This window comes from Eleutherodactylus coqui, chromosome 5, assembly GCF_035609145.1.
Source record: "Eleutherodactylus coqui strain aEleCoq1 chromosome 5, aEleCoq1.hap1, whole genome shotgun sequence".
Taxonomy (NCBI): Eukaryota; Metazoa; Chordata; class Amphibia; order Anura; family Eleutherodactylidae; genus Eleutherodactylus; species Eleutherodactylus coqui.
In genome coordinates this window covers 206980697-207232232 of record NC_089841.1, presented here as the reverse complement: position 1 = coordinate 207232232, position 251536 = coordinate 206980697, and the positions used below count along the sequence as shown (strand labels likewise).

At 44.3% G+C, this 251536-nt stretch overlaps 2 protein-coding genes and 1 long non-coding RNA gene across 5 annotated transcripts; 1 reads left to right on the top strand and 2 right to left on the bottom strand.

Moving 5' to 3' along the window:
* Positions 1-8556: 8556 nt before the first annotated feature.
* Positions 8557-85713, bottom strand: LOC136628318 (uncharacterized). The gene is made up of 14 exons (XM_066604125.1): positions 85581-85713; positions 80931-83256; positions 79648-79762; positions 51760-51839; positions 49676-49737; positions 44661-44808; positions 40793-40962; positions 27840-27994; positions 24569-24646; positions 18536-18725; positions 15085-15212; positions 12539-12655; positions 10551-10661; positions 8557-8747 (listed from the first exon to the last, which is right to left on the bottom strand). The coding sequence occupies exons 1-14, from the start codon at positions 85632-85634 to the stop codon at positions 8621-8623; spliced, it is 3861 nt and encodes a 1286-aa protein (XP_066460222.1). The 5' UTR covers positions 85635-85713; the 3' UTR covers positions 8557-8620.
* LOC136628321 (uncharacterized) lies at positions 35401-95176 on the top strand. Its single transcript, XR_010792870.1, has 3 exons — positions 35401-35532; positions 50555-50656; positions 94883-95176. It is a non-coding gene; the product is annotated as an uncharacterized lncRNA (long non-coding RNA).
* A 6860-nt stretch (positions 95177-102036) lies between these two features.
* Positions 102037-248091, bottom strand: FRMD3 (FERM domain containing 3). 3 transcript variants are annotated; one of them, XM_066604126.1, is made up of 14 exons: positions 247736-248091; positions 168854-168958; positions 166039-166081; positions 151390-151468; positions 137127-137224; positions 135298-135421; positions 131113-131200; positions 129006-129094; positions 127586-127649; positions 125950-126038; positions 124595-124669; positions 123478-123546; positions 121162-121304; positions 102037-103163 (listed from the first exon to the last, which is right to left on the bottom strand). In XM_066604126.1, exons 1-14 carry the CDS (start codon positions 247874-247876, stop codon positions 102565-102567), a joined length of 1806 nt encoding a protein of 601 aa, XP_066460223.1. In that variant the 5' UTR covers positions 247877-248091; the 3' UTR covers positions 102037-102564. The 3 variants fall into 3 exon arrangements, with proteins under 3 accessions (XP_066460223.1, XP_066460225.1, XP_066460224.1); XM_066604128.1 differs by having other exon boundaries at positions 102037-102869; XM_066604127.1 differs by having other exon boundaries at positions 168854-168954.
* Between the last annotated feature and the right edge of the window lie 3445 nt (positions 248092-251536).

Genomic DNA, 251536 nt, shown 5'->3' with positions numbered 1-251536 from the left:
GATTTAAGGTGCTTGTACACGGAATGATCGTTGGAAAAAATCGCTGGGCCGTTCAGTGTAAACACAGCTAACAATTGACCGATGAGCAATAACTCATTCGCTTATCGTTCACGTTATACAAGAATAAAAATCCTCATTGGCTGGTTCACTAATTATTTGGTTAAACACGGTTCGTTCAGTCATTCTCGTTCGTTGGTACAGTGAGCCGAACAACTAAACAATCATATCAAAGAGAAAAAAAGCAAACTGGAGTACAGAACTTGTAAAAATATATATATTTATTAAAGATAGAAAAGTCATACAAAGAGGAAAAACACAGAAACACACACAGAAGTATAAAAACACATGAAATCAAAAACATGCCACATAATGATATGAATCCCTGAGAGCACAATACGAATTCAAATAGATGTGTATCACTAGACATTCCAGGGCAACAGCCATCAATGTATCTCCAGTATAACCCCAGTCCAAGGAGGAAAGAGTAAAGTGCATGTCACAGATAATGCAAAGCATTTTAAATACCTATTAATGGTATAAGGCTTCCCAGAGGTCCATCTGAAGCACCTCTTTCCTCCCTGTCTCCCTGCCACATGCAGGACTTCTGGCACATCCAAAGACCTTTGGAATTGTATCACCCCCCAGGTATCCTGTCGTGTTTAATCCAGCAGAACTGACGGAGGGGCTTGACCCTGAAACGCGTATTCACTTGCTGGTTCTTTATGTTGTTAAATAAAAAAAATGTGCTTGAAAGGGGGTTGTCCCGCGGCAGCACGTGGGGTTATACACTTTTGTATGGCCATATTATTGCACTTTGTAATATACATCATGCATTAAATATGAGCCATACAGAAGTTATACACTTACCTCCTCCGGTGCTGGCGTCCCCGTCTCCATGGCGCCGACTAACGCTGTCTTCTCCTTCCATTAGACGCTGTTGCGCTGTGCAGTCTTCTGTTCTGTTGAATGGGGCTTCTCCGGCGTGCTCACACTGGAGAGCTGGTCTGCACATGCGCAGAAGACCTCGGCGGCGCGAGCACGCCAGGCGGCCCCATTGAACAGAACAGAAGACCGCACAGCGCAAGAGCGTCTAATGGAAGGAGAAGACAGCGTTTGACGGCGCCATGGAGACGGGACGCCAGCACCGGAGGAGGTAAGTGTATAACTTCTGTATGGCTCATATTTAATGCACGATGTATATTACAAAGTGCAATAATATGGCCATACAGAAGTGTATAACCCCACTTGCTTTCACGGGACAACCCCTTTAACTATCGCATCTTGGACCTTCAGCTTTCAACTACTTAGAGTGTTGTGCCTTCACCACCAGTATTTTATCACATTCTCTTTCACTATAGTCACGTGTACCTTGGTGGAGCGTTATCTAGTTGGCAGAACCTCCATCATTCGAAACACTTTTTACTCAAGAACTATTTAACCACTCTCACTGGGTCTTGCTCCACCCTCCTTTTTATCTTTGTTACTCCCAGGAGTAATAGTGACCCCCACAGTAGCCCCAGTAGTAATAGTGTCCCCCACAGCGACCCCAGGAGTAATAGTGACCCCCACAGTAGCCCCGGTAGTAATAGTTTCCCCCACAGCGACTCCAGTAGCAATAGTGTGGACCATAGTAGCTCCAGCAGTAATAGTGACCCCCACAGCGGCCCCAGTAGTAATTGTGACCCGCACAATAGCCCCAGCAGTAATAGTGACCCCCACAGTGGCCCCAGTAGTAATTGTGACCCGCACAGTAGCCCCAGCAGTAATAGTGACCCCCACAGTGGTCTCAATAGTAATAGTGACCCCCACTGTATTCTCTGTACTAATATTGACCCCACCATTAGCCTAAGGTGACTAGATTTTTCCACGGTCAAAGCGGGACAAAGGGGTGTTGTCCAGGGGGGCGGGGCTTATCACAACATATGATTTTGCCTCTGTTGTTATAAAAAGTACAGGGCCATTTCAAAAAACACGGAGCAAATTCCGCAGCATTTCTGCATCCAAAAAAAATGTCAAAATCCATACCATTGGTGCGAATTTTGACTGAAAATTAGCCACATAGCCCCAACTGATTTCATACTATGCGGCGCTCCCCCTCACCTCCTTCGTAGGCCTTCCACTATCAGCGCTCCCTGGCTTTCAGTTCCCAGTGGTCTGTAGTGGCCTCACCTCACCAGTGTCACTGCAGCTGACCAGGCCGCTGGGAACTGGAAGTCGGGGAGCACTTACTGTGGGAAGTCTACAGAGGAGGTGAGGGGGAGCGTTGCATAGTATGAAATCAGCTGCGGTACAGATTCTGTTTTTTTAGATGCAGAAGTGCTGCGAAATTTCTACTGTGGACATTCCGCAGCATTTCCGCCACATGTAAGCACACTGTAAGTCAGCTTGATTTATGCTGCCACATGCAGAGTGGGCTCAGTAGTAATCGTGTTCCCCACAGTGGTCTTAATAATAATAGTGACCCCCACAGTGGCCCTCAGTGCTAATACTATTACTTCTGGGGCTGATATGGGGACCCTATTAGTAATAGTGTCTCTTATATTGACCCCAGTAGTAACAGTGACCCCCACAGTAGTAGCAGAGCCCCCATGAAACCGATATATTTACCCTCTTCCTGGTCTTCAGAGCGCTGCTACTTCTCCTCTTCTCATCACTGCTCACAGTGGCTCCAGTAGTAATAGCGACCCCCACAGTAGCCACAGCAGTAATAGTGACCCCCACAGTTGCCCAGTAATAATAGTGTCCCCCACAGAGGCCCCAGTAGTAATAGTGACCCCCACAGTAGCCGCAGTGGTAATAGTGTCCCCAACAGCAGCCCAGTAATAATAGTGTCCCCTACAGCAGACCAGTAATAATAGTGTCCCCTACAGCAGCCCCAGCAATAATAGTGACCCGCATAGTGGTCCCAGCAGTAATAGTGACCCCTACAGTAGCCCCAGTAGTGATGCTATTACTACTGAGACCAATTTGGGGGATACTATTACTAATAGTATACCCTATATAAGCCCCAGTAGTAATAGTGTCCCCCTGAGACCCATATTCTTAATTCCTCCTCCTCGTCGAAGCGCCACTGCTCCTCTGCTCAGCACTCCTGTGGACGTCAGTGTGTGCATCCGGACACCTCCTCACCTCTGCTCTTGCAGAACCAAGGAGGAGATGTCAGGGGAGGAGGATCCCAGGTGCACACTGATGTCACAGTGTGCGCCTGGGATCAGCGCCGTTGAGTGAATATCGGCTGGGATGCCACAACTGGTAATCACTACTGTGGTGAGCAGCCACTGGCGCGCATGCCAGCAGAGAGGGCTCTGCGTGCCATAGGTTTGACACCACTGCCCTACCATATGATTTATGATGCCCGGCGGCTTTCTTAAACATCTAAACAATCATGTAGACAAAATAAACAATTTTTCTGTGTGTTTAAACTAAACTCCCAAGTAAACAAGCAAACTGTGTAATCATTTGCTCATTTGCTCGGGCAAACAATTTCTCATCCATGTAATGGTACTTATAATAAAAAGTAACACCTGTATATAGCTAGCACGGAAAGCCCCATTCATAGTAGATGATCACAGCTCACCTCTTCCCCCTCCCTGCACTATGACCTCTTCACAGGTCACAATAGGTGCTTACGTTGTGGGCAATATATTAAAGGATTGCCTATCATAAGGTTGGGTTAGTCCCACATTGATGCAGGATGTTATTATGGAGAGGGACTTTCCTCATTTCTGGAAGTTATGGGAGAAGAATCTGGTACCCCAAAATGATGCACCTGAAGTTCTCACAACCCAAGGTATAGGCCCAGAACTGTTTCAGGTTTCCTCACAAGAAGATGCAAACAAAGTTTCCCTTCAGTCCACGTTTTTTTTTATTTTGGTGAGAAATGTGAATGAGCCTCTGACAGTCACTGATGGGGACATGGCTCATATTATGCCTGATATTGAGGTCAGAAAAGACGACTGTCAAAGTGATTTATTATGTCAAGTTGATAAACAGGGGGAAGGTAGAGTGCAACAGTTATGCGTTCCATAATCCTGGAAGGACCGCCCAGCTTTGTGAGTAGAACTGGCTCCGCCAATCCCTGATAAACCAGTACTGGAAATAAAGACAGCCGAGTCTCTGTCTGATGTGCAAGAGATAGAGACGGAAGGTAGGTGTGGTTGTAGAAGGGAGGTATGCTTCTCCCAGATTCATCTCCCATGTGGAGTAACAGGAGGAGTGTCCACCAGCTGGCTGATTAATTCAGTACGCTAGTGGGTGAATATTTAAAACCCCTTTCCTCCCCATGACGTAAGGGTACGTCATGGGAGCGCGGTACTTCCCACAAAATGACGTACCCTTACGTCATAGGGATAGCGCGAGATCATAGCAGATCTCGCGCTATCCTGCAGCAGGAGCCAGCTGTCACTAGTAGCCGGCCTCCTGCTGCAACAGTAGGGGGCATCAGAGATGCGCCCTCCCTGCTGTTAATCCCTTCCCTGCCGCAATCTAAGTAGATTGCGGCAGGGAAAGGGTTCACAGAGGGAGCACTGTAATAAGTGATAAGGCATGGCAGGTGAGAAGTCCTGCCATGCCTTATCATAGCGATCATCAGTCCCTCAGAGGGACACAGATCGTGTAAAAAAAAAATCAAAATAATGTACAAAAAATAAAAATGTAAAAAAAAAGGTTAAAAAATAATTTTATGCATTTTCTCATATTAGCATAAACAAATTACAAAATCCCACATATTTGGTATCGACACATCCGTAACGACGTGTACAATAAATTGAACAAGATTTTCATCCTGCACGGCAAAAAGCATTAAAAAAAACGCTAAAAAAACGGAGGCAAAATGCTAATTTTTACAATTTGGCCTCCCAAAAAATGCAATAAAAGTGATTTTAAAAAATACATATGTACCCTAAAATGGTACCAATAAAAACTACAGCTCGTCTCGCCAAAAATAAGCCCTCAGAGAGCTCCGTCCATGGAAAAATGAAAAAGTAATAGGACTTTAAATGCAGTGAGTTTAGAAACAAAAAAATAATTTCCAAAAAAAGGGTTTTTATTGTGGAAAAGTGGAAAAACCTAAAAAAAATATAAGAATTTTGGTCTTGTTGTAACCGTACCGGCCCGCAGAAAAAATTGATCTTGTAATTTATGCTGCATAATTAACGCTTTAAAAAAAAAATCTATGGCAGAATTGATGCGTTTTCTCTCCCTATGATCATAAAAAAAAAAGTTTTACAATATAGCCTATGTACCCAAAAATGGTACCAATAAAAACTAAAGTTCGCGACGCAAAAAACAAGCCCTCATACGGCCGCGTCAGAGGAAAAATAAAAAAGTTATGGCTTTTGAAAAATGGAGATGAAAAAATACCAAAAATCGTTTGGTCCTCAACGCCAAAATAGGCGAAGTCCTAAAGGGGTTAAGGAGCACCTATGAAGTAGCCCAGAATGTTTATTCCTGGCCCCTCCATAAATGTCATACATGTCATGTTCTTTGTGTAGATGTGCTGTGCAAATTGTCTTGTCTTTTGTTATGTGTATTGCACAATGTTAGGGCTGGCCAGGGCAGATGGACAGGGAAACCTACGCCAACCCTCTACCATTTCTCTATCTACTTGCTCCCCTGGGCTAAACCCCGGGTAGACAACTGGCCGACGGTCCCTACACTGAACTAGTGTCAGGGACCCCAGGAAAGAGGGACAGGGAACCAGGCTAGTGGGAACCTGAAATAGCAGATAGAGACAACACAGCAACCAAGGAATAGTAACAACAGGCCGGGTCAAAACCAGTAAGCACTTACGCAGTACAGAGGGGATAAACCAAAGGCAAGTCAGACTCAAGCAGAAGTCAAAGCACTAAATGTCAGGTCTATGATAGCGGGTGTCGGCTGAACAGAAGTTAAACCAAACACTGGCAAGGAGGAACTGGCTGAGAGGGTTTATATATGGAACTCCCAGACCAGGGGGCGGGGAGAAGTCACATGACCACCAGGGAAACTCATGAAACCGCCTCCCCCAGGCGGATGCACCGAGCCGAGCACCGCGCGGCCGAACAGCGGCCTGGCGCACCCGCACACGATGCAGGACGCGCCGCCGACCACCGTGACCAACCACCAGAGTATTGGAACCTCTGACAGAGATGCCAGCCCGGGCCCCTGCACACCTGGCGGTCCTAACACACAACTGCAGGAAGTGAAGGGTTAATGTTTGCATGAGACTGGGAGATGTCTGCAAATGTATCAGTTTATATCCTGTCATGTGTTATGCGAGAGATTATAAGTATGAGTGATTTGGGTGTATCTACAGTTCCATCCCAGAGTCAGACCATCCATCACAGTGAGAGGAGTGGAGTGCCGGCAACTTGGGGGTACCTTCAATCCTCATGTGGTGAAGGGATGGAGGAATAGGAGAGGTATCCTGAGGACCTCAATGCCACGAGCCAATATAGAGTGAGAAGAAAGAGAGTGTGAGAAAAGAAGTCCAAGACCACCGTGCAGAGGTACTGTGTTTCAAAAGTGTCTGTGGAGTGACCCTACTCCTATCCTCCTCTGGAGAGTTCACCTTACAGGAGCGGTACCTGACAGATAACGCAGGCCTGCAGGACCGATGTCATCCTGAGTTTCCTCCCTGACCTCCAACCGTCTGTTCTTACCTGCACTAGTATATTCCTGATTTGTGTGATATTTAAGCTTCCAAGTAAAGTTTTGCCAGGCCCTGACCATTCCCAGGGACTGAGGTACTTCAAGCTTACATTGTGTGTGAATTCTCTTATTACCGCCGAGGGTCATACCGGTGTGTAAAAGGAACGGTGGCGTCACACGTGACAAAAATGTATTCCTGTTCCATCTATATTGGCGATCCCTCTCCTAGGGGTGTTCGAAAGAGGCCCAGCGCTGCTCTGGCTGAGGCTACGTGTGTCCCTCTGGGAGGGAGCCTGGTAGGTGCCACCATGACAAGAGACCACTCTACCCTCCCAGCTCCTCAGCGTATGCTCCATGTCCTGAGTTACCCTTTGGGACGCTGCACCTAACAATTCAGTAGTGGCTTTACCTGGGGAACACAGAAAGCTGGTCTGTATGAGCTAATAGTGCTGATCTGTGAGTACAGTTGCTTAAATTTCTTGTTTTGTAAGCTGACAGGAAGAAGCTCTCCAGCTGTTAGAGAGGGTTCGCCTGTGTAGTAGTTAGAGCCCGAGAGGTAAGGCATTTCCTTTGTTCCCGCTGTGTCTAGTTTTTTTCTAACTGCAATTATGCACAATAAACCTGGCTGTGTGAGAGTCTTTCAGCTACTTTTGGCTGCTGACTCTGTTTTGGGAGAAGAGATGTGTCATTTGACACCAGAAAAGGCAATCCCAAACTAATCCCCTCACATCATGTATACACACAGCAGCATATTCTGAAAAGTGACCAATGTACACTTTTGGGTTTTTTTCTGTGGTGTCGCTGCAGGAAAATCGAACACTTACGTCGTCTTCATACGGGTGAGAAAATCCTACGAGATTTGTGCATTGCGAGAAGCTTTTGAATGGAGTCATACATAAGAGTATTTTTTTTCCCCGAAGCTTCGCACCACGATGCAGGAAACAAATTGCGACATGTCCTATCTTTGGGCGTGCTCTCGCATTGCATCTCTCACTGTTTTTAATGGGTTCGGCAGCATCACACCACGTGCTAGGTGCATGCGATGTGAGGTCTCTCATTGAAAACAATGGGAGAAACTTCGCATTCCTCCACCGCAGCTGTCAGCTGCAGCAGAGGAACGCAACAAGTGATGCGAGGCAATTTTGAGAGGAACACCTCACATCTGCAGGAAAAATATGTTGGCGAGTGCGAAATCAGACTGATTCATAGCCCAATATTGCATTTGCCGTGTGAAGTTAGCCTTACTGCCAGATTTCCTCATAGGTTACAGCTGATCACTGGAGGTTCCAGTTGGAGGACACTTTGTTATTAGCTTTGTGTCATTCTGGAGCACCTTTTCTTACTTTGCATTAGGCCGTTTCTCTATTATTTCTCCTGCAACTTTAGGAATAAATTGATAATAGGTTGTTACCAGTTAGGAACGTATCCCTGCACAATCCCAATGATTTCAATGGGTTAGTTCACCTGCACGTATTTTTCCTGTGCATTTCGCAGAAAGAAAAAAAGCAGCATGCTCTATTTTACTGCCCATTTACACACCAGAGGTCCACAGAGAAGTCAATATGGAGTGTGCAAATTTCGTAATTCCGTTGGAGAAACAACACATCTGGAACTCATTAGACTAATTAGTCATTTAAATCAGTGCGTCTTTGTTTGCCGCGGGTAGATAAACATGCCTTGCGGGTGCAAAAAGTACAGTAAAATACGCCGATGCGCACGCAAAGAAGCATAAACCATTCCACAAAAACATTATGCTCAGGCGTACGCAAATACGCATGCGCTTGTGAAAAGGTGGCCTAACTTCTGTTGCTATTGATGTGTTTCCTGCGCTGCCAGGTTGGAAGATCGCTGCATACAACCTGCAGTACTCTTGCCACCATTTTTATAATATTCGCACACATATAGAATGGATAATGTATAGCGTTTCTGAAAAACATTTATTACACATATACACTGTAAACTATACAGCATTTGAAATGTAAAGGGACACTTATTCCCCTATTATATTTGCCATTGGTATAGAAAAGTCATGAAGAATTTGAAATGACTTGCTGAACTTCTTGATGTACCCGAGGTCGGGAGACACACGGCAGCCATAGAGGTGAAGTACCTTCAGCCTGAAAAACAGAACATATCATCTTAACCAAAGAACAGGCAAAAGTAATTTCCCCCAAACGGATTTCCTGATATGCTTGTGGCGGGTCTATGCTGATACATAGTAGCCAATGTAAGAATAGCTGCAGTATAAAGCATGGGGGTAAGGTAATGAGAAATAAAGGGAAATAAATGGCCGATAAGAATTATCCAGAGGCAGTAGCATACATACCTGGACATCTACTTTGTGTGTATTGGTCAACTATGAAGGTATTTTTTAAGATGAATATATTATATTATGTGTTTGGTTGACTTTTCTAACAGCTTTATATTTTGTCATCTGGGACTTTTTTGGTAACTCTCCCGCTCTGGCAGGAATCTGACTTGAAACCCTGGATGAAACAACACAGCATGCTGCACTATTCTGTCCAGGAAAATGCCAGAGGGCAGGACAGAAGCCATCCGGACCCTATTAGAATCAATGGGGACTGGCTGGTGCGGCTTGTTTCTGGATGGATCCAAAATTCTATCTTCTTCTACAGATGTAGCAGTCGTTAACATGACTGGCTCATCATGGTAATTTGATTTTCATCATTGTAGTACGTTGCAGATAAGTCATCATAATGCATTAACGGTCAAGTTAATACTTGCTGTATCTGTAAAATGAGACTTAGCATTATAATCTCAGATTTCCAAGGGTAGCTTTTTAGTTAAATGTTGACCTGCAACTACAATTTATACATATACTGTATATCCTTAATGATATGCGTGAACAACGGCTAATAAAAACATGAAGTAAGAACTAAATATAAGCAATAATTTTATTTTGCTAAAATTGTTTCCTTTCTAAAACAGTTTCTGCACAAAACTTCTGATACCATAGATCTGAGCATTTAGAAGTAATTGGTGTAGCTGTATAGTTTGCTGCAGACTGTGCCGTTTTTCAGTTTGTTTCGTTTTTTGGGAGGTCAGAAACGCTTTCTTTTCTCCTTAGGGAGAGCACCTAGACGGTGAGTGAGGAGACTCAAAAGGCCATTTATGCTCCTCTGGGAAATATGCAAATAAGGGAGATGGAATAATACCTCCACGGTGCCACTTATTCCATCTTCCTTATTTCCTTTTTTCTTTTTTTTGAAACCCAAGTAAAATCAATGGGGGGGAAAAAAATCAGTTTTTATTCAGATTGATTCCAGTTTCTCTCCTTCATAAATGGAGCAGAGAGACGAAAACCCTGAACTGAGCCCTAAAGTAGGTGTGAAAGCAGCCTTACTATTACCAATAGGGCTGACTTAGTACATTGATCACCCGCTTCCAGCGTCTATCACGTGCCCTTGGGCTGTAGTACTTTTTGTCCCTCTGCCAATGTTACACCCATCTCAGTGATGCTGTGATCTTCCGGTCCTGTCCATGCCTTTCAACTCCAGGTTGAATATGCATCAGGTAGAAGAGTGGACAGGAGTCTAGCCAATGCACACTTCCTCAACCTGAAGCACACACTGCACATGCCCAATCGGACACCTTGGCAAAGGCAAGATGAAACAGATGATGGACAGTGTAGCATAGCAAGGGAGAGCTGGGCTGGATGTGATGCAACAGAAAGTCATGTATGTAAAGAAAAATATGCGTCAGCGGGTGCACCGGGGCAGACGGAATGCACTGATGATGGCAAATGAGGTAATGGTCTAATGGAGCTTTATTTGCCACTGTTTGTGCTTGTAAACCCACTTTTTGGAGGGTGACAATTGGTTGGACAACCTCTTTCACAAAGTTAATGAAAACAGGTTCTTTCTTCTGTCTTTGCACATATGCTTTATAATAAATAGTACCTTTTACAATATTTGCAGAGTTTTTCAATGGCATCAGCTGTAACGTCTTTGCAGAAATTGAGTTTTAAGCATTCTAGGGTGGCATGGCAGTAGCTGGCTAGCAAGCATACCCTGCAACAAATGAATCCAACATATCATTTTGGCATGCAACATCTCATATAGTTTTAAGCCTCATTCACACAACAGTAATTCGTCCATATCATGGACTTAGAGGGGTTTTCCAGAGAGAATATTACTGATGACCTTGCAGTTACAAGCACCGACCACTTCCCAAAGGTCCGGGCAGAGATTTCTTCCACTCCAACCCCTGTTTAATTGTGGTGCAATTAGCTGATGGGTCGGGGTCCGGAGAGACAGAACCCGAGCTGATCAACTATTGAAGACCTAACCTGAGGATACATCATCAATTGTATTCTCCGTGGAAAACCCCTTTAATCTAGAATCCCCTTCTCGCTTTGTCTTGAAAAACTGCCATAAAAACTATTTGAAACCCTTCAATGTATTTTTTTAATGTCTTATTTTTTCATTTGCTTCTTTAGTTTTTTCTAAACTAATCTCAGTTGTCCAGATTAATCTAGGGACACATGGGAGTGCTATATATATAGACTACAGATGAGCGAGCACCCAAATGCTTGGGTCCGCGTTATTCGAGTCGAGCTTTTCGTAAAATTCGAGAGCTCTACTCGAGTAACGAACCCTATTGACTACAGTGGGAGACTCAAGCATTTTTGTATGTGGGACGCCAGGTCCCGAGCTTTTTTTTTTTTTCTAGGTCTCTCTCTCTCCCCTGCCTGCCAGACAAAAAACTTGCCATTGACACGCGCTGCATCGCGGTGGGGAGGGGCCAAAACAGGCACGCCACAGTGGGGAGGAGCCAAAAACTGGGGTGGGGTCGAACTCGGCTTGATGCTCGTTCGAGTAACGAGCACCATCGAGTACGCTAATACTGGAACGAGCATCAAGCTAGGCAGAGTATGTTCGCTCAACTCTAGTATAGACATATGTATATGCCATATGTATAGACATAGCTTAACTTTCTGATTCCAAACTCGGAGTCTATATCGCCCCCCTTTCTGCACACATGAAATTGATTATTTATATTTAGCCAATATCGTCATATATTCGATTATTTAAATTGTGCTGTTACCTTGTATGTTTGTGTAATGAGCTTTCAATAGCTGCACTGATGGGGCTCAGATACCATAGTGCCTGGTGTCCACCGTCTGGGCAGAGGACACAATGTAAAAGAAGAGACACAATGCAAAAGTGCCCTTATATGAAAATACATGGTAAAAGTACAGCCCTCTGTATTATCCATAGTAGGTAGGACAGAGCCAAAAGACATCTGTTGCCATAGTAGCTCTTCTTTGACATCCCTGAATCTTAGTATTCTGCAATTCACGAAAGAAAATTGAAAAGGTTCTGAACAGCACTTGGGTCCTTTTCTTATTTCTGTATGTTAATTAGTCCTCTCTAAGGATAAAAAGAGAGCGTCCTGATTACGCTGCTCTCTTATCCTGGAATGTATTGACGTACATCTGTCTATGGAGGTAAGTGTTCTTCACAGGAATCATCGAGTCCAGCGCTAATTAGCAGCAAAACAGATTGCAGCCATTAAACATGACAGCGCTCTTTCATTTTCACTAATTTTAATATTCCGTATTGTTGTGACATTTTCTCCGCTCTCCAGTTTGTGACCGCTCACGTCTTCTATCTGCATGCGGTGTTAATAATGATACTTTCCTATCAACATTTTGCTGACACCCAGGAATGCAGTTTACTATTTTAGGAGCTCCCCAATGATTTCAGAGAGAAAACCAAAAAATAATGATGGCTTCCAGCAGAAAGCGGCTTAGGATTTGCAGGAGAGCTTTTGTATGTGTCGTGGCCTCAACAATGCTACAAGTCATTACATTTGATGGATGTTTTGAGTTCTTCTACTGTATATACACAATTGCCGACAACACCAATAGACACAATACACTCACCCTCGTTTTCCTGCACCGGTTGAGCTCAGATCCAGATATCGGAGGTGTTGGCAGCTTCTTGCTAGTGCTTGAATACCGATATCTGACACCTTTTTACATCCACTTAAGTCAAGATACCTGAATTGAAGGATGAAAAATGAATAAATCTTGCTTCATACGCACTATCGAAAAAGTGGAGAGTCAAAGCTAGATGAAATCCAGCATTTAAGATAGATATAAGCACCTGGTCTTAAGGTACCTTTAATTATTGTCCAAATTATCGCTGGAAACCGCAATTTCGGGAAAATAGTCGTCCTGTGTAGAAGTGGCCACTTAGAGGGCACTAGCAACAAATCGCTCATTTGTCGGATACACCTAAAAAGCCAAGTGACTGTCTGGCCGTGTATACAGGAGTTGCTCAATCTTGGCATTGGGGTGGGCGGGCCGGAACACACCCCGCACAGTTCTATCTCTCCATTCAGAGAATGACTATTGCTCCTGTTTAAAAGCATAGGAGTGATAGTCGCTGGGGTAGCAGTTGGGCATAGTCGTGTTGTGTAAATTGTCCTTTAGACAGGCCCATTGGCAAATTCTCCCATGAGCCCAAGTTTTAATACAGTAATGGTGATTTAGAGTCTCAGATGCACAGCATTGCCCATTGAAACAATTCAGATTCCAGTTTTCATCTTTCAAATGGCTGTTTGATAACAATCTGACCGGTTGCTATGAGCACCTACTCTACTTTTGTGTTGCACCAATTTTGATAAATATTCCCCAATGTCTTTCTGTTGAGGATGTTTTTTTTATGAGTTTATTTAGAAATAATATTGGACATTCTATTATATCCGTATGCACAATGAATTTACATTGCCATAAAAAGTATAGATAGACATGTTTTCTATAGATAGAGGGCCCTCAAAATTATTTCCTCAGGTAGGCTCAAAATGCATCAGCCCATTGTCACAGCGCTTGTGCAGCACAGAATCAGCAAGGCCATGTACTGCGATTCCTCAGACTAGGCTGACGTCATACGCATGCACGGTCGGCTAGCGCTGTGAAACATGACGTCTGCAGTGAAGATATCACTAAGCATGGAATGGGGTAGAATTAAAAAAAATGTATCACAGAAAGGGAAATATAAAAACAAGCAATCACTGAAAATGGCCATATAATTACTGATCCAGGAGGGCAGATGTCTGCACCCCTCAACATGCAGGCAGCCAAGTGCCAAATGAGGGAGCCAGTTACACCTGTGGAGGACACCAATGAGACAGCCACTCACACAACCTCCTAATATAGAGGGCGGTGGCTGCTTAGTGTATACTCCTACATAGAGTAGTAAATACAGAGTTACAGACCATTCTGATACATGTAGTGCACCCTGCAGGGTAGCAACCTATTAACTGCACCTCAAAAAGTGAACCACACTGGTACTGTCACCCTGGGCTCCCCGGGCGTATAGAAGCCGCGCTGCATGTGAATAATAAATAATAAATGCGAGGTATTAGATGGATTCTGGCCAAAATACTTGAGCTCACAAGCCAATCGTCAAGGCTCCTCACTTTTTGTGAGTCTTTACACTAATATAAATGTATCACAGAAATGGAAATATAAAAACAAACAATCACTGAAAACGGCCATGTACTTACTGATACATCCTCCTGTATCAGTAAGTATATGGCTATTTTCAGTAATTGTGAATTTCAAAAAATGGGGAGGGAGAAAGACTGGACCGCAGGTAGCGGAGGACCACCCATCCAATGGTCCACCATGAATCTGAATATGGCATAGAATAACATTAACACTGATATATTGACACTGGGCACACTTTGCAAAGAAATAATAGTATATATGGATTCCACATAACCACAACCATTGTATAGTTTAATCAGTTAGTAGTAGAGATGAGCAAACGTGTTCGTTTAGGACAACTTTTTAGGAGTAACTGCCTAATCGGGCGAAAAGATTCGGGGGGCAGCAGGGGTGAGCGGGTTGTGGTGGGGAGTGGGGGGGAAAGAGAGAGAGAGCTCCTCCCTGTTCCCCCCTTCTACCCCCCGCTCCACCCCGCCGCCCCGCGACCCCCGGCACCCCCCGAATCTTTTCGCCCAAGTAGGCAGTTCCTCGAAAAAAGCGATGCTCGATCGAGTAATTGTGCTTAACAAGCACGTTCGCTCATCTCTAGTTAGTAGGCCTAATACTATGTGCTGGATTCATCAAACAGACCCCAGGGACTTATAATGAGGTCCATCAGGTCCCATTGCGGCTTCTGTCATTCTGGCAACAGTAATTCAGCCTGCTGTCAATGGTGGCCCAAACGGCAGTTTGACCATTGCCCATTTGCCACAGGAGAATTTCCAAGAAAGGAGAATGACTTCGCATTATTTATGAGCCAAGATCTTTAAAACCTAGATCTATTATTTACATAAACTATGTATTTTGATAAGTAATGAGCATTTTCTGAAGCAACAGTTCTGTTCACAAAATTCCAGTGACTTTTCAGTAAATGTTAAGGCAAAATAGTTCTGTACATTAATGAGATAAATGAATAATTAAATGATTCCCCTTACTTGATTGTTGTCCGATAGGTGCTAATTTCCATTAGACTGACATCTGTCACTTGTAAGCAGGAACTGAGAGTCAGATTCTCCAGCTCTGAGCACTGTTTTACAATATGATGAACTGCACGATCCCTTACCTATAAAGTAAAACAGATTAAGGCCGAGTTCCCATATATCGATTGCGTCCAGCCAGTGGCTTTAAGCCAGAACCAAACACAACTGATGCCACTTTGGTGCACTTTGAGCACTGCTCCGGCATAGCTGGACATAGATGGCCAGAAAAACACTTCAAGCTGTGATTTTCTCTCTGGTGCAAGGAGCCATCCAGCATCAAAATGTGCTTTGCCATAAAAAAATCTCAAACTATGGGATCAGTTTTCCTCTGGCATTTCACTACAATGCCAGAGGGGGAAAAAAGCCAGAGAGCTAGTCATATGAAGAACTTTGCCTGAGAGGAAGGTGATCAACAACTTCTGGCAAATATTTTATTGACTATTATGGATCAGTAATTTAAAGAATGTCGATCCTAAAACCTAAAAATGTATTCCACGACCCGCTGGATCGCAGGAGTGGGCGAGCATTAAAAATACATCACTTATCTCATCCACTAGTAGCACCATAACTTAGTTTATGGTGCTGTGTGGACCTGACAGGTTCCCTTTAAGGTATATTGGTAACCTAAAGTTTCCCAAAGCAGCCATACATTGTATAGTTGTCATCTACTTGCCTCTACTGCTTTTACCAATAACTTATGGTTTAGAGCTTCTATGGCTTATAACTCTATAATTATTCCCAACTCGCCAGTGTTCATAGTTCTGAGTTTAATGTTCAGGGAACACTATGTGAATCTACTAGTCACTCATTGAATGGATAATATCAAAATGAGGGAACGCGAGCTAGAAATACAAGATGACCTCCGAGGACATGGAAGCCATAACGTGCATGTTCCTCACAAAACATAATAAAAGCACAGTGAATGCTTCAACTACGTAAATTCCCAATTCAATCAGTTTCTCAAAATGAGCCTATTTCATAATGTTTGAGAGATGTGTTTTTACAAGGCAAAATTCTAAATGTTCACTATTAACCCCTTGGCAACATCCAACATACATGTACATTAGATTGCATGGGTTTATATGGAGCGAGCCTGCTGCATCCGCCTGTCTATGACAGCTGAGACCCAGCCTCAGAGCCAAGAACTGGAGATAACACTGATCCCAGCCTTTATCTATTTGATGCCACAGACGAAGTTAACTGATATTTAAATGGTTTCACAGAGAAAGGGTCCCTCTGTCTCCTGAATGCACCCCCCCCCCCCCCCCCCATGATGAGATCGTGAAGTGCTGTTTAGTTGCCACGGTAAACTGGTGCCTCATGAAGGCCCCCAAACCTGCCATGGTTTAAAGGGCTGTTCCCAGAATCACAAGTTATCCCCTATCCACAGGAGAGGGAATAACTTGCTGATCATGGGGTTCCGACTGCTGGGAACCCACGGATTACGCTAACAATGGTCCAACGCATTCATTAAAGGGGTAATATGGGAACATAGTTTTGGTCAACAATTTATTTAGCCATGGCAATAAAATCACAGAGTTCATATTCGCCCTTCCACGCCTATGCTACAGTTCACCTCCGGGAGGGGAATGATGACAACCCAAAGGGAGCTGGTAATTGGCTGCATGGGTCACGTGGCCCTTCTGTTGGGGACGTCATCCCTGCTCCCTTAATACCAGCAGGGACCGGAGACCCGGCAAAATGGAAGAAGCATGGAAGGGTGAGAATGAACTTTGTGATTTTACTGCAAAATCTGAGCTGAAGAAGTTTTTGAACAAAACTACTGTATATACTCGAGTATTAGCCAACCCGAGTATAAGCCGAGTCAATAGGTTTTACCACAAAAAATTGGTAAAACTTATTGACTCGAGTATAAGCCTAGCTATACTCGAGTATACAGTAGGTAAAAAAAAAAAAACAATACTCACCTATCAGCCGGCGTCTGTGTCCCCAGCGCAATGCTGTCCCCGGCGGTGCGACCAATCACGGCCGGTGCTCGATAAACCAATTACAGCCATTCAGAATGACATCACTGAATGGCTGTGATTGGTTTATCAAACACCGGCTGTGATTGGCCGGCGCTTGATCCAATCACAGCGCTGACAGCGGGGGTTTTAAAAACAAGCCATGGAGAAGACAGCGGGGAAAAGACTGCAGCAGCTGGCCGCACCGCCGGGGACAGCATCGCGTCGGGGACACAGACGGCAGCTGATAGCTGAGTATTGAGTTGTTGCTTTTTTACCTCACTTGAGTATAAGCCGAGGGGTGCTTTTTCAGCACATTTTTTTGTTCTAAAAACTCGGCTTATACTCGAGTATATACGTTATGTCCCCGGATATCCTCTTTAAGGAATGCAGCGTTGGCTATGGATATGTGCCATTACCCTATTCACTTCAATGGAAGCATCAAAAATAGCCACGTACAGAAGCTTGTCTATCTCTGGAGCTCCCATTGAATTGAATAGCAGCACATGTGTGGCCAGTGACACATGATTTTCTGAACGCTCGTTCCCAGGATCGCTGGGAGTCCCAGCAGTCAGATCCCCAGCAAACAGCTGAGAATATCCCTTTAAGGCTTGCCTGTGTACTGAAATATTGAAGTATACTGAATAAGTGATCAAATGGTCACATGTTCAAGTCCCCTATGGGAACAAAAAAAGGAAGATATAAGTTATATAAAATTTTTTAATTATTACAAAAATATTAAAAATAGACTCCTTTTTTAATATAACAAATCAAAACAAAATAATAAACATATCTATAAAAAAAAGCCTCATTAAGGGCTCAGTCACATGAGTGATTTTTTCCGCGCATGTATAGGGGCGTAAAAAAAATTGCACTTCACACATAAAAAAATCGCGTGACCGCGTCCCTTGACACCTATATGTTCTATCTTTTGCAGGTGCGAATTTTAAGCGCCTCTAAAAATTGCACATGTGACCACTTCCATTCGTTCTATATAGATGCGATTTAAAATAATGCTTGAAAAAATCCCTAATACTCCAGAGGGAGGGCATATACAATAGTTACAGAAACAATAAATGTCAGCAATAAAAAACGTATTTCTTATACATAGGGTATGCCCATAGGGCTTCCTGTCTTACACCTGTATGAATGTGTATTCCCAGATAGCTATCAATCGCTAGCTATTTGATGGAATGTACAATAATGCAGACATGAGGAGCAAAGACTTACTATGAACCTTACACAAAACGTTTCACTAAGATATCCTTAGTACGGAACATAACTTATTGGGCTACTAGCAGCAAGAGCATGAGAGCCCCAGAGGTACAAGAAAGACCCTTTGGTGAGCATGGATTACTACATTCACTATGATCAGTGACTCTCTGAATGCCAACTGTTCAGATCTAGAAATAAACGCTTCATGGAATGGAAGTAACTCTTACCACATTAAGGCTGGTCAGATTCAGAGTAGTGATCTTGTGTAAATTAGACGCTACCTTCGCCAGGCATGCATCAGTTACTTTGGGAATTCTTCCAATATTCAGGGTCTCCAGATGCACACATTCAGTAGCCACAGAAATCAAGCATTTCGCTGTTAGGGCGAGGCAGCCAAATATTTCTAATTTAATAAGACTGCAAAACACAAAAACATATATTAGTACTGCGCTGCAGAATGTTTAATTATTTTGAGAACACTGAAATTCTTGGTTTTTCATGTTTTATTGTTTTTTTCTTTGTTTGTTTTTATTAGAGCTGATCTGTAGCGAATCCACGTGGTCACAGGTTGCAAATCGAATTTAATTGTTTTTGTATTTTCTTTGCTTTCTTTTTCCAGTTTGTATATGTTATTACTTTCGGATCAACTAGAAGAATGCATGCAATACCTTGACTGCAGGTAATGTAGACAAACAAGTACAACTGCTTAGGGATCATTGTTAACCCAAGTAAATATTCCATGGATTTCTATTTCCTTTGTCAATAGGTAACATAGCAAGGACATCATTTAATTTGCCTACCAAATGCATTAGGTTGACAGCATGTGACTGTGCTGGAGAGGGTTTTAATTCTCTAAACACAGGCTACCAAACAATTAACTGCCTTCTGCAACCTAGTTAAAAGGGGTTTTCCGGGCAAATACTATTGATGACCTAGCCTCAGGATAGGTCATCATCAACAGTTGATCAGCTTTCATTAAAATCAACAAGAGCTGCGCCTGCAATTACCAGCACCAGCCACCACACAGGGGTCGGAGCTATCTGCTTCTGCTAAGTACCTTGTGTTGTGGTGCGGACAGTGGACACCCGAACAGCTGATCGTCCAAGGTCCCAAGCAGGGGACCCCAGTTGATCAACTATTGATGGCCTATCCTGAAACTACTAGTAATTGGTTCAAAAATCAATACATAATGCCCACAGGAATATAACTATTAACTCTACCACTATGTTAAGAGCACTGGAGGTATTACTTTTGGCCACTGTACTATCTTGCAACATCAGGTGTATCCACCATGGATAACCATTTAGTAACACTGAACCAGGAATATAATGTCCACATGATTACTACAGGCCACCAGCAATCGCTGAAATATGTAAGTGGACCTTGACTCTAAAGATAACAGGCATGTGTACACATGAACATGGTAGTTTTGCAGGGTGGATCTTGGATTTCAGCTTGTTTCTAACAGATTACCTGGGTGGGAGTCATTCAAGCTTTTGTAGAGCTTTTTTTTAACCCTTTAAGGACCAGGCTGTTTTGTACCTTAAGGACCAGACACTTTTTTAATATTATTTTTAAATAATAATATTTAAATAATAATAATAAATTTTATTTATATAGCGCCAACATATTTCGCAGCGCTTGTGTGCTGTATGTACAAAATTAGCTACTGAAAGAAAATTAAGCATTAACTAGATAGACCCGAGTGAAGAGCAATGAGTTAGGAACACTTCTTGTAAAGAATGTAGAGCGGTACAAGTATGTTGAATCAAAGATGAAATGGAAAACACATCAAGTAATCAATGTTATCCTTATGGGAAGAGGCCATCTGTATCTTTCCTTAACAGAAGTACGTAACAGAGTAACCAATATAAAATGCCCTGAATTTCTGGTTAAATTGGGACAGATTATGATTATGAATGAATGACCATAAATTAACTGAAATGTGATTTTGTTTGGTGGGTGCACTTGGAAGGCATTTAGGTGCATATAGGTATGAGCCAGTGCATATGTATGTTTGTGTGTGTATGTATTTGTGTTTGTGTAATATATATTATATATATATATATATATATATATATATATATATATACACACTACCGTTCAAAAGTTTGGGGTCACATTGAAATGTCCTTATTTTTGAAGGAAAAGCACTGTACTTTTCAATGAAGATAACTTTAAACTAGTCCTAACTTTAAACAAATGCACTCTATACATTGGTAATGTGGTAAATGACTATTCTAGCTGCAAATGCCTGGTTTTTTGTGCAATATCTACAAAGGTGAATAGAGGCCCATTTCCAGCAACTATCACTCCAGTGTTCTAATGGTACAATGTGTTTGCTCATTGGCTCAGAAGGCTAATTGATGATTAGAAAACCCTTGTGCAATCATGTTCACACATCTGAAAACAGTCTAGCTCGTTACAGAAGCTACAAAACTGACCTTCCTGTGAGCAGATTGAGTTTCTGGAGCATCACATTTGTGGAGTCAATTAAACGCTCAAAATGGCCAGAAAAAGAGAACTTTCATCTGAAACTCGACAGTCTATTCTTGTTCTTAGAAATGAAGGCTATTCCATGCGAGAAAATGCTAAGAAATTGAAGATTTCCTACAACGGTGTGTACTACTCCCTTCAGAGGACAGCACAAACAGGCTCTAACTAGAGAAGAAAAAGAAGTGGGAGGCCGCGTTGCACAACTAAGCAAGAAGATAAGCACATTAGAGTCTCTAGTTTGAGAAACAGACGCCTCACAGGTACCCAACTGGCATCTTCATTAAATAGTACCCGCAAAACACCAGTGTCAACATCTACAGTGAAGAGGCGGCTGCGGGATTTTGGGCTTCAGGGCAGAGTGGCAACGAAAAAGCCATATCTGAGACTGGCCAATAAAAGAAAAAGATTAAGATGGGCAAAAGAACACAGACATTGGACAGAGGAAGACTGGAAAAAAGTGTTGTGGACGGATGAATCCAAGTTTGAGGTGTTTGGATCACAAAGAAGAACGTTTGTGAGACGCAGAACAAATGAAAAGATGCTGTAAGAATGCCTGACGCCATCTGTTAAGCATGGTGGAGGTAATGTGATGGTCTGGGGTTGCTTTGGTGCTGGTAAGGTGGGAGATTTGTACAGGGTAAAAGGGATTCTGAATAAGGAAGGCTATCACTCCATTTTGCAACGCCATGCCATACCCAGTGGACAGCGCTTGATTGGAACCAATTTCATCCTACGCATGCTGCGTATTGCCGCCCGCGAGCAGAGAATCTCAATGATTCTCCGCTCATGGACAGGGGGGAAGAGCTCTCCCTAGCAGCACCATGGGGAGCTTTCACTGCGTTCCTCGCGGGAAACGCAATTCAAGCCCGCCCATGGACAGGCACCCTAAGACTCCTCAGTCCAAAATTACTGACATCTATGAGGGAGAGTTGTGGGTATGCTCTATTAGATGTGTAGACATGCCTGTATAGGGAGAGGGAGGAGGTAATCTGTATTCATCACTTGTTGTCAATGTTGGATCTTGTGTTGTCTGCTCCCAGCTCTAATATAGGCGTAGCGTCAGAGGTCGCTGGGGTCGCGGTGGGAATCGGGCCCCTGCGCTCAGGGGGTCCCAGGGCTGCCTTCCGCCATACACATAAGTACATTCAGTGTAATAATGGCTGGGTGTTCTGTCAGCAGCGAGGCTCCAATCCCGCGGCAGGCAGAACGGCCAGCCTGAGAGGAAGCAGGGAAGAGCAGGGGGAAGGAGGAGGGAGGCAGTCACATGGGCCGACAGGGCACAGTGATCATGTGATCCTGTACTGCCCCTGCCTCCTGCTGGACAGTAGCTGCTGCGTCTGCCTGTGCTGCTGCTACCACATGGAGAAGTGGCCCCGAGATATGTGTCCATATGTGTGTGTATATCTATCTATCTATATCCTATCTCATATCTATCTATCTCAGATCTATTTATTTATCTATCTATATCCTATCTCATATCTAGCTATCTATCTGTATTCTATCTCATATATACCTATTATCTATTTATTTATATATATCTCATATCTATATATCAATCTAACTAGCTCATATCTATCTATCTATCTATCTATCTATCTATCTATCTATCTATCTATCTATCTATCTATCTATCTATCTATCTATCTATCTATCTAACATCATATCTATCTATCCAGAGGCGTAACTTGAAGCTTCTGGGCCCCAATGCAAAACCTGTAACAGGGCCCCCAACTGTAATGCTTTATTCATAGTACTGGGCTCCCTATATCAAGAGGAGAGGCCTTATGGGCCCCCTGAGGCTCCTGGGCCCGGGTGCAACTGCATCCCCTGCACTCTCTATAGTTACGCCCCTATATCTATCTATCTATCTCTGGTATAAGTTATACATGTCCCTGGACTTACTGTATATAATTTCACACTTTACACACAATTAAAAACGCATCAAAACCACATGCAGTTTTTGATTGTCTGCAGCTCCGTAATAACGTATGCGGTCTTTAAATACTGCATGCAGGTTTTTTATGTGTTTTTCTTAATTGTGGTTTCCAAAGTACAACAAAAACATGAACCACCCTAAGGCCGCTCTCACACACATGTTCAGAAAACACAGCTTGAAATTGTGTCATTTTTACCAGAAATTTTGAAGCAGCCTTTTTTGAACACAGGTTACAGCGTTTGACAGCGCTTTTAAATGCACCCCATCATTGTGATAGGTGATGAGATGTGTTAAAAACCACGAAAACGCAAAAATAGAACAGACAGCTCTCGAAAATCGCACCGTTAGAAACACTGCGTTCGAGCACAGGATTGAGTAACCTCATTAAAATCAATTGGAATGTAGTACTGCGGTTAGTACGGCGCTCGGGACACCGCGCTAATAGCAGTAAAAAGCGGTGTGTGTGAGAGTGGCCTGCGGGGCTGCAAACAAATTTGCATGTGCAGGAAATGCGTCATGTTTGGAAAGATTACGCCAAGGGGCTAGATCATGTATGGAGCACGATCTAGATATGGGTTCGGGGGTGTGTTGGGTGGATGCCCGGGGGGAGGGTGGGGGGCCCGAGCTGAACTTTTGCACCCAGGCCCCTGAGCCTTTAGGTAAGCCCCTGTGTGTTACACTTCATTGTAATTTTTTTGTAGTGGCCCGAAACACCTATTTCTGGCCCCTCCATAAATGTCCTACATGTCATGTTTTCAATGTGGATGCACTGTGCAAAGTCTCTTGTCTGCTGCTATGTGTATTGCACAGCTGCAGCATGTGAGAGATTAATGTCTAAAAGTGGCTGGGATATTTCTGGAAAAGTATCAATATCTGTCTAGTCACATGATGTCTGTACCCTATAAATGTGAGTGATTGGGGTGTGGTAGTGAGTTCCTGATCTTCAATGGTTGAGAGTAGAGTGGAGTGCCAGCCACATGGGGGTACCGTCAACCCTCATGTGCTGAAGTGATGGAAGAAGAGGAGAGGTATCCTGAGTCCTTCTATGCCAGGAACCACCTCTGAAAAGAGAGTGAAGTGAGGAGTCCGCCGTGCAGAGCTGCCTTCAAGTACTGAGTGAGTGCCTGTGGAGTGTTCCTACCCCCAACTTCCTCCGGAGTGTTCCCTGTCCAGGAGCGGTACCTTACAGATAACTTGGCCTGTAGTACTGGTGTCATACTGTGTCTCCTAACAGATCTCACAGTCTCTGTCTTTCCTGCACTGGTGTGTAAAGCTGTACTTTGCAAAGCTTCAAGTAAAGTTCACCGGTCATTGCCCGTTCCCAGTGACCGAGTTATCAAGTTTCAACTGTGTGTGTGGACTCTCTTCATTCATCTGCCAGGTACAAGGTACGGTGAGAAGGAATGGTGGCGTCACGCGTGACAAATCTCAAGTCTACCACACGTATAGAGGGAACCTCTGTCCTAGCGTTGCCTGGAAGAGGCCTAACGGTACTTGGGCCGAGGTTGCGTACGTCCCTCCGGGAAGGAGTCTGGTAGAGCCACCGTGACAAGTGCCAACTCTACCCGGCATCTCCTCAGTGTGGGCATTGTGTCTAGGTGGCAGTTGGGACATTGCACTGTCATCTGATGACTGCAGAGATGAGATCTATACAGAACAAGAATGGTCATCCTATTATGAGGCTTAGTGGACAATGTGAAACCTATAAAGACTTTAAATCTACCATTAACTAGCCCAAGTCCATCCGGATTCACCTTACAGTCCCAATCACTTTCCAGGAAGTTGAAACACTTTTAGGATAAAAAAAACTGTTTCAGTATATTCCTACCTTTTACAATGTCTTTTCAGTAGAGCATTGATGGCATTATCCGTGATATTACAGCCATTCATTGATAGACTTTGTAAACTAAGCGAACAAGAAAAAAAACATATCGCATAGTTGTTATAGTAATATTAATAAACTAGTAACCATAACTAATCTTATCCACATTCAAAGTGTACCCGAACTATTACATCACTTTTCAGAATAAACTGCCATGTGCACATGAGAAATAACACTATATGTGGGAATAATGTAACTTGTATATAGCATTTATCATTAGTATTCCCCTCTGTTGGCTGTGTCTCTAATTCTGAGTTTTCTCTGAGCAGGTGGATCAAGACTACTGCTATGTCTTCTATACCCTGCACCTGCAAAAAAACAGCAGATACTGCTCCCTGATTCTCTGTAGGACACACAAAGAAACAACATCATCAGGGAAGACAGTATACAGCAGGACTGAGAAGTGTAAATGTGATTTCAGTAACCATGAAACAGTAAGATCACTTACGATTCGCTACAGTCATGCCAGTGTGAGTCTTTCTACCTTTGCAGCTGCTTCCCACTCCCCCTTTCCTCTCTGTAGACTTTTATGGGAAGTATAAGAAAGCACCCACCTCAATTTCTCGAGTTCTGTCTCAATATCTCTGTTACTAGAGATGGACTTCACTTGATATTAGGAAGTGAACAGCAAATTTGAAGGAAGGGAAACCTTTACTGCCAGCAAGAGGGGTTTTCAGCACAAAAACAACATTTTAACTAAAATGACGTGTACTTTTGCTAATTGGCTATCACATGGAGACAAGTTGTCTCAAACTGAGGTGACTATTTAAGTACTATACAGTAAATTAATACAGTAAAAGTTGTTAAAACTAGAATTAATGCTAAGATTGTTCACCTACGAGATTTCAAAGTAAAATCCAACAAAATAGCAGTTTTCCATAATCTTTTACGTTCTGTGTTTCCCCGATAGTAAGACCTACCCCGGTTTTGGGAGAGGCTTGAAATATAAGCCCCCTCCCCCCGAAAATAGGCCCTAGCTTGGCTACATGTAAAAAACAAAAAATACTCACCTACCACCGGCGTTCCGACCCTCGCGCTGGTCTCCGTCGCTGCTGCAGGCAGCCGCGTCCTCCTTCAAACTAACAGAGCAATTCTTCCTAAAAGCGGGTCTTGAATACCCTGCCTCCAGGAAGCTAATGCTCTGATTGGTTAATCGGGCGCTGTGTCAGCCAATGAAAGCCGCCGCTGGGTTAACCAATTACAGCCATTCAATGAAGAAAAAAAACAATACTATATAGAAGCTGTAGGTTGCATATTTTTAATTAATGTTTTTTAAATAGCTTCATTTTTTTTATTTTAGATGCATTGGAACAACCAGAATATGCAAACGGTTGCAAGGGTTGACATAGCATTCAAAGAAGCTATAATAAAGCTTGTTGTACTCGTACGTAAAGAAACAATAAACAGAAATAAATACATAAACAGAAATAAGCTTGCTTTCAGTGTTTCCAAGTCTGAACAATTTTCTACATCTTCCTAAACAGTGTAATAGAAATCCTACAGAGAACATAGGGATTAAAGGTAAGCGAGCACACCCGGTAAAGGCAGATCGCTCTTCTCGGGTAACTGCATACTCGTCTGAGCAAATGCGGGGGGGGGGGGGGGGCTGAGTGGGGAGGAGCAGGTGGGGAGAGAAAGAGAGATCTCTCTCACTTTACATCACCCCCCATTCCCACCCCCGTGCATTAGCTCGGATGAATATGCAGTTACCCGAGAAGAGCAATGCTTGCTCGAGTATCTGCCTTCCCAGAGCGTGCTCGCTCATCTCTAATAGGGATTAATGACCTATTCCACTTTTGGCTGGGCACCGGCTGAGGGCATGACTTAGGGGAGGGGACATTGCTAGGGAGGCCTTACAATCTTTTTGTCTTACTGAAGACAGGGCAGACAGGGGAGACTCCAGTCAACTGTTTTACAACCTAGACTTAATAGTGAAGTGAAAGGGGCATGGCTATGCTCCAGAGAAGACTTTTTTGTTTTAATTGTAATATCAATCAAAATAGGGGGGAAGTGAAGGGTGGAAGTGCTAGGATATTACTTTATTTTTTTGCACACTTTCTATATTTAGTGCTCCTTCTCTTCTCTTCACTAAAAAACTATAGAACATGATGCAAAGTATGTTTTATGTCATAAAAAGAATAAGAAACTATAAAGGATTCTTATTTCTATATTTGACAATAGCATAAACCAATAAAATTCCCAGCGCTCCAGTGAACAAACTCCAACAGACGTATAAATGTGCAGGACCTACTTCACAGGGGTGCCTCACATTTATACGTCTGTTGGGGTTTGTTCACTGGAGCCCTGGGAATTTTATTGGTTTATGCTATTGTCTTTCTCCCTCTGATGTATACCCATATATTCGGAATCCCCATTTGATGCTCTCCATGATGTGATGTCGTAAGGACCAGTGGCCAGTATACTCCTCACCTTAACCATCAGACCATCAGTTATTTCTACCTACCTGGATCTTTGCCGTACCGGTGGAAACTCGGTCACGTCAGGGTGGGTTTAAAATATTATTAAAAATTGATAAATATAAATACTACTTCCCACTCTGGGGCGCTGCCTTCTGATCTTTGTTCTTATTTCTATATTTGGGAAGTATCTTGGCAATACTTTTGAGCACACTGATTACACATCATTGCCCAAATGGAGAGGATTATAGACAAATCTCTATGGATGTGTTCTGCGTTTGCTCTATAACTTGCAGTCGTTTTGGAATAAGTAAATCTATCATCAACGAGACTTGGTAAATATCCGAGATTATCAAACTGTTTTAGGAAATAATATGACATTTACATCAGGATGGAAAACCTCCATGTAGACTACACTAACTAAATTGCTAACATTAAATCTACTGCTATCGCTTTGTTTTTACAGAAGTCTCTGTAAGGGTAGTTTGATTTCTGAGCTGGAACCTCAAGTTGGAGGTTCCACCACAGATCCGTCTCAAGATACCAAAAGAAAAAGCGCTAGTCAAATGGTGTGTGTTCTTCACTGTTTGGTTCCGTCCTTAGACGGAGCCATTGGGCCACAGGGATTCATTCCCCTTTCCTGCTCCCTGAGCAGAGCAGGAAAGCAGAACCTCGAGTGCAGGTGTGAAACCACCCTACCAATTATCTCTGCTCAGTCTTTTGCTTTTGATCACATTGTAGGAATTCCACTGTATTCAATAATGTATCTAAACTTCCTTCCATTCTATAGCTTCACCTACCATGTAGAGGCTTGTACGAGAAAAATGATGCCTTTATCAGTGGCCCCAGTCCAGCTTATGTCCACTGATGTTAGTTGGGTGCAGTAATGACTGGCATAGAACAAAACTGTGTCTCCTTTAAATATGTCTCCACTGCAGTTTGTTATATTCAACTTCTGTGTGAACAGAATTTCATAATTAACACACGTATTTATTCCTCTAGAACAACTCTGATTATAAATTTGATAGATCATTAATTAGCGAATATAATAGGAGGATATGAAATATATAATATGACTGTACCATAAATCATCTCTTTCATGAGGTTAAGGGAAAAATAAAGTGGATACAAATTTTGTAACAACTCTAATGAAATGTGACTGTAAATCTGTTGTATTTAGCTTTTTGTGCCATTTTTTTAGAATTGTGTAGTTTAGTTCGGAATTATATACAGGAGGAGAGACGCAGAAGACAAATTTTAAAAAAAATAATGGTGTCAACTTGGTCCATGGTTGGTTAGGTTGGTGAAATATGTTGAAGGTTTGTTTCTGCTTTTTCTTCCTTTGTTTTTTTTGACCCATAATGTGACCCCATGTTCCCCCCCATCCCCTCTTTTTTTTTTTCTTTTCTCTCCTTTCCCTCTCCCCTTTACCCTCCATACGAAGGAAGAAGTCAGGAAAAGCACATACCAATATTAATGTTTAAATTCTATTGACAAGGATAGAGGAAATGTTTTCCTAAGAACTTAAAGGGGTTGTCCCGCGGCAGCAAGTGGGTCTATACACTTCTGTATGGCCATATTAATGCACTTTGTAATGTACATTGTGCATTAATTATGAGCCATACAGAAGTTATTAGAAGTTATTCACTTACCTGTTCCGTTGCTGGTGTCCTCGTCTCCATGGTGCCGTCTAATTTTCAGCGTCTAATCGCCAGATTAGACGCGCTTGCGCAGTCCGGGTCTTCTTCTTTTCTGAATGGGGCCGCTCGTGCCAGAGAGCGGCTCCGTGTAGCTCCGCCCCGTCACGTGCCGATTCCAGCCAATCAGGAGGCTGGAATCGGCAATGGACCGCACAGAAGAGCTGCGGTCCACCGAGGGAGAAGATCCCGGCGGCCATCTTCAACCGGTAAGTAAGAAGTCACCGGAGCGCGGGGATTCAGGTAAGCGCTGTGCGGATTTTTTTTTAGGTCCCTGCATCGGGTTTGTCTCGCGCCGAACGGGGGGGGCTGTTGAAAAAAAAAAACCCGTTTCGGCGCGGGACAACCCCTTTAAGAATATAAATGTTTCTACACAGATATATGTTTTGATAAACATGCTTGATATATGGATATATATGTTTTGTAAAAGTATGAAAACCCTGTTTAATGCAAAAATGTTTAATAAAAACAAGTTGAAATAGAATTGTGTAGTTTAATAAAAAGACTTTACAAAAGGTGCCTGGCACCATTACCAGTCCAAAGTTAGTAATTAAAATGACTACATGCATACTACAAAAAATAAATGTGTTAGAAAATACACAACACTACACAATAAAGCATCAAAAAAATCCAAAAGTTTATGATATGCACCAAAGACAAACACTATAAAAACATTTAAAAATCCTAAAAATGTGAATATCTACAACATGGCTATATATATGATAAAGTATAACCATTAGGCTGGGTTCACACAGGGCGTATTCCCGTCGGAAATCTCGCGGTTTGGCCGCAGCAAAAACCACGAGATTTCCGCCGGGAGAACCGCCGCGGTTTAAGCCGCGGCGGCTTTGAAGCGGCCCGGCCGCTTGCTTTTCCGTTGCGGCCGGCGCTCCCATAGAGGAGAGCGCGGCCGTGACATAAATAAACAAAAAAGAAAAGATAAACAGACATGCTCAATCTTTGGAAACCGCGGCTGCAGCTGCAGCGGCCGCAGCCGCGGTTTCCACCGGATTTACCGCAGCGGATTAGCCGTCCCGTGTGGACGAGATTTCTGAGAAATCTCATCCACATGGCTGGCTAATCCCGAGATTAGCGGCCGCGGGCGGATCTGCTGCAGTAAAACCGCGGCAAATCCGCCCTGTGTGAACCCAGCCTTACAGGTTACCCCAATATATATTTATAAATTGTCATTAATACAATATTACTAGACACCACTTCATGATGGTTTAATAATATCTAAACAATAATTATAGCAACATATTCATGTCCAACAACAGAAAAGTAAATATATAGGGTCAACGTGTATTGGACTTACAAATACCAGTAAGAGATGTCCGCTTATATACTTTATCAGTTGATCAAATAGACAGAAAACTCAATTTCCACTGTAAGAAAAACTTGTAAGGGCCCAGCTATGGCATGCTGGGTTAAGCACAGAATATCCCAACACTCAACATGTATCGCCATTTGGCTGGCTACTCTTGCTCTGGAGCTGTTTCAGGCATTAAGGTGGAGCCTCAGGTGTAGCAGCCGCAGGTCTGGAGAGTAGTCAGGGAAGAGCCAGGAGTTAGTAACGGAAGCTGTCGGTTTACAGTACAGATGGACTAACGGGTAGTGTAGTCGGAACGCAAGCCAGAAGTCGGCAACGGAAGGTCTTGGTTTGCAGTACAGATGGATGAGGCGTGAACTGTAGTCAGAATTGAAGCCACAGGTTGGTATCAGGAGGTCTTGTAACCACAGTAGAGGAGCAAGTAGAAGTGCAGCTTGACCAATGCTGTGGAGCAGAATAATGACCCGCTGGTCCAGTGGCAGGGTCAGGCTTTTATATTGAGCCCAATCAGGAACAGAGGTGGGGTCAGGACCAGGAGGCAGGAACTAGATAACTTGAATCATGGAACAAGGCTGAGAGTCATGCAAGGGAACTGTCCACAGACTGGACAGCTCAGCAGTGAGAGCTACTGACTGGAGCACAGAAGGTCTCTAGTTCGATTCCTAACACTCCCTGAGGAAGCAACCCAGATGATGATATGCATTGGGAGTTGGGATGTATAGATGGAAATCTCTTACTGGTATTTTTAATGAACCCCTTCTCTGACTACCTGTTGCACACTGTGCATTAGCAAGTAATGGTAGTCTAAAACACTGCATACTGTTCTGGCTGGCTAGCACTACTCATTTCGACAGTAATGATCAATTAAAGCAGATGTAGTGACTTAGAATAAAGATGCATACCAATGCACAGTGTGCATCAGGTAGTCAGAGAAGATGGTGCAGCCATCCTTGTTTTCCAGGCCTGGGGTCACTTTAATCACATTACTGAATTGTAGAGCTCTTTAAAGTGCCTAATACCAATTCTTCAAATTATACTGCATAGTACAAGTTCATAAATTGCTTATGTGGTCAGTATGGCCCTATTACTATGTAAATGAGTTTCATTATGATATCAAAGTTTTCCAGTACATTATATGCTATATTAAATAGCACCATTGAACACTACAGCTCGCGCTGCAGAAAACAAGCCCTCAAACAGCTTTTTTGAAAACCAAAAAATAAAAAAGTGTCGTGTCCTTAAGGGGTTAAAATATCAAAACTCTTCATAGAATTTTTTCACATCATTTTTACCAACTTTAGGGCTTTTTCACACAGGCGTATATCGGCCGCTGTTTTCACGGCAGGCCGATATATGCTACGATGTGAGGAGTAAAACTTGTGAACGGGCACACAAATCTAACGTTTGTACGCCTGTTCAGACGGCATGAGCCCCGGCACATATACACCGAGGCTGATATGCTGTTGAGCCTTCTCCTTCCCTCCCCCTCGCCAGCTCACCTCCTCTCTTCTCCCCATTGGCTGATTGCATTGGGAGCGGGCGGGAGGGGGCGGAGCTAAGCGCCACCCCATCTCGCCTCCTCCCATTGTTAGCTGCGGACAAGGGCGAGACAGGGGAAGGAGCTTATCTCCGCAGCCAGCAATGAGAGGAGAGGGGACGGGGCGGCACTTAGCTCTGCCCCCATTCTGTCCCCTCCCATTGGAATCAGCTGGAGGGAAGGAGAGAAGAGGGATGGAGTTTAGCAGTCACGCTGTTACACTCTCTCCATCCTCCCTTCTCCAGCCACTGTCATTGGCTCCCATAGGAGCTCATGCAGCGGCCGACGTATTCCGACCCAACAGATAGTTCCAGGACTATCTTTTGGGCCCAACATAAAAACGCCCGGCGCTATATTGGAACGCCTGGCACTTTTACGTCACGGGAATAAGGCCAAGTGATCTGATGCATTGGAATCCAATGCATCAGATCACAGCGTATATCGGCCAACCGTGAAAACGGCGGGCCAATATACACTCGTGTGAAAGAGCCCTCAGGTTCAGAAATAGCAGAATTCAGAGTGGCTCATCTGATACACAGCTGCCTCCTATTTAGTTACATAACCTAAAAACAGGTGACGTTCACTACAGACAACAATGGTCTCTAAGTGCGTGAATTAGCAGAACTTTTGATGAATGCCTGTTTAATTTCATTTGATTGTTCACTGGAACATTTTGTCCAATTTCATTAAGTAAATTTCTAAAAAACAAATGTGGGATCTGAGGTTGTCAATAAAAAGTAAAAGACATAAAGAATTCAATTAAATCCTATTAAAAAGTAACATTTGTGCTTCCTCATATTAGCTTTGTAAATGTGGTTCTATGCAGAACTGAATAGAAGAATGGGCCAGTGGTACAGTAATGAGAAATGCTGCATGTATAAATCTATATACTTTGGAGACCTGAAAATCTTTATTAATACTTAATATAAAAGCTAGTACTTGGTAACTATAACAACGGGGCTTTACACTTCATATTAAAGGGAGAACTGGTCCATTGGAGTCAGAGCAAATTAATCGAAATGATCAATGTGACTCAGTGATGGTGGTTTGCGCTAGCTGTTTCGGCCTCGATTTTTGGAATTAAAGAGACAAAGAACCCATGCACAATGTGTCTTTTTGGTGTAGAAAAATCATGGTGTATGTCTAAAACTCACCCTACATATTGGTTTGAAGGTTTTCATCCCCAGCTATAAATGCAGCTGAACTGCAAGGAATATAGTAAAAGGTTAAAGGGGTTTTCCGATATATATATTCTTAAAAAAAATACTGCCGGCCATCCTTAACAAAAATATTCTCATTCATCCCTAAGCCCCACAGCAACGGCACCGCATCTCCATTCTCCCCTTCGGCACTCTGTTTATGTCCTGCAGTTAGTCTGCGAATGGGACATCACAGACAGCTGGAGCCAATCACAGACCTCAGTGGTCTACTGCAAAGGGCCGATAAAGATGTATTTGGCAATAACCACACCACTCTCGTAAAAGAGGACAAGCTGGTTCTGATGAACTTAGTTTATCCTGACATACAACCACTGTTGGCACCTGAAGTTGAGCCAGCCTTGCTTTCGATCACTTGGATGGTTGACCAGGATGATATTATTGACCAGACCCTCAAAAACATACAGTTTAATATTGCTTATGCAATACTGCTCATGCTGTCCAAAACAGCGTAGAAGGGTGATTTAATATGCTTTGTATACCTTTTCTTTTTTGGTTGGTATACCAATATACCGTATATACTCGAGTATAAGCCAAGTTTTTCAGCACATTTTTTTGTGCTGAAAAAGCCCCCTTCAGCTTATACTCGAGTCAGGGAAGGTTTAAAAAAAACCCTCCATATTCACCTCCCAGCCGGCGTCTGTGTCTCCGGCAGCGGTGCGGTAAGCTGCTTGAATTCTCTCTGCTGTCATCCCCCGCCGTTCTCTTTGCTTGGCTCTGTCATCCCCCACGGTTAGCGCTGTGTAAGTAAGAGCTGTGATTGGATCGAGCGCCGGCCAATCACAGCCAGTGCTCAATCATTCACAACCAATCAAGCTGCTTTAGAATTCCCCCTGCTCGGCTTTCAAATCCCCTGCCGTCAGTGCTGTGTAAGTAAGCGCTGTGATTGGATCGAGCGCCAGCTGTGATTGGCTGGTGCTCAATCCAATCACAGCGCTTACTAAGGCCTTAGTCAGACGGGCGTTTTTTGCCGCGATTTGCGCATACGCATGCGTCCGGCGATTTTAAATGGTATCGGACACATGAGCGCTTTTTATGCGCTCGTCCGATAAATTATAGAACAGAAATCGCAGATCGCACCTATCTGCGATCTGCGATTCCTGTTCTCTTCTCTATATGCGCTCAATGGGGCCGGCGGCAGCAGCGCCGACCCCATTGAGAACATATAGAAGACAAATCATTCTTCTCTGCCACAGCTGTAACAGCTGTGGCAGAGAAGAATGATGTTTGCCCATTGAATTCAATGGAGCCGGCAATACAGCCGCCTCCATTGAAAGCAATGGGCTGCCGGCGAGCGCAGGATGAATTGTCGGGAAGGGCTTAAATATATAAGCCCTTCCCTGCAATTCATCCTAAAATGTGTTAAAATAAAAAATATATACATACTCACCTGCTCCCGGCAGCCGGAGTTCCGTGCGGCCGTACTGCAGTGGGTGTGAAGGGGGTGTGAGTCAGACCTGTCCCCTGATTGGCTCAGCTCTGAGCCAATCAGGGGGCAGGTCTGACTCACACCCCCTTCACACCCACTGCAGGCCGGCCGCGCGGAACTCCAACTGCCGGGAGCAGATAAGTATATATATATTCTTTATTTTAACACTTTTCTGGATGAATTGCAGGGAAGGGCTTATATATTTAAGCCCTTCCCGACAATTCATCCCACACTCGCCCGCAGCGCATTGCTTTTAATGGAGCGGGCTGTATTGCCGCTCCATTGAATGCAATGCGCTGGACAGCTCCGGCCCGCTTCTAATGAAACGCGGCTAGGAGCAGATTTTCGGGCGATTTTCGGGCACCGGTCACGCGATTTGCGGATGCGCATCCGTCATGCGATCCGCAAATCGCGCGAAAAAACGCCCGTCTGACTAAGGCCTAACACAGCACTGACAGAGCCAAGCAGAGAGGACGGCGGGAGATAACAGCAGGGAGGATTCAAGCAGCTTGTCGCACAGACACAGACACCGGCTGGGAGGTGAGTATGGAGGGGGTTTTTTTTTACCTAGTATAGCTCGGCTTATACTCGAGTCAATAAGTTTTCCCAGTTTTTTGTGGGGAAACTTATTGTCTCGGCTTATACTTGGATCGGCTAATACTCGAGTATATACGGTAACTACAAATGCATTTAGTTATTTTACTGATGTTATAAAGAACTGCTCTGAGCAGCCGTATAATATTATATGCAGACGCTTATTATGACATCATTCATGTCATTATCTACAGAGTGTTAATGAGGTGTAAATATCCTTCTCCGTTAACACAAGGTGAAGTTGTGTGACAGATAACTTAAGAACAAAGAAATTCAGAAGAAGCAGCTGTAGTAACAAAGTGCAGCTGTTTGAGAGAAATCTCATACATTTCCGCGCGTGAATGGTGACGTCTTCTGTTCCTCGGTGCTACATAATCGCACACTCTTGCCCGCCAGGTATGGTTCCAGGATGTGGTTTTCTTTTGTAAACAAACACGTGAAAGCTCTTCAAACTTCACTGGATATGTCATGGGTGAGGCCAGAAGTAACGTGCTGCGCCTGAAACATTCCCTGACAGTCCAGTTCTGCACGCTGGTGACGTCTGTTCTGCACTTCACATCCTGACTGCATGGTAGAGACAGTAGCAGTAAACAGGCACGAGTGCCAAAGCTCTTTCCGGGTGACAACAAGTGCCCTGGTAATCGGCACACTTTGCCCAACTTTTAAAGAACATACAGGTGCAAGAAAAAGTAAGTGAACCCTTTGGAATTACCTGAATTTCTGCATTGATGTCTACTAAAATGTTGGCTGGTTTTTAGCTATGTCACAATTATAGACAAACACTATCTGTAATAAGTTGTACCACTCATGTCTTTTATTTAGGACACTGAGGAAAAATCCACAGCACAGGGAGCGAAAGCAAATTAACCTCTGTGTTAATTGCATCTCCAAGAGTTAAACAGGACAGTCATCATAAAGACCCATTTATGTCTTTTTTAACCATTAACTACTAAGGCCTCATGTCCACGGGCAAAATTAAATTGTGGAATCCACGCGATGATCCGCAGTTCAATATGCCCATGGACATTCATTGGGCATCCGCAGGTAATTAAATACCTGCGGATGTCATTTTTTCCCAGTGTGCGGATCGCACTCTCGGGAAAAAACTGCAGCATGCTCCACTTTCTGCAGCTTCCATTGAAGCCAATGGAAGCCGTCCGATCTGTGGCATAGGCGCAGCTGACATCGTGTCCATGTCGCGGATCTGTGAGAAAGCATGAGATTTAAAAGCTGGGCGCATCCGCTGTGCAAAAGAAAGAAGATCCAGCTGCGATGGAGAAGACCCGCACGGCAGCCGGACAGGTGAGTAAATGTCTTTTAAGGCCTCATGGCTGCGGGCACGGGTGGAATCCGCTTTTCATCAACTCCAGTAGTAAGTGTACAGCAGAACACTTCTGAAATCCATGCCTGCTGGATACCTGACAATGATACTTTAATAGCAGATTTACCTATTATCCTTTCACCTGTCTCATTTTGAGTGCAACCAGTCAGTGATACACGGTTGCAGGTAGGGTGTTGGCTGATGAACCCATCTCCGCCATCCAGTGTGAGTGTATCTATGTGCCTAAGGACCTTTTACATGATAATAACTGTTTCACAAGCACCAATCAATGAGCTTGATGCTCATTTAATTGGCCTTCAATCGAGCCAATTCATCCTGCGTGGAGGATGGCCGATTGTTTATGTGATTGTTTGTCTGCCATAGAGTTTCATCTCCGTCGGCAGCACATCCGAGGCCCTTTTACACGGAATGATTCCACTGTCAACAAATTTTTTTAAACATTTTATTGTAGCAAAGTAATTGATATGTTTTTGTAAAATTAAAGCCTGCTGATTACACTGGTAAAACTGAATAATAGCAGTATGTCTCTTTAACTTTAAAAGTTATTTAACCCCTTAATGACTAAGCTTTTTTTTTTGGTTTTGAAAAATCGTAACAACTTTATTTATCCATCGATGTAGCTATCTGAGGGCTTGTTTTTTGCGGGACGAGTAGTATTTTTCAATGGTACTATTTTATGTACTGAAAAACCTTTAAAAAATGCTAAGTGGAGTAAAATAAAAATAAAAAAACAAAATTCCGCCATTTTTGGGTGCGTCCTGTTTCTACGGCGCACAAACTGCAATTAAAATGACATGATAACTTTCTTCTATGAGTCAGTACGATTACTACGATACCAAACTTATATTGTTTTTTTTTTTGTATTACTTTTATTTATTTTCAAAGATATTACATTTATTTTAATTATTTTCTGCGGCCATTTTCTGACCGCAATTAAATTTTTTTTTTTTCTGTCGGCATAGTTGTGCGAGGGTTCATTTCTTGCGGGACGTCCAGTAGCTTGCACTAGTACCATTTTGGAGTACATACAACTTTTTGATCACTTTTTATTGCATTTTTTTTTTTGGAGACAGAATGACCCGCCCTGTCCCGCCTACTCCCATTGCAAACACCAGAGTGAAGGAGAGAGGAGGTGAGCCCGTGAAGGGGGGGGGGGCATGCCGTCTGAACAGGCACACAAATGTTAGATTTGTGCGCCCATTCACGTGTTTTTATGACGCCGGCGGGTGCACATAAAATCGCCTACAGCTATGTGACAGCGGCCTCACATGGTGACATGTTGCTAAGAGCAATCATTTGTACTGCAGCACAAATGTGCTAATCAGCTGACAACAAAACATTTTCTTATTCGTTGGCTGATTGGGATACTATGTTCATGGCCATATGATCACAGAAAGGGCCATTACTGTGCTGCATTTGATCTATTGAGGGTCACTCTTCACTTTTTTTCCTATTTTTTATTTTTTTGCTAATAGAAAAAAAATTGGTTTCTCTTTTATTCATTTGTATTTTCAGCAACGCAATGAATTTCCCAGACTAAGCACCATTACAGCCTACCTCTATTTACAAATGCATTATATATGCGATGACCCTTATTAATAAAATGTACTTCATTAGAGGGCCTAATGGCTCAGTTGCTTCCTGGAACAAGGCAGAATGAGCCATGTCTTACCTGGACACAAATACTCATTCAGAGCCATAGAAGAGTCTAAAGCTGATTAGTATGGATGTCTTGAAGACAGTGTGTGAACTGTTTTTTGAGGGTGTCTATTGTGGACTATTACTGAAGGAAGCATAGCTCTCTGGTGAAGTATATTACGTAAGTGATTTTCATAATTAAGTGTCATTACATATTACAATGTACTTAGAGGTAAGTAGAAGTACACTCTGGACCATATTTCCAGAGATATGAACACTTCTTCCACATATGTAACTATATATGTAACAGCTATGTGCAGATAGAGAAGTAAGCTGCATCCTGTTTTACTGTCACCGATGAACCACAATTTGTTTGCCTTTCATAAAAAGCCTGACAATCTACATAGAGTATAATTTATGCTGCATTTAGATGGAACGATTATGGTTCAAAAACTCATTCAGGTGAACAAAAGTGAAAGGTAATAATTATTCGGTCTAAATGCAAGCCAACGACTGAACGCCAAACGAGAATCATTCGCTTCTCATTCAGTTTCTGCATGCATAAAAATGATCGTTAGCTCATTCACTTATTATTAAACAGCAATCGTTCAGTCCCTGTATTTACTTATAAAGGCACTGAACGATTCTCATTTGAACGAGCCAACGATGCATTTGCCTGTCTAAGGGTGGCCTACACTGGCGAGGGACTTGCATGATTTCCCAGCACTGCAAAGCTGCAAGAAATCACAAACTTATGAAGCCAATGGCTTTAAATGGCTCCATGCACATGTGCGATGTTTTAACGCTTGTGATGCAGCGTTAAAACAAAATCGTGGCATGTCCATTCTTTTTGCGATCTTGCCCATTCATTTCAATGGAGCCGGCGGCCACTGCGCCAGCCCCATTGAAATGAAAGGGGGATGCTCGCGGTCCTCTGCCACTGCTGTGACAGTGGCAGGGAACAGTCCGTGGCGGGGATTTTCGGGGAGGCTTGAAATATCCCTCCCTCACGCCGAAAATAATACATGACTTTAGAGAAAAAAAAATACTAATACATCAGCTGGGAAGCACTGTTATCTCCGGCGCGTCTTCTTGCAGGTGCCGGCACTCTTCTACTCCTTGTCTTCCGGCCGGGAATTTAAAAATACCTGCCCCCTGAAAGTGCTGCCTCTGATTGGCTGAGCTCTGTGGCCAAACAGAGGCAGTGCAGAGTTTTCATTTATTGAATGAGTGCTGCCTCTGATTGGCCACAGCACTCAACCAATCAGAAGCAGCGCTTTCAGCGGGCGGGGATTTCTAAATCCCCTGCTGGAAGACAAGGAGAAGAAGAGTTCCGGCACCTGCAAGAAGACGCGCCAGAAATGACAGTGTTTCCCAGGTGATGTAAAATAATACAATAGTCATGTATTATTTTCAGGGGGGGGGGGGCTTACATTTCAAGCCCCCCCACCCCACTGAAAATCCTCACCACGGACAGTCTCCTGCCACTGCTCTCACAGCAGTGTCAGAGGACCACGAGCATCTCCCATTCATTTCAATGGGGCTGGCGCTGCTGCTGCTGCTGCTGGCCCCATTGCAATGAGTGGAAGAAGATCACTATCTCCTGCCGCAGCCGTCACAGCCACAGCAAGAGATTCCTTCAGCCCTGCAGGGATGGGAGGCTGTTTCCCACGGAAACGCCTCGCATCCAGGCCTTCCAAAAGGATTACAAGATATTGGGGTGTCAATATTGGGGTGTCAATCACTTCCCGATATCGCTCTTATCAGTGTGTGGGAGCCCTAAATAGGATGCACGAGTGCGAACAAGCTAGCGGTGACGTCGTAAAGGCCACTAGACTGAAGGCTCTGATCTATGTGACACACCCATGTGAGACAAACAAACTTCTGGTCTTGGTTACCAGACTGAATTTCGAACTACACAGACGTTAAATCAATAACGCCTGTCTGGCGTCAGTCAGAGGGATGGAGACATAAGAAGAGGATTGTCTCACTCTGGTTGACAGCCGGGGAGAGGTGGAGAGCAAAAATCTTCAAAGAGGCTAAACAGCAAAATTAAAGGGGTTGTCTCACGCCGAAACGTTTTTTTTTTTTTTTTTCAATAGGCCCCCCATTCGGCGCGAGACAAACCCAATGCATGTGTTAAAAAAAAAACCGTTTAGTACTTACCCGAATCCCCGCGCTGCGGCGACTTCTTCCTTACCTTACTAAGATGGCCGCCGGGATCTTCACCCATGATGCACCGCGGGTCTTCTCCCATGGTGCACCGTGGGCTCTGTGCAGTCCATTGCCGATTCCAGCCTCCTGATTGGCTGGAATCGGCACACGTGACGGGGCGGAGCTACGAGGACCAGCTCTCCGGCACGAGCGGCCCCATTCACCGCACAGAAGACCGCACAGCGCAAGCGCGTCTAAAATCGCCAGAAGACGGCGATTTTAGACGGATCCATGGTGACGGGGACGCTAGCAACGGAGCAGGTAAGTGTATAACTTCTGTATGACTCATAATTAATGCACGATGTACATTACAAAGTGCATTAATATGGCCATACAGAAGTGTATAACCCCACTTGATTTCATGAGACAACCCCTTTAAGTACAATGAATTAAGGGCCATTAACACGGGACGATTATCGCACAAAATTTGCATACTAATCGCCATGTTTAATTGTACAGCCATCATGCACTATTTGTTTACAGTTCATTGGTCGCTCACTTTCAACCAGCATGAAAATCATCGCTGGATCGCTCACTTCTCGCGGAGTGTAAACGCTCCCCGCTCAATGCTTCACATAGAATGTGAAGTGCTGAGCAAGAACCCAGCAGTGATCTGCCTGTCTGAACGCTCTGCATGAGCGCTAACAACCTGGCGGTGACATCAGCAATTATGCAGTCGTTAAGCCGACTCTCTTCCCATCTACATGGGGCATTGGTAGGAAAGTGCAATATACAATTACTATGATCCGGTTTACCTTAAGAGAATCTTTGCAGTATTGAAAAAGCTGTCTAAAGGCTTCATCTGTAATCGTATCAGTGTCATTATGACAGCGATATAAGGAGATCGACTCAGGGTGATGGAGTCCTATACTGGCCAGACAGGAATCCTTCAAGGAGTGGCAGTTTGTTACCTTTATTACTTTCCCTAAATGAAGAATAGGAATGAAGTTATTACTAGTAGGTTATTGACAAGTGTAAAAAACATGTCATACAACGGTAGTAGAAAGCCGGTCCCAGGACGGCGACTGCAATATATATACAGGACAGCGACTGCAATATATATATATATATATATATATATATATATATATATATATACACATTTACAAATATGTACATATATATCCATGTTCAGGAAAATAGGAATTTCATACTTATAATGCAAAGACGTCAGCAATTTTGAATACACGAAAGGCAAACCAACGTGGAAGTCCCTTCGTTGTCTCATTCTCTCAGCTTGCGCAGCTCAGCGCTCCGCTTCACTTTTTTTTATTTGAGGACGTACCATAATTTCATTGGAATTTGTTAAATCAAGATTTTGCTACTTTGTGAAACTATTGTGATGGTAGCTTAGCAGATGACTGATGAAAAAGTGTACATATTGCTATGTAGGCGAATTGAGAGAGGTAGCTTCACGCCGCTTGTGTGGATGTAGATGATGTGAGGCATGAGGTTTGCTATAGATGCTATGGGGATGATGAGTGATTGTGAGGCACAGTGTGTATTACATAATGTACATAATACATACACAGGAGGGAAGACTTGTTTTAATAACAAACAGGCTAAGGCCTCATGTCCACGGGGAAAATCAGACCCGCTGCGGATTCTCCATCGCGGCCGGATCTTCTTTTTTCGGCCCGGCGGATGTGCACGCATGCGCCAGGCACTCCATTTTTTTTTAACTCCTGCTCTCCCGCGCTACCGCGCCGGAGAGCAGGAATTCAGGTAGGGGTGTTCCACGGATCCGGACGTTTTCCATAGGCTTCAATAGAAGCGTGCGGGAGCCGTCCCCGCGGGAGACCCGCACTAAAAATGGAGCATGCCACGGGTGTTTTCCCGCAGATGCAATCCGCGCCTGAAGGGAAAATGACATCCGCAGGTATTTACCTGCGGCTGTCTAATGCATCCCTATGGGGCGCGGATCATGCTGCGGATTTTTAATCACATTTAACCAGTGGACATGAGGCCTTAGGCTGGGTTCACAAGACCGGATTTGTATTGCCAATTCTGCAGCCGCAGTAAAACACAGGCATTGAAAGCCATGTACTTTCTATTTTTCCTTCACACTCGCAGATACAAATTGCGTATTCTGCAAGTGGAACAAAAATCGCAGCATGCTCTATATTGCCGTGGAATCGGCGTGGACGGCCTCCATTGACTCAATGGAAGCATCTGACCCGCAGCCCATAACATCGCTAATCGATGGCGCAGGAAATGCAAACAAACAAAAACTGTACTGCGCATGACCGCCTGCGAGTCTCCACGGTCATATGCAATACAGTTTAATGAGGTACGCAGGGTCACCGGCCGGGCATGCAAAATCTGACCCGTTCATGTAAGCCCGGCCTAAGGTGTTTATGTTACATAATTATTCCGTCGTTTTCTTATATTTCCTTCTTCTTTTACTATTTTTGAGCAGTGACAGCAGAATCGTCTGCCTTTAGGGCTCTCCGAGGGATGTCTCCGAGCGTTCCAAGGTTTTCAAATGATAAATCAGCCTATTGTCATTTTTGGAAAACAGTGCATAGAGTTTTTTTAAACAACTTGAGAATAAAGTCTTACATGCAAACAGAGGCGTAACTTGAAGCTCCCGAGCCCCAATGCAAAATCTGTAACAGGGCCCCCAACTATAATGTTTTATTCACAGTATTGTGTCCCTTTATTTAGAAGAGATGCCTTATGGGCCCCCTAAGGCTCCTGGGCCCGGGTGCAACCGCATCCCCTGCATCCTCTATAGTTACGCCCCTCCATGCAGGTCTTAAAGGGGTTGTCCCGCGCCGAAACGGGTTTTTTTTTTTTCAATAGCCCCCCCCCCGTTCGGCGTAAGACAAACCCGATGCAGGGGTTTAAAAAAAAAAACAAATAGTACTTACCCGAATCCCCGCGCTTCAGTGACTTCTTACCTTGCGAAGATGGCCGCCGGGATCTTCACCCACGGTGGACCGCAGGTCTTCTCCCATGGTGCACCGTGGGCTCTGTGCGTTCCATTGCCGATTCCAGCCTCCTGATTGGCTGAAATCGGCACACGTGACGAGGCGGAGCTACGAGGACCAGCTCTCCGGCACGAGCGGCCCCATTCAGAAGGGAGAAGACCGGACTGCGCAAGCGCGCCTAATCGGGCGATTAGACGCTGAAATTAGACGGCACCATGGAGACGAGGACGCTAGCAACGGAGCAGGTAAGTGAATAACTTCTGTATGGCTCATATTTAATGCACGATGTATATTACAAAGTGCATTAATATGGCCATACAGAAGTGCTGAACCCCACTTGCTTTCGCGGGACAACCCCTTTAATTTTAAATTTTGAGTGAAAGTGCTGAAACAACCTAATATCTACTTTTAAGTGGTACAATTTTCCCAGTAACTTTATGATTAAGGTAGCAATAATGTACATACAGTAAAGAGCACACTTGCGTCATTCGGGTAATATTCTGTTAATGAGTCTATATTAGAAACATTCTGCTTATTAATTTGATCAAAGACCAGAAATCTTACATCTGATCTTCGGTCGGCTTCCTAAGGAAGTGCTAGACAAGTGAAGCAGGAGACATCCCATGCACTGCAGATTAATGGCACACTACTTGTCCCGTGACACTTTGTTCTTTCGTTCACCTCTCATTTTAGGGAGAAATATTAGTAGTTTGTTACTGCTGACCGCACTATCACTATGCAACCAACCTAAATATTGTGAGCTTATGTACCTCGCTAGCAGACACCATGAGGTTTAGCACTAAGACTGCATGTGGCAAACATTTTGTTCGGCGAGCAGGTGATCAGTGATAGTGACGTTTGTCCTTTGATCCTCTAAAGTTATGTGCACAATTTGTTTGTCTAAGGTGTTAATACAGTATTTGTACTGGAATAACACAAAGTGCAGATAATATATATAAGAACATGGATTTACCCTAACATGGATTTACCCTCGTATGGCACAAAGTGTGAAGGCAGCAGAATGCAGTCCTAAGCTCTTGCTCGCGACCTGAAGGTTGCGGGTTCAATCCCTGCATGGTTCAGGTAGCTGCCTCAAAGTTGACTCAGCCTTCCGATGAATGCCATAAAAACAACCCCTCCACCAAGAATTTTGCAATTATGTTTTTTTTCCCCACTTTTTTCCCCAATTTTTCAATACATTATATGGTACATTAAATGGCACAATTGAAAAATACAACTCGTCCCGCAAAAAAAAACAACCCCTCAGGTGGATATGTCACCTGGAAGATAAAAAAAACATTATGATTTTTTTGAATGGGGGAATACTAGAATTGCAGAATGTGACCTGGACGCAGGCGCATCAATGACCCTTGGTCAAGAAAGGGTTAATCTATTAGGTAGATTACAGCTTGTTTTCCATATGAGAAAACTAAATATAGCCACAATTCTATCTCTCCTCCTGAGAATTAGTCAGCTGCGCACAGATGAGGATTGTTTTCATTTTCCAACCATAGACTTAAAAAAGAAACCGATTCTCTCTCCCAACACTTGTCGTAATCCTTAGTAATTTGCCGGAATCCTTAATATAGGAATTTGATGTTTACAACTAATTTAGAAATTAATGCACAGAAATCTTCAACGAGGCCGATGTAATGTTTGAGAACTAGAACTATAATGAATAAGTACTTACATAAAGTGTCATCATTGGCAATGTATCTGAATCTACGGCATACTTGAGCAACTTTTGAGAGGTCTCCATGGGAGAGGAGGGAAAAAATATAAATCCACATCTCATCCGGGAGAAGAAGCCACATAGAACCATTTTTTGCTTCACATACCTGTCCAGAAAATACAGATAAACATATAGGATGTACATTACATTATCATACAGGTCAAAAATAATGCATTAGGGCAAAAACACCTAAGTGCATGCGCTAATACGCTTGCTGCCATGGAGCATGAACCGGGTTTTTTTTTTTTGGTGTGGGGAGGGGGGGTTGACTATTCAAACTACACTATTGCAAGCAAGTTTGAGAAAAAAACGGGAAGATAGCTCCTGCCCTATCTTTCTCGTACGTAGTATTAACACGCGAAATAGTGAAAACGCAACTATTGAAATCAATGATTTTCACGGTCGCATAACAGGACTAAAATACGGCCATCTGTTTAAGCCTTTAGGTTGACAGCCCTATGAAGTGGAAGAACTTTTAGATTGCGTGCGGAATCCAACCCGGCCAAGTGCATTTCGGCTTAGGGAGAGCACCTAGAAGGTGTGAGGACACTTATAAGGTCATGGTCTTGGAAGTCTTCGTGCATCTTGTAGGTGCTCTTCGTAAGGAGAAACTGCACCCCTCCTGACCCTCTCGCTATGCACAGAAATGTCTTCTATACTCTATAACTGGATGTGTTTTACAGTCCTTTTGGGAAATTAGTTAAACTTTATTTGCCATTTATGTACAAGTGGATCATCAGACAAAGCTTACACAATAGACTGGGATTCTGGGTTCCTTAGAGAATCATTTGTACATCTCACAACAATCAATATGGGTGGGAAAAAAGTAATACTATACTGCCTTTTGACAAATTTAAGTTGAAAACCATTTAAAGGTATTGTGTGTAAAGGGGGGGGGGTCTCTTTTTAGAATTCAAATTATAGCTGTTCGATATGATGATGACTATATGTGATACGTGGAGAGGTTGTCTAAATAAGCAGGCTATTGCATACCATAGCTAATACTTTACTTTTCTGCCCCCTAGTGGTTTGCAATGTTTTTTTGTTCAAGCTTAAAGATAGATCATGTGACTGGCAGGGGGAACCGAATATCCACTGTGTTACCTGGAAGAGGAGAGATGTGAGCAAGCAAGCAACTAAGACTGGAGCATACACCATAGCAGAACCTGCTGGGTGTGCTTGCCGGTATCACAACCTCTACGAGGAAGATAAACCTACAGACAGATCAAAGCAGCTGTCATCGCTAATATATCAGCTGGAACCCCAGAGCCAGCCATGCGGTCTTCCTCTGTTAATTGTACCACCTGTACACTGTGACAGCATCTTAAGGTTCTGTAATAAATATTATGTTAAAAGGGTTTTTCCACAATCAACATTTATGGCATATCTAGCAGAAAGAGCCCAGATTCTCCTAGACATAGACATTTAAATGTATAATAAAGCAAAAGCTGCAATAGTTCGAAAAAGAGGATTTTATATACCTTCCTCTTGGTCTGAATGACCTTACTTTCCACAAGTGTTTCAGTAATAGATACTTTCATGTCTCTCATTGAATTCAAAACAATTCCTGGCCTTCTCTCAGGTCCTTCAACAATACCTCGGGGCCTTCATTGTTAGGATCCTTTAGAGCCAACTAATTTCACCACTTCCTCCCCAAGTCACATCAGTCCCAACAGTGGAAACATTATGCTCGAGACCTGGCCCTATCAAACATTCTATTCCCTGCCCTTTATCTATGCCATATTGGTTTCCCCTTGGTTCACTCTCCACCCTTCATTTCCTTGAACTGGGAGAAAGGCCTAAATCTGACCTTTCCTGAAATCCAGGCAGCCAGACTAAACTGTTTAGCCCATAGCATGGCTCCTCCATCTGTAGCCATTTTTAAGAGGTGGGCTATAAATTACCCTGTAGATTGTGCAGAACATTTTCCAAACTATATTCTCAAAAGCTCACTATTTCTTGGCATTATTGGCACTGCTTAAATGTAGAGGGAGCTATCCTACATACAGTATCACTTAGGATTGACCAGTTCTGATCCCATTTTGGAGAGAGGTTTGAAGAAATACCTTTACCTTCTCTAACCACTCTAACCCCTTGGCTCCTACTTTCGTACTGCTTCATCCCAGTGATATTCCTTTGAGGCCCCATTGGACATCTTCCTTAATATATCTTGGTAATACAATGAGAGCTTGTATTTCACATTTATGGAGACATTTGGAATCCTTTTCTCTGAGACACCGGGTTCAAAAAGTAGATGGTTTCGGACCCATGTCAAAAACTGACATGAAAGTTTAATAGACCTAGTGTAACAGGAAGGAGGGAGTTCTTCTCCATTCCCTGCACCACAGTGAAAGCGCCTACTCTGCAGCTCCAGCCTGAAGGACTAATCTCCATTCCTAGTCAGTGACGTGGCCAGAAGGGGGAAAGAGAGGAGAGCTGGCAGAGCCCTTTGAGCGATGCAAAGAAGGCCTTAGATCCTTAGTGATGTCAGCAGTGATGCAGCTAGCATGTCATCACCCTAGGATGACCCCACATAGATCATGAATGAAGGCTAGCCACCTCACTACTCCAGATAGTTTGAGAGCTTCCTTGATGCAACAAGTACTGAATATAAAAGGATACAGTGCTGGGAGAGAAACCGCATAGTAGTGGAGTGTGTGCTAGCATCAGAGTGTAGCATTTAAAGTGGCAGAGTCCAGATGCCACAGGACATTACAATGTCTGTATCCCCATGCAGGGGAGCAGCCAGGAGGCAACAGGCTAACAAAGCCTAAGGGGTCTGCGAAAGGTCTACGCAGATGAAGAAGGAGGATCATGTGTTTAAGTGCATGGAAGAATGAAAACTAAGGTTTGGTACCGTGTTAGCCAATAGAGCAAAATGTGATTGTTCCCAGCAAGAGGGAACAATTACGTGGTTTCATACAGTGCATGGAAGGAGAGGGAGTCTCCCTCGCCTGCTGCCCCCCTGAGGCAGAGACAGGATTGCCATGTAAAGATATGCGAGTAGATGTTGTGCAGGCGAAGAAAAGAGAGAACACGTCACAGTGCGATACAAGCATTCCAAGAATCGCAAGTGCACTTGTCCACCACCAGAACTGTATTGCGTAAGATCCCTGGCCCGAGTGAGGGTCTTGGACTTACTAGACTATCCCTAAGAGTTAATGCTTATAAGTAGATTTGACTATGGTGCCATAGGTAATTGCCTTGCGTAGTCAGCATATACAGGGTGATATTACATAGATATTTGTTATAGTGATGTAATATTATGTGTTTATGATGTCATGTGAAATGGTTATTATAACTGTTATAGTGCAGGAAGGCACCTAGTGGACAATCCATGTATGGTCCAATAAAAATGATATTGCATAGTGTGAGTTACATATGATGAAGGCTTCTGTGCGTGATGCTTATAGCGTGTTGAATGTGCATGAGTTTCACCTGCCTTGGGCTGAAGGGAGAGAGTACTGTAGAGCGGGGTTTTCCCGCATGTATGTGGGTCGGAGACATTTTATTGAAAATTGCCAAATTCTTGCCACATCAGACATGATTAGAAAAGACCTAAGATACATGACGCAACATTTAAGTCTGCAAACCCTTCTGTGGAGTGAAAGAATATAAATAACGTGTTTGTTCAGTAAAGTTCATTTTTGATAAAAAAGAAATAGCTGCCTCTGTCCTCGTTTGTCACCACCGCCCCATCACGTACCATTCACCTGCTCCACTGGCACTATAGGATAGTGTTACAGGATCCTGCTGAATACAAACCTATAGTGCCTCATTAACACGCTTTCAGGTATTGTTGGACTGTTCCCAGGGTGACGATTGATGAGGGTCTTAAGGGTCTTTTCCCCCTTCTCCTCTTTTCCTCCCTTTTTTTTCTTTTGCTTTCAGCTTCTCCCGACTACCTCAAAATCACATGAACGCTTGATTCAGCTGATTATTCAGGTGTTTAGTATGGGGTAAGGGGAGTAAGCTTATCTCCAGGAAAAACGGAAGAATTGGACATTGATATTCAATATGTCAAATCGGGGGAAAATGTCAGGGGAACGTTGGGCAGCCCCCATACACATGCAATTAGATGACATTTCCCTAATGTGTATGGTGGACTTCTTTCTTCCTTTCCGCTTCATTTCAAGTTTTCAATCACCCCCTTCTTATAGGTTGCAAATGGTAATATTTCTTTTTGCCTTTTATATTATACATTGCTGGTTTGCACAGCTCTTTTTTTTCGTCTCTTCATTGACTTTTATGGCTAAAGGGTTTTTCTTTTTTTCCCGTCCCACCTTAATTCACATTTTACATAAAAACCTTGCATAAACGATTAAAAAAAAAATTAACAAGAAACTATAATGTATTGTAGAGTAAAACGTATACCCTGTTTCTCCAGGAATAAGACTCACCCTGAAAATAAGCCCTACCCTGATTTTTTGGGGGAGGCTTGAAATATAAGCCCTAGCTGCATTACATAAAAAAAGAATGGGAATACTTCCCTAGCAGGCTCAGTCAAGGTCCTCCTGCTGCTGTCCGGAGCTCCGCCGTGCGTCCTGCAGTCCTTGTTCACCCACAGAAGATCACTTCTTGGTTATGGGATCCATAAATCCCACCTCCAAGAAGTGACGGCTCTGATTGGTTCTCGAGCACTGCTCAGCCAATCTATGCAGTGCTTGATGAACCAATGCGATGGCTGTGATTGGTTCATCAAGAGCTGCATTGAATGGCTGAGCAGTGGTTGATGAACCTATTACAGCCATCGTATTGTGAAGGTGGGATTCATGAATTGGCCAATCAATGTCGTGGCTCAGCGTGTCGGAGCTCTGTAGAGCAGCAGAAGGGACCGGGACCGAGCCTGCTAGGTAAGTATAATAAGACATCCTCTGAAAATAAGACCTAGTGTCTTTTTGGGGGCAAAAATTAATATAAGACATATACGGTAAATGCTACTTTTAGATGCATCACTATGTCACTCTACTTACCCTTTCATGATTTCTTGTGGCCCTTTCCAGTTTATCTTTGCATAGGTATTCACTGACTACTCCTGAAATAGTGAAATATAACAGACTTATATATAGAATCATTATATAATCATATAACACCTGGAATTCTTAGTGGATTCAGTTTGGATTTGCTGTGAATGCGCAGCAAAATCCATGATTGAAGAATTCTACTTAAAGAATTCTTTGCTGTCGAATTCTATTGCAATCATCAGTGTTTTAATATTTTTATACCTTTAAATAACTTCTAATAATGTTCACCAATCTGCTGCTAATTTTTCAAAGAACTCAAAATAAGCCTGGCTTCACATTCTACTTTTTTAGTGAAAACACCATGTTTTTTGATGGTTTTGGTGTTTTTTTCTGGCAAAAAACTCGGCATCCAGGTGATGTAAGTAAATAGACAAATATGAAATGCACTACAAGTCTTTTGCTTTGTGTAATAGCAAATTTTCTCACTTTTAGGGCATATTCAGACGTGCATATATCAGCCGGGTTTTCATGCCCGGCCTATATATGCTGACCCTCCCACTCACCGGCTCTCTGCTTCTCTGCTCCCAATGGGAGTGGGTAGGATGGGGGCAGTGCTAAGCTCCGCCCCTTCCCTGCCTCTTGTCCATAGCCAGCAATGGGAGTGGGTGGAACTCCCCCGCCCCTCCCATTGCAAACAGTGGTGAGGGGCAGAGAGGAGGCGGAAGCTCAATGCACTGCTCCCGGACCGCCTCCTCCCCTGCAGAGAGGGACAGCATATATCGGTTGGGCATGAAAACCCAGTCCTTAGTGCGTCTTTTAGATCCATCAAATTTTTTGTAAGTTGCAGCATGTTCTGGGTATTGCGTTTTTTCTGATGTTTTTCCATAGGTTAGTGGCTGCTGCAGTCAAGAGAATTATGGACGGACCATGAGCATTGTGGGACCTGCTGGGACCAGAGTGACGGCGCTAAAATGGTGGGACATTTACCACGTGAGTACTGTTTTTCTTCTTTCTTTTGTCCTGTTATTTATCCCTAAATATCTGTTTCTTCCCTTTTGTAGAGTCTCTCCACCCCCCCCCCCCCCACACCCCCTTCTCCGCTGCTGTCTGCCCTTTGTGCTGTGTGTCCTTACCCCTTCTACATGGATGCACTGAGGCCTGGCAACGTGTCGGTATCAGCCACACCTGAGCCAAGATAAGCTTTGCCATAGCGTTGGCGCTTCACATAGAGGGGAGGAGAAAACCTCCCACTGATATGTTGTTGTGCTGGAAGAGGGCAAAGAGCAGACATGAATTTCAGAGGGGAACGATAAGTGATGGATAGTGGCATTTTGCACTAATCGTGTTCCCCAGTGGCCACTATAGTGCTACTGCAGTAGTTCTGCCATTGTGTGCAGGTCAATAGAGAAAACCATTGGGAGAATTTACTAAGTCCAGCATTTCTGATGCTGGGCTTAGCGCAATGGGCGCATGCTTCTTCATGTATTCTAGATGTACTAAGACAATCTGTTCACTCATAGGGAAGGTGCGAAGGGCTCAATTTTATTTCACTATGCACTATATGTACTATGTAGAACCCTAATGATGCTCCTGTCCTCCTCAAAACAATTGTAACCTATTGATGGCCTTTCCATAAGATAGGTCATCGATAGTAGATTATTTCCACAGGAAATAGACAGTTCCATTCTCACTACAGTAGCCAGGCTTGGCATTGCAGGCCAAGTCCCCACTAAAGTAAACAGGAACTTTTCTTGTAATACTAAACTTGGCCACTGCAGTGAGAAAGGAGCTGTCTACTTCCTGTAGAAATCATCCTGCACACCAACCCAGAAATCAGCTAATCGGCACAGATACCAGGCAACAGACCTCTGCAAATCCATTACTGATAGCCTATCAGGTCATCAATAGTTTCCAACTGGATAATCCCTTTAATTGGTTTCCAATAGCAACTATCTACTTTATTTTTTTCTTATTGGGATGACATTTAAGAATATTCAAACCAATTTCTAGTTTTCTATAGGGTATGGTCTAAAGTTACAATATTTTCAATTTGTCCCAAGTCCCTTGCCTTTAAGCCATACTTTCATACAAACCTGTGGCTTTATCACCCTGTAGCTGGTCCTTATTCTTTTTGTAGTCAGCTGAGGTTGGTCGTTGAATATTATGCAGAGACCTGTAAAGAAGAATGAATAATACTGAGCGCAGAAACTCTTAGTTGCCACGTCATTAAAAGAGAAAAAGAGTTTCCACTCAATACATTAGGGGATTTAGATAAAGGGTTAATACGCATGGGGCTTGTACAACAATGCAAGGAGGCTATATGGCTCTTTAGAATCGATCGGCATGGCCTCTTTGTGCTGTTGTAAAGACTCCTGTGGGTGCCACGTATGGAGGTACTCTCCCATAGAAGCAATGCTTTCAAAGGAGCATGCAACAATATCTGTTACATTTACATGGAAAGAAAAACATCAATATACCTATGAATGAAATCAGAGAGATACGGAGGTATCATGGCATCCCTTCCTATTACAGCCTCATTCAAAATGGACTTGTGTGCATCAGCAGTATATATAGAGCCTTGGATCAGACTCTGCCCTAGGAGATCAGGAAAGCCTTTGACAAAGAAATATTTTGAAGAAGATCTCCTGATTCCACAGGATTCAGTCTGATCCCATCCTTCACTGGAAATAAATGGCTTATGCATGGGTCGTAATACACCTATATGTATGAGTCCTAAAGCCAAAATTCATATATTAGCCTTTATCAGTTCCACCATAATCCATTAAGTTTTTATCAAGATCCACGGGTGACTGAATGAAACCTGATGCCAACTTTTTTTTGTAGTTTGCCTTTTTCAATTACTTTATTCCTCAGTTTATATATGAATCTAGTCCTGTCATTCCACCTTACACCATGACTTTCTTCTACATATTTAGAAGTGTTTTTTTCCAAAAATTTCAAAATGTGATGTGAAAGGGATCTAAGATAGGCTGTCGAAATGGCGCGTACTGATTGGGCAGTGGTAAGGTGTTTAGATGCTTGACACACCTAACATTGAAGTACAACGGGAGCTGCAGTGCTAGATCGCCAGGGCTGAGGACAGGAGGGTGCCATTGCTTTTATTATTTTAACACATTTGCAGCTGTAGTTGAAAAAAATTAAAGCGCTTGTCCACATGTAGGACAACTTTTATTAATTTCAATACTAGCTGATATACCCAGCTTCACCCGAGTTCATTTGATGCAGGTTTTACATGTTGTTCACACTGAAAATTTTAGGAAGTCAAGGTTATTTTAAAGCAACTGAGGAATAAAATATGTAGAGGAGCGTTAGATTCTCCTCAGGCTGCATGTACCAATGTCCCTCTGCAGAATGTGGAACCCCTTCCCACTCTCCTCATTTAGGACCTAAAGAATGCTTGTGCCAAATATCACACTTGTAAGACACCAGGAAGTTACATTAACGTGAGCCCTGCCTGCAGTTACAAGCGCCAGCCACTACACAGAGGTCGGCGTGGAGACTTCTGCTCTGACCTATGAGTATTTGCTGTGCTGAAAGCATACACCTGCTCAGCTGATCGTTTGGGGTCCCAAGTGACTGATCCCGGCCTATCAACTATTGATGACCTATCCTGATGATAGTACAAAGTGGTATCTCTTATCTCATAAATATGCATGGCCGTATTAGTAATTCGCTGCAATCATTATCTGTTCCCATACAGATGGAGGATTGTTCATTCCAGCTTAGCACAAGATACAATAAGTATAATTTGGCTTTAGTATATAGCGGAAGATGTTTTTCTCTTTTTGTAGATAATGTGCTGTTCGTGAGTGCAGCAGTGTTATCTCCCAGGTACTGCTGATTGTAGGACAAGGAAAGACCTTTATAATGACCGGGGCTTTCCTTATGCCAGTCTCAATGATATATTTAATTTGGCTAATTATTTCTTATAATAACCGTATGTGTGCAAACTGAAGCCCATCTGCTGGATGCCATGGAGGAGCAAACAACAATGTTACCACTGATACACATATTGGTGCAAATGATATGACCTTTCTCTAAGGTGAGCTTTGTATTTCATGCTTTATTAGCACATTTAATGGATGTTATTAGGTGTTCTAGCTGTTGTGTAGGTAAATACAGAGCATTTCCAAGTTACCCAATTATGGCATATTTGTTACACTAAAGGGGTTTTAATTTTCTAAACTACACAAAGAGAACACATAGAATAGTTTTTACCCTCTACTGTATTTATTTATAATAATAAAGATAGATATATGTGTCAGCCAATATGATGGAGAGGGGAGCTAACTTGCTCCCCTCTCCATTTAATAAGCTGACCCATATATCTATCATTATATCTATTGGCTGACAGATATATATATATATATATATATATATATATATATATATATATATATATATATATATATATATCATTATTAGAGATGAGCGAACGTACTCGTCCGAGCTTGATATTCGTGCGAATATTAGGGTGTTCGGGATGCTCGTTACTCGTAACGAGTACCACGCAGTGTTCCGGTTACTTTCAGTTTCCTCTCTGAGACGTTAGCGCGCTTTTCTGGCCAATTGAAAGACAGGGAAGGCATTACAACTTCCCCCTGTGACGTTCAAGCCCTATACCACCCCCCTGCTGTGAGTGGCTGGGGAGATCTGATGTCACCCGAGTATAAAAGTCGGCCCCTCCCGCGGCTCGCCACACATGCCTTGTGAGTTAGCTGAGGGAAAGTGGTATCGTGCTGGAGCTGCTGTAGGGAGAGCGTTAGGAGTTAGTGTAGGCTTCAAGAACCCCAACGGTCCTTCTCAGGGCCACATCTAATAGTGTGCAGTACTGTGTTAGCACTGTATTTTTTTTTTTTTTTCAAAATTGGATCTGCAGAGCATTGCGCCCTGCAATAGGGACAGAAGTGGTGGTTAGGCAGGGAGAGTGTTAGCAGTGAGTGTAGGCTTCAAGAACCCCAACGGTCCTTTCTAGGGCCACATCTATCCGTGTGCAGTACTGTCCAGGCTGCTGTTAGCAGTGTTGCATATTTTTTTTTTTCTCAAAACCGGCTGTGCAGACCATTGCACCCAGCATTAATACTACAGGGATAGAATTGTGTAGGCAGGGCCAGAAGACATACATTATTCATTGAATAGACGCAGTGTGGCTTTTCCTTTGAAAAACAAGGGAAAAAATTCTATTTCGCCTGCCTCTGACAGTCCTCAGGGCTCTGGGTACATGTGTGCTGCGTGCAGAACGTTAAAAAAAATCAGACGCAGCCAGCTACGTTTTACTGTAGGCTTGCGCCAATTTTTTTCCTGCATGGGCAATCCCTGATCTGCTGTAGCGAATAACTTTGCATCACTGCAGTTCTCTGACACATTTGCAGGGCCACAACACAGTTATTAAACTTAGTAGTATTCATCGAATACACGCAGTGTGGCTTGTCCTTTGAAAAACAAGGGAAAAAATTCTATTTTGGCTGCAGGCTTGCGCCAATTTTTTTCCTGCATGGGAAATCCCTGATCTGCTGTAGCGAATAACTTTGCATCACTGCAGTTCTCTGACACATTTGCAGGGCCACAACACAGTTATTAAACTTAGTAGTATTCATTGAATACACGCAGTGTGGCTTGTCCTTTGAAAAACAAGGGAAAAAATTCTATTTTGGCTGCAGGCTTGCGCCAATTTTTTTCCTGCATGGGAAATCCCTGATCTGCTGTAGCGAATAACTTTGCATCACTGCAGTTCTCTGACACATTTGCAGGGCCACAACACAGTTATTAAACTTAGTAGTATTCATTGAATACACACAGTGTGGCTTGTCCTTTGAAAAACAAGGGAAAAAATTCTATTTTGGCTGCAGGCTTGCGCCAATTTTTTTCCTGCATGGGAAATCCCTGATCTGCTGTAGCAAATAACTTTGCATCACTGCAGTTCTCTGACACATTTGCAGGGCCACAACACAGTTATTAAACTTAGTAGTATTCATTGAATACACGCAGTGTGGCTTGTCCTTTGAAAAACAAGGGAAAAAATTCTATTTTGGCTGCAGGCTTGCGCCAATTTTTTTCCTGCATGGGAAATCCCTGATCTGCTGTAGCGAATAACTTTGCATCACTGCAGTTCTCTGACACATTTGCAGGGCCACAACACAGTTATTAAACTTAGTAGTATTCATTGAATACACGCAGTGTGGCTTGTCCTTTGAAAAACAAGGGAAAAAATTCTATTTTGGCTGCAGGCTTGCACCAATTTCTTTCCTGGCTTGGAAATCACTGGTAATACAGCATGCTGAGGGGTAGGGGTAGGCCTAGAGGATGTGGATGCGGCCGAGGACGCGTAGGCCCAAGTGAGGGTGTGGGCACAGGCCGAGCTCCTGATCCAGGTGTGTCGCAGCCGACTGCTGCGCGATTAGGAGAGAGGCACGTTTCTGGCGTCCCCACATTCATCGCCCAATTAATGGGTCCACGCGGGAGACCTTTATTAGAAAATGAGCAGTGTGAGCAGGTCCTGTCGTGGATGGCAGAAAGTGCTTCGAGCAAGCTATCATCCACCCAGAGTTCTGCGCCGTCCAGTGCTGCAAATCTGAATCCTCTGTCTGCGGCTCCTCCTTCCTCCCAGCCTCCTCACTCCACTACAATGACACCTGCTCAGGAGCGGGAAGACTCCCAGGAACTGTTCTCGGGCCCCTGCTCAGATTGGGCAGCAGTGGTTCCTCTCCCACCAGAGGAGTTTATCGTCACTGATGCACAACCATTGGAAAGTTCCCGGGGTCCGGGGGATGAGGCTGGGGACTTCCGGCAACTGTCTCAAGACATTTCAGTGGGTGAGGAGGACAATGACGATGAGACACAGTTGTCTTGCAGTGAGGTAGTAGTAAGGGCAGTAAGTCCGAGGGAGGAGCGCACAGAGGATTCGGAGGAACAGCAGCAGGACGATGAGGTGACTGACCCCACCTGGTGTGCAACGCCTACTCAGGACAGGTCTTCAGAGGGGCAGGCAAGGGCAGCAGCAGGGCAGGTTGCAAGAGGCAGTGCGGTGGCCAGGGGTGGAGGCAGGGCCAGACCGAATAATCCACCAACTGTTTCCCAAAGCGCACCCTCGCGCCATGCCACCCTGCAGAGGCCGAGGTGCTCTAAGGTCTGGCAGTTTTTCACAGAGACGCCTGACGACCGACGAACAGTGGTGTGCAACCTTTGTCGCGCCAAGATCAGCCGGGGAGCCACCACCAACAGCCTCACCACCACCAGCATGCGCAGACATATGATGGCCAAGCACCCCACAAGGTGGAACGAAGGCCGTTCACCACCTCCGGTTTGCACCGCTGCCTCTCCCCCTATGCCCCAACCTGCCACTGAGATCCAACCCCCCTCTCAGGACACAGGCACTACCGTCTCCTGGCCTGCACCCACACCCTCACCTCCACTGTCCTCGGCCCCATCCACCAATGTCTCGCACCGCACAGTCCAGCCGTCGCTAGCGCAAGTGTTGGAGCGCAAGCGCAAGTACGCCGCCACACACCCGCACGCTCAATCGTTAACCGTCCACATAGCCAAATTTATCAGCCTTGAGATGCTGCCGTATAGGGTTGTGGAAACGGAGGCTTTCAAAGCTAGGATGGCGGCGGCGGCCCCGCGCTACTCAGTTCCCAGTCGCCACTACTTTTCCCGATGTGCCGTCCCAGCCCTGCACGACAACGTCTCCCGCAACATTGTACGCGCCCTCACCAATGCGGTTAGTGGCAAGGTCCACTTAACTACGGACACGTGGACAAGCACAGGCGGGCAGGGCCACTACATCTCCCTGACGGCACATTGGGTGAATTTAGTGGAGGCTGGGACAGAGTCAGAGCCTGGGACCGCTCACGTCCTACCCACCCCCAGAATTGCGGGCCCCAGCTCGGTGGTGGTATGTTCGGCGGTGTATGCTTCCTCCACTAAAGCACCCTCCTCCTCCTCCTCCTCCTCAACCTCTGTCTCGCAATCTAGATGTGTCAGCAGCAGCAGGACGTCGCCAGCAGTCGGTGGCGCGCGGCGTGGCAGCACAGCGGTGGGCAAGCGTCAGCAGGCCGTGCTGAAACTACTCAGCTTAGGAGATAGGAGGCACACGGCCCACGAACTGCTGCAGGGTCTGACAGAGCAGACCGACCGTTGGCTTGCGCCGCTGAGCCTCCAACCAGGCATGGTCGTGTGTGACAACGGCCGTAACCTGGTTGCGGCTCTGCAGCTCGGCAGCCTCACGCACGTGCCATGCCTGGCCCACGTCTTTAATTTGGTGGTTCAGCGCTTTCTGAAAAGCTACCCACGCTTGTCAGACCTGCTCGTAAAGGTGCGCCGGCTCTGCGCACATTTCCGCAAGTCCCACACGGACGCTGCCACCCTGCGCACCCTGCAAAATCGGTTTAATCTGCCAGTGCACCGACTGCTGTGCGACGTGCCCACACGGTGGAACTCTACGCTCCACATGTTGGCTAGGCTCTATGAGCAGCGTAGAGCTATAGTGGAATACCAACTCCAACATGGGCGGCGCAGTGGGAGTCAGCCTCCTCAATTCTTTTCAGAAGAGTGGGCCTGGTTGGCAGACATCTGCCAGGTCCTTCGAAACTTTGAGCAGTCTACCCAGGTGGTGAGCGTCACCATTCCTCTGTTATGCATCTTGAGAAGTTCCCTGCAAACCATAAAGGCAGCCGCTTTGTGCTCGGAAACAGAGGCGGGGGAAGACAGTATGTCGCTGGATAGTCAGAGCACCCTCCTGTCTATATCTCAGCGCGTTCAGGAGGAGGAGGAGGAGCATGAGGAGGATGAGGAGGAGGGGGAAGAGACAGCTTGGCCCACTGCTGACGGTACCCATGCTGCTTGCCTGTCATCATTTCAGCGTGTATGGCCTGAGGAGGAGGAGGAGGAGGAGGAGGAGGAGGAGGATCCTGAAAGTGATCTTCCTAGTGCGGACAGCCATGTGTTGCGTACAGGTACCCTGGCACACATGGCTGACTTCATGTTAGGATGCCTTTCTCGTGACCCTCGCGTTACACGCATTCTGGCCACTACGGATTACTGGGTGTACACACTGCTCGACCCACGCTATAAGGAGAACCTTCCCACTCTTATTCCCGAAGAGTAAAGGGGTTCGAGAGTGTTGCTATACCACAGGACCCTGGCGGACAAGCTGATGGTAAAATTCCCATCCGACAGCGCTAGTGGCAGAAGGCGCAGTTCCGAGGGCCAGGTAGCAGGGGAGGTGCGGCGATCAAGCAGCATGTACAGCCCAGGCAGTGCAACAGTCTTTAAGGGCCTGGACAGCTTTATGGCTCCCCAGCAAGACTGTGTCACCGCTCCCCAGTCAAGGCTGAGTCAGCGGGAGCACTGTAAAAGGATGGTGAGGGAGTACGTAGCCGATCGCACGACCGTCCTCCGTGACGCCTCTGCCACCTACAACTACTGGGTGTCGAAGCTGGACACGTGGCCTGAACTAGCGCTGTATGCCCTGGAGGTGCTTGCTTGTCCTGCGGCTAGCGTCTTGTCGGAGAGGGTGTTTAGTGCGGCTGGGGGAATCATCACAGATAAGCGTACCCGCCTGTCAACCGACAGTGCCGACAGGCTAACACTCATCAAGATGAACAAAGCCTGGATTTCCCCAGACTTCTCTTCTCCACCAGCGGACAGCAGCGATACCTAAGCAATACGTAGGCTGCACCCGCGGATGGAAGCATAGTTCTCTCTCACCATCCAAAACGGGGACATTTCTGCTTCATCAATCTGTGTATAATATTCCTCCTCCTCCTCCTGTTCCTCCTCCTGAAACCTCACGTAATCACGCTGAACGGGCAATATTTCTTAGGGCCACAAGGCTCACTCATATAATTTTTCTAAAAAATTTTTATACGTTTCAATGCTCTTAAAAGCGTTGGAACTTTAACTTGAACCAATTTTTCGTTAAACTGGGCTGCCTCCAGGCCTAGTTACCACTTAAGCCACATTAACCAAAGCGATTAATGGGTTTCACCTGCCATCTTGGTTGGGCATGGCCAATTTTTACTGAGGTACATTAGTACTGTTGGTACACCAATTTTTTTGGGCCCTCACCTACAGTGTAATCATAGCAATTTCTATGTTCTTCGCCTGCACTCATGGTACAGAAAGGTGTGTGGGGTTGGCCTACACTTTAGCTACATAAATGTAACTTGGGCCTTGGCTATACTGCAGCTACTGAAATGGAACTAAGACTGCGCTCCCACTATACTGCTGCTTCGGAATTGTTCCTGGGGCCTGTGTAGGCTGCTACTATTACTTAAATGGAACTTAGACTATGCTCCTCCTATACTGCTGCTTCGGAATTGTTACTGGGGCCTGTCTTGAGTGCTACTATTACTGAAATGGAACTAATACTGTGCTCCCCCTATAATGCTGCTAGTGATATGTTAGTGGGGCCTGTCCTAATGCTACGGCTGAAATGTTACGAATTCTGGGCTCTGCCTATACCGCTGCTAATGGTATGTCTCTGGGGTGTGGAAACAGAGGCTTCCCAAAGACATGCTGGCGGCGAGGCCATTTCCCACCAACGCGGTTACTGTTAAGGTGCATATAACCACGGACACGTGGAGAGGACACGTAGTGCCTCAAAAACATCCCCCTCCTCCTCCAACAATGAAAACATTCTTGGCAAATGCCTTTGCATTGGTTCGTCTGGTGGCAGTCCAAGAATTTCACCTTTACCGACACAACAAGAGAGCCCCCCCACCATCCCCCCGCCACGGCCCACTTAATCCTGGCCGCATTCCGAAAACCAACAAAATACAACCGTGCTACTAGGTCCGCAGTCACCACCACATTACCACCAACGCGGTTACTGTTAAGGTGCATATAACCACGGACACGTGGAGAGGACACGTAGTGCCTCAAAAACATCCCCCTCCTCCTCCAACAATGAAAACATTCTTGGCAAATGCCTTTGCATTGGTTCGTCTGGTGGCAGTCCAAGAATTTCACCTTTACCGACACAACAAGAGAGCCCCCCCACCATCCCCCCGCCATGGCCCACTTAATCCTGGCCGCATTCCGAAAACCAACAAAATACAACCGTGCTACTAGGTCCGCAGTCACCACCACATTACCACCAACGCGGTTACTGTTAAGGTACATATTACCAGTCTGACTGGGGCATACAGACACCTTGACAGAATGAATAGTGTGTGGCACATAGGTTCCCCATTTCTATGCCCACGTGTGCAGCTCCTGATGGAGGTGGCACAGGATTGGATTTCTCATTGCTTCTGTACAGCATTGTGGGCTATCGCCCCACCACTTTTAAAGAGGGTCGCTGCCTAGCCGTGCCAACCTCTGCAGTGTGTGCCTGCAGTTCCTCCTCATGGCAGACGCACTTATAAATAGACATGAGGGTGGTGTGGCATGAGGGCAGCTGAAGGCTGCGCAGGGACACTTTGGTGTACGCTGTGGACACTGTGTCGTGCAGGGGGGAGGGGGGTTGGGCAGCATGTAACCCAGGAGAAGTGGCAGCGAAGTGTCATGCAGGCAGTGATTGTGCTTTGTTGTAGCTAGTGTGGTGCTTAGCTAAGGTATGCCATGCTAATGAGGGCTTTTCAGAAGTAAAAGTTGTTGGGAGGGGGGGGGGGGCACTCTTGCCGCTATTGTGGCTTAATAGTGGGACCTGTGAACTTGAGATGCAGCCCAACGTGTAGCCCCTCGCTTGCCCTATCCGTTTCTGTGTCGTTCCCATCACTTTCTTGAATTGCCTAGATTTTCACACATGAAAACCTTAGCGAGCATCGGCGAAATACAAAAATGCTCGGGTCGCCCATTGACTTCAATGGGGTTCGTTACTCGAAACGAACCCTCGAGCATCGCGATAATTTCGTCCCGAGTAACGAGCACCCGTGCATTTTGGTGCTCGCTCATCTCTAATCATATCTATTGGCTGTGTTTATACTGAAGGTTTTGGGTGGACAGATAACACTGGGAGGGTCTTAGTAAATCGTGTCAAAGAGTGGCATCCCAACACTATAGCCCTTTTGACCCCTGAAGAAGCTGGTAAAACAAGTCAGGGGGCTGTATTTAAGTTTTTAATTTAGGCAGTTAGAATGAATAAGATGTAAATAAGTTTAGGGAGGAACACAACCTGAATCAGTACCGTCTGCTTGAATTTGTTCATTCCTGGCTATTTAAGCAGAACTATTAATGTAATAGATAGGAACTGATTTATGAACACGGCCTTCAGATATCTTTTAATCTATTCATAAAGTGCAGGTTGTAGTTCTTTAATAAATAACATTGATCTCAATGAATAAAGAGAAGTAATTAATATGTTACACTGGTAATAGAAAGTAGATGTTTTTGCTCGGGGCATTTTGAATATGGCAATATATGTATCTCAGCACTACCTTAGGGCCTATTTTGATTTTTGGGATTATTTCTACGCTGTGACATCCTGTACTGTGACTGTGCTGCGCATTATCTCTGCAGTTTGACGTTCCTGTGCATTATCATTGTGCATTAGGGGAAAAGGTATAACTGCAACAGGGACTGCTATCTATGGAGGCCTCCTGGCTTTTTAAAGGAAAGCTTTACTATTACATATCATCATGTCCATGAGACATGTCAGCAGATGTCATCATTGATGGGAGACTGCCCTGTGAGTGTCGTGCCCCTTTATTTAATGACTTAAACATAGGAAATTGTAGATCTGAAGATGTCCATTATAGTCCTCTCAGCTCTTTCATTTTAGCGATCTGTGGGATCCCAGCCCCAGGTAGTGGCATGCTGGAGGAAGGAGAACATATTAAGGTAGACCACGTGTTTCCAAAGAACAAGGTTAAGTAGCGAGTAGAGATGAGCGAGCGTACTCGGTAAGGACAGATACTCAAGCGAGTATCATCCTTACCGAGTTCCTGCCTGCTCGCCCGCAAAGATTCGGGTGCCAGCGGGGGGCGGGAAGCGGCGGGGGAGAGCTGGGGGGAACGGGAGGGAGATCTCTTTATCCCTTCCCCCCGCTCCCTCCTGCTCACTCCCACAACACAGCGCTCACCCCCGCCAGCACCCGAATCTTTGCGGGTGAGTAGGCAGGTACTTGGTAAGGACGATACTCGCTCGAGTATCTGTCCTTACCGAGTACGCTCGGCCATCTCTGGTAGCGAGTCATTTAATCCCCATGAATCCTAACATACATACTTTTTGTCATTTCACTACTGCCTGCCCTTGCCACATTGGAGGGTGACGGCTCGGTACTTGAGCGTTATTTTAAATGCTGCCAGGAATGTTTAGTGTTTGCATTGGAATACCTCGTTGTACTTGCCTTTGTGAGTGCTCACTGCTTACAGAGGATTTGTGGCTCAGGTTAACTCTTACTAAAGGGATGAAGTTCAGATTCAGCCATGGTGTTGTGAGATGGGTCAACTTTGTATTTTTTTAAACATTACAGGTTATAGAAGTGTGCTCTTCACTTCCACTAAGTATCACTTAGATATTGTATATTTTCTCAGCAGTTTCATTAGTTTGTTGATGGGTTTATTTTATGTAGTATAACAAGTAACAGTAGGAAATGAATCCATCGGTGCAGAAAAGTGATACCCGACCAGTGGCCTGTAAGCAGCATATCAGTACGAGGCCCCCATTAGGCAAATATTGGTACTGCTCCAGGGACTTAAAGGGGTTGTCTCGCGAAATCAAGTGGGGTTATACACTTCTGTATGGCCATATTAATGCACTTTGTAATGTACATTGTGCATTAAATATGAGCCATACAGAAGTTATTCACTTACCTGCTCCGTTGCTGGCGTCCTCGTCTCCATGGTGCCGTCTAACGCTGTCTTTTCCTTCCATTTAGACGTGCTTGCGCTGTGCGGTCTTCTGCTGTGTTCAATGGAGCCGCTCCGGCGTGCTCGCGCCAGAGAGCTGGTCTGCGCATGTGCAGAAGACATCGGCGGCGCGAGGAGAAGACAGCGTTAGACGGCACCATGGAGACGAGGACGCCAGCAACGGAGCAGGTAAGTGTATAACTTCTGTATGGCTCATATTTAATGCATGATGTATATTACAAAGTGCATTAATATGGCCATACAGAAGTGTATAACCCTACTTGCTCCCGCGAGACAACCCCTTTAAGTGTGCAGTCCACCCCTGGAATCAATGATTTACAGAACTGCCATGACAAATGCTGTACTGAAAATATTGTAAAATGTGATTGTTCCCAGCAAGAGAAACCAAGTAGTCTTGTAGATATGATACCTTTTAATGGCTAACAAAAATACATGATGTTATAGCAGCTTTCGCACCTACTTCGGGTTCTTCCTTAGGCTTATCCTATGTATGCTGAACTGGTACTGTAGTGCCTATTGTCAACACTAGGTGTCACAGGCAGAGTGTGGCTTAGGTCACATGGTGTGTGAGAGGAGCTTGCTGTAACCGAACAAAGGAATGAAAATGCTGCGTGTGTGTTTGTACATGTGATAGGCTAGAACCTGGTTAACTGGAAAGTCGCATACAAACAGTAATGCAAAAAATCTTGATATTAGATCTGCCCTCCGAGTGGTCCATGCTTAAAGGGAACCTATTACATTGCACATGCAGTCCAATCTGTGGGCAGCATGTTATAGACCAGACTGGTATAAAATAAATAAATCTTGTTTTTTGTATAGCACCAACTTATTCCGCTGCACTTTCAGGTAATTTATTTATTACCCCCCCCCCCCCCCCACCAAGCTGGGTACTCATTTTACTGATCTCAGAAGGATGGAAGGCTGAGTTAACCTTGAGCCGGCTACCTGATCCACGAGGCGATTGAATCTGCAACCTTCAGGTCGTGAGCGAGAGCTTGGGACTGTATACTGCTGCCTTAACACACGAGGCGCTGATATACAGTGTAATGGGAGAAGATTCAGTATAATTGTAACTAACCTCGAAAATTTTGTTTGTTTTTCTGAATATTTACATACTGCATCCTCCTCTAACTTGTTGCGTAAAACTTTAGCTTACATGGCGGCTAAGCAGTGGACAGACACGTTGGAGACATCTAGTGGGGTTTTTTTCTATCTCTGACATATATAAAAATTATCATAAAGACATCATGTAATAACAATCTACCAATATAAAACCAAAACAAGATGCACTCTTGATTTCTGACCATGGCTTAACTACTTTGCCGACTAGATTTGTACTCCTCAATCTTTACATCTGCAGACTCTGTATCATTACTCTCCACTGTCCTATAAGATGTAATGGCGTATGCACTGTTATGCTTTATAAAGCTTTATAACCTTTATTTTTTTTTTGTATAAATTCTTTATTTAGTTTTAACTTGGGTACAGAAAGGAAAAAAGGGAGGGGGGAAGTGTACAGCTATACAGTGCAGAAAATTTATTCACTTAGACGTTTAGATCTTGAAAATGAGTTACAAATGGTAAGCTAGGTTGAAGGGTAGAGGAACTGAGGTAGGCGGGATTGTTGAGGGGAGAGAAGGGGAGAGGAAAGGGAGAAAAAACTGAATCAGTTTTTTAGTAGCTTGCTTTTTGATCCCAATTAAAGATTGTTCTGAGACTCAGAATAGGATTGTTGTATTGATATAGGTAGTTTATTAATTAGTGTCTGTTTGGGTTAGGGGTTATGTGTTCCCACAAGAGGTCCACTTCTTCCAGATACTGAAGTACTTTTCTGGCTTTCCTTCTTGAAAGTGTCTTGTTCTTTCATAGCTACTTATTTGCTTAACCTCATTTAGCCATTCATGGATGTTGGGGGGGTCTACCTCCTTCCAATGTCTCGGGATAAGTATTTTTCTGCATCCAGTAGAAGAGGGAGCAGAGGGTCTCTTTTTCCTGGTGCTTCCCGGGGGATTATATTCAGGAGAAGTAATTTGGGTGTGAGGTTAACTTCATATCCCAGGATTGATTTTAGCGTCTTTTGTACTTCCTGCCAGAAGGGGGTCAGCCCAGGGCACGAAAACAGAATGTGCGAGAGAGATCCCTCTGCTTTGGAGCACCTCCAGCAGGTTGGGGAGTGTTTCGGGTCTATTCTATGAAGTAGCTCTGGGGTTTTGTACCACCTGGAGATTATTTTATAATTCAGCTCTTGATATTTTGTTGAAATTGAGCTTGAATGTGAATTACTTAAAATGCTCAGGGTTTCCTCTTTGGAGAATGTGGTCCCGAGATCTTTTTCCCAACTGGATACATAAGATGGGGTTTCCTTGTTGTGGATAAGAGAACTATAGATTTTTGAGGTGATACCTTTAAAGGGACGAAATGACCTGAGGAGTTTATGGGAGAGTAGATTATGATTTGTGCTCAGAATGTCTGGTTGAAAGAGAGACATTGTATCCTTCATTGTCTTGTAATCTTTAGGATGGATTTGCGACAGGCCGAGTAGGTTTTGGAGTTCCTGGAGTGTGATGAACGAATCATTGTGGAATAGCTTCAGTGCAGGCATATGGTGTAGGTTGGAGTGTTGCGCAATGGAATTTTTAAGTCGCCTTAATTTGTTTGGTATTAGATTCAGGAAGGGCGTGTAACCGCTAACCTCAGGTAAAAAACGTAATTTCTTGTTGGTTCTGTGCCAAATTTTGAAAGAGGCTGTGGTTAAAGGGTTAGAGATTCCTTTTAGTGTGGGTTTATTGTACGGTGTCACCCAGGGCAGAGAGTGAAGATCGTTCTCTAGTGAATGCTTTTCTATTTGAGCCCATAATTTATTGTTGGCTGGGTGTATGAGGTCAAAGACGCGAGATAAATGTATTGCATTATAGTAGTGTTCAAAATCTGGTAGGCCAATACCGCCGGCTTTTTTATGTCTGATAAGAGTTGAGTGCTTTACTCTATGGCTTTTATTTTGCCAGATGAATCTGGAGATGAGACGTTTTAGTTTTATGAAAAAAGATTGTGGAATCTCTATTGGAAGTGCTTGCATCAGATAAAGAACTTTGGGCAGGACCACCATTTTAACTAAATTCTTCCTACCCATCCATGACACCTGTAAAGTCATCCAGGAAGCTAAATCTTTTTCAAGTCTGTCTAATAGCGGGAGAAAGTTTAGTTTGTATAGATCAGATATGTTGCGTGAGATTTTGGTTCCCAGATATGTAATATGAGAACATGTGTTTTTAAATGGGGATGTTTTAGATAGTCTGGACCATACTTTTTCCTCTATATTAATATTGAGAAGGTCAGATTTTGAAAAATTAAGTTTAAAATTTGAAATCTGCCCAAAGAGATCAAATTCTCTCAAAAGTGGTTTAAGGGAGTGCTGTGGTTGGGATATTATCATCAAAACATCGTCAGCGAAAGAGGCTGTTTTGTGCTCAATCTGTCCGCAGCGTAGGCCTGTAATTTGTGCGTTTTTCCTTATTTTTTCTAATAACACCTCCATTGATAGGACAAATAGTAAAGGGGAAAGTGGGCAGCCTTGCCTCGTACCGTTCCTAATGTTAAAGGCTGAGGAGAGACTTCCATTTATTTTAATCTTAGCTGAGGGTTTTTTATATAATGCCATAATTTTGTCAATAAAATTGTCAGGGAGGCCGAATTTTTCAAGGGCTTTCTTGAGAAATAGCCAATTAACCCTATCAAAGGCCTTTTCTGCATCGGTTGTAAGAATCGCTAGGGGAGTTTTGGTGTGCTTGGCTTGGTGCAGGGCGTTGATCAATCTGGTGGTGTTATCTTTTGCTTCTCTAGAGGGCGTAAAGCCCACTTGTTCCGAATTGATAAGGCTTGGGAGAAGGGGTTTGATTCTATTAGCTAGGATTTTAGCATAGAGTTTAATGTCATTGTTAATTAATGATATTGGTCTATAGCTGCTACAAAGAGCACTGTCTTTTCCTTCCTTTGGAATTAGTGAAATATGTGCAGTTAATGCTTCCTCTGGGAAGTCGTTTGTAGCATTAATATGGTTGAAATATTTGTGCAAGGCCGGGGTTAGGATGTCTTGGAATGTTTTATAATATGTGGAACTAAACCCATCTGGGCCTGGGCTTTTGCCTTTGGGAAGGGCTTTAATGGCGCTTTCTATTTCTTCTATGGAAATTAAGTTGTTTAATGTTAGTTTCTGAGAGTCAGAAACCCGTGGAAGATTAATGGAGTCAAGGGTTTTCTGAATCTGCTCGGTTCTCTGTGTGGTTGATCTCTCCTGATTATCAATGTTATATAAATCAGAATAGTAGGATTGAAAGATTTTAGCTATAGCGTCTGTAGTGTGGTGGAGTTGGTCATCCTTATCCTTGATTTTCATGATAAGAGACCTAGAGTTTTGTTTTTTAATTAAGGAAGCTAGTTTTTTCCCGCATTTATCTGCTACGGCGTAATGTTTGAATTTGGCATAATATAAGTATTTGTCCGTATTTAGGTTAAGCAGTTGTCTTAGTTTGGATCGTAGTTCAAAGAGGTCCTTCTCTAGGGGACGTAGGAATTTTTTCTTATGTTGTGATTCCAGCACTTTAATTTGTTCAATAAGTTCAGATTTCTCCTTCTCTCTTTCCTTTTTTCTTCTAGAGCCTATTTGTATGAGAAGCCCACGGATAACTGCCTTGTGAGCTTCCCACAAGATCGCAGGTTTTGTAGAGTGTTGAGCGTTATCAGAGAAGTAGAGTTGGATGTTACGCCTAATGGAGGCGACATCTTCCTTGTTAAGTAAGATACTATCATTTAATATCCAATTAGATGGGCATCTTTTTTTTGTTGCTATTGAGAGTTCCAGTGAGAGAGGGGCGTGATCTGAGAAAAGGATTACATCGTAGGCAGACTTGGTCACTGACCCTAGCAAGTGATGCGGGATATATAGGTAATCTATCCTAGAGTATTTTTTGTGTACTGGTGAATAGAAAGAGTAGTCTTTTGTAGAGGGGTTTTGTATTCTCCAAGGATCAGCTAAGTTAAGGTCAGATAGTAATTTTTTTATTTTTTTGAGTTTAAGATAAGAGATTGAAGATGTTCCATTTGATGTGTCCAAGGAGGGTTGGAGTGGGACGTTGAAATCACCGCCTATGATTAATTGCCCTTCTTTGAATTTTTCCAGGCGGTCAAAGACCGAAAGGAAGAAGTTTACTTGGTTGCTGTTTGGAGCATATATATTGGCCAGGGTGTAGATTTTGTTGTACAGGGTGCCCTTAAGAAAGATATATCTTCCCTCTGGGTCAGGTTGGACGCTAATGAGCTGAAATGGTAGGTCTTTATTTAGAGCTATTGCCACTCCTCTGTGTCTTTTGAGTGGGGAAGAGGCGTTATACCATTTAGTGAATGCCTTATTTTTAGATAAGGGTGTGTAGCCTTTTTTAAAGTGCGTTTCTTGGAAGAAGACTATGTCCGTCTTGTTTTTCTCTAGATAGTGGAGAATTTGGGATCTCTTATGGGGGATATTAATACCTTTGACATTAAAAGTTGTAATTTGCAATTTAGCCATTGGGTCTAATGGTGGGAGATGTTTGATATGTGGTAGGATCAGCAGAGCTACTTAGGGGGGGGAAATAAGCAAGGGGGTAAACAACACAATGTTTCATCATTTTTAAGAAAAATGACAATGTAGGATAAACAATTAGTAACGTTTTGCAGCTGGGCGCGAGTAATTAGACAAAGTCCACTCACACTCAGGTTCAAAAGCAAACAATCAAAGTTTGTGGGGGGGGGGCCCGCAAACAAAGATGGATCAAGTAGGATCCAACTTTAAGCAGAGAACGATGGAGGAAACTGACTAGAACAAATTAGATTTGCTCCCGTCAGGTCTCCCAGCGCAATCTGTACAACTTATGAAAAAAAAACAGAAGTAAAACAGGCAAGTGTAAAAGCAGAAAAATGGCCATCGGCCTATACTTATCTCCTCAGAGGAGAAAGGGGGTCAGAATGTAGTAGAATGTCCCATCTTATCAGGTGGCATCTGTATGGTGGCCTCTTCTAGGGGACTTGGAGGGGTCTAGTTCCATTCTTCTCGACTTCCTAGGCTTGTTCGGAGTGACTTGAGTCCAGGATTCCATTTTGGGGAGAGTCGGGAGGGCCAATGCGTCTTCTGCTGATGTCCAATCCAAGATTTGAATATGTGACAGATTTAGCTTGCTGAGGACCAAGGGGAGGTCTTCTGGGGTTTTAATGACCCAAGTTCTGTTTGGACTTGATATTGCTAGTCCAAATGGAAAAAGCCATTTATAGGGGATGCTTTTGTCTCTCAATTCTTTTGTGAGAGGTTGTAGTTGTCTCCTCAGGTCTAGGGTGAGTTTGGAAAGGTCCTGGAAAATTTGGATTTCGCTATTGTCGAATTCTATTTTCTTTGCGGATCTGGCTTTGTTAATGATTTCCTCTTTGAGTTTGAAGCTCTGAAGGCAGCAAAGGATATCTCGAGGTTTGTCCGACTTCACCGATCTAGGCCTGAAGATTCTGTGGGCTCTTTCGAGGCCGAGGTCTGCATTCTCCTCTCTTTCCAGTAGGCTGTTAAAGATTCGATGCAGAGAGGTGGAGATCTCTTTATCGGGGATGCTTTCTGGAATACCGCGTACGCGAACGTTGTTGCGCCTGGAGCGGTTTTCTAGATCGTCTATGTGTAGGCGCTGGAAGTACATTTCTTTATGTTTGTCGATCAGGATGTCTTTAACCCTTTCTGCGTGATTTATCATCTTTGTGCACGAGTCTTCAAGGGTATTAATTTTGGCATGCACTTCTTTAACGTCTTTCCTAAGGTCCGCGATTTCCTCCTTCACCGTTTGCGTGAATTCTTTAAATAAATCTTTAATGCACTCCTTGGTTGGTAGCGCCTTGATGTATTTTTTTATGTCTGAGTTGGAGGTCATGAGCGATTCGTCTTCTGATTCGCTTTCTGAGCCTTGCAGTGAGGCAGCGTGACTTTGGTTATCTTCATCTAATGCCATCTGCTTGGAGTGGAACGTGAGGGAAGAATCTTGTGAAGCAGACCCGAAGGATTTCACTAGAGCTTGCGATCTTTTTGGTGTTTTGAGATCTTTGGTGTTGCTGTTGCTTACAGATTTTGTGGGTTTCCCCATTTTGCCTGTCTTGGTACAATTACGCTGGGAGAGATAGGGAAAGGGAGGTATTCACATATCTCGTATTATAGAGACAACTTTTCCCGATCTTGCGTTTGAAGATCTGTTATGTGCTATTTTCTTGTGTTTTATCGCTAGATGGAGTATAAATCTGTTGGTCACGTTTCAGTAAAGAGGAGCCACTCAGATGAAAGCGAGGTAATAGGGTAGTCCCAGACAGTGCGGGGGGATTATTCAGGTGAATGTTGAGCAGCGAATCTATGTTTTTGTTTTTTTGTTTTTTTTTTTTCTTTTTTTCGTTTTTTTTTTTGTTTGTTTTGTTTCCCCCTTCTTCTCTTTTGGCGCTGGGATTTTTTTCTATAAATCGCAAAATTCTCCTTTCCCCAACGAGGCCTCTACCTCTGCTGGTTCTAACAAACAGACTGCTGATAAGTATTCGCCAATCTTGCGTTTGTAGTGGTGGCTTAAATCTGTCGTCAGGTGCGGGGGGTCTGCCCTCACTGAAGTGTCTCCTTTTCTCCTAGAGATGTAGTTCTGCACACAATAATGTAGTTTATTGCTTATGGAGGACCTGGGCAGGTCTGTGCAGGGGGCTGTGTCAGGTTCAAATGGCAGCTCCACGTGGGGCAAAACAAATGGCGACTATCTCTGTCTGCACCTTCCAAGAGTGCAGACGTTGTTCAATTGATATACAGTTATTGTACAGTGGGGAGACTGTGGCACTCTTCACTGTCTCTCTTCTGCTCACTCCCTGCGCTCACTCTTTATTTTAAAGGAGGCTGTGCAGGGGCTTGAACTGCCGCGGGCACCCTCTCCTCTTCTACTCCTCACACTCCTTCCCGCGCTTTAGCCTCCCCAGCTGCCGGCGCTGTGAGTGTCTCCTCCGCACTGTCTACTCAGCCGCCCGCTGCTCTCACCTTCTCAGCTGTTGGTCCTCCGGTGAGTGACAGGTAGGGCTCGGCGTTCAGCCGCTCGGCGGGGCAGCGATCCGGGCTCTGTGCAGCGGGTGTCCCCGCGCTCCGGTCCCCTCGGTTACCGGTGTTGTATGTGTCCCCTCCGCGCCGCTCAATCAGCCGCACCGCTCCCCTCACCTTCCTTATACTTCTCCCTCCGGCAGGTTTTAGGGAGGATCAGCGTCGTGCCGCCCGGCAGCCACCGAGTCCTAGGCGCCGTACAGCAAGCGTCCCCGCAGGTCTCCGAGCAGGCTGTGACCGGAGCTTGATCCCGTGTCCCGCTCCCACCTCTGATCTCCCGGACCGCAGGATCAGTCAAGGTAGTTCCGGAGTTTAAGTTAAGGTGTTTTGGGGCTCTTTCTAAGTGTTTTTTGCACCGTAGGAGTAGTAAATTATGTGCCCGTATGGTAGGAGCTAAGGCTAGTTGCGACCGGCCATTTTGCTCATTGGCCACGCCCCCCCATAACCTTTATTTTTAAAAAATCCAATAAAACTCTTAGAATTTTAAAAAATGGCTATGTTGCATATAATAATATGAACTAGCTTGTATGCATGCATGGACATCTAGGATAGGTTGTCAATGTTTAATCACTGGGGGTCCAACTACTGGCATCCCTGTAACCAGCAGAATTTAGATCAATCAATTGAACGGCACGTGGCAGCAGTACTAGGCATGGCCGCATGTACAGATGAGCTGTACCTTTGTAAATAATGAAGGAGCCGCAGCACTTGCCGGAGGTGAGACCCCACTGATTAAACTTGATGACTTGTAAGGCGCAGAGTGTTAAGGCAGCAGTACTTATTGAGAGTTGCCTCATATAAATGAAACTTAGGGCTCCTGCACTGGGCTGTATTACAGATGTGTGTTGAACAGATCATTAAGGCTGTCATCAAACAGGCAGTAATTAGTACAAGTCATGTGGAGGAGATTCTAGAAATTTCCTTTTCATGATGCGTAAATTTTCTGCAACAAATCTGCAGCATTTTTGAAAAACAATGCAGATTCTAACATAAACAGAAATGCTGCGGAATTCAACACTTGAAATACAAGGGGTTAAATTCCACTGCTGATCTGCAAATTAAAATATGGCCAAATCTTCACCATGTAGGATTTGACCATCGATGATTTCCAATGGAATTGCCACGGGTCTGTCGTTGGAGAATGCCTGGGAGTAATTTTGGCACATGTGAAGGCGGCCTACTATGTTACTTATAGACTGCTGTTGGCCCAAAATGTGGCATATGACACTACAGAGCTATTCTCAACCAAAAGCACTACCTAGATACGAGAATATAGAACGTGATGGAGATAGCACACCAGAGAAGTTAAAGTGCAAAAAGTCTCATTATACTGGCTCATAGGGACTCTATATGCCACCATATAGGGTATGTTGTGTGGATTGGCCTTGGCCTCCCCATTTTTTCAGGGGCCCCCTTACCAGAATACCAACCGGGCCGCCGCCCCTCCCCCCTCCTGCACTAAAACAGTGCTCATCTGAATGAGCCCAGAAGTAACATCTCTTCCTATTTCACACATGCTCACATTATTCATACTAGGGCAAATATTTGTGTTGCGGTTGTAATGAAACTAATAATCTAGGTCTCAGGACTGTCTGGGATCTTGTGAGCCGGAGATCAAAGTGATTGCTACCTTTTTCAATTAGCAGTAATTACAGAGTAGTCATCTCTGGGTGACTTGGAAACTGGAAGCCAAGTAACCATGTAGGCTGCTGGGAACCTTGTATAACTAAACCAAACGTTCTTCTGACGACCTTGTACCACTGAATCAAACGTTCTTCTGCCGACCTTGTACCACTGAATCAAACGTTCTTCTGCCGACCTTCTACCACTGAATCAAACGTTCTTCTGACGACCTTGTACCACTGAATCAAACGTTCTTCTGACGACCTTGCAGCCATGGCCAGAGTTCAATAAAATATTTATGTGTCTTTTATCATTATAATATCCCCTGAAGCACATCCAGCAAGGAAGCTTTGTGTTCAGCATCAGCTGCAAGCGAGCCAGTATGAGGAAAATACACTCACTTGTTATAGTGGATAGCCTAATGTCTGGGCCCATTATCGGCTTATTAAGGAAAGGTATATTACACAGCTAATGCAGGGAAATAAAAGGCAAAAAATAAAAACCGTTTCATAAAAGGGGGATAATATTCCTGGAATAATAAACTGGAAATCTCCTAATGATACTCTTCATCCCCCAAAAAGTTGTTCACTACAGTATATGACTTCTGGTGACTTGCAGTAAAGGGCTGTTTTATGAAGTCAACTCCTTCGTAACTAAAAGCCGACCCAGGAATCAACTGATTGCAGTAGGTCTTACATCTCAAGAACCTTCACTAAGCTGTTATGACCGAGGAAACCGCATTCGTAATATACAGAGAGTCTCATTTCGCCAGAGCAAGAGCGATTTTTTCTGGGTCATAGAGGGGGTCCGAAGTGATAGATTCGCTCTATTAGTGAAAAAACAGACAGAGGTAAGGGCTCATGTGCAGACCCACTATTCACACAGCCAGATTGCCCAGAGCTCACCTGGAATCGTTGTGTGAAACACAATATTTAAATGCCTTATAGCAAAATGTAACCACCGCGGGCTTCTCTGATTGGCCACTCATCGTGCCGATTGCCAAACCATAGATGAATACACGAGGGAAGAACTCTGTGCCAGCGCAGGTCCACCAACAAGAGAGGTAAGTGTGAACTTTTACTCTTTATGAAAACAGTGCTATGCATTTCAAAGCTGTACTGGCTTCTCACAAATCACGGAGAAGCCCCGCAATCAAGGGACAACCTTAAATTAAATCACAGCCTGAATAAAATCCCTATCTATAAAACATAACTTTTAATAGATTTACATTAAAACCGAATCTTCAGGTTCAAGATAAATTTATATTTGTATACTTATGCTTAAGATAGGCAATATAACATGTCCCGCAGATACAACAACCTCATTAGATCATGAGGAAAAATTCGATCCTCGGTACTGATATCATGCAAAGATGGTGCACAAATGTGTATGTCAGGTACTACTCACGGTCAGGAGATGCAATGAAAAGGCATCATGGTTAAATCTAATTACATCAGATAGCGAGTTAATAAACCGATGCACCTATCCCTGTACTGACCCTATTACGCCACTACCTAATAGCGGAGCAACCGCCCTGACAAGGACGATCCCAATCACATAGTGGCTGCCCCTATAAATCTGTAAACATTAATTGTCCATTTGCTGTGATATTGTAAACACTTACTTATATCAATGTTTTAATCACACATAGACAATCGCATTCGATTCTGACAACTCCTTCTATAGACGAAAAATTCACTGAGGCAGAGGGAACTTAATAATGGTGCCCTAATCACAGAGGATCCCTAAAATCAAATCTTTATTGATATACACTACCGTTCAAAAGTTTGGGGTCACCCAAACAATTTTGTGTTTTCCATGAAAAGTCACACTTATTCACCACCATGCGTTGTGAAATGAATAGAAAATAGAGTCAAGACATCGACAAGGTTAGAAATAATGATTTGTATTTGAAATAACATTGTTTTTACATCAAACTTTGCTTTCGTCAAAGAATCCTCCTTTTGCAGCAATTACAGCATTGCACACCTTTGACATTCTAGCTGTTAATTTGTTGAGGTAAGCTTGAGAAATTGCACCCCACGCTTCTAGAAGCATCTCCCACAAGTTGGATTGGTTGGATGGGCACTTCTGGCGTACCATACGGTCAAGCTGCTCCCACAACAGCTCAATGGGGTTCAGATCTGGTGACTGCGCTGGCCACTCCATTACCGATAGAATACCAGCTGCCTGCTTCTGCTGTAAATAGTTCTTGCACAATTTGGAGGTGTGTTTAGGGTCATTGTCCTGTTGTAGGATGAAATTGGTTCCAATCAAGCGCTGTCCACTGGGTATGGCATGGCGTTGCAAAATGGAGTGATAGCCTTCCTTATTCAGAATCCCTTTTACCCTGTACAAATCTCCCACCTTACCAGCACCAAAGCAACCCCAGACCATCACATTACCTCCACCATGCTTAACAGATGGCGTCAGGCATTCTTCCAGCATCTTTTCATTTGTTCTGCATCTCACAAACGTTCTTCTTTGTGATCCAAACACCTCAAACTTGGATTCATCCATCCACAACACTTTTTTCCAGTCTTCCTCTGTCCAATGTCTGTGTTCTTTTGCCCATCTTAATCTTTTTCTTTTATTGGCCAGTCTCAGATATGGCTTTTTCTTTGCCACTCTGCCCTGAAGCCCAAAATCCCGCAGCCGCCTCTTCACTGTAGATGTTGACACTGGTGTTTTGCGGGTACTATTTAATGAAGATGCCAGTTGGGTACCTGTGAGGCGTCTGTTTCTCAAACTAGAGACTCTAATGTGCTTATCTTCTTGCTTAGTTGTGCAACGCGGCCTCCCACTTCTTTTTCTACTCTGGTTAGAGCCTGTTTGTGCTGTCCTCTGAAGGGAGTAGTACACACCGTTGTAGGAAATCTTCAATTTCTTAGCAATTTCTCGCATGGAATAGCCTTCATTTCTAAGAACAAGAATAGACTGTCGAGTTTCAGATGAAAGTTCTCTTTGTCTGGCCATTTTGAGCGTTTAATTGACCCCACAAATGTGATGCTCCAGAAACTCAATCTGCTCACAGGAAGGTCAGTTTTGTAGCTTCTGTAACGAGCTAGACTGTTTTCAGATGTGTGAACATGATTGCACAAGGGTTTTCTAATCATCAATTAGCCTTCTGAGCCAATGAGCAAACACATTGTACCATTAGAACACTGGAGTGATAGTTGCTAGAAATGGGCCTCTATACACCTTTGTAGATATTGCACAAAAAACCAGACATTTGCAGCTAGAATAGTCATTTACCACATTAGCAATGTATAGAGTGCATTTGTTTAAAGTTAGGACTAGTTTAAAGTTATCTTCATTGAAAAGTACAGTGCTTTTCCTTCAAAAATAAGGACATTTCAATGTGACCCCAAACTTTTGAACGGTAGTGTATATTAAAAACACTGGGCTTTAGACAAACCTTCAAATAACAAGGACAAAAAGACAAATATACTCATACGTGTTGCAATATTCCAATGAGGGAGATTCTATACGGGACTATATTAGTCTCAAGTGTCAAACTTTATTTTGTTTTATCTTATTTAGAATAGAAATCCCATGGAGAAGCGTCAAAAAACTTCCATCAATATTTAAAATCAGTCCAAAGTGTAGGGGAATAATGATATTCAGGCCGACTGTGGGTATAGTAAGGCCCAATAGTCCGCCCCCCTTTCTTGATTGGAGTGTTGCGGACTGATTTACTGGACAAAATATCTATGGTAGATATAAATTTAGCCTAAACAAAAGAAGATTCATGTCCTGATGATGGCAAGTGTAAGTGTGACTATAATGGGTCTGTTCGGTTTCCGCTCAGCTGCCCGGCATTTTACCAGAAAAAGAAGTGCTACATGCAGCGCTATTTCTTCCGGTATTTTGTTCCGGATCTGCGACGAAACCTACCACCAGAGGTTGCAATGCAGATATGAAGACAGCCTTACCTGGGTTAATTATTTATTTCCGTCTGAAACTTCCAGTCTCTTTTTTCTCAGATGATCATGAGATCTCAATTCTGACCAGCTCAGATCTACTTGGGATTACCATATATACTCGAGTATAAGCCTCGTTTTTCAGCACATTTTTTTATGCTGAAAAAGCCCCCTCGGCTTATACTCGAGTCAGGGAAGGCTTAAAAAAACCCCTCCATACTCACCTCCCAGCCGGCGTCTGTGTCTCTGGCGGCGGTGCGGCAGGCTGCTTGAATTCTCTCCGCTGTCATCCCCCGCCGTTCTCTTTGCTCGGCTCTGTCATCCCCTGCTGTTAGCGCTGTGTAAGTAAGAGCTGTGATTGGATCGAGCGCCGGCCAATCACAGCCAGTGCTCGATCATTCACAACCAATCCAGCTGCTTTAGAATTCCCCCTGCTCGGCTTTCAAATCCCCTGCCATTAGTGCTGTTTAAGGCCTTAGTCAGACGGGCGTTTTTTCACGCGATTTGCGGATTGCATGACGGATGCGCATCCGCAAATCGCGTGACCGGTGCGCGCAAGTCGCCCGCAAATCGCCCGAAAATCTGCTCCTAGCCGCGTTTCATTAGAAACGGGCTGGAGCTGTCCAGCGCATTGCATTCAATGGAGACGGCAATAGAGCCGCCTCCATTTAAAGCAATGCGCTGCGGGCGAGCCCGGGATGAATTGTCGGTAAGGGCTTAAATATATAAGCCCTTTCCTGCAATTCATCCTAAAATGTGTTAAAATAAAAAAAAAATTGTATACTCACCTTCTCCCGGCAGCCGGAGCTCCGCGCGGCCGTCCTGCAGTGGGTGTGAGTCAGACCTGCCCCCTGATTGGCTCAGCGCTGAGCCAATCAGAGGCATGCCTCACTCACACCCATTCATGAATTCATGAATGGATGTGAGTCAGACCTGCCCCTGATTGGCTCAGCGCTGAGAGGCAGCAGTCACTCACCCATTCATGAATGGGTGTGTGAGTGAAACCGGCCTCTGATTGGTCAGGGCTGTGACCAATCAGAGGCAGATCATTCAGCAGGCGGGGATTTTAAAGCCCCACCGGCTGAATAGTGCCGAGAAGCAGTTCAGGAGAACTGACAGCGGCCGCGGCTGGACTCCGGCTGCAGCGGAAAGGTGAGTATACAATTTTTTTTTATTTTAACACATTTTAGGATGAATTGCAGGGAAGGGCTTATATAGAGGTAACAAAAAACCCACAATACTCACCTCCCAGCCTGCGTCTGTGTCTCCGGCGCAATGGTCTCCCCCGGTGGTGCGGCAACCTGCTTGAGAATTCTCCCCACTGTCATCTCCCTGCTCGGCTTTGAATTCCCCCGCCGTCAGCGCTGTGTAGGTAAGCGCTGTGATTGCATCGAGCGCCAGCCAATCACAGCCGGCGCTCATTCATTCACAGCCAATCAGTGGATGACCTCCCAAATGGCTGTGATTGGTTTATCGAGCGCCAGCTGTAATTGGCTGGCGCTCGATGCAATCATAGGGCTTACTTACACAGCGCTGATGGCGGGGAAAATTTAAAGCCGAGCAGGGAGATGACAGTGGGGAGAATTCTCAAGCAGCTTGCCGCACCGCCGGGGGGCCATCGCACCGGGGACAAAGACGCCGGCTGGGAGGTGAGTATTGCGGGGTTTTTTCACCTAGTATATACTCGAGTATAGCTAGGCTTATACTCGAGTCAATACGTTTTACCAGTTTTTTGTGGCAAAACGTATTGATTTGGCTTATACTCGGGTCGGCTAATACTCGAGTATATACAGTATATATTCATTTTTCTAGTCAGATTCTCAGTTTGTGTGAACCTGTTCCATGGATCTACCACAAAAACTGCCTACAGGGGAATACAGGCATTCTTTTCACAGTTACTGATGATGATCACATAGCTCCTGTCACACAGGTATAATAGAGGAGGTCACAGCTCATCCTCTTGATTGTATACTTATGGTAGGTAGGTTATACTGGAGAATACAGAAGGGTTATGATAATTAAACTGCCTCTCTACCATCAGGCAGAATGGTATAACCTAATCTATTGTGGTGCTGATGCATCATGGGATTGATGTGAAGCTGAAAAGTAAAAATTCTCACTCTCAAGATGGTGCCTGATAAGCAGCAGACAGGAGGCTGCACTATATGGAAGTGAAGGGATAACACAGAGGAGTCCTGCAGAGTGTGACTAGCAATTACATGAGGGGGCAGGGATGGGAGAATGTGTCTTTGCTGGAGGTGGCCATTTAAAGACAGTGTATTGTGAGTTAGTGGTCAAGAATTGTCATTAGGAAGAAACTTGGGGAAGAGCTAAGTAATATGGTGAGACAGATGATGACCTAATATGTTAGTTGTTTCTTATTACTCTGCAGGTATTAATGAAGTCTAGTAGTGCAGGATCCACATTCTCCAAAAAAAAGAACAATTTAAAACCCATGAATGAGCTACAGAATAAGCAAACCTTGGCTTCAGCTCTCCGTGTGTGTATGAGGACCAAGCAATACTGGACTTCTCCCAATACCTTACAGGACCAGTCACTTTTGATGCCATATCTGGGACTTTCTGCCGCTTTCTATCTAAAATATGTAATGATAAGAATTATTTAAAGAATACAAACCATGTTGTGTGAAAATGATATCTGAAGGGTAACAGCATGAAAACACATGATTAAGGTAATAACTCACTAGAGCAATAATTCAAGAGATCACAAATGGTTAATTCAGTTTATTAAACATGAACTATAATGTATAATCTCAAATACATAGAAAACACCCAAGACTAAATATATCAACCAAATCATATGAACAATCACACGATGGGCACTGGAAATATATCTGATCTATTCAAAGACCACACTGTATCAACATAGTACAGCTATGACAATGGGGTTATCCCACAATGCCTTGTACTGGCATTCACACAGCACAGCTATACAGTACAATGGTATAGACCAGTAAATAATCTTAAAAATCACATCCTGTCACCCCACTGGTTTTTCCTATCCATATTTGGTTGTACTGCATCCTCCCACAAATCCACCCCGCTGTCCCAAGAAATATGTTTATGTATCGGATGAAGCATTGTGTATTTTCATTATGCCGGATTAAAAAGTTTTTTGGAAGTGTTAACACCTGAATGGCCTCAATGCACATGCATGTCCACCATTGGTCGGGAGGGGTAACATCTCTCCTTAGGGAGAGCACCAAGTAGGTGAGTAAGGAGACTTATAAGGCCATCCTAGCTCCTCTGGTAATATGCAAATAAGGAAGATGGTGCTCTTCTTAAGGAGTGATGCTACCCCTCCCGACCCACGTCGTAGGCCTCTCACTAGCCAAGCTAGGATCCTACTGCACACTGATGAGGAGTAAAAAAAAACCCGAAAAACAGCTGTCTGTGTATGGATTCTGGCTTGGTTTTCAATTCCCAATCATTGCTCTACAGACCTGTATAAAGAGTCAAGCATTGATTTGAAGGAATGCTGCCATCCAATAGGTGGCGCTGCAGACGTATTGTTCTATCTTCCTTATTTGTCAACCATTGTACACAGAGGAAGGTGGACACAGTATAAGGGGAATGTTGAAACACTACAGATGGTATTACAAGGTTTAATTTATGTTACCAGTGAAAACAAAATTTTGGTAACAGGATTTAAATCCCAAACTCCCATTTACATGTTCTATTTGATAGAATTCTTCATTGGATAGCTCCTTTAAAAGCTATAATTATCAAGAACAAATTCTTTACCTAGAAGGTCCTTGGGGTTGGACCCTTTGTCCCCTTCAATGTCCTCACTGGATCCTTTCACATTGTTCTCTTTCATAGCTGGACCATACAAATGATAGGTATCAGGTCCCAGTGTCTTAGTTTCACCCCAAGGTCTGGGTGGACCACTTCTTACATGAGGCATGGAGTACTCCTCAGAAGACTCATCATCACTTGAAGTTTCACTAGTATCTTTATCTTGAAAATGTTTGGCTTGCTTCCCCTTTTCTTGACTTCTTAGGACATCCAACTGTTTCACGTAAAAGGCATACTTCTCAAGCACACTTCCTTCACTATCGGAGACTACATCAGGGTTGTCCTCCCAGCACACTGTTCTTCCTAATTCTCTCGCATTCTGCTTTGACATAGGGTTATTATCAAAGTCCTTTCTTTCGTTGTTCACACTGAAAAATTCATCTAAAGTGTTATCATCCAATATATGTGGCTTTGGTAATTCAAAATGGCCGTTATTTCTGGTAAGTTGGTTCTTTGCACAATTCACAACAGAACCACACTCTGTGCACCAGTTAGAGCTAGTCGTATTGAAAAAATTGCATGCAGGGCACACTTGGTATGTTTGTCTTGTGTAGCCCTCAGACAGACTCCTCTTCGAGTCAACTCTAGGTAAAGCTGGAATCTTTTCCGACATTGATATATAAGTGCTGTCATCAGATTTTTTGCATTTTTGCACTAAAAATGTTCTGTCTGTTTTTGCATCATCCACTTCTCCAGTCTTTTCGAAACATTTCTCTACCAATTTAAAGTCTGCCAGTAGAGAGTTAAGTCTTTCCGTACTAAGACAGGACTCTGGTGAGGTTGAAGTATCTTCTCGATTTATATAATTGTCCTTTAAGGCCATATCTGATTTAGTCTCTCCAAGGACATGGGTGTTGTAATGTTGTTGATTGGGCTTGGCTCTGTTACCAAGTAGACCATCACTGTCAATACAATCTTGTTTTGTATGGTCAAAAACATTTTCTCCCAGATCATCATAGGCCTTAATGTTGAAGGTATCCTTTACATCATTGTTCTTCACCAGTTGCAGATACGCATCGCATGAAGGATCATAAACATTGTCTTCATTTTCTTCATAGTCAATATGAAGGAAATCCGATTTTGGTTCAGCAAAGAAAGCATCTAGTAGCACTGTTTTAGTTTTTGATTTTGGTTTATACAAACTTCTGGGGCTTTTTACCAATCGGGACTGGCCTGAAGCAGATTTTTTGGGTTCCTCACTAAGATAAGGGTGTTTTTTAAGGTCATCAAACCCTCTACTTTTTAATTTCGGGTAGTTGCCAGTGACTCTAGAGCTTCCAATAGATTTAAAAGAAGAATTTTCACCCATGTTTTTGGACAAAATATCACTATTGTCGGATATCACCTCTCCTTCGCTGCATTTGTTGAGGAATTTTTTAGCCCAGGTCATAACATGGTGAAGTTTTTCGGATTCTGGTACAGACACATCTTCTAAAAATTCTTGATTCAAATCAGTGACAAAGCTACTCCTTAAAAGACTTCGTTGAGTAGAAAGTCGATCTACTTCATCTGTTTCCAGCTTCACTTGAGGTAAGTACCTTTCATCCTTGACTTGTTTTGGTGTAGCCAGTAGGTTGTGGTATGTGGAAAATTCTTTAACCTCAGTCTCTTTTTGAGATGACTGTAAATCGGGGTCTTTACCTTCCGATTTCTCCGGAACTGCTTGCGGAACATGCTGCATAAGTATACCCTTAGTATTTTCCTTTGTCACTGGTTGCAGGGTATGAAGTATAGCGAGAACTGGAGGGTTTGATATTTTGGGCTGTAAACTATTAGGAATAGATTTGTTAGGCCCCTGGGATTTTTCGGCTGCTGTCTGTAAGTTACGGTACTCAATGGGTTTCTTTGTTTTCACTTCTGTAGTTGGGAAGTGCTGAGTGGTATAAGCAGGACTATCTCTAAGGTGTTCCTGCACTTCTTGAAGAGAGTCTGAAGCCGAAGGTTTTGCTTCCTTTGTATCTTGTAAAGATGTTTCTCCATTTGGAGACCTAGTTTTTGCTTCATCGTTCATCTCTTTGACTAGACCAGCATCTTGAGGAATGTGAGTTGAGGTTGGTGCGATAAGGCATCCACGAGGTGTCGCAGTCCTCGCTGTTTGCTCTACATTCTGTAATTCTTCTGTTTTGGATAAAGGATTCTGAGAGCTTTGTCCACAAAAATAATTTAGTCTTTTAGCCCGTAGAAATTTTAGATTACTTGTCCGTGGAGTATCCATTACATTAGTATTAGGCTTTAGGAGTAACGGAGTTGAGTTGTGGGATGACAGCTCCATCTGTAAGAAAATATAGGCATGTGAATAATATATAGGTTATGTAAAAAAACATTCTCTATCAATACGGGTCATTTTAAAACCTGTTTTATGTCTGTGAAACCAATCTACTAGCAATCTCCGAGATAAACAATGTATCATAGGTGACTAAAATAGGACAAAACTAGACCAAACAAGAAGAAACTGCTAAATGAATCCAGGTGGCGTACTCTGTGTGGTAAGCTAGGCACAACCCAGTAATCATGTTAGATATTCTTCCCTTACTGACCGCATCTCAAGTTCACACTTTTCCAATGTAGCTGAGGCATCCATAGAAGCTCTAGTTATACAGGAAAACATCTCCCTGTAGTGACAATAGTCACTGGCAGACCTGACTAGGGTCTGCTAGGACCCTGCAGCTCTGCTGTAACAGAGGGCACCAGGCGGTCACATGATTGCTAGGTCAAATAGTGGAAGTGACATATCTGCTTCCTCTCTTCTCTACATAGCGCTCATTGAGCACTATGTAGCCTGCAAGACAAAAGGCAGAAGCAGTTAAAGACTTGTGCTGCACTTGCTATAACTTATGGCACATTATGGTGTGCATTATAGTTCCATCCGTTGGGCCGTGGCAGCCGTTCCCACTGAGCTCCGTCCACTATCTTAAAAACTAGTGTAAACTGTGTAAAATCAAAAGACACGCGCCAAAATTTGTGACTTTTTTATACCATGTTCTGTTTTATAAGTCCCTCCTGAGTATTTAGAGCCGTGAACCTCAAAGACGTTGTCTGGGTGCCATATGATTGTTTAAAACGCAATCCAAATCCGTTAAAACAGTAAGTGCAGCAGCACTCACCTGTCCTCACCTCCGCAGATTCAGCACTGCAGCCGGCGGTCCTTCCAGTCTTTGTTTAGAAATGGCTACTATCTGACCGTTACAACCAATCAGAGGCCACAGCAGTCAGATGCTGCTCTCCTGCCATCATGGCTACCAGGATCTGACTGCTGCAGGCTCTGATTGGTTGTAATGGCCAGGTGAAAACTTTAGCACTGGATCGGAGTGTGGGGGGGTGGGGACGGGTAAGTACCCCTGCTTTCATTGTTTTAACAAATTTGGATTGAGTTTTTAACCCTTTCCAATCCACTGTCTGCCGTCTGAAGACATAAGGATTTAAGGCTGTACAGCTCTGATGTTGGAAGACCTCCGTCGGGGTTCTCTTACTGTATATTGTCAGCCTCTCTGCTGTCGGAGCCTATCCAATGTGTCACCTCATGCAGTACTGGCTTTAGCCAGCAGATAGCGCCATTGTATAAAGGCAGACAAAGAGTAAGCCCCCTAGGAAAGCCAGGATACAAATTGGATTGGAAAGGGTTAAAAAATCATGTGGCACTCGGACAATCCCTTTAATGAGGATGAAATAAGATCTTCGATTTTAAACTTTAGGCCAATCATGCGCGACGTTCCTTCTGCTGGGACACCCAAGATCGGTGTGTGATTGTTCTGCAGCCCCCGGTGCTCACTTTCCTCCAGCTTCACACCGGAAGCGTTTCTACCAGCTCCATGTATGAAGCCTGCTGGTTTAGGCCCCCATCACACGAATGTACGTGTATTTGTGCACGCCTGAGTGTTACATATTCGCAGAATGGACGATGCCTTTTTTCTGTATCTTACTGTACTGTTTGCGCCGCACGGCAAAAAATATATGCAGCGATTGGTCTGCAGAGCTCTAGATGCGCCCTTTATCCTACACAATTACGCAGTGTTTCACGCGTCTCCTGGTGTATTTTGCGCACATTTGCGTACTCCCATTGACTTCTATGGGGCCTTTGCTGCGCAAATGCGCAGGAAAATAGATGTTTTTTAATGCGTAACTGTAGGAGCGTATTCACACGGCCGTATTGTCACCGCGAATCACGCACGTGTATTTCCTGTGCGTGATCCGTGGTGAACGGAGGCAATGAAAGTTTATAGACTTCGAATCGTTCAGTGTAAACACAGCAATCGAACAATGAATGATCATTCGTTTTCTTATCATTCATTTCATGCGGGCACGAAAATCATCGTTAGCGTGTTCGCTGATTGCTCAGGTTAAATACTGTACACTACATAATGGTCCGGCAGTCCGGCACAGGACATATAATACACAACATAAAAGTCCGGCACAGCACATATAATACACTACATAATGGTCCAGCAGTCCGGCACTGGTCATACCATATACTAAATAATGGTCCGGCAGTCCGGCACAGGACATACAATACGCTACATAATGGTCCAGCAGTCCGGCACAGCACATGTAATACACTACATAATGGTCCAGCAGTCCGGCACAGCACATACAACGTACCTGGAGAAGCCCGCAGCCGCCAGCTGTCACCATAGCAACGAAGACGCCAAACATCCCCTCCCTGCCCGCTGTCAGCGGCGGCCGCGCCCCCTAGTGGACGAGAGGAGAGTGAGCGCCGCCGCTGCTGGTGACGTAGTGCGGCCTGTGTGTCCGGGCGGTTGTAGAAGACGGATTGCGACACTCCAGTATAGAGGAATGTAGGGGCGAAATGTGGGGACAGGGGCTGCTGGCAGTAAACGCTGCCACTTACTGGGGCCCCACTATTAGTATATCATGGGGGCCCCACCGTTAGTACATCATGGGGGCCCAACTGTTAGTAGATCATGGGGGTCCCACCCTTAGTAGATCCTGGGGGCCCCACCCTTAGTAGATCATGAGGGTCCCACTGTTAGTAGATCATGGGGGTCCCACCGTTAGTAGATTATGGGGGCCCCACCGTTAGTAGATCATGGGGGCCCCACCATTAGTACATCATGGGGGTCCCACCGTTAGTAGATTATGGGGGCCCCACCCTTAGTAGATCATGAGGGTCCCACTGTTAGTAGATCATGGGGGCCCCACCGTTAGTATATCATGGGGGCCCAACTGTTAGTAGATCATGGGGGTCCCACCCTTAGTAGATCCTGGGGGCCCCACCCTTAGTAGATCCTGGGGGCCCCACCCTTAGTAGATCATGAGGGTCCCACTGTTAGTAGATCATGGGGGTCCCACCGTAAGTAGATTATGGGGGCCCCACCCTTAGTAGATCATGGGGGTCCCACCGTTAGTACATCATGGAGGTCCCACCGTTAGTACATCATGGGGGCCCCAGTGTTTTACACATTAAAAATGGGTATTGCGGTAGAATAAAGTTGTTATCTATCCACAGGATGGGGGTTGACTAGCTGATTGGTGGGGGTCTGACCACTGGGACCCCCGCCCATCCCAAGAACGGGGTTTCGGTTGCTCCCCAACGGAACGGAGCGCAGGCCACACACGCACACCGAGCGCCATTCATTTCCATGAGAGCAGCAGAGGTGGACGGGGCTTCAACTGTCATGGGAATGAATGGAGCGGCACACAGATACAACCTGCACTCCGTTCATTCGGGAGCACCGAACCCCTATTCTTGGGATCTGCGGGGGTCCCAGTCGTCAGACCCCCACCAATAAGCTAGTTTTTCCATGTTTGTTTTTTCCTCCCCCCTTTTAAAAATTTGTACCTCCTTTATCTATCCATCGACGTCGCTGCATGACGGCTGTTTTTTGCGGGATGAGTTGTATTTTTCACTGGTGCTATTTAATTACTGAAAAACTTTTAAAAAATTCCAAGTGGAGTAAAATGAAAAAAAAAACACGAAATTCCGCCATCCTTCGGTGCGTCTTGTTTCTATGGCGCACAAACCACAACAAAAACGAACCGCTAACCTTATTCTCTGGGTCAGTCCAATGACTACCATACTTTTTTTTTGCTGCACTACTTGTATTTTTTTCAAAGATATTTAATTTCCTTGAATTATTTTCTGCCGCCATCTTCTGCGCACAACAACTTTTTCTTCTTCTATCGACATAGTTGTGCGGGGGCTCATTTCCTGCAGGACGTCCTGTAGTTTGCGTTGGTACTATTTTGGAATACTTACGACTTTTTGATTGCTTTTTATTGCATTTTTTTCATGTTTTTCGATCGACGTTCACTATGCAGGGTAAATAATGCGTTACTCTCATGGATCAGACTTTTACGGACGCAGCGGTACCAAGCATGTATTTTTGTATTATTATTTCGATTCTTTTATCATAAGTATGGCAAGAGAGTTTTTATTTTACTTTTATTCATTTTTTTAAATAATTAGTAAAACTTTATTGTTCTTGTTTTTATTCTCAGAGTGAACAACAACGTGCGATGCTTTGATCGCTCCTGCCGTATGATGTAATGCCATAGCATTACATCATACTGCTATCGGGCAGGCGGTCCATCAGGCCACCCCACGGGCACGGCTTGATAGGCAGTCTGCCAAGACGGTCACTGCTTTTTTTTTCAGTGTGTTTAAATGCCTATAAAAAAGTGTCTGAACGTTAAATGCCATCGATCCCAAGGAATTCCACAAAAATGCACAAACCAAAGTCGGTTGCATGTAGTGTGTTTTATATGTCACTACAGACTACAGGGGTTGTCAGAGATGTCCCCCACTAGCAGCTCGGGGTCTTCACTATGATATAATTTTCACATGCTGCAGTAGCTTGTGTGCAGGACAATGCTGCAGCCAATCACAGAGCCCAACAATCACAAGCCAAAGCAGTTTGTATTGAGTGTGTTTTATATTTCACTAAAGGACCAGATTCTTTTTAGGGATTTTACCCAGATGTTGGGTTTACTGCCCTATTTGTCATCAAAACACTGAAACCAGCCTTATTGATTTAATTATGAAGTGCGTGCCATGGTAGTACATTAGGGCCTCGTGTCCACGGGGACAGATCCGCAGCGGGTCACCCACATGCGTGATCCGCGCCCCATAGGGATGCATTGGACACCCGCAGGTAATTAAATACCTGCGGATGTCATTTTCCTTTGAGGCGCAGATTGCGTCTGCGGGAAAACACCCGCAGCATGCTCCATTTTAGTGCAGGTCTCCTGCAGGCTTCTATTAAAGCCTATGGAAGCCGTCCGGATCCGCGGCACACCCGCAGCTGAATTCCTGCTCTCTGGCGCGAGAGAACAGGAGTTTTTAAAAAAATGGAGTGCATAGCGCATGCGCGCGGCATGCTGTCGGCGTGCCAAGCACATCCGCCAGGCTGAATAAAGAAGTTCCGGCCACGACAGAGGGCAGATCTGCAGCGTCTGGACAGGTAAGTAATGCTTACTTTTTAGCCTTATGTCCGCGGGAAAGGAGGGACCCGCTGCGGGATTCTGCATGAAGAATCCGCGGCGGGCCTGATTTTCCCCGTGGACATGAGGCCTTAGGCTGCCTGTCCACGGGCACTTTTGCATTGCGTTCCCTGCAGCGATAATCCAGCCGCGGGGAACGCAGTGCACGCTTTCCATAGCAGCTCCTCTGTCCACGAGTGGAGAATCATATTGATTCTCCGCTCGCGGGTGGCGAATCGCAGCATGCTGCAAATTGCCGCGATTCTCCACAGTGAGCCTATCTGTCAGTTAGGCTCACCACGGAGATCTGTCCGCCGCCTCCTGCTCCCAGGCTTCGGCTCCGTGGACAGGCCGCCTTAGATGGATATTTTGCAACAGACGGACATTTCGCAACGCCCGTGGACAGTCAGCCTTAGATGTAAGGACAACAGACAGGAAGAGCTGCATGTGCAGTATTACCTATTGACCACTAGATGGCAACAGTGTATCATATGGTCCGTTTCTATAGTTTTGTGTTTCTCAGTTCACAATACTATTAGGCTGGGCTCACACGGATTTTAATAGCGGAATCCACAGTTGGTATCAAAATCTGCCACAAATGGCGTGCATTGAAAGTATGTAAAAAAATCGCTTTTTCCTTCACACTAGCAGAAGCGAATTGCGATTTCCACGAGTGGAGGAAAAATCGCAGCATGCTCTTTATTGCTATAGTCACCACGCGGACGTTATTCATTGAAGTCAATGGAGGCCGTCCAATCCACAACCTATCCGCAATTAAGATTGCAGATAGGCCGCGGTACCCACATCATCACCTAGTGACAGTGTGGGAAAAACAAATATTTAAAAAGAAAAAAATCTAGTACGCTGTTGTACCGCCTCTAGCTTGGATACAAGATGTGATACGGGCAGGCATGGAGACTCTAGTACCCTCTTGTACAGCCTCTAGCTTGGATACAAGATGCGAATCAGGCGGGCATGGATGCTCTAGTACCCTGTTGTACAGCCTCTAGATGCAAGAGGTGATACGGATAGGCATGGAGGCTCTAGTACCCTATTGTACCACCTCTAAGCTTGGATACAAGATGTGATATGAGCGGGCATGGAGGCTCTAGTACCTTGCTGTATTGCCTCTAGCTTGGATACAAAACGTGATACTGGTGGCAGGGAGGCTCTAGTACCATGCTGTATTGCCTCTAGCTTGGATACAAAATGTGATACGGGTGGCAGGGAGGCTCTAGTACCATGCTGTAACGCCTCTAGCTTGTATACAAGATGTGATACGGGCGGGCATGGAGGCTCTAGTACCCTGTTGTACTGCTTCTAATTTGGATACAAGATGTGATACAGGGGGGGGGGGGGGCTGGAGGCACTAGTACCCTATTGTACCACCCCTAGTTTGGATACAAGATGTGATATGGCCGGGTATCGAGGCTCTAGTACCCTGTTGTACCACCTCTAGCTTGGATACAACATGTGATATGTCTGGGCATGGGGACTGTAGTATCCTGTTGTACCACCTCTAGTGCCTGCAAAATAGATCCAACAGACACAGGGGCCAATAATAATGGTGCCATCCTCTCTGGATGATGGACAACAGAACAGTTGGATCTGCTCATTCTTGTGAGGTAATCAGATGATCCTATCAACTAGTGGCCTATTTAGGGCATCCTGAGCCCGGTCGGCTTGTGTACATGCCCTCACGCATCCAGTGGTTCCTACAACTCCTTACAGTCCGGTCAGAATGGCCCAGGTGGCGGCAATTTGTCAATATGACCATCCAGCTTCTTACATTCTAATGCGCCCCTCTCAGACTCTGTTAACTGGGCGAAATATCTTCAATCACGTTGTAGAGGCGTCTAGTGGTCAACAAGCTCTACACAAACAGTAAAAGAGGTCGCTGCACATAAGGAGCCTCTGAGAGCCTTTTTATTGGCCAACGGGCGAACCCCTTCTAGTGGCAATATCGCTCATCTAATCAGCCCACAACTCCAATCATTTGCATATCTGCCTGAGATGGAACTGCATGCTGCGTTTTGCAGTAAAACCAATAACTACTTCTAGGTGTGTAATTTTTTTGGCGACTGTATATTTGATGGCTGTAGTTAGTTGGGTTGTGTTGCCCAACTTGGCCACTAGATGGTGCATTTGTTCAAGAACTGAACTATTTTCAGTGGGTTTTTCTACGTTGTAGATAGACTGGAAATTCAAAGCTAGAGATAATGTCTGACCATAAGCCAGCCTCCAAAAAGTCAGTTCAAAACTGATTATTTTTCAAGATAAAATGGAAAGTACTTCAATTGTGTAAAAAAAAGTTAATATTGTTTACCACTTAGATGACAGAAACTGGGTAATTCTTCCTTATAAATTCAGTATATAAGACTATGCATTCTGCATTACTCACCTTAGATGGACGTTGAGAACCTTACAACAGATGACAATGGCAGTCACACTACAGAGATATCACTTTAATTCTCTATAGCTTTCGTGAAGAGTCTTAACCCTTTCCAATCCACTGTCTGAGGTCTGAAGACATTATGATTTAAGGCTGTACAGCTCTGATGTTGGAAGACGCCCGTCGGGGTTCTCTTACTGTATATTGCCAGCCTCTCTGCTGTCGGAGCCTATGCAACATGTCACCTCATGCAGTACTGGCTTTAGCCAGCATATAGCGCTGTTGTATAACAGCAGAAAAAGAGTAAGCCCCCTAGGAAAACCAGGATACAAATTGGATTGGAAAGGGTTAAAACTACTTCCAAAATATATGGGCTTGAGAATCTAAAGACGATATTGTAGCAAACCTCTGCTGTATGGTGCTTTGGTGAGCAATACTTTTTAGGGAGAATACCAAGATATCAAGGTCCTTGCCCTGTAATATTCCTTTACATAATATTATATACAACTGCAAGAAAAAGTAAGTGAACCCTTTGGAATTACCTTGATTTCCTCATTGATCTCTAATAAAATGTGCTCTAATTGTTAGCAACACCGAGTTATGGAGAGCAACCTCTAGTAGGTGAAGAACCAAAAGTGCCAATTGTGTAGAAATGATATAAGCTTTTATTGGAGATGATCAAGCCTAGCAGGCCGAGTACCTCTTCCTCAGACAGCTGGATAAAAGACTGTGCTTTAAATACAAGTGCAACATAACAGAGAAAGACGGATTAAGAATCTTCTTTAGGTTGCCCGTCAAATACAGAATTTAATTTAAACTCTCCACCCTCATCCACAAAGTTCTCCATAGCACCGCGCCGCCCTACATTGCTTCCCTCATCTCAATCTACCACCTCCGCTAACAAAACCAGATTAAGCGCCCCTTTAACTCGAACCTCTCATTTCCGCCTCCAAGACTTCTCCAGAGCTCTGATATATCCTTCTTGAGTACAGGTACCCAAAACTGTACACAATATCCCATGTGTGGTCTGACTAGTGACTTGTAAAGAGGAAGAACAATGTTCTCGTCATGTGCCCCCAGACCTCTTCTAATGCACCCCATGATCCTATTTGCCTTGGCAGCAGCTGCCTGACACTGGTTGCTCCAGTTAACTAAAATCCCCAAGTCCTTTTCCATATTTATTATTTCGCTCTTGCAGCGTTTATACAGGCCGATACATTGTTGACTCGTTCGAATGAGAAATTGTTCAGTCGTTCACATTCAGTGTATTAGTGAGTGAGAACAGCTGAACAATCGCTATTTAACCCTTTCCAATCCAATTTTGTATCCCGGTTTTCCTAGGGGGCTTACTCTTTTTCTGCTGTTATACAATGGCGCTATATGCTGGCTAGAGCCAGTACTGCATGAGGTGACACGTGGGATAGGCTCCGACAGCAGAGAGGCTGGCAATATACAGTAAGAGAACCCCGACGGACGTCTTCCAACATCGGAGCTGTACAGCCTTAAATCATAATGTCTTTAGACGTCAGACAGTGGATTGGAAAGGGTTAAACTCATCGATAAGTAAACGAGCCAACGATGATTTTCTGTCCTACATAAAATAGATACATGAAATCATTCGTCATTCAGTTTCTGGCTACGTTTAGACTGAACAATTATCGTTGACTTTCGCTTGTTTGAACGATAATCCTTCCATCTAAAAGGGCCTTAAAACATCTGACGGATACAAGGTGTCCCGTAAAGCAGCCAGATCCCATAAAACGAGTGTAGTCTGTTGTACGGCTCCATACAACAGGGACATAAATACTGCCGTGCGCATGAGGCCTAAGGGTGCATTCACACGAACGTATATCGGCTCGGTTTTCACGCCGAGCCGATATACGTTGTCCTCCTCTGCGGGGGGGGGGGGGGGGGATGGAAGAGCCAGGAGCAGGAACTGAGCTCCCGCCCCCTCTCCGCCCCTCTGCACTATTTGCAATGGGGAGAGGCGGGCGCGGCTAATTCGCGGACCTTAGCCCCGCCCCCTCTCATTGCAAATAGTGCAGAGGGGCGGAGAGGAGGCAGAAGCTCAGTTCCTGCTCCTGGCTCTTCCATCCTCCCCCCCCCCCCTGCACACGAGGACGATGTATATCGGCTCGGCGTGAAAACCGAGCCAATATACGTTCGTGGGAATGCAGCCTAATACAGAATCGATTGATGAGTTTATAAATATATATACAAAAAAATCCACTTGATTCCAGGAGATTACTGTAATCTTTTGTAGGATTTTATTAGGGATTGTCTGAAGAGTACCATACAAAACAATCTGGATGTTGACATAGAAATGTGAAATTTACTTCATACAAAGATCGTAAGGCTCCAATTACAGGTAGAATTTCTCCTATTTTACAACAGAAAGTTATACATATCGGTTTAATATGAGCTCCCAGAGTTGTGTGTAAAGAAGACGAACCACAGAAGAAGTACATTGTAATTACATACAGTAACACATAGCACTGTTCCAACATCATCATCATAAACCAGCTAAACAGAACCTCTACTGTACAGACAGAATACAGGAAATATCACAGACCACCGCTGGCATCCGGCTCCATCTTTCATCGGACCTCCAGGTTGACCGGAGCCTACCAAATCCCTCCCAGCTGTCAAATGACAATTAACAACCAGTAATAATAGCTCGGCCATAGTTTTCATTTGTCTCCCTTTTCAATATTTTAATCCTCGGGGTGAAAGGAAATGCTATTTTAAAGCGGAGATCACATTTTCCATTAGTCGAGGGATAAATAGAAACAAACCTCAGTAAATGTCGGCTGCTTAGACCACAACAGATGCATTTTATTCCAAGAGCCGTGCACTTCAGATTAGTGGGAAGCGAATGGCCAACTGTGATGAAATGTTACATTCGTTATATTGTATCAACTCATAATGAAACGACCATTCAGACAGCTGCACATTAGGGTCCCTATATTACAACTGCAACATCCCGAGCCCACATGGCTACGTTATTGAGCTGAACGTAGACCACCACCAGGTAAGTCAGGGGTGCAGTACGAACCCCGTATTACAGCTGTCCGAAATATGCCCTAGGATGAATAAAGTAATCTCACTTCATCCAATCTTTACATCAGGTTGTGTTTATAGCAGTGCTTCTTACCTCCAGTCCTCAAAGTATCCCAACAGGTCATGTTTGCAGGATTTCCTACAGGTGATGTAATTATTGTCACAGGTGTAGGATATTCCCAAATCATGACCTGTTGGAGGGACTGGAGCTGAGAAATACTGACTTATAGGACACAAGGGCAAATCACATGACCCTGACTGAACTGATACAAGCCAATATCTGTATGTATCCACTAGAATTGAACAGGACCTCTAATTATATTTTAGGTTTCCCAAAATATGATTTAAAAAATACAAAAAAACTATATTAAGAACTCCGCCTCACAAAAGCAGACCTTGGTTTGTGGGATATCATACAAAACGTCTACATGATTAGTACACTCCCAACTTTTTGTATTTAAATTGGTGGTCTGCCCTCTCTGTCACCGATGACCTATCCTACAGGTCATCATTAGTTGATGGATGCGGGTCACTTGGGACCCCATCCATCAGCTGATTGTCCATCAGTGGGCCTGACATTGTCATTAGCCATCAGTGTATGCAGCGGTTTCACTTCCATTGAAATCAATGGGAGAGCTGTGCCGTATGGCACTATCTGCCTCTCGGGCTCAGGATGAAAAAGAAGGCAGAAAACTCTTTTAACTATTTTATATGTATTGTAACTTCCGTATGATAAGAATTGCCTGTTGAATTAAGGGTCCTTCTTATTAGTTTCAATGGTAGATGCTACAAACAAAAAGTAGTACAGCAATGGGCCAGAACACTAAAGCCAAGGCCTGCTTGTGTGTTACAATGTTAGGTAAGTCCTACTGAGACATAGGTGTAACTGTAATGTACAGCTGGGTGTACGAAATGAGTAATGGCACTGAGGTAGAGACTGATGTGAAGAAATAATGTCTGCTACTGCTAGGGTAACTTTATTGAGGCTAATGATATCTGTTTTCTATAGGAATATGTATCCTTCGGTTCCATGATGTTCCCAGCATACGGAGAACACCTTGTAAAGGGGGAATGGAAAGGTTGCCATTATCACACTTGGATTATCCATCTTTACCCGCCACCTTCTAGAACATCATACATTTTCACTCTACTAAAACCTCTTCTTAGGCCGAACTTGATGGAGACCAATATAAACTAATCAAGAAGAAGAGTGGAGGACTTGTCTATAGCAATCTCCTACAGTAGCTTTCATGTTCCTACTCCCCTTACAAAAAAAAAAGAGACTGAATCTCATTTTTTATGTTCTTTACCAGTTTATAATGTATTTCACTTGCAATACGGCCATCCACTTCCATCAGTCATGCTTTGCACTTGCTTTCACTTGCTTCTAGTCCTTCTACATGTCGTATATGATAAAATGTTAGCAGACAAACAGTACACAACTTGGACAATGAAAGACGTTGAAATGTTAATGCACATAACACTCTGCTCCACAGTTTATGACGTTCTCAAACCAAATACATATAGAGAATATGACAATTCACACGCTATAATGAGTAAGTATGGGCCTCCAAGCACATGGACCATTCGGAAGGACAACTGTCATCAAGATATGCCCTACTGCAACGATGTCCTATGATACAATGTCTCACGTTGATAATGTACTTAAAGTGTATTAAAGTGGCATATAGAACATATTACACCCCTTTCATGGGCACTAGTAGCCTTACGGACACCTAGACTCTCCCATGAAATGATATGGCAATGACAGGAATCAGACAACAGGGTCTTTAGCTCCAAGTCGGTTTTATAAATGTATATTGTATTACAATGTATCTTGATGAGAACTTTCCTTCACACTAATATTGGGGAAAAAAGTGGATACATTTGCCAAACTGTACAAGACATTACAGATCACCAGCAACGGGAAGCCCCATAGCATGCCTACATATGCATTAATGAGAAGCTATACAGAAATACTGTATACTCAGATTAGATCTGACCTTAAACTAAGCCCTTCTGTTCTCCGAATGACAAGCAATATGTAATCTCTTGGATAAATAGAAGGACATGAACATTTCTGTTGGCTGGATCGTTTGTTTGCTGACACTTTTTCAATATGGTTCCAAATTGTGGCCATGCTTTCTTAAAAGAGCCCCCCATGCTACAATTATGCATACTGGACTCCTGACTACATCCACATATGAATATACTTAGTAGCAGGGTCCTGGATGGAAATGAAGAAGGATGGACACAACAGCTTAGAAGGTAATGTATCAGTAAGTGATTATAAGAGGCTGTTATATATGGGACACTGCGGTGAGTATAAAGCTCTATGTTAGGCAATGCATCCAATTACCTCCTTTTTTTTCTTCAGCTCTGAACTGTTACTGCCTGGATTCAAGAAACAAAACATGAATTCACCTTTTTAGTAACTTGTGTAGAAATCAGAGAAAATCTGTATTGTGTCAATGCAGAATAAATATCCAATGCAAGCCGTTTCCAGTTAAAATAATTCTCTTAAGGCCCTTTTACACACAAAGATGATGATGGCTTTTGAGCGATCATTTTGCATAAACTACTGCTTGGTACTAATGCCTATTAGTACCAGTTAATAGTGTGTGAGACACTGGGAGCTGTATTCAGAGAACAGACCACCCGCTGTTCTTTGAATACATCCCCTTTGTTCTGCCACGGGGCTGACAGCTGAGACAATGTTATCAGTGCTTCCCGGGCAGAACATAGCGTGCGGTCCAGCTTATCAGCTCTTCTGCTAAATGATGGATTTCATGCCGAACTGAAAATCATCGTTCGGCAGAAAAGTGAAAGAGAGGCACATTTACACGCAAGGATTATCGCTCAGAAGATGGCTTTTGAACAAATGTTGAGCGATAATCGTTGTGTGTAAAAGAGCCTTTACTGTACGCTTTCTCCGCACAGAAAAACAATGTGGATTAGGATGTAAAACGTGTGATATGTCAGGGCCGTGCCGCCAGAATACCACATCATTACAACTGCTGAGCCCGACCAAGATTACAGTAGGGTTACAAGGTGGTCTAGGGTCAGTGCAATACAACCGTGGATGGTTCGGGTGTCGCGGCTGCACAAATGTGGCTGTATTGTGACCAAAGACTGTTGGTTTAGCTATGAAGTCAGTGGTAGGCTTATGATCCACACCGAAAGTGACATAGATATTCTAATTAAATAAATTACACAATTCATTAATATTATACAAAATCTAAAGTATAAAGTGGCTTCATGTTTGCAGGATCTGAGATTCCGTCAAACACAGTGCAGTAGATTTGATATTTAGGGTAGGACTTCATGTGTACGATGTCACCAGTCACCACATACAATGTAACCAAGTGAGATGATAAATGACTCAATTGCCTTAATAAGTGATGAGTGACAACAGGAGATGTGACACTTATCTCAGAATGTGACAATGATTCATTTCTAAATATTTCCTGGTGTAATTCAATGAAGTATCAGATGAATATATATAATAGTGTAACGTATATAAAGAGGACCTGTCAGTCTCCTGGCACGTCTGGTGAAGCATGCACTTATATTCCCCATAAAGTAACAATTCTGGATGATATTTTCTTAGAATTCTATATTGTGCTGTTCCTCTCTTATTCCTCCAATGAGTATCTGACTAAATTGACAACGGGGTGTTACTAGTTACTCACATTGTCCAATCAGGCTGCTAGTATCAGATGGTGGAGACCCCTTTGACAAGGAGAATAAATGTCTTGGAGGGATAACACAAAGTGGAGTTTGAAGAAAAGATGTTACAGAATTATTATTTAATGGGGTATACAAGGATTTACAGACAAATCAGGGGTGATATGTCCTCTTTAGTAGTTTTCATTAAGGAAAGCAGCTCGGTAGTTGCAACTGAAAATAATGACAGTAATACACTTCTTTTCTGTCCTTCCAGATCTTCCATCTGCTATAATAATGGACATATCAATAGATTCAGGTGCTCTGATCGCCCATGTTTATTTCAGTAGGCAGAGGGGGTAAAGTGATTGCCTGGCACCGATAAAGGTTCTTCTATGGGAATGGGCAATTTATAATCCCATCTGTTAGATCCGTCATTAAGCCCATTACAGTTAGGGGATCGGGCAGATCACGATATTGTTGTGAATAGCACCAAAATCAGTGGGATCATCGATGCTCAGCTTAAAGAGGTATTCCAGCCTAAAACATTTATCCCCTATAGGTGATAAATGATAGAATGGAGGGGGTAATCGCTGAATAGGTGATAAGATGTTTATGAGGTCTATGCTGCGTTCATGCAACCATGGCAATCCCAGAGCAACCATAATGGGGGAGATTTATCAATACTGTCTTAAAGCTAGACGGGATAAAACTAGCAGAAGCTACGCTAAATGTATTACACTTATCACATGCAAATAAGGAAGATGGAACAATATCTCTGCAGCGCCACCTATTGGATGGCAGCATTCCTTCAAATCAATGTAAGACCCTTTAAACAAGTCTTTAAAACAATGATTGGGAATTGTAAACCAAGCCAGAATCCATACACAGACAGCTGTTTCGGGGGTTTTGCCTCTCATCAGTGTGCAGTAGGATCCTGGCTTGGCTACCCTTCCTGAACCCCAGTTATCACAGGCACACGCTATGTAATAGATTTGGCGTATCTTGCCAGCCATGTTAAACACTTCTTGGCTGGCTTACTGGTGTGTCAAAATAATGGTGCACAACATTAATAAATCTGGCACATTTTAGGTCTCCAACTAGGCCATGTCTGCCTTTTTTCAGACACTTTTCAAAACTCTCCAGTGAGGCACAAAAAGTGTCTAAAACACATAAAAAATCTAGAACATGACATGTATACCAGTTCTTTGGCGCATTTTGAGCCAGAATTCTGTCACTTTCTGCTTAGCAAAACTCCCTATTATTTACCTTACTTTAGCATTTAGGAGATGAAGAGGAGAGGAAGAGAAAGCAGGAAAAACAGGTAGATGACACCTCCAAAGCAAAGTGAACTAAATACATGCAGGTGCAGGTTATCGGGGCAGATGGGCTCTCACTATTTGATCAAAAGGTGTGCTAAGAGCCTCAAAGTTATAACTATATAAGTAATGCAAGGTAATATTCATGTACTTGATTCGGGCTTGGTTTGTGGTGCTTGCAGCATGCTGTCACACCCTGTCTGTGTGTTTGGAAGTACAACCATGTCTTGTTTTCCAAAGTCTGCAATTCCCAATTACGTAAAAATGTTCAAGTTCCAAAATATAAAATATCAGGTTAAATGCCAGGAAATAAAATATTTAGCATTGTCACTAGATGTTATGTGTGTCCAATGCTTTATAATATTGGATGTGAAATGTTCATCTGGCATCATGCTCGTCCTGTGACTGTGGGACTTCGGCTGTCCTCAAACTGCATTAACGTTGGGCATATAAAAAACACATATTATTGTATCAACACATGTAACGTGTTGGGTCCAGTAGAGATAGGCAACTGAAACTGGAGTCATGTTTTAATGCTACCTGTAAGTATCCTTATTAGTGATGAGCGAGCATACTCGCTAAGGGCAATTACTCGAGCGAGTACCTGCCCGCTCGAGAGAAAAGGGTCGGCTGCCGGCGGTGGGCAGGGAGCTGCAGGGGAGAGCGGGGAGGAACGGAGGGGAGATCTCTCTCTCCCTCTCCCCCCCCCCCCCCCCCCCCCCCCCCCCCCGCTGACTGCCGCAACTCACCTCTTACCCGTGCCGGCAGCCGAACCTTTTCTCTCGAGCGGCCAGGTACTCGCTAAGGGCAATGCTCGATCGAGCAATTGCCCTTAGTGAGTATGCTCCCTCATCTCTAATCCTTATACATAGTTGATGTGGCGATCAGCTTCTGTGAATGTTGTAGGTATATCTACTGCTAAGGAAAATTTCCCCTTTAATTGTGAATAACAATATGGATAGTGACCAGAAAAAGAGATATTTTAAATGTTATTACTTACTTAAAACTTTTCTTTACCATATTAACCCTTCTTTGTAGAAAAAACTAATTGTGCATTGCCTAGGGAAGCATTACGGCGCGATCTGCTTGGGCCAAACCCCACTCCCTTCCCTCGCTCGTCACTGGCAGTTGTCCTCTCCTTTGTGTGCCAGGGTCACCATGTTAATCACTAACTTAAGGCCCTTTTAAGGTGCTTTTATACTAAATGATTGTTTCGATTTCCACAATCCAGCAAGAATGTGAGCCACATCGTTCAGTGGAAATGCCGGCACCAACGGCACAACGAATGAGAAGTCTTAATTTGTTAAGTTCTACATGCAGAAAACTGAATGACGTATCGCTCCGCGTAAACAGGCAGTCATTCACTTATGAATGACTGCCTGCTTACTGTGGATGGAGGCGGCAGTCTGATCCCCGTCCCGATTCGCCTTCATTCGGTCAGCGGTGCTTGTTCCTGTGTAAAAGTCCGGAAACGATTTTCGCTGGGATGATCTGTTGGGCATCTGTTGCAGAACGGTTGACTAGAGGTGCGGTTATGATCCAATGAACAATCAAAACTACCCAATTATTGTTTGGTGTAAATGCATGCCAAGCCAATGATATACCATTGCTAGATCACCGCTGGTTGCAGTGTAAAAGGGCCTTGAGAGCAGTAGGTCCCGCAGCCCCATCAGCTTGTTTGCATAGATGGAGCCGCAGGCACACTGCCAGACATGATTGTGCCTATTAGGCATGAAGCAAAAGCAAAGAGGAAGGCTGAAAAGGTGAATAACTTGAAGAGCCCTAAGCATCTCGGCAAATGACTGCCTTTATGGTCTAATAACAGAAGAGTCTTAAGATGCAGATTTAAATAAAAAATACAATTTCGAAAAATTGCATTTTTTAGAATACTCTTCAAATTTTTATTTTCAGTTGAACTTGAAATTTCTCTTTTAAGTACAATGGGTAATTGCTTAATGAGCAATAACATTGTATCACTGTGTGCAGTAAAAGCTGTTTTATGTAAGTGCCTTTTAAATAACAGTATCTCTGAAGTACCCTCAAGGTTTGGGCGTCTGAATGAATGTAGATGACAACTCAGGTGTATTCATTTCAGATACGGATTTTTTATGGATGTTTCATCCTTTTACAATCAGGATGTGCAGCTCCATTCTGCACGTCAACCTGATATTGGTGGAGAATTTTGGTGACGTGATGTCAATGAGGAAAAGAACAGTAATTCAGAAAATAAGCATTTTTTTCTTTCATGGGAAATAAATTTAAGGGTGTATTCCAGGCTTTTACAAGCGATGACCTGTGGATAGGTCATCACTAGGTGATCGTGGGGATCCTTGCTGAACAGCTGATCGTCTGGCCTGCAGTCAGTGCAACAGGACGGACGTCATCATCGGTGGTCAGAGGAGAAAGTGTAATAGGCAGGCTTCACCCCCCATTGAAATCAATGGGAATGTTGCCTCCTATTAACGCTTTCCAATCCACTGTCTGACATCTTCCAACTTTCCGATTGAAGCCTCTACAGCTCCAATGTTGGAAGATGTCCGCCAGGGTATTCTTACTATATATTACTGGCCGCTCTGTGGTCGGGCATGTCACATAACTGCAGTACTGGCTCTAGGCAGCAGATGGAACCATTGTATAATGGCAGAAAGAGAAAAGCCCCCTAGGAAACCCTGAATCCAAAATTGGATTGCAAAGGGTTAATCTTTCAGCTCTGACCGCAGTGAAGGACCAGAAGTGGTGTAGGAAGCAGCACTCTCATTGATTTCAGAGGGAGTGAATCCTGCCTACTACACTCCTCCCGAGTGACCGATCCCCACTGATCAACTATAACCTATCCAGAGGCTTGTAAGAGCTCGAAATACCCCTTTAATTGACTTAAACAATATTCGAAATTTGGATAGCGTTTTCTCTCTTCGTATAACTAAAAAGGCTTGTGCAGTCGGTATAAACCGTATACCCTGACTAAGTAGAAACAGACATATTTTTCACACGTATTACACATAAAATAAGAATCTGCATTGCCCCTGGCTGTAGTCACCACCAATATACCAGCTGAACAGCTTCCATGTGCTGTGCAAATATCTGTGTTTTAACAAAAAAAAAATATATATATATATATATACACACGAGGCATAGACTAAAGGAGAAAATAAACCATTGGGAACAAAAAAAAAGCAATATTGCCGGAAACGTAAAAATATTTTTCTCAACATGCGCTTGTGCATTTAGGTCTGTACAATTAAATAAGTTAAGAAGACATATTTCTTTACTACAAATATACCAAAATATTTCAACACATAAAAAGGTAAGAAAATAAAACCAGCAAAAAATGTTGCTTGTATAGGCATCGGTTTCCCGTTCCACTGCCGGGGATGACTGCACTTCTTAGTACTAGTCCTCTCGGGCAGGAAGGGGTTGTAGGAAATTCCCCTGAGGTTTATATTCAGAGTGACTCTTCTGGAACAGGTGAAACTTTTTGAAACTTTATACACATCATTATGTCAACTGCTAAAAATATAGAGATATCTCCAGAAGTACCTCACTATACAGTAAAAAACAATGGAATCTAGACAATTTACAATGCATTTCCGCATTTTTGGTAACAGTATTTATGACTCATTTCAGGACTGCGAAGCCCCCTATGAGATATGGTGGGGAAGAGGAACCTCTGAATATAAACCTCAGTTACTAATATTGCAATATTTTTTTAAGAGCGGTTGGCAACATTAAGTGCCGAGCTGATTTTACATGCCAGCCACTTCCTAAGTGGGCAGTAGTACTCGTTGTGGAACTGCTCAAACTCCGGAGTCTGTCGGATGTCATGTAGAAAGGAAATGTCAATGTCTGACTCCAGCAGGACGAGCAACAGCGGTAGAAGCACCAAGAGCAACCCCAACGCTACCAAAACCAGCCGGGAGAAACTCTTCAGAAACGCATTCAGCTGCATGTTTCCCATCAGGAAATTGTAGCTCACATTTAGCGCTTTCCTGGCTTCCTTCAGTTCTTCTTCCTCTGCAATCAAAAACGCATGTTCATCTGCATCAAATTCCTCAAATGAATCGCCATCTTTTCTTTCCCCCTCTGCTCTGAGCGAGCTGTTAAAGAGCATCTCAACCCCTTCGTCTACCGGGGTGGGCAGCAAGCTAGCACTGGGGTTGTACACCTGCTCGGAGATGGTTAAAGGCTCCTCCTTCAAGGGGTCCTCTCCATCATGTCGGAGATCTGGCATCACCTCTATATCCCTAGACGGGGAGTTGCCAGGCACGGGGGAAGAATTGACATCATTCTGCAGTGAAAGCAGGATGCCTGAAGAAAAGGAACAAAGGAAGAACAATTGTTAGGATTTCTGTATGTTCATATCTTGTAACACAGAGCAGTAGGGGACAATGCAAGTTTTAATGGAGAAGGTACAGTTAGCAACACACAAGTCATTGTGAGGATACCTTAGTTAGTAGTTATAGCTTGTTCCATATTTGTGGAGCTCAGGGCAGAAATCTAACCTAAAATCTCTTTACTTATGTCCCTGTACTACTGCCACTCAGTGCTACTTCTCTCTGTCATGGCGACTGGCATAGTCATTCAACCTCATTAAACTCAAACCTAACACTTTCTCCTCTTTACTTCATTACATCTCTTCATTAACCCCTTGAGTGGCACGCCCGGAAATTTTCCGGGATGAGCTCCACTGCTCATAGCGACATAGCCCGGAAGATTTCAGGGCTATGTATCACTATGGGAGCTGCAGAGCACAATGCCACAAGCTGTGACAGTGTGCTCTGCCTGCACAGCCCCACAGAGAACAAAGCAAGGGCTTTGAAAAACCAGCAGAAGATATTGCCGATATGCTGTAATCTCCTGCTTTGTTTACAGGTTGCCATAGAGACCATCGGCTTGTCAGAAGCAAGCCGATGATCTCTGTGGCAGGGAGAGCTGGTGCTTGGCTGTCAGAGGACAGCTAGGTACCTGCTCTTACAGCAGAGAACAGAGAAAACCTCCGATCTCTGCTGTGTTAACCCTTTACATGCTGCAGTCTATGTGACTGCAGCATGTAAAGGGCTGTCACTGCAGCATGTAAAGGGCTGTCACCATCGGACCCCCGGAATGTGATCAGGGGTCCTGATGGGTCCCTGTGGAAGTCCCCTAAAGGGACAAAAGAAATAAATAAAAATTAAAAAAAAAAAAAGGTTAAAAATTATAAAAAAAATTATAAAAACACTTGTCTCCCTTTACTTTGTAAAAAATCAAAAATACAATCACACATGTGGTATCCATGCGTCGTAATGACCCAGAGAAGGAAGTTAATACATTATTTATCCCCTTAATGACATGGCCCCTTTTTTTCTTTTTTCCCCATTTCTTTTTTTCCTTCCCCCTGTTTAAAAAAATCATAACTTGTCCAGCAAAAAACAAGCCCTCATATGGCTGTGTCAATGGAAAAATGAAAAAGTTATGGCTCTTGAGACGCAACTGCAAAATTAGTTGAAATTCAATGATTAGACCATTTTAAAAAACCTGCCCTGGTGGGCACGACAGGTTGGTAGGAAACCCGTCACTCAAGGGGTTAAAGGGTATTTCCATCTTGGGAATCCCATCCCAACGTCTTCTAGATATGAGCATAAAGCACTCGGCCAATACATCATATTTTGAAAATGCCTCGTTTTCCGGAAATTGTTCCAGTAATTTACAACTAATTGCTGGGTGATCGGACAGTTTGCGCGATGCAACGGAAATATCTGGTGCTTGTGTACTTGCAACTCCCTTTCTAATCTTCTTCTGGAAGTTCTCCTGAACTACTTTAATCTTCCTTCAAGTTGTATAGAACTCATTGCCTGGGGAACCACCCACCCCCACTATGGAGCACAGATGACTAAGGCTTGTGCACTTCCACGTCTGGTTGCACATCTGCGTCAGAACCTCCGACCAAAGGTTCTATCACAGATGTGGCCCAAAATACCAGAAGAAAAAGCATTGCACACGGGAAATGGACCCCATTGTAGTCAATGGGATTCGTCCGGCACTGTTTGGTTCTATCAAGAAACTGAGCCGTTCGGCGACGGGGACTCCTCTTTCCTGCTCCCCAAATGGAGAAAAACAGGCGCAGCTGTGAAACTACCCTAACTCCGTCTGTGATCATCTGATGGAGCGAGAGGTAGAGATTCCCGCCACCCAGAAGATCACCAAGGGAGTTACAAGTGCACAAACACTAGCCATCTATACTCCATAGTGGAAGGCGGTTGGTTCCTCAAGCTACAATTAGAAGGAAGAATAAAGCATTTTAGGAGAACGGAGCATTTTCGAAATGTGAATGCAATGGCCGAGTGCTTTATTTTCACATTTAGAACACATGGTAATGGGATTTCTGAGATCGGAATACCCCTTTAATCTTAGATACCCTGTAACCCTGAAAATAAGACAGGGTCTTATATTAATTTTGCTCCAGAAGATTTTACTTTTATATGTATAGCTGCCTGGAAACTATTTAAATTGACTTTTTTAAATAACTATAACTAGGGCTAATTTTTGGAGCAGGGCTTATATTTCAAGCATCCTCAAAAATCCCCCCAAAATCATGCTACATCCTCAAATCCTGAAAAATCACACTAGGGTTTATTTTCAGAGAAAATGGGTATCAGATCTGACAGAAACTCCACTCGACACATCTTCTCCTCTATTCTTATAGGTGCTGCTTGAAGCCCTTTGCCTTCAGGGCTTCTGTGGCTTTCCTCTTCTCTCAATAGTCACAGGATATTGAACTTTTAGGCTACCTTCACACATGCAGGATCTGATGTGGAAATTGTACCACATTTACAGTACATGCCAAATTAATGAGAATTTCTAAATCTTCACATGTAGTGGAATTTTTCTTTCACATATACATGTGCCGTATGTCTATTTATCTTGCGAAAACTGCACGTAAATGTAGCAGATTTTCGCCATGGAGACGAATGGAAAACATAAAAACTGCAAATACATTTTTATTGCAGATTTTAAAGAGTTTTTACTGCTGAAACGCACTGAATCTGCTTGGAAATCTGTGTTTGTTGATGTTTAAAAATTAAGTTTGCCAGTGTGAACTCAGTGCAGGAATTACCACTACTGTATCACAAAAAAGAAAAACGTCCCGCAGCAGAAAATCCACATATAAAAACACTAGTATATACAAAATCCGCAACGAAAACCAAGTTTTCAGAAAGGTACATAAACTTCACTACCCCAGCATAGCCAGCTCTGCTATCTTTTCTCCTTAGGGAGAGCGCCTAGACAGTGAGTGAGGAGACTCAAATGGCCACGCACGCTCCTCTGGGTAATATGCAAATAAGAGAGATGGAATAATACCTCCACAGCGCCACCTATTGGAAGACGCATTCCTTCAAGCCAAAGTTAGACTCTTTATACAAGCCTTGTAACAATGACTGGGAATTAAAAGCAAAGCCAGACTCCATGTACAGACAGCTGTTTCAGGATATTTGCCCTTCATCAGTGTACAGTAGGAGTCTGGCTTTGTTAGTAAGAGGTCAGAAACGCTATCTTTTCTCCTTAAGGAGAGCGCCTGGACGGTGAGTGAGGAGACTCAAAAAGCCATTCATGCTCCTCTGGGTAATATGCAAATAAGGGAGATGGAATAATACCTCCACAGTGCCACCTGTCTGTGCATGGAGTCTGGCTTTGCTTTCAATTTCCAGTCATTGTTACAAGGCTTGTATAAAGAGTCTAACTTTGGCTTGAAGAAATGCTGCCTTCCAATAGGTGGCGCTGTGGAGGTATTATTCCATCTCTCTTATTTGCATATTACCCAGAGGAGCATGGATAGCCTTTTGAGTCCATCTCCCTTATTGTCCCTGTGATTAGAGCTCTCGCTGACTGTATTTTGTAACTGGTATGTTTGATGTTTTGTACTTGTATTCTGTTCTTAGCTCTATAAGATACCCTGGAGTGCTATAGAATGATATCAGAGACAGTGTCCGCTCCTGTGCTGGTCGGCATCTCGTCTCATGTATCAGCTCTTCCTAACATAATCTATATGACAATGTCCGGATCAAATATGCAGCTTTTAAATTTCATGCAAATCCAGACAGTATTTATTGATAAATTGAGGACATTTTCATGTATGCCATCCACATTTATTAGCTTGAGTATCCAGATATGTAAATACGATGTTTTGGTGTGTGGAAGACTTTTTTTCAAGTTGTGTCTGGTAAAGGACAGTGCGGCGCGAAGATAACAGCGGCGAGAGCCGCGCTGTCAGTCAGACGGAGACGGAAAACTTGGCCAGAGTAAACAAACCGCTCTCCGTTTGATGCATTTTACAAGGGAACATCTGGACCTTCACAGAGAATATAAAGTGGAGGTCAGATACGGGCTTAAACATAAGGATGCTTTCGCACTGCATTCTGCAGTATTTATTGGAGATGTGTATATATAATATATAATGTCAGGAGGGTTTTCTGACATACAGCTCAAATGAAAAAAAGCTATATAGGCAGAGATTGCAGCAAACTATACTACGAAGGGTCCGCTGCAGGCTGCTCGGGCAGACTCCGGGGTGCCATGCTGCTGAGTGCAGGGGCAGTGCAGTCAGCAGGGAGGAAGGTGCAGGCCGCTGCTGTGATTCACTGCAGCTCTACAGCACCATAACTGTGGGGCGCCGAGCTGCACATGAAACGACTCCCGGAGCAAAGCTGAGAGGAGATGCCGCACATATAGGACTGCGTCATCCTCAGCCTGTAGCCACACCTCCTGGAGCCGTAACCACGCCCTGACCCAACTGGCCACGCCCCTGGGTACCGCATCAGGTACCACCTAACCTTGCTACGCCGCTGCACTCTTGTACTCTCTTCTTTTACTCAATAGGTTTGGCTCCATTGCCAGTGTTTTACTTATACAGTCATTGTTAAAAAGAAAAAAAAAAATCAAGAACCTAGAAGAAGTTGTCGTTTTACTGCAAACTCAGCATGCACTTACATCTAAGGCAGAAGATTAGAATTGTGGCATGATAAGAAGAACAGTCTTGCCACCTGATGCCCTAAAATTGGTGCCACCCTGGTCCTCTAAAAGGCTCTCAGAGGCTCCTTGTCTGCAGTGACCTCTTTCTCCGCAGATGATTAGAATTGTGGCATGATAAGAAGAACAGTCTTGCCACCTGATGCCCTAAAATTGGTGCCACCCTGGTCCTCTAAAAGGCTCTCAGAGGCTCCTTGTCTGCAGTGACCTCTTTCTCCGCTGGTGTAGAGCTTGTTGACCACTAGACGCCTTTATGATGCAATTGAAGAGATTTCGTCCAGTTAACAGAGTTTGAAAGGGGGCGCATTATTAGAATACAAGAAGCTGGTTGGTCGTATCGACGAAATGCCCTGGCTGTTCCGACCAGGCAGTTAGGAGGTGTTGGGATGTGTGAGGTATGCACACAAGACGATGGAGCTCAGGAGGCCTCAACAGACCTATAGAAGAGAGGATCGTGTGAGCATCTCCAACTATTTTGCTATCCGCCATCCAGACACAGCTGATACCATCAGTACAGGCCCCTGTGTCTATCGGAACCATTTCCAGGCACTTGGTTGAAGGATATTTGATCCACAGCAACCATTACATGTACTGCCTTTTGACATCCACCCACCGCCACCTCCGGTTGAAGTGGTGTAATGAATGATGAAACTGAACTGCTATGGAGCGGAAGCGGGTTGTCTTCAGTGAAGAATCCATGTTTAGTTTGGGGATTGACTACATCTTTGTTTGCAGGCCTAGGGGTGAACGCCTCAATCCTGCCTTTGCTGTGGAGAAGTACACTGCCCCCACTGCCGGTGTAATGGTCTGGGGCGCCATGGCATACAACAGACCGTCACCCCTAGTAGTGGTACGAGGGACAATGCCAGCTCAGCGATATGTTCAGGACATCCTGCAGCCACATGTGTTGCTTCTAATGAAAGGGCTTCTCAGAGGCATTTTGCAGCAAAGGTGTCACGGGAATGCCACCTCAACATTGTCACACTTCCGTGGTCTGCCCGGTCACCAGATTTATCGCCAGTAAAACATATATTAGATCATCTGGGATGCCAACTTCAACAGCCTACAAGATTGCATGATCTAGAGGCTCAGTTATTGCAAATGTAGACTGATATGTCGCAGGATACCAAACAGAACCTGTATGCCTCCATGCCCACCCGTATCACATCCTGCATCGAAGCTAGAGGCAGTACAACAGGGTACTAGAGCCTCCATGCCCATCTGTATCACATCTTGTATCCAAGCTAGAGGCAGTACAACAGGGTACTAGAGCCTCCATGTCCGCCTGTATCACATCTTGTATCCAAGCTAGAGGCAGTACAACAGGGTACTAGAGCCTCCATGCCTGCCCGTATCACATCTTGTATCCAAGCTAGAGGCAGTACAACAGGGTACTAGAGCCTCCATGTCCGCCTGTATCACATCTTGTATCCAAGCTAGAGGCAGTACAACAGGGTACTAGAGCCTCCATGCCTGCCCGTATCACATCTTGTATCCAAGCTAGAGGCGGTACAACAGGGTACTAGAGCCTCCATGCCCACCTGTATCACATCATGTATCCAAGCTAGAGGCGGTACAACAGGGTACTAGAGCCTTCATGCCCTCTCCGTATCACATCTTGTATCCAAGCTAGAGGCGGTACAACAGGATACTAGAGCCTCCATGCCCGCCTGTATCACATCTTGTATCCAAGCTAGAGGCGGTACAACAGGATACTAGAGCCTCCCTTTAAGGGTTCAGTTTTCCACAATAAATTTGCTCTGATATTGTAATTTCTTACTTCTATCAATGTTATAATCACACATAGAAAGTTTCATTCTATGCCGACAACTCCTTCTAGGTGTTTGATTTTTTTTTACACTGAGTGTATAAGGGTCTCCTCCAATGTAGAACTATGAATCCCCCCTCAGATCAAAGCTGCCAGCAAACCAACAGGTTTAAGCATCTAGTGCACAAGATACTCTGTTTGGACACTCACTGCTCATCCACTATGTCAGCGGCTAAACTTATACTAAGGTTACATACATGAAAAGCCATGTGAGAGTATAGTCTGACATTAGCAGTATCTTCAAGTCTCAAAAACAGTTTTATTCAAAGAGTACTCCAGGGTGATCTCATCGCGGGGGGCCTGTACAGGACCCTGAAACATCAGTCGGGGGGTTTAACTGCCACTGTCAGAACTGACAGCTGCATTAAATGGGTTAACAGCTCCAACGAGCCGCACAGCTTATCGGAGCTGGTGCAGGTGGGTATTGGCTGTAAAAAACAGCCAGCATCCGTGATATATGGAGGGAGATCACCCCGCGATCTCCCTCCATACACATCCTGAACCTGCAAGATGTAACCTTACGTCCTGTGTAATTAAACGGTTAAAGAGGACCTGTCATCTGTCCTGAAATGTATGTTTTAGTAAATACTAAAAGGCTTGCACGTTCGGGATGTGTATAGAGGGAGATAGCGAGGTGATCTCCCTCCATACACATCCCGAGCATGCAAGACGTAACCTTACGTCCTGTGTCGTTTTAAGGGGTTAAAGAGGACCTGTCATCTGTCCTGAAATGTATGTTTAGGAAATACTTTTATTCCTCATAACACAACAATTCTGGAGCATCTCTTCTTAGAACTCTGTCTTGTGCCATTCCTCTGTTATTTCTACTAGAATTGTATGACTAAATTGACAACTGGGAGTTCCCTGCTCTTTGCACCGTCTGATAACGTCAGCATTGATTTAATAACGGGAGAGTATGTTGGGACACCCCTCTCAATAAGGAGGAATAACCGGAACGGTACAACGCAGAGTTATAAGGAAAGATGCTCCAGAATTGTTAGACTATAGAGAATATAAGGATTTATTCAAAGAGACGCGAAGATTAACAGCCCCTCTTTAAGGAGGCAAAAGGTTCAATTACAAATTCAGAGTTGGAGAATGGGGAGTCACAATGATGAAATGATCACTTTATAGGCAAGCCTAGTAAGTAAGTGTCTATGAAAGTGATCCAATGTTACTTATTACCAATGCCAGGGCAGCCATAGTAAACAGTAACAACAGTAACAACTTTAGACAGCTACAGGATTGAACCTGACATAAGGCTATATATTACGGTTCCAATGTCCGTTCCCAATACTTCCCCCCTGTCCACTCCTCAGTTTCACAGCATCTACACATGGTAGACTACAGCATAAAATCAGGTTTTACCAGCGCTCGTTGCTTTGATCCGAGATCCAAACTTCAGCAGGCGAATGAAAATCTCTTTGTTGGAGTGATTCACCAGGCGCAAAAGAATACTTTTTGTAGTCCTGATTTTAACCAAGCACTTCACCATCATGACTGACTCTCTTAGCTGCTTTGTATTAGTACTAAGGTAGAATAGCTGCGGTCTGCCGCTGCCAGAAATGTTTATAGCGAGCAAGAGAATAGGAAGGTCACATAAACAAAGCCAAGGGATTTAAATGGGAGGATCAAGTGATCCGCCGCTCTAATAATAAACCGTGGAACTCAACACTTTATCCTTTCTCACTTGGTTACAAAAAATGTTAGCAATTAATGGAGTTTACTGTGAACATCCATCTTTGGGTAATATCAGGACTGCGGTTGTCACTTACTCTTCAGGCTGGTACAGTAGTTACAATAAGTCAGTATGTACTTGGAAACTGTCAGCAAGCTTCTGTTAATGGAGGAGTTATATGTCTGTATGTGATCGAGTACACAATTGTGCACTGTTGACTGTGGGCTGTTGGTCGGATTAGCTCATTAACCCTTTCCAATCCAATTTGTACTCTGGTTTTCCTAGGGGGCTTACTCTTATAAAACGGGGCAATCTGCTGGCTAAAGCCAGTACTGCATGATGTGACACTTTGGATAGGCTTTGACAGCAGAGAGGCTTGAAATATGCAGTAAGAGAACCCCGATGGACGTCTTTGAACACCGGACCTGTAGAGCCTTAAATCTTAATGTCTTTAGACATCAGACAGTGGATTGGAAAGGGTTAAATGTTAAGAGTACAATCACATATAGCAGAATTGGTGCAGATTTACTGCAAAATCTGCACCAAAAACAGTGACAAAATCTGCACCAATAATGCGGATTTCGACGTGAAGTTTGATGCACGTCCGCAGCAGAAGTAACCTCTTCAATTGCTGCGAAAAAGCATTAAAAAAGTACATCCGCACCCAAATCCGAAGTGCAAATCATTCTGCGGATTGTGGTGTATGAACGCACCCTAAAGTGGTCGTCCTCTCTGTAAATCCAAACTAAAAGATTGTGCTGGGATCCTGGAGATAATCCGGTAAGGCGAAATCGGTCACCAATTTGTAATTTTCACTACAGTGAAGAGAATCCTCTCAATCAAAATGCCTTAGGCCTCATCTCCACAGTATACGCAGATTTCTACAGCAGGAGACCTGCAAGTCGGGGCGGAAATGATTTTTAAATGCTTGCCAGTGATTGCGGATGCGATTTTTTTTTCTGCACGGATGTACGTGGATGCACTGCAGATCGCCCGCGCAGAAAAAATTGCACGAGAGGTATCTGCCTACAGATCCGCAATGCATCCGCAATTCATTGCGGATCTCTCACTTCCATAGAGATCAATGGAGCCCATCCGCACAGAATCGGCGGTAAAATACAGCATACTCCGATTTATTTTGCGCACGCGGAATCCACAAATCAAATCCACATGTGTGCATGGAGGTGCAGACACTCCATGTTTTCCTATGGGCGGCATGAACTGTGGATCTTCCGCACAGGTACTGATCGCGGATTCCGCAAATCAAATCTGCCCATGGACATGAGGCCTTATGGGGCAAATGGAAAATGGGTTTCCAAAGAGGATAACCTCCAATGCTTTACTACTCTGAATCTGCCTATTAATATATGAATACCCAATTGCAGGTATATATGCAGGCCATACATTAGGGATTTTAGATGGGTGATTTCTGAGCCACTTGTCATTCATGGTTGGTTTATGAAGGTTGGGGGGGGGGGTTGTTTTAACTTCTGATATCGTGGTTTAAAAGGACAAACTTCTTTATCTCTGCCATGATCTGTGGCCTCATCTGGGCATGAATAACTATCTAAACACAGCACCTGACAGTGACCAAAGAATCTGATGCGACATATCAACTTTTCCATAGACATCTGCCTTTGCTCAGCATCTGTCTTGCTTGTATCCCGGAATCCCTCCAACACTGAGCAGAAAATGGTCGGTCTACATCGACCATCCGTAAGTGAGACCACCTCTAGTATTTCCTAAAAGGATGCAGTCCCATTACACTGAAAAATAGTACATTTATGGTTCTGTTCTTGAGGAGGTGGACTACTCAGTTCATCCCTTGATGTCTGCTTTTCTGGATGCTAGACAAGAAGTGTACAGTATAAGTATATAATGAAGTATAGGCACATTAGATGCAAATCTACATGGCTGAAAGGGGCCACAATGCAGGTCTAGAGCATTGCACACACATAAGGTAAATGCCGGATATAGAAGGAAGGGGTTGCAAGCAGGATGGAGAAAGATCCGATAGCTAAGTAGGCAGAAAGGAGGGAGAAGATCTAAGTCCAGATAGTGATAGTAAAACACAAAGCTTGGTTTACAGAAGGTTTATAGCAAGAGTAAGTTCAAGCCGCAGATAGTAATACAAATAATAAAACCTAAACTCACTCAAATATATGCTAGCCTGGGATGGAGGTCCTTTGCTCACGTGCGGGCTTTCTCTGGGAGGCTCGGAAAAAAAGTTGAAAGGTCAGGCGCAGTATTCTGCGTTCCTTTGCACTATCTAGCACACTACTTGATACATATCTAGTAGACAATGAATGTCTCTATAACCAGACAGTAAGTTTAAAGCGAGCCTCTCACAAGTTTGTATATTGTAGCGATCATACATGACATGCTGCACTGGGTATGTGTGCTCAGCCTAAGGGATATACTGCACTATCTCATGATGTATTGTATATGGGTAATCTCTTCTGGGCAAGCGCTCAAATAGTTACCCTTCTCATATAAGACAGTAAGGCAGGACCCTGAATGAAGGAGTAACCACACACATTTCTAGACACTCCCAAATAATGCAACATAGTGTCAGGGGTATATACAATGTATTCCCAGAGGCATAAGCCCATTATGCCACAGCACTATGCAGAACAGATGCAGAGTTAGAATGCTACACCCCAGGCACACATACCCACAATGCAACACTGTACAGGTATACGGCTGGATTCACACAGGCAGGCGTAATATCGGGTCAAGGAACTCGGCCCGATATCGCGTTTGCCAACGTGCTTTTTTTTCTCCACGATGCAGCATTTTTTTTATTTAAAAGTCCCTTAAATCACTTCTGTGAAATAGCGATCTTCATATGTGTGTGTTTCACCAGTGTCGAAGGACCGCAAGTGTTTCCCATTGATTTCACTCGCACGCACATTGCGCGGCATGCGAAGGCCATGTGATGTGTTTTAAGGTCCCATTAAAAACAATGGTCCAAGGGAACGCCCAAAGATAGAACGAGCAGTGATTTGTGTATATGTCCATTCAACAGAATGGATGTCATATTTGTGCAAGTTTTGCGTGTCTCGCATTGCACAAAACGTGCGCAAGATCCTCACCCGTGTCAATATGCCCTAAGGAGCCCATTTCTAGCACACGGAGGGATATTTATTAAAACCTAATACAAAGGAAAAGTGGAGCAGCTGCCCATAGCAAATGTTCATCTGTGATTCTTCAGTGGCAATAACCCGATGGGTTGCTATAAGATGCCCCTCCAAGTCTCCTCTGCACAGGTTTCGATAACTCTTCCTCATGGCATGGGATACAAAGCAAGATCCCATACACATTAGACATGCCGCTAGGGACAGAGGCGTGATATTACCGTATATATTCTGCTACTTCATTCTCTTCTCACGCTCATAAAACATACAGATAACTTGGGCCGGATTCACATCAGCGTTCTGGCAGCCGTTATTAACGGAAAGAAAGCTTTCCTTTTTTTTTTTTAAAACCATGGAAATGAATGGTGGTGAAAGCGGAAGATGTTCATTCTGTTCTCTGCCCTAAATACAAAACAGAGAGATGGAGACCCCGAGCGCAGGCTGAACGCTAGTGTGAAGGAGCCCTTAAGACGTCTGCTTGGATCCATTTTTAATTGATCCGTTAATTCTTGTTTGATTGAAATGTATCGCTACGTTATAACTGCACAGTTGTAATACAGAATACCTTCCAGCGGCGTCCGTCCCCGGAAGAGTATCATGTAACATAAAGCCCATTCTGTCTCGGTTCTGCTTTTTAGGACGGAAAAGAAGTCTTGCGTGTCTGTTTTTCCCCCCATTAAAAAAAGGGAGACCAAAAGGAACTGAAGCCAACTGAGACGTGTCCCAGTGAAGTCAATAGGGATTTTACTAGGTCAGAACAGGAAAACCCAACACTGATGTGATCGCAGCCCTGTGACATTAGCCCTGGTGTGTGTATTTACAACTTGGGAGGAAGTTAGACTGTAACCAGATACACAGAATGATGTAAATTGTAGCAATCTCTGTACAGGGCTGTGTAAGCTACAGGAAATGATAACTATGGCAGTAAGCAGATGCACGATATACCCCCAGGAAAATAAGCCAAACTACTATACTACTGTATCAGTATACTCATCACACTAACAGGCACTCGGGTGCTTAAGGGTGGATCCCAGATACAATGACCTATAATCAATAGTTGATTGGCAAGGGTCCTCCGCTCGAGAACCTCACCGATCAGCTTAGCAGGTGCATGCTGTCGGCTATACACAGGGGTCGGAGTGGAAGCCGGTGCTCTGACCCCTATGTAGTGGCAGGTGCTTGTAACTGCAGGCCCAGCTCCCATTGATTTCCATGACAGCTATGCTTGCTTCCGCTCTGACCCCTGTGTATAGCGCCGCTGACAGCTTGCGCCTACTCAGCTATTTGGCCGTGTCCCCAAGATGCAGACCCCGGGCCGATCAACTACTGATGACCTTTTTTGAGAATAGTATTTGTGCCTGGAAGATCCCTTTAACTCTGAATTAGGGGACGATAAAATCACGCAATTTTCGTGCGATGCGAGAGTGAGTGAAAACGCAGAATTATGAAACCAATGATTTTCAGTGGTTTCCTTCACTTTTGCGATGTTTTCACTCATGCGATGTTGCGAGAGAAAAAAATTGTGGTATGTCCTATCGTTCTGCGTGTTGCGCTTTTTTAATCTCCCATGTTTCCCTATGGAACCTCCTTTTTATCGCATCGCAAAGCAGGAATATGCGATTTTCCTGTGATGCAATTTTAACAATAGAATATACTATTGACTTTTTTCACTAAAACAATTGCAGCAAAATTGCGCGGGGAAAAAAAAAACATGCGATAAAATTGGAAGTGGCAGTGATGTTCTTGTGAGAAAAAAAGCAGCGTTGACCCTCAAAATTTGCGGGAAAAAAGTTGCGGTTTTGCCCCGATTTTTTCGATCACCAATGTGAAGGAGCCCTTAGTATACAAAGCACGTTCCCAGCAATAACACCATGCTATGTGAGCCTGGGAACATGTTCTGTATACTAAATGCAAAACAGAAATGACAAACTACCCGACCCGCGTCTAAATGAATCTTTATTTATATGTTCATGATAAAATGCATCTGCACATAAGTTTATGCCCCCCGTGCAGCATACACGTCTCACAGCTGTGTTCTGCTATACACTTACTAACACTTGTTGAAGGGGAGTTTTTAATGATGTTTTTGTCCACTATACTGTGATCAAGAAGCGTATGCTGGGGGGGGGGGGGGGGTGATAAAATTACGTATGCGTGTATTCATTCACTCCTGGATTATTTGCTGCTGGACCCGTAGTTGGACCTTGCTTTGGAAAGATTCGGGCTGGTTAATGACCAGAATAATTGGATGTCCATATACACTGATATCAGCAGAGAGAGCAAAGATGGAGAAAATGTATGGTTTAAACCCATACGAGGGCTCGTACAAGTTGGCAGACTCCATATGTAAATAAATTAACTATTTAGAACTAGAGATGAGCGAACGTGCTCGTTTAGGGCAATTACTTGAACGAGCATCTTTTTTTTGAGCAACTGCCTACTCGGGCGAAAAGATTCGGGGGGCGCCGGGGTGGAGCGTGGGGTAGCTGGGGGGAACAGGGGGAGCTCTACCCCCCCCCGCAACACCTCGCTCACCCCCAGCGCCCCCCAAATCTTTTTGCCTGATTAGGCAGTTACTCGAAAAAAGCGATGCTCGATCGAGTAATTGCTCTAAACGAGCACGTTCGCTCATCTCTAGTTAGAACCCTTTTAATTTATTTTTTTTGCCATGACCTATTAAAGGAATTCTGTCATGAGAATTTTGCTCGCAGGCCATGTAACACTTACTCGACTTATGTGTTAACAACAGATGAAACAAAAAAAGAAGGTTTGGTACTGTGTTAGCCAGTAGAGCAAAGTGCGATTGTTCTCAGTGAGAGAAACCAAGTAATCTTGTAGATATGATACCTTTTAATGGCTAACAAAAAATACATGATGCTACAGCAAGCTTTCAGGTCTTCTATCGATCCTACATTTTTATGATGTTACAGTAAGCTTTCAAGTCTTCTATCGATCCTTCATTTTAGCCTGAGGAAGGAACGATAGAAGACCCAAAATCTTGCTATAACATCATGTATTTTTGTTAGCCATTAAAAGGTATCATATCTACAAGATCACTTGGTTTCTCTTCCTGAGAATAATCACACAAAAACAGATGAAAGTCGGCTAGATCAAAAACGGACTTTTACCAGCTTTGGCCCATGCGCAATACACCACTGAAGTCAAGTTGTACACATCCCAACCTCAGAGAGCATTGCCGTTTCCGGCTGAGGGCTGGCCACAATGTGCGCTGACATTAGCTGGCAGCAGGAGGTAGCCAAAGCGTGGAATGGGGTGTGAATAAAAGACATGGTTACTCAGGGCTCCGGTGGCCCACGTCAGTGACTCGAGGAGTGTTACATGCAGGCCTGCTAGCGCTGTGGTGGCAGCTTATACTGCAAAATCCTCCTGATGACATCCCTTTAAGTATGTCTACTTTACACTTTAAGTGTTTTTCACACGGGAATCTGATATTTGTAACTGCAATAATTTCTGCCACTAAAAATAGAGAAACTTCCATGGAAACCTGCCTAGCCCCACTATAAATGAGGATCGGCTAAGCTGTCATGGCTCTCTTATGAACGGCAGCTACAACACTGGTGTGAGGAGATACTCTGGGTGCGTGATAAGTGGTGGAATGCATGGATGCATCAGCAACAAAATCCGCATGTCTTATATGCAGATTTTGCTCTGGATTAGCAGAGCCCAGATTTGTGGGTTTTTGGTGCAGATGTGTCTGCCGCAGTACCCTGACCTAGCTCACAGACTGCAAACACTTAAACAGATGTAATAGACCTAGGCCGGCTGTAACTAGCTGCGCTCGTACTTGCTGCGCCGCCAATCCCCATGCACTGTCTTAGAGTGTATACTCCCGTAATACCTGCCAAGATAGAACATGCTGCACGTTTCTCCGCGTGTGTATTTCACGCGGATCATGTGAGCGGAAACATGGGAATGTATTACGTGTTCAAAAACTGCTCAGATAATGTGAAATTAGCATACGGTCGTGTGATCCGATCTGAAAGTTAAAGCAGTGCTTGCCTAAGCTTATACCGTGTTTCCCCGAATATTAGAAAGGGTCTTATATTAATTTTTGCGCCAAAATATTTCTTTTTTACATGTATAACTGCCTGGACACTATTTAAAAATCATGCTAGGGCTTATTTTCTGGGAAACAGAGTCGTTATCTCTGGATTGCTCGGAAGACTATAATTCACCCATGTAATACTGTCATCTCTGCGGAACATTATATTTAATATTCATTTAGTCTCATTTGGTGATTTTGCTGTGTTTCTATTACAAAGAATAACAAAAAGTGACGATATTCTATAAAATGTTACTAAGAAGAGACCAATGTGTGGAGAAACTAGCAAAAGCCTAGGAATGATCAGTAATCGTGTATTAGGTTGTCCTGCTGAAACTGGATTTAATCTGGGTCATAAAAACAACCTGCTTATGAAAGCAGCATTAGACGGTGACGTGCCGGAAACCAGTAGGAAATATCCATTTATCTGTTCCCTGTCAGCAGATGTGAATGGTGAGCCGTACTGTACAAGTATCACAGAGACTGGAAGGGCGCCTTCACACAAGGTATTCTGCAATACGCACCAAAATGCGGAATTCAGCTCCAAAACCCAAATATCTACATGTGGACTTTGATGCAGAATTGACAGGAGAATAAAAACGTTTTCCATTCTGCATGTATTCAGACGTGTGGTTTTTAATGCGTGTAAAAAAATCCTGCAGGAAGTCCTATTTTTGTCCATAAAAGGAGAGCAGAAATGACTTTTTAAGAATTCTAGCCATCTTTTCTAGTAATCATGTAGTTTCATACTAAAGGTCATTTTCTATGTATTTTCATTTACCAGTATTTAACATTGACTTTGATATACTATGTGTACAGTTAAGAGTAATTGGGCTAGTGCTGCGGCACGGTGGGGGAGGTGACAGTTATTTGGGGCGGCACTGTTTATTTTAGGCTAGGGCTACATGATGACTTTGGCCATGACACAGGTAATGCAGCCAAAGTCCGCAGTAACGCCCTACGGCATTGCACACGAAGGCCTCATTCACATGGGTGATGTGCGTTTATGCCGGCCGCATCGGGACAGAAAATCGCATCAATGAAGAAAAGCCGCGATCAAGTCCCGAGATTAATTAGCGTTTTCTTGTCCATTCCCACAGGCGTGTCGTGGGAAAAATACGCTGCAGCTCAGAAGTCCATCACTCAGTAGAAATCCTCGTAATGACCTCTAATGCCTAAATAGAGACTGCCGTCTTCTTTTCTGAGCGCCAGACGCAGGTAAACTCCCTCCACCTCCCTTTTTTATCAGCTCCCATAGGAGTCTATGGGAGTCTCCAATGTTTTTCGTCAAAAGATAGGTCAAGACCCTTTTTTTGACACAGCGTGAAAAATCGGCAATCGATTTGACATTTTAATGGTGCGATTTTTTTCATGCACCCGAAAATTGTCCATGTGAATGAATGCATTGGAACCCAGTGCTTCACGTGGATGCGATTTTTGGCCGGCGTTTTTTGGCCACGTGAAAACGCTCGTGTGAATGAGGCCTAAAGCAAATCAATGAGGTTGCATTGCAGCTCGCAGGTTTCTCTGACCCGTTGATTGCAAGAAAACTAGCAAGTTTGGACTTCTTGTGATGGTCAGGTTGTGGTAAATTGCAGGGGAATCATGCAAACTATTCCTTTCTAACACGGATTCTAGAGTAATTCCTATGCTGACCTGTAAGATTAATATCAGTTAGATTTATGAAAGCTGAGATTCTTAGCAAGTGATGGCTTCAGATCACTTGTACTCAGCGACTGTTGCCAGAGAAAGCCAGAATTAATTTGCTTTGCACATAAAACTGTCATGTTTAATGAATCTACCTTATTTATCAGAACAGCATGCCCAAGACTGTATTCATATAAGTGAATGCAAAGGCCGTATTATTAGAGAGTGTTGGACTGATTCATCTATCCTGACCCGTGGAACAATTAACTGGTAACCTTTACAGTTCCCTCTCGGTAAGGCCGGCTGCACACGGGCAGATTTGCATTCCGGAATCCAGAGCGGGTGTCCGCCTCCGGATTATGCAGCAAATACCGCCCATAGCATGCTATGAAAAAACGCTTTTCCTCTACACGAACGGAAATCAATTGCGATTTTCCGCTCGCGGATGAAAAATCCCAGCATGCTTTATTTCTGTGCGGAGACAATGGAAGCCGTCTGACTCGCAACCCTTCTGGAAAGGTTGCAGAATCCGGGTCGCCACTTAGCATTGATGCGGGAAAAGCAGAGATTTGAAAAAAACTGTACAATGGCTCACCATGTGGCCATCAGCAGTATAGCAGAAGAAGAAATGTCAGGTAGGAGCAGATGCCGGCTGGACACAGGGCCAGATTCCACTGCGGGCTTCCCCATGGGGAATCCGACCCAGCCGTGTGCAGCCGGCCTAAATCATGGTATAGCTGGTACAGAATCTATCACTGCAAGGAACTGGGAAAGCGATAGTTTCGCCTTGTTGGAAGTAAGCAAATAAGAAGATAAAGTCAACCAAGAAACAAAGTAACTAATCAAACCCAAACAGCTAAACGAAACTCATTAGCAGAATGAATAATAAGGGAAAACAGCACAACCCTGACCGGGGATGAGCAAACTGCGCGAGTGTATTATACACTTACTTTCCTCTTGTGGAGCTTCTACTTCTTCTTCCTCCTCCTCCTCCTCCTCACTTGGAGATGGAATGAGCGGCTGAAGTGGTTCCATGTTAATGATAAGTTGTTTGTTTAAAGAATAGGAGCTGCGACTGTGCGGGATTAGAGATCTAAATAGCAAAAAACAATGATTATACAGCAGGAAAACCAAAAATGTACAGCTCCATATCCTATCAATTAGTGATTTACATATAGCCTGACTTCAAAACTATGGCTCAAACTAATCTAGTTTCAAACAGGAAATCGGAATCAGTCATGTTTAGGCACAAACAGTAAATAAATACTAGGCATTAAAGTGGTTTTCCCACTGAAGACATGCATTCCCCAACCACCAAGATATGGGATAAATGTCTGGTCGCTGGGGTCTGACCGCTGGGACACCCGAGCGCACCCAAATGTCCCTTGAGAATGAAGGGTTGGTGCGTATGTGTGACCACTGCTACATTGACACATCTGGGATGGAGGGAGATTGCCAAGCACAATACTCTCCACCTGTCTCGCAGAAGTAACAAGCATACGCACTGAAGCTTCATTCACAAGGGGCATATGAATGCGCCAGTCTTAGGACTGCTGGGGGTCTCGGGATTGGACCCCCAGTGATCAGACATTTATTTCCTTTACTGTGGATAAGGAATAAATGTCTTTCATGGGAAAATGTCTTTAAAAACTCTATATGGGGCAGTTCATACTATATTTCTGCATCAATATCTGCGCCAAAACCACATTGCGGATTTTGGTGTGGGTTCACAACAGACTTCACGCCTTCAATTGAAATTGTGAAATATGCTGCGGATAGTCCTCATCGGTGTGGGTTTTGACACTGATTTTGTTGTGGATCTGCTCCAAAATCTGCAGCACTTTTAATTGAATGTAATCTAGCAAATTGCATATTTGCTGCATCGTAATGTCTTATCACAGTGGATCTAGTACAGTAATTGGAGTAGAGGAGCGGAAGAGACATCGGTCAATCTGGTAACAGAAAAAAATAGTCCCTGGTAGACTATGGTCTAGCAATTACCCATGCTTCATTCTCGTTAACTTTCATTTTAGTTTTTGGTCAAATCACATTGTGAACTTCTGGCACGTACAGAGCAATACAGTAATAAAGCATGATCTATTTACAATGGGAGCCTATTGGAGATGTAGTTCACTGCATGCCTATACATCGGCATTGCGTCCCATAAGACGTATGTATACAGGACGTTGACTGGATTTCCTGACATAATGAGAACAGAGGCTTAAGTTGTGTTTAGATGGAACGATATATATATCGTTCAAAGAAATCGCTGGATCGGACATTTGAACGCTAATTGTTCAGTGTGAACACGGCCGATGATGAACTGTAATTGGTTCGCTTACCATTCATTTCATGCAAGAATGAAAATCATTGTTGGCTCGTTCGCTAATCATTCATTTTAAATACCGATCGTTCAGTCGTTCTCATTCACCGGTACAGTGAAAGTGAACGACTGTATGATTAAGCAGGTGAATCATTTATGTACCTGTACAAACAGGCTGCACAAGAGAACTCTGACCTCCTGCACTCGTGCAAATGATAGGTGATTAGGTGTAAAATCACCCTTAAGCCTCTTACACATGACCGTACGCGTTTTAATGCCCTACCGAAGCGGCTAAAAATCGCATGAATGAAGAATCACGATCAGGTCCCGATCTTTACTAGTTTTCTCGTCCATTCGCACAGGCGCCTGCGGAATATTGGCGGAAAAATACGCTGCAGACCGAAAATCCCTCGGTCGGCAGAAATCCTTGGAATGACTGCTAATGATTAAGTAGCGGCAGCTGTCTTCTTTTTCCGGCAGTGGACGCAGCTAAACTCCTCCCCTCTCTTTTTCCCAGCTCCCATAGAAATCTTTGGGATCTTCTAGCGTATCTTCTGAAAAGATAGGGTAAGACCTATCTTTTGACGCTGCATATAAAATCAGTTGACATTTTCGGTTGCCGATGTGCTATTTTTCCAGGCGCAAATTTTTTTTTTTACACACCCAAAAATCGCTCACCTGACTGAATATATTGGAATCCAAAGCTTTAGATGGTCACGATTTTTGGACGCAGCTACAATAGCTGCGTATATACGGTCGTGTGAACAAGGCCTTACCATGATGACCTTTGGGTTTAACAGTTTGTACTGAAGCGGCCTTCTGTCCTCATTGTGGAACTAATATCGGTAATCTACTCAGGATCTCTTAAAGATGTAGCAGTAGATCTTGCTCTCCCGATACTGGTTGACCACCTTGGCACTAAGCAATCATTACCATATATTACCTGTGAACTTCTGGTGGGTCTCTCTGGATTTTTGAGCTTGCTTCTACAACTTCTTTTGCAACTTTCCCACTGAATTTGAACATAAAGATAAAACTGTAAATACATTTGAATATGCTGTGCGTGCCATCCAATAATTCTAGAAAACTAGAAAATCCAATATATTTATCCTAAATCTGAAACAAGGAGAGAGGCTTATAGATGACAGGAAACACAGAAGGAGCATGTTATATGCTGCGAGCGGTGATGTCAAAGAACTACATACAAACCTGTGAAATATGTCACTAAGGCTCCAATTACTCCTGATATGAATGGTTGGGGTGTCAAAACTACCAGATCCCTATACATAATTATACATGGACACCCTCCCAAAGTAAGATGACCTCTAATGTGTTTACGCCTTATAGTAGATCTAGCTGGAGGAATACAGCTGTGTGAATACATAGTGAAGAGGAGGAGGGAATCCTAATCTACAGGGTTACACTAATGATAAGTAATAACCTGAACTGTAACACAACACTTCCGTTAGGGATAGTTCACATATGTCCTGCCCTTTACATCTTTTTTTTACATTCGGTATAGTATAAAAACTCCAAAAGGAAATTTGTGACAAAACAGATCCGTACGTTTTCCCTAGGGTCAGATTTGAGTCTGGTGGTATCCGTTTTACCCAGCATAGGTCATCAATAGCGGAGTCTGTTGCTTGGGACCCCAACTGATCCACTGATTGAATGGTTGCTATCAGGGCCATAATACACGGGTTGGAGTGGAAGTTGTCGGCTCCAACCTGTGTGGTGGCCGGCGCTCATAATTGCAGGCTCATTAAAATCAATGAGAGCTACGCCAGCAATTCCAATGCCATCCACTTCACAGGGGTCACAGCCAACTGCTTCCGCTCCAACTCCTATGTATCGGGGTGTTGACAGCGATCGGCCTGGTGGACTCAAGCCGATCAACTATTGATGAGCTGTCCTGAGGATAGGTCATCAATATTATTTGCCTGGAAAACCCCTTTAAATGCTTTACTGGAAAGAAGGACCTAGAAGGAAGGAATCCAGATGATTGCTCACTGATTTTGGAAATAACTGCAAAATAAACGTGAAGGATTCAAACTACTTACCAATAACGATACCGACTCCCCTTAAAAAATATATTGCTACTAGTCACTGTTTTTACTTGACTTGATTTTGCATACCTAAAAAAGAAAAGTTTATTACAAAAAATATTCCTCATCTGTTAAAATGAGCGTAGGTGATGACAAGGTGCGCTTTGTTACAATGTATTTTCATTAATTGCATTGATGTCTGTTCTGGCAATGCAGAATTCAAAATACAGGATTAAACAAGGGGGGGGTCACTTTAGGGTCGCTTAAAAATAGCCAAAGATTGTGCAGTTGTTTACACTTTAGCCATTGTTCTACTGATCAAACCTGTAGAAATGATGGGTTTGCTTCTAGCATGCTTGTGATTGCAGAGACAGTTTCCATTGATTTCAATGGAAGTTGCGCCTGCAATTGTAAGCACCGGCCACTACACAGGGGTTGGAGTAGTGACTTCCACTCCGACCCGCGTGTATCCTGGGACTGACAGTGGGTGCTTCCTGGAAAACCTTTTTAATCAGACAGGTCGCAGTGGGGGGACCAAGAGCTGATCCTGCTCCATCCTGCTGATTGTGGCTGTTAACCTTGTAAATGCCGCTGTCAGTTTTGTCACTGGCATTTAAATCCCTCGATCACTTTTCTGGGGGCCCATTCGTTTGCCATGGCCGCATGGGCCCTCCTGAAGGTCCTCAGCATTGCTATGGCTGATTGCCTATGAGGCCATGCCCATGGCGTGGCTTGATAAATTGTCTGTGAGATCCTGATATAATTTATACTATGGTATAACATTATACTTCAGGAGCTAACAAAAGATCACAAGTTCAAGTCCCCTATGGAGACTGAAACAACTGTAAAAAACAGTTTTAAAAAGTTTTATGAATTGTTAGAAAAAAGAAAAAAAAAACTGCCCCTTTTCCCTTATTTATAAAAAATAAAAATAAATTAAGAAAAAGACATATTTGGTATCGCTGGATCCATGAAAGTCATACCTATCAAACTAACACATTATTTATCCCGCATGTTGAACGTTGGCTGGAAGAAAAAATAGACAACACCAGAATTGCTCTTTTTTGGTCATGCAATCTCCAGGGGAAAAAAATGTAATATAAAGCGATCAAAAAGTCATATATACTTCAAAATGGTACCAATAGAAACTACAGGACGTCCCAGTAGAGGGTGCACAAAAATCATATGATGCACTAAATAAACTAGAGCAGACAAATGGAAAGGCAGATGTGCAAGTATAGCAAATAGGCATCGAGTATATTGGAAAATTGTTAACTTTTCATTATGCAAAACACATTATTTGTTGCTGAAACTGGAATACCCCTTTAAGAAATGGACATAAGTTTACAAAGAAATAACGGAAGACTCACTTGTAAAAGGCCTGATTTTCCACCCCACATTTCCACAAATGTTTACAGGCTGCTGGTGTTGAGGTATGATAGGTTAAAACAGTTTTTTTCTATAGAAGGAAAAAAAAAAAGAGTAAAACTTGTCATTATTAATCCTCGCTATTACATTTCACATGATTGAGCAATTGATCCGCCATCATATATTGTATACTCAGTTTACATTTTGTGTTTCAAAGTTATATCATAGGAAAATATCCTACATGGAGAAATACAAAAGGAAAAATAGAGCACCCTGCTAGAGGTGTGGGATAATTGAGCTAGCTGGGGGTGGAGTTCTCCACCCAGCCAAACCCCAGTGGTCTGTTGCATATATATACCAACCCCTCTGTCTATAGGATGCTGGTTTCCCACTACCCTGGTGTTTTCAGTTATGGATGTTGTTGTGTAGGTGTGTACAGCTAGATGTTCTGAGTGTCTGTGCAGGTGGCCGGACTTGGGAGGTGAACAGTCCTGTTCGGTGTAAATGGTGTTCTGTGTGGTATGCATCCCTGGTGTATTGGTGTGGTATGAACTGTGTCCTGTGCTGCTTGGACCGTTTACCGTCTACAGTCAGGTAGGTCCCTAGGTTCCAGTGTGGGGCCGTTCTTATCGGGACGATCCCCCCGTTTGTAGGCAGGTTTTCTGATTTGCTAGATTAGGGACCCGCGAGAGAACGAGGAACCTAGTTGTGGGCTCTTGGGCTTAAGTGTTTCGGCCAAAACACGAACCAATACCTCTTACCTAATCTATTCCATCTGTGTATGCGTACAGGTATGCTAGGTGAGCGTTTTGGGCATTTGTCAGTCGTTATGTTATGTCTGTCTGTGAATGCAGTTCGCTTGCTTTTGGTGTTCTATGTGTGCAGTTCTCCAGTTTATGGAGGAATTAGACGTATCAGACATAACATCATTGTTGGGAATCGTGAACTTCTCATTCAGTGTTTCATATCCCTATGTGAAATACTGAATGTTCGAAAAGCCAATAAGCTGTTGCTGGTTTTTATTCCAGCTGACACTAAGTGATGAATGAGAAGCACATGATTCTCATTTGTCGTTTAGTCATTGTCTCGCGTTTAAACTGAACAATTTTCGTTCACTTTTGTTTGTTTGCAGGACTTTTGAAACGAATCATTACATCTAAACGCACCTAATGTCACCAGGTACTAAGATTATGCATAATGAACATGGACTATCTCTAGGAACATCATAGGTATGTTCAGCAAAGCCAAACATGCATGTTACTGGGTTGATCAGGGCTGATAGCTGCCATCCGAATTATTGTCAATCCAACATCTATCACGCTGAACTTTAGGGACAAAAGGGGGCACATGTCATAATCACTGCCTTCAGCAGCAAGATTGCTCATCCGGTCACTGACTAGACGTATACAGCTACATAGTTACTTAAGTTGAAGAATAGACTATCAAGCTGACCGATAAAGAAGGCAAAAGAAAACATATAGCTGTCTATTGTTAATAAAACCTATTAAGTATGTGTAGCTACATTTGACAGTGGAACAGTCAGTATCTAACCATGAAATGTAACCATCCAGCTACATTCCAGAAAACATTCTAGAGACTTGCTAAGAAATGATGGATGATTTCCGGCAGCATTCTTACCTCCTTCTGCAGTATGACAACATAGAATGTTTTTCCATCAAATTTCATTTTGCAGATATCCGGCCTATAAAACATATGAAGGTATTATGAGTCACGGATGACAGAAATTACAGTGATTTCCATTCAGAAGATACCTGTCAGCTGACCCTCAAGATCTGCTACAGATTTACACTTAAGGGTATGTTCACATGGTGGAATTCACCGCGCAACTTTCTGTGTGAATTCCACCTCTAAAAACCATGTCAAAATCCACATTTTTTTAATCGGCGCGCTCCCTCTGTGATGTTATCGGGTTCTCGTCAAAACAAATGTTAAAAAGAAACTTTTTGAGGGCTTTTTTCTCATATTAGCATAAAAAAAGTGTAAAAAAAAATTCCACATATTTGGTATCGTCGTGTCTGTAACGACACATACAATAAGCTGAACATGCTTTTTTCCCTGCATGGCAAAAAGCGTTAAAAAAAAAAGCGCTAAAAAAATGAGGCAAAATGTTAATTTTTCGCATTTTGCCTCCCAAAAATCACAATAAAAGTAATCAAAAAAGCACTATGTACACCGAAATGGCACCAATAAAAACTACAGCTCATCTCGCAAAAAATAAGCCCTCACAGAGCTCTGTCCATGGAAAAATAAAAAAGTTACAGGACTTTGAATGCAGCAATTTACAAAAAAAAAAGATTTCCAAAAAGGGGGTTTTATTGCAGAAAAGTGGAAAACCTAAAAAGAATATAAGAATTTTGGTATTGTTGTAATTGTACCGACCCGCAGAAAAAACGGATTGTGTCATTTATGCTGCATAATTACCGCTTATAAAAGAAAAACACAAAAACCTATGGCAGAATTGATGCGTTTTCTTTCCTTGCGAAAATTATTACAAGTTTTACAATATAGTCTATGTATGCAAAAATGGCACCGACAAAAACTACAGCTCGCCACGCAAAAAACAAGCCCTTATACGGCCGCGTCGACGGAAAAATAAAAAAGTTATGGCTTTTGAAAAATGGAGATTAAAATCCGCCAAAAATCGTTGCGTCGTAAAACCCAAAAAGTCCTTAAGGGGTTACTCGCATGAACAGCTGTGCAAACAGCTGCATTGTTCTGCTCCTGGCTGATGGCAGATTGCATTGTTCTCTCCGGGCTAGTGTACACATGTCATGGAGAGAACAGCATGCAGTCTATTGAGAGATAAATATGTTTGCTTTATCATTCCAGCTGGGAGATGGATTTTAAGTTAACCTTAAAATCATCGTTCAAACGAAAACTGCACGATGCCCGCGTTTACATGAGACGATTAGCGCTCATTTTCGGCTGTTTGAACGAATTTTGAGCAATAATCGTTGCGTGTAAATGGGCCTTTAATTAAACCGCTCTTAATACATATTTCCTGTGTATATCAACAGAAAACATTATATCCACTTACCATCGTATTAAGTGTATCCTCTTGTTACCTTGGAAAACAACAAACCCTGCGGCGGTATACCCAAGAAATGTTGTGGTCCCTGTGGAATCCTGGGAAAGAACAAAATACTGTAAAACAGATGATTAGCAATTAGTAAAAAGAATCTGGACAATTATGTCTAAGTAGCGGAGCCAATTAAGGCTTTCTTTTCTGTGGATGAATTTGTGTCTTCAGAGCTAAAGAAAATCAGTGAAGTCTATACATTCAGAAGGTAATGCAGAATTAAGAGCCCCCATTTTAATGTCCTACCTGCATAAGCTCACCAGAAGAATCCTTAGGTCAGATGCTTGACAGCTACACATTAACACTTTCCAATCCAATTTGTATCCTTGTGTTTCTAGGGGGCTTACTCTTTTTTTGCTGTTATACAATGGCGCTATATGCTGGCTAAAGCCAGTACTGCATGAGATGACACGTTAGATAGGCTCCGACAGCAGAGAGGCTGGCAGTATTCAGTAAAAGAACCCTGACAGATGTCTTCCAACATCGGAGCTGTACAGCCTTAAATCATAATGTCTTCAGACGTCAGACAGTGGATTGGAAAGGGTTAAGTTAACTCCAACAAAGTTTTTTTCTGTTCCTCCTTCTATAAAATTCTTCTACTAAACCTAGTACACACCTCATAGCCTATATATATATACACACCTTTGCAACCAATTTTTTTTAGTGTCCAAATAAATGTGAAATGAAAAATTAAGTAACTTTGCAATAAAAATCAATTAAAATGTCCTATTGTTTTGTTTCTACAGTTCATATGCAGACTGCGAGCCTCTAGGGTAAAAGACAGCAAGCAAATACTGCATACCATAATTCTGCAGTTAGACTTTCATTTGCCCCCTACCTTGTGTTAACAAACTGTACATCTGGTAGGATAGCAAGAAGTAGAAGACAGAAGAGAATGTGACTACAAAATCAGACTACACAGGGTTTGTTTGTTGTCTGTTGCCATGGAAATGCATAGAAGGTGTAGGGATAAAATGCTGGAAATTTTTAACTAAAGTCCATTGCAAAATTACTTCTTTTTATTTCAGATGCATTTAAGGCCTCTTTCACACGGGCTACAAAATCATCACTATTAAACGCCTGTATGTGAAGCTCATGGTTTCCAATGGGTTCTTTCAAGCTACAAAACATCTTTCATGTGACAGAACCCATTGGAAACCATGAGCTTCACATACATGCGTTCTGTAGCGATGATGCATCACTACAAAGTCATGCGATGTTGTAGCCCGCGTGAAACAGGCCTAAAGAGTCAAAAAAGTGGATTCTGCAAGTGTAGATAGTCTTAAGGGTCCTGCGTTGCTTTAACCAGCTTGATGTATCATCACATCTCTGTGGAGTTTTTCCTCATTTATGTCAATAAAAATAGCTACAAAATAAGACACAACTGTTTTTGGTGCCACTTATATTTTTTAAACTGGTGATTCTGTTACCTCGGATCGCCCCCATGACCTAAAGTAATGAGAGAATAGTATTAGGGACACTAAACTCAAATATGTAATTTGGATATTTCCCCCCTCCCCTTCCTTGGCGAGCACCAACAAATAGGCCGCTCGCTGCATGCTGAAGCGTAACATGATGAGTCCTCTCCATTATGTGCGGACGCTTGGTTGCCTTTCCTTTGCAGGCGGCATAGGTGGGGGTATAAGTATATGAATTACAGATTTGAATTTGGTGTCCTTTGTACTATTTATTCATTACTTTAGGTTATGAAGGATGTTGAAGAGATAGAGTCCCCCGAAGTGACAGATTGCCTTTAAATAACTTCAATATGACGGCTCCAAAAGGCACATGTAAACTTGTATATACGAAACATAAGGATACATGAATACATGAATATCATACATAATATATATATATATATATATATATATATATATATATATATATATATATATATATATATAATTTCTTTGGTAGTGTTCTATAATGTACAGTAACAGAACTGGTGAGAGTTCATCATTCTTACGCCACTAAGTGTTATCTGTTCACAGGATATTGCTCCATTAGTCAAGTGCTAATTATGAGACTGTAGCCCTTCTGAAAGCTGGCTGAACAGCTGTGGTACCTTGCATGGATGAGGGTCAACGCCATAGGTTTCCAGGGAATGTGCTTTCAACAGCAAATTAAATTCTGCAACAGCTGGGCTCTGACCTCTGGAACAGTACAACGGGAGGAAGAAGGGGGTCATTAAATCTTAGACATGGTAAGCAAAACAAGTGCAGAATTCACATTTTCTTGGTTTTTCAGACTTCAAGGAAAACAGTGCATGACATACTGACATTTAAAAACCAGTGTATCCAAAAATTCCAGCAAGCATTCAACTATTCCTTAAAGGGCCACTTCGGTGAAAATACATTTTTCCACCCATGCACTCCTCACTTGATTGCCAATCATACTCTGGAGGTTTCCTCTGAGTATTCTAGTCCCCTGTCTGATGCTTATCAAACACCATCTTGAGGGTGAGATTTTTTACTTTCAGTTTCACATAAATCTCAGCACAGCATTGGCTAAGGTTATACCATTCTGCCTGCTGAAGAGGGGGCAGAAAATACATAATTCCAGGTAGATCTGAACTGGTCAGAATTGGGATCACATGACCATCTGAAAAAAAAAAGAAGCTGGAAGTTTCCAACAGAAAGGAATAACTAACCAAAATAACACCATCTCACTTATACAGACTGGTGATTTTTTTTAAAAATTCATTCATTATGTAGTTTTGCCCCCAAAGTGGCCCTTTAAAGTATATTCCATTTTGTACAGTGTTGAGAAGCAATGCACATTTTAGTAAAATGTTTAGCAAGCAGTAAAGAGATGCTTATAGGTTTAATAAGATTTTTGATTGTGTATGACGAGGTATTGCGGGGCCAGGAAATGCCCAAACTTTTGAAATTCTCAGTCATTATAGTAGTCCATTTTTAAGCTTATTATTTTCACAAATGAACATCTTAACATAAACAAAACACTAGTCAAAATTGACTCAAGGGCATTAAAGGGAATCAGTCATGTTAACCCCTCAACGACTGCTCACTCACTTTTTATAAAGGGCCTTATTCTGATGCATGCTTCTTTTTATGGCGCAGCATCAGAAGCATGGCATGGGTCTCCCATGCCAGGGGGAGTGGGTGCCCAGCTGTCAAATGACAGCATGCTGCTTCCTCTAACAGCTGGGACTGAAGAAACTTTCGATCAAAGCTGTATAACCCTTTTCATGCTGCGGTCAATGCGACTGCGGTATGTAAAGGGCTGACAGAGGGAGGGGGCTTCCTCTGTCACCCATCAGACACACGTTTTGTGATCGCCGGGTCCAAGTGGCTTGCTATGGAGGTTTGAAGATAGCCTCTGCTTCTGTTAAGTATGGTGGCCTATGAGGCTTATAAACTGGCTGAGCTTCATAATCTTTATAATACACCGCTATACTGAAGTATAGCGGTGTATTATAAGAACAATAAAAAGTGGTGAAATTGAAGTTTCCTGGTGGAACAAAAGTAAAATAAGTGAAAAAAATAGTAGGAAATACAAAAACAAAATAAAGTTAAAACCCCACCTTTCCCCCTTAATACGTACAAAAAAACTGTATTCTTGTATTATGTCACCCCCAAAAGTTAGGGGTAGTGACATAATACAGGCGTTTGACATGTAGTCACGCCCCCAGCTTCTGACTGGCTGGGGCGTGTGTGGCCTTAGGTGGGGAAGCGTCGGCGGCATCATGTTAGGCTGGTGCGGCGGCAGAATGACAGCCAGCACCAGCGGACGGAGCAGAGGGAGTGGCGCCAACAGCATGACAGCAGGATACATAGCGCCAGGTACATATCCACTGGCAGCGGATGCTGGAGGGAGCGCCGGCGGCAGCTCGAGAGCAGGACACGGAGCGCCAGCGGCAGGAGCAGAGGCGCGGGCTACGGACGCTGGAGGGAGCGGCAGAAAATGATGCCATTAAAAAATACAACATATCCTACAAACAACAAGCCCTCATATAGCTATGTCGATGGAAAAATTAAAAAAGCTATGGCTCTTGGAATGCAATCATTAAAAAAAACTGTAAAATTGGTTGGTCACGGGGGCATAAAATGGGCCGTCAATAAGCAGTTACATTTAGTGTTTGATCTGCAGACATGATGTGACAGAGCAGGAGGAGCCGAGCAGATTTATATATAGTTTGGTGGAAAAAGATTTAGTAGAACTCATACTTCATTCATTTACATCTCTGCACATTCTATACTTAGACGTCCAAGGAGCGGTCTGATCCCCTGATTGACGGCTATCTCTGTATGCAGCCCGTTAGGAATCTGCCACATGGGCGGAATTTGCTGTTCAAAGTACGCATTTTGATACGGAATTAAAAATTGCTTAATTCTGCTGACAATTCCACATCAGAATCCACATTTAGACATGCAAATTTTGGTGAAGTCTTCTGTAATGGCAAATTCTACACCATCCTGTGGAACAATCTGCAGCCATGTGAAAGGTATTTCTTAGAGGAATATAGAGGAACGGCACTATGTAAAGTCCTAAGAAAATCCCCTAGTGGGAGTAAAGAAAAATGTAAAAAAAAAAAAAAGGAAAGAGGATTTTGGAGAAATAAAAGAAAAAAAAATCAAGTTCAAACATGTATTTTCCTTGCAAAGTCCATTATTATTGGAAGGAATTAAAGCCTTAAGAAAAGAACTAGACATAATTGATATCATTGCAGTCAAAATGACTCAGATTATGAGATAATCATGCTATTTAACCCGCATAATAAATGCTGTTAAAAATAAATAAATAAATAAATTGCTCAGGTTTCAAGAGTAATTTTTTAAAAACATGGCAACCTCTAAAAGAGAGCAACAGAAACACCTGTTAGGCCGCCTGCAGACGGGCAGAAATTCCGCAGCGGGATTTCCCACGGAATTTCCGCCCTTGGAAGCTGCCATAGGATTGCGTTAGCAAACGCAATCCTATGCAGACGGCCGCGGTTTGTCCTCGCGAAATCTCACGCGGCAAACAAACCGCTGCATGTTCTGCACATGCGCCGGCAGCCGGCACATAAAAGATCCGGAGCTGCGGGGCGCGGGTGAGTACGCGCTGCTCTCTTCAGGCGCTCGGGTCGGGTCCCGCGGCGAGAATTCTCGCTGCCGGATCCGACCCGGCCGTCTGCAGGCGGCCTCAGATTTCCTGTAAACGGAACCCTGTGTGGAAGTTCATTGTTTAATTGTTTTGTTTCTACTGTGAAATGTTTGTATTGCCCCCCCCCCCACCTCAAGGAGGGGATGTTTACAGCTGATCTGCATGTAATAATTTGCTTATTTATTTCTTACTAAAATCAGTTGAAATTTAAAAAAATAAACAATTAAAAACTGTCGGAATTTATAAATAAAACATCTAATGAAAAAATGCCACATCACGTCGTCCAAAACAGGCTGTGGCAGTAAGGGGTTAAAGGAGATGTCCCGAGGCAGCAAGTGGGTCTATACACTTCTGTATGGCCATAATAATGCACTTTGTAATGTACATTGTGCATTAATTATGAGCCATACAGAAGTTATAAAAAGTTTTATACTTACCTGCTCCGTTGCTAGCGTCCTCGTCTCCATGGAGCCGACTAATTTTTGGCCTCCGATGGCCAAATTAGCCGCGCTTGCGCAGTCCGGGTCTTCAGCTTTCTTCTATGGAGCCGCTCGTGCCAGAGAGCGGCTCCGTGTAGCTCCGCCCCGTCACGTGCCGATTCCAGCCAATCAGGAGGCTGGAATCGGCAGTGGACCGCACAGAAGAGCTGCGGTCCACGAAGGTAGAAGATCCCGGCGGCCATCTTCAGCGGTAAGTATTGAAGTCACCGGACCGCCGGGATTCAGGTAAGCGCTGTGCGGGTGGTTTTTTTAACCCCTGCATCGGGGTTGTCTCGCGCCGAACGGGGGGGGGGGTTTAAAAAAAAAAAAAACCCGTTTCGGCGCGGGACATCTCCTTTAAGGATGAAACGGCACGAGGGGGCGGTGCATGACACTGGCGTTCTCTCTCTGGTGTTCTTTGTGTCTCAGGGTCATGGACACCCCCTCAGGTCCGGCATGAATTATAGAATATCACATCTGACTATAAATTCATTCCAGCCCCAGTGCATGATGGTCGTGATTACTGCTGGTCGGACAATAGAGGATGAATATTGTACAGCGTAAAGTTATTTAAAAAGTTGCAGAAATCAGGCTGAGTGGTCACTAAAGATACCAATCGGTGTAGCAGCGGTTTAACAATAGGATGCTTAGCAATTAACACGTACCTTAGTTCGCTTTTATGAACTTCAACAATTTTTCTTTCCAGTTTCTGTGATTGTTTGGGAAATATCTTGAAGTCGCAAATGTAATTGTCAGGATGTTCATCAGGATCATAATCTCCAATCTCAGCTGGAAGGAAGAAGATACATAATGTGATAGCTGCCCAAATGTAGCCTGTGTTAGGCTGGGGCTGAGTGTACACTTGTAGCACTCCAGAGAGAAACATTGCACTTCAATGGAAATGTATCATAAGGCACGAGGAGAATAAAGCTGTACTTAAGTCATATAGCATGGCATGACTGTTCTGTCAATACGAGTCATTTATAGGGGTTGAGTCAAGTTCCAAACTAATCCCCTCTCCACGGTAAAGGTGAAAAGTGGTTAGTGGGGTCCAACCACTGCGACCATCATTGATGGCAACAACAGGGGGTCTATGTCTCGCCACATGAATGGAGTGGTAGTCAAGCATGTGCGTCGCTTCTCCTTTCATTTTAATGGGACTGCTGGGGATTGCTGAGATCTGAAATTGCCTTTCGTCTTCAGTCCTATAGAGAGAGATGGAGTGGCACTTTGCAAGCTCACCTACTTCTACATTTATTTGGGGGAGATCTATGACCCCTACCCTCAAAATTGATGGAGGTCCCAGCACTCAGATCCCACATGTATCCCCTATCTTGTGGATAGCGGGTAAGTCATAAAACTCTGCACAACCCCTTTAATGCTGAGTCTTCCTGGCAATGGCTGCTGCTGGGCAAATGAGCGGGCAACCCAGCTAACCAGCAGCATCAGCGCTAACCTGTCCACACTCGTGCGGCCTGTTTGGACAGGCAGATCATTGTTCAGTGTTTCACGTTCCTATGTGGGTCAGGAACGCTATGTTTTCTCCTTAGGGAGAGCACCTAGAAGGTGAGTGAGAAGACTTTCATGCTCCTCTGGGTAACATGCAAATAAGAGAGATGGAGCAATACCTCTGCAGCGCCACCTATTGGAAGATAGCATTCCTGCAAGTCAATGTTAGACTCTTTATACAAGCCTTGTAACAATGACTGGGAATTGAAAGCCAAGCCAAAATCCATACACAGACAGCTGTTTCAGGGTGATTGCCCCTCATGAGTGTAAAGTAGGTTTCTGACTTGGCTAGTGAAATGCCTATGATGTGGGTCAGGTAGTGTATCATTTCTCTTTAAGGAAAGCACCTAGAGGTGTGTGAGAAGACACCCAGGAGACGAGTGAGGAGTCATATAAGGCCATCCATACTCTGGGAAATATGTAAATAGGGAAGTTGGAATAGTCATTGTTATAAGACTGGTCTAAAGAGTCTGACATTGCTCCGCAGGAATGCTGCCTTCCAATAATTTGCACTGTAGAGATATTGTTATATCTCTCTTATTTGCATATTTCCCAGAGGAGCATGAATGTCCTTATGAGTCTTATCACACACCTTCTAGGTGCTCTCCTTAAGGAGAAACGACATCCTTTCTGACCCTCGTTACGTCTAAACGCAGCATAAGCCTTAGAATAGAGACGGACCACTATGAGACCCCTGCATTCGGGCTTGCTCATAATGGGTAGAATTGTTGTGATTTTGTTGTGACTCCACCTAGAAAACCTGCAACAAACTACAGTGCAGTGTAAGCCAATTTCATTTTCAAAACCCTCTTCCTATTGTACATCATGAAAGAAATCTAAAGCATTCTCTATTCTGCTGTAGAAAGGTGGCGGATATAATCTATGGTCCAATCTGCAGTATAGGAAGCCCTTCAAAAAGTTTACTCTGGGGCCAAGTATTTTTGTTACACCCCTGGGATTTGCAATATATGATTTGCATGGTTACCTTGAACAATGCAAGCTCCAAGGAATGCAGCATCAGCAAAGGAACACAACAGGCGGCCATGAAAAATGTCCCGCTTAATTTGAAGATACAAAAGATACCTGAAACAAACGAAAGAAAACACAATTTATAACATCCATGTTTACAGACTGGAACTACAGAATGAATTATTTACCAGGCAGGAACCCATGCCAACATACCCTCGCATGATAATGCCCGCTTTACTGAAGCTCATTTTCCCTGATCCCATCTGACTTCCATATGTAACACATATGATCATATTGAGACTATATCTACGTAGAGACACGACACAAGGTCACATCATCCGTGTAGTGTATGACCTGTGCATGACTGACCCAACTATTACATTATGGCCTTTGGCAATTTGGATACCACAATTTGACATTATGCAATGTGAGATGACTGGGTTCTTGTACAGAGGGTGCCCAGGTGGCTGGACATGACCATTACATAAATGTTGGTGGCAATCTAATATGGATGCATGCAGTGGGTAGTTTCATGAAGGTTTGCCATCAAGATTTGCAGATTTGAGATCACCATGCCCAGTACATGCCCCAGTTCTAAGCAGGATGCAACAGTGCAATTTTAATCATTGTAGCTTCAACTAAATTGTATATCATAAATATATTGTAATAACTTAGTACCTTCCATGTCAGATAGAGTTAACTTTAGGTAAAAAGTCTGCATATACGTGTTAAAGGGAACCTGTCATGTTGAACGTGTGGTCTAGATTATAGAACAGGAGGAACTGAGCAGATTCCCAGATTTTTAGGAAAAGATTCAAAAAAACTTGTAATTTATTTGATTAAACCCCTGCTCATTCTGATCTTAGGAGTCCAGTGGGCGGTCCTATCAGTGATTGACAGCTGTCTATGTACACAATCATACAGGGAAGGCTGTCAATCATTGGGTGACCCGCCCACTGGACCTCTAAGCTGAGGAAGAGAGGATTTAAATAACTACATTACAAGTCATACTGAATCTTCTCCCACAAATCTATTCATCAGTCTCCTCAGCTCCTTCTGTTCTATAACTAGTTGTCCTCAGACTAAACAGCATTTTCAATGTAGCAAGTTCCCTCTACTCTTCTGTGTCTTGTTGTTTACTAAAATCTATTGCTACTGCCCTAATCTGCAAATCCATTTGACTTGGAACCTGCTGACTCCAAAATATGCTTTTTGTTGGTAAGTACCCTTACAATGTGTATGTCAGGGCTCAAACCCAGGAGCTCCTGTGCTCCAGGCAGCAGCTCTTCCCATTGAGCTATCCAGCCCTTTGGACAGCTCCCCTGCAGAAACCTGGTTCCTGTTCCTTGTCTTTGCAATCCAGTTCCTATTTCCATGTTTGGCTCCACCCTGTTCCTTTGATTAGACACCTTATTTAAACCTGTCCTGGCACTCCCTTCATTGCGAGTTTATTGTGCCTTCTGCCTGTAATAAAGTTACTCTACCCGCCTGCTCCTCATACAAGATACACCTTCTCCTGTGCACCAACCTTTGGCTTCCCCTCTTCCCCTGACTACTCTACCTGCCTGCGCCTCATACAAGATATACCTTCTCCTGTGTACCAACCTCTGGCTTCCCCTGACTACTCTACCGGCCTGCTCCTCATACAAGATACGCCTTCTCCTATGTACCAACCTCTGGCTTCTCCTGACTACTCTACCTGTCCGCTCTGGTCGCAATAAGAGGCTCCGAACCTCAACAAGACTGTGACAGTGTAATAGGGAGAGAATCAGAAACTGTTATCTTCATTTAAACACTAAGGCACGGCAGAGACACGTTCTTTTAAAGAAACACACAAATGTAAAGTATTACATTCAAATAAATATGTGATCATATAATGCATGGCAGGGTGAAGTCCACTACAGTGGGAGCTGCTCCTAGCACTGGTTAATAAATGGGGTCCGGAGCAGAGGCATATGGAGAGCTGTAAGATCTGCTGGCCTACACATTTCATCTGAAATAAGAGATTTACAGTTTAAAGCAGTTTTCTTACAATTTTTTTCTCTAACTATAATATGGCCTGGTGGAATTGGAAATAGCGTGGCTTAAAGCACTACACAATGGGGCTTATTCATCCATGCAACTACACCAATTTTCTGGTTCAATTGCAACGAATGCAGTGGTTTTACAGTGTCTCTTTGTGTAATCTGAGGTCTAACACATCGGGTAAAGGTGTTTTTACACTGACTGATTCTCAGCCAATTGTAACTAGTGCCAATCAACAAAGCATGTTGACTGGTGTTTCTTCACTGCCATTGACAAATGGCAGATGATTGTCTAAATAGCGACGGATGATCATTAATATGATTGTGCCCATTAATTGGGCCATGTAAAAGGCCCTTAGGCTGGGCTCACACGAGCGTAAGATTACCGCGTATTTCGTATGCGCGGTGGACGCGAATTCACAGGCAATGAAATACATTGCCCTATACAGTTTTGCTCACTTTTGCGTGAAGGAATTGCGCAATATGCAAGCCCAAAAAAGAACGCAGCATCTTCCATGAGATCTAATCCCAATTTTTACACTGAGTATTTGACTTTCATATGCACTCATTTTTATATATAACACTATGAATATTGGCGTGGACCGTATCGCAGTATGACAGACAACTAGATAACAGCTACTGTATTTGTGCAAGCTGCCGTTTGTAAGCCTGGGAAAGCTCTTCTTATACACAGATGCTTAGTTTATTGCCACAAATCACTGATTAAAGGAATATTCTATTGTAATGAACAAAGTTTCCAGAAATTGGAGTGCAATTCTAAACAGTTGTCTGATTTGTGGCCCAAATAAAATGCCTGCATTCGTGATAAGTGACTTCAGCTCTGACTTCTAGCGGTGCTGATTAGCTGGATAACTTGTCAGTTAGCGTTCTGAACGCTTCTGCCGCCAAGATGAAATTCCGTATGACAGCCGGGTGCACAACTGTAATGCCGCGTGAGCCGTAAATGTGATTAGTTGTTACTTCTCATAACATTGCTTCATTCTGCACGTTAGTCTGTCAGTCCTACACTACATTACTACTAGACACGTAACTCACTCATACTTACTAATGCACTAAAGCTTCTCTCATAGAAATTAGAGCAAGATTTTACCATTTTCTATTACTGAAGTTAACTGGATTGAAAAAATAAGACAGCACTCAGCTGTCCCCAATTTAAAGGGAAAATTCAGTCCATTCTGAAGGTCAGGGCTGTGGAGTCGGTCAGCCAAACCTCCGACTCATCAATTTTCCAGACTCTGACTCCTCTATATATGACTCGTGTTTTTTTAAGCGATACATTTACTGTATTAAAATGATAATATCAAGCCTTTCATCACCATTATGATGAAATAATCAAGCTAATTAGATAGAACATAAAATATATTTATTGGAATACAATTTCAGAACATAAAACTCTACTAAATTGTAAAAATGCAATATGTTACACGTCTTCAGACATGAGCATGGCCACCACAAGTGCCCAAACTAGACCTGAATTAGTTGATGAAGGCAACCCGGCTCCACTCCAGAGCAGTGTAGCTTCGTCGTTCACCACACCACTGCAAATGGAGGTGAAGGGGGGTGTCAAAGGCAATATACATAATGGGTGTCGTGAGACCAAATGACCTTCAGCCAAGTGCATGGAAATGGCTTCAACAGACACAAAACTTGTAACAACGGCGCCACCTGTCTCTGGATAACAGACAACAAAACAGTCAGAGCTGCTCCTGCTTTCGGACATCAGACAATTCTTTCTACTGATGGTCTGTCGAGGGCGTTTTAAGCCCGGTCGCCTTGTGTGCATCTCCTCATGCATCTACTGGTCCGAACATCTCCTAACAGTCTGGTTAGACCGGCCCTGGTGGCGACATTTCGTCAATATGACCATCCAGCTTCTCACATTCCAATAATGCGCCCCTCTCGAACTCTGTTAACTGGGCGAAATCTCTTCAATTGCATCATAGAGGCGTCTAGTGGCCAACAAGCTCTACTCAAGCTGAAAAAGAGGTCACTACATGAAAGAAGCCTCTGAGAGGGTGGAACCACTTTTAGGGCCTTAGGTGGCAAGGCTGTTCATCTAATCACAACTCTAATCATTTACATATTGGCCTGAGATGTAACTGCATGCCGAGTTTTGCAGCAAAACGACAACCCCTTCTAGATGCTTGATTTGTTTTAATACAAAAAGTGTAATTAGGCCACCTACACACAAACAGGTGCCCATAGCGGAATCCGACCCCGAGCCCGGCCGGTGTCCGCATGTACCTGTATTTATCTGTACTGCGGATGGTACGGACAGCTCGTCGTCGGACATGCGCAGTACAGATTTTTATTCCCCATGCCATTGCTAGACAATGATGCAGAATCCGCGACCTTTCCACAGTGTCAATTGCGGAAGGGCTGCGGGTGGACGGCTTCCATTGACTTCAATGGAAGCCGTCCGTGCAGAATCCGCACTAAAATAGAACATGCTGCGAATTTTCCTCCGCTTGTGGAAATCGCAATTCGATTCCGCGAGTGTGCAGGAAGCAAGTAATCAATGGTATTTGCTGCGGATCCACGGTGCAGACGCTGACCGCGGATTCCGCAATGGAAACCGTTTCGTCTGCAGGATGCCTTAGGCTGAACGGAATTAAGAAAATGCTAGACTTGTTCAATAAAATTACAATATAAATATCTGTCAATTATTTTAAAACCTTAATAAGTCAGATTGCCCTTTTAAAGCAGCTAATTTGGTGACAGTTTGAAGACAATAGGAAAAGTAAGAAAACCGTCCGTAGTATCTATGCAACATGTTTCTTTGGATATTTTTGTAGCCCATTACAAAATAACATCTTGACAGGTGCCCCAGTGATCTTCAGTGTGAAATGACTGTTACAAAGTGAAAGTGTGATGAGAGGTGGCAGACTAATAGCTCCATTACCTTCTATACGTGCATTTATAAATCGCTTTCACTCTTACAAAATAAAAGAAAGATAAAGTCCTATTTTGTATGTCTAATCACAGCCTGGGTCCTGCAACCAAGGGATGCTACAGAAAGTGCTGGAGCCTCTTTTTTCTGCAAGATTGCTTAAACCAGACCTATTTATCCAAGGCAGCCTTTTAAGTAATACCCACCCAATAATAATATCTCATATTTTGCCAGCAGATAATTAAGAGTTGTTGAAATCTGCATATTTCCCATTCTGATTATCAAAGCCAAATGCACTTCATGATTTCACAATGTACTTTCTATGAACTGATAAAAAAAAAATTGCCCTCATTTACTGCTCATTTATGCAGGCAGCCGAATGTAGCACAAGCATGATAATCTTATCATTCCAAATCAACTTCAGGCTTTATTCACAGCCACTCAATGAATTACATAATTGAATGGCTGTGATTGGTTCATCGAGCGCTGACTCTGATTGGCTAAGGGGAAGTTCCTGAACCAATCACAGCAATCTCTTGCTGAAGGCGGGGTATTTAAGCCCCATTAGCAGGAAGAGAATGCTCTCTCAGCGCTGAGGGCTACATGGAAGCCTGCTGGAGCACCGGGGACCAGTAAGAGGGACCCGAATGGCACCTGCTAGGTGAGTATTAAGACACCTCTCCCCCTGAAAATAAAATACTGTGCCTCTTTTGAGGCAAAAACTAATATAAGAGTCTTATTTTGGGGGAAACACGGTAGGCGGCTCCCATTGGCTAATTGCGGCCAAAAGATAGGTCAGCGCAGAAAAGGGGCCGCCTGAATCAGAACCGTATGTGCTATTTTTTCCGTACGGCTGATTTAACGCACCGCAAAATCGCCCATTTGAATGAATATATTAGGACCCAATTTTCAGCTGGCGTTTTACGCTCATGTGAATAAGGCCTCAAGAGCGTAAGAGAGTTGAGCCGCTGGTGCTGGCAGTGATACGCTCATGCTCGTAATTCGTTCAATTCATCCCAAAGATGTTCAAACACAACTGTGCATTGACAATTAGTTGTTGCGCCAATGTTGCCCTTAGAAATCATTTTAAAAATTGCTAAATATTAGGGCTATAACCAATGAAATGACAGACGACTCAATTGCCCATAGCTACTCTAGCTGAGCAGACATCTGACAAAGTGGATTGCAGGAAGGTTCCTAAGATGGCAGTTCTTCATTCCACCACCGCCCCCGTAGTATCTTCTGTGCAAAAAACTGTATAAGGCCGGAAGTCACGATGGAACTATAGCGGTCAATATGTGAGATGGAGACCTCTTTGGTCCGTGTCTCACATAGTTTCCATCCCTCTGAGTCTTTTTTAAACTGGGTAGAAATATACCATCCTTGTGCTGCCATATGTCTTGCCACATATACACGGATGAAAATGCTAACAATCTATTTCACAAATATCTTTATTACTCTCATACTAATTTTAGCTGTAATGTCTGATGGTATACAGTACCAAAAAGTAAGTGAACCCCTAGGACAGGGGTGTCAAACTCATTTTCACCGAGGGCCACATCAACCTTATGATTGCCTTCGAAGGGCAGATTCTAATTGTAAGACAGTATAGTAAAAGTGAACTCCATAGTGGCCCGACTGGTAATAAGGTCCCCCATAGTGGCCAGTGGCGCACACTATTATACATATATCTACACACAGGCGCACACTATTATTATACATATATATATGTATACACAGTTGCACACTATTCTAAGTATATATGCACATATGTAAGTATAAGGTAGACCGCAGCACACAAGCAACACTCAATTATGAGGGAGGTTTCTCACATAAGGGGTGAAGGATGCACGCTTATCCCAGGTTCTGGATCCTGAACCGATCAGCATGAAACATCTACAAGAGAGTTCAAAGCAGCATCCAAGGATATTTCAACTGAAATCACTCACATATTGTGCCCAGAAACTACAAAGTTTCGACCGCATTAACAGCAGTCTTTTAATGCGGTCGAAACGTTGTCGTTTCTGGGCACAATAAAGATGACCTTCACTGGATGATGTGAGTGATTCAAGTATATATGCACAGACGCACACTGTTCTACACATATATGCACAGAAGCACACTAATATACATATATACACACAGACGCACACTATTCTACACATAGACGCACACTTTTCTACACATATACGCACAGACGCACACTATTATACACATATACGCACAGACGCACACTATTGTACACATACGCACAGACGCACACTATCATGCGTATATACGCACAGACGCACACTATTATACATATATACGCACAGACACACACTATTATACACATATACGCAGACGCACACTATTATACACATATGCGCACAGACGCACACTATTATACACATATACGCACAGACGCACACTATTATACACATATACGCACAGACGCACACTATTATACATATATACGCACAGACGCACACTATTATACACATATACGCACAGACGCACACTATTATACACATATACGCACAGACGCACACTATTATACACATATACGCACAGACGTACACTATTATACACATATACGCACAGACGCACACCATTCAACACATACGCACAGACGCACACTATTGTAGACATATACGCACAGACGAACACTATAATACACATATACACACACGCACACCATTCTACACATATACGCACAGACGCACACCATTCTACACATATACGCACAGACGCACACTATTATACACATATACGTACAGACACACAAACACACACACATATATATATATATATATATATATATACACATATACACACACACAGGTGGACATATATATATGTATATTATATATATACACACACACATATACACATACATACATATGCACACAAGGACACTTCTGCATTTTTATACACATTTTTATACTTACCTGCATCCAATGTGGTCCCACCAGCAGGTATACTGGCTGCTCTCAGTCCTTCTTGGGGTCCTCCTGCATACGTGGGCCCCTGATGTCTCCCAGGCCTGCAGCCATGAACAGAGGGAGGGTCGGTGAGAGGAGGTCAGCGCTGACCAGGCTCTCCCCCTGTAGCTACTCCTCCTCAGCGCTGCTCTCTTCGCACCAGGGATCATGTTTTCTGCAGTCTTTTTTCCTCCTCCGCAGCTGTTGTCAGTGTGCTATCAGCACTCCTCTTTTACTGTCTGCACTAGACAGAACAAGCCGATAGAAGATCGCATACTGACAAGAGCACAGAGGGTGATGGAACTTGCTGCACAGCCGGCGGGCCACAGGAAATGAGGTGACGGGCCTTGTGTTTGACACCTGTACCCTAGGAATTACCTGGTTTTCTGGACTTATTGCTAATAAAATGTCTGATTATTATTTAAATCACAATCACAGGCAAACACAATCTAATTAAATTAATAACAAAGATACAGTTGTACCAGTCATGTCTTTTATTGAACAAACAAGCAGATGTGAACCCTTGGATTTAACAACCTGTAGATGCCCCATTAGCAGCAATCACCTCCACCAAATGCTTTCTGCAACTACAAATAACAATTGTGGACTATTCCTCCCTACGAATGTGTTTCAGTTTAGCAATATTTCTGGGATGCTTTGCATATGCAGACTTCTACAGCACCTCAATATGGTTAAAGGAGCTACACCTATCAGACTTTCATGGCATATCCTGTGGAGATATACCATATGATAGGTTTTATGGTGAATCCTCCTCTATAAACAAGCCAGGTCTTTGGCAAGGATTTTGCAGCCATTTCCAGCTCTATGTGTTTCTACGTGGGTGTTATAAAGGTTGTTTGCATCCAAGCATAGTTCACGGTAACCAATATTTCTTCAGAAGAACAGATCTATCACCAACCAGGCCTTGTGTACTTTTATTTAATGGGCAAAACAGCTATGAAACCCACTCTTTCAATCTTATCTACTTAGCTGACACATGGCATCACTTACTTTTTCTCCCTACTGTGCATGTTTACACAATGTGCTCAATAAAAGTTATTAGTTTAATTAGATTGCTATATAAGTCATAACTATAGACAAAAAAAAATTCAGCCAACATTTTATTAGTGACGGATGCAAAGATCCGGGGATGACAATTGTCCGAATAATTGCTCAAGTAAGCAAATGCAAACGACAGTCATTTTTTGTCAACGCGGCCACCAAAGGGGTGATGAGCGGTAATTCCCTCACTAGATGCTAGCCATTTTGTTTCACCTTGTTGGTCATCTGGTATAAAGTCATAGCCATTAATATTTGAATGACTTGCAGACAAAGAATTTTCATGGAGATCCACTCTATGTGCGATATGTCAGCAAATTAATGAACAATCATCACTCTGTGTAAGAGCTTTCAAACAACTGTCGTTCGCACACTTCAGCGACTCTTCTGAGCAGCTGTCTGAATGATAGCGGCTTAGAATAATAAGCCAGAACAAATACTGAAAGTACTAGTGGATTTTATACACTAAACAGTATAAGAGACTGATGTATCAGGGGACACAGAAGGGGAATGAGCAGCGGAGGCACGTGGGGAAGAAGTGGAACCTGTGGAGACATGAACAGCACTGAGGCCGACACTGGGAGGGGAACACACAGGAGTTGGTGAGTGAAGAAAGCTGTGCTATTCAGTGGTTATGCATGACTGGGGTTTATAAGCACTGGAGCTGTGAGTAGTGCTTGGGGGAGGAGCCACACACACAGCCTGCACAGCTAATTTGCATAGGAGAGGGAACGGACACGCCCCTCCGATCCAGAGCATAAACAATAACAGAGGGCTTTCTTGGGATCACAGAAGCCTAGAAATCTTTTTTTTTCACTTCCTCAGGTGTGCTGAGGTAGAGGAACATGTTTTGGCTATATTTATTTTTTTTTAATTTTTAACTTGGAAAACCCCTTTAATGATATGGTATATGGGCAGAAAAAGAAGCATTATTTATTTAACTTCTCATGGGACCTTCATTCCACTTTGACATGCACTAGGTTCTCATACATTTTATATAGCACACACCTACAATACATATTCCCTTTGATTCTAAGGCTGCATGTCATTTCTAAATCACTTCAAGTCTATACAAGAATATCAATTCAATAAACATGTAATTAATAGTATGCACTATATGTTTCACTGGCCATTCTTCTTCGGTTTATGACGGGGATGTTTTCCATTTCACAGTAACGGCGCCTATAATTTACCGAATAGCTATAACAAGGCAGAAGATTGAAGAAACTGACTTGTGGGCAAGGTGACATGATGGTGACATTAGAGATTGCTTAGCTGCATCCTTTATTTTATGCAACTGTTAGTAATGACTGTGATTGCAAAGCCTATTCCACAAAACTGCCAATGTTGTCGACACGCCTTAGTCCATGTGGTGTATTACAGCATGCCCAAATAAGATACTTTTTCTTTTGTTAACATTTACAAAGATACATTTTCTTCAGGTTATGGGCCTTACTTTTGCACATTGAACCTGGTGAATTGTGCAGTTCCCATCTTTCTACTGTAATGTCTACAAGGATATACAAGTGATTCCTCGGGTTACAATGGCCTCAGGATACAATATTTTCAACATGCAATGGTCTTTCCTGGGTCATTGAAACATGAAACCAGATTCAATATACAATGTCACAGAGAGTCCTCATCTGCGGTGTGTGCTCTTTTCTGTAAGATCCAGCCAATCAGCACAGGTATTTCGCTGTAAAACACTTGTATTACTGCAGTACATGCACTGATTGGCCATCTCTACGGTACTACATATCCTGTACTGCTTTTTACCTGCACCAGAATGAGCTGCTCCTTTGGCACCAGGTGAGGGTGGCTCATGTTATTTTTTTGGTACATTGCATGTTCCGTAGAGGAACCTGAAGAAGCTCCTGTCAACTACATAAAAAAGTGATTTACAGATTCCTGCAGCTACCCTGTTTCCTGAAAATAAGACCTACCCCCAAAATAAGCCCTAGCCCAATTTTCAGGGTAGGGCTTGAGATATAAGCACTACCCCAAAATAAGCCCTAGTTACACTACATAAAAAAAACATTACCTAACATGCTTGGTCCAGGTCCCTCCCACAGATCTCTAGAGGTTCAACGCAGTCGTTCGCTGCTCGTACAACGTTACTTCCTGGTTACGGGATTCATGAATTCGACCTCCAGGAAGCGATGGCTGTGATTGGTTCTTCAAACAGTGCTCAGTCAATCAATGTAGCGCTGGATGAACCAGTGCAATGGCTGTGATTGGCCGTGCCTCAGCCAATTCATAAATCCCGCCTCTCTAATGCAATGGCTGTTAGTTAGTTTTTCCACCGTTGCTCAGCCAATCAATGCAGCGCTGGATAATAGCATTGGTTTCCTGCGCTGAATTGATTGGCTGAGCAGCGCTCAAAGAACGAATCACAGCCATCGCTACCTAGAGGCGGGATTTATGAATCCCATAACCAGGAAGTGATTCTGTATGAGTGGCTGAGGACGGTGGGAAGTGCGTTGTAGCTGTGGGGAGCAGTGGAAGGGACCTAGACCGAGCATGCTAGGTAAGTATAATAAGACCTCCCCCCTAAAATAGGACATAGTGCCTCATTGGGGGCAAAAAATAATATAAGACAGGGTCTTATTTTGGGGGAAAGACAGTATTTCTGACTCTTATACATAGAATCTTGCATTATCTGTATTAGTTATCTGCTTATTTTTTTTTTACTCCTCATTTTGCATGATGTTTCAGGGGTTTCAGAACCAATCACCGGTCTTCCGTAGAGTTATGGTTTTCGACACACAATATTATCAACATACGATGGTCGTCCTGAATACGGGCAGGCTTACTTTATATTGATTAATATTGCATATTGAGGGACCACTTGTGTTCTCATGTTCCATTTCTCAATGTCATTAGATGAAACAGAAAATGAAGGCCATATATTTCATCTTTAATGCTCTTGGCTTAAGCATGTTCTGCAATCTGAATTTGAAAAGCGGCCAACGGATTAAATATGAGAGGACCACATTTGATCCAGATGTCATGAAATAACTAATTTTAAATATATTTTTAATGTGTGCTGCTGTGTAGCACATTAGCGGGGGACGTACGGCACAGGAAAACACTCGCTACTATATTTCATGGTTAGCAAAAAAAATAGTTATACTTCCTTTTCACATAAATTACCTTCAGCAATAGATGACATTAATAAAAAATACTGTAATACTAACATCATAGCATATAATCGTATACAAAGGGGTATTATTACTGTGCTTGTGCTGTGCATTTAATGTACAGCCCAATAGGTGATCATAGCCATAAGGCTACTTCAACATAGTTGTAAGTCTGTCGCTAACCATGCTGCTACTCGGAATAATTGTGAAAAAAACTCCTATCCTATAAAAATTGGAACCCAACATCTTTCTATAATAGCATTTATCATTGTGCTTCTACAGAAGTGCCACGCTGTACAATTAATAAAGCAGAGAGAATTGAAGTGATTACAGAAAAAAAGCCATGTCTAATAAAGCAATATTATCTCTTCTCTCCAGAACTGTGCCCGGAATCTGCAGTATCACAATGAAGGAAGCCATCCATACAAAGTATCTTAATACGGATTTTCCCTAGCAACAGTCTTCAGCTAAGTAACCCCACTGCGATAGAACCTGTGGATCAAGAATAGGTCTCTAGAGTCACCTACGGACCCACCACTTGTAAGGCAATCATGGTCGGCCATGAGTGATAGCCTATGATGAGTAGGGAGGCAGCAGTTCAAGAGTGATTTTTTTAATTAAAAGCAGCCTGAATGTGTTAATTAAATATATTACAAAAAGTCTTAAAACCTCTTCTTTACAATGAAAAAATAAATTACAATTACATGGACACTACCTTTTCAAACAACCGGTGCTTACATGATAGCCAGTGTGATAACTAGCGAAAGTGCTATTTACCTAAAGTGTTTCGTATTGAAGAATCACTTTTAATTGCTGTCTACCTTCCTCCTAGTTTGTTATCCACTAACTGTTCTCAACTGATTGACAGGAGATGTGGAGATGTTAGAACAGGGATGGGGGACGAGGATGGTTAAGTGACCTACATAGAGAGCAGAGGAGAGGGGATAGGAGGGAAGGAGAGGTCCATACAGATGCTGCCTGCAAGCTTATAGTAAGTCACTGCTTACTGTGTTTTAGCTACAGAAATCACATTTCCAGTGCTCATTTTTGTGGTACAACATGATTTTATGTGTGTATGTTAAAGACATTTATAGAGCAGCATCTGCAATTCTCTGTGTACAGTCTATAGAACACAACTCAGCAGCCAGGCCCCTCCTACAACCTGGAGAGGGGAAAATAGGAAAATATGCAGGATGCAAGTTGTATAATGAGTAGAAACCTGTTCTGATTGTGTCCTGCTTACAAAGCTACAGGGCTCTGATACAATGTAGGAGCCACACCATTACAGTATATCACTACAACAAGTTTTTGTATAAATTGATACCATATAATTTACAGTTAGTCATTTTCTTTACATTATGCAATTAGTGAAAAAATGAAATTTTGTCCCATACTATGCAAATTAACTATACAAATAGGAGCGCACATAAAGCTTGATGTCACCAACCACAAACAATACAAAACATACAATACAGATCACAAAAATACATGTAATGAATGTGGAACCAAACAATACTCAAGTTTGCAGGAATAGGACATCCCTCTAATCACCCATACAACCAAAATTTGTAATTTTGCATTTGCTATCTCATCATACATGTACATTTATGTATAAGGGTGAGTTTACACATTGTGGATTTACTCTGGGATTTCGACTGTGTACTTCATGCCAAAATTCCGCAGCAATGTACAATACAGTGATACCTTGGGTTAAGAGTGCCTCCGCTTACAAGCTTTTTGACTTGAGAGCAGGTTCTCTCCTGAATTTTTGCTCTGATTTAAGAGCAAAAACTTGGGCTAAAAGCCTTGATCTCAATGGGGCCGCTGCTGCTGCCGGTGGCCCATTGAAAGGAATAGCCTGCCGGCAATCCCTGCAGTGATTTTCGGGGAAGGGCTTTAAATATAAAAATCTTCCCACTGGGTGTCAGCTGTAATAAACAGCCCGCACCTGCGCTGTATGAGGAGAGATGGCACTGTGATCTCTCTTCATACATACCCCGACGCCGCAGCACGTAAATGTACACTTCGCTTTAAATGGACGGGCACCGAATGATCCAGCTGACATGTTTAAAGATGGCAAGCACTCACCAAACTTGAGATTAAAATGACAAAACGAAAGCAAAGCTTGTCATGGTTCCTTGCCTCACACCATATCGCCGTGACACACAAACACATAAAATACCTGGTGAGCTCTTCTTTAATCTTCAAAGGTTCATGAGGGTAGAATTTCACTCTAAAGCACATGGTGTATGGTGGATGAGCTGAAACGTTATAAAACAAAAAAAAAAGCATGAGAACAGCGCAGGGCATAGTTGCTTGATGAAAATGCAGGAGAGGTTTCCATACAGTAAGCAAAATGGTACTAAGGGTCGTCCAAGCCAGAGGAAGAAATAAAAGCATGCTAGGAAAGCCTCAATGAGTTTGCAGATTACTTTAGTGATCAATATGCAATGTCAAAGGCAGACGTGAAATATGATTTTATCGATGCTAGAACTTCCGGTCCCTCCTAAATGACAGCCATACTTAGCCAGACATAGATGTCATTCCATCAAAAATACAGACCGCCCCAAAGTTATGATCCTACCTACATTCCAAAAAAAACCATTACATATAGTACATTCAATTCAAAGGTCAACCATAACTCTAGACAATACATTGTCCCTGATGCATTAGAAGTTATCAAGGGTCCGCAAGACTTGCTTACCTCCTATTACCCCAGTAAGAGGCTCAGAAGACCATAGCCACCAAATACCTCTATTTATGTTTTTTCTCTTTCGATCTGGGGCTTCCAGGTATTTTTTTGAAAGCAAAACCAGAATAACCTTGAGGCTTAATTACTTTCTATGAAATGGCGCTTACCGTATTTTCCGGACTATAAGGCGCACCGGATTATAAGGCGCACTTTCTATGAGCGCATTATAAGCAATCTTGTTTCATATATAAGGCGCACTGGATTATAAGGCGCAGCACATTAGTGCTGTGCAGGGGCCGGAGAGGCTTCTATCAAGCCTGATAGAAGCCTGTCCGGTCAGATCGCGGTTGCTGGGCAGCCGGGGGCCTTCTGAAAGGCCCTAGGGCTGTCTATGCAGAGCGCCTAGCAAGTCGTGCGCTAGATGGGCACTCTGCATAGACAGCCCTGGGGCCTTTCAGGAGGTCCCCGGCTGCCTAGCAACCGCACAGCGTCCCGCGATCTCATCGTGGGACGCTGTACGGGCCCCCTGAACATCGGTTGCAGGCTGTTCTTACAGCGGGCACCCGGCGGCAGCAGTTCTGATGAGCCGCGCCGCTCGTTAGAACTGTTAACACTTTAAATACCGCTGTCAGAGCGGTATTTAAAGTGTTAACAGTTCTGACAAGCGGCGCGGCTCGTCGGAACTGCTGCCGCCGGGTGCCCGCTGTAAGAACAGCCGGCACCCGACGTTGTATGGAGCAGGATCCACCCGCGATCCCGCTCCATACTACTACTTGTTTGACTTGCGAACAAAACGGACTTGCGAACGGGCTCCCGGAACGGAACCTGTTCGCAAGTCGGGGAGCACCTGTACTGTAAAAACCCAAGTGAAGAATAAATTCATAGGCGCACGGGGGGGGGGGGGGGGGGGGGGGGGAGGAGCATGGTGTGTGCTGTGGTATGCCGCCCACGATAGAGGTAAAGGATCCTGTATGAACCCCTTTCTTTACTGTCGGGTTCATATATAAGGCGCACCGGATTATAAGGCGCACTTTCTATTTCTGAGAAATTCTCAGCATTTTATGTGCGCCTTATAGTCCGGAAAATACGGTAGTTTATGACTCCTTTTAATGGCTAACAAAAATACATGATGTTATTGTGAGCTTTCAAACCTCCCAGGATTCTTCCTCAGGCTTAAGGCACATTTACACGGAGCGATGGTCGCTCAAAAATTGCTAAAAAACAATCGATTGAGTCTTTATTGTTGCATCTAAACGCGCGGCCATCGTGCACTTTTCGTGTACTGCTAGCTGATTGTTAAATTCAGTCCAACCTAAAAATTGTCCTTCGGCCTTATTAGCAGTTCTCCATGGGTAGTGCAGGATAGCATTGTTTCTTGCTGGAGAACAAAAGAACTGAAAGCAGATAAGAGCCCTCAGGCTATTAACTGCTTTCAGCTAAGGCTTCATTTGCACACTTAATTGCTCTTAAGTAGCTGAGTAGCTACTTAATAGTTTATGCCAAATGATCGCTCAAAGCTGTCACTCAAACTGTCCTTTGAGTGATCTTTTAATGAAACAGATCTGTACAAATGTACACATATGAAAAGGCATAGACAAAGGGAGACTAATTTGAACTAAAAACAATACCAGACAAGATAAGCAGGGAAGTAAATACTTAATTAGTCCGCTGGTAAGGAATGTGACAGTTTTATGATCTCTAAATTGGTGTTAGGGGGTCTCAGGCCTCTGTGTTATCTCTCCTTCAGACATCCAGATAAGGAAGATGAAACAATACCTCTGCAGCGCCACCTATTAGATTTACCAAGTCTGTAAAACAATGATTGGGATCTACAAGATTACTTGGTTTCTCTTACTGAGAACAATCACATTTTGCTCTACTAGCTAACACGGTACCAAACTTTTTTTAGTTTATGACTGTCTCTCCAATATTGATAGTAAATGTAATGTTAATATAAAGTCATGAGAAAACGAAGTACATCCTCTTTGAATTGACATATCAAGACGTAATAGAAAAAAATCTGGTCCTAAGAACGTCTTGAAATTAGGGAAAACCCACCTTAGATGAACAACAACACATGACAAATTACACTGTGTCATTATGTATGCAACAAAAAGTAGACCGAAATGCATTAGCAGTGTGTGAAACATGAAGTACACCCTTACAGCTTCCATGGGAATTAGGTCGGTAAGTACACGCCAGGTGTTTCTAATCAAATGTCCTAATTGATCATCAGCAACTGTGACCACCTCTACTGAAAGCAGGAGTTTTCGAAGTTTGCTGGTTTGGAGCATTTAGACGTGTGTCAGCACAATGCCAGGAGGAAAGGCATCAGCAATCTTCTTAGAGAAGCAATTGTTGCTGTCCATCAATCTGGGAAGGGTTAGAAGGCCATTTCCAAACAATTAGAGACCATGATTCAACTGTGAGAAAGATTCCTGATAAGTGGAAATCATTTAAGACGGCTGACAATCTTCCCAGAAGTGGATGTCCCAGCAAATTCACCCCAAGGTCAGAGTGAGCAACGCTCCGAGAAATTGCAAGAAAACCCAAGAGCTACATCTCACACTCTAAAGGTCTTAGTAATGTTAGATGTTCAGGTTCATGAGAGTGTAATTAGAAAACGACTGAACAGGTACAGCTTGTTTGGAAGCATTGCCAAGAAAAAGCCTCTGCTTTCTGGGGGAAAAAAATCACATCCGCATGCTAAAAAGCTGCTCTGCGGGCGCCCATGTATCCCTATGGGCGGGTTGATTTACGGATCTCCTGCGCGGGTTCCGCAAATCAAATCCGCCCGTGTGAGCCAGGCCTTAAATAGACAAGACAAAGTGGAGATGTTTGGCCGTAATGCCCAATGCCACATTATGCGAAAACCAAACACAGCATATCAGTGAAGGGGTGATGATTTGGGCTTGTCTTGCAAGCACAGGACCTTGGCACCTTGCAGTCACTGAGTTGACGATGAACTCCTCTGTATGCCAAAGTAATCTATAGTCAAATGTGAGGCCATCTATCCAAAATCTAAAGCTTGGCCATAACTGAGTCATGCAACCGGACAAGGATGCCAACAAGCAAAGTGTTGCACTGGCTCAGTCAACGTCCAGACTTCAACCTAAGTGAAGAGCTCAGTTGAGTAATGGCCAATTCTAACAGTTTTTGAGAATTTTGCAGCAAAGTTTTTTTTAGATAAGTATCCATGTAGTGCATGTATCTGAATGATTTTTTTTATTCTTAACACCATACGTGTTAATACCTTGCTTTATAGATGGCAGAACGGTGCAATACCGATGAAACCTCACTTTTGACTGGGGGTAGGGACTTGCTGTTCTTGCCCTGAGCCCCTCATCGATATGCTGTGGTGGTAACTTAAGAGAGTAGTGCAAAAACAAATGCCTACAAACCTCAATGAGCTGAAGCAACCTTGTAAATAAGAGTGAGCCAACATTCTTCAGAACGATGTGAGAGACTGATAAAGTAATTACTTCAAGTTATCGCTGCTAAAGTTGGTTCTACAAGCTGTTGATTCATGAGGTATACTTCATTTTTCACACCCTGCTTCTGCATTTCGGCCTGATTTTTGTTAAATAGATAATGGCATGGTATAATCTGTCATGTGTTGTTATTATAAAAAGGTATTAGAACACAAAGTACAACACAGCATGCTGGATATGGGACTATGTAGCCACAGACTGGTCCAGATGCCCAGGCTGACCCCTAGCCATTGCCAAAAATGCCTACAAAGGGCGTATGAACATCAGAACTGGGCCATAGAGACATGAAGGAAGGTGGCCTAATGAAGCATGCTTTCTTTTACATCATGTGGATGGCTGGGTATGTGTGTGTTACTTACCTGGGGAAGAGATAGCACAAGGTGGAGCTATGAGCAGAAGACAAGCTACCAGAGCTGGTGTCCTACTCTGGCCAATGTTCTGCTGGGACACCTTGTGTCTCGACATTCATGACACATGCCACATACCTAAACAGTTCCACAGACCAAGAACAGCATTTGAAGGCAACTGTTATCCCCAATGATAATAAACCCTTCCGCACAGTAAAGATTGTTCAGGAATGGTTTTGAGGAACATGACAAAGAATTTTTTGACAAGGTTTTGACTTGTCCTCCAAATGTTCCACATCTCAATACCTTCGGGCATCTGTGGGCGGTGCAGGAAAAACAAGTCAGGACCATGGAGGCCGAACCTTTCATCTTACAGGACTTAAAGGGGTTTTCTGAGACATTGTAAAAGTTATTCAGTGGGCAAATAACTGTACTCACCCTTTTAAAGTCCCACAGCTCCTGAGTCCCACCAGGTCCCATCCCAGAAAACATCTGCAGTAGTCATGTGTCCGCAGCAGGGCTGCCAGCATTGGTGCTGCTTAACTTCTAAAGGGGGCCTACCTTGTTTGTTTTTTTTACAGTTACTTGTCCGCTGGATCATTTTTAACTCCTTAGCACTCCATCACGTACGTTCAGTTAAGTCATGGCGACACCCGCCTGCAACAGTTCCGTTCAGCAGCGCCGCGGATCGGAGCTGTTAACCCTTTAAATGCTGCTGTCAATTCTAACAGTGGCATTTAAATGCCCCATCAATGTTTGGGGTTTATAATTGCCCCCAGCGATAATCTCGCAGGGTGCTGTGCGGTTGCCATGACAGCTGGGGGGCCTTTTGCCGATTGCCATTCCTGAGATGTGGCCTTATATATTGCTTGTCAGGTCACGGTATAATGTAATACTATGGTATTACATCACACTGCAGGAGTGATCAAACCATCACAAGTTCTTGTCCCATATAGGGACTAAAAAAATGTAAAAAAGTCAGTTTCAATTTTTTTTTATTAATTATTAAAAAAAAAAAGGTAATAAAAGTTAAAAAAACACTGTTGCAATACTTAGAATAAAAATCTAAATTAAAAAGCAACATATTTGGTATCACTATGTCCAAAAAGGTGTGATCTATCAGAGTAACGCATTATTTACCTCATATAATGAACACTGTAATGAAATAAAATTAACGCCAGAATTTTGCCTTTTTTTCTACCCCGTCTCCAAGACATCAATGTATGAAAGTCATTTGTCCCTGCATTGTATAACAATACATGCATCACGATATAACTTCATTTGAATGAGGGAGTGATGTTACCGCTACTCATTCGCTCTCGGGATGCCTGTTTAGACAGGCAAATGCATCGTTGGCTTGTTCAAACGAGAATCGTCCAATCCCCGTACAAGTGAGTGAGAACGACTGAACGATTGTTTTTTAAACCGAAGCGAACGGGCGAAGGATGATTTTTATGCCTGCATAAAATGAATGATGAATGAAAAGTGAATGATTCTTGTTCGTCATTCAGTCGTCGGCTGCTTTTCATTCACTTTCGCTCGTTTGAACGATTTTTGGAATGATAATCGTTATGTCTAAAAGCACCTTACACCTTTATTAACTCTCTCTAAAAACAAACAAACCCACACGGCATTAGACAAAACATAGAAACGGCAAGGGCAGGGAACCTGCATCCCTCACTACCACACCCTGCTCTGAGCACCTACCTACACAGCTAGGAGAGGCGCCCTGACAGGGACAATCCCATGCCGGATCCTACATCCCATCAGCTCATCTGCTAAATGCTCCATCTATTACTGAAATGTTCCAACTGCAACGCAGAGGATATGCAAATAATGGGGAAACGATTGTAGATTGTCTTTATAGGTTGGGATCTACCTGTGTGTTTGTGTTTTCCTACACAGGACTGGAGTTACACTCTATATATGACATCTCTAGTTGAGGTAAGGTATGTTCCCTGCACTTTAGGTACCTTTACAAGAGACAACTATTGGCGAAAGAGTCAATTCAAGCGATAGTCGGTGAGTGTAAACATGGCCACCGACAAGGTGATGAGCGATAAGTCACCATTTTAGACTACCAAAAAACAGTCGCTGGTTGATCACAAGTCACCTGGTGTAAAGTCAGTCGTTCATAACTGAACATCTGCAAAACAATTTGCATGGAGATTTCCTCTATGAATGATGTCGGACACAACTAATGAACAATCATCACTGTGTAAACGCAAACAGATGACTAAAATACACTTCAACGACTTTGCTGAGCGACTAACTGAACAACAGTCGCTTCATGCGAAGGTGTCTTTTGTTACAGGGTTGAGCTTATACTTTATATGTACTATTGTTGTAGATTCATTTCGTTTGCATTTTTTCACAGGATTGGGCTACCAATACACAGGTGAGTGCGATATCGGGCCGAGTAACTTGGCCCAATATCGGGTTCGGCAACCTGCGTTTTACTGATGGATGCGAGGCGATTTTCAGGCAAAAACGTATCTGTCAAATTCCGATCCTCTTGCGCGAGTTCCACGCGCAATAGAGGATCGGAAGTGTTTCCCATTGATTTCAATGGAAACCTCACATCGCACTCACATGGACATCGCACGGCATGTGAGAGCCATGTGATGCATTAAAGGTCCGATTGGAATCAATGGGTGATGCGTTCCGAGGAACGCGAAAAGATAGAGCATGCCGCGGATCAGGAAAACATCTTGCGCAAGTTTCTTGCCCGTGTGAAATCGCCCTTGGTGTTAAAGTCTATATATGATAACTGAGGCTATATGATTTAGGTTTCTGTGCCTTTGTTGCAGTGCTGGATTTCAATTTAGATGTATCTATAGATTACACTAATTTACATCTGCCTGATACATTGTGGTATTGGTGACAACCCCAGGAAAAAGCATAGGAGGTGCATTTATCTGTATTCTTTTTGGGAGGGACTACAAAACACCCTAAATACCTACCAATAAAAATCAAGTACTGCAGTTTATATGTTGAGTGCAATTAACTTATATATATACTGTATGGGCCTTGCCAGATCATCTCTATATAAAGGTGCATTTTTCTGTATAGGTCTTCTTTTATGAGCCTTTTGCTGGGAGATTATAATATTGTATATCCCATGTACCTATCTATAAAAAGTAAGTAGACTATAGAGAGTAGAATTATTTGAGGTTTTGTGGAACGATCGCTATATTAGCTGTGGTTGATGTCAATTTATTGTTCCCACCTGAGTCACCAGCTATTAGTCACCCCATGATAGGTGATATCTGGGTGGTCAGCTAGGTTCTAGCGTATATTGCATAAGTGAAGAGTGCTATACGATAGAAAACTTAACTGTCTCTACCTCCTGTTCAAGAAATAGCAGTCTACCTATAGTTACACCCGGACAAACCATAGGTTGCAATAGTGCAAAAAAAAAAACTGTTTCCTGAGGAAGCCATCAAAATAGCAATACGCATGGACTGCCCCCGTTCCTTCTCCGACTGACTATTTTCGGTTACCGACCTTATGAGTATACCTGGTTAAAAATACACATGCCCATTTGGATGCCTTATTTTGCTCTCAGCTGTCTTGTATCTGCTGTGGCTTATTGCACTATTGCAGCCTATGGTGTCTCCATGTATAACTATAGGTAGACTACTATTTCTTGAACAGGAAGTAGAGGTGATCGTGTTCCTGAACACTCAGGTCTGTGATTGGCTGCAGCAGCCTGTGATGTCCTGTACACAGGTCTGTGATTGGCTGCAGCAGTCTGTGATGTCCTGTACACAGGCTGACTGCACCTGTGAATACAGTGTCACAAGGGAGACTCATAGCCGCACACCGGGGACTTCGGGGACCTGGGAGACGCAAGTATAGGCATGTTTAACATGTTTGTGCATGTAAGACGTGTTTTCTTTTTCTTAAGTTGCACAACCCCTTTTAGCTTATTTGTTGGATGAAGCAAAGTTATGCAACTCGAATACACTTTGTCAAATGCAGCGCAGAATAGTTGAAACACAAGACGAGCCGCTGAAGGCATCTTGAGTTTCAAGTATTCTGCACCTACACCACGTTAAGGATTCCAGCACATGAGCAGTGACGTCCTTTCGGACAGTCAAATCAGGAATGGCGTCGCTGCACCACCCCTCTTGCTAAGCCCCAACCCTTCTATTGTCGCTTTTGAAAAGTGACAAGAAAAGATAAAAGTCGCATACTTTCTATGCACTATATCTTTATTTAAGAACAACGAAGCATCTGAGGCAATCATTAGAATCGTGTATCACAGATTATAACCAAATTCACAGTCTCATTTTTGGGCTCTTTTGCGATTCCTTAATATAATGTATGAAGCAGGTGTAAGATGAGGCTTCATGTAAAGCACAAATGTTTTCAACCGTATTTCCTTAACATTATTTGCTCCACAGAAAGTTATTAGCAAAACTTTCCATAAACTTCTATATACACCTAGAAGGAGGTGTTGGAATCACATAACACTTACTATGTGTGATTGTAACGTTGTTATAAGGAAGTGATTACATATCAGAGCAAAAGGAGGATATATTGCGGAAACCTGACCTCTTGAAGCGAGGCTCTAGTATCCTGTTGTACCACCTCTAGCTTGGATACAAGATGCGATACGGGCGGGCATGGAGGCTGTAGTACCCGGTTGTAATGCCTCTAGCTTGGATACAAGATGCGATACGGGCGGGCATGGAGGCTATAGTACCCTGTTGTAATGCCTCTAGCTTGGATACAAGATGCGATACTGACAGGCATGGAGGCTCTAGTACCCTCTTATAATGCCTCTAGCTTGGATACAAGATGCAATACTGGCAGGCATGGAGGCTCTAGTACCCTGTTGTACCGCCTCTAGATTGGATACAAGATGTGATACGGGCGAGCATGGACGCTCTAGTATCCTGTTGTACCGCCTCTAGCTTGGATACAAGATGTGATACAGGTGGGCATGGAGGCTCTAGTACCCTGTTGTACCGCCTCTAGCTTGAAAACAAGATGTGAAATGGGTGGGCATGGAGCCTCTAGTACCCTGTTGTACCACCTCCAGCTTGGATACAAGATGTGATACGGGCGGGCATAGAGGCTCTAGTACCCTGTTGTACGCCTCTAGCTTGGATAAAAGATGTGATATGGGTGGGTACGCAGGCTCTAGTACCCTGTTGTACCGCCTCTAGCTTGAAAACAAGATGTGAAACGGGCGGGCATGGAGGCTCTAGTACCCTGTTGTACCGCCTCTAGCTTGGATACAAGATGCAATACTGGCAGACATGGAGGCTCTAGTACCCTGTTGTACCACCTCTAGATTGGATACAAGATGTGATGCGGGCGAGCATGGACGCTCTAGTATCCTGTTGTACCGCCTCTAGCTTGGATACAAGATGTGATACAGGTGGGCATGGAGGCTCTAGTACCCTGTTGTACCGCCTCTAGCTTGAAAACAAGATGTAATATGGGCGGGCATGGAGGCTCTAGTACCCTGTTGTACCACCTCCAGCTTGGATACAAGATGTGATACGGGCGGGCATAGAGGCTCTAGTACCCTGTTGTACCGCCTCTAGCTTGGATACAAGATGTGATATGGGCGGGCATGGAGGCACATTTGTAGCCCCTGTTTCCCTATGGAGCCTTTCTATATGTTGCATCGCATGAAAACAAGTTTTTTGTGCAATGCTATGCACCTTTTACAGTAGAAAATCCTTCTGTAAAAGCCCTAAACCAATCAGAGGCAGACCTTCCTGCAGGCGGTGATTTTCAAGGTCCCAACCAGGAAGCTTTGCGGGATAACATCAAGCAACTGCTGGGGAGCTTCAAAGGAGATGCGTGGGGAGATGACAGCGGCAGAGGGGATGTATTTTTCTTCTTCTTTTTTTTTTTAATGCAGCTAGGTCTTATTTTCGATGTAGGGCTTATACTTCAAGCCCCCCACCCCCCAAAAAACCCACTCGTAGTGCTATAAAGTTGTGCAACTTTGTAGAGCCATGTGCGACTTTATAGCACCACAAAATAACGATATCGCTACGAGAAAATGCAGCAATATCGCACTGAACGCCGATGCGATTTTGCTGCGAATTTCTTGCGATGATATAACATCGCCCGTGTGAAAGCGGCCTTAAGTTTACAAATGCTGCGTTGCCTGTAGTCATAGTTCCCAAGTTCAGCATTTGGCCTCATTACAAAGCGGTTACCCGCGCTAACAAATAATTATAATCATTCATCCTCCAGAAGAACCCGTTTTGCTTTGTAATATTTGACATCATCGGAATAAAGAAAAATTGTAAATATTAGGTTTATGCCAGTTTTCTACAAAACATTTCACCTCCACATTATGTATCTATTTCTTCATATTCATGACGGATTATATTTATCCCAGCATACGGAAGACTTCAGAGGACAGAGTAATGATAATTTGGGCAGCACTACCCCACAGTAACAATGTATGCATTGAATAGCTCGCCACAGATGTGCACCACGTAGCAAGAGAGCTCCAATTTGCAGTCCCCCATTTACATTTAATTTTAGCCCGGTAGCCGCTGGAATAACAGGAGGACCGTCCTGGTAAACAGCAGAATTACCGCAGTTCTCTAAGTGTTATATTTAAGTCTGCTAAGACACAAAGCAGCTCTGAAAAGTAGCAATTCATCCCTTTAATCACAGCGTATCTCTTATATGTGGAAGATAATTGCAGAGATGCTGTACTTCACCTTCGGGGTGTTTTTCATTCCACTTGTGATTCTGTTTGTGTTGAGTGTATATTTAGATCCTTACCATTTACTTTATAATTACTTCCCTGCAAAGTAAATCCATCGGTCTATAAACAGCCGAGGGACCGGATTGTGTCAGAGCCGTCCACAGCTGACAAGGAAGGCCTTTTTTTCCAGTGATTCGGGCCTTTTTGATCCATTTGCACTGAAATGAATGGTGCTGTAACTGAACACTATTTAGAAAGTGCCTGGTTCATCGGTCAAATAAGGTGACTATGGCCTGTAAGGGCGGCTGCACACGACCGGGTCGGATTCCGCATGTGGGAGCCCGCAGCGGAATCCAACCCTGTGCCCAGACGGCATCCGCGCGTACCTGTCTTTTCTTATTCTTTCCTGTACTGCAGAAGGGCCGTGGGTCAGACGGCTTCTGTTGACTTCAATGAAAGCCGTCCGCGCGTAATTGGCTTGCAAATAGAAAATACGCTGAAAATCGCTATTGATTTCCACTAATGGACAAGTAAAAGCAATTTTCAATTGCATGCTATGGGCGGTATTTGCTGCAGAATCCGGAGGCAGACGCCCGCTCCGGATTCCGCAATGCAAATATGCCTGTGTATCACCGGCCTTAGTCACAAACTGGGCATCAGAGATTTAAGCCACACTTCTCAGCCGTTGTTCTTTAGTGTGCCCCATGTTCATGAATTTCATACTGGCCAACTGCTTGGCTTTACGGCAGCACTAATTGGTAAGGCTAAGCTCACATCTACAGTACATCGGAGGCACTCTGGAGCCTCCAGCACACACTATATCTAAAACCTCTACACTGACATAGAAGGGGGTTCTTTACTGTACGAGCAGTGAGACTATGGAACTCACTAAAAGAGTCCAGGAGTGTAGTGGACATCTTACTTGTCGGAATGGAATACAACTTTCTCTGTGTGATTGTAACAGTGATATAAGTAAGTGATTACAGAATCAGAACAAAAGGAGAATTTATTGCAGAAAACCGAAACCTTGAAGGATGGCTCTAGTATCCTGTTGTACCGCCTATAGTTTTGATACAGGATGTGATACAGGCAGGCATTGAGGCTCTAGTACCCTGTTGTACCACTTCTAGCTTGAATACAAGATGTGATACGGGCCGGCATGGAGGCTCCAGTACCCTGTTGTACCGCCTCTAGCTTGGATACAAGACGTGATACAGGCTGGCATGGAGACTCTAGTACCCTGTTGTACCACTTGTAGCTTGGATACAAGATGTTGAGGTTCTAGTACCCTGTTGTACCGCCTCTAGCTTATATACAAGATGTGATATGGGCAGGCATGGAGGCTCTAGTACCCTGTTGTACCACTTGTAGCTTGGATACAAGATGTTGAGGTTCTAGTACCCTGTTGTACTTCCTCTAGCTTGGATACAAGATGTGATATGGGCAGGCATGGAGGCTCTAGTACCCTGTTGTACCTCTTCTAGCTTGGTTACAAGATGTGATACAGGCAGCCATGGATGCTGTAGTATCCTGTTGGGCAGCCTCTAGCTTGGATACAAGATATGATATGGACAGGCATGGAGGGTTTAGTACCCTGTTGGACCGTGTCTAGCTTGGAAGTAAGATGTGATACGGGCGGGCATGGAGACATACAGGTTCCTTGCCGTGTTATTCTGCTGGAAAAAGCCTCTTGGTAGCTCTGCCATGAGAGGAACACGTGTCTGCAGGATGTCATGAACATATCACCCCGGGTGGCACGGAGTGTTAAGGAAGCCGTGTCACGTTCGTCCTGGACTGCCAACAAGAGCAGGGTACGGAGACAGCCAAGACGGACGTGGGAACTAGCTTGTACAGGTGGCTAGATACAGAACGGACAGAGAGCACCTCTGCTGGAAGGTGAAGGCCTGTATATCTGGACCGTGCCATGAAAATGCAAAATAAACTAAAGGGAAATCCTTTCCCTGCAAACCCCATACCCCTGGAGGGAGCCCTGCCTAATCGGTGGGCCGATCGCTTCCGACAGGTGCGGACCCACACTCATACCTAGACCACTACAAATCCCTACCAGGGAGCCCTGAACACACGAGGTACAGTGCACGGAAATAAACAGAACAAGTACAGACAAACAGGGAACAAACCAAAGCACCGGAGCCAGACAAACAGCAGCTCTGAGCAGGCTGACTGCTCAGGGATCACTGAAAATTAATCAGCAACTCCCAGGCACCAAGAGCTGGATCTTACAGAGAGGAGGGAGAAGCTGATTGGCTCACAGAAATGTCAATCACCAGCCACACCTCTGAGACACTAGCAGGACTAATTAACCTAGACTAAAAAGCACAGGAGCTGTTAACCCTGGGTAGTCTGGATAGAACGTACAGAAACTAGGTGTGCTGGCAAATAATTAACCGTGTGCTGACTGAGACGTGACAGCAGAATGCAGTCCTAAGCTCTCGCTCACGACCTGAAGGTTGCGAGTTCAATCCCCGCGTGTTTCAGATTGCCGGCTCACGGTTGACTCAGCTTTCTATCCTTCCGAGGTCGGAAAAATGAGTACTCAGCTTGCTGGGGGGGGGTAATAAATTACCTTAAAGTGCTGCGGAATCAGTTGGTGCTATACAAATAAACCCCCACTACATATCGCTGCAAATTAACTGTAGATTTCACCCTGTACATTTTGGAGGTGAATCGTCACCACAAATGTGCGGCATCTCTAATCACCCTGAAAGATGTAACTTTTTAAAGTATAGGGGTGTCAGGCAGCACATTCCTAGCAACCATTGTTCCAGAAACTAGGATGAGAAAGAGTATGGCTCCTTGTAGATGGCACCATCTCATTTGTACAAGGTAATGAGCTGGTGACATCATTACCAACGCATTCGCTTTCCTGCGGCCTCGTTGACTCATGCAACGAGAATCGTTCACTTTTCGTTCAGCGTTTTATGTGACACACCAAACGAGTGCTGCTTAAACGGAACGACAAGTGAACGAACCGATGATGATTTTTATGACTGCAGAAACTGAACGAGAAGCGAGCGATTCTCTTTTGTCAGTCAGTCATTGGTTCGCAATTAGACTGAATGATTATCATTCATTATGAATATTGTTTTGAATGCTAATTGTTCAGTCTCATAGCACCCTAGGGATGCCTGGCACTACTCAAATCACGCTTTCTCTATAGTTGCCACACTGATGTGATTTTGGTAAACGTACGTTTGGGTAAAGAACCGCTTTAATATACTAAAATGAGAATGTAGAATTTTTGGTCCGAGAAAGAAAACAAATCTCTGCAGATGTCTATGAGCAATCCTATCAGTGCCAAACATAAGCAAGAACAAAACATCCAACCCCCACAAGCTCCAGAACCGCTTTACATCTTATTAACGAAGAACTTAGCGTTTGATGGATAGAAGTTCATCCTTGACAATAGCCGGCCGTCACAAATGGACCTATTATAAACCTTGTACTACGTTTTCTTGACAACTCAGTACACCACCCCAGCAATGTAGTTACATTGGAAAGCACACATGCATGAAGACAATCACTAGTATAAGAAAACATGGTAGAAACAGTAGATGAATATAAAGGAGACCACCAGGACTAGAACACTTACATTTCATTTGCTTGGAGATTGGCTTATTGGGATCAAGCCAGTGCTGAAAAGAGAAAGCAGAAGTCAGTGATGTCAGTGTGACCGCTATACAATCCTGTAGGACAGACATGGTCATATAGAATACATATTAAGTATAATATGATATAATGATAATATAGTAACATAGTATGTAAGGCCCAAAAAAAAGGCATATGTCCATCCAGCGCAGCCCATTAGCCCCCCGATGTTGATCCAGAGGAAGGCAAAAAAAAAACTCAATGAGAGATAGAAGACAATTTTCCCTATTTAAGGGAAAACGGTCCTCCCTGATTCCAATCTGGCAATCGGAATGATCCCCGGATCACCGATACTTCTGAAGTTATTAATCATTATAACATATAATATTGTAACGCTCAAGAAAGGCATCCAGGTCCCTCTTTTATCAAGTTCGCCATCACCACGTCCTGAGGCAGAGAGTTCCATAGTCTCACTGCTCTTACAGTAAAGAACCCAATTCTATGTCGGTGTAGAAACCTTCTTTCCTGTAGACGTAGAGGGCGCCCCCTTGTTACAGTCCTGGGTATAAGTAGATGATGGGAGAGATCTCTGTATGGCCCCATGATATATTTATACATAGTTATTAGGTCACACTCAGCCATCTTTTTCTAAATGAAATAATCCCAATTCTGATAACCTCTCTGGGTATTGTAGTCCGCCCATTCCATTTATTATTTTAGTCACCCGCTTAAGCTCTGATAAGTCCTTCTTGAGTACCGGTGCCCAAAACTGTCGACAATATTCCATGTGTGCAGTTATTAAATATAACACATACTACCAGGGGCGTAACTATAGAGGGTGCAGGGGATGCGGTTACTCCTGGGCCCAGAAGCCTTAGGGGGCCCATAAGGCCTCTCTTCTCCATATAGGGAGCCCAGTACTATGAATAAAGCATTATAGTTGGGGGCCCTGTTACAGGTTTTGCATTGGGGCCCAGAAGTTTCAAGTTACACCTCTGTGCAGCATGGTTTAGGTATGGGTAAGGGGACAGATACAGATAGAAGGGGGGGCCCCAGCTCACCTTTTGCATCAGGGCCCCTGAGCCTTTAGTTACGCCCCTGCATACTACAACAGTTTGAGCATTGTTTAGTTATTTTATGTGTATGTGCCATTCCCGCTTCTCCATACCATCAGTGGAAAAAGAGAAATGTGTGAAATAAAAGGTACAGAAATAGAAGCCCATAAATATTTTGCCATAATGCAGGCTTTGTACTTGTAGGCACAGTGTGACTGTCATGCAGAGAGTTTCAAGCAATAATCGCTCCTCGTTAGCAGAGAATTGCTGCTTTATGTTTGTTTCACTTTAACCGGTAACAGTCTGTTCTGTAAGTATTCTGCACGGCCCAGAACATTCCTTTGATTCAATGCGCCACAAATTTGCTACAAATGATAGGTGTAATTTGTTCTTGTATGGGAGCTGCTTTCACTAGATGTGACTAAAAATTCTGTCTACATTTTAGTACAAGCTAAGTCTGTGTTCACACGGCGGGATCCGTGTTGGATTCCGCCTCTAGAAACCTGTATCCCTGAACCCACAAACGGGATTCAGCCCTCTTCAGGCCTCTTTCACACGGGTGGTTTTTTGCGGCTAAGTTAGGCGCACAAACCGCCTGACATATTGGTATCCAATGTATTCATGCAGACAAACGATTTTTAGCCACGCAAAAACGTCCCACCGTAAAGAATAGCACATCGGCGACCGAAATCAGCTACAGGAATTTCCTGCTGCCAAAAAATATAAGGTCTTGCCCTATCTTTGGGCCGAGAAACGCTGGAGCCGCCATAGACTACTATGGGAGCTGCAAAAAAAGGGAGGGGGAGGGAGCTTAGCTGCGTTTGATGCTCAGAAAAGAAGACAGCTGCCTGTATTTAAATCATTGGAAAATCATTAGCAGAATTTCTGCCGACCAAGGGAATTCCGATCAGCAGTGCATTTTTTCGGCAATATGTTGCATTCGAGCGAGAAAACACTCATTAAACTCGGGACTTGCTTGCGGAAAATCATCAATTCACGCAATTTTCGGTCACAATCTGCCGCTTGTGTGAAAGAGGCCTGAATATGAAAATCCGCATGTGGACTATGCGGAGGATAGGTTATCAAAAGTTTTTTTGCTTGAAAAGCCTTTTTAACAAGTTGCATTCTCCACTAACTCCATTCTAAACAATATATTACTTAGTGATTATTCATTAGGAAGCCATTCTGTAACAATGCAGGAGGTACAGTTACATCCTGTGCGATCAGGGGCTGTATGGAGGGGGATCGGGAGCTGACCCGGCTCCATACAATATGGGTGACAGCTGTTCCCATGTAACATTTTTGATTGAAGCATTGAGGCTGGGTTCACACGAGGCGTATTTGCCACGGAAATTTCGCTGCGGCAAGTCCGCCAGCAGCCGCTAATTCTGGGATTATCCAGCCATGTGGACGAGATTTGCCAAAAATCGCAACTACACAGGACACCAATCCGTTGCGGCAAAGCCGGCGGAAGCCGATGTTGGATTCCCCGGCCACAGCATGTCAATTCTTGTTATTTCCATTGCGGCCGTGCTTTCCTCTATGGGAGCACCGGCCGCAAAGGAAAAGCATGCGGCCAGGCTGCTCCAAAATTTGCAGCTAAGTGCCGCGGGTTTTGAAGCAACGCTTTCCCGGCGGAAATCTCGCGGTTTTTCACTGCGGCCAAACCGCAAGATTTCCGTCGGGATTCCGCCCTATGGGAACCCAGCGTTACTATCCCTTTACGTTTTCTTCAAGAATGTATAGACAAATGAGAATACATACTCTTTGCTTTTCTGGGTCAACAAACCGGATTCCAAAGTAGTCCTTTTCCATCAAGCTGTAGTGATTGCAGATATGATCAATGAGAAACTGGCCTTTGGTTTCTTTCTAGAAGAAAAAGAAGAAGTGCTTATTAGGTCTATGATCTGATGCCAGAAGACCACAAATCTATGAAGAGCTTCACTTTAAGGATCAAAGGTTGAACATCTATCAATCTCCTAATGAAATGGTATCAGTTTCTTCAGGAAGAACACCCGTACAACTGCTTTTATATTAAACTGTATTAAGTTATCATCCCAAAAAAAGAATTTTTAGTGGTCCCTAACTTTTCAAATGACTCATTCTGATATGGCATAATGTGATAACTAGCCAACTTATTTTTTTCTGTTGAAAAAAATCCCTCTAGAGTGCTGGCCATTAGGGGGTTCCCTACCTTCTAATTTGCTGTCCACTGCCTTTTGTTAAGATATGCCTGTCTCTAATAACAGAGATAGCAAGATGGAACACAGCAAGTGAAGAATGGTGGTGACTCATGTTGTTTATTGACTTCCATAGAGAGCAGAGGGGAGCAGAAGCAGGAAGACAGAAACAGAGACTCCCGCAAATGCTGTTTGCAACCAATAATGACTCTACTATAATTACTAGAACCACATTTCTAATGCTCCGTATTTCTCTGGTGTTCTCCTCATGTCTGGCGGGGAAACCTGACGGATATAAATATATGTGGACGGGAGGAAAAAGAGGGATGGAGCAAAACCCGTACAGTTATGTTTGATGTGAACAATGATACTATAAAAGTGAAGAGAGTGAAGTGGTGACTTCAATAGTGGAGGTGCTGCCAGACCAGATGACGCACAACCTGGGCGGGTATGATAGAGCAAGAGAATAGGACTAAAAAACTGGCAGTGGAGAAGGCGCAACACTGCAGGTTAAAGCAAATAGGAAGTGACCTAAGGTTTGGAAAACTTCTCCTTTTATTTAATAAAGTACGTGATCAGCTTATATCCACTGCCAGTTTTTTGGATATATATATATAGTCAGTGGGGTCCTTCAGTGCATTGTCGACACCACGGTTTCTTTCCCTGTTCTGTTCCTATAAGAAAGCTGAACAACAAGTTGTAATGGCTTACTAACGCCAGTGTGAATTAAGAGATGAGCGAGCATACTCGCTAAGGACAATAACTCGAGCGAGTATTGTCCTTAGTGAGTAATTGTCCTTAATTTCGGGTGCCGGCGCGGGTGAGCAGTGAGTTGCAGGAGTGAGCAGGTGGAAGAGGGGGGGAGAGAGGGAGAGAAAGATCTCCCCTCCGTTCCCCCCTGCTCCCCCCCGCCCCCCGAATCTTTTCTTCCGAGCGGGCAGGTACTTGCTAAGGACAATGCTCGCTCGAGTAATTGTCCTTAGTGAGTATGCTCGCTCATCTCTAGTGTGAATGGATCTTTACTATAAAGTAACAGTCTGAAGCTTAATGGATACATGACGCAATACGAGGCTACAGACCTCATTCCCTTGTTTACATTACTAAAAATGTCTAACAAAAACTTTGGATAGGAATATCATTTCTGAAATCTTTATTCAAAGAAATCGTCTTACAGGAAAAATATCTTTCATCTGCAGGCCAAGAATACGTTTCATCTTGTAATCCATACTTCTGTGCTCCAAACTAATGGTCCCTTGAGGGAACTGACTTTGAGAGTTGATGTTGTGCACTTCGCCAGGTCCGCTGCTGTATGCTAACACAGCTCAACTCCTACAAGAATTTGGAAATACAGCTGTTCCTCCCTATAGTGTACCCCTCTTGTTCATTCCACCCCCCACCTTATTCTCATCAATTACAATATATGTCACTTCTCTCTTTCCATGAGTATCTTCCTCAGGCATCAGCTGGCTTCTGGTCATGAATGTGTTACAATACAGATTGTATCGATGCGCAACATATCTGATACATAACAAAGTTTAGCAGAAGTGTTCTTCACCAGTATATAAGATTTATCAGGCTCTGTATAGTATTGACGGGAGATAGCACGCTCCTCCTTGTACTTTATTATACACCAGAGCCAGGAAGAAGAGCTTAGAGATTAGTGGTAACCAGATAATGCGAATTACAGCACCTTCTTAGGAGTTGATGTTCTCATTAATCTCTGCTTGGTCACTGAAGCTATGATGCAGGCTACAAGATCTGATGTATTGTCGGCCACCGGCACATTTCTTGTAAATGACTGGTAAGACGGTAATCACCCAAGTCCCCGTACATAGCTGAACTTCTTGCTTGCTGTGCAACTAGAGTCTGCTCCGGGATACGAGAGACTGTCCCGCCAGTGAATATGAACTATATTATCTGGAATGGGGTCATTCACATGAGTGATTTATTCCCTTACAGCGATGTGGGGTTAAATAATTGCTGCTTGTCCTATTTTGTTGCGTTCTCTCGTTTTCAATGGGACCTTTAAAGACATCGCTTGCACTTGCATGCCATGTGAGTGCGATGTGATGCTGCCCATTGAAACCAATGGGAAACACTTGGGATCCTCTAGCGTGCGTAAAATACACGCCTGAGGATCGCACTTTCACAGAAGGGATGTGAGTCGTTTTTGAATGAAAAACGCCTTGCATCTGCATGTAAAATGCATGTTGGCCCGATATCGCACTTGCCCATGTGAATGTAGCCTTAGGCTTTATTCCCACGAGTGTATACCGGCTGCCGTTTTCACGGACGAACGATATACGCTACAGTCTGAGGAGTACAAACTCGTGAACGGGCTTACAAATTTAATGTTTGTGCGCCCATGCAGACGACATGGGCCCCAGCGCACGTATGCTGAGGCCACCATGCGGTTGCCCCTTCCCTCCCTCTCGCCGGCTCACCACCTCTCTCCTCCCCTCTGGCTGTTTGCAATGGAAGTGGGTGGAGCTAAGCTCCTGCCCCTTGTCCTCAGCCAGCAATGGGAGGAGACGAGACGGGGTGGCGCTTAGCGCTGCCCCCGTACCACTCCCTCCAATTGCAATCAGCCAGAGGGGAAGAGAGAAGAGGGAGGTAGTTTAGCAGTCACACTGCTAAACTCCCTCCCACCTCCCTTCTCCGGCCGCTGTCATTGGCTCCCATAGGAGTCCATGCAGTAGCTGTCATATTCCGGCTCAAATGATAGTTCCTGGACTATCTTTTGGGCCCTGACGTAAAAGCGCCCAGTGCTATATTGGCCCGGCTGGGCGCTTTTTTTACGTAGCGGGAATATGGCCATATGATCTGATGCATTGGAACCCAGTGTATTTTGGCTGACGGCGGGCCGATATACGCTCGTGGGAAAGAACCCTAAATGGGATTTTCTGGGACTTTTTAAAAAAATGGCTAAAGGCAGTGAATGGTCTAACCTGATAATTTATACAGCACTCCCCCATTAGATGTCCCGCTGCTTCAGATCAGCTGCTATTGCCCTGCCGTTCAGTCCTGGAAGCTTCTGCAACAGTCATTGCCATTGATTATTCAGATAACCAATCAGTGATCTCAGTGCTCACGTGCCATACATGTAACTTCACAAGTGATGCCAGTCATTGGTTGTGCAGCCACATGCATGATGGACGGCCTGTGACCACGGCAGGAGCTTCTGGGACAGAGTGGGACAATTAATGGGTGAGTTCTGGGTAGTTTATTATTTTATACCATTCCCTGCCCACAGCCAGTTTATTAGAAGTCCTGGAAAGCTCTTTGAGCCCACAAGTCAAACAATCACCTTTCTTCTGAGCTCAGATCTAAGGATAGTCATTCACACTAGATAGTAGTAGTTGGTGAGTGAGCAACCTTTGAATGAACAGTCATTTTATGGACGCAGCCATACACATTTTAGAGCATAGAGTTGGTAACCTTCACTTGATGAATGTTCGTTCGGTGTAAATCAGCTATTGGCAACTAATAAAATCAAGTATGGTGAAGGTGTCAGATAGAGATCCTATATATTATAGTGTCATTATCAGCCGTGCCACCTAATCTGGGATCACACACAATGAAATCTGGAAAGTTGTCTGACACTGATGCACATAATTGCATAATACCTGGGGCATCCTATATGGGCTTTTGTTAAAACACCAAATTATATACCTCTTCCCATAACATCAACCTGCATGCATTTACACGGGACTGTGGGAATCTAACCTATTCTGGACAATAATCATACCGTGTAAGGGCCATAACACACTCCATCATCTGAGCCCCCCAAGCCTGTCTCCAAGTCTTTTCTCGAGCTGCACCAGTTCTCTGTAATGCACTATCCAAGGCAAACAAGTAAATCACCAATATCCACAGTTAAAAACAAACATCTCCATAAGGCGGCCTATCACATTTGTTAATCTAACCCAAGTCCATGTACCATTTTTCAACATTATTCTTCAAAATCTGATTCTTTCATCCACCACTAATCGCCACACTCCATGCACTTCATATCTGTTTATACACAGGTACTGGCTGATGATTGGACCATGCAGCTTTATGTATACTAGCACACCCTATATAGTAAAGGATGGCTGGACTCATGTACAGAACAAGCACTTCTACCTCATGTCACCCCTATTTCCACATAGATTGCAAGCTCTTGTGAGCGGGGTCATCACTGCTATTACTGGGATTATTCATTTACTAACATATGTAACATCTGATTCTCTCTGTACATTTGATTTATAAAGGGCTGTGGAAAATGTTGGCGCTATATAAGTAGAAATTAGGAAAAATCTTGGAACTTAAAGGGGTTGGCCATTCAGAGTACACAATGCTCAAATGTGTATTAAACTTCAAAGTGATCAACTTACTAAGGGTGGCTTCACATGCAGCGCTCTTTCTTCCGGTATCTAGTGCCGGATCTGCTACAGTTCCAACGCAGATGTGAAAATACCTTTTTTTAGATGCTCTCTCCCCTATTTCCCTGAAAATATGTTACCAGTTTCACATCTTTTCTGTCTGTCCACGACTTGTGTAAGCATAGATGAAACTAGCACATGTCTAGCGACTTTCATTGGTGTAGGATGGATGGAGCTCTGGCAGAGGGTGGAAAGACGTGGGGGCATGGCTTCACAGTGAAGGAAAGGGGAAGAGAACACCTAAAACAACTCTACTAGTAAGCTGACTATTCCATAGTGTAAATACACATTGTAGTACGATGGCCACCAGCTTAAGACCTACCATCATTCTTGGTGCTATGACCACAATTTATGGCACGTTTGCCATGGAATTACTGTGAAATCTGCAGCAATTCCACAGCAAATCCATAAGCAGACATGCGGAGTTTGCAGTGAATTTGCCTGTGGTATACAATGACGTTACATGTGAATCTACCCTAAAGCTTTCTGAAGAATTGGCCAAGAAAACCCGTGACTTTAAATAAAGAAATACAATATTTCTGGAGGGCAGAATCCGATTAGCGGACAGGAGTCCATCTCATCTGCTGAGCGATTAATGATTCACATATAATGTACAGCCGGAATTGTCTCCCAAATCCCTTAAGCACAGTACAAGCATATGGCGGGTGAATTAAGTGGGTTTTACCGTTTGCTTTCTGCGCTGTGTTTACAAGATTTTGCAGGCAATTAAAAAGCTCCAGACGTTCTCCAGTAAATACTGAGGGAGATTTATTAACACTAGGCCTGCGCCAGATTTATGAAAAGACCCCCATCTCAAGAAATTTGGCACATCTTGGTATGTTTAATACTTGGATCACAGGAATAAGTCTATCAAAAGGATTAATGGCAGTGAACAATATAAGAGAAATCTGGTTCAGGGACAGTTTGGGCCGCCAGGTCTCTGATCCTACATCGGTTTAGAGACCATACAACTCTCACACTCTTATCTGTGAACTAATGAAAGCTTGCCGCTCTTAACATGATTTCTTTTTGTTATTCAGTACTTTACAAGTCAGAGAGATCATATACAAAATAAAGGCCCATTTAGACACAACGATTATCACTCAAAAGATGTCTTTTGAGCAATAATCGCTGTGTCATTTACAGCGCAAGGTGATCACTCCTCACCTTGCGCTCTGAGTGGAAGATGCATAAGACAAGCAGGGCCTCTTGTCTTCTGCATCCAGATGTTCCCTGCTCGGAGCGCCCGGCTGTTATGCAGCAGAGTGCTCTGAGCGGAGGATGCAGAAGACAAGTGGGGTGTCCCGGCTTGTCTTCTGCATCCAGCTGTTCCCTGCTCCGAGCACCTGGCTATTATACAGCCGGGTGCTCTGAGCGGAAGATGTAGAAGACAAGCGGGGTGCCCCCCCTGTCTTCTGCATTCAGCTGTTTTCTGCTCGGAGCGCCTGGCTGTTATTCAGCCGAGCGCTCCGAGCGGGGTATGGAGAACACAGCTGGACCGCTCTGTTCTTCATACCCAGCCTATCATCAGGGAGCGGGATACAGCTAAAACAATAGTATCAGCTGTATCCCGCTGTGAATCCCTGATAAGGCTCATTGTTGTCTTTCAGCACGCTGAAAGACAACGATGAGCGACGGCTTAATGAAAACTGCACAACGTCAGTGCAGTTACACACAACGATTATCGCTCAAATTTTGAGCGATAATCGTTGTGTCTAAATGGGCCTTAAGACATTACATAAAGTATTAAACTAATAGACAAAATGAACAATAGGAGTTAGGGCTCTGCTTGCAAAAGCTTACAATCTATGAAGACATATGGGAGATTCAAGAGGCACACAAGAGTCCAACCATCTTTAAAATAAATGGGGTAACATACATAAAGCTGTCTGAGCGGGTCATCAGCCAGTATCTGTGTATATACAGATATGAAGTACATTAGGGTCTATGGGGTGTGGAGGATGCAGCTGGATTAAGAGGGTCAGGCTCTGATGGGATAGGAGGAAAGGGGGACACAGGATTGTGCTTGTGATCATTGGGGATTCCAGCATTGGGACCCCTTGTGGGTAAGTGTTTTGGGAATACCCTCTTTAAAAGAACACTAAATGTAGAAAATAGAAATAAGACTTCATCCGTTCACCTCCCATATCTTGTCTCATACTGCAATCAAATCTGTGAGAAATGTTTAGAGAAATCTACAGTATATGTGTCACAGAAGACCAGTCATTCTTCCTTTTGTCTCTCCAACATCAAAATAAATAAGAGCTGGGGAGCGTGTGGGTGGCAGGGAGATTGGATTGGAAAGGGTTAATGTTGTACAATCTGTTGGAGAGGATAAATAAATGAAAAAAGTACTCATAGTCCATTCAAGAACCAAGCAAAGAAAACACGATTTCTAGAAGAACAATCAAAGTCCACTTCACTTGTAGCAAGAACTAACGAGGTCCAGTTACATGACTGCAGAAGCTAATGGGAGTGCAGTTCCGTTATTGAACACGTCAGCGCCTAGTTTTAGGACTTGTGTATGACGATTCATTGGGTCTCTTTTATCAAAACTGTCTAACAGAAAAACTGCCCCTGACAACCAATCAGAGCTCAGCTTTCATTTGACCAGAGCAGCTTCACAAATGAAAGCTCAGCTCTGACAGATAATAAGACCAGCAATGATGTCCCCTCTTCGTGTCCTCCAGGTAGTAATACCCCTATGTGCCCCCTGCGGAGACCCCCTCACCCCACCTGTAGTGGTAGTAGCTAAGCTTCGGTTCATATGTGCCTCATGTACGTTCATAGACGAAGCCCGAGCCCTAATCCTGCCGTCATCTAGTTCTTGAGCCGCTGCGTCTGCTCTTTTGTCCTACAAACTCCTACCCTCTTTTTAGACTCCATGCTTCAAAATGATGAAATCCCACGGCAGAAGAAGACAAGGTGGCACACACTGGCATCTATTACACTGAGCAAATCCACATGTAACCAAGAACAAATCTAATTAGCTTCATTTGAAGTAATTATATACAGTACATAATGTAATTAAATGTAACTTACAAGCGTATTAGCTCAATCTGTAATCCTTTTTTTTTTTTTTTGATTCAATCTTTTTAAGAAAAGATTAAAAAAAGGTTTTAGCAGATATAAACTCGGTCTTCTAATGAATTCCCACGACTGTACATCAAACCTGTGTTAGAAGTACGCATCCACTTTACTAGCTAAAACCAACTTTTTCACCCTAAACCTAACTATGATGCCTGTTCTTAACTTATTGATGTCTTTTCGGTCTTTAGAATGTAGAAAAAAACATATATAACATGGACTGTCTACTTCTCTTGTCAGCAAAATACAACAAGGGACTTTCAAAAAGTTGAAAAGTGGCAGTTTTCTGCGCAAGTGGGACTTGCACAATTTTTTTTATGTCAGATTTGTAGCATAAAAGCTTTGTTAAATGTCTCCCTGTATCTAAAACTAAAGCCATGACTGCACCTACTCTGCCACTACTATATTCCTATTCCTGAGGAAACAAAGGCCCATTTACACGCAAAAATGATTGAAAGATTGACAGTTTTAGCGATCGTTTAGCATAAAGTGTTAATGGACACTAATGTCCTTCAACAATTTATCAGCTTCATTTGCATGTAAAAGGGCCTCCGGAGGCAGTTTGCAGAGCCCAGCATGTGGGCTGGGATCTGCACACAACTGCATTGTTCTCGCACGGGTTGTCGGAAGAGTACAATATAATCTCCGACTCCTGTGCAGAACGCAGCGCGCGGTCCCTGTTATCTCTCTCCAGCTGAATGATGGATTTTAAGCTCACCTTAAAATCATCGTTCAGCCAAAGAGTGAACGATAGCAGCATTTACACGCAACGTTTATCGCTCGTATGCCATCGCTTAAAAAATTTTGAGCGATAATCGTTGCGTGTAAATGGGCCTTTAGTGTTACTTAATTCCAAGCAAAGGATATTTTGACAGTAGGATCCCCGCACTACAATGTCTAAGACATGTGAACAAAAGCCTATCCACATAAGGCTAGAAAAATCCACACAGATTTGAAAATACGTAAAAACAACAGAATGCTCTATTTTGCTACAGATTTGTCCCAATTTGCACTATTATTTGTAAATGGTAGAATCATCTGCAGATTTCTCATGATGTTACGAATTTTAGCACTTCGGACGATTTCACATCTGCCTTGGAACCTCCGTCCGGAGGTTCCATCACAGATCCGGCTGAAAATACCACTTTCTCTTCTGTCCTAAAGCCGTGCAGCTGGGTGGAAAGAAGGCAGACCCCCTTATAATCAATGGGGTCTGTTCAGTTCCATCCAGAGACGGATCCATCTGACCACGAGCATTCCCCTTTCCTGCTCATCGATCGGATGTAAAACCACTCTTACTGCATATCCTGACCTTTCCCCTGATTCTCTGCCAAGCATACATGTTTAGGCTGCATTCACACAGGGCAGTTCGGTTGCAATAAAAACTGCACCAAAAAGTGCATTTGCAAAAATGCATGTGGCTTTTGTCACATTTTACTACAAACATAGTAAAAGCACACATGGTGTCACCAACCGCAGCTTTTGGTACGGTTTTTATTGCAACCGAACTACTCCGTGTGAACAGAGCCTTATGAGGCATTGTGTGTAGAGCCAATACAGAGGCAAATGTTTCATCAAAAACAGTAATTGTAAAACACATGTTTGCTCTTAAAGGGGTTTTCCAGGTCTTAAAACCTGAAGTGAATGTGAGCTGTGCCTAAAATACCATGGCGGGGCATCGCACAATGTAAGGAGCCTTCTGCTTCCTGCTCCATACAGGGTGACAGCTGGCCCGCGAACAGTTATTTGGTGATGATCCCAGGCGCCAACCACCCTGCCGATCAGCTATTAATGAGCTATCCTGGGTCATCGGTTTTTAAGACCTGGAAAACCCCTTTAAATCCACATTGATCCATGACTGAAGCCATCAAGCCACATGGGAGGTTGTTACTAGTTCATCACAAGATTAACACATTTCCAGATTGGTTTATGTCACCTTGAGTAAATAGCATAATCTATAGCTGTAATCCTGGCCATATTTAACCAAAGTGACAGGAAAAGCCACTTATTTAAAAAAAAAAAATGAAAGTATTCATTTTCAGAGTGGCAACTAAGAAAATGCACCTTTAGTGGGTGCATCATCTCAGGAGACTTTCAGCACAGAGCCTTTGGGGGTGAGGGCAAACATTGTACCTTACTGCCATTACTGGGCAAAAAGTATCAGAAATCAAAAATGGAAAGGATTTAAATAAACATTTCAGATTTGTCCCGGATTGATCTTATTTAACACATTCGTCTCATCCAAAATGTTTCCTGCTAGATATAGAACTCAAAGGGAATGATGGGAACACATATCGTAATGGGTCAGCAGACTTGTTAAATGCATTACCCATCAGATGTGCTGTTTTTCCTAGTGCTGACTGTTCCAGAAGCCGGATAATAACCGGAATTACTGCACTGCGTGCAAAGATAATGACACAAGGCTAATTTATTTTTTATTGATCTGCTACTCAATTGACTTCAAACAGCCCTGACTTATGGCTGGGAGGCAAAAATACATAAGTAAATAAATAAACGTGTCTGCGATGTAACACAGATCCGTAATGGATCCTGGAACATGAGACCTGGTTTGTCAGATGGCTCATTAGGTTTCATGGTATCTCTCCGATGACTGCTAGTAAACTCTTCCATAGGTAAGCCCGCTTCTTTACGGATTGCCTCCATTAACTTGTTGCAGAATTGTTCACTAAGCAGCATTTTCATCATCTTCTATAAACACATCATTAACTTTAGGAGCATGTAAGGACGATTGTTCCCATGGAATAGATACATTTCTACAGTATTAGCCGCTAGAATAACCAATTCTACTTGACAACATTTGGTGAGTTCTCCGGTTCTGTTCCCGCCTGCCCTCGTCTTCTCCATTATTCAGCTCTGTCATAGGAGACGGACAGTGAATGTTATGGAATAGCCAAATCCGGCACTTCACTGCCACAAATAGTAGATGCCACTGACTATAATGGTGGCCGCTGGACTTCCCGCATGCCGCTTACTATTATGCTAGATTAAAGCAGTACAGCATGCTGCACTATTTCGTATGGGGTCTGTGCCGGATCTGGAGGCTCTGAAAGGAGCCTGTGGTGCAGATGTGAATGAAACTTTACAGGGTGCTTCATGCTAAACAGAGGTACTTTACAAACAAAGCCCTATACAGCGACCGTGTTCAGGGTTCATTAACCCTTTCCTATCCAATTTGTATCCTGGTTTTCCTAGGGGGCTTACTCTTTTTCTGCCGTTATACAACAGCACTATATGCTGGCTAAAACCAGTACTGCATGAGGTGACACGTTGGATAGGCTCCGACAGCAGAGAGGCTGGCAATATACAGTAAGAGAACCCCGACAGACGTCTTCCAACATCGGAGCTGTACAGCCTTAAATCATAATGTATTCAGAGGTCAGACAGTGGATTGGAAAGGGTTAAATAAAAGTGATTTTTCGAGATAATTTAGAAAAAAAACCTGCTAGCCATCCTGAAAAAGGATCCTGAAAGGAAAATATACTCCCCTGAGTGACGACAGCATGTAACAGGGTGAACAGGAGCTGCGGGGGAAGTACATGTTCCTTTATTACCATTAAATAATTTTAAAAAATCTCGGAAAACCCTTTTAAACACCATCACTTATAGTCTCATCCATAAAGCTCTCCACAGTGCTGCACCTCAATATATCGCATCCCTCGTCTCTGTCTACCCACCTACCTATGCTCTCCGCTCGACTAATGACCTTACACTTAGCTTTTCATTAATCTGAGCCTCCCTCCCTATTTCTTCACAGTCTTTAAGCTCCTGCAAGCATGGTCCTCACTCCTACTGTCCATATTGTCTATTGGCTTAACCCCTTCCAATCCAGTATTGGACCTTGTCCGACATTGAGAGTACCCTGCATAGCTCAGCGGGAATCGGTGTTCTCACCAATCCCCGCTGTTACAGCAGGATGCCGGCTGTCAGTCACAGCCAAGTCCTACTGCAAGATAATGCAGGCTCACCTCTGAGCCGGCGTGGTCCATGCGACGTAAGTTTACATCCTGTTCCATTAAGTATGTCCTATGGCGTTAAGGGGGTAAATTGTAAATAAATAGGCTATCCTAGTGATGGTGCTGTTAGGGGAGGTCACAATGAGTCTCCCATAGACTTGTATAGGAAAATGTATGCACAGGACTCTGAGGAGAGTCAGATGTTCTTGCACCACCAGGACTTCACAGGAGGACACCGCTGGATCGCAGGAGCAGATGAGTCAATCCATCACTTGACTCCCTGTTGTGTCCCCTAACATAATTTAGTTTATGGTGTTGAGGGGACAAGACATGTTCCCTTTAACTACCCCCTTCATTCTTCACAGCCCCGCCCTGCTGGTAAGTTTGGTATTTACGTAGCAGTTATTTGGGGTAGTGCAAACAAATCTTTGCACTGTGTGCAGCTCAGACTCGCTACGGAGAACACTGAGGCACTGAGCATGAAACAGATTGGCACAGAGACTGGCCAAATAAATTGTCACTACAGTTGCCATGGAAATAGAGCAAAATCTAAATGACTGGCAAGCAGCAACAATAACAGTCTACGTTTTAGCGGAAAATACAGCAAAGTGCGCGCATTAAACAGGCTGCTGACTTCTCCTATTAAAAATCCCAGCTTATTTTGACAGCATGATCAAGAATGGAAAGTCTTACACATTGTCTACACAGGATATGGGAGAAGACCGTAAAATACGTATCCCTCCCGATGCAGCCCGCGCGTTGCTGGCACGCTCACTGCATATTCAGTCAAGTCTAATAAACCATAAATTAGATGCTCCTTCCGTGAAACTGGTACCTGTGCTCCTATATGCTGTATACAGGGCAAAGACGAAACACAAATCAACGTCTTACAAGGGGTTGTGCCACAATCGGCTTTTAGCACCTATCCATAGGATTGCTGGAGGTGTCACCAGCGAGTCTCCCACCAATCCGGAGAACTGGGGCCCCCTTTCATCCTCACTGCAAGCTCACTGGACCCCCGGCAGTGAGGAGGAGATTGAATGAAGTGGCGGTCCAGCATGGGCGATGCAGCTCCATTCATGTACAATGGAGTGCCGGAGATAGCCATGTGCTTGTACTCAGCTATTTCCATCAGATCCTCGGAAGTCAATGGACTGGCACACCATTAGTCTCCTCCTTACTGCCAGGGGTGCACCAAGCCTGCCATGAGGATGAGATAGGGACATTAGACCCCTGTTCTACGGATTGATGGTGGGTCTCAGATCAGACTTTAACCGCCTCTTCTTCAGATAGCTGATAAAAGTCGATTTTGGCACAATCGACTTAGAGTTTAGTGCAGTTACAGTAGAAAATCTGCAGCTGGTTTTTTACTCTCCATGTGAACGGGATTAGCTTTAGGCCGGGGTCACATATGCGACAAAAAGCATGGTTTTCTCGAGATGCGACAGTGTTACAAATCACATGTATGTGAAGCCCATGTTTTCCAATGGGTCCCTACTAGAGATGAGCGAACGTACTCGGTAAGGGCGATTTCGCGATCGAGCACCGCGATTTTCGAGTACTTCACTACTCGAGTGAAAAGTACTCGGGTGCGCTGTGGGTGAGCGGGGGGTTGCAGAGGGGAGTGGGGGGGAGAGGGAGAGAGAGAGGGCTCCCCCCTGTTCCCCGCTGCTACCCCCCGCTGACGTGACAAAGGGAGTGCGCTCCCTCTGTGAATCCTTCCTATGCCGCGATCTACATAGATCGCAGCATGAAAGGGGTTAACCCTTTGAAATCCAAGTTTGCATTTTGCCTCCCAAAAAATGCAATAAAAGTTATCAAAAAAGCCGTATGTACCAAAATAGTACCAATAAAATCTACTGCTCGTCTCGCAAAAAATAAGCCCTCACAGAGCTCCATCCATGGAAAAATAAAAAAGTTACAGGACTTTGAATTCAGTGATTCAGAAAAAAAAAAGGTTTCAAAAAAAAAGAATTTTGATATCGTTGTAATCGCACCGACCCGTGAAAAAAAGGAGTGTGTCATTTATGCTGCATAATTAAATCTATGGCAGAATTGAGGCGTTTTCTCTCCTGTGATCATAAAAAAAAAAAAAAAAATGTTTTACAAAATAGTCTATGCACCCAAAAATGGCACCAATAAAGACCACCGTTCGCCACGCAAAAAACAAGCTGCGTCGAGGAAAAAATAAAAAAGTTATGGCTTTTGAAAAATGCAGATGAAAATCTGCCAAAAATCAATAGGCCGTGTCCTTAAGGGGTTAATGAAGAAAGGCTTCTGGGAAATCCCTTCCTGGCCTGTCTAAGCAGAACGTCACAGGGGTGCAAAATAAAAACAAAGTCACGAGACCCACACAGTGAAGTGGGGAATACTCAGGGCAGCATTTGTGTTCTACAGACAATGTCCAGTGTCCCTTCTGCTGCCCACCACCTATCAGTAAGCCTACTTGCATACCAAGCTGTGTGCTGAGCAAATGCCAGGCTGGCTGCTGCCAACATACATTAATGACATTAATAAACAGGCTCTTTCCAATGCAAAACGTCCCAATTCTGCAGGAATTCTTCTAACTCCCACTGCATTTTTTCAGTAGTAATTCACCACTTCTAGAAAGTCACTGCCATGTATTAGATGAACTCCATAATGTGAGAAACAAAACCATAAACACTGACAATGTAACACCCAATACCCCAAATAGGTGGCCAGACTCTTGTAGTAGAAATCAGAGGCGTAACTAGAATAGACCATGGCATATAGCTTGTTACCCCCATCCATCACTTCTATGTTACAGCACAAGTAGTGTATTTTGCCCACGTGCGCCCCTTTCATACAACAGGCTTCTGGTCAGTATTTTGCACCAGTATGTGTAAGGCCCAATGCACACGGGCGGATTTGCATTGTGGAATCCGGAGCAAGCATCCGACTCCAGATTCCGCGGCAAATACTGCCCATAGACATGCTATAGAAAATCGCTTTTCCCTGTCAATGACTGGAAATCAATTGCGATTTTCCGCTCACGGAGGGAAAAAATCGCAACCTGTTCTATTTCAACGCAGATTCCGCGCAGACAGCTTTCATTGCATCACGATTGGGATGCATCCAATCCGCAGCTGTCACTGTGGACGGGTCATCTGTACTGTGCATGTGCTCCGGCCGGTACATCCGTATTACAGATGAGGAACACTGCGGATAGCAACGCAGGGGTCACCTGCCGGGTAACGGTCGGATCCGGTGTGCGAGATCCGACCCGGCCGTGTGGATTTGGCCTAAGCCAAGTTGGCTGCACACGGTAGGGCCAGCATTGGCGCCCGCGCGTACCTGTTCTTTCAGTCTTTACTCTGTACTACGGATGGTCCGCACGGCAAGCTATTGGACAAGCAAAGGACAGTTTTTGGGGGGTTTTTTAAACTCCTGCTTTCCCCACGTAAAGCACGACCTTTAATGCAAGCCGTCTGCGCAGAATCAGTGGAAAAATGGAGCAGGCTGCGATTTGTCCTCCGCTTGTAGAAACCGCAATTGGTTTCCACAAGTGTGGAGGAAGAATCAATTTTGGATAGCATGCTATGGACGCTGCTTGCTGCGGATCCGCGGTGCGCCAGGAATGGGTCCAAAGACAGAAGAGGTACAAATCTTTCCATGATACTTTTTCTCTGTAAGTTCGGCTCTTGGTTTTGACGGATAATACTGAGTGAATTACTGTTGTATGAGAGTCGGGTGATGCAGAACACAACATATCGTATGGTTAGAAGCAGCACAGACACAGGATGCTGAAGGACTATAAACCACTAGCAGAATTAGGTCTCTTTCGTGTGACTGTTTGTGAGTGGTTAACTACTTTGTTCACTACTGATAGGAAGTCAACATCTTTATAGCACTAAATTAGCTACACAAGTAAAGGCCCATTTAGACACAACGATTATCACTCAAAATTCGCTCAAAGGCCGTCTATAATCGTTGTGTCTAACTGCACTGACATCGTACAGTTTTCGTTAAGCCGTCGCTGATCGTTCTCTTTCAGCGAACTGAAAGACAACGATCAGCCTTATCAGGAATTCACAGTGGGATACAGCTGATATTATTGTTTCAGCTGTATCCCACTCCCTGAACACAGGCTGGGTATGAAGAACCAGCTGTGTTCTCCATACCCCACTCGAAGTGCTCGGCTGTATAACAGCCGGGCGCTCCGAGCGGAGAACAGCTCCGAGCGGAGAACAGCTAGATGCAGAAAACAAGCGGCTTGTCTTCTACATCATCTGCTCGGAGCGCAAGGTGATCGTTCAATGTTTGAGCGATCACCTTGCTCTGTAAATGACACAACGATTATCGTTCAAAATTCGCTCAAAAGATAATCGTTGTGTCTAAATGGGCCTTCAATCAGGAGCTTCAGAAGGTTTTGCTTTTTGCTTTTGTATTCCGATTTTGTGCAAATATGTCGGAACGTATAAGTTATACCAGCTGTGCATATGTAATTATATACAGGAGGTCTCCAGGTCATACCAGCATGCTCCATAACACTATATACAGGGGGATGAACATCTCCTGTATACACTGATATGGACCTTGCTGCTATAAGGGCTCCTTCGCACGGGTGCTCTGATTTTCAGCGGTCATAAACGGGAAGGGGGGGGGGGGGGAGTTTAGCAACAGCTCACATTGCTAAAGTCTCTCACCCTCTTCTTGCTGGCAGCTCCCATAAGCTCTGCTAAACTCCCTCTCCAGCTTATGGGAGCTGTCAGCAAGAGGAAGGTGAGGGATTTCAGTAACTTGAGCTGCTGCTAAACTCCCTTCCCTTTTCTGATGGCTCTCTTAGGCTCCAGTAGTAGTCTATGAGAACGGCTGGCGCGTAAAAGCGTCCAGCGGGAATGCGCATCGTATGTGCTATCTTTCCCGGCCGGCCACTTTTACACACCAGAAAATCCCCCATCTAAATGGATGTAGTAGAATCTGATGCTTCAGATGGTCGCACTTTTCAGCCGCCATTTTATCTCCGCAAAATTGCCGTGATAAAACGCTCATGTGAGACTAGCCTCAGGGTAACTTCACACGGGCAAGCGCAATATCGGCTCGATATTGCGCTCGCCAACATACGATTTCCCTGCAAAACCGCCTCCCATTACTTCGGGGACGTAGCGTTCCTCTGTCGCGACTGATAATATTTTCAATGGGGAACCCTCACATGGCATCACACTCTCGTGCGCCTAGCATGTGGTACGATGCTGCCGCCGGCCCCATTGAAAACAATGGGTGATACGAGGGCATGCCCAAAGATAGGACATGCAGTGGTTTGTTTTCCACATTGCATCAAGGTTGGGATGTGGCAAAAAAAAAATCGCTCATGTGTATGACCCCATTCAGAAGAATTTCTCGGCCATTGGAAAACGGCCTAACTTGGATATCTCCTGTAGATAATTATATGTTCATCTGGTATAACTTATACATCCTGTGTATAGGGATATCGACCATGCAGGTAAACCGTGGGCCATGGATGATATCACTATATACTGGATGTATAGCTTATACCATCTGTATATATATAATTATATACGGTAGATACCCAAGTAAGGGTGGTTTCAGCTTTTCTGATTCGTTTAGGAGCAGGCAAGGGGTACCCCTGTGGGGAACGGCTCCATCTCTGGACGGAATCGAACAGTGCTGGAAGGACTCCATTGACTATAATGTGATACGTCCGCTTTCCACCCAGCTGACCGGCTTTTGGATAGAGGAAAAAGTGCTGCGTGCAGCGCTTTGCCTTCCAGTATTTGAAGCCGGATCTGTGACGGAATCGGACGGAAGTATCAACCCAGATGTGAAAGCGGGCATACACCAGCATAGCCAATATAACTGTATACAAGAGATGTATATACATCCCTCTGTATATAGTGATATGAACGATGCGTGTAGTGATATAGCCATGCTGGTATAACCTGGGTATCTCCTGTATAGGATTTTACACTTTACACACAATATTAAAAAAAAACGCATCAAAAACATACATGTAGTTTTTGTTTTAAAAAAATGCATGTATTACTTAAATCCACGTGCATTTTTTATGTTATTTTTAATTATGGTTCAAAAATACAACATAAAACAGTCTAAGGGGCTACAACCACATTTTCATGTAGTCCAGGAAATGAGTCATGCTTACGCCAAGGGGCCAAGTTATATATGGAAATTTGTTTTGCAGCTGTAGGCAGCACGCTTTATGTATGGGTACGGGTACAGTTGTAGGGGTGGGGGCTGAACTTTTGCTCCTGGGCCCCTGAGCTTTAGTTACGCCCCTGCTTGCAATTATGCGATTGGGTGGCACGGTCCATTACATAAATCCACAGTGCCATAAGAAAAGAGTCTATAAACGAGATAATATGAATTAGATGTTCCAAAAGAAACTCAATACTTTATTTATACTTTGGTTAGCAAATAGCAAATACAAAATCCCACTTCACAGGATGAAGATGTAATCGCTCTAAATGACAGAACAGAACGGCGCTCTGTATGGAGGCTCGTGGAAAAGAAAGCAGAAATTTCTTGCCTTTTTTTCTTCAATAATTTCTGTTTAATAAAAGATTAGGATTGTGTTTGAATTATTCATTGGCTGAAGATTCATGCCTGACAGCCTCCTCTCTAGCCGGGCTGTAGTAGGCAGTAGGATACAATGTGTCTGGCAGTGCACCCCCCTGCACTGCCAGACACATTGTATCCATTCTTAGGTTACAGAAGTACACTGGGCCGTCTGAGAGACGGGATTTACTGGAGTCCTCAAACTGAGGACGCTTTCAGGGGGCCACGCTCATCATCAGGATTTGGGCCGTGTTTTGCGGACCGTAATGAAAGTCTATTAATCTATGTACATGAGCGCTTTAAAAACGTAGCATTCTCTACTTTTGTCCATTTTTTAATAGATACAAACCTATTCTAGTCTATGGAAAGTGATGAAAACCTTCATATTGCATCTCTATTTCATCAGTATCTGCCCCCATATTTGCCTATAATACGCTTGGGAATCTTATGACCCAGATACCACTATTCGGCTACATTCACCCGGGCGAGTGCAATATCGGGCTGAGAAACTCAGCCTGATATCGAACTTGCCAACGTGCGATATACTGCAATGCCAAGCGTTTTTGATTAAAACTGGCAGCGATCCTAACCCGTGACTTAGGGTCGCACGTGTTCCCCATTGACTTCACTGGTAAACATCACACATCGCACTCGCATGCTCATTATGCGGCATGTGAGCGCCATGAGATGTCTTTAAAGGTCCCATTACAAACAATGGGCGAAGCGTTCTGAGGGAACGCCAAAAGATAGAACATGCTGTGATTTTTTTTCGTTGGGGTTCCTATTCGCGGACGTTTTGTGAGTCCCGCAAGGCACCAAACTCGTGCGAGATTTTTGAAAGCATGAAACCAGCCCATGTAAAATCTTTCTTGTACAGACCTTAAAGTAGCTACCGTAATACATTCCTTAGGATGGTTTCACACGGGCAAAAAAAATAAAATAAATCGCACGATTTTCCTGTGATGCAAAAGTCAGTAAAAAAGCAGATCATGAAACCAAGCGATGTTTTCAGTCATGCAAAGCTGCGAGAGCAACAAATCGCGGTATGCTCTATGTTTCTGCGATGTGTGATTTTTTTTTCATCTCCCATGTTTCCCTGCGGGGCCTACTTTTAATGGCATTGCAACGCAAAAAACATGCGATTTTCATGCAATGCGATTTTAACATTAGGGAGACTTTCACCCAAAAAAACACTGCAAAATTGTGCGATTAAAAAATAGCGAAAAAATCACGAGCGGCAGCAATAATTTTCCAAGAAAGATGGCACTGACACTCAAAAATCGTGGGGAAAAAAAGATGCGATTTTCTCACAGCAGAAGCGCAATTTAGGGGAAAATATGTCTTTGTAGCAATTTTCTTTACATTAGTTGCTGTGTTTTTAGACAAAAATGCTGTGGTCATTAGGGAAATACACGTAAAGCAGTATGTGTCTTTTTTCGTGGTCTTTTTTCCCTTGCCTTGCAGTTTTCGGATTACTGTGTTTTTTTTCAGTCACAGCAGGTTATAGTTTTGGTGTTTTCCTCTGGGTATTTGCTTAAGCTTCTCTGAAAAATACTCATGAAAAAAGCCAGAAAAAAACCATCAAAAATGTGTAAATAAAATTACAGCCAAACAATGTTGTAAAATGGTGAGGATTTCTGACGCGTTTTGGATGCAGAAATGTTGCAGAATTTGCAGTGGAATAATCTGCTGCGGACATTTACCGCGGTTTTCCATAGGCTTCTCAATAGGAATGTTTAAAAAAAAAATGAAATGCGCAAAATATAAAAAAAATTTAAAATGCTACATAAAATGCTTGTAAGAAACACCTCAAACAAAAGGTTTTTTTTCCATTTGCCTTAAAGCGCTGATAAAAGTGTGTATTTGTGTGTGTTAAGAACCCCTCATGGAGCCTTCCCACTGGCGAGCGCGATATTTACGCAAGGAAATCATGGCTATGACGCATGTTTGTTCATGTGATGTTTGTGTGGCAGTGATGCTTTTTCCTGGAAAAACATTGCGCATCGCACCAACCTGCGTTTTTCTCGCGCGATTGACAACAGCAGGTGTTGCTAATGTTAAAAATGCATCACATTGTACGAACATTGCAAGTTCATGCGTTGCAATGTGATAAATTGGAGGCTCCATGGCGAAACAAATAGCAAAACGCAGAAAGATAGGGCAGACAGCAATTTCCAAATCTCGCAAGATCACATGATAACAAAGCCAGAAGTGGATCCAGTAAAGGCCCATTTAGACACAACAATTATCGCTCGAGTTTCGCTCAAAAGCTGTCTTTTGAGCGATAATCATTGCGTGTAACTGCACTGACATCGTGCAGTTTTCATTATCCTCATCATTGTCTTATCAGGGATTCACAGCAGGATACAGCTGATAGCACTGTTTCAGCTGTATCCCACTCCCTGATAATGGGTTGACTATAAAGAACACAGCAGTTCAGCTCCGTTCTTCATACCTGGCACGGAGCACTCGGCTGTATAACAGCCGGGCGCTCCGTGCAGAAAACATCTGGATGCAGAAGACAAGCGGGGATACCACGCTGTTTAACAGCCGGGTGCTTGGAGCGGAGAACAGCTATATCCAGAAGACAAGCGGGGACACCCTGCTTGTCTTCTGCATCCTCCGCTCCGAGCTGTATAACAGCTGGGCGCTCTGAGCAGGGGAACAGCTGTATGCAAAAGACAAGCGGGGACACCCCTCTTGCCTTCTTCATCCTCTGCTCGTAGCGCTTGGCTGTATAACAGCCGGGCGCTCGGAGCGGGGAACAACTCGATGCATAAGACAAGAACGGACACCCCAATTGTCTTCTGCATCCTCTGCTGGCAGCGCAAGGTGATCGCTCAAATGACACAATCATGATCGCTCAAAAGTCGCTTGAGCGACTATCGTTGCGTCTAAACCAGTCTTAAGAAGTAATAGAAGCACTTCCTTTAGGGCTCCTTCACAAGGGCGTATTTGCATATGTAATGCACAGAGAATAGAGCCCATTGATTTAATTGGGTTCACTCACATTTCTGTATTTTGTGCACGCATTTCAGTCGGCAAAAAAAACCCGCAGCATGCTCTACTTTTCTGGACATTTGCGCATCAAAGATCCCCATAGACGTCAATGGAGGGAGTGCAGATGCACACTCAATACGCAAGGAGATGTGTAATATGTTGCATAATTCCGCTGGAAAAATAACACATGTAGAACTCATTAGACGAATTAGCCATTTCAAGTGGTGTGTCTTTGTTTGCCGTGCGCAAATGAACATGTCCTGCAGGCGGAAAAAGTACAGGACAATACACAGATAAACATGCAGAAAATACGTGTGTGGATAAATAATGCGTTACTTTAATAGATCAGACTTTAAGGGTGAATGCCCACGGACAGATCTATACCGCTTTTCCCGCGGCAGAAATCCGCGCGTGAATTCAGCAGCTTTTCTATTGAACCTAATAGCTTTCTGCCTGCCAGTGCTTACCTGCGGAATTCTACCACGGATCTCGCAGCTGGAAATAAATTGCGACATGTTCTATTTCCTACGGATTTACGCCACACGAGGTCTCCATTAATATAGCATTAATGGAAACAGTGGAAATCCGCGATCACCAGTGTTAAGAAAATTGTAGATCAATGTATCAGTTAATTATTCTATATTGCATTGTAGACTAGGAATATATAGCAGTGAAGGGGTTAAACGAAACTCTTCTATAGGCCTGCATGTCTTCTGAGGAAGAAAGATTAGGAGATAAGACAGTCTATTAAATCACTCATGTATGTTTATAGTATAACATACACAGGGAGAAGTGACCAGACTGTATGGTGCCTTCCCAGGCCTTCCTTCTCCCTGAATTTATGACGGTCTCATTGTATGTTATAGTAGCGCCTTAAGAGGTGTAACTTATGTTAATCATTTTTATTTCAGCCTATTATGTATTGGAGGTATACACTTTTGCTGTGATGTCATTTATGCTATATATGCTCTGACCACCTTAGAATAAATTAGAAATCATCTGATATAGCTCAGGCTGATTGATGTGTTTCTCCTGGGCCCAGACTTCTGCACGGGATCTGGGACCGTCTTCTCTTTGATAAACACATAAATTCTCCTTACATTTTTGGTCCTTCGAGCCGGAATCACTCACTGCAGAGGGAGAGGAAAGCCTGGCTGTGAAAAGGTGGGTCTGAAGTACTCTCCGATCATTAAAAGACCTCCGTCTTGCTTAGACGTAATTAGAGGCCAGTCGGGCATCCTGTCTGAAACAGTGACGTTTTTCCGAACTAGCCGGAGAATTTGGAAGCCTCCCAGATAACGTGTAGTAAGTATAACAATGGTTAAACTTCTCTTCTCTCTTCTTCTTCTTCTGTATACTTTAGTGTTAGTAGAATTTACAATGTGTATTGTAAATGAGAGGCAAGTATAGACGAATAGGTTGTCAAGGGACAATAGCAGTAGTCTATGTGAAATGTGTAAGGTAAATGAGAAGTATAGACGAATGGGTTGCCAAAGGGGCAATAGCAGTAGTCTATGTGAGACCATAGCCATTGTGAGAAGGCTACAGGAAAGAATTAACTCCGTGCGACACGTAAAAAGTGGTTAGATGACGTCATGGGACACAGGGGTGTCCAGGAACTTTACTTCTTATCTTTCTATTACTTTCTCTTTGATATTGTGTTATAGAGTAACTAAGAATATGAAGAGGGCGGCCGCCTACTAACATAATGTACTATTTGTATTGCTGTCTTATATTGCATGAAGCGAATGTGTGAGTGATTTGAGATGAGTGGAATAAATAAATAAATTAAAAGTCCTAGTTGTAAAGAATTATGTGATAAAATACGGACAAAATCAGCTAAAAGATCAGCAGAAATACGGATTATCCGCTGCTGAAGTCTGGTTAAAAGAAGCCCCAAACTGTCACGCCCATATAAAAAGAGACGCCCGACAGTTTGATGGACAATTCAAAGGGTTAATGGGGAGTTCCAATTGAATGAAAAATAGAGAGAGCAGATAGAATAATTCTATGGCCAGATTGGAGTTCTGTAGAAGGAATTTAGAATGGGAGGGGAGGAGATGGTAGACCCCTTCCATAGGATAATCAGGGGGCATGAGAGATGATCCTAATGCTGCATATAATCAGCCATTAAGGAACACGTTAGTAAGTGCAGTGAAGAAAGAAATAGGAGGTTATATAACGAAGCATATGGTTACCCTTAGAACAAGATCGTTGCAGGATGTTTTGCAATATGCAAAACATGCAGAAAAGTGTACAAAGAAAAGGGTCAGAAAGTGAGGTTTTTTATACAGGGAGAGGAATGTGATATGATGGTTCAAGAAAGTCAGAGAGGTTATTGGATAGCAAGAGGATGTGAAAGTAGAGACAGAGGAAGAAGCAGAGGAAGGATGCAGCTCGGGGATTTAAATGTGTGTTTGAATAATGGAAGTCTAGTGATTTTGCCTGAGAGTGCCCTGAGAAACAATGTTCTCAGCGACCTTGGGGAAAAATGACTAGGAGGGGTCGATGTACAACACTTGGAGGATCTCATGGCAATCTCCACTGCCTGAGATAGATCTCCAGGTGAATGGGCGGATGATTACTTTCCTGGTGGGCTAAGGAGCCACCAGGACATTAATACATCCCAATATGTAGCCAATGTTAAATGTAGTAATAGTCATATCCTGGTCAGAGGGGTTAATGGCCGGACCTACAGGGAATCCCTCTCTGAACCAGTTATAATAGACCTAGAGACAAATAAGCCTGTGAATGTCAGATTATATAGTCCCGAATATGTCCAGTAAATGTGTTGTAATGAGATATTATGATAAAATTAGGTATACCTTCACCAGAGTACCTCAGGGCTGCTGTGAATCTCCAACAATTGTCTCCCAGGCTATGTCAGTACACTTAGCCCAGTTCCAGCCTCTTAGAGGTAGTCAGCGACTACTGCATGTTGGTAGTCAGCAGCAGACAGTGGAGAGAATTGTGGGGGGACACAGTCGTACTCTTGAGGTTTATTTATGAGCAAGGCCATAAAGTAAACATGTAGAAACTCCAATACGGTCAGCAAACGGTTAAATATTTGGGGTATAACCTGTCAGATGAAGGTAGGCAAGCAATTCTGGAGGTCCCACAACTATGAGCAAATGATCTCCTTTTTGGGAATGAGAATGTTACGTGTGCTGCTGGGATTTGTTGTTCTATTGTGTTTCCAGCAGCACAGCACTCACAGGGTTAATGATTGAGCTGGCTGGGTGTGGTGCTGTCTGCTAGCCAATCCCCTGGTCAGTCTATCAGGTGGGCCGTCATGAATGCTTGTCTGGTGAGGGTTGCAGTGTGACTTGGTTCATGTCCGTTTGTACGTTTAAATTCTGTCAGTTTTGTGTTAGCTTGCTGTGTGTCCTGCTATCTGTGTCCTGTCCTGTGGCTGCGTACGGTGTGAACGGTGTCCGGTTCTGCTGGACTCCTGGTTAGTGTAGGGACTAGCAGTATAACCAGGAGCCATGAAGTGGCCTGCTAGCTTTCAACATCTTGTACAACATGTCAACCAATACCTGGTATTTATATTCAGCTTCCAATCTGTTACTAGTGGTTGTATGTTGTATGCAGTGTATTCTGGGTCTGTCATGTGGCATGTGAATGCATCCTGTTCTGGTGTGTGGCTCCTAGGATCAGCTAGGGCCCAGATCCGAAGACCGCTGGGCTGCCCTTATTAGGGCAATGTCCCCGCTTAGGTAGGGCCACTGTCATCCTCCCTTGTAGCACAGGGTCAGTTGCCTGAAACCGGTGTGAGTCCCGTGTGACCCTGGTAGTACCAGTATGTGTCCCCTTTGGTCATGATTATGTGGGTTCCGTGCTTTGCCTGCCCACACGATCGTAACAGACAAACTCCTACAGCTCCTGGATCTCAAATTCTGCATCTCTGACAGCGCTTCTTACCAGACTCATCTGTGATGAACTTCTGGCTGCAGTTGACCGGATCCAGTGAGATGGGCTGTACATCTCCGTTAAAAAAAAAAAAAAAAAAAAGCTATCTTACCTAAATCGTTCTTCAGATGTGCAGCAGTTTTGAGCCATGGCCTGTGTCATGTCTCAACAGGGGGGATGGTGGCACTCATATGGACAGTGTTCACAGCCTAGGGGTTTACAAACTACTCTAAAAAAAAATTTTTTTGTCTTGTATTATTTGTGCTAAACAATGCAGAAGGGAGTATAAGACCAGGAGGGGGCGCCGTCCGACACATGAGGGATGCTGGGAGAGCTCTGAGTGTAACTTCTATAGAAGGAGTGACGAGCGCCATACTGGTAGATCTGCTCCCTGACCTACTGACTGCAATCCCTGCTAGCCGTCATAAACCGCTCCTGCAGTCACACAGTTTCTGCCGTCACACGGCTAAATGTCTGACCATTGTCTGTGTATAGCATCCCTCACTCTTCACTTCGCCATACTGTGCACATCTCCACCTCGCCATACCGTGCACATCTCCACCTCGCCATACCGTGCACATCTCCACCCCGCCATACCGTGCACATCTCCAGGCCCTTTACCTCCTGTACCCCCCATTACTTGTAGTATGTAAGCTCGTTGGAGCAGGACCCTCACCCCTATTGTTCGCATTGCCTGATTACTATGTAACCGTGGTTCTGTAATGTTTGTCCTTCTGTCTTTCTGTATCCCCCGTCTATGTAAGCGCTGCGGGATATGTTGGCGCTATACACAAAGATTATTATAGATGTGTGTCAGATGAGGGACTTGTTGGCATTGCACACAAAGGGGTAAGGCGTGGCTAGATGCTTGCCTGGCTTGATCGTACTCCTAGTCAGGCCACGTCCCTGGTGGCCATCTTAGTGCTAGTCATGGCCTGCGGCCATTTTAGTACCTGCTGTAAGACCTTCAGCCGCCGCCCAGGCGCCATCTTGGCTCCTTACATCCCATAGCTGTACCTTCTACCTGGCATCCCAATGCTTGCACTTGTAGTACACAACACCAGTGATTAGTGCCTTCTCTGAACTGCATAGGAATAGTCAGCAGCCTCCATCACTGTCCTCTGTGTGTTGATGATATGTTGTCTACCTGAGGTGTGCGCTATAAGATAGGCTCAGTATGATACTGCGGGATATTTAGTCGTAGCAGAGGAATATGTACGGTCTCCTTCAGATAAGTGTCATAGGGGACAGGTTGCTATGGGTGACAGGTAGTGAGGGGACAGGTTGCTATGGGTGACAGTGTTGCTGACAAGGACCAGGGATAGTAGGCAGCAGGACAGAAGGGATGATTACATGATGCAGACAGTCCTGGGATCACACAGTGAAGGAATGAAGGTTTACAGCAGTATTAGATGAAGATGACAACGGCCTGAGTGCTGCTCTGTGTGGTGGGGTCAGCTCACAAATGGTTACATCCTCTGTTACATGGGAATGCTTGTTTCACCCCCACCTTTTAGCTTTAGAGTTCAGTGAGAAAAAGGGAGGGGGGGGGAGTGTGACTGACTCTAGCCATGCTCTGCTTGCTTGATATGAATAGACCTGTAATGAAGATGATCAGGAATGAAGTTTAGTATAAACCTGTGTGAACAGGGAACGTCCATTCTTGCTGTTATTTGTGTACATGTCAGTTCTGTGATTGGTTTGCAGTGATTTTGATTGTTAAATGGTGTTTTCAATGTGATAATGTCATGTAAGATATAATAATAATGAAGTTGTTGATAATGTGAGAGCTGAGTGTCCCTATTACGGGAAGGATAGCACAAGGATGCTGCAGTTATCTGTAGGAGTCCAGCCACAGTTAAAGCTCTGTTTATCTTACTCCATCACCTCTCCCTGATAAGAGAAATTCCAGAAGGGGGGTTGTTAACGTTGGAGGATCAAGCGACTGCAGATGATTGGAGTAGTAGTACTTGTGTGAATCTTAATGTTATGCAGTAAATATTGTGTATAGAGAATGTTAATAATTATATGAGATAGAAAGACTTGACCCCACGATAGATAAAAGTTAATGACAAGTCCTCACGCTGTGATGAACGTAAAATGTGTGATTAAGCTTCTTAACTGTACCTACCCCCCACAGATAAGTGATCTATGTTATACATTGAGTTTGCTGCTTCCACCTGTGAGCTGGGACCAAATACCTGCTGTTGCCTCTGATCCTGGGGTTATACTTGCTTCGCGCTACCTGGTAATGGGACCAAGGCAGACTACGGGAGACTGCCTGAGGGATACTGTGCGGAGAGGAGAACCGTAAGGGCACGCTGTCTCTGGGATATGGCCTGAGCTACAGAGAGCACGCACAGATGTGTGATGGTTGTGTGGTGACCGGGCCTAGAACAGGTGCCAGGTACAGCCCCTAACGGGATTGTGCTTGGTACAACTGATAATGCCTATATACCTCATGACCTCCGAGGGTAACAGCAAGGGCCGTGTCCGGAGAACTAGGGACACCTCTCCCAAAGGTTCCTCTGACCCATCGGGGTCCCAAGGGGGGTACCGGACGAGTATGGGACGAGAAATCGGATGGCTGCAGGGGGGTTTGAGTCTCTTCTTGCATGGTGGGTAACAGTGAATAAAAATGTAGACTGGATATATATATATTATAACCAACAGAGATTTGTTAATTATACAAGAGATGCAATCAAGGGCCTAGAGGAACAACTAGGACACACCTTACACTTATTGCATGGCAAAATAGAATGGCTCTTGATATGTTACTAGCAGAAAAAGGAGGAGTTTGTAAAATGATTGGAGGATATTGCTGTACTTTCATTCCTAATAACACGGCACCTGATGGTAGTGTTACTCGAGCACTGGAAGGGTTAAATGCATAATAAAATGAACTAGCTGATAACTCTGGCATAGACGATCCATTCACAGACTGGTTGGAAAACTTGTTCGGACACTGGTCACAAGTCATATACTCCATACTAGTCTCTATGTCAGTATTTGCCTCCATTCTAGTACTCTGCGGTTCCTGCTGTATCCGAGGACTGTTACAAAACCTTATTATTATACTTCCATCACCAAAACTATGTTTCAAAATATACAAGATGACGAAGAACAAGATCACTTACTGGGTCAGGTGACCACCTCTGTATGACAAGTGATGGTTAAAAGTTCTACGAAGGAAGCGCCATTTTTCTTTGATGATTTTGAAGTGTGACATTTTGATTCCAGTGCGTCCTGATTGTACCGGAGGATCGCTCTAATAACTGATGGACACTTCAATAAGTAAGATTTTATATCATGATGGACAATGATTTATATATGAAGAAAGGAGCATCAATTTCATGATAAATCAAGGCCAAGCTTCTCTTGGGGGGCGGGCCTAATTTTGGGTACAATTAGTGGAATGACTTCACATATATATATGCATCAATGTAATACTTTTATATGAAATAATTACATACTTAGTATTGGTGTGAACCCAGGCCTCCTGGTAATAAAGCTTCGGGCCGTAGCCAGGGGGTCTGTGGTAGGTAGAGTCATTATATATGTGTATTTACTGTGTTGACATATTGATCTAAAGTGGGGAATGTTAAGAAAATTGTAGATCAATGTATCAGTTAATTATTCTATATTGCATTGTAGACTAGGAATATATAGCAGTGAAGGGGTTAAACGAAACTCTTCTATAGGCCTGCATGTCTTCTGAGGAAGAAAGATTAGGAGATAAGACAGTCTATTAAATCACTCATGTATGTTTATAGTATAACATACACAGGGAGAAGTGACCAGACTGTATGGTGCCTTCCCAGGCCTTCCTTCTCCCTGAATTTATGACGGTCTCATTGTATGTTATAGTAGCGCCTTAAGAGGTGTAACTTATGTTAATCATTTTTATTTCAGCCTATTATGTATTGGAGGTATACACTTTTGCTGTGATGTCATTTATGCTATATATGCTCTGACCACCTTAGAATAAATTAGAAATCATCTGATATAGCTCAGGCTGATTGATGTGTTTCTCCTGGGCCCAGACTTCTGCACGGGATCTGGGACCGTCTTCTCTTTGATAAACACATAAATTCTCCTTACAACCAGCAGGCAGTTTTTTGTAATTAATCGCAGTACTCCCGTGGCATAAATCCGCGGGCGTATCCCACTCGTGGGCATGAGCCCCTAAGGACACAGTGATGTCAAATACATTTTTGTTTTTGATTTTTTAAAATCAGAAATATAGAAAAGAGGAGGTCCTTTAAACTCTTTTTTCCTTTTATTTTTTCTAATAATTAATAAAATTTTTCTTCCTCATTTTTATATATTTTTGGTCCCCATGGGGATTATTTGATCACTCATGCAGTATAATATAATATCACAGTATTACATCAAACCACGATCTGACAGGTATTCTACCAAGCCGCGGCACAGGCATAACTTGATAGGCAATCAGCCATGGCAGCACTGGGGGCATTCAGGAAGCCCCAGACTGCCATGGCAACCAAACGGCACCTCAAGTTTGGTGAAATGACAGCAGCATTTAAGGTGTTAACAGCTGCCCTCAGTGTTCACGCTGAACGTTGCTGTTGCCAGTGAACGTAAGCTGTAAGAAACAGCTGGCCCCCGTGGTACTATTGTACCTTGTCTCCACCGGAAGCTAGGGGTGTGACAGCACTTAGCAGGAGTGCCTCTAGCTGCTGATTGGCTGGAAATATGGCGAGACTCACTGGTTGTGTCTGGCAACAGGCTACCTGGACCGAGGGTGAAAACAGCCTTCTGACAGCTGCCGGCGGAGGCCGGGGCATAGACTGCAGGGCCGGCAAGTGGACTGGGCAGCCGGCTTCACAGATGACATCACAGCACATATGGGAGCCGCTGGGAGTGACAACACACGAGGTAGAAGGGAGAGCGTCCACGAGAGACACTGGAACAGGGACTGGAGATTGTGGACACCCGGCGGGGTGGCTCGGGGACAGAAACAGCAACCCCGCCAAGCTCGCAGTGCACCCGCGATTACAGGAGCTGGGTGGTGAGACCCCGACAATCACAGGTCTCCGCCGCTGTGGATGACACTGTCCCCAGCGCTGTCACTGTGAACCCCGGCGCTGTGGATTACATTGTCCCTGATGCTGCGCTCATACGGTGCTGTCACTGTGCACCCCGCCGCTGTGGATGAGACTGTCCCTGGCGCTGTGCTGCGGTCATTCTGACCATAAGCCCAAGCCTCTGCACGAACTGTCAATCAGGAGGTAGGGCTTAACAGAGGCGTTAACTCCACCAAAGTCAGGTCAGCCCCTAGCTTCCGGTGGAGACAAGGTACAATAGTACCGGCTCCTAATCCTCTTTCATACAAATCCCGAACACATAAGACGTAACTGTATAACCCATGTCATTAATGGGTTAAAAGAACTAGAAAAAAAATTGATAGATGTGCTAAAACCTGCACAGCTATGTCAATTCCATGTAGACAAACTGTACAGCAAAAATAGTGTGGTACCAAATCTATGGGATGTTAAATGCACTTGTATAGAAAAGACAAAAGTATTGAGAGGTGAATCCAGATAGCCAATTAGGTTATCACCCTGGTAGTACTTCAATCTCTTTATACCAGAGCATGTCTCATCATGTAGACACAATGTTATTGTTATGTTGATACAATAGCAAAAAACGACAGCAAAAAAGCTACATTGTTTTATTGTGACGCTGGTTAACACTGTGCTGATCCTTGTTTTTATCATTTCAGTGAAGTTGCTCTGTTTCAGATGTCTATCTAATGGGTAAAGCCTAAGGGGATTGGGAAATATCAAGTGCTATGGCATTAATAAGTCTGGAAACACCTGTGATTTCCACCAGCTTCCGCATTCTCTAGAGACTCTCACAAGATACTGCATGTTGATTATAACACAAGTGTAAAGACTAAACAGTAAAGAGTGTTGTTATATCAGGAGTTTCAGACCACACAAACTTACAGTCAGAGCGCTATTATAGTAGGAGGTCCGACTATACAGTCAGAGTAGGAGGTTCAACTGTACAGTCAGAGCGCTATTATAGTAGGAGGTCCAACTATACAATCAGAGCGCTATTATAGTAGGAGGTCTGACTATACAATCAGAGCGCTATTATAGTAGGAGGTCCGACTATACCGTCCGAGCGTTATTATAGTAGGATGTCCGTCTATACAGTCCGAGCGCTGTTATGGTAGGTGGTCCGACTATACAGTCAGAGCGCTATTATAGTAGTAGATCCGACTATACAGTCCGAGCGCTATTATAGTAGGAGGACCGACTATACAGTCCGCGTGCTATTATAGTACGAAGTCCGACTATACAGTCAGAGCGCTATTATAGTAGGAGGTCCAACTATACAATCAGAGCGCTATTATAGTAGGAGGTCCGACTATACAGTTCGAGCGCTATTATGGTAGGACGTCCGACTATACAGTCAGAGCGCTATTATAGTAAGAGGTCCAACTATACAATCAGAGCGCTATTATAGTAGGAGGTCCGACTATACCGTCCGAGCGTTATTATAGTAGGATGTCCGTCTATACAGTCCGAGCGCTATTATGGTAGGTGGTCCGACTATACAGTCAGAGCGCTATTATAGTAGTAGGTGCGACTATACAGTCCGAGTGCTATTATAGTAGGAGGTCCGACTATACAGTCAGAGCGCTATTATAGTAGGAGGTCTAACTATACAGTCCGAGCGTTATTATAGTAGGATGTCCGTCTATACAGTCCGAGTGCTATTATACTAGGAGGTCCGACTACGCAGTCTGAGCCCTATTATAGTAGGAGGTCCGACTACACAGTCAGAGCACTATTATGGTAGGAGGTCCGACTATACAGTCAGAGCGCTATTATACTAGGAGGTCCGACTACGCAGTCCAAGCCCTATTATAGTAGGAGGTCCGACTACACAGTCAGAGCACTATTATGGTAGGAGGTCCGACTATACAGTCCGAGCGCTATTATAGTAGGAGGTCCGACTATACAGTCCGAGCGCTATTATAGTAGGAGTTCCGACTACACAGTCAGAGCACTATTATGGTAGGAGGTCTGACTATACAATCAGACCCCTGTTAGTCTGGGTCCAGCAGAGTGTTCGCAGTGGGCATTCTGCTGCAGATCAGACACAGAAAGCCTACCTACCACACCACTTGGTGCAGGTTTTGAAGCATGTTTTATCGCAAATTCCTGTATGGAATGGAAGTTGGGTATGTTCACATGTGGCATAAATGCTGCAGATTGGCCGTGCTGTGTCAATGGGCAACATCTGTGTGCATCAAGAAGTGATATGTTGATGCAGAAATGTAATTTCCCGCGTCAGATTTCACCTGCACTGTATCCTACTCCCATGCTGTTTTCACCTCCCCTTAGTTGAAATATTAGTCCCGCCCACAGGGGGCAGCACTCAATAGGGTGCTTTCACACGGGCAAAAAGTGTCCACAATACGCACCACAACACACAGCTTAATCTGCAAATCTAAATGTAGATTCGGATGTGGAACTGCTGGCAGAATTAAGCCATTTTCAATTCTGCATCAATATCCGCAAGGAGGCATATGGATTTTGGCGCAGAATTCTCTGCATGTTGTGGGCAAAATTCCGCCCGTGTGAAGACACCTATATTGATTTCATGATTCTGAGCAAAATCTGAATCATGCTTGATTGAACTGATAAATAAATTAAATTAATTTGATTAATCACTCAACACTAATACAAACTAAACAGTCAGACTGCTGTCATAACTCTCCAAACAACACAACCGGACTGCAGTTATAGGGGGCCTGCCCCATACAGTCCGCCTGCTGTTATATAAAGAGGTACAGAATGTATACAGCAAGACTGCTGTTATAATAGGTCAGGGAGGTAAATATAGGTGAGGGAGGTTAAAATGGAAACCCTTCTGATGCTGGTTAAGTGATCACTAATAGGGATGAGTGAGTATACTCGCTAAAGCAATACTCGCTTGAGTAATGTGCCTTAGCCGAGTATCTCCCCGCTCGGCCCTGAAGATTCGGGGGCCGACACGGGGCGGGGAGCTGCGGGGGAGAGCGGGGAGGAACGGAGGGGAGATCTCTCTCTCCCTCTCTCCCGCCCGCTTCCCCTGCTCCCCGCCGCAACTCACCTGTCAGCTGCGGCAGCTCCCGAATCTTCAGGGACGAGCACAGCGATACTCGGATAAAGCACATTACTCGAGCGAGTAGTGCCTTAGCGAGTATACTCGCTCATCCCTAATCACTAACTTTTCTAATACGTTATGCTTATATGATAACCAGTGTGGTAACCAGCAACTCTGTTATTTACTGTATTTTATTTACCCAAAAAGAGGTTTTTGTGCTGAAAATCACTTAGGCCTCCCTCACACAGGGCGTTTGCAAAACGCTGCCTTTTCAGCTGCCTTTTTAGCTGTGTTTTCAGCCCAGCTGAAGAGGCTGCCCATTCATTTCAATGGGAGACTCAGCTGAAAACGCCCAAGAATAGAACATGCAGCACTTTCAAAACGCAGCGTTTTTCAAAGCAGCGTTTTCAGCCCTGTGTGAGCAGCCCCATTGAAATGAATGGGAGCCTTGTACAGAGTTTAGAACAGGGCTGAAAACGCTGCTGAAAACGCTGCTGAAAGCGCCCTGTGTGAGGGAGGCCTTAGGCTAGGGTCACACAGGGCGGATTTGCCACGGATTGCTGTTGCATATCCGCACTGCGGCAAAACCGCTGCGTTTGCAGTGCAATGCAGCACAAATGAGATTTGCCAAAAAGCTGTTCTCACAGGACGGATTTTTTCCGCACAGCCGCAGTGAGGAAATGCAACTGCGGCACGGTTTTAAAAGATGCAGCATGTTCATTCTTTGGTCTTTTCCGCGGCGCTTTTTTGTCCATAGACCTCTATGGACGCAGCCAAAACCGCACCAAATACGCAACAAAAGTAAAAAAGCGCTGCGGAAAATTAACCTTTGAAGCGGTTTTGCCGCAGAAGCAGTTCTTCTGCGTCAAAACCACAACGGAAAAACCGCAGCAAAACCGTGACAAATCCGCCCTGTGTGAACCCAGCCATAGGGCTCTTTCACATGAGCGCATCTCAGCCAGCTGTTTTCACGGCCGGCCGATATACGCTGTGATCTGATGTGTTGGATTCCAATGCATCAGATCACATGGGCGTATTTCTGAGACGGAAAAGTGCTCGGCCAGGCCAATATAGTGCTGGGCTTTTTTTACGTCAGGCCAAAAAGATAGTCCGGGAACTACCTTTTGGGCCGGGAATACATCGGCCACTGCATGGGATCCTATGGGAGCCCATGTCAGCAACCGTACGTGGGAGAGAGTTTAGCAGCATGGCTGCTAAACTCCCTCCCTCTGTTCTCCTCCCCCCCATCACAGGCTCACCTCTCGTTCCTCCCCGCTCGTTCTGTACAATAGGAGGGGGCTGGACGGGGGCGGAGCTAAGCACCGGTCAGCCCCACCTCCTCCCATTGATGGCTATGGACAAGGAGCGGGGCGTGGGCAGAGCTAAGCAACCACCCTCTCCCCGCCCCTTGTCCATAGCCATCAATTGGAGGAGGTGGGGAGGGACGATGCTTAGCTCCGCCCCATCCCGCCCCCTCCCATTGCACCGAACGAGCGGGGAGGAATTAGAGATGAGCCTGCGATGGGGAAGGAGAGGATGAGGGAGATGGTCTGGTGAGCTCGGCGCATTTGCACCGGCCCCACCAGACCAAATGAACGGGCGCACAAATGTTTGATTTGTGCGCCTGTTCACCAGAGTTTCCTCTCCCACCGTAACATATATCGGCTGGCCCTGAAAACCGCTAGCCAATATCTGCTTGTGTGAAAGAAGCCTTAGCCTGGAGAGAAAGGGGAAGGAGAGACTCTCAAACCCAAATGTGCTGTTAGAAGTAATGGTGAGTTATCTGCTGCTGTTTATTCACATGTACACTGCTCAGTCCTGCTGTACACTGTCGTATATGATCATAATCGGTTTTCCTGTGTGTGTTACAGAGAGGAGAATCTCCAGTTCTCTGTACACAGTCTATAGAACACAGCACAGTAGCCAGGCTCCTCCCACGAGCCCTGAGAGAATTGAGAATCAGGAGATGGGAAGTCATATAATGGCCAGAAATAGTGTTATTCCTCATGTATACATGAGGCAGCCTATTCTGAAACATTAGGCACACTTTAACATAACTATGCCCCACCACCTTGGATGGGAGGACTTGGGGCTTGTTTTTCCTCAATTCCCTTACATACTACACTGAAAAAGGCATTGTACGCAAATTAAATATATTCAGTTGACCAACAATCAGAAATTAGACAGCATGCTTTCTACGGTTCTACGGTGCAGCCCGGCCCCGATGCATTTACTGCCACAGCAGATAGAGCAAAATGATTAGGAAAGTCTTTGGGAAAAGTGAAATGCTTTATCAAGCAACATTTGTAAGCTAAATGTATTTTGATTTGGCAGATGGTAAGCAGCTAAAGGAAAAGAAGATCTTAGCTGACCATCTGGGCTCTCCCTGCAACCTGCCTCGGTGCCCTCCCTATTAAAAGCAATCTAAAATTACATTGATGACTTAAGCCTCTAATTGTAGAAATAAAAAAAATCATTATGTAACCAAAAAGTCACATAGTGGGGGCGTTCTCCAAACAATGAAAAGCAGGGGTCAATGCGATCAGGAATCAGCAGGGAGAATGCATTTACTTGACCCACTTACACTCCTAAATCATCCACTTTTAGTCATCAGGAATACTTTTTTTTCTAACATTTTATCAGTAAGCACTCATCCAAACAGGCCTAATTCCCATCTGTGTGATCAAGAGCCATAGGTACCAAATAGACTATTCACACGTGGACCAAAGGTATGCACAAATGATGATAGTATATTCTATGGTACAGACCTGTGAAAAATGGGACATTGCATAGACGACGTCCCATGACTCACATCATCCTCCTTCACGCGACCGTATGCGTTTTTATGTTCGCCCGTACGCACCGTATAATCGCATAAATGAAGATTTGCTGTCCCGATCGAGTCCCGATCTTTAGTCGCGTCTTTCATACCATTCACTTTGGGCGCTGTTGCTTATGGGTAAAAAAATACACTGAAGGGCTTAAAAGCAGCGATTGGCTAAACTCCCTCCCCCTCCCTTTTTTCTAGCTTCCATTAAAGTCTATGGGAGCTTGCTGCATAGTTCGGCAAAAGATAGGGCAAGAGTTATGCAATGCGACAATGAAAATCCCGTTGTGCTAAAGGCACTAAATAAGCCCGTCACTAAGGGGTTAAGCAGCCCTGTAGTGGAAAAGATGCAGATTCAGGCCAAATTCACACAAGTGTTTTATTGCGGCGATTTTGCCGCGATAAGACACCAGACGAAAAATGTGACCATCTGAAGCGTTGGATTCCAATGCATTCGTTCAGATTGGCGATTTTGCGGTGCGTAAAATCAGCCGTCCAGGAAAAAATAGTACCTACGGTGCCGATTCCAGTGGCCACGTTTTGACTTGTCCTATCTTTTGGCCACGATCAGCAGGCAGAGGGGAAGGGAGTCTGGCACAACTAGCTCTGCTAAGCTCTCACCCCATTCCGCCCCCTTACCTTGCCAGCCGCCAGCAAAGGGCGGAGAGGGGGAGGGAGTTTAGCAGAGCTGAACTCTCTCCCACCAGCCGACGGTATTCCATGCTGCGGTGTATAAATGCCACAGCCCGCCCTTCTGAATGGGCGAGAAAATGCGAGATGCAGCCGTGACTTGCTCGCGGCTGGCTCTCGTCAATGCGATTGTCGTCCACAAGGCGGGCAGCCGGAAATTGCAGTGGCCGTGTCAATAAAGCCTCAATCACAACTTGGCACATATACCAATTGAGGCATATTACCAAGGGGTAAAGCAGTATATAATTACACCTCCCAAAACCAGTACCAGCTGACTGAGCTACTATAACCCATCAGGTCGCTACTACTTTTCTGTGCAGAATAAAATGCAAAAAAGTTGCGCGACTTGAAAGCCAAGAATTCTGCAGTACAAAACTATATGTGGTCTAAAATACATTTACCGACCGCTTCTTATATTTAACCTATTTTTACCAATCCTTCTACCACTTACAAAATCAGAACTTTTGGTGTATATAGCATGACCCTGTACATGACATGCAATAACCCAAGGGATATCTGCAGCATGGATATCTCACGTGGGCTCATTCTTCACACCACACTGCGTATCAGTATGTTAGGTGATACATGTTGTAGCCGTATCACGCGTGATATTAGCTCTCCTAGATAGAGTTAATTTGTATTAGAATTCCAATGCATGGTTTTTGGTCATGTATCACTGGTTGCGCGATAGTAGTTTGTTGCCATGGAAACAGTTAGTGAGTTTCTCACCAACATATAATACAAGCTTGTTGCTAAAGGCTGAGTAAATTTGCTCTGTTTTGTTTTTGAACTAAAAAATATTGAAATACACCCATAAACTCATGTGCTAGCTGCATTTACAAGTGGGCTTCTTTTCTTAAGGCCGTCTGCACACGGGTGGGTCGAGTTCCGCATGCGGAATCCGACCCTTACTGCGGCCGCGGCCCTGCGTACCTGTCGGTCACCTTCTTTTTCTGTACTGCGGATGATCCGCACGGGGAGCCATCGGAGATGCGCAGTACAGATTTCTCTTTTTTTACACCTATGCTTTTCCCGTGTCATCACCTAGCGATGACGTGGAATCTGCGACCTCTCCGCAGTGTCATTGCAAAAGGGCTGCGGATCGAACGGATTCCATGCCATTCATGCAGAATCAGCGCTAAAATAGAACATGCTGCGATTTTTCCTCCGCAAGCGGAAAATTGCAATTGGTTTCCGCTCGTGTGTAAAAAGTGTAAAAAAACACGCACAAAATCTGTGCAGAGACATCCTTGTTGCGGAACTCCCCCCCCCCCCCCCATTTCAATGAGGGGGTGAATCCCACAGAGTAGTTCGCGATGAAACTCGCAGGAAATGGTGTGGGTTTGGAGGCAGGCATTTCGTGGCTGATCTGCGGCGGAATATCCACTGTGGACATTCCGCTGGAAATCAGCCCCATGTGAACCCAACCTTAACCCTTTCCAATCCAATTTGTATCCTGATTTTCTTAGGGGGATTACTCTTTTTCTGCCATTAACAATGGCGGTTATCTGCTGGCTAAAGCCAGTACTGCATGAGGTGACACATTGGATAGGCTCCAACAGCAGAGAGGCTGGCAATATACAGTAAGAGAACCCCGATGGACGTCTTCCCACATCGGAGCTGTACAGCCTTAAATCATAATGTCTTTAGACGTCAGACAGTGGATTGGAAAGGGTTAAGGTGTACTTGTTCAGAATAATCTGTGACCTATGGACATAAGGAATAGCACTATGTCTGGCCATTATATGACTTGTATATGGCATTTTTCACCAGTTTCCCCTTCTGCAGACTCCACCTCCAATTCTCAGTTTCCCCCAAGTTGATGGGAGGACACTAGCTGCCATGATGTCTCCCATTCACTGCACACATAGCAGAGCAGGATCTCTTCTCTATTGCTTTGTAGCACATCCTCATAATTAATATCAACACGGAGGACATTACACAGAAGTACTGAGCAGTGTAGATGTGAATCCAGCACTGAGGTAAGATTAGACAATTATTAGAAGCTGCAGCCATGTACTTGTGTGAGTCTCTCTGCCTTTGTTCCCCTCCAGCAGCTCCCTCCTCCTTCCCCACCCTCCCATAGACTTCTATGGGCAGCATGAAACAGCAGCATGGACTTCCCATTACAACAGGCAGTGGACAACAAATGAAAAGGACGTGAGACCCCTAGTGGCCAGAACTTTAGAGTTAGTTTTCAGCACATAAACCTCATTTTAGGGAAATAGTGATTTGCACTTTTTCTAGTTATCACATTGGCTATTAGACAAGCAAAAGTTTGTTAAAAAGATAAATCTTAAAGTTCATAGAGTAATCAATATATGTGTTGTTTCCTTGACTTGTCTCTTTTAGTAAATACTAACATTTTCCATGAAACAATTCCGGACAATATTATCTTAACAATTGAGCACAGCTCTACCATTGGCTGCAGCGCCTGTGATGTCCCGTAGACAGGCTGCAGCAGCCTGTAAAGGTGACTTTAGAGGAAAGACCCAGAGCTGCACCATGGGACACACCAAGAGGTGTGGGGGGGAGGTAGGTGAGTATATGCGGTAGGTATTCTACTGCATGGGGATTGGACTATTAATGGAAAAATATATCTCAGACGTCCCCTTTAACACATAGAAATGCAATTCATACTGGACTGTATTATTTCACCAATGATGCCCGGGTAAAAACAGATGTGTTTAGTTTTGGCTTTCAGTAAATACATTATATTTTGGTGGCATCTGCTGACTTTACCAAATAGCACAAAATGTCATTAAAATCTCTCACACCGAAGAATGCAAATCATTTTATCCCACTTTGCCTGAGGATTTAAAATGCATTTGAATATTAAAGAATACGCTGTATCCATTCAAGCAGAGGAAAGGAACCAGTAATATAGTGAACACTAGTCCCCATGCCTCTACAAGAAAAGCGGAAGATTTACATTAAGATCTTCCAATCAAATATTCTTTTTGGTATCAATGCCTGCAAGACGCGAGCTTCACCAAAGAGGCAGCGGCAGCGATGGAGTGCTAGACGTCCTCCGGGGGGAATTACATGTACGATGCGGTATGATCTTTCCACTCTTCTCCATTGAGAATCCCTCCGGTTTTTCCGTATTTCTCTAATCAAAGGCAAACACGCTGGCTTTACTGCTGAACCAGCGAGAATAACTCCTGCCATCCCACTGGAGGAGCGAGGATAATCTCAAGTCCTACTGGACTACAAGGGTCTAGTACAGTCCAACGGTCACCGAGGATGACTATGTCTCCAAGTTTGAGTCCCATGAGCAGTACCGTCAGCACAGTATTAGGCCGGCCTCACATGACCGGATTTTATGGCAGATTCCGCAATCGGCGTCTGCGCGGTAAAACGCAGGCATTGAAAGGCATGTAGTTTTTATTTTACCTTCACGCTCGCGGATACAAATTACGTTTTCCACAAGTGGAGAAAAATCGCAGCACGCTCTACTTTGCTTAGGAATCCAAGCAGAAGGCCTCCATTGATGTACTTGCATACGGGCTGCAGGTATACGCATCATCGCTAAGTGACGGCGCGGGAAATACAAACCAAAAGAAAACTGTACTGCAGATGAACACCGGCGAGCCTCCGCAGTCATTCGCAATACAGGTTAGTGCCATACATAGGGTTACCGGCTGGGCTCAGAGCAGGAATCTGCAGCGGGCCTCCCGCATGCAAAATCTGACCCGTTCGTGTGAACTGGCCTTACAGAGGGAATATAATCACTATAGAGCGTTCACAATAAAAACGTACTTACAATGGCATCATGAAGAGTCGGAGAAGGCCTAAAAAGTTTTTACATACATTTTTCACTGAACTATAAAAAACTTAGGCCGTTTCTCACACGAGCGTATTGTCGTTGCACGCGCAACACGGGCCACTTACACTTGCGTTTTTATTCCCACTCATATTACTTGTCTGATAAAAAACATGGCGTGCCCCATCTTGGGGCGTATTACGTGAGCATAAATATCAAGATAGTGTTTGGGGATTGTCAGTGTGTATTTGCTGCGTGCTTGCGGACGCCTAAGCGTATTCTGGCTGCGAGATATCCGCACACGGCATGCAGCCATATGCAATGACATTGCGTACTGGCTGCGTGCCGCCCACAGCCTTGTTCTATCTTGGCGTGTATGCGCGCATAATATGCTACTTGTTTTTTATTGGCCATTGCACTTTATATAAACTTGTGTTTATGTGAAAGTCAAAGTGCAGTTGATAAGGGGGTCTCACTTCCTCTGAACTTGCTGTCCATGGCCTGTTGTCATGTGTAGTCTGTCTCTGCCAATTGATACGGATTCCAGGAAGTGGGAGTGAGACTTTACCTGTTACTGTCTCATGCTGATCATAGAAGTCTATGAGAGGAAGGGAGAGGAGGAGGGAGCTGCTACAGGGAGACAAAGGCTCAGTACATTACTGCAGCTTCTAGTGAGTTTTTTATGTCACCTCAGTGCTTGATAAACACCTAAAATGCCCAGTAGTGCTGTGTAATGCCCTCCATGTTGCTGTTATTTATGAGGGTGTGCTACAGAAAGACAAAAAAAACATCTTGCTCTCCTTTGTGTACAATGTAAGGGAAACATTATAGCAGCTAGGCTCCACCTAGCAGCTCAGGGAAAACTGAAAATCAGAAATAGAGCTCGAAGAAAGGAAAACATGAAAAATGCAATATACAATTTATATTATGTCTAATAAAGTACTATGAAAGTATTTCCAGCATACTACTTCTATACTAAGGGCTGTCTCATACGAGCGTTTTTTACCGCGTATAACACGTGTGGGTTTTGCACGTATATGGCGTGCTAACTAACTATACATTCCTTTTAACAGCGCAAAAAAAGAACATAACATGCACTATCTATCTATCACGCATATTAAGCGCGCATACACGCCAAGGTAGAGTATGGGGGTTTATCGGCAATGCAGTGCGTACTGCTGCGTGCTGCCCGTGTGGGTGATACGTGTGCGGCGAACACTCAGAGACCTGAGAATCTGATCATTTATAGTAATCATAACATTGCAACCAATTACCGATCTCCAATTATGGAAAGCGGTGCAACTGATTTGCACACAGATCACTTTGGCAGATTGGAGACAGATTGTCATAAATAGTTTCAGTGATTACAAACAAAATAATGAAACTTAATTTATTTTTATCTAACTGTAATGTTATTTCCTCTCTAAGCAAAATCAACGCTATAACGAAGGAGTTGTCATGGCAACTGAGAATTATTTACTGGAGATTACTTGCATATTGGAAAGACAGTAGGATATAACAGGGGTTCCTCCTTAAAGTAGGAGGTTGCAAAAGTAATCAGATAACTTGCAAACAAACAAATGGCAAGCTCTGCGAGTATCCAGCTATCAGGGTTCATCTAAGGCTGCACATCAGTATCTGCTTCCTATATGACATCTAGTTGCTCTGCTGCATTCAGTGGCTTCTGACTGTCGTCCGAAGACTTATCATTCGTGTGCTTACACAAGAGCAATAGCCATTCAGTGAATGAAAGTGGAGCGTGCTGGAGAACTTTCACCTCCATTCACTATGAACAGGCAGTAATTCAAAGATGAGCGACTGCCTGTTTACACCGAGTGAGACGTCACTCATTGGTTGCTGAAACAAAGCGACTACTGGGCAATTTCTCACTCACTCACGTCAGGCCACGGGTTTACATGGGAGGATATCACTGAAAATAGCTTGTTTGAGCAATTTTTTTGTCTGATAGTGACCCCATGTAAAGCCACCCTTCTAGGCTGACTTCACACGGGCGAGCGCGATATGGGGCCGTGAATCCCGCCCCCATATCGCACTCGTCTTCTGTGTGAAATCCCTGTGGATGTAAGCTATATTCACGGCAAAACAGCCTCACATCACTTCGGGAAGACAAAATCATCTGCCGCGACAGTGAGCCGCGCCCGGTGGATCGCAGAATTTCTTCCATTGTTTTCAATGGGAGACCTCGCATCGTGCGCACCTAGTGATGCTGCCGCCGGCCTCATTGGAAACAATGGGCGCTGTGATGCAAGATAGAACCTGCCGCGATTTGTTTCCCGCATCGCATTGTGGTGCCATGCAGGAAAACATCGCTCATGTGTATGACCCCATTCAATACAATGGGGTTCATATTTATGCAAGATTTGTGCATTTCGCAACACACAAATCTCACACAATGTTGTCGCCTATGTGAAGGCAGTCTAACTTTTTGTTTTTGTTCTTCCTCATCAACTTTGAGGTTTGTGTCCCTTTAAATAGAGTAGCATACCAATGTAAAGGGTTTTTTCCTATAGTAGACAATCAAGCTTATATTAGTCTGGGACTGTCGCGAATGCAATGCAAAATTTCATATTTAATAAACATATCATTTTGCATTATTAACCCTTTGCAATCCAATTTTGGATTCAGGATTTCCTAGGGGGCTTTCTCTTTCTGCCATTATACAATAGCGCCATCTGCTGGATAGAGCCAGTACTGTGGTATGGGACATGCTGGAGAGGCCCCCGACAACAGAGCGGCCAGTAATATACAGTAAGAATACCCTACCAGACGTCTTCTGACATCGGAGCTGTACAGCCTTCAATCAGAATGTCTTCAGACGTCAGACAGTGGATTGGAAAGGGTTAAAGGGGTTTTCCAGGCAGCACCTCCTGCCAGTGCCGGGGTAACCCGGGGTCGGAGTGTAATTGTAGACCCAGCTGTCATTGTAATCAATGGGAGCTGCGTTTGCAATTATGAGCGCCGGCCACCGCACAGGAGTCGGAGCAGCGGCTTCCACTCCAATTCCAGTGTAGCCTGGCACTGCCAGCCAGCACTGCTTTGAAAACCCTTTTAACGGTACCCCCTGGTTTTGGAGCAGAATTCTGCATGCTATTGCTGTTCTCTGCAGTCTGTCTATCCTGATTTCCAGTTCCCTGCATAGAAGACGGAAACCCGAGGCGGAACCAATTTTGGAGATAAAATCGTAGTGCGAAAAGAGCCTCAGCTTTAATTTGTATAAGGGTGAACCATATACAAAGGATAATTGTTCCTAAGGGTGGCTTCACACTGGCGTTGGAATCGTGCGTTTTCTCTGCATTGCGATTTTGCGAGACATCGCAAGATTATGAATCCTACGGTTCCCAATAGCTAAGGTCACATCTGCAATCTTGTGATACTTGCAATCCTGCGATCTCTACAAATTGCGGCAGGTCCATTCTTTTTGGGCTCTCGCCCATTGCTCCCAATGGGGACAGCAGCAGCAGCACCAGTCCCACTGAAATCAATCGGAAAGGATTGCGATCCTCTGGGACTCCCCGCGACGAGGATTTTCAGGGGGAGGGTGGGCGGGCTTGAAATATAAGCCCTACCCCAAAAATAATCCATTAACTGTAAAAAAAAAAATAAGAATACATCACCTTAGTAGTGCTGTCATCTCCTGCACATCTTCTTGCAGGTCCCCGCACTCTTCTTCTGCTTCTCTTCTGGCCCGAGATTGGAAATCATTGCCTCCTGAAAGTGCTGCCTCTGATTGGATAAGCGCTGTGACCAATCAGAGGCAGTGTTTGCAGGAGGCGGGGATTTTCAATTATGGATTATTTATTGATTTCAGTGGGACTGGTGCTGCTGCCTCGCATCCAGGACTTCAAGAAGGATTGGAACAGCAATATCGGGGCGTCAATCACATCACGATATCGCTCTTGCCAGTGTGCAGGAGCCCTAAGAAGAAGAATCCTGCGTAAAATCTGTACGCATTTTGAAAGAATAAGTAATTTTAATTTACTAAAAAGAAAGATGTTTTCTGCCGTACTTCCAGAAACGTGCAAAATAACATATAATGGCAAAAAGGCAGGAAGACCACGTATCTCTAACATGAGGTGATAGTACAATGTTAACATTCTGCCGTTTCCCAATCCAAGCCATTCAGCTTCCCAGCCAAGATCCTAATGTTCCGCTTGTTGTGTTTTCCTATTCATTTATTATCTGCAGTGTCCTCCTTTTCAAACCAATCACATTCATCCTCCTCAGACTGCAAAGTGACCCTGGAGCTGTTTTCTTCGGTTTAGCCCATCAGTCTACACTGGCAGCAGAAAGCCTATTTTTAGGATCTAGATGAAAACAATACTGAATTCCCAGGTCAGAACACAGGAAACTCACAGTACTCAATTTCCTTCAGATCTCTGACTTTCAACCAGTTGCTGAAACCAAGATACATTTTTAATGATCCCATTACTAATGGATGAGTTCTATCTAGGCTTACCGAAACAAAAATCAATCTAGCACTCTACTATCAACGTCTTCATCCTCTACCAGAAATCAGGGGTGAGATCATAGCTGTCATTATGGCAAGCGGGATATTGAGATAGTTATCAATCCGCAGAGCGCCAAAAGGGTCATTTATATGGCGTGATGAACTATACGTGACAAAAGAACAATAAAATGGCATTAACCCCTTAAGGACCAGGGTGTTTTGGTCCTGAAGGACGGGGCACTTTTTAGAGATTTCACCCATGTGGCGGTTTTACTGCACTATTTTTTTTTTCTTCAGCTACCAAAATTATTTTTGCTGCGTTTTTCTCTCCGCCCCGTATAGCGCTATTTTATTATATCTTTTTTCATTGACTCCCCCGACCTAACCCCCCCCCCCCTTTTTTTTTGTATTATGCTCTTTTGGAAGCATTTTTACTTTGTAGCCTTTTTCCACACCGGTCTAAAAGAGCTTTTCCCTGAGCTGGTGGGTGGAGAGCAGCCTCTATGATGTCTCTCATAAACTGCACACAGAATAGATGAGATCCTGCTTCCCTAACTCTCTGTAGCACACTATCAGAAGTAGCATAGAAGACATTGTACAGCAGTATTGAGCAGTGAGATTAAACACCTAAAAGTACTGCCAGCGATGTCTTTGTCGTGTATCTCTGCCTTTGGCCAGTCTCACGTGAGTGGGTCGGATTCCGCATGTGGATTTCCGTAGTGGAAAATCCGCGATTATTTGCAAAAAGTAATTGCAAATGATTGCTGATTAGAGATGAGCGAACGTGTTCGTTTAGGGCAATTACTCGAACGAGCATCGCTTTTTTTTTTTGAGTAACTGCCTACTTGGGTGAAAAGATTCGGGGGGCGGGAGGCGGCGGGGTGGAGCGGGGGGTAGCAGAGGGGAGCTCTCTCTTTCTCTCCCCCCGCAAACCCCCCGCTCACCCTTGCCGCCCCCCGAACCTTTTCACCCGACTAGGCAGTTACTCGAAAAAAAACGATGCTCGATCGAGTAATTGCTCTAAATGAGCACGTTCGCTAATCCCTATTGCTAATGCAAGTGTTTTTCCGCAGGGATGTACGTGTATGCACAGTGCAATTAACACCCGTTAACCTTTGCATGCTTTCAGCAACTCCCTCCTTCTCCTTTTCCCCCTCCATAGAATTCTATGGGCAGCAAATGTAACCTGATCTCTGAATGAGCTGCTAGCCTATCTTTGCTGAAGATGGATTTTTACCTTTAAGTTCAGAATTAACGAACAGTGCAGGAGGCGGAGATGGGGGGAAGAGGAGCCTGAAAAGTGGAGAAAGAGGCATTTCTCTGTAATAAGATATATTACAAAATTTCTTCTGTTGTTGTTTCTGAACTCCCAGTAACCATGACGATTGACTGATGGACATATTATTTAAATGATTACTTGCTATTCATTTAACATATAGTATTTTACTTGCAATGTAACTGTCCATAAACTTTTGCCATTTTTGGGTTTTGAACTTAACCCAGAATTTTAAAGGGAACCTGTCACCAGGATCATGTGACCTGAACCACAGGCAGCACGAACCCAGGACAGGAATGTACACTGCACTTATGAATGTTTTAGTCACAGAGGGGGGCCTTGCTGGTCTCTCCCCGCACCGATCCTCTACTGTGACAGCTCTTTCCCTATGGCAAGCAGAAAGCGGAGCTGTCATGCTAGATGATTGGGATGGTCAGAAGCCAGTATGGTCCGCCCCCATGACTCAGAGTGCCATTCCGAGTCAAACTTCAATTAAGTTAATTCTGAAGCACTTACATACCTGTCCAAGGTTTATGCTACCCGTGGCTCAACGAAGGAAAGTCTTCCATTCATGCGATTTTTAGCACAGTAAGGGTGCGGGCAGACGAGCGCATAAACGGCGCGTTTTTGCGACCAAACGTATATACGTGACCATCTGAGGCAATGGTTTTGAATGTATTCATTCACATGGGCGATTTTACGGCGCGTAAAAACGGCAATTCGAAAAAAAACGGAACATATGCGACCGAAATACGCGCCAACGCATATTCGATGGCCGAAAAGACCGTTTGCAAAGTAGGAACAAACAAAAATACGCTTTCTAGCTCTGGTCGTGATCGGTGAAAAACGATCGCTCGGGCGATTATACGTTGCGCTCGTGCGAACGTAAATACGCCTACGCTCGTCTGCCCGCACCCTAAGGCCTCTTTCACACGGGGAGCTACGCACGTAAAAAACTTGCGGCTATTACAACCAGTGGTTTCCCATGGGAACGTTCATGCGCAGCTATGCTTCGTAGTGGCGAGTATAGTTGCGCATACAGCCGTCTGAAACCCCCCTAAGGCGTTGTTCACACAAGCATCAAAATCAGGCAGAAGTTAGCCATGCAAAAACAAATAGCAGCAAAGACCTCTTTCACACGGGGAGCTACACGCCCAAAAATCACATGTGAAAATTAAAAAAAAAAGGGAAGCTACACGCGTACAAACTTGCGGCTATTAGAACCAATGGTTCAGCTTAAGGTATTCTAGACACGCAAAACACATTCGCGAAAAAAATCAGTATAAAGCCCCTAATTTACACCCAGGAATATCCACTCATTGTATCCAACACAAGGCATACTGCATACTGTAGCTATGATATCCGTGTAAACAAGGATAGCGGGGAACATATGAATCTTGATAATACCTTCTATACATTTTGCCAAGGGGAACAGCTAACAAATATGAAGAGACTCCAATCTCTTATTCATTCATACGCAGCGCTAGAAATCCGGAGAAGCTGCTGGAGGCGACGGAAGAGCTTGGCTCGTGCTGAAAGCCAGTCTGTCTGAGCGCACGCCGTTCGCTGACACCTTCTACATTTGTATCTGGGAGTCTCGGAAGATTGCAGAGAATGGATAAAAACCAGCAAAGTAAAGTAAAAATATTACAGGATAGTTATGGGGACTAGAATGCCGTCAAACTGAAATACTGGCGTTGTTGCAGATTCCATCACTTTTGACTGGAAAAATCAGAAGCAACGGCCGGAAATATTTTTTTTTACTGAAAGGGTAGTAATTGCTTGGAGCGAACCTCCAGCAGACGTGGTTGGAAAATCAGCCATAAATGAATTCAAGCATGCCCGGGATCAGTATATGTCTGTCCTGGGGGCGCAGTCTCGTGAACCATAGACTCGCGCAAGTATTGTGTGATGCAATGTGCACAAAACTCGTATGAATATGAGATCCATTCTTTGGAATGGGATTATTCACACGAGCAAGGGGGGGGGGGGGGGGAGGGAATCGTAGCATGTTCTTTCTTTGCGAGTTCCCATTTTTTTCAATGGGACTTTGAAAGACATTGCATGCGATGTGCATGTGAGTGTGATGCAATGTTTCCCATTGAAGTCTATGGGAAACACTTGCGATGCAATCGCTTGCTTCAGGATCGCAATTTCACAGAAGCAATGCCATTTTTAATCAAAAACGCTTCACCTCTTGTCAGATCCCCGAAGCGGAGCTGAGCGGCTCATGTGGCACCGGCTTCCAGGGAGCTGTGGCCAATCAGAGGCCACAGTGTCACCGTTGGAACTCCTGGCATCAGCGCTCGTATTCTAGGCTCCATGATGCTTAGCGGTCACGTGCTTCTGCCCGAGCGGCCATGTGTATATAGGCACATGAAGATAGCGAGTCACAGCATACTCCGTCTGAAGCTCTACATTGGACCCTTTATGTTTTGGGCACCATATTTCAGGCTGAAATGCAGATACCTTACACTTCAAAATGTATTAGACCGGGCTCACACGAGCGGATTTGAATTGCGTAATGCGTGATCGTCCCCCGTGCGGACGATCCGCAGTATTCAGCACACATTACAAGAATAGAACATTCCCATATCCGCTTGGATGAGTGGATAATGATTTCCGCAAGTGGAATTAAAATCACAGCATGTTCTATTTTTGCACGGATTCCGCACAGATGGCTTCCATTGAAGTCAATGGAAGTTGTCCGACCCGCGGCCCATCCGCAATTGACATTGCGAATAGGTCATGGGCACTCATGTCATCGTCTAGCAACGGCGTGGGAAAAACAAGGATTTGAGAATAAATTCTGTACTGCGCATGACCGACGGTGAGCTGTGGCGCCCAATGCAAGGTACAGGTGGTTGCCGGTCGGGAGACAGGCCTTACTTTTATATTTCTTTAACTCATCAGAAGTTTTGCGTCCTTTTTAGGTAACAAAATTGAGCCTCACATAATTGGCAGTGTATTTATGTAGTACTAGCTGATATACCCGGATTTGCCCGAGTTAATTTGATACAGGTGTTTACATGTTGTTTGCATGGAAAATTTCATGAAATCAAGGTTACTTTAGAGTAACCGAGGAATAAAATATGTATACACCTGGAGAAGCATTAGATTCTCTTCAGGCTGCATGTACCGATGTCCCTCTGCAGAATGTGCCACCCCTCCCACTCTCCTAATTTAGGACCTAAAGAATGCTTGTGCCAAATTTCACGCTTGTACAACACCTAGAAGTCACATTACATAGGGGCGCCATGCTTTTGCACTTAGCATTGAATTTTCGAGTTGTGACCCCTTTATTTTTCCTATTTAGGACCTAAAGAATGCTCCTACCAAATTTCATGTTTGTACGACATCGGGAAGATAGAGAATTAGTGGCGAGTCAATCAGTCAGTCAGTCAGTGAGTCAGTCAGTGAGGGCTTTCACCTTTATATATATAGATATTCAAAGTAACCATCTCTGCTTCCTGTGTCTAGAGTTCCTCATTGTCCAACAGAGCAATCCTTGCAGGTATTTTCTCTTACATGTAAACTGAATAATCAGTACAGGAGGGGACAGGAGAAAAAGTGGTTGAGAAAGGGGCATTTTTCTCTATTAAGATATGTACAACATTTACTATATTCGCTCATACTACTGATTTATGAAAAAGTCAAAAAGTTGAGGTACTCCCAAAATAAGGCCTTTTTTTTACCACCAATAACATACAAGGGCATGTGGCATATTTTAATTATATTATTATTATGCTTTTCCCTACACCTCACTTTCTCTTTCTGGGGCCTTCACAGTAGAACAATTTGCAAGCTTGTCTTTAAAAGAGACTAATCCCCAATAAGGGCTCATGTCCACGGGCAAAATAAGAATTAAAATCCGCAGCGGATTTTAACTCTTCTTCTGCCCGCGGATCCGCACCCCATAGGGATGCATTGACCACCCGCGGGGTAGATAAATACCCGCGGATGGTCAATAAAAGAGATTTTAAAAAAAATGGAGCATGAAAAAATCTGGACCATGCTCCATTTTCGTGCGGGTCTCCCGCGGGGACGGCTCCCGCGGGCTTCTATTGAAGCCTATGGAAGCCGTCCGGATCCGCGGGAGACCAAAAATAGGAATTTAAAAGAATTACTCACCCGGGGCGGGCGCGGAAGGTCTTCTCTTCCTCACGGCCGGATCTTTCTTGCTTCAGCTCGGCGGATGTGCCCGGCGCATGAGCGCGGCACGTCGGCAACGTGCCGGCGACGTGCCGCCGGCGTGACGAATTCATCCGCCGGCCGAAAATGAAGATCCGGCCGTGAGGAAGAGAAGGCTTTCCCCGCCCGCTACGGATAGGTAAATGCTTTTAAATTGCTATTTTCAGCGCTCATGTCCGCGGGGCAGGAGGGACCCGCTGCAGATTCTCCATGTAGAATCTGCAGCGGATCTGATTTTCCCCGTGGACATGAGGCCTAACACAGTAATCCCCAGTGTTCCCTTTAACAGATTCCCATTACTTTAGCTTCCAGCACGCTCCGGCTCTCCTTTTTTCTCAGCAACAGGAATGGTGGCAGAAAACGTAACATGCCAGCAGATGAAGTTTTCCCGTAGAAGTGATCTATAAAGACCACTTTTGCTGGTACAGGCTTTATACTGTTGGCAGAGCCAGTGCTCACTGGCTCTTACTAAAGGCAAGACCTTGTTCAGGGGTGAGGGTTATGGCCAAGATACGCATTACATTACAATCTAATATGGAGGTATTAAAGCCATACCAACCCTAGCGGACATTGCCACTTCTTCAGAATGAATGTCATGGCGCCACTGGTGTTGGTTTCCTCCTAGCCTCGGGATCGGATCCGGTGTGACATCAATACATCACACTCCCGATGCACACATGCTTCAGTCAGTCCTGGTCATCAACATCTCCCTGCTGCTGTTTAGCTGAAGGACCGGTTGGTGATTGACAGCCCAGCCAGCTAATCAGTAACCAAGTTGTTTAGCTGATGGCCTGGCTAGGTTTATTGACAGCCAGACAACTCAGTCAATAGCTTTCTTATGCTATTCACACCAGCCCCTCCTTGCAGTGTGTGCCAGTTGTACTCCTAGTATTCTGGCCCTGCCAGGACTCCCAGCATACATGTTTCATTGTCTGTCTTGTAGTCTCTGCATTCCTGTCTGTGGTCAGTTTCCATATTGTCAATAGCCTGTTGGTCAGTGTTCTGCATCCAGTCCTTTTGTACTCCCTGGTCTGATTCTCTGATCCAGTCTTATAGTTCCTCTCTGATGTCAGACCTTGCCATGTGCAAGTCGTGGGGTCGCCCTCCTCGAGTTGAGTACTCCACTTTATGGCGGTCCAGCCAGGGAGATTCAGGCAGTTCTGTTTGGTCCCATACTTTTCTCTCACCTGTCTATTCCTGTGTCTGGTAACACATAGTTCCCCACATACCGTCCTGCCCGCCCGTGTCCAATTCTCTGTAGTTATCATCTGTTGCAGGTAATGGGTATCTTCTAACCAAATGGAATTCATCTTGGGTATCCTATACATTTTTTTCCAGATGGAGTAATTCTGTATATTCTTTTAAAATTACTTTAAGTTATTGTAATAAAATTCAGAAAAATGCTACACGTTTTACAATGATGGACCAAACTATAATGAGCCTTCCCCGCCTACTTGTAATTCAAAGCTTAGTTACACATTAGAGAAAAAGAAATAAAGCCACCGAGCTGTAACGTAATTCTCCAGTGTACAATGCTGCGGGCATTCGGACATTTATAGGCCAGCGTAGGATACACTATCTGCGAGATGGAGAGGTGAAGCTAAAAACCAAGCTATGAGACAAATGGGGATTGCATTACATGCTGTTTAATCCATCCTTAAAAATCAATAGCCAACAAGATGAAACATAATGGAAAATAGGTTAAAACACAATCTTCTGTTAGGATTATTTGGTTGCAATCTATTCTTCACCCTAGAGGTTTATGCAAGGAAAGTCCTGAACTCCTCGACCGCATTGTATAACTCTTGAACTGGGATTAATCCTTTCTGATCCACTGTCTGACGTCTTCCTACATTCTGATTGAAGCTTGTACAGCTCCACTGCCAGAAGACGTCCGACAGGGTATTCTTACCGTCTATTACCAGCCACTCTCTGGCGCACACACTGGCTTTAGCCAGCAGATGGCACCGTTGTATAACAGAAAAAAGAGAAAGGCGTTTAGGAAACCCTGAATCCAAAATTGGATTGGAAATGGTTAAGGGAGGAATCAGAAGAATTAGAATCTGTAAACATAAATATATGAACTAATTGGCAATTTATCACCACTTTAATGGTGAACGGCACAGTGCCTACTAAACATCTAAGAGCTTAACGATGGGGCCAAGGCAAAGGAAGCCAAACTTCCCATTAACACCAGCCAAAAATGAGTTACAAGCTAATAGAGAAAAGAAATTGTCATTTTAGATAGAGGTTATCAAAACTGGTAGTATAGAAGATAAAGTAGCGATCAAGGGGTCACTTAATTTTTTGGTCTCTCTATCATTCGCCTCATTGAAGAAGACTGCATTTCCAGGCTAAAAGGGCAAAAATGTCCATCCGATGGCACAGCAGTGGGTGACTAATCTCAGACATGAAGAGTAATGGCTGAAAATGGCATTGCAACTGTTAATTGCTGTATCAAAAACAATTCCGTCTCTTCTAATATTTAGTGGGAACCAAGTTTTCCCACATTGAGGCTTCTTTCCCATGAGCGCATATCGGCCGGCCGTTTTCACAGCCGCCCGATATGTGCTGTGATCTGATGCACTGGATTTCAATGCATCAGATAACATGGGCGTATTTGCCAGACGTAAAAACGCCCGGCCGGCCGATATAGCGCCGGGCGTTTTTACATTGAGTCCAAAACATAGTTCTGGAACTATGTTTGGTCCGAAATACATTGGGCTGCTGCATGGGCTCCTCCGTGCAATCTTACCTCTCCTCCCCGCTCGGTCTCTGCAATAGGAGGGGCGGGGGCGGAGCTAAGCGGTGATCCACCCCGCCTCCTCCCATTAATGGCTATGGACAAGGGGCGGGATGTGGGCGAAGCTAAGCGCTCACCCTCTCCCCGCCCCTTGTCCATAGCCATCAATAGGAGGAGGCGGGCCGCAGAACGGTGCTTAACTCCGCCCCATCCCATTGCACAGACCGAGCTGGGAGGACGAAAGACTAAGCCTGCGATGGGGAGGGAGGGGAAATGGGAGATGGCCTGGTAAGGTCGGCGCATTTGTGCCTGCCTCACCAGGCCATATGAACGGGCACACAAACGTTTGATTTGTGCGCCCGTTCACCAGTTTTTTTGCCCCCAACATAGTGTATATGTGAAAACGACCGGCTGATATGCGCTCATGTGAAAGAAGCCTTAGGAGGTAAAATTGACATTATCTACATTATAATGTTAATTTGCAGATTACATTTAGACTTGGAATCTGTTTTTAGCTTGTTGAAAACTAGGGAAAAAAATCTCAAACACATTTCTTAAAGTGGTGAAATTTGTTTTAGAATCATCCAATCTAATAATAGCACTAACGATAATTAAACATCAAATGTTTGCAGCTCTGTAGAACCAGAGACCGTCTCTTTAGTAAGTAAATATTTAGGAGTCAGATGCAGAACATGTCATTATCTAGTCATATTCCAGTGATGAGATGCTGGGAACTCAATCTGAATCCCTTCTTCATTGCCCCAGGGACACAGTTACGGATTACTATCACTGGCAACGTACAAAGCCAAGGAAACTGACCCCAGTATGATAAACAGATTCTGGAAATGTCACGGGTTGGAAATCAGCTGGAGGAAACTTCTGCTTTTTATAAAAATGCAAGATATTCTGAGTTCATCTACCCCAGTGAAGTCAAGAGCGGACTCTTGACTTAAAGCAATGTTTGCCATAAGTGCTTCAATGTACGAGTACTTCATGCAAATTGTTAGAGACTCCGTCAGTTCCTATGAGCCTGTAAACTGAAGTTATGGGCTCATAGGAACAGGAGCACTAAGTGCAGTCACTCTCCTGCCTCCCTATTCCTCTGCTCTCCTCCTGCAAAGCCGTCGCTCCTCCTAAACAGCGGACTACTTCTGCCCGCACTCTCAATGACAGGACTTGTCCTCTTCAATATAAGTGTGGGCGTACGTAGTCTGCCCTATACAAGTAAGGTCGTATTTACGTTGGTGAGTGCGATATTGGTTCGAGAAACCATGGTCACATGGTGCTTGGTCATGTTAGTAGACACAAACTTATACCAAAGTATTGCCATAGGGTAGGAAATACCACATTGTCCAGAATGTCTCTCTACCCGTTACCGTTGAGGTTGGATTTCACTATAATGTCTGGCTTCCCAGCAGACCCTCCACCCTCACATCATAACATGACCCCCTCCAAACTTCACCGTTGGGACAATGCAGTCGCGTAGAAGCCGCTCTCTACGCAACCACGACACCCAAGTGCGTCCATCGAAACAGAAGATGGTCTACAGTGACTCATCTGTCCTCAACACTTGCTTTCACTCATTTACAGTCCAAGAACAGCGCTCCAAGCGCCATCGTAGGCTCCTATAAGCAGTTACTACTGTGATGTTGGCCTTGTGTGCATCCACTTGTCCATGGTAACCATTCACATGCGGTTCCCTATGGATGGTTCTGGTGCTAATGGATGTTCCAATGGACTGTGAGACCTCCTGAGCGAGTGTTTCGGCAGACGATGTGTGAGATGTCTTCACAGCTCGCACAAGGCTTCGTTGTCCACACTCTATCAGTTTACGTGGTCTCCCTGAATGTGACTGCACTGCACACACTAGATATTTTCCCTTTCCGAATAACATTGCCAATGGTGGACTTTAGAAGGTCCAAAAGTACTGCGATGTCCTATACTAACTGGTTGCTCAGGTGATATCCTACCACCATATTCCATTGGAAGTCTGTCGACTCTACACCTCGTGGCATTCTGATGGTTACTGCATTGTAATATGCCTGTGTGATGCTCTCCTTTCTCTCTAATGCCGATACATCCGACTTACATATGCCCTTTGCCTGACAACTAGTGTATTAGAATAAGCATACAAAAGATTTAGGCGGCAGAGTGCAGAAGAGCAGGAAGGGCGGGCATTAACGGACCCTCTACACACAGCAACCTTTCACACCCCCGACAGACAACTGGTGTTTTCAAGAATCTGACATTTCCATCATTCTGATTCTCACAAACAGCATAGAAGTGCCTTCTCGTGGCACAGCAAGGAGCATCATTTTTGCCAATAACTGACTCCTACGAGGGTTGCACATTAGACAAAAATAGCTGCTGTACATGCCAATAGGAGTAACAGTTACATACCCTGCGCCAATAATAATAATATTTATGACAGCATGATCAATCAAGGTCAATGACAGATAATAGTTTTTGATTTGCCCTTCATTAACACGGACTAACTATCTCCAATTCATTTATTGATTGCTCAGACGCAGATGAATTGTGATAATAATTGTTTAGCATGAACAGACCTTTGCCAGAACTATGTTTTGAGGCACAATTGGTGACAATATTTTGGGGAAGGGACGCTATATCCTTGGCACTATAACTGTCAGGGGCACTATTTGCACAATTATTTTTGAGGGCAATATGTGTGGCACTAATTACTGTAAGGGGCACTATTATTTTTTAGGGGGACTATCTTTATAGTACTAATATTTTTGTAGTATAACATTTGAGGATAACTTGCAGCACATATGGCACACTAGTTGGGGACAAGGGAGTAACTATAGAGGGTGCAGGGGATGCGGTTGCACCCGGTCCCAGAAGCCTTAGGGGGCCCATAAGGCCTCTCTTCTCCATATAGGAAGCCCAGTACTATGATTAAAGCATTATAGTTGGGGGCCCTGTTACAGGTTTTGCATTGGGGCCCAGAATCTTCAAGTTACGCCTCTGGTAGGAGAAGGTGGAAAGGATCATGGAAAGTGAGGAACCTAAGAAAATGTGTAGAAAACGTTTCAGAGATGAGCTGCGGCTGGAAGAAGCATTCATGGCTGTTGGGGCCGTGTGGAGAAGATAAGGAAAGAGAACAACCTCAAATGAGAGTCATTGGATTAAATTATAGTCAATGTATTTATTTTTTGTCTGCAAGCGCTTCTGATCAGAAAAGTATTCTCTTGTATGTTGGGTAGCACTAAATTTAATTGAAAAATTAATTTCCATCCAGGGTGAGTGTATTTCTCAGCCAGTGTATCTAGGTCAACCTGCATAACTCATTTTTGACATGGGGTAAGGAATTTGGTGCATATGCCTTGGGACAGACCCTTGGACTTTTTGGTCGAAATTGAAGATGATTGTTCAGACCTAAATTCTCTATGTGTACTGAGTTTCGTCTCATGTTGAGCATTTCCTCGTGGATGGCATTTTTTTCTGGGAGGAAGTGTATATTCCCACATTTTTTACATATTTTACATTATGTTCAAAAGAATTTTAATAGACAACTATTTAAACAACATACAAGGCATAGTTTTATATATATGAAAGAAATGTGCCATCACGAAAAAGCTCTCAGATTGTAACATTCCATAACCCGTCAGGATAAGTGTCTTAGGTATAAACATAACTGTCATAGTTTTTACTAAACATGTGAAAAAATCCCAAACTAAAACCTAAAGGAACCATTGAGTATATGGGAGAGATAGGAAGGGAAGAGGGGCGAGAGGGAAAGAGGAGGGAGCTGTTTCATAGCACCAACACTAACTCAAATTATATAGGATGTTGCACGTTTTAGGATTTAAGCAAACCCATAGAAATCCACTCATTGAAATCTGGAATACTTTACATTTTTTAAGGTTTTTGTGGTCTTTAAAATTCCCACTGGTATCTAGAAACCATCAGCAAACTGACGTTCTTGTTATTATGTATCTGCTCTGAATGCTCAAGGGTGTACCGCTATGAAAGCTCCGATTGGTTAGATAATACCTGCATATCTGCTTTTCATATGCGTATAGCCAGTGGGAAAGGCGGAGTCTCCCTGTCTAGAAAAACACATAACTACAATATGCTGTTTTTGCTGCACTTTTTTTCAAAACATCGATTTAATAAAGTAATGCAAAAAGAACTGTTTATCACAATCCATGAAGAAATTGAATTACAAGATAATGAGTTACAGGAAATTCAGCATACATTAGGGAAAGAAAAAGGACAGACACACAAGTCACAACATTTCCATCTGCTGCCTAATAGTACAGATAAAGCAAAATAATGTGTTTCTTAGGAAACCACAAAATAGTCGATGGAACAGAAATTCATTACGGTGAGTCAGATAAATAATCCCATTTACGCCCGTCCTGGTTCCTGCTTTTATGTTGTGTACAATAACTTGTTTTCAAAATGACTCGAGGTCAGTACTATTCTCTGAGATATGAGGGTCGATTTTACATCTAAATGGGTTGTTCAGCCCTGAAAGACCTGTCCTCATCATCGGAGGTAGTCCGCCACCCGAAACCCCACTGGTCAGCTGATTAGACGGGCAGTGAGGTTCATGCGAGGGCTGCAAACTCTCCAATGTTTACAGCAGTCTGGAAAGCTGCTTTTAGGCCGGCTGCACCCACACTGTGCCCGGCCGGTGCCCCCCATGTACCTAACCCTCATAAGCTATTATAGGGTCGTGTGCTGTTCGTGGAATACACAGTAAGTACACAGCCTGAAAATACGGCCGTGCGAATCGGCCCTAAGTGTATGGCTATTCCATTTCTATTTCATTTAACCAATTCGTTTAATATAACCGTGCGTGCGCAGTTGTAAAATCCAGCTGCACTTCAATCAAAGAAGAAGATGAATCCATTAAAAACTGATCAGAACACGTCTAACTGATACTAACTGACCGTTTTGGGTTTTTTTTGATAAAGCGGGGTCACAATGCAAGCCGCTGCTCCAACCCCTGTGTAGTGGCCGGCACTCGTAATTGCAGACTCACTACTCATTGAAATCAATGGGACCTGCACTTGTAATTGTAGACCTCCTCTTCGACCCCGATGTATTTCGGCACTGCCTGGAAAACCCCTTTAATGTTTCTGCACCATAGAACTGTGCAGAGAATATTCTGCTCCTTGTAATCATCCAATCTTGGAGCTGTAGTAATTACACCTGTGGATGCTACATAAACTAAAGTTTGTTTGAATTACTTGAATACAAAATTGCTATTAATAAAGGAGCCAGAAAAATCTGCAGCGATATTTGAGTAAGAAGACAATTGTTGCTCCTGGCTGCAGTTATTGCCGGTGGGCGTCTTCTGTAGTCACTTACTGCAGCTGCTTCCAGAAATAACACGCAAAGGTCTTCTACACAACACTTACGCCCTCAAGAAACACCCCGGAGAGGGGATAATCCTCTCACCAGATGTCAGGATTGTTGCTTCAGCCCATTCCTAGGGCCTTCTAACATGGGACGACAACAGATGCCCAACAGGCCATGCCAGCGATGATCGCCCCAATGCTTTAACACAAGAACAATCAACACTAGTAAATGGAGGTGGAGCGGGACGGGGATCGTCCCAACCTGCCCGCCTCCATTCACGGTAAATAGGCAGTCCTTCATAAATGAACCACTGCCTGTTCACAAGGGCCGATCCATCATTCAGCTTTCTGCATGTATAAACTAAACGACCAACGAGACGCGAACAACGTCTCATTGGCATGCGCTTACACTGAGTGACTTCCCATCTAAGCTGAGTGCTTTGGAATTGATAAGGACCTTTCATATTGGCTGGACTTCGGCCAAAACACGCAGCCAAATCTGCCACTACAAAAATCCTCACCAAAACCTGCATGGCTAAATGTAGATTTTGATGCAGAATTGCCGAAAGAATTCAAGGGAATCTGTCGCTATGTTTTTGCAGCCCCCACTGGGAGCACCATAATGTATCGCATTAATTGCTGATATATCTGCTGTGTGCAGTAGTTGGGGAGAAACTTGCATTTTATTACCGTGTTTCGCCCAAAAATAAGACCCTGTCTTAAAAATAATTTGTGTGCCAAAAGTGGAACTGGGTCTTATTTTTTGGGGGGTGTCTTATACTCACCTAGCAGGCGCCGTCCAGGTCCCTCCTGCTGGTGTCCGTCGCTCCTGCAGGCTTCCCGCACACTTGTCAGCGCCAACAGATCATCTCTTGCTGGTAACAGGGCTTGAATACTCTGCCTCCAGCAAGAGCTTGCTCAGCAAATCAGAACCGGCGCATGATGAACCAATCACAGCCATTCATTCAGTGTCAGGCTCTCGGATACATCTTGGCCACAACGGCCGATGTCCTGTGAGACCCGACACTATCGATGGTAAAAGGATGCCTTCATATGCGATGGTTTAATGGAGGGGGGGGTTTTGTACAGTTCTTGAAGTCAACATCAGGTGTGGGTCGTAAAAGAGGAAGAATACAGGAAAGATTCTACTACCTTTTTTAATCTTCTCCTGGTTTGGGCTTTAAATACTGTATAGAAAAAAGTATGAGAACAGCCCCCTTCAGTAATGATCCCATCACTCCTGCTGGGGTTTCTGCCCATTCTTGATCACTAAATAGGTATAAAGGTATTTCTAACACTCATGCATAAGGCAACTGATGTCTGTTTATTTAGAGGGCTTGGTCTTAGCGGTCTGTATTTATTTTGGGGTCTATACTTATTCCACAATCTAGTATGGGTTCTGCGTTAATTTAGGGGTGTCTGAATTTAGGAGTCTTTGAGATCTGAATTTATAATAGGAGTCTGGTGTCTGAGTTTACACTCATAGTCAGAAACATCAAACACTTAGAAGGAGTTCTCGGAATCAAATAAAACTTTCTCTGTGTGATTGTAATGTTGATATTAGTGATTACAATATCAGAGCATTTATTGTGAAGGGAGGCTCTAGTACCCTGTTGTACCGCCTCTAGCTTGGATGCAAGATGTGATACGGGCGAGCATGGAGGCTCTGGTACCCTGTTGTACCACCTCTAGCTTGGATACAAGATGTGATATGGGTAGGCATGGAGACTCTAGTACTCTGTTGTACTGCCTCTAGCTTAGATGCAAGATGTGATACGGGCAGGCATGGAGGCTCTAGTACTCTGTTGTACTGCCTCCAGCTTGGATGCAAGATGTGATACAGGAGGGCATGGAGTCTCGATATGGGTGTATCTGGACACCACCGAAAGCTAGGGGTTTGACAGGGGACGCCGGATGGGTCGGACACAGGGGGAGCAGACACGGGACTACACAGTGTCGGGGAGGGGGGGGGGGGGTGAGCCATAGGCAAACCAGCTGCTGCCAATTTGTGGCAGGGATGGAGGGTTAGGGTGAGGGGTACGTGTAATAGTTAGCCTTATATTATACCAGTAAGGCTAACAGTTACACTTACCCTTAGAGTAACCCTCCATTCCTGTCACAAATCACTGCAGCTGCTGTATGAGTTTAGTGGGCTGCCAGGACCTGCAGCACATAGAGCTCTGCAGCCAATCAGCTACAGGGGACGTCACCCCCTGTCAATCTTGACTCCACCAGTTCTTCCTGGTGGCGTCAAATACACTAATACCTGGAGGCTCTGGAACCCTGTTGTACTGCCTCTAGCTTGGATACAAGATGTGATACGGGCGGGCAAGGAGGCTCTAGTACCCTGTTGCACCGCCCCTAGCTTGGATACAAGATGTGATACGGGCGGGCATGGAGGTTCTAGTACCCTGTTGTACCGCCCCTAGCTTAGATACAAGATGTGATATGGGTGGGCATGGAAGCTCCAGTACCCTGTTGGATCGCCTCTAGCTTGGACACAAGATGTGATATGGACAGGCATGGAGGCTCTAGTACCCTGTTGTACCGCCTCTAGCTTGGATAAAAGATGTGATACAGGTGGGCATGGAGGCTCTAGTACCCTGTTGTACCACCTCTAGCTTGGATACAAGATGTGATACGGGTGGCATGGAGTCTTTAGTACCCTGTTGGGCCGCCTCTAGCTTGGATACAAGATGTGATACGGGTGGGCATGGAGTTTCTAGTACCCTGTTGTACTTCCTCTAGCTTGGATACAAGATGTGATACGGGTGGGCATGGAGGCTCTAGTACCCTTTTGTACCGCCTATAGCTTGGATACAAGATGTGATACAGGTGGGCATGGAGGCTCTAGTACCCTGTTGTACCACCTCTAGCTTGGATACAAGATGTGATACGGGTGGCATGGAGTCTTTAGTACCCTGTTGGGCCGCCTCTAGCTTGGATACAAGATGTGATACGGGTGGGCATGGAGTTTCTAGTACCCTGCTGTACTTCCTCTAGCTTGGATACAAGATGTGATACGAGTGGGCATGGAGGCTCTAGTACCCTTTTGTACCGCCTGTAGCTTGGATAAAAGATGTGATACGGGTGGGCATGGAGGCTCTAGTACCCTTTTGTACCGCCTATAGCTTGGATACCACTCTCAAACTCCGTTAACTGGACAAAATCTCTTAAGATTGCATCATAGAAGCATCTACTGGTCAACAAGCTCTACACAAGCTGAAAAAGAGGTCCCCTACACAGCCTAGACCCTCGGGCCTTCGGTCTACCTAACACGCTTTGCCCGGTGACTACAGTACAGTATAGATGTAGATGGGTTAAGGACACTTATGTGCAACTAGATTTTAAGAAAACTGCCTTAATTTAATGTATCCTTACGGATCCCTTAGGAGACGATCAGTGATGTGTGTTTGTATAATATTAGTCTTGTGGCTGTGGTGTCAGCTGGAAGATGTGTCTCCAAATAGTAATAGTACGAGTTCTTACAGACACCGTGATGTGTGACTCAAAGCCTTATGTCACCCAAGGAACAGAAATTACAGAGATTAACACCGAGTAAACCCTCTGCTTGTCATCTGTAGGAAGCACTTATCTTCAGACACCTGCTTGCCCCCATGAGGCCGTGTTCAGACCAGCGTATGTTTACTCCGTATTTGGTCCGTGTTTTGCAGACTGTGATGCGGTAATATAAAAAAGATCTGTATTCACTGTAGCAAAAATGAAACCAATGACAGCAAATACACATGAAATACTGCTGACTCTGTAAGGGTGTGTTCACAAGGCGTATTTGACAGGGCTTAATAAATACACATTAACCCTTTCCGATCCACTGTCTGACCTCTGACGACATTATGATTTAAGGTTGTACAGCTCCGATGTTGGTAGACGTCCGTCGGGGTTCTCTTACTGTATATTGCCCGCCTCTCTGCTGTCGGAGCCTATCCAATGTGTCACCTCATGCAGTACTGGCTTTAGCCAGCAGATAGCGCCGTTGTAGAACAGCAGAAAAAGAGTAAGCCCCCTAGGAAAACCAGGATACAAATTGGATTGGAAAGGGTTAAAGCACGCCCCTGCCAACTCTTGATTTTTACGCATCAAAATACATGTCCAAACCTTGCAGCATGCATTCTGAAGTCCAATATAATTGCAAAGCCAAAAGCCGAGACTTAAAGTTAAAGTGACATGCGATTTCTTGTTTCCCTATGATATGTACTTTGAATACACGTTGGGAGAAAAAAATGCGTCGTGACGACAGGGACACAGTTTCCTATTACAAATCAATGGGCCGCGTATTCGAAGCATTTTTGGTGCAAAATATACGCCGTTTGGACATACTCTAACATGTCTGTATTCAGGACATGTGACAATGCATTAGAGTTGTGGTTTATAATGTAAACTGCGATGCAAGGACGGATCCGTTGTGGGAGGCATTCTAGTCACTTTTAATGGGGTCTGTCACATTTATTCATGGTTTGTAGAAGTCCGTAAAAACCATACTTCCTGACAAATGTAGAGCCAAAATAGTGTGGTACCGTGTTAGCCAGAAAAACCTCATTAATACTAAATTATCTTGTATAAAAAAGAGAAAAGTTTTCTCGATGTGACATCGGCATTGGTAACCAGTACTCTTTTTTTTATACAAAAGTATTTAGCATTCCTGCCAAATGCAAAGGGATTTGCAATTTAAGCTCCAAACTGAAGCCTGCAATGCAAATATCAACTGAGTCTTAGGGCTCCTTCCAACAGACGCAGAAAACTTTATCTTCCTGTGCATGAAAATCGCGCATTCACTGGGAGGAAAGAGAGATGAAGCCCCGTACGACTTTGGGAGTTCCCCATAGAAGGGAGAGAGAGAGCAGGACTATGGGGAATTAAGCCACAGCCCCGCTCCCTCTCTCCCTGATATGGCTTAATCCCCCACCGCCCTGCGCTCCCTCTCCCTGCTATGGCTAAATCCCCAATAGCCCCGCTCTCTCTCTCCCTGCTATGGGTTAATCCCCCATAGCCCCGCTCTCTCTCCCTGCTATGGGTTAATCCCCCATAGCCCCACTCTCTCTCCCTGCTATGGGTTAATCCCCCATAGCCCCACTCTCTCTCTCCCTGCTATGGCTTAATCCCCAATAGCCCCGCTCTCTCTCTCCCTGCTATGGGTTAATCCCCCATAGCCCCACTCTCTCTCCCTGCTATGGGTTAATCCCCCATAGCCCCACTCTCTCTCCCTGCTATGGCTTAATCCCCAATAGCCCCACTCTCTCTCTCCCTGCTATGGCTAAATCCCCAATAGCCCCGCTCTCTCTCTCCCTGCTATGGGTTAATCCCCCATACCCCCACTCTCTCTCCCTGCTATGGCTTAATCCCCAATAGCCCCACTCTCTCTCTCCCTGCTATGGCTAAATCCCCAATAGCCCCGCTCTCTCCCTGCTATGGGTTAATCCCCCATAGCCCCACTCTCTCTCTCCCTGCTATGGCTTAATCCCCAATAGCCCCACTCTCTCTCTCCCTGCTATGGCTAAATCCCCAATAGCCCCGCTCTCTCCCTGCTATGGGTTAATCCCCAATAGCCCCACTCTCTCTCTCCCTGCTATGGCTTAATACCCAATAGCCCCACTCTCTCTCTCCCTGCTATGGCTAAATCCCCAATAGCCCCGCTCTCTCTCTCCTTGCTATGGGTTAATCCCCCATACCCCCACTCTCTCTCCCTGCTATGGCTTAATCCCCAATAGCCCCACTCTCTCTCTCCCTGCTATGGCTAAATCACCAATAGCCCCGCTCTCTCCCTGCTATGGGTTAATCCCCCATAGCCCCACTCTCTCCCTGCTATGGCTTAATCCCCAATAGCCCCACTCTCTCTCTCTCCCTGCTATGGCTAAATCCCCAATAGCCCCGCTCTCTCTCTCTCCCTGCTATGGGTTAATCCCCCATAGCCTCACTCTCTCTCCCTGCTATGGCTTAATCCCCCATAGCCCCACTCTCTCTCTCCCTGCTATGGGTTAATCCCCCATACGCATTTGCGCAGTGAACTATGCGCTTTTTAGCGCATTTCGGCACATATTACTATACCTTTTCTGCTCGCAGGGCTAGTTCATATGGGCACAAGGACCAATCGCACTGTGATTTTAAAGGCTCTTTAGCTTAGTAAGTTCCAGATGTGCTTTTTACCCACAGGATTGTGCAGTGAACTGCACATTTGCGCACATATTGAGCATCTCCAACGGACTTCTATAGGGGTCTTTGGTGTGCAAATGCACACAAAAATAGAGCATGTTGCATTATCATTCACAAACGGTGTAAAAAGGCGTTTACTTTGGAAAGAATATTACAGCACAAAAAAAAAATCTTATTCTTTGTTACTGTTTAACAAACTCAGTAAAAAAGATCTCCATCTAGTGCAGAGTTTGCCAAACCGCAGTCCCCACGACCCCCAACGGGTCATGATTTAAGGATATCCTATAAAGAGGACACCACTGACAATAATCACATGCACAGCACTAGGGAAATCCTGAGAACCTTTCCCAAGACTGGCTTAAGGAAGGCTCATCGGAGTGGAAACGTTGCCAGTGGTGGACTATAAGATGTCTTTACTTGCTGGATGCGCGGTCTCCCACTACTTTATTAGATTTGGATTGGACAAGTTGAAAGAAACTTGTCGGAAACTTTTCCATTAACATACTTGTTTAACTTATATTACATGCCACCCTGCCCACTCCATTTTGCTTTACTGGCACAGCTTCACTCTTGCCAACGGCAATAACATGGGAAGGAGACTGCGGCTCACGTTCTACAGCTGCCATAAGTCAATCCATAAAGGTGGAATATTGTAATCAGAGGAACTCACTGCTACTGTGAAAAGGCTTTTTTGTATTCAGAATGGCGCGCACAACAATCCCAAAACGGTCAGCAGGGGCCGCCATTATCCCGGGCACATTTATCAAAATGGAAGTGATGCTAAGTGTCATTTATTAGCTGCTAAGTGTAACTTTTCATCTGCGCTATTTATAAACCGTAGCGCCATAATATCGTCCGGTGCTCAATGTTTTCGCTTACATGAGTCCCTGGAATCCATCATAATTTACTTTACGCATACACACAATTGGATCAAAACGGTCGTAAGAACCCAAATACCATTTCACCAGAATTTGCAGTGCAAATTAAGGTGCAGAATGCAGAAAAATTCTGCCCATTTGAAAGGGCCTTTAGACTGCAGTCTCTATTAACAGTGATATGTAGAAGCTGCAGAAGACAAATGGTGCAAATTCTTAACTAAACTCTATTGCAAAAACGATGGTCCCTCCAAAATACATGTAGTTAAGTGGGGGGGGGGAATTCCCCCCCCCCCCCCCCCCCCCCCTCGAGGTGTCGTAACGTAACCCCTAAGGCAAAGGACATTCATAACAAAAATACCCTAAAGGTGACCGCACACCTTAGGCAGCTATCCGCCAAACACTGGTTTGTTCTGCAGCTATTCTCCCCGACTCCCTCATACACATGCATGTTCAACACCAGCAACTTACCTCCCACGGAAACAAAGGATTGGATGGCAGCAGAACAGTTACAATAATGTGCAATATTTACTTATTAACAAACATATAAAAATGAGTTATAATAACAAATAAACAATTCAACTGTTATGGTAGAATCACCTGGTGCTATTTATCCTTGGATTAATAATACCGTACATTATGCACAATAAGGGCACCCACCAGCTGGCGATTTTTTTTCCTTTGCGTTTTGCGTTTTTTCTCAAGAGCAATTAGTTTTGAATGTACTCCTGTCCACTGGCGTTTTTTGTTTCAGTCCGTTGCAATTTTTAACATAGGAACTGTCAGTTGCATATGTGTCCTTATTTTTCTCTTCATGCACCCATGATTGTCAATGTAAATTAACGCAAAAAGCCGCGAAAATGCCGCGAAAAACGCGACGAAAACGCTGCGTTTTTCACGCACGAAAATCGCAAACGCCAGTGGGTGGGCGCCCTTAGGCTGGGTTCACACAGGGCTGATTTGCCGCGGTTTTGCCGCGGATTGCCGTTGCATATCTGCACTGCGGCAAAACCGCTGCGTTTGCAGTGCAATGCAGCACAAATGAGATTTGCCAAACAGCTGTTCTCACAGGACGGATTTTTTCCGCACAGCCGCAGTGCCGAAATGCAACTGCGGCGCGGTTTTAAAAGATGCAGCATGTTCATTCTTTGGTCTTTTCCGTAGCGCTTTTTTGTCCATAGACCTCTATGGACGCAGTCAAAACCGCACCAAATACGCGACAAAAAGTAAAAAAGCGCTGCGGGAAAAAAAGCTTGCGGATTTTTCCGCCCGAAAATCCGCAGCAAAATCCGCAAGCCCAAATTAACCTTTGAACCGGTTTTGCCGCAGAAGAACCGCAACAGAAAAAAACGCGACAAATCAGCTCTGTGTGAACCCAGCCTAAGAAACAATAAGGCTGGGTTCACACAGGGCAGATTTGACGCGGTTTTGCCGCGGCAAAACCGCCCGCGGCCGCTAATCTCGGGATTAGCCAGCCATGAGGATGAGATTTCTCAGAAATCTCGTCCACACGGGACGGCCAATCCGCGGCGGTAAATCCAGTTGAAACCGCGGCTGCGGTTTCAAAAGAAGCAGCATGTCTTTTTACTTTCTTTTTTTTGATTATTTATGTCACGGCCGCGCTCTCCTCTATGGGAAAGCCGGCCGCAACGGAAAAGCAAGCGGCCGGGCCGCTTCAAAGCCGCCACAGCTGAAACTGCGGCGGTTCTCTCGGCGGAATTCTCGCGGTTTTTGCTGCGGCCAAACCGCGAGATTTCTGATGGGAATACGCCACGTGTGAACCCTGCCTAACACTTCATACTTCACACCGAATAATAACATTGACTTCATTCACAGTGTATCACACAGCCGTGCAACGTATGCATAATACGCGGTGAAAGCACGGTATTGGACGTGAGCCCTATCTATGCTGGATCAGCAGGGGGACTGAAGAAGAGATGAGTAATGTGGGAGGTGGGGGGGGTTGTTGTTTTTTTACATTTGTTGCTTTTTATTTTTAACTCTTGGTCAGTCTTTTTAAATCTCTGATGATTTTAATTAATATTAGGCTGGATTCACACAAAGGTTTTCGATGCTTTTTTGTCATTTTTTTTCGTTTCAAAATGGTGCAGGTGGATGTTACTTAAAAGGTGGAGTCTGTCAGTAATTGGCCAGAACTAAGATATATCTGTGTCCACGATGTTATTATCACCATCTCCATACGCTGCTCCAGGAGTGCCTTGAGGGTGAGACTCTGTCCATTTAGCCATCGCTTCCAATTACTAGACCAGTATGGCCATGGAGCAGCTCATGGACAGAAGGCAGGACAATACAGCCGTGGAGCACCTCATGGACAGAAGGCAGGACAATACAGCCGTGGAGAAGCTCATGGACAGAAGGCAGGACAATACAGCCATGGAGCAGCTCATGGACAGAAGGCAGGACAATACAGCCGTGGAGCAGCTCATGGACAGAAGGCAGGACAATACAGCCATGGAGCACCTCATGGACAGAAGGCAGGACAATACAGCCGTGGAGCAGCTTATGGACAGAAGGCAGGACAATACAGCCATGGAGCAGCTTATGGACAGAAAGCAGGACAATACAGCCGTGGAGCAGCTCATGGACAGAAGGCAGGACAATACAGCCGTGGAGCAGCTCATGGACAGAAGGCAGGACAATACAGCCATGGAGCAGCTCATGGACAGAAGGCAGGACAATACAGCCATGGAGCAGCTAATGAACAGAAGGCAGGACAATACAGCCGTGGAGCAGCTCATGGATAGAAGGCAGGGCAATACAGCCGTGGAGCCGCTCATGAACAGAAGGCATGACAATATAGCCATGGAGCAGCTCATGGACAGAAGGCAGGACAATACAGCTGTGGAGCAGCTCATAAACAGAAGGCAGGACAATACAGCCGTGGAGCAGCTCATGGACAGAAGGCAGGACAATACAGCCGTGGAGCAGCTCATGGACAGAAGGCAGGACAATACAGCCATGGAGCAGCTCATGGACAGAAGGCAGGACAATACAGCCATGAAGCAGCTCATGGACAGAAGGCAGGACAATACAGCCGTGGAGCAGCTCATGGACAGAAGGCAGGACAATACAGCCATGGAGCACCTCATGGACAGAAGGCAGGACAATACAGCCGTGGAGCAGCTTATGGACAGAAGGCAGGACAATACAGCCATGGAGCTGCTCATGGACAGAAGGCAGGACAATACAGCCATGGAGCAGCTTATGGACAGAAAGCAGGACAATACAGCCGTGGAGCAGCTCATGGACAGAAGGCAGGACAATACAGCCGTGGAGCAGCTCATGGACAGAAGGCAGGACAATACAGCCGTGGAGCACCTCATGGACAGAAGGCAGGACAATACAGCCGTGGAGCCGCTCATGGATAGAAGGCAGGGCAATACAGCCGTGGAGCCGCTCATGAATAGAAGGCATGACAATATAGCCATGGAGCAGCTCATGGACAGAAGGCAGGACAATACAGCCGTGGAGCAGCTCATAAACAGAAGGCAGGACAATACAGCTGTGGAGCAGCTCATGGACAGAAGGCAGGACAATAAATACAGCCATGGAGCAGCTCATGGACAGAAAGCAGGACAATATAGCCATGGACCAGCTCATGGACAGAAGGTAGGACAATACAGCCATGGACCAACTCAGGGACAGAAGGCAGGACAATACAGCCGTGGAGCACCTCATGGACAGAAGGCAGGACAATACAGCCGTGGAGCCGCTCATGGACAGAATGCAGGACAATACAGCCAAGGAGCACCTCATGGACAGAAGGCAGGACAATACAGCCATGGAGCAGCTCATGGACAGAAGGCAGGACAATACAGCCATGGAATAGCTCATGGACAGAAGGCAGGACAATACACCAATGGAGCAGCTCATGGACAGAAGGCAGAACAATACAGCTGTGGAGCAGCTCATGGACAGAAGGCAGGACAATACAGCTGTAGAGCAGCTCATGGACAGAAGGCAAGACAATACAGCCGTGGAGCAGCTCATGGACAGAAGGCAGGACAATACAGCCGTGGAGCAGCTCATGGACAGAAGGCAGGACAATACAGCCATGGAGCAGCTCATGGACAGAAGGCAGGACAATACAGCCATGAAGCAGCTCATGGACAGAAGGCAGGACAATACAGCCGTGGAGCAGCTCATGGACAGAAGGCAGGACAATACAGCCATGGAGCACCTCATGGACAGAAGGCAGGACAATACAGCCGTGGAGCAGCTTATGGACAGAAGGCAGGACAATACAGCCATGGAGCTGCTCATGGACAGAAGGCAGGACAATACAGCCATGGAGCAGCTTATGGACAGAAAGCAGGACAATACAGCCGTGGAGCAGCTCATGGACAGAAGGCAGGACAATACAGCCGTGGAGCAGCTCATGGACAGAAGGCAGGACAATACAGCCGTGGAGCACCTCATGGACAGAAGGCAGGACAATACAGCCGTGGAGCCGCTCATGGATAGAAGGCAGGGCAATACAGCCGTGGAGCCGCTCATGAATAGAAGGCATGACAATATAGCCATGGAGCAGCTCATGGACAGAAGGCAGGACAATACAGCCGTGGAGCAGCTCATGGACAGAAGGTAGGACAATACAGCCATGGACCAACTCAGGGACAGAAGGCAGGACAATACAGCCGTGGAGCACCTCATGGACAGAAGGCAGGACAATACAGCCGTGGAGCCGCTCATGGACAGAATGCAGGACAATACAGCCAAGGAGCACCTCATGGACAGAAGGCAGGACAATACAGCCATGGAGCAGCTCATGGACAGAAGGCAGGACAATACAGCCATGGAATAGCTCATGGACAGAAGGCAGGACAATACACCAATGGAGCAGCTCATGGACAGAAGGCAGAACAATACAGCTGTGGAGCACCTCATGGACAGAAGGCAGGACAATACAGCTGTAGAGCAGCTCATGGACAGAAGGCAAGACAATACAGCTGTAGAGCAGCTCATGGACAGAAGGCAGGACAATACAGTTGTGTAGCAGCTCATGGACAGAAGGCTGGACAATACAGCCGTGTAGCAGCTCATGGACAGAAGGCAGGACAATACAGCCGTGGAGCAGCTTATGGACAGAAGGCAGGACAATACACTTGTGCAGCAGCTCATAAACAAAAGGCAGGACAATACAGCTGTGGAGCAGCTCATCGACAGAAGGCAGGACAATACAGCCGTGGAGCAGCTTATGGACAGAAGGCAGGACAATACAGCCATGGAGCACCTCATGGACAGAAGGCAGGACAACACAGGCGTGGAGCAGCTCATGGACAGAAGGCAGGACAATACAGCCGTGGAGCCGCTCATGGACAGAATGCAGGACAATACAGCCAAGGAGCACCTCATGGACAGAAGGCAGGACAATACAGCCATGGAGCAGCTCATGGACAGAAGGCAGGACAATACAGCCATGGAATAGCTCATGGACAGAAGGCAGGACAATACACCAATGGAGCAGCTCATGGACAGAAGGCAGAACAATACAGCTGTGGAGCAGCTCATGGACAGAAGGCAGGACAATACAGCTGTAGAGCAGCTCATGGACAGAAGGCAAGACAATACAGCCGTGGAGCAGCTCATGGACAGAAGGCAGGACAATACAGCCGTGGAGCAGCTCATGGACAGAAGGCAGGACAATACAGCCATGGAGCAGCTCATGGACAGAAGGCAGGACAATACAGCCATGAAGCAGCTCATGGACAGAAGGCAGGACAATACAGCCGTGGAGCAGCTCATGGACAGAAGGCAGGACAATACAGCCATGGAGCACCTCATGGACAGAAGGCAGGACAATACAGCCGTGGAGCAGCTTATGGACAGAAGGCAGGACAATACAGCCATGGAGCTGCTCATGGACAGAAGGCAGGACAATACAGCCATGGAGCAGCTTATGGACAGAAAGCAGGACAATACAGCCGTGGAGCAGCTCATGGACAGAAGGCAGGACAATACAGCCGTGGAGCAGCTCATGGACAGAAGGCAGGACAATACAGCCGTGGAGCACCTCATGGACAGAAGGCAGGACAATACAGCCGTGGAGCCGCTCATGGATAGAAGGCAGGGCAATACAGCCGTGGAGCCGCTCATGAATAGAAGGCATGACAATATAGCCATGGAGCAGCTCATGGACAGAAGGCAGGACAATACAGCCGTGGAGCAGCTCATGGACAGAAGGTAGGACAATACAGCCATGGACCAACTCAGGGACAGAAGGCAGGACAATACAGCCGTGGAGCACCTCATGGACAGAAGGCAGGACAATACAGCCGTGGAGCCGCTCATGGACAGAATGCAGGACAATACAGCCAAGGAGCACCTCATGGACAGAAGGCAGGACAATACAGCCATGGAGCAGCTCATGGACAGAAGGCAGGACAATACAGCCATGGAATAGCTCATGGACAGAAGGCAGGACAATACACCAATGGAGCAGCTCATGGACAGAAGGCAGAACAATACAGCTGTGGAGCACCTCATGGACAGAAGGCAGGACAATACAGCTGTAGAGCAGCTCATGGACAGAAGGCAAGACAATACAGCTGTAGAGCAGCTCATGGACAGAAGGCAGGACAATACAGTTGTGTAGCAGCTCATGGACAGAAGGCTGGACAATACAGCCGTGTAGCAGCTCATGGACAGAAGGCAGGACAATACAGCCGTGGAGCAGCTTATGGACAGAAGGCAGGACAATACACTTGTGCAGCAGCTCATAAACAAAAGGCAGGACAATACAGCTGTGGAGCAGCTCATCGACAGAAGGCAGGACAATACAGCCGTGGAGCAGCTTATGGACAGAAGGCAGGACAATACAGCCATGGAGCACCTCATGGACAGAAGGCAGGACAACACAGGCGTGGAGCAGCTCATGGACAGAAGGCAGGACAATACAGCCGTGGAGCAGCTCATGGACAGAAGGCAGGACAATACAGCCGTGGAGCAGCTTATGGACAGAAGGCAGGACAATACAGCCATGGAGCACCTCATGGACAGAAGGCAGGACAATACAGCCGTGGAGCAGCTCATGGACAGAAGGCAGGACAATACAGCCGTGGAGCAGCTTATGGACAGAAGGCTGGACAATACAGCCGTGTAGCAGCTCATGGACAAAAGGCAGGACAATACAGCCGTGGAGCAGCTCAGGGACAGAAGGCAGGACAATACAGCCATGGAGCTCCTCATGGACAGAAGGCAGGACAATACAGCCGTGGAGCAGCTCATGGACAGAAGGCAGGACAATACAGCCGTGGAGCAGCTTATGGACAGAAGGCAGGACAATACAGCCATGGAGCAGCTTATGGACAGAAAGCAGGACAATACAGCTGTGGAGCAGCTCATGGACAGAAGGCAGGACACTACAGCCGTGGAGCAGCTCATGGACAGAAGGCAGGACAATACAGCCATGGAGCAGCTCATGGACAGAAGGCAGGACAATACAGCCGTGGAGCACCTCATGGACAGAAGGCAGGACAATACAGCCGTACAGCTGCTCATGGATAGAAGGCAGGGCAATACAGCCGTGGAGCTGCTCATGAACAGAAGGCATGACAATATAGCCATGGAGCAGCTCATGGACAGAAGGCAGGACAATAAATACAGCCATGGAGCAGCTCATGGACAGAAGGCAGGACAATATAGCCATGGACCAGCTCATGGACAGAAGGTAGGACAATAGAGCCATGGACCAGCTCAGGGACAGAAGGCAGGACAATACAGCCGTGGAGCACCTCATGGACAGAAGGCTGGACAATACAGCTGTGGAGCCGCTCATGGACAGAATGCAGGGCAATACAGCCAAGGAGCACCTCATGGACAGAAGGCAGGACAATACAGCCATGGAGCAGCTCATGGACAGAAGGCAGGACAATACAGCCATGGAACAGCTCATGGACAGAAGGCAGGACAATACACCAAAGGAGCAGCTCATGGACAGAAGGCAGAACAATACAGCTGTGGAGCAGCTCATGGACAGAAGGCAGGACAATACAGCTGTAGAGCAGCTCATGGACAGAAAGCAAGACAATACAGCTGTAGAGCAGCTCATGGATAGAAGGCAGGACAATACAGTTGTGTAGCAGCTCATGGACAGAAGGCTGGACAATACAGCCGTGTAGCAGCTCATGGACAGAAAGCAGGACAATACAGCCATGGAGCAGCTCAGGGACAGAAGGCAGGACAATACAGCCATGGAGCAGCTCAGGGACAGAAGGCAGGACAATACAGCCGTGTAGCAGCTCATGGACAGAAGGCAGGACAATACAGCCGTGGAGCAGCTCATAAACAGAAGGCAGGACAATACAGCCGTGGAGCAGCTCAGGGACAGAAGGCAGGACAATACAGCCGTGTAGCAGCTCATGGACAGAAGGCAGGACAATACAGTTGTGCAGCAGCTCATAAACAGAAGGCAGGACAATACATCCGTGCAGCAGCTTATGGACAGAAGGCAGGACACTTCAGGGAGTAATCCTCCCCTCCTGGCACTTTTGGAGTGACACGTGGGAGAAAAAAAACAACTTATTTTTGTCGAAAAAAACATCATTGACAGTTATGTTTTAGCCCTGTTCTCCAGCAACAAAACCAGCCATAAAGCAGCCTGCATGCTGATGGTTTCAGGGTGGAGGTGCAAAATTATTACATCATAGCAAAGAAACTGAGAAAAAACAACCGGAAAAAGTTATCCTGCTTTCCTATGATGGGATCCAATCCCATTTCTGGCACTGAATATACATCTTCCACTTGTGAGACTATGAGTAGAAGTGGGTTGTTTTATGGCAGGCTGTAGAGTAGAAGGATAAAAAAATTAACCCATTATTTACTTAGCAGGTACCGGGATGCAATCATTTACTCATTGGATACCTGGGATACTATTATTTACTCACTAGGTAGCGGGATACCATTGCATAGGGGTGGCGATATATACGTGACCCGCTGTAAAACAGAGCGGGGAATTTAAATGTAAAAATAAGAGTCACACTGCGCATATGCGGTCTCTGCCGGCTCACACAGACTGGTAAAGGCACAGCGTTTTACGGATATGGTCGTGTAAATGAGTCCTAACTCTCTAGGTACCTGAGATACTATTATTACTGTATTTACTCACTTGGTACCTGGGATGCTATTATTTACTCACTAGATACCTGGGATACTATTATATATACTAATCGCTCTATTACATAGGACAGGAGTCGGGTAAATGCAGGAGTGCTGACGTCACCACTAAGGTAGTCAGCGTTCCTGCAGAGCGTTTACACTGACAGACTTCACCGCTGGATCTAGCCGAGGAGAGTTTACACGGAACGGCAAGACCGCGATCCAGCCATGTTTTTTATGCTCACCAATAGGAACCTGTGAACTAATAGTGAGTGATTTTTTTTAAACAAATTTTGAGCGATAATCGTCCAGTGTAAATGGCCGATTACTGGGATTGTACAGTAAAGTATCAATATTTGCAGATGACACAAAACTATGGAAAGAAATTAACACTATGGCCGCCTGCACACGGGCGGAAATCCCGCGGCGGGATTTTCCGCGGGATTTCCACCATTGAAAGCCTGCATAGGAGTGCATTACAATACGCACTCCTATGCAGACGGCCGCGGTTTGGCCGCGCGAAATGTCGCGCGGCAAACAAACCGCGGCATGTCCTATTTCTGTGCGGAGCTCGCAGAGCCTCGCACAGAAACGTCACTCATCCGGCTGCCGGCTCTGGTCTGCGCATGCGCCGGCTGCCCGGCAGCCGGCACATGAAAGAGCCGGGGCCGCCAGGCGCGGGTGAGTACGCGCTCGTCCCTGCAGGCGCTGGGGTCGGGTCCCGCGGCGAGAATTCTTGCCGCCGGATCCGACCCGCCCGTCTGCAGGCGGCCTATAGAGGATGCAAAAAGGTTGTAAGAGGATCTGGAAAAGTTGGGGCAAATGAGGTTTAACACCGATAAATGTAAGGTTATGAACATGGGCAGAGGAAATACATGTCACTAAATGGGAAACACTGACATGGAAAAGGACTTGGGGATATTAGTTAACTGTAAGCTTAAGTGGAGCAACCAGTGTCAGGCAGCTGCTGCCAAGGCAAATAGGATCATGGTGTACATCAAGATGTCATGGGGCACATGATGAGAACATTGTTCTTCCTCTTTACAAGTCACCGGTCAGACCATGCATGGAATATTGTGGACAGTTTTGGGCACCGGTACTCAAAAAGGACCTATCAGAGCTTGAGCGGGTACAAAGGTGGGCAACTAAAGTAATAGATGGAATGGTGGACTACAATACCCAGAGAGGTGATCAAAATTAGGATTATTTAGTTTAGAAAAAAGATGGCTGAGGGGCGACCAAATAACTATGTATAAATATACCAGGGGACAATACAGAGATCTCTCCCATCATCTATTATACCAAGGACTGTAACAAGGGGGCGCCCTCTGCGACAAGAGGAAAGAAGGTTTCTACACCGACATAGAAGCGGGTTCTTTACAGTAAGAGCAGTGAGACTATATAAAACTCTCCGCCTGAGGATGTGGTGATGGTGAATTTGATAAAAGACTACAAGAGGGGCCCGAACAGGTTTCTTGTGTGATACAATATTATATGTTATAATCATTAATGACTTCACAAGGGTCGGTGATCCGGGGATTATTCAGATTGTCAGATTGAAGTCAGGAAGGATTTTTTTCCCCTTAAGGGCCTATGCCCGCGGCCGTATGTGTAAAATGCTGCAGGTCTCCTGTAGCGTTTTATACATTACAGCTCATACGCTCTCCCACAAATGCGCAGTGTGATATTTTTTTAATTCCCTGCTGTGTTCAGAGTGAGGATATGCATGGTAATGCAATGTATTGCGTATGGACAGTGTATCATATGCAGTCCATTCAAGGGCCGTGTATAATACGCAGAGAAATAGTGCACGCTGGGATGTATTTCTCTTGTGTATCAATACGCTGTGACCACACAACGGTGTACGTGGATCAATGAAAGTCCATTGACTTTCATTGACTCTATTCATCGCATATCACACGTGAAAATTGGCTTCTACCTAATTAGGGGGGGGGTTGCCTTCCTCTAGATCAACAATGGATGAACATATACTATGTTAGTTACCATGGATACTATTACTTACTAGGTACCTGAAATACTATTATACTTACTCACTAGTTACCACGGATACTATTATTTTCTCACTAGGTAATCGGAACACTGTTATTAACTCACTAGGTACCCTGGATACTATTATTTACTCACTATTTTCCCAGGATACTCATATTTACTCAATAAATACCCAGGATACTATTAATAACTCCATAAATACCCCGGATACAACTATTTACTCACTAGATCCCTGGGATACTATTATTATTTACTCATTAGACACTGGGATGCTATTATTTACTGACTGGATGCCCGGGATACTATTATTTACTGACTGGATGCCCGGGATACTATTAATTACTGACTGGATGCCCGGGATACTATTAATTACTGACTGGATGCCCGGGATACTATTAATTACTGACTGGTTGCCAGGGATACTATTATTTACTGACTGGATAACCAGAATGCTATTACTTACTGATTAGATGCCAGGGATACTATTATTTACGGACTGGATAACCGATATATTATTATATAATGACTGGATACCATGGATACTATACTGACTGAATACCTGGGATCCTAGTACTTACTGACTGGGTGCCCAGGATACTACTATTTACTGACCGGATAACCGGGATGCTATTACTTAAAGACTGGAAACCCAGGATCCTATTATTTACTGAGTGGTTGCCCGGCATACTATTATGTACTGACTGGATAACTGTGATACTATTATTTACTGACTGCATGCCCAGGATACCATTGCTTACTGGCTGGATACCCAGGGTACTAGTATTTACTGACAGGATGCCCAGGATACTATTATTGACTGACTGGATACCCAGGGTACTAGTATTTACTGACTGGATACCCAGGGTACTAGTATTTACTGACTGGATACCCAGGGTACTAGTATTAACTGGCTGGATACCCATGGTACTATTATTTACTGGCTGGATACCCAGGGTACTATTATTTACTGGCTGGATACCCAGGGTACTAGTATTTACTGACTGGATACCCAGGGTACTAGTATTTACTGACTGGATACCCAGGGTACTATTATTTACTGGCTGGATACCCAGGGTACTATTATTTACTGGCTGGATACCCAGGGTACTATTATTTACTGGCTGGATACCCAGGGTACTATTATTTACTGGCTGGATACCCAGGGTACTAGTATTTACTGACAGGATGCCCAGGATACTATTATTGACTGACAGGATGCCCGGGGTACTATTATTGACTGACTGGATACCCAGGGTACTATTATTTACTGACAGGATGCCCGGGGTACTATTATTTACTGACAGGATGCCCGGGGTACTATTATTTACTGACAGGATGCCCAGGGTACTAGTATTTACTGGCTGGATACCCAGGGTACTAGTATTTACTGACAGGATGCCCTGGGTACTATTATTTACTGACAGGATGCCCAGGGTACTATTATTTACTGACAGGGTACCCAGGGTACTATCATTTATTGACTGGATACCCGGGGTACTATCATTTACTGACAGGATGCCCAGGGTACTAGTATGTACCACCTAGATAAAGCTCCTATCATGCACAGCTGGGTCCTGAGGGCATGGAGATGGTACACTTGGCATCTTGTGACTCCCATGAAGAGTACAATGTATTGTTATTGACCCCTCACCGCTTGCACTCCGCTCGTAGATACCCCCTCCTCATAGACGGAGGGTGGCGCCTGGAGGAGCTCTCACGTGTAGGGAATACGGATGTAAATAGAAGGGTCCCCACAGCCCGCTCTCCGCAGCCGCCCGCTCCCGCCCATCCTCAGCACCACATACATGCCCGCATGCAGCGCCACAACTTTCCCTGCGCGTCACATCTCACCACATAAACTTCCCCAAGAGCCGCAATGTGTAACTTTTGGGCAGCCCGAGGCGGCATCCTCCTCCCCCGTACCTGAATATTGCAGGAGATCTCGGCGTCGTCCAGCAGGCGCACGGTGCATCTCATCTCCAGGTTCAGGGATCTCATGCTGGGAGTCCTCAGGCGAATCATTTTCATAGTCCCCGTGTGGTGGGTGCACTGGCAGCCGAACATGCACCTAGGCTGGAGAGATCACAAGAAGGGGCGAAGGCTGCTACCAGGAGCCTACAAGATGCATCTCTTGTCTCTCCTCCTCCCCCGCCTATCCCCTCCCTCCTTCCAGGGGTCTGGATGCTGGGGCTGCAGGAAGCCGTCTCTCCCGGGATGTCGGCAGTATGGAGGCTGCTGGAGCTGTATCTCCGAGGATGGGGGCAGTGTGGAGGCTGCTGCTGCTGCTGTGAGAGCGAGGCTGGGGCTGCAGTCAGCGCAGCTCTGAGAGGATTGTCACCTCCTCAGCTCTGAGGAGACTGAGAGACAAATACCTCACTATGTCTGTGGCATAAATTAGCAGCATGAGAGGAGGAGGCTGTGCGGAGGGCTTCCCATATATATCACCAGTCAGTATATACAGAGGCTGTGCGGAGGGCTTCCCATATGTATCACCAGCCAGTATATACAGAGGCTGTGCGGAGAGCTTCCCATATATATCACCAGCCAGTATATACAGAGGCTGTGCGGAGGGCTTCACATATATATCACCAGCCAGTATATACAGAGGCTGTGCGGAGAGCTTCCCATATATATATCACCAGCCAGTATATACAGAGGCTGTGCGGAGAGCTTCCCATATATATCACCGGCCAGTATATACAGAGGCTGTGCTGAGAGCTTCCCATATATATCACCGGCCAGTATATACAGAGGCTGTGCGGAGAGCTTCCCATATATATATCACCAGCCAGTATATACAGAGGCTGTGCGGAGAGCTTCCCATATATATCACCAGCCAGTATATACAGAGGCTGTGCGGAGAGCTTCACATATATATCACCAGCCAGTATATACAGAGGCTGTGCGGAGGGCTTCACATATATATCACCAGCCAGTATATACAGAGGCTGTGCGGAGGGCTTCCCAAATATATATCACCAGCCAGTATATACAGAGGCTGTGCGGAGAGCTTCCCATATATATCACCAGCCAGTATATACAGAGGCTGTGCGGAGGGCTTCCCATATATATCACCAGCCAGTATATACAGAGGCTGTGCGGAGGGCTTCCCATATATATCACCAGCCAGTATATACAGAGGCTGTGCGGAGAGCTTCCCATATGTATCACCAGCCAGTATATACAGAGGCTGTGCGGAGGGCTTCACATATATATCACCAGCCAGTATATACAGAGGCTGTGCGGAGAGCTTCCCATATGTATCACCAGCCAGTATATACAGAGGCTGTGCGGAGAGCTTCCCATATGTATCACCAGCCAGTATATACAGAGGCTATGCGGAGAGCTTCCCATATATATCACCAGCCAGTATATACAGAGGCTGTGCGGAGAGCTTCCCATATGTATCACCAGCCAGTATATACAGAGGCTGTGCGGAGGGCTTCCCATATCTATCACCAGCCAGTATATACAGAGGCTGTGCGGAGAGCTTCCCATATGTATCACCAGCCAGTATATACAGAGGCTGTGCGGAGAGCTTCACATATATATCACCAGCCAGTATATACAGAGGCTGTGCGGAGGGCTTCACATATATATCACCAGCCAGTATATACAGAGGCTGTGCGGAGGGCTTCCCAAATATATATCACCAGCCAGTATATACAGAGGCTGTGCGGAGAGCTTCCCATATATATCACCAGCCAGTATATACAGAGGCTGTGCGGAGGGCTTCCCATATATATCACCAGCCAGTATATACAGAGGCTGTGCGGAGGGCTTCCCATATATATCACCAGCCAGTATATACAGAGGCTGTGCGGAGAGCTTCCCATATGTATCACCAGCCAGTATATACAGAGGCTGTGCGGAGGGCTTCACATATATATCACCAGCCAGTATATACAGAGGCTGTGCGGAGAGCTTCCCATATGTATCACCAGCCAGTATATACAGAGGCTATGCGGAGAGCTTCCCATATATATCACCAGCCAGTATATACAGAGGCTGTGCGGAGAGCTTCCCATATGTATCACCAGCCAGTATATACAGAGGCTGTGCGGAGGGCTTCCCATATCTATCACCAGCCAGTATATACAGAGGCTGTGCGGAGAGCTTCCCATATGTATCACCAGCCAGTATATACAGAGGCTGTGCAGAGGGCTTCCCATATCTATCAGCAGCCCGTATATACAGAGGCTGTGCGGAGAGCTTCCGATATATATCACCGGCCAGTATATACAGAGGCTGTGCGGAGAGCTTCCCATATATATCACCGGCCAGTATATACAGAGGCTGTGCGGAGAGCTTCCCATATATATCACCAGCCAGTTTATACAGAGGCTGTGCGGAGAGCTTCCCATATCTATCACCGGCCAGTATATACAGAGGCTGTGCGGAGAGCTTCCCAAATGTATCACCGGCCAGTATATACAGAGGCTGTGCGGAGGGCTTCCCATATCTATCACCGGCCAGTATATACAGAGACTGTGCGGAGAGCTTCCCATATGTATCACCAGCCAGTATATACAGAGGCTGTGCGGAGAGCTTCCCATATATATCACTGGCCAGTATATACAGAGGCTGTGCGGAGAGCTTCCCATATGTATCACCAGCCAGTATATACAGGAGGCTGTGCGGAGAGCTTCCCATATGTATCACCAGCCAGTATCTACAGAGGCTGTGCGGAGAGCTTCCCATATGTATCACCAGCCAGTATATACAGAGGCTCTGCGGAGAGCTTCCCATATATATCACTGGCCAGTATATACAGAGGCTGTGCGGAGAGCTTCCCATATATATCACCAGCCTGTATATACAGAGGCTGTGCGGAGAGCTTCCCATATGTATCACCAGCCAGTATATACAGAGGCTGTGCGGAGAGCTTCCCATATATATCACCAGTCTGTATATACAGAGGCTGTGCGGAGAGCTTCCCATATGTATCACCAGCCAGTATATACAGAGGCTGTGCAGAGAGCTTCCCATATGTATCACCAGCCAGTATATACAGAGGCTGTGCGGAGAGCTTCCCATATATATCACCAGCCAGTATATACAGAGGCTGTGCGGAGGGCTTCCCATATGTATCACCGGCCAGTATATACAGGAGGCTGTGCGGAGAGCTTCCCATATGTATCACCAGCCTGTATATACAGAGGCTGTGCGGAGAGCTTCCCATATATATCACCAGCCAGTATATACAGAGGCTGTGCAGAGAGCTTCCCATATGTATGACCAGCCAGTATATACAGAGGCTGTGCGGAGAGCTTCCCATATATATCACCAGCCAGTATATATAGGAGGCTGTGCGGAGAGCTTCCCATATGTATCACCAACCAGTATATACAGGAGGCTGTGCGGAGAGCTTCCCATATATATCACCAGCCAGTATATACAGAGGCTGTGCGCAGAGCTTCCCATATGTATCACCAGCCAGTATATACAGAGGCTGTGTGGAGAGCTTCCCATATATATCACCAGCCAGTATATACAGGAGGCTGTGCGGAGAGCTTCCCATATGTATCACCAGCCAGTATATACAGAGGCTGTGCGGAGGGCTTCCCATATATATCACCAACCAGTATATACAGAGGCTGTGCGGAGAGCTTCCCATATATATCACCAGCCAGTATATACAGAGGCTGTGCGGAGAGCTTCCCATATATATCACCAGCCAGTATATACAGAGGCTGTGCAGAGAGCTTCCCATATATATCACCA

What these genes read in the sequence shown, in the direction of transcription:
- FRMD3 (XM_066604126.1), bottom strand. Translation starts at nt 247,876, where the DNA reads ATGTTCGGCTGCCAGTGCACCCACCACACGGGGACTATGAAAATGATT. An exon ending in GTTCATAAAAGCGAACTAAG is followed by an intron (nt 131,201 to 135,297) that starts GTACGTGTTAAT and finishes GTACTGTTCCAG; the next exon opens with AGGTCAGAGCCCAGCTGTTG. An exon ending in GACCCACCAGAAGTTCACAG is followed by an intron (nt 121,305 to 123,477) that starts GTAATATATGGT and finishes TTTGCTATTTAG; the next exon opens with ATCTCTAATCCCGCACAGTC.
- LOC136628318 (XM_066604125.1), bottom strand. Translation starts at nt 85,634, where the DNA reads ATGTTTGGCGTCTTCGTTGCTATGGTGACAGCTGGCGGCTGCGGGCTT. An exon ending in ACTGCAAAGATTCTCTTAAG is followed by an intron (nt 27,995 to 40,792) that starts GTAAACCGGATC and finishes CTGTTCACACAG; the next exon opens with AAGTTGAATATAACAAACTG. An exon ending in ACCTATCGGACAACAATCAA is followed by an intron (nt 12,656 to 15,084) that starts GTAAGGGGAATC and finishes CCTTCAATTCAG; the next exon opens with GTATCTTGACTTAAGTGGAT.